The sequence below is a fragment of the Microtus oregoni genome, unplaced genomic scaffold (assembly GCF_018167655.1).
Source record: "Microtus oregoni isolate MIOR12 unplaced genomic scaffold, Mior012 000011F_ref0000422, whole genome shotgun sequence".
Taxonomy (NCBI): domain Eukaryota; kingdom Metazoa; phylum Chordata; class Mammalia; order Rodentia; family Cricetidae; genus Microtus; species Microtus oregoni.
The window spans coordinates 35,962,234-36,250,591 of record NW_024543070.1 but is presented as its reverse complement, the minus strand read 5'-3'; the positions used below and the strand labels follow the sequence as shown (position 1 = coordinate 36,250,591).

Sequence of the window (288,358 nt, the reverse complement as noted above, 5' to 3'; positions counted from 1 at the left end):
AAGATTTCCCCAAAAATATTTCATGTCAAAAATTTAAATTATAAAGTCTTCATGGAACACCAGCTCTGAGCAAAATATTATAATCAAAATATATTGATTTTATTAAAATTAAAAATATAGCAAAAACTGAGTATGTCTTATGATAGCAATATAAATGTGTGCATATATAGCTATATATGTGTATATGCATTTATACACACATACATACACATATGACTATAGCTATATATATATGAATCATTTCAATATTCCAAGATGATCTATAATAAAGAACAAAGGTTTTTTTGGGGGGGAATACCTTTGAATGCCAAGAGGGCCCATTTCATCTTGGTCTGAACATAATTACAATCACTTTATTCTAGGAGCCTAACCTACCTATATTTATAATGATGGGACAGTTTTCTTTGCTTCCCTTTACGACCATTAATTTACTTAACCACATATTTCCTAATTAGACAATTGAGAGCCCTGTGGGAGATTTTGTTGACTACATGGGCACATGTCCTGACACCACCCCAGCATCTATAAATATTTGTGAAGTAGACTGACCTAATGATCTGTTTTCCATAAGACCTTGCAGCAGAACCTATTGCTCCTCTCCAATGCTCTCACAGCATTTTACTTCCACTAAATCATTATCAGATCATTATCACTCTTTCTTCTTTAAATCATAGAACTGTGACAAACAAGGTCAAGATTCCCTTTGTATTTTTCTCCTTTCACTATCTCCTTGCATAGTGTGCAACAGATCCTGGTGTCATATATTATCTTAATTAATTGACTATATGTATTAGCTTAATTAGCAATAAGTAATATTGTGGGAAGCATTTTATTTACTTTTCTTAATTCACATTTTAGTGCTTCCAAGATTTCAGACACTAAATTTGATGTAGTGGTAATGTCAAGGACTAAGGATAATTTTAGAGATAATCTAGTGATGTGGGAGTGTCGTATATCAATCTGTTGATTTCATTGGTTAAGCAATAAAGAAACTGCTTGGCCCTCATAGGTTAAAACATAGATGGGAGGAGTAAGCAGAACAGAATGCTGGGAGAAAGAAGCTGAGTCAGTGAGTCGCCATGATCCCCTGGTAAGCCAGCTCATAGGCTACACAGATTATAAGAAATGGTCTAGTCCAGGTGCGAGAGTTAGCCGAGAAAAGGCTAGATATAATGGGCCAAGCGGTGTTTAAAAAATTACAGTTTCCGTGTAATTATTTCGGGGCATAAGGTAAAGCTAGCCGTGCGGGCGGCCGGGTGCCGGGGACGCAGCCCCGCCACTCCTATTTCAACAATCTAGGTTAAAAAAATACATCAATAGTAATAATAAAATATTTAAAATCAAATAACAAAATAAAAATATTTAATTGATGGTCAAAGATATCATATAGCCAAATGATTTTTGCCCCCTCTGATGGGATCCATTGAGACTCTTGTTTTCTAGAATTTTTTCCCATGAACATGATTCCAGGTGGTCTTCTCTTGAGCCCAGCACCCTATCACCTGCACACTAGTCCTTCCTGCTATAGGCTAGACCACAGCATTGACTTCGCAAATGTCTGGCCACTAGCAATGATGGCAGGCTCAGAGTCATCCTGTTGTGGAGATCTGTCCTCTAAGCATGAAGAGGCTGCGACCATCTTGAAGTCAGTGAAACCCTCACAAGATGAGGCTCACTGGCATTCCTTGTGGAAGGAGGCATGGCTCAGGAAGTAAGGCCACTCATGAGAGACTCACTGTGCTGTTCCCAGTGAGAACCCAAAGAGCACAGGACCCTGTCCTTCCAGAAGATATATACATTAGTAATAGCTGAGGTAGGGATACTTTTCTTGGGTGGTATAGCTGCCTATAAGTCTGTCATGCTCTTGCAAGTAGCCTTCAACTACACTTCTGCAAATAACCCTAATTAAATACATTTCTTCACCAAGTTAGACTTGAGTGGAATAATTTCTTTAGTCTGTTGCTACTATGCTAACTGGGGTAAAACACATCTACTTTGTGTTCTGTTGGTGGGAATGAATTTGTTGAACCATATGGAAATAAGCAGACATATTCCATAAAAATATTACAAGAAACATACCATTTGGTCCATCAGGCCCTCTGTGGGATGTATGCAAGGAGCAGAAGCTAGCACAGCACATACAGAATCCTATAAAGACATCTGCACTGTCAGATTAACAGCCAAAACAAATAACCTGCTGTTTGTTAGCAAAAGAAATTCTATTAATGTTTGAAACACAAGCAGGCACACATCAAAAAAAAAAAAGGAGCGCTTTAATTTTGGCATTTTGTGACACTCTGGAAGAACTTGGAGGAAATTCTCAGTGAAATAAACCAGGTTCATAAAGAAAAGTTTTATGTGATTTCATTTACATGTGGAAAGTCAGCAAAGAAAGATCTGTCCTGAACGCACATACGGGAACAATACTAAATGGACCCAGTAGGTTATACATATATCATGAATCTCAGATGTAGTCGTGGGGAATGGGGGCATGGTAGAAGTGATTTAAATAGAGTGCCTAAAATTATTTTAAACGTTAAACACATAGAAACTAAAAATAGACAGCAGTTACCAGTGCTGGAGTGTAGGGAGGAAATAGAGACTAGTAAATGAAAGGGCACAATTGCAGATTACAGGGTAAATAAGTATGGAGAGTCAATGTGCAAGACAAGGGCTATAGTTAGATTTTACTGTGTACCAGAGATTATGATAGAAGATTTTAAGCGATACACTACACACATACACGGCTTGCAATGCATTTCTACAGACATAACTAATAATTTCACAAATATTTCAAGACATATATTTTTTTGATAAAAGTTATGATATGTTAAGTGTAAAAGTCAGCAATGTAGTGGCTTTACTTTGAGACGTTTAAAGTGTGTGTGTGTGTGTGTGTGTGTGTGTGTAGTGTGTCACATTGTGTATAGGTGTTTCATGTGTATGTGCACATGTGACGCTAAAACTCCACATTAGGCATTCCTTTATTTATTTCTTTTATTTTCTGAGGCGAGGTCTCTCAGACCTGGATCTCATCATTTCAGCTAGACTGGCTGACCGGCAAATCACGTCTTCTGCCTGCTCACAGTGCTGGGCTTACACATGTGCACCACCATACCAGTCTTTCTGTGCACGCTGGGGATACAAACTCAGGTCTCTGCGTAGTAAGCACTGTAGCACTGAGCCAAGTAAGCATTTCCCTCCTGAAACCACTTCCCAGGCCTTCACAGTTTCACTTTTGTCCATTTATGTTCTAAACAACATTTAAAACAGCAATTCTAAACTAACAGTTGTATATCATAGCTCGTTGTTTTCCATCTACCACCCAAAGAATTGTTGCATGCTCATAGAGAGATACCTGTGTCTAAAGTCTAGACTCTTTTATAAAAAATAAAACACTTAAATTATAATTATGTATGTATTTATTTAGTGTGTTTCTACATGCATGTGTGCCACAACTCAAGTGTGATTGTCAAGCGGCAGTGTGTGAGGATTGATTATTTCCTTCTTTGCTGTGCGTCTTGGAGATGGAAGTTGGGTCATCAGGCTTGGCAGCAAGCAGCCTTATTCACCCAGCCACCTCGGCGGTCCCCAGCCTTGGCTCTCTAAGCCAGTGATTTTCAATTATTTTCAATGATCAAACAGTTGCAAAGAATCTCCAGAATTTTCTTTTGGAATCAGAATTGATAATGAATGTGTTAAGACGGATCTGTTGCTGTTTATTTTAGTGTGTGGTTTATCCCTTTATCCAGTAGTGGAGCAGAGACTTGGGCACACGACCTACAGCTTGTTTTTCCTAGCTCACAAGTTACGCAATACCGAAGCCCAAATTATGATTCTGCGACAAACAGTGATTTTTGAAGTCTGCCTTCTTCCTGTTTGGGAACATTCAGGCTCAACTAGTGGCAAGGCATGGCTACACTGTGCTCTTCGGTATTATAGTTGGAGCTTCTGTGCTGTGATTAAGTGAGAGGAAACATCCACTATTCACCTAGTTCTTGATGTGGAGAGTAAATACCATTAAGCCATTTCCGTATCCTGCTTGAGCAGCAATGCAGTAGGCCAGAAAGGTTGTTACAATTTGTTAGTCATTCATCATCGTCCACATCAGAAGTGCCACATAAAGCGGATATCCTAAATACAGCTTGAAGTCCACACCCTGCTGGCAGTGCTCATCAAGTCAAATGCATTTGCTCTGTGTTCTGAGCAAGCCTTGCTGCTAGAATCTTTAACAAAGGACATTAAACTGACCACAGGCATGGAACTTCAAACACCCCGAAATTTACTGCGGTATTTCTCTCTCCAATTCACTTTTGTGCCCCAACTACACAAGATAAATTATACAGCTAGGGATATTTGTCTGAGAAGATTATGAGGGGTTGAAAAATGGAGGTTAACTTTTCCCCCTGGCCTCAGTTACTGGCGCGGCTCTGTTGCCCTTCCTTAAATTAGATTTTAACATATGTTGCATGTTACGGAACTGTGGAAAGCCTAGGCAGCAATCAGCTCGGCCCTGGCTTGTGCATGGTTCTGTTCTGAATCTGTCAAGTAAGGGTTTGGGCCACAAATGTAAGTAAACAACAGGTTGTGGGTGAATTCTAAGCTTAATTTCTACAACATATTCTATTTTAATTGGAAGTCAACAACGTATTTCAGATAGTTACCAGGGCATTAGGAATCAGAGCAAAGAAAACCCACTTAGAAAGTTGTTACAACACAGAACCACACAAACTTTATAGTCCACCATATATCAATTCTCCATACCCTTATGTGTGTGATATGAAATCAAAAAGGAAAGAAAAAAGAAAAGAAGGGAAGGGAAGGGAGGAAGGGAGGGAGGGAGGGAAGAAGGGAGGGAGGTAGGGAGGGAGGGAGTGAAGGAAGGAGGGAGGGAGGGAGGGAGGGAGGGAGGGAGGGAGGGAGAGGTTTGGCTCGTGCTATGAGATCACTCTCTATCATCGTGAGTTACCTGGACAGTACAACTGTGTTTAATGCTGCAAACCTTGAGCTGAAATACTGTAAAGTTTATTTCTCTACCAAAAAATAATAAAGTTGTCAAATAAGAAAGGAATTCTTCAGGCTATAAAAAAGAAAATCAGAAGGATGTGGGATACCACAAGTCCAGGAGTGTTTATGTCCTAGAAATGGTGTTTGATGCCCATGGCCAAACCTACACCCTAAGTCTGATCTTGAGACAGACACAACCTTGGACAGAAGAGGGAGCTTCTCTTCCCCACATCCTCCAATCAGGCCTGTTATTAGAAACTCCATCAAAGAAAACTGGCACAGGAAATATTGATAACTGTAAAGCTTCCATTACTTGCTGCTTAATGATGGAAGATGTTTTAAGCTGTGTTGTTGGTCAGTTTCTTCATTATGTAAACATCACAGAATGCAGTTACACAAACCTGCATAGAATAGGTCAAGTGACTGGCATGGTGCTTTGAAGTCAGGAGACCTGATGAATGTGAGATGCTGAGGCTTCTGGGAGTGTACTAATGGAATGTCGCAAGTAAGTAAGAGAAATACACTTGAAAGAAATGATTAAAAGTATAGTAGAGTACTGATATAAACCTAAAACTATTTGTACTATCTTTCATAGTCATAGAGGTTGACCAACAGGCTATTGAATGGTGAATGGTCATTCAATAAGAGATAAGAGGGATGTTTAAAAATTCCTAGAATTGTATAAAAGTGAAAACACAACATATATGTATCAAAGTCACAAAGCTATATTCAGTAAAATCTTGGAAAATTTCGAAATCTAGGGAAAGAGATGCCTATTCAGGTATAAAAGGCCTAGGTAACCCCACATCAATAGGTCAGAGAATACATTCCCCACATGATTTAATGGTCTGAAGGAGTTGATAAAAATACATGCACACACACACGCACATACACACAGAGAGGGAAAGAGAGAGGAGAGGAGAGGAGAGGAGAGGAGAGGAGAGGAGAGGAGAGGAGAGGGGAGGAGAGAGGGAGAGAGAAAATATGTCTGGCCCAGTTTGAACTTCAAGTAAGTCTAGCACACTATATTTAGGATATGTGTGCCCTCAATACTTAATGAACCAGAACCTCGTGTTTTACCCAGAAAATCTACTCTAAAGGCTGGCTATAGCTTTGAATTTTACAAAATGAAATGAATTTATTTTTTGTATAGTCTTGGTTATGAGGAAAACAAGATCACTTGTCTATTTCCTGGTGTCTGAACCTTCTAGCATACTGATTTCTTCAGCTGAAACATTTAACCCAGAAAGCAGAGGTATTTTTTTCTTTAACTAGAGCAGCTCCTACATTTAGAGTTTTGGACACATCTATCTTATTGTTGAAGATGACTATGCACATTAGAAGAAAACCCAGCATTGCATTCTTTTAAAGTTAATATATGAATCTCTCATTTCATAAAGTCTCTATGTTTCAGGCACTGAATATTGCACAGTTTAATAAAAGTTAAATAAACAAAGAGAAAAATTAATCTAGTGAACATTTCCCATCCTCGTATCTTTATTTAATTTATAGATCCTTTAATATAACATTTTCGCTGTTTTTGTGAAATAAATTTGCTTTCTGGTTTTGTTTAGAAGAACGTGTAATTGATTCTCTCTTTGGCCTCTGCTGAACTCACTAGCTGCCTGGGTTACTGATGACAGCCCATTGTGGGACTCATTTAGCAAGCAAGCTTGTCCTAATTGTTACTACCTTCCACACAAGACATAGGGAAGTTTACAGGAATCGTGATTCTCTCTAATGCCAGAGATCACCGACTACAGCAAATAATTTTTGAAGATTTGGTCATTATAGTGTAGATGGATGACTTTAGCAGTTATAGAGCAGGTAATGAGGCAACCAGAGAGAGAATGGGCATGCTTGTCAGGGACAGGCTCATCAGCAACTTCATGATAAAAACAAAACCTAGACTCCATGGTTACAAGAGAGAAACATAACTCTACAGATAACCCAGCAATTATTTCCCAGGAAGTATAAACTCGAGGTAGCAGTGTCTGTAACAAAGATTTATTTTCCTAGTTTATGATATGTGTATTATATCAGCATCATTCAGTGAATCCTAAATACTATTTGGTTGCCTGGAACATCTTTAATTTATGAAAGTACAAAAATGCCTGACAATTCCTTTTCTTGGAGGTCAAGGAATATGTGCATGATTACCCAAAAGCAGAGGTTCTCAACCTTCCTAATGCAGCTACCCCAAACCATAAAATTTTTTTCTCGATACTTCATAACTGTAATTTTCCCACTGATGTGAATCATAATGTAAATACCTGATATTTTCACTGAAATGAGACCCTCAAAGGGATCATGACCCACAGGTTGAGAACCACTTTCTAGAGGAACAAATTCACACAAATTCTTCATCTAAGTTATTCGGGGAAGGGGACAAAAGTTGAGGATGAGAAATTCAGGTGGAATTAGCTAACCCATGCCTGAGTTATGGGGAAAGAACAGTGAGTACTGAGTGGACAATATGATCAGATCAGGAAAAACAACACTGTTACCAGGGATACAGCACCATGAAAAGGGTTTGGCTACATAGGGGACAAATCTGTTCGTGGCATCTTAGAATATTTGGGGAATGCAGTAATCCACCCACACCCACATCAACTTCCTAAAGAAAAGGAGCAGCAGTCAAGTCCATAGAACTATTCTCTATTGTTGCCCTCAGGACTCCATGGGCAGTATGAACCTTCATTTTCAACATTGCTTACTTGTCTCATTATCCCAAAAATGCTGGAAGGGATATCCCTGTGAGGTTTACAAATACAACACCTCCCCGCTCCCAGCTTGTTGTTGTTGTTGTTGTTGTTATTGTTGTTGTTGTTGTTGTTGTTGTTCTTCTTCTTCTTCTTCTTCTTCTTCTTCTTCTTCTTCTTCTTCTTCTTCTTCTTCTTCTTCCTCTTCCTCTTCCTCCTCCTCCTCCTCCTCCTCCTTCTCCTCTTCTTCCTCCTCCTTCTTTCTCCTCTTCCTCTTCTTCTTTTTGAAAAGTTACAGCAAAATGTGTATCTTCACATAGGGGAAAAAGAGAACAAACTCCCATAAGTTGTCCTCTGATCACATCACGGATTCTGAGGATCGTGCGAGAGAGTGTGCTCAATGGTGCACGCGCCCGCGCACGCGCACACACACACACATTAAACAGAGATTAACAGTAATGAAAACTCACATATTCTCTAATATACCTATGTCTTTGACTTTGGACCATCTGTTGAACAAATTAAACCAGGACTACAAAATATAATCACCCTGAAAAGTAAGAGCTGTCGCTACAGTGGAATCAAACAGGGGAACTAAAAACATGAGTGTTATCATTTGTTGTGCCTTTTTGACCTACAGTTCAGGGAAATACACTGGCCTGAGTTTTCCTGGTCTAATTCTCCATATTCGTGGGAAGGAATATTGGGCTTTCTCCAGGCTCCGGTACCACTAACCTTGCTGACAATGTGCTGATAGACACTCTGTTCTGAAATGGTTCCCTTGGCGCTGTCCCGATATTCACCATGCCTCTATCGCTCGATAATTCTAAAGCAGCTAGTGAAAGTAGTTCTAGTTTCTCAGTAAATTGAAATACAAAACACAGGTGCAGGCTGTAATTTATATGCCAGGCACCGTTCTTTATGTCTAATATTCCTATCAACAAAACAAGCTAGAAATTATTAAGGGCACAGGAAAGATGGTGAAGCTTAGTCTCCAAGGAAGCTGGGTAATTTGCGCAGAAGTAGCACAGTTAGAAATTACACTCAGAAACTTCTAACATTGTGATTCAAATGAGAATGGTCCATGTAATCATCTTTGCACTGTAACCAGGGCTATGTTTTGTGTCCTCATTGATAACGGTGATAATTTTGGGTTGCTTCAATTTCATGCTAGGATATTTATGTACACAATATGTTCTAGCAATGCTCTCCCTGAACTCTTTGACTGCAAACCCCGATGGGAGCGATCTAAAGGTTGTTCTTTGAAAAAGCAAGAGTTAGACTCTCTAATCAAAGTCCTGTATTTCGGCCTCACAACTGCAGACTCATGGGTGTTTCTAGAATATTTAACCTTACGTCCTCATTGGAAAGGGACATGGAGCAGTTCTGATTAGGGACACAAAAGAGGAATGAAGCTGCTTCCAGCCTGGGACCAGTTTCCCACCTTGTTGAGGCTTCTGAGTCCTTGAGAATGTTTCCAGCTTTTTTTTCTCTGAGTAGGAACTTTTGAGTTGAAAAGTGTAATCCACAGACTGCCTATTCCCTTCCTCTTTCTTTCTCTGTTAGAAGAAGAAGGCCTTCACTTCCGCATTCATAGTGAACTGCGATTACTCTGTGGGAGCCTCAGATGCAGGCTGGGAGACGTTTGAATGAGCCAGATTAATAATAGCCTCCAAGGAGTTCGCTGACGCTGACCGACTTGCTAGGAATCTCTTTGCCCTTTGCTCTTATCTGATTTGGGTAAGTCAGTCTGTGAAACCATTCCTGCTCACCCTCCCTGCATAGCTTGTGTTCAGGGGGTTTTAGTGCTTTATAGCAAACTGCCGGTGGTGTTTCTCCATATCAGAGTCACGCAGTCAGCGCTTTAACCTGGAGTGAATTGTTTTCACTCCTGAAGCAATATTCTATTCTTTCACGCTGCTGCTTTTCTTTCATTAATAAATTGTAGCTAATTATTGGCCGTGAGAACACGAGACTGCATGAAGCCTCCCTAATGGCAGCAGAGGTTAAAGCCTTGAGAGGGAGGATGCATTCTGTGTCAGATCACTAGCGGGGCACAAAAGTCTGTTGGAAAATCACGTCCTTTCCAAGCAATATGCCCTTATAATAGATCCCCATCCTTGGAGATTAAAAAGCTCCAGGGCTGTACAAATAACAATAATCAGATCAAAAACTGTTAAAAGTGTAAGGCAGATAAACCCAACGAGAATTCTTTGGAGGGAGGCAGATAAGCAACGTGCCTAAGTTAAAATGTCAGGGAAGCTATTTCACTCTGTGGGCGATGGGCTTTTTATTTTTATTTTTTTCCTTTGGAAGGAAGTGAAAGCAATGACTAGAAAGAGAAAAGCTGTGTGTACATTTTAAACAGAATGATCATCCTCATCCCAGGGCTATCTGATTGGGGTGTTCAGGCTTCCTTGGTGTGCAATCCTGCACCATCACAAAACAGTTTGTCTTCCTTAAAGTTAGACCCCCAAAATCTATCTGTTAGGTATAAAAGTAAATGTTAAACACACAAGTAAATGTGTGTTAAAATGAGGGTGATATGAAGGTATAATGCACTCTATTTCAAAGTTGGACAGTCAGACAGCAACAGGTAAAACATTGATTTATTTCTTGCACGTTGCTTCCTCCAGGTCAAAGAGGGTAGGGCGCCTCCCATGAGAAGGAAAGCAGTGGCAGCATTCTCCTCAGGAAGCTGCCTGTTGTAGCCCCATCGGGGCTCATGCTTTGTTTTCAGTTCACCTCCTCAGAGTCTTGGCTGCTTAGGAAAAATATGAAATGATGGCCTGATGTAGATAAATGTTGTTTTTCTACCTTGACACCAGCACTTGCTTTTAATAATTCTTAGAGTAACTAAGTCGTTTTTTAAACATCTTTACGGAGGTATAATTTACATATGCGATTCACCCAATTCAACTGGACAATTCAAAGGTAATAGTCACACAATCATCACCATATTTCCTTTCATCCTCGGCTCTCAGCAGCTTAAATACACACGTGTCTTCATGTGTCTTATTTGCTATTAATCCTACTTGGTGTTCTCTAGCTGCCTGTAATTGCTGTTGCCTGTCTGCCATTAATTTGGGAAATTGTTCTTCATGACGGTTCTATGTATTTCCTCCTCTGACACTCCAGTTGCTTCCGTATTAACAGCGCTGCTTTTGCAATTGCTCCATAGTTTTGAGCTTCCTGCTCTGGCACTTTTCTTCTTCTATTTTTTCTTCTTCAAGTGTTAAGTTTAGAGAGTTTCCACTGGTGTGTCTTCTCTTTATTATAAAAGATACACATTCACTCTTTATGCAGAATGAAGATGTGTAACTCAAATGTCACATTTCTTCACTCTCTTCCCTTTGTGTTGTAAATGTCACACCTACATGTATCATATGTACATGGATTAATTTGTATGTATATTGAGATTTTTGAGGCAAAGGGTTATTTTCAATGTTAATTTGAAGTTTATGAACATCATTTGTTTTCAGAAAGGTTCTACTTTAAATTAAATTTGGCTTAGCTGATACTAGAAAGCATAAAATTTTGCATATTAATGACATATCATGTGGAATTTTGATGTATGCATACATTGTGTTTTGCTTAGGTTGAATAAACTGTCTATCTCCTTAGCGTTTAGCATTTTTTGAGTGGTAAAAGCATTCACAGTCCTTTCTTCTAACTGTTTAAAGTCTACACTACATAATTGAGGTCCATGGACATCCTGCTGTACACTAGCACTCCAGAATCTTCCAGCCCTCGCTATCATTTGGTAGTCTTAAGCATCAATTAGTGACACGTTCCCCTAGACTCTGGTTATCTACTCTTGACTTCAATGATATCATCTACATACTTTTAAAAAAGCCTACCTCTCACTACATATTTTGATTTCAACACTGAATACAATTGGAAGAGCCCGGGGGGCTAGCCTGTTGAATTTACCCAGCTACTTATTATATTTAAAGTTCTTTGTTCCTGATGTTCCACTTTCTGCATGAAAAAATTCTTTCAGACAGGCAAAATAATAATTATCTTAATTTTTCTTTGTCTAAAATGTCTTTATTTAGCACTAATTTCTAAGAGATATTTGAACTGGAAAAATTCTAAGATGAACATTCTATTTTCTTCAGAATTTACAAACTGCTTTGCTATCTTCTCTGGGAACTGCTGCAAAATGATTAGGGATCCCAGTTGTTCCCTAAATCATGGATATATTTCTCTGTTTGTAGCCTCTTGAGGTTTGATTGATTTATTGTGCTGGGGTGTGGCATTTTCAATTAGTGGTTATGCCTTTGCCATGTTTCAGAAAAGGATGACTACCGCTTCAAAGAGCTTCTTCTGACTCCACAATTCTTCTTTGGTTCTGTACTTCTCATTATTTCCTAAAACACCATATTATTTCCTCTCCTTTGCCAATTAGATAATTTCTATTGCTCTGTCTCAAGATGGCTGAGTCTTTCCCTTATCAGTTCTATTTTTAGAAAACTGGTAATTCTTTATTTTCCACTTAAGAAATTGAATGTTTTTTGTTTTGAAATTATCTGTTGGTTATTTTTCACATTTTTAATTTTGTTAAAGTTTTCTATGACCTTTGTTTTAGGGATGGTCAACATTACTCCTTGCAGTGGCTTTAAGTAGCTACTTTTAAATTTTGCCACATGATGGCGATATTTGTATTAACGCATAATTTGTAGTCATGTGATGGCCTTTTCTGATGAAAGTCACAATTTTATAATTCTTTGTATTTTAGACTGCATCTTGGACAATATCAGTAGTTTAAGCCACACATAAAGTGTTGAAATTTTTTTTTAGTTGGTGTTTGACCCCATTGGGTTCAGTCTACAGGTTATAACCACTCTTATGCACTGTTTTTGGTTTTCCAAACATTGGCAATGGTATTTAGAGCCATCCCACCGGAGTGTCATATTAGGCCATGGTTGGCGAGTTTCTTTGGCCTTCTCTAAGATTTTTTTCTGAAATTCATGAAATTCCATTAGCATGAAATAGAAAGCATTTGGATGTTGAAATAAATCCAGCTTTTCATAAATAGACTTCCTGTAACTGACTTTTCAATCTCAAACATCATGTTGATACTTAGTGACCCTTTGTAGCTTATGGCCCTTTTGCCATAAACCTGAAATTCCATCCCTTCCCTGTTGCAGTGGGAAGCCAGAGAGAGAAGAAAACCATAGTGTTCGGACCCTTTGAGCCGGCAGCTCCAGTGGGAGGAAGCTGCTGCTCACTAGGTGTGGGTCCTTCTGATCTCCACTCACTGGCGCTTTTCACTGCTGCCTTTGGAGGACTATTGGGGTCTGAGGACTGGAGCAAAAGGGGAACAAAAATGACAGGACTGCAGCCACTTTTTGTTCCTTAGATCAGAACTAGAAAGGCTTTTGGCCCAGTGTCTCTGCAGCAGTGCTAACTTCCTAGTTCGGCTTCTGAAAGCAGAAAGAGTAAAGGCAAAGGAGAAAATTACCACTAGGATTCAATTCTAAGTAAGTAGAAATTTATAAATGCCAAGACATAAGGCATGTATGCATGTACATATACTAACAGAGTTCTACACACAGAGATTCAAAAACAAAACTTTCAGAAAGAATTTAAAATTTTAAACAAAACTGAAGCATAGTGGACAGCAAACTCTAAGACCTTGCTCTAGTGATCGGCATCGAAAGTTGCAATAGTGATGGACGTCAGTGTTAAAATTAATAGAATCAAGAGTCCCTGTGATGGCAGGCACATGAACTGGCGTCTTACCAAATGGCCATGATCTCCTTTCCCTTGGCCTTCATGTCTAATTCTTTCTGCTCCTTTTTTCCTTTCTACTTGGAAGCTTCCTCTTCCATCTCCTTGGTCACTTTGGTCACCTTCTTCTTCTTCTTCTTCTTCTTCTTCTTCTTCTTCTTCTTCTTCTTCCTTCTCCTCCTCCTCCTTCTTCTTCTTCCTCTTCCTTCCTCTTCTTTCTCCCCTTGTCAAAAAGAGTTATCTATATACTTCATTGCATTGGTGTTTTACCTGTATGTATGCCTATGTGAATAGAACTGGGGTTCCACTGAACCCAGGTCCTCTGGAAAAACAGCCAGTGCTCTTAACTGCTGAGCAATCTCTCAAGTCTCCCCTCATTGTTCTTGCTGCCTTCATAGCCTCTTCTCCAGTTTCTTGTTATAGTTTTTTTTTTTAATTCCTAGAAGGTGCCGGGCAGTGGTGGTGCATGCCTTTAATCCCAGCACTAAATTTCCAGAAGCAGTAAATAGGCCAAATGTTAGCAAGGGTATAGAAGTTTTGGGAAGTATAGCTTACAACTGATCATATGTTTTTATAGACAGCAATGAACCAAGCAACAGAAAAGCATGTGCCTCCTTAAGAATCGTGTAAAATATTTAGAAAATTAAACATATGATAGATAATAAATCAATTATTAGTTACTTCCAAGAATGAACAAGCTGATAACTCAATAATTGATAAGAGAGGATCTATTACTTGCTTAGAGCTCTGTCCTCAATGAACAAAGTAAATACTTTTCAAACTATAGTAAATATAGTGGTCAGAAAATTCTGTCTCACTAAACATTTAGAAGCACTTAAAATAGAGCTATTAGCTACAATGGTTCCTTTGGAAAGGAATTTGGCAAAGTCTAACGAAATTTAACTTGTTTATATCAATGGTCCTACAGGTCCACTTGAACATAAATACTCTACAGTATTTGTGCAATAAAAGATGCAATCAATGGGAGAAATTATTTTAAATACAAAAACAAAAAATAACAAAAACAGGAGTTGAAATATCCATCAACAGTAGAAAATGTGATAAAAAATATATATGATAATACATAAGTCAGCTTTGTTCATGCAAAATAAAACAAATAATCAAAGGCAGCACCATCCTAAGGTCACATAGACAATTAAATCAGCAGGGAGAGCCACAAGCCAGTAAGAAAAAGACTAGTGACTCATCATCTCTACTAGACACTGAAAACACATTTCCAGGGCTCTATCAATAAAGTAGTACAGTCTTCTTGCATGCCAAGGTAGACAGACCAGTCAAACAAAACACAAAAACATAGAAAGACTCAAGTATATTCAAGGTATATTGAATATTTGATTAGAACAACATTTCAAATCACTAAGATGAAGATTGGCTTCATAATAAAGAGCACGGAAATAAGCCCTTAGTCACAGAAAAATACAAAGCTAGGGCTTGGTGAGCAGAGTGCTTGCTGAACACGCATGAAAGGCCAAATTCAAATCCCAGAACCCACATAAAAGCTGCAAGTTATAGCACACATCTGTCACCCAGTGCTCCTATGGTAAGGTGGGAGGCAGAGTCAGGAACCGTGGGAAGCTCTCGATCCAGCTAGCCTAGAATACGCAACAAACAAGAAGAGTACTTATCTCAGACAAGGTGTAAGGTATGCACTGATACCTCAGGCTGCTCTCGGACCTCCACATATGTGCCATGGCAAGAACGTGTTCATGTTTTCATTCTTACATATATACATACAACGATATGCTTCGAAACACAAAAACCGATCTACATTTCACACTGTGTCACCAAATAAATTGCACTGATTCAGGAAACTCCACATAAAATAAATCATGTAAATCATGGGTTAATTCATTTATAATTGATTGTAGCTATGTAATTATTCAAAATCCAGATGCAGTAAAAGAAAAAGCTACTAAGTGTATACACATACATTTTATAGCACAAAGTAGGAGTTAAAGCAGGGAAACCCAGTTGACAATCAGAGGTAGACAACACTCTGTGTTGTCCCCAGGTTAGTGCTGGTGACAAAATGCAGAGCCCCACACTCACTCAGCAGGACAAAAATTTCCTCAGCCAGGGCAGATAGAGTGAAGTAGTCTCAATGCATCCTATAAACAAAAGACTAAATGCTAGTAATGGAAGAAATCCTAAAGTTGAGGGACAAGGAAGCAAAGTTCTAATATAACCCTGAAAAAGACCAAAATGATTCACACCTGGAACAATATTAAAAGCTCCTGAAGCTAAAGGAAAAAAAATTAAATACAATTATAATAAGATTCATGAATTAAAGAGTTCTCATGTCGTGCTGTCATTAGTATTTAAGGGAGGGCAATATGAGAAAGCATATGTGTTTTCTCGTTCTTGTAAAAAAAAAACTGCCTGCAGGAAATGAATAATAAAGTTGTTTTTTAAAAGAAGTAGTAGCCTGGACTCTGAAATAAACATAGAAGGAAAAGAACATTGTTTTCTTATGAAAATCACAATTAATTTTATTTGTGTGAATGCGTGTGTGTGCTCCCATGTGTGGTGATGCACATGTGTGAGGTTATGGGACAACTGTTGACAGTTTTCTCTTCCATGAAAGTACTGGGGATTGAACTCAGGTCCTTGAGTTTGGCGGATAGTACCATTCACCATAGAGCCATCCTGCAAGCTCAAGAATGTGGTTCAGCAATCCTGCTTTGTGTAGCTTTGTATTTAAAAATCATAAATGTTTCTTGTGCTGCTATAACAAACAATGGAAATCATACAAGATGTAGGGTACTTGAATGGCATGTGAAAAACTTCAAACACACATGCACACACACACACACACACAGACACACACACATGCTTATCCTCACACTGAAGTGGGAAAGGAAGAAGAAAACCTACTACAAGAAAATTACAGACTATATATACTGTTTGGTTTAGTTTAACACCGAACAGGATTGTACACAAATATTTCTCCTGTGTTAATATTTTCTCATGGAGATGGAGATTAGTAATCTGGAAATTATATTCAGATAATAACTGAACAAATAACAAACATACTTTAAATATACAAGAGCCAGGGTATTCATTTATTAGAGCACTGAACTATGAATACAGATGGGGACCAACCAAAATAAATCCTGTGATGTTAAGTTGAATCAGATGTATTGATATGATGTATGTGTGTGTGCACGTACACACACATATTGGCATATGTTTTTCCTAGCTTTTCTGTGGAATAGCCAGAAAGAACATCGGTCAAAGCATTCAAAAAAAAAACCAATATATGAATTTAAGCTTCTAAATGTCATTCTTAAATAACATGGGACCATAGCTTCTTGAAAAAAAAAATCTAGTTCTTTCCAGGAATTGATAGAAACAAGTAATAAAGAATCGGTAGTAGCTTTTGATGCCAGAGTGTAAATAAATCTCTAGAATGCCCTAGGAACACATTGAAGAACACAAAAGCCATCCCCATTAAAGTTGTGAAGGCAACAGGGAGGAATAGGATGAATATTGCATTGTAATACTTACAGTGCAATAAACACACAATGCTCAGAGGTGGAAAGAACTCCTGAGTATTGTCCAAAAAGTTAAACAAAGAATCCCAAGGAACCATCACAGAGTGTAGGATGGATGGGGATACAAAAATGAATGTTTATAATACATTCATATCTCTTCATTGGAACTTAGAATAGGAAAAAAAACCACAAAGTATTAGCAGCAAATAAACGGTAAAATCTGAAACGTGTTATACCTCAGCTACTGGAACGTTTCCAGTGTTAGCCTCCTGGCTTTGATAATTGAATTACGAACACTGCTGACTTTTGCAGAAGTTGGGTTAAGAACATTCTGTATAGATGCATTCTGAAGTCATTCTATAGCATTTTAGTAAGTCTAAAACCATTTATTAATAAAAATGTTTGACAAAAAGATATATTTCAAGTCACAGCATTTTCAGTTACACTATTAAAAAAATCCTAAAAGAATCATAAGTAGAAGGGTCTTCTAGAAGAGACATTTGATGGCGACAGCATGAGAAATGGGCCAGGGGGGACACTTGGGCTGTGTAAAGGTAACTGTAATGCTTTTGAAATGAGAGCGAAAACATGAGCATTTATTGTAAAGTGATTGCTTTGCACCTCACTATAAGAAGATGCTTGAATCCTGCAGTATATTAGTCAATCTAAATGAGTGAGATTCTAGTCAAAATGGAAACAGTCTCCATGAGCAGCACATATCTTTGTAACAGTTTGGGCACCTACCAATGAATGAAATCATGCAAAGGCTTTGGAACCATGCCAAGTGCTGGCTGGCGGGCTCAGTGTGGAAGTCCCCCCTACGAACAGGCTTTTCTTTGAGACAAAACATTCTGGGCAATAGTATAGCCTGGCTCTGATTGAGGAATCTGTGGAGAGGGGGGTAGAGGAGCATTTGCCTGTGGATACAACGTGAAGAAGAGCAAACAGAAGAGAGTTCTTATTGGCACATACCAGGAGGAGAAGCAAGGATGGAAAATCCTGCATTACTCTCGTCATACAATCAAGAGAAAATTAAATCATGTAAATATTGATTGAGTTAAATTTGTCAGAGGTAGGTTTTATTACCTGTCAAAGTATTTTGGTGTCAAATAAAAAAGAATTGCAGAAAAGTCAAAAAGAAGATTTTTCAATCAGATGAATAGTAATAAATCAGAAAGCATACTTTGCTATTGTTTACATTAGTTATTAAATTGCAATTATTATTATTATTATTGATGCTAAAATATAAGTCTGAAACTATCATGGACAATGTTTCACCCTTAAGAAGTCAATTTTTTTTTAAAATGTGATGCACATGGTTTCAGTTTGCTCAGAACTCTGTGTGGAAATCAGACCACAGACTGCCCATGTGGGTTCTGAGATTCCCAAGAGAGGGACAATTTGTGATTTCCTGGATCTGATGATAGTTAGCACTATTATCGCTGTAGAAAGTTCAGAGGGCAGTTATATCCTAACTGATGTGGAAAAATAAATTTAATCCTACAGGAGCATGCATCTGAATCTTTTTAGTAAGATTTTTTTTCCTTTAAGGGACATAATTTTAAGAAACAAACTTCTTTTTGGAAAAAGTTACATCAAAACAGTGATAAAAATTTCATTCACAGGAAAGAGACAACTAGTCACCAGCTTCCTTGATTCTGTCTTTATTGCTCAGGTCACAGTTTCACGGAGTTTGTTATAAACAGCGTCCCTGTAAATCAGCTGACCTCTGTCAAATTTCCCAACTCCTGCCTGTGGGCGGGTGCGGACCACATCAAAGCAGCCACCAGTGGAACGTGCATTCCCACCAAAACTGACCCTTGATGGAAAAAACATCCAAGTTTCTCTTCTGGAATTGTTCTTGCAGCTAGCCACACATTCAGAAAAATAATTCCGAGAGAGAAATCTCACTGCAGTCATAACGAATTTGATTTCTGAAGACAGTTATACCAGCGCAGTCCAGGGAACGAAGTGGATGAGGAATCTGGTTAACACAGTTCGGGGCCACAGCACTTTTGCCCCTTGTGCCTTTGCTGTCCCGCAGGCCTTAGGGAAAGTCTGACACACTCTGTCGCTGACTACTTACTGAGTAGTCAGCTCTGCCACAGGGGGACGCTGTGCAGAGTCACCTTCCTTGCCTGACAGCCGTCACCCTTCCCCCAAGGCATGCTCCACCCTCATCCTTCCCTCTGCAGTTTAGCTTGACCTGGCTGAGATGTCCAGTCTCCTGAGCTGACTCTCCCCCCACCCTCCACTCCAAGAACACACACATGGTCAGTTTATCTCCTCTAGCTGCACAAATTCCTTCTCCGTGTCCACTTAGATATTACAGCAAAGTTAGGGCACAAAATTGGAATGCCAGCCTCACTCCAGAACAGGCCAATGATCAGTTTCACAGAAGTGTGAGGAGTGTGGTAAGGACAGAATGAACGTGTGCACATAAAGCATCCAGCTGGATGCTTTTCTCAAAACAGGCCCTGGGGGAACTCGACTGCCATTGTGAATGCTGCCATTTTCCTATGCTCAGAAAACACAGTCTCTCTGTGATGCCCTTGCATAACTGTTCACTGTCCATCCTTCAAGGCTTCCTACTTCCTGCCTGCTCTTAGTCTAGGGGAGGAGGAGTGAGAGTGAATGCTGCCACCTTCCACAACTTCGATTTCAATCTGGAACAGGCTTATCTCTTTCATGGTGGGGATTTTCCCCAGGCTCTTTTGTTCCCCATTGCCTAGCCTATTTTGCCTCCCTTTTGTGTTGCATTCACTTCTATAGGGGGGTAGAGTTGCCCTATTTACAAGAGTAGCTGTCACCATGGCAACTTGGTATTTTGATACAGGCACGAAACAATTCTCAGAGAAAAATAGGTCCTTTATTTTTCAACTTTGGCATGTAGATGTATGGGAATCCAAATACATGTCTGACATTATATAACTGGTTCAAATGTCAAAGCAAAGAAGCAAGTTTTGTTGATATTTTAAATAAGTATTGAGCAGCCACAGCACGCTATCAATTGAGCAGAACATTCTCACAATTAATTTCTGCTTCCAAGACGCTCATGCCTGAAGGCTGTGTGGCATACACTTCAGTGAACTTGTTCTGTGAATGAAAAAGTGCGTGCTCTTGGGTGGACAAAGATGGGTTGTAACACTCACAGTGCTGCGAGCACTGAACAATGCCATTTAGAGTTTCCACAAATTCTTGAGGGTTTCTTGAGAGGGAACAAGTCGGCAAATTGGGAAATGGTGATCAGAGGGATGTGGTTAGTGTATGCAACGCTTACACACTTTATATGTAACAAAAATCCACTGGTTTTGAATACTGAATGCCTACTGTGTGCCACATCCCTTACTTGAGGTGCTAAAACAGATGAATGGGCCTGCACTCCCATCTTTGGTGCTTTCTTTTGGTAATAAAGAAAATAACCAGTAAAATATGATATAGCTCCTTAGATTCTAAGGTGGTTCTCAACCTTCCTAATGCTGCGACCCTTTAATACAGTTCCTCATTTTGTGGTGATCTCCAACCATAAAATCATTTTTAATTCTACCTTATGTCTGTAATTTTGCTTCTGTTATGAATCCTGTAGAAATCTGATATTCAGGATGTCTGATATTAGACCCCTTTGAGAGGGCTTTGTTACTGGTCCAAAGGGGTCAGCCCCATAGATTGAGAACTGCCTTAGCGATTAGCTACAGAAAAAACACAGGAGAGTAGTGTGCTATGGTGAGAGGGTTGCCTCTTTGGACACTGTGCAGAATTTCCCAGAACAAGAACTCTATGGCTTTGCTAATCAAGGGCAAACCTTGTGTCGGCTTTGGACAGCCCAACAATCCACCAGGTTCTGGGACTGGAGTTCCTATGTGAGACAGCGGTTCTTCTGTTAGAGATTTTTGCTTCCTAATGTTCTCTGGTCTGGTTCCTTCCTATTACTCAAAACTTCAGTTCCTATTGACCTGCATGCATGCTTCCATTCAATAACTTTAGGTCCTATAGGTCTTGTTCTTGATGCTTCAGTGGGTTGACCTTTGATGACTCCCAGAAAGTAATCTAGTGCACCCATTTGCTCTGTAGTACCTTCCTCATTGCCAGTCTTCCGTCCTGACTCATTCTGTCGCAGCTTTCACTAGGAAGCAATGGGTGTTATTTGATTTTGTATCCTCAAGGCTTCCCTTGATGTGAATTAGATATCTCAGTGACCAAAGGGAACATGGTGTATTATACCTGTCCAGTAACGAAGAGACTCTATAGTGTAGAGTGTTTTCTTACATGTTAGAGATGAATGAACTGGAGAGGAGGTAAAAATTTCATTTTACTCAATTTGTGGGATGTCTTTGAATTTTACATATTTTTGGGCTTGCAGAAAAGTTGTATGATTTTAGAAGACAACATAAAGGACTGAACCAGACTTTTAATTTATCTTTTATCACAATTGCTTATAATCCTCTCTGTTTTTTTTCTTAATGAACATTGAGGATTTTCCTGCATGTATGTCTGGAACTGGAGTTAAAGACAGTTGTGAACTGCCATGTGGGTCTTGGGAATTGAACCTAGGTCCTTTGGAAGAGTGGTCAAAGTAACCAGTGCTCTTAACTGCAGAGCCTTCTCTCATCCCTGCTTATGGGTCTCTTACCATACCTCTCTGCACACACACACACACACACACACACACACACACACACACACATTTGGCACCATTATGGATACTATGATGGTTAGCACTAATTCCAATGTTGGCAGGCCTAGGAGGTAGGCACTAGATGTTTCTGACTTGCCTTTGCCTTTAAAGTATGTCAACAACATGACAAAAGTTAGGTCTTTCTGTGTTAGCAAAGATTCACTACCCACCATTGTGACATCTGTCTATTCTTCATGTATTTTAATTTTAACTCATCTTTCTCTTGTATCCCTTTCAAGTTAATCAAATAATTTTCAGTGTGTGGGTATCTTAGGGTTTTCATTGCTGTGAAGAGACACCAACTCATTTTTTCTCTTCTTTTGGATTTATTTTATTTTTTATTTTAATTATCATACAAAGAAATGGATTTAATTGCAATATATTTTTTATTTATTCTGTATATTTTACATCATGTTTCTTGATCCCATTCATTTCCCATCCCTTCACATCCGTCCACTGCCCCTGCAGATACCCACAAATTAAACAAAATTTAAGAGATAAAAGGAAAAGAATTTTAAAAAGGAAGCTTCAGTGTGACACACAGAGTTGTGTCGTAAATCCCTTTGTCCATATATTTTTACTTGTAAGTGTTCATTGCAAAGAATCACTGGTCTGGTTCAAAGACACTGAGTTATACTATACTATCAATGCTGGACACTCATCAGAACTCTGCCTACTGCTACCCTGTGTTGTGGAGATCCTGTAGTTTTGAATTTACAAGTCAGGTCCCTTCACCTGCTCCAAAAGATGATAGATGGACTGGATGTTGGGCGTGGGCCAAGTCATAACCCTAGATCTGGTCCTGCGCAGCTGTAGGATTGGTCCAGCCAGGCAGGTCTCCCCTGTCCTTACCACCAGTGAGCACTCTTCAGGACTGAACTAGCTCTTTTACCTCTTGCGCCAATGAGCAAGGAGCAGGACAACTCTCCTGCTTTCAAACCCTCAGGGTGGACTCTAGCATCAAATGTGGTGGGCTGCTAAACCCCGCAGAAGCAAATGATCCACACATACATTAGGAGAGTCAGACCAGCAGCTTGAGTCAGTCAGAAATGTTGAGACGTCAGCATGGCTAAAAGGCGAGTGTAGCATCCTCTGCCAATGCCACCCGAAGAGAGAGATCTCTGGAAGGGGTAGAGTTTGGAGACCTTTGTGTGTTAGAAGATGGGATAGGCGCTGAAAAGAAAAGAGAAAGCAACAATGTGTGTCCCGAAGGTTAACCTTTTCTATTCATGTATAAGAAGTTCAGCTGCAGCCAGAGCAAACAGGCAAGGTGCCCATCTTTGGACAGTATGCTCTAATTTTTTTTTTATAATTATCTGATGAGCACAAAGAAAAGTTCCAATTGGTGACCTAAAACCCCCAGGGCATATTCCACTTTTGCTATAGCCTGGAAAGAGAAGGGTCAAGTTAAGTCCAGAAGATAAAGGACTGGGGCCTGAAGGAGGGCCTGTTGAAGCTGACAAAATGGCTTGGTAATGGGTGCAAGACAGGATTCATGTGAAGGGCAAAGAGCTACCTCATATAGAGGCGAGTGAGAAGAGGGAATAAAGAAATCCAAGAGCATAAGAAGCTGGCCATCCCCTTGAAGGATAGAATTTCTTCCCTGGTGGTGGGGACTATGGGTGACTGAAAGGTTTTCTGTTTAGGGAGATGGTCTTGTGAGTTGGAGTGCTAGCGAATTCCAGATAAGTAACCTGAGAGGTAGACAGATGGACTTTAGTGAGTGAGACCATATGTCCCTGGCTGTACAGAAAGTTTAATAAGATAGAGGGGTCAGCCTGGCTAATTGCAGTGGACTAAAAAGAAGAAGAGGAACTATGCATTTTGTAAGCTTGAATTTAGGAATAGACACAAAGAACAAGTCAGAAGTCTGAGCCTATCCTAATAGATGTAGGATATGACAGAATCCCTGGGGTAAGACAGTCCAGGAGTGTTGGCTGGACAGATGAGTATCCATGGCAGTCCAAGGCAAATGTATTTTATGACTGGGTATAGAAAGGTATGGAACAGAAGGCATCCTTCAGAGAAATGGGAGGTATCTGATGGGATAGTGGAAAGGGGGTAGAGGAGTTGGGTACTATGGAGAGGAGAAGTTACTAGGAGGGGAAAAGCCATGAGGGTGACAGCCTCTGCTCGGATGAGAATCAGCAGGGAACTGAGCAGAAGACAAGGTTTCTGTAGAGGTTCTTTCGGGAGGAGACTTTTCAGGGTGCAGCTTTTCGGGATGGGAATTGGTGGAATTTCAAGTCCAAAGCGTAGGCTGTTTACTGTGTCCGGCAGGGGTTGGGTTCAGCTGTTAGGACAGGTAGAGTGCTCTGTGGGTGGAACCTGGCAGTTGGAGGTCCTCAGGGGAGGGGTCTCATGTGCCTTGAAGGGCTTATATTCTGTAGTTGAAGTCTGGTGATTAAGGATATTTCCATTTTTATTAATCTTGTACTCAAGCTTCCAATTTTAATGACATTTTAGCTAGACATTGAATTCTGAGCAGATACCAGAGAGTTGAGGTAGGGGGCATTCCTGAGTATTATAGTCAATATGAACCAGCAAGTCATCTTCAGCCCACACTCAGAACAATGCTGAAAATCTCTGTGTTCATTAATATTGGTTTCTAGCCATAAATAAAGGACATTGAGCCTATAATTCATGTTCCTAGAGAAGCTAAATAAGGTGAATCCAAAGACAAACACATAGGCATCCTCAGGAATATTAACCTTCATCAGGCGATGAAAGGAGACAGAGACAGAGACCCACACGGGAGCACCGGACAGAAATCTCAAGGTCCAAATCAGGAGCAGAAGGAGACGGAGCACGAGCAAGGAACTCAGGACCACGAGGGGTGCACCCACACACTAAGACAATGGGGATGTTCTATTGGGATCTCACCAAGGCCAGCTGGCCGAGGTCTGAAAAAGCATGGGATAAATCCGGACTAGCTGAACATAGCGGACAATGAGGAATACTGAGAATTCAAGAACAATTGCAGTGGGTTTTTGATCCTACTGCACGTACTGGCTTTGTGGGAGCCTAGGCAGTTTGAATGCTCACCTTACGAGACCTGGATAGAGGTGGGCAGTCCTTGGGCTTCCCACAGGTCAGGGAACCCTGATTGCTCTTCGAGCAGATGAGGGGGGGGGACTTGATCGGGGGAGGGGGAGGGAAATGGGAAGCGGTTGTGGGGACGAGGCAGAAATCCTTAATAAATAAATAAATTAAAAAAAAAAATATTGCCGGGCGGTGGTGGCGCACGCCTTTAATCCCAGCACTCGGGAGGCAGAGGCAGGCAAATCTCTGTGAGTTCGAGGCCAGCCTGGTCTACAAGAGTGCCAGGACAGGCTCCAAAGCTACAGAGAAACCCTGTCTCGAAAAACTAAAAAAAAAAAAAAAAAAAAAAAAATATTGTTTTCGGTTCTTCAGTTGGGGAAATCAAGATTAGGCCGAAAGTATTTTACGATCTGTGCTTACATACACATACAGGGTTCAAGTGTAACTTCTCCCCTGGTATTTAGTTTGGGTCATTTTCTTTCACTGACTCCTTGCTTAGTCAATACCCCGTGCTTTCATTTCACAGAACACTAGCTGAAGTGCTACCCAAATTCTTTATAGTTCTTTTTGCATAAAGAAATCACTTACATACAAACAGAAAAACAGACTCAACAGACCTTATGTTTATTTATTTTTTTTTGCTCTTCTTTCTTTTTATTTTTTTTTTATTTTTTTAATTTATTTATTTATTAAAGATTTCTGTCTCTTCCCAGCCACCGCCTCCCATTTCCCTCCCCCTCCCCTAATTAAGTCCCCCCCCCCCTCAGCCCGAAAAGCAATCAGGGTTCCCTGTCCTGTGGGAAGTCCAAGGAACCCCCCACCTCCATCCAGGTCTAGTAAGTTGAGCATCCAAACTGCCTAGGCTCCCACAAAGCCAGTAGGTGCAGTAGGATCAGAAACCCAGTGCCATTGTTCTTGAGTTCTCAGTAGTCCTCATTGTCCATTATGTTCAGAGAGTCCGGTTTTATCCCAGGCTTTTCCAGACCCAGGCCAGCTGGTCTTGGTGAGTTCCCAGTAGAACATCCCCATTGTCTCAGTGTGTGGGTGCACCCCTCATGGTCCTGAGTTCCTTGCTCGTGCTCTCTCTCCTTCTGCTCCTGATTTGGACCTTGAGAATTCAGTCCTGTGCTCCAATGTGGGTCTCTGTCTCTGTCTCCTTTCATCGCTTGCTGAAGGTTAATATTCAGGAGGATGCCTATATGTGTCGCTAAGACACAAAGGCAACCCACTAACTGGGAGAAGATCTTCACCAACCCCACAACTGACAAAGGTCTGATCTCCAAAATATATAAAGAACTCAAGAAACTAGACTGTAAAAGGCTAACCAACCCAATTATAAAATGGGGCATTGAGCTGAACAGAGAATTCTCAACAGAAGAACTTCAAATGGCCAAAAGACACTTAAGGTCATGCTCAACTTCCTTAGCCATCAGGGAAATGCAAATCAAGACAACTTTAAGATACCATCTTACACCTGTCAGAATGGCGAAAATCAAAAACACCAATGATAGCCTTTGTTGGAGAGGTTGTGGAGAAAGGGGTACACTCATCCATTGCTGGTGGGAATGCAAACTTGTGCAACCACTTTGGAAAGCAGTGTGGCGGTTTCTCAGGAAATTTGGGATCAACTTACCCCTGGACCCCGCAATACCACTCTTGGGAATATACCCAAGAGAGGCCTTATCATACAACAAAAGTATATGCTCTACTATGTTCATAGCAGCATTGTTTGTCATAGCCAGAACCTGGAAACAACCTAGATGCCCTTCAATGGAAGAATGGATGAAGAAAGTATGGAATATATACATATTAGAGTATTATTCCGCAGTTAGAAACAAGGACTTCTTGAATTTTGCATACAAATGGATGGAAATAGAAAACACTATCCTGAGTGAGGTAAGCCAGACACAAAAAGAGGAACATGGGATGTACTCACTCATATTTGGTTTCTAGCCATAAACCAAGGACATTGAGCCTATAATTAGTGATCCTAGAGAAGCTAAATAAGGAGAACCCACAGACCTTATGTTTATACACTTGTGCATCACATGTGTTTGTACATGTGCAACAATAATAATTAAAGTAAAACAGCTATCAGTTTGAAAGTGCGAGGACAAGGCAAGGTTTGGGCGGAAATCCCTGGGAGTAAGCTGGGATGAAGGGAAAGAAAGGGGGAACGTTTTATAATTCTATTTTTATTTAAAATGTTTAAAAATATATTTAAAATATAAAAGCCAAGGGAATGTTTTTCGACCTTGGCCAATATCATGTTATCTGTACAACTGTAGTAACCTTCCATTTAGTTCTTTGATCTGTTATGTCTACCTGTGGCTAATCCAAATTTTGATTCAAAGACATAATCTCCTGTCACTTGAAGCTCCTAAATCTTTTATGTCCACAACTCACAGTGAAATCCCTGGGGACTTTAGCAGGCCTCCCCCATGTTGGGATTTTTGGTGACAGTGCACTGATACAACTTGGTATCTAGGAGTACTGATTAAACACCACCCATCTCAGGTCTTCTAGGCCTGGAGATCTCAAGACCTTTCAGAGGAGGGTGACAGACCCTTCTTTTCTGGTTTCAGGTAACAAAATTTGGAGTTAACATTTTATGAAAGATAGTATAACACCTTCATAGCCTTCTAGGATATTCTTTACCATTGCCAAGGTCATGCAGAAGAAATAATTCCCAGTAAGTTTACCAACATTTCACCCCTGGCATCCTCCTGTTCTAGTGTAATTAGTAACAGTTAATCGTAAGTGGATCACTGTATGGCCTGCATATATACATTTAGATTAATAGCAATTCAGTTATATTGAATCCAATACTTGAATTTCCATTTGTAAGAGCTTCTTCTCACTCAGAGCTTGCCTTCTATGAGATACCTATACGAGGACACGCTGAACCCTAAAGGGAGTCACTTGTTCCCATTGAGAGGGCAGCATGCCCACAGACGCTCTTGAAGGAACACATCCAACTTGCCTGTTTCTGAAGTTCTCATTGACGTGTGTGTGCCTCATTCACCTTGTAATGGTATTAGTCCCTTGCTCCTTCCACGATTAGCACAGCAGTAACCATCACAGGGTGTTTACCAAAAAAGAAAAAAAAATCAATGAATTAGGCACAAAAGTGTAGTTCTGTGAAGCAAAGATACTGAGATGTAAGATTAATATGTTGTCTCCATCTATCATGGTTAAAACCAAGCACAGAGGGTCAAGATTTAACAATGTTACTCTTCACCTCTGTCCTGCATCCAGCCCACCTTCTGCACCTCGTCCACCCAACCCTCTCAAGTTCCCATCCCTTCATCTCCACTCCTCTGGCCCCAGTTTACCCAGGAGATCTCTTCTATTTCCCCTTCGCAGGGAAATCCATGCCATTTGGGGTTTAAGGGGAAACTTGGTACCAAGAATATCCCTAGGAATCCACAAGGGTTACCACAGCTATGACTCATAGCAATAGTGGAGAGGGTGCCTTAACGGGCCTTCTCCTATATTCACGTAGATGATTACCCTAATTGTCATCAGAAATACTCTATCCGGTAACTGATGGAAGAAGATGCAGAGATCCATAGCTAGCACTAGACTGAGCCCTGGGAGTCTTGCTGAAGAAAGGGAGTAGGTGTTGTATGAGGCAGGGGATTCGTGACAGGGAACCCACTACAGCTGACCTGAGCTTGTGGTAGTTCATGGAATCAGGGTGAACAGTTACGGAGTCTCCATGGTACTAACCTAGACTCTATGCATCGGTGTGACAGCTGAGTAGCTTGGTCTCTTTATAAGGCCCTAGTAGTGAGATAAGGAGCTGTGCCTGGTGCTTGGCTGGCTTTTGGGAACCTGTATTACCTTGCCTAGCCTTGTCATAACAAGAGGAGTTCAGTCCTGTCTCAACTTGATGTGCCATGCTTTACTGAAGCTGATGGGAGGCCTGTCCCTTTCTAAATGGAGACAGAGGAGAAGTGGGCAGAGTAAATGAAAAGCTTTTGGAGGGGGCACCAGGAGAAGAGGAGGGAGGGGCAAACTTTGATTGGTATGTACAATAAATTTTAAAATGTTATTTAAATAAAATAAAAAATAGAAAAAATAAAATAATATTCTGCAGCATAACAAAAGATTAAGTCACATCTTGCTTTTTCTGCAGCTGGGTCACAACTGAAGACTAAAACTTCCCTCTTCCCAGAATTCTCGTTGCTCCACCTCTACTTCCTGCCTGGTCATCCACCTATATTTCCTGCATGGCTACTGGCCAATCAGTGTTTTATTAAAAGCAATACAAGTGACAGGATAAAAGACCATTGTCCCACAGCACTTCCCCCCTTTTGAAAAAAAATACAAGAACTCTGAATCTAATATTCTTTGTTTAGCTTTTCTTTTGACCATTATCCATAACAACTGGTAACCAACACTCTCAACAGAAGAAAAGATCCATAGTCCATTTTTTGGGAATGTTGGCATAGTTTTCCAGGCGATTTCTTTCTGACTGAAGCATTGATAATCATATTGGGACCTAAAGAAAATTTATAATTATGATCAAGCCCTGACTGGAATATTCTGTGAGGCTTGATCTCTCAGCCAGCAGTCTTGCGGCTGTTCTGAATGTAACAAGCCACATGGCTAACACAGACAAGTATTATGGGCTAATATAAGTAATAAGAGTTAATAAGAAGCCTGAGATAAGTTGAGCATCCAAAGAGGGAAATGGGAGGCGGTGGCGGGGAAGAGACAGAAATCTTTAATAAATAAATTAATTAATAAAAAAAAGAAGCCTGAGATAATAGGCCAATCAGTTTATGATTAAGAAAAACAGGTTAAGTTTGGACTAGGACATTGTATTTCTTTGCAACTTTTAGCTAGGTAGCATTTGACTCAATTGTGTTCACTCACTGTATCTCATGGAGTTACTTTAATACAGACATTAATAATCAGTCTCTGGTCTTCATATCAAAAACCAAAATACTCCTTGCATGGTCATTACTCTTTCTTATAATTTCTTATATATATAATACTCTTTCAAATTTCTTATAGAAAGAAAAATGAAAAAAGAACTACCAAATCCTGTAGGTGCCATAAAGTAATATCTCATGAAAATAGTTGGTTTTTGGGATTTTGAATATATTTTTTGCTTCAAAATTCTATGCAGAAAAGTTTTGGAAAACAAGTAGATAAGTAAGAATTTATGTAATCTTATTTAAGGAGGTAATGATAAAAATGCAAATATGAAATTGCCTCTAGCCTCTCTTAGCTAACAGAATAAATCTTAGCTAAATCATTTATCCTCACTCATACATATTCATATTCTTACTGTAGCCTGCAAACTCAGAGGTAAAGAAAAGACCTTTAGAGCTAGCAACTGGTAAGCAGATTAAAATCATATATTTGGCGACATGCCTGGTCCGAATCCCCTCTTCCTGCCTGTGTTTGTCTCCATATGGTGCCTTTGTCTCAGGCTAGACACTATTTTGTCTTCTTCAAATGAACCAGAATCAAATTTATATTTCATTTTAATCTCTTTATGCTAAGAAATTAATGCCACCTGCCCTATAAAGAGCAGGATGTGCCTTTGTTTGGGCAAATTTGTTAACATGATGTCTGGCTTTTTCTCATCAAGGGACATAGATACTACTTGGCCTTACTGTCTAAGAGAAAGCAAATTGTGTAAAAATTTACTGCGACCTTTTTATGATAATTAAATATTATGAACATAACTAAGGTATTTTGATGAAATTTATTTTCCTTTGGTAAGAAACTTTTTGTTTTGTTTCTGTTTTTAAAAGCTTTTAGGTATTTGAGATGGTTTAGGAGGTGAGGACATTTGCCACCAAACCTAATGAGGTGAGTTTAATTCTGGGGCCCACATGATAGCTGGTGAAGCCAGCATCCTCCCTTTGATCACAGACACACGTACCTAAATTAGAGGTACTGTAACACACACACACACACACACACACACACACACACACACAGTTTTTATTGAAATAGAATTACACTACTCTCCCTCCATTTCATTCCTCCAGGCGTTCCAGCTACCCTTCCTTGAAACACTCCCATGTCTCCCACTCTCAAGTTGATAGCCTCCTTCATTTTTTTGATTATATTTGCTGCAAACATATGCATGTGTACACACACACGCTTGCTGAATCAATTTTTTTGCTGTTTGTGTATGAGTTCCAAGACTGGCCGATCTGTATTGGGCAGCTAAGAAGGGTTTCCGCCTCTCCTTCTAACAGTCTGTAATTGCTGTAGTTCTTTGCCTAGGAGTGAGAACCCCAGTTTTCCCCTTCCATGTTAACAGGTGCATTGATATTGCCATTCTTCCAGTCTTGATGATGCAGCCATTTCTAGGAGAGACTTTCACAGCAGACTCTCTGGTGTTCTCCCTCTTATAGTCTTTCCACCCCTCTTCTGCCAATGTTTCCTGAGCCATAGCTGCAGGAGTTGTCATGTTGATGTGGCTGGTGAGGTCATACATCTTGGAATAAAGAACATACTAAAGACATTCTGCCAAGCCAGCACAACATCGTACTGCATTTGAAAGCTTATCCTTATACCCACAGACAAGATAGTTAACTGCCCTAATCAAAGAAGATCACAACTGGACGTAATGTAGCGATCTGTGGATCCTGGAGAGCCCAACTTCATCACAGCTTCTGTAAGAAATCTGTAAGCTGGGATCTAGGATGATGAAGAAATTAACCTTTCTCTTTGAGACTACCTGATTCTCAACCCTAGTTTTTAGAACTGCCTTTGTATTGAGTTAAATTAAATCTTATCAGAATTACTTCATGTGTCAAATTTAGTACACCAGCATGAAGTAACAGAGTTGGCACTAGACAATTCCGAGGAAGGGGCCTCTGCACAGCTTGCTTTTACTATCTTGCTATCTGCTCTTATTTCTTGTGTCTCTGGGTTACAAATGAGCTGGCCTAGTATCAGAGCAGTCTCTGTGTTCAACCACACATGGCTGTTTAATAATTCTATATTTACATCTGTCTTACTGAGAACAGAGAAGGGGGAATCGCAGGTCTGTTTCTACAATAACTGCTTTTCAGAGACAAACTAGAATTCTCCCTGCCTCTTCCTGCTTTATGGGTGAATCTGAGCAAATAACATACCGCTGCTCTTATTATAGAAGATGTAATATGAGTCACCCCAGTAGAAAGCATGGGGACTGGGGTCTTCCACGTGCTTGGCAAGAGCTCTGCCATTAAAATGTGCACATGGTGAAAGAACACCCTGAAGGAGAGATCCCAGGTGGCTAAGTTTACTCTCAAACTACTCAGGTGAAGCTTCAGCTTGTCAAGAGATTCACAAGTGGAAGTCCGACAACATTGATTCTTTCCAGGAACCTATTGGCAGAATCGGTCAGCGACCAATCAAGAATCATTAGAAACCTCTAGGGGAAATTAGAATGGGCTCTGGTACGAAAGCAGGCCGGCGAAACCCTTCTTTTTATTCTAGCAAGTTTTGCCCATTTGGAATCATACCTGGCAATGAACCTCTCAAAACATTTGCTTCTTTTCATATTTTAGAAATAAATAACACTCTCCTGCAATCTTACTGAAAATGTAAGTGCATAGATTCATATGTCATTATAATCTAGAATATTAATTGCTGACCCTGGCACTTTTCTCTGATGTACTATGGTTCACACCCATTAAGTCAAAAGGCAGGAATGACAGATACATTGCTGAACTCAGGATACTAATGCATGGAAGGTCATGGGGAAGCTCTGTGTCGTCCAGAAGTCTGAGATAAACAGGAAGCCAGAGTTCTAAACTCCATCTGTACTTACTAGTGCATACCAGCAAACATGGACAAAGTTTTCTGATAATCATGTTATGTTATATAAACTAAATCTTTACCTGAGAAATATATTTAAATTTATAAAATACATATTTATAAACATTTTCTAAGATATTTTATATAAAAATTATAAGTATGTCTGGTAGTGGTACCTTTAATCCTTGCACTTGGAAGACAGAGGCGGGTGGATCTCGGTGAATTTAAAATCAGCTTGGTGTACAGAGTGAGTTCCAGAACTGCTAGGACTATACAGAGATACCCTGTCTAGAAAAATCATAAGTGTATAAGGATAAATAGTATTTTCTACATCAAAAGAATGTCTTGATTTACAAGAAAATTCAGATGGTATGTTGGAATATTCCTATAATTTCAGTGCTGAAGAAACCGAGACAGGAGGGTTATGAGTTTGTACGTAGGATGAATTTCATAAAGAGCTCCCTAACAACTGGCTACATAGTAAGAGTCTGTCTTGAAAATAAATACATGAGTCAAATAAAATAAGGAGGAGAGATAACTTAGGAAGCCCACTTACTCTGACTTTAATACAGGTAGATTCTTGCTACACTCACCCTTCCCGTTATAAAATGAATAGCTATGTGCCAAATTGTTTCTGAAATAAATCACAATGTATGTCATTTCTGAGCCCTGGCAGCTTGTCCGCATCATGATTTTTGTTGCAATAAGGTAGATGTTATGGGAAGTTGTGGGACCTTTTGCAGGTGGGATTTTTCAAGAGGAACTTTGAGAGGTGGGTCCAGTTTCCAGTCTGCCTTCAGACGCATCCGCTCCTCCAATCCCCCAGCACTTGTTTATCCAGTCATAGAGATGTAAGACATCCCAGTCCTATGCTCCTGCCACCGTGAACTCCGTCATACCTTCTCCACCACGGCAGACTGTACCGTGATGCCATGAGCCGAAGTTAAACCTCGCCTTCAGTTGTCTGTGTCTCACTGGCACTACAATGAGAAGAAGTTAAGTGACACAAGGCTTAACACAGTGTTGTTTAAGCAACATCCTGTATCTCGATGACCACAGTGTTCCATGCTTGTGAAGGTAGCGACTCATAAGCTGGGCTGAGAGAGTCGCTGGAGCCCAGGAAACGTGGTGAGAGCTCCAAAACAACACAATAAACAAATGAGCAGCTAATAGCAGACAGCTCCATCCATTCCCACTGGAGGTCACAAAGTCTTTACAGTAACGGATGAGTCAATGAATACTTCGGGGAAAAACAAGCTAGACGTGCTTCAGGTTGGATGGCAGGCAGGACAGTTCAAGGCAAATTTTCTGGAAGATTGGAAACTATTGGCCATCCAACAAACTATTCTCTACTAAGGTCGGTCTGCTTCCTAATGTTGTAACAAATATCCAAGACAACTTGCAAAGAGAAAAGGTTTCTGCTGGCTCCCTGTTTTCGCGTCTTCAGTTCACCATCCATCTGCCCCTTTGATTTGGGCCTGTGATAGCATATTGTCACATGGTGTATGCAGAAGAAAACCACACACCTCATAGTCAGAAACTGAAGAAGCCTCTTTAAAAGGCACTTGGGCACCATTATCCCCTGCAAAAACACAACTCCAGTGACCTGAAGACTTCTCACTAGGCCCCAAATCTTTTTATAATTTTTTTTAAAGATTTATTTATTTATTATGTATAGTGTTCTGTCTGTCTGTATGCTTGCTGGACAGAAGAGGGCACCATATTTCATTACAGATGGCTGTGAGCCACCATGTGGTTGCTGGGAATCGAACCCAAATCTTAAAGTTGCTACTACAAACTAGGGTCAAGGTTTCAGTCACACCTACCTGGTAGCATGAGGCTTTCCAAACCCAGCGAGAAGTGACTATAATTTCTGAGTTTGATATAATGGTATAATAGCAAGTAGACATAATTTGCTTGATATCCTTAACATTTTGGAGATCCACAGAACAGTCTCCCTGAGATAATGTAAACCGCTTTGGGTGGGTTACTTAGTCTAGGGGTTGTAACTCACCCTGCAGTCAGTTATTCCAGGGTCCCGGAGAGGCACTATCTGGAAGATAATGGGCTAAGAGAGAAGAAGAAGGCCATGTTAGGTTTGTCAGAGTCTCCGTTTATTAGAGACAGGTTACAGCTTATATAGGATAAGGAGTTGGGGGTGGGCACAGGGGCCTAGGCTCTTGCCGCATGGTTCATGTTGGTCACGTGGTTCACGTTGGTCATGTAGGCCAGGAGGTTACCTTAGGTCAGGTCAGGTAGGCCAGGAAGTCACAACTAGGAGTTGACACACCTAGTTCTCTAGATAGTTTGGAATGTGAGGCGAGTTCCGCTAACAGATAGCTCTCCATTAACAGCCAATTTGGGTGTGGGGTAGGCTCTGTCAATAGAATGGTTTCTTAACACAATTTGGGGTGTGGGGTTCTCTGCAGACTCCCCAGGGTGATGGTTCCTGTAATGATTTTAGGAGGAACCGGCTCCTGACAAGATAATGTGAAAGAGAAGATACAAGTGAATTAACACTATAATTAGCATACAACTGTGAAAAGCTGACCTGCCATTGAGTAAATGGATTAAACAGTGTACAACAGAGAAGAGTGGATCAACAGTGCTGGGTACGCACATGCACACATAGACACACACACACACACACACACACACAGAGAGAGAGAGAGAGAGAGAGAGAGAGAGAGAGAGAGAGAGAGAGAGAGATTGATTCTCTTGTCACATGCATTTTCCATCCCTTCTATCTACTTCCATTTCGGTCTGGTTTGTGCTGCTGTCTGCACAGATGTCTATCAGCCAAGCCAGTAGGTTTTCAGTTAACTCCACATTGCCTCCTGACATGATTCTGAGAGCAGGCTGAGTGCCATTTGTGCTTTGATGTGCGGGTTTCCTTTCAAGCCAGTGAAGGTCTGTTCCATTACTGCAACTAGAAAGAAGAGATTTCTTTTTCCACAGGAATCAGAGTGGCCTATTGTCCCTTTGATACTGCTGGAGGTTTCTTTCAGGGACCTTTCTGATTTTAGCACCATGCTCCTTTCCTGCCCCAAAGATCAGATATTTTTTAAGCTGGTATCTTCCTTAAAAAATATGCTACAAATCTAACACATTAAATGAAACGCAATCACATTAAGTGCTGAACCACACTATTAAATGAGGATACAATGGTCAGTCATGTAGCCACGGTCTCCATGGAGAGTCACACCCTGCAGCTTATTTAAACCATGAGCGTTATCTGATGCAAGACTCTGTAATGGAACTGGAAGCAGGCTGTTATTTGTGGACCTCATTCTAGTCCTGGGACCTCCTCACTGTCAACTTGATTGCTGTCCTCCAATATCCACACATAGGCTGATTACAATATTGATACAGTGTGCAGGATTTTATTGTTCTCTAACTAGCCATAATGATTCTAACATTCTTCTAGTTTGTGTGCTCTGTCTGTTTCTGCATCCTTCTCTCTCATCAGAAAGAGACTGTTGTGTGACAAATATTTTCCTGGGGAGGTATACCACAAATATTCACTTACCCTGATAAGAAGCCCACTAAGACCAAAATAGGGATACCACCAAAGTCCAACTTGGTGAAGCAATGAGTTTTATGGCAGTTACTCACAGGAGTGCAGGTGAGGGGTTACTTATAGGAGCAGAAGTGACTCAGAGACAGCCTCATCCGCAAAATCTACCCCAGCATGGATAATAGCTCACAAAAGCTGGGAACCTAAAGCACTTTGCCTAGCTTATCTGCTCAATAGCTTGAAGAGTGTCCCTTTTCAGTGACAGGTTTGTGGAAATCTCTTCCAAGCAACTTGGCTGGTTTCTCCTTCTTGCAGGCAGCTGGTCTGATCTCAGAATCCTCTCTGTAGCTTGACTCCTCCACATCTTGGCTTGTTTCTTTTGGGGAAGAAGAGGACTAGAGAATATGGTCAGTTTCAGGGACTTCCTGAAGCTGTTTTGAGTTGTTTACTTTCCTGCCTAAGGAGGGGCTCTGAAGAATGGAAAGTTTCAGTTACCTACGAAATTGTTCCACAACAGCCACCCATTCAGTACGACTGTGCTGGGTTTTCAATCTAGTCCCTTGACCTTATGTTACCTTGAAATACATGTACATATGTTGGCTCTATTACTTAACTTCATAGCAACTGTTCCTTGAATTACCAATCTGAAAACCCAGCAATTGTGATAAATCTAGGGCTATGTGATCTCTTCAACCACAACTAGCTCTCATTTTGGAATGATTTTCTATTTATCCTAATGATAGTTCTATTAATTTTACTTTATTCATGTATTCATTTATTCAAAATATATCTGAGAAGCTCCCGAATCTCTCTTTTCACCTAAGGAATAACCCCCACAATCCAGGAGTCCTTGATAATGTCATCTCGCCTTCCTCCTTCAGTGGACTCCCTCTATCAGCCAGCATCTCAACTCATTGCCACTCATCCTTTCTAGGCTACTCAGGCGTTGGCACAGTTGAAGGTAGGGCATACCTGATTGATTTGTAGGCAGCATTTCACTACAGCACAGAAATGATCAGTATGAAAAACATTGGAACATGGCTTCAGCAGCATAATCTTCTCAGTGCCTTCAGCCTCTGAAGATTTTAGGTGAGCATTAGAGAAGCCTAAGTGTTAAGTGTGAATAGTGAAGAAAATTAATCTTCTATCTTTACCTCATTCTATATTCTTTCTCAGCTCTCTGCAACAAAGGACATGATATGAACCTTTCATGAGCGGCAGAGGCCCTCATTCCTTGCTTCTCTGCCATAGGTTCCTGGCTAACAGCTTGACCGTTTCTAAAATGTGTCTGAGTCAGTGAGAAAAGGCAGATACTGCTCTTATAGAGGACTGGGATTCAGATCCCAGTACCCACATGGCAACTCATACTTATCTATGACTCTAGCTCCAGGGGATCCAATGTCCTTTTCTGAACTTTTCAGGAACCTGCATTCATATGCACAGACCCACATAGAGACGTGCACATAGGCAGATAAATAAGAAGAATAAAAATAAATCTTAAATAAAATGAACTTGGAAATCACAACTTGGTTGTGTTTGTTTTAAATCAACCTTGGAACAGCCTTTTTCTGCTCATGGTTGGGAAAATGCACCCTTTCTCATTCATGTAGTCAGACGATGCAGTACATGAAGTATTGCTATGAGAAGGACAAAATCCAGAGAAATCCCATATTCATGTTGTAAAAGTGTCAGCAGAACTAGGACCACTTCTGCCAGGGCACTTACTACTCTTTAGCTGGTCACGTGACTCATCTCCATATTGGGCCAGAAAGTCCTTGAAGACAGATGACAAATCTTATTTATCTTCGAGGCGTCAAGGCTGGCATGGTGCTTGGCAGGAAAGAAAGGTTCAATCAGTGTCTATTGTCAGTGACTACCTGTCTTTCTAGGCTGACATAAAAAATGAGAAGCATTTCTTCTATTCACAAAAAAAAAAAAGTCTCTTAAACAGTCAAAGATTCTTTTCCCCATTCACATTTAAAATACTAAAAAATCAAAATCCTTTTAAGAAGGCTTGCTAGAACCTGAACTGAATTCATGTGAATGACTCCATTATTCTGAAGTACTATAAACATACCAATAGTATTTGGCAGACAATTAATCATTGAGAGAAACCTAGATATTTTCAATTTTATACTTTTAGTGTTACTTCTTCTTGACTATGAAAAACTAAATGGAAGTTATAAATTTACTTTGCCAGCTTGTCCATAATGATCAACTGTTGTGATAATCACCAGTTAAGGTTAGAAAATCAAAATTAATATTTCTGTATATTTTGCAAAAGTATTTCCCATGTATTTAAGGTATCTTAGAATATTTTTAAGGTGGTTTATGCAGAGGTCTTTACCCGACTGTGGTGAAGACGGGAGTGAATATTGATAGTGTTTTCCTACTCACATGTGCTCTGTTCATTACCAATCAGTATTACTGGGCTACGAACTAAGGGCTCCTGGCTCCCTATGCTTTGCATTCCAACCCAGTGTACTCATTCTAGCTCACTCCAGTCCTGCTTAAATATGCAGAACAATACATTTCTCGTTCATCTGCTCTAGTTTCCTTCTGTTGCTGTGATACAACACTCTAATCAAGACCAAACTGGGGGAGAGAGTTTATTTTATTTAATACTCCAGATTGAAGAAAGATGTGTTAGTTACTATTACTAGCATGTAATATCATGACCAAAATGAACATATGGGAGAAAGTTCATTTTGGTTTTTGGTTCCAGAGAAAGGGCCCTTAATTGTGGAGAAGCATGGCGGCAGGAGCAGAAAGCTGATAGATGACATCTCAACAGCGCAAGGGAAGCAGATGGAGGGAACCAGATGTGACACGAGGTTAGAAACTTTCAACATCCACCTCCAGCCCAGTGATGTATTTCCTCCAGCAAGGCTCCACCTCCCAAATATTCCATAATCTTCCCAACAAAGCTACCAAGTAGGAACCACACGCTCAAACATGTGAACCTATAGTGACATTTCTCCTTCAAAGCACGGCATAAAGCAAGGTATTAACTCAAGGCAGAAAGCTGATGGCAGGAACCTTGAGGGAACACTGATTTCAGTCTTACAATCAGGCTGATGCTAATGTATCTTTTTATATAACCCAAGGTCACTCACCTGATGTAGAACGTCCCACAGTAGTCTGGCCTGTCCTTCCTCAGGTAGCAATCATTACATTCTAAAAATAATATATGCAAAATAAGAGTTCCTCATCACTATTATGATATTCGGCTGATTTATCTGGTTTCTCGGTGTCTTTTCTTTCTGCATCTCTCTCTCTCTCTTTTTAATAGGATCTCCCTATGAAGTCCAGACTGGCTTCAAACTTGCGGTCTTCCTGCCTCAGCCTCACAAATGCTAAGATTATAGGCATAAACTACCACACCTAATGTTATTTTTAATTTATTTTTTAACCATCTTAGTCGTCACTGATATGTATTGCCAGAAAAACGATGGCTCAGTGGTTAAGAGCCTGCTCTTCCAAAGGTCCTGAGTTCAATTCCCAGCAACCACATGGTGGCTCAAAACCATTTGTAATGAGATCTGGTGCCCCCTTCTGGAAGAAACCTCATAATGAGTCAGTCATCCTCATTAACTTAGACCATGAGACCCAATATGGACAAGGTCAGCAAAACCACCATATACAGGCTGCCCATGCCTGCTTCAGCATTGCCAGGGCATAAATTTCATTTTTCTTTAAAAAGTATATGCTAAGCCTTCTCAACTAACATGCTCTCAGAATTCTATTCTCTGCTTATGGGACACAACACAGTGGTGGGCTAGATAAAGAGGCAGGAGTCAAATTTTTAAGTTTTTTTTTACATTAATTGAACTAGAGACCATTATTTTAGCAAATGAAGGAAATTCTTTTTATTTGTTCTAGGAAGGTTTTATGTATATCCAAACAGTCAGGAATTCAAAGGCCATAAATGGTGGGTTTGCATTTAATTTTGAGGACATCAATAAATATTTAATTTTCTTTAGACACAGAGATGTTCATTTAGTATAAATAAACATTTATACTAAGGTTTCCCTTCTTAAATCTTGTATTTCTCACCTCTTTCACGTCTTGGAGGTCTTCACTTCCCAATGCTTTTCCTAGTGAATCTCCATGTTTGCCTTCTTCAGCCAGCAGAGCACACACAGCTCCCCCATGTATGAACTGATTGCTGCCAGAGCTAAGAGTCCTAACAATAACTTCCACTGCGGACACCTCCTGATATTCTTCAGAGATGTATTACTCCTGTGTCAGTCTGGACCCCTCACCAGAATGTTTACAACGATTCCAACAACAACATAAGAAATGGCAAAAAAAAGAAAAGAAAGAAAATCTGCTTCTTCCCTAGCCTTCTCCATTTTGCGTCTCTGATGGAAATGTACAGGAAATTCATTTGTAACCCTACAAAATGTTAGAGTGTTTCATGCCTACCCATGTGGTGTTTTCTAAGCTATTTAAGTGTTTATCTGTTTTTATTTGCACCTGACTCTCTTCTTCAAAATCTTAAAAGTTGCCCTGTGATGCCATGTATTTCTGTGAAGAGTTATTCCCGAGGAATGTCCTTCTGAAAGAAACATTTCTTCTATAAAAGAGAAATTCTTATCAATGGCTTAAATTTGTGTTACTACTCCTCATGATAAAACGGCTAAGATACTAATGCTAAAAACAAACGAATAGGTATTCATTGTGTAGTGACACTCAGAACCTTCTGGAGAACTGAAAAAACTTATACTTGTCTATTTTTGAAACTGTTGCTGGCAGACAGCCCTCGGTGGTCAGCTTTCTTCCAGGCTTGCCTCCAAAGGTCAAAAACAATCCTAGAAACTGTATGTGTCCAGAGGTTGGTGAACATGAAGCTATCAGGCAGTGCCTTCTTGGCCTCCATTTGACATAAAGCTAACGGGCTACCATAGCTTTGTGTAGCTTTATAGCTACCTGATGTGTCAACTGGAGAGCACTTTGTACAGTCAATGGCAAGACTTCATCTACTGAGGGCCAATCCAGCTCCTTTCTTCGATAAACGTCCTGCATGCTTGCCTACATCTCTACGTGTTTCCTTTGGAACACACCCTCAGCAGTCTCTTAATTAATGTCCTTCCAGACAGCGACCAGAAGACTCAGACAAGAACCTCTCAACACTTTTAGGCAAATTCCAATCACTTCTTTATAGTGGTTTTTGTTGTTGTTGTTGTTGTTAACTCTTTTACTCTTTGGGGGTCCACCACCCAGTTCCCAATCAAACAAATATAGATACTTATTCTCGTTTATGAAAGCCCAGCCTTAGATTGGCTTATTTCTAGCCAGCTTTTCTTAAGTTATCCCATCTACCTTTTGAATCTGTGCTTTTACCTTTTTCTCTTTCTGTATATCTTCTCCTTTCTTCTTATTCTGTGTCTTGCTGTTTGACTGGATGGCTGGCCCCGAGCATCCTCCTCCTTTTCTCAGTCCCCTCTCTTTATCTTTTTTCTCCATCTATTTATTCTTTCTGCCGGGAAATCCTGCCTATCCTTCTCCGGCCTAGCTATTGGAGCTTCAGCTCTTTATTAGACCAATCAGGTAATTTAGATGGGCAAAGTAACACAGCTCAGAGAGTTAAACAAATGAAACACAAAAGAATGCAACACATCTTTAATATTCCCAAACATTTCTTCTTGTTAGGATCTGAGAATGAAGACCCCAGAATGTAATAGTATGTAAACACAAGGAATGTTTATTCTTCAGAAATAACAAACATTCAAGGGTTGATTATCAACAGAAAATGGCAGTGATGACCTGGGACAAAGAAGCTCTGTGCATTTTAAAAGGGAACTTGGGGAGTTCTAGTGAGATGAGCTAATCTGTGTTCTAACTGGGCAGACAAGGAGAAGTTATATGGGATGCATGTTGATTGGACAGGGCCAGCAACAGTTCCATTGTGGGCCTTTGTCTTACATTGCCAACAGCAGCCATATCCAATAACTTTTGGTCTCCCAGCCTTGTAAAGCCAGGTTTTTTAAATGGCTTGACAGATTGGTAAAACTTGGCTGGGGAATTCCTGGACACAGGCTCAGGCCATTATCCACAAGGGAATTGTTCCTTCTCTAAAATGGGGTCATATTCTGGCCCCTTCATTTTCTTGAGAAATTTTGCTTTGCAGGATTAGTTGCTCAGACAGTGGTCTTAGCATGGAAGCCAGGTGTCAGTATTTTCAAAATATCTGCAGAAGTTCTAATTCACGTACGTTTGAGGAACTAGTGATCAACTAACTTGACCTTCTTCATTGTGTCCTTCTACCCTCCTTGGTGCCTTTGTCTATGAAGGACCTTTGCTACCTCCCTGGAGTTCATTCTTATCCTCTACTGCTCATCACAGGAGCCATGCTTTCCCACTTTCAGTCGTTAACTGACTTCAGATCTCTTGAGTGTGGTTACTATTTGTCATCATTGAGGCTGCTGTGCTTTGAATTTCTCACAAATGGCATGTTTCCTGAAGGTCTAGTTAAATTAGCATGTGGATCAGTGATAGAAGAATCAACCTAGCAAACAGAAAGAGCAAAACATGGCATCCTGCAAAGGGCACAAAGATCAGCTGACCACACTGTTCAATAATTCTATCCCTTGACTAAAAAGTTACAATTACTACAAATTATTCATTTATTTTATCTTATTTATTATTATTATTTGTATGGAGCATTGATGTGTGACAATTCTGTATTCTGTCAATTACGTTTTAAATAAATACTGATTGGCCAGTAGCCAGGCAGGAAGTATAGGTGGGACAACCAGACAGGAAGTAGAGGCGGGGCAATGAGAACAGGAGATTCTGAGAAGAGGGACGCTCTTCCTGTCCAGACACCAAAGAAGGAATGTGTGACCTGCCCCACTGAAAAAGGTACTGATCCATGTGGCTAACACAGATAAGAATAATGGGCTAATATAAATTATAAGAGCTAATATGAAGCCTGAGCTAATTGGCCAATCAGTTCATAACTTATGTAGACCTTTGTGATTTTCTTTGGGAATTACAGGCTGTGGGAACCAGGCAGGACAGAAACCCCAACAAGCAGGCCCACCATGTTAAAGAGCATGTGGGTAGCATGCACATGCCATGGCACACATGTGAAGGTCAGAAAACAACCTTGGTAGTGGGCTCTCTCTTTCCATCATGGGTCCTAGGTATCAGAGTTGTGCAGTGGATACTTTCATCCCCTGAGTCAGCTTAACAGACTTAAAATATATTATTTGAGGAATAAAGTGAACAAGCAAAGACAAATAGAAAAACAGCTCCATCCCTGTCCTCTCTTGAGGATGTGGCAATTTTGTTCTCTGATATAGCTAAATAGGAGCATCCAGGACACGAGACACACATGGCTGAGGCTTCAATTTGTAAGGCACCATTTTAAGGAAACACATACTGAATTTTTCTGAGTCAGTAATACTTAAACCCTAACATTTACTTAGTACTTCGGGGTTTATAAAGTATCTTCATATCAATTTTTTTAATTGTGTTACTTGTGCTGAATGACTCACTAAAGTGGAAGGTACTGTTATTATAATACAACTAACAAAGATTTTTGATGTATTTGCTCTATGGTCAGTATATCAAATCATTAAACTTTAATGCTACATGATGACCCGTTTTTTTTTTTAAAGGATTCCTACACACACAGTCAAAGGGCTTAAAAAGAATGGTCATATTAAAAATGGAAATATTAGAAAGCGGATATAGAATCAGGTGAGCCAGGCTAAAATGGATGATTTTAGCAGAGTTATTAAATCTGCATTTTGAACGTGCAAGCCCATATAGAAAATCTTCAAAGTAATGAAGTTCGATTTCTTTAGGATCTCTCATTTCCTGGCAATTTAATCAATCTTTAGCATTTTATGCTTCCAGGTTTCCTGTATATTCTTGGACTTTCTTCCAAAGCTGGCAATTAAGGGAGTGAAGATGATAAGCGTGGAAGCTTTCTGGCCACTGGGGCCTGGAATCATGCATAGAATTTCTCTAATTAACCTCACTCTGAAGGCCAAATTCTTTAGAATACATTAATGCTGTTTTTAATAATGGCATATGTTTGAAAATCTTTTTCCTTGAAATTTTTATTTTAAAGACTTATTTCTCTTTGTGTGTCTGTGTGTGAATATATATCTGTGCTAGTGTGCACATCTCTCTGTGTGTGAATAAATATGCATGTTAGTGTGTGCTTCTGTGTATGTGTCTCTGTGTGAATGTATATGTACATTAGTGTGCAAATCTGTCTGTGTGAATGTATATGCATGCTAGTGTGTACATGTGTCTGTGTGAATGTACATACATGTTAGTGCGTACATCTTTGTGCGTGTGAATTATATCCATGTTAGCGTGCACATCTGGGTGTGCATGTGCCCAGAGTCCTGCTCTACCCCTCTCTGCCTGTTCCTTTGAGTCATGGTCTCATTCTGAACTTGGGGTATACATTTTCTCAGCTAAGCTGCTAGCCAGAAATCTACCTATTTCTCCCTAGAGAGTTTATAACAAGTCTGGAACCCCTGGCTTTGATGCAGTTTCTAGGATTTAAACCTATAATTCTAAGGATTGTGTAGCAAGCACTTTTACCAACTGGGCCATCCTTCAGAGGGTCTTCATGTTGAGGAGTGTTTCATATAGCATAAGCTGGCCTCAAACTTGCCTCTACAGTTAAGGCTGCTTTTTTTCCATATTCTGTTTTCTCTATTTCCCAGTGTTGGAAGCACAAGAGTGTGCCACCACACCCAGATTCAGAAATTTGTGTTACAGTATTAATGGCTGTGTATTTGAATAATGAAGCCACCGCTTTGCTAACTTAAAAAAAAATGATTTGAAGAAAACGGATAAGGAGTAGTCAGTGGTAACCATACCTCTAATTTCAAAATTTGGGAGGCTGAGAATTCCTTCAGTGGCTAAGACAAGGTCTTATGAGTCTAGGGAACTTGAGCTACATAATGAGACATTGTGTGAGCAGAGGTCATGGTGGCACATGCCTTTAACCCCAGCACTCAGGAGTCAGGGGCAGGTGGACCTCTGCGTTTGAGTCCAATCTGGTCTACAGAGGAAGTTCCAGGACAGTCAGGGATACTCAGAGAAACCATGTTTCAGAAACCTAAATAAATAAATAAATAAATATTAAAGTAACTTATGAAACAAGAAAATACTATGAGTTTCAACAAGCACTAAATATAGAAAGCATTTAACATGAAAATAAGTTAGACTTGGGGATATTGCTTCCTTCTTGACCCTGAATATCAGTTAACACTATAAATACCTTGAGCACACAGAATCAAAAACCTCACAAGAAACTCTATAAACTTCAACTTTGCTCTATATGAACTGTTTCCACAAAGTCTGAAAGAATAAAGTCTCACTGATGACTTCATCAACATACAAGACAAAAGCTAGAACTCTTAGATGAGAAAATTTGTATGCAAAATCAGTTACTTGTGGAGAAGATCAAAAGCAAGGCAACTGATTGTTAAAGCTGGTATCATTTAGTACTTCAATTTCACATGCATTTCCCAACCCAGAAATACTCTAAAGTCTTAATCCAGAGATCAACATGCTCAGATTTTCCAAAGAGGAATAAATGAATCGATTGCACTAAATATATGTTGATATAGAACACAGAGTGTCTTAGACTGCATCCATCACACTTCTGATTTAATACCAGCATCTCCAGTCCAGAGAATGTGACTCATCACTGGCATAAGTTGTAACAGCAGTTAAGGGAATTATAATTATTTTTAATCTGTGCATAGTTTGTCAAAAACCTTTTCTGTATATTCCTTCATGTTGTTCTCCACTCAGTTGATTTTTCTAAAAGATTTATTTACTTTGAATTTTCTTTTTAAGAGGGAGGATTTGTTGAATTCCGTGTTTGTTGTAGACATTATAACAAAAATCTAGATTTGCATTTTGTCAAAGCCGTCTCCTATTAGTCAAAAAGTGGCAGCTCAGGGCACCATATGACTCTCTTAGGACTGCCAATGTTCCTTCTAATATTTCCTTTAAATATGAAAATGACACTTTGGCCCCAAGTGTGCAGAGCAACAACAACAAATTCCACACGAAGCCGTGAGAGGTAAGGCTCCGGAGAGGCGGAGAGGATGGGGCCTGGTACTGTCAATGCCTCTGAGTTTTGCAGTATTGAGGTCAGTTCACTTGCTGATGCCCTGGAGACATCATGGGCAAAATGAGCACACATTCTAAGCACAAGATTGGAGGTGCCTGACTTCCGGATTGCCAAGCCTGGTGCTGTTGCCAATTTGCTATGGCACTGCCTGTTGGGAAATGACATTTGAGTAGCTTTGCCTTGTTTACAAAGACGTGTTGTTGACACAGGGTCTTGCCATGTAGCCCTGGGACTCACGTAGACCACCAGTGACTTTACACTTTCAGCATTCCCTCTCCTTTGCTATACCACAATGCACCAGCCGCTCTGCCCACTGAAGAGCCATACTAAAATCAATTATGCCTTCAGTAAAAACAAAATAACAACAAATGGAACAATCAGAGAAAGAAAACAGATGTGCATATGCTGATATCAAATAAAATGAAATTCAAAGTTAAAAGCCCTAAATGTCATCCAGAAATGCACTTTCCATAGGTAAAATGATAGTGCAATGGTTTTAAGCATATTTTTTCCCTGCCTGGAAATATACAGATCTAAAGCAGTGTGGAGGTCACAAAAAACAAAACAAAACAAAACAAAAAAAAACCCTAAGAACTAATAAAACAAAATTAAGTAAAATACTAGTTATTGTAAAACAAATTACTGGGCTGACACAGGTCATACAAAATATTCAAATGAGCGTATCTTCACACTGCATTTGTTGATGGTGGTGGTTGTTTTAGAGACAGGGTCTCACTCTGTAATCCATGCTAGCTGGGATCACACTCTGTAACCAGGCTAACAACAAACTCCTGGTAGCCCTGTTGTTATGGTACCCAAATGCTGGGACCATGATCAGCCTAGTAAGAATACATCTGGACTACTAACTGAAACAAAAGCAAAGGGCTTCTGGAGAGAGGGATGAGAAAAAATCCTCAAGGAATGAAGCAGACTATTAAAGATACAGGATGCACCTACCTGGCCATAAGTTTTTCTAAAGTTAGGTAAAACAGCTAAGTTCAAAAAATATATAAGCTATTAAAAGTGATCAGAAAAAAAATATAGCAACTGAATTCCTGAGAAATAATTCAGGTACTTACTTACCCAACAGGGGAAAAAGTATAGATTAGCAAAAATTTTAATGAACAGATAAATATGATTTATATAAAATATTGTGGGGCATGGGGGAAAAGCCAATCTTCTGAATAGTTTATTTTAGGTTAGCATAAATCTGGGACTAAAACGTAGCAAGAACCAGAGTAGCATAGAAAAGTGTATGTTTTAAGGTTCTCAAGAAAAATAACAGCAAACACATTAGCCCATTTAGGGAAAGAGATTATGACCCACTGAGTTCATGCCAGGACACACTAGATTTAATACTAGACCATCTAAGAGAAATAACATAATCTACCAAATTAATGTATTAATGATCATCTACGTAACAAAGATTGTTTAAAAATTCAACATGTACATTTATGTTACTGTTTATAGTAAATGTTATGTATAATGTGAAAGATAGTTTCCAACTACAGACAAGAAAAATAAAAATAATTCTTATTACCATACCAGTGCAGGAGAAATTCCATTTATTAGACTTAAGAGACAGGAAAAAAAACTGTCATTATTACTTTTTAGGAATATTGAAGAGAAATCACCAGAAAAGGATTGGAAACTAGTGGAAGGGTAAACTAAGGCAGAAATAGGAGAGATCAGTCAACTTGCAAGCAACCAGTAAGAGAATTGGTAGAGAAACAGCAGTGTGAAAAATTCTTTTTCCAAGAATAATGAAAAGGACTAAATAGAACACAAAAATGAGATGCTTAGTAAAGCTCCATGGTATGAAAGGGTATAGAATTTGATGGGAATAAGTGACATTGTTATTTTTCTACAACTTAGTAAAATCTGAGATATAATTTGTTGTAGTCCTTGACAAAATATTTCTGAAATTCATGTATAAGAAAAATTCAGAAAAAATACAGAACAGTTTTATTAACAAGAACAGCAAGGGAATGATTTATCAAAATAACACCTTAGAATCATCCAGCACTGTGCAGACAATCTGTGAACCAATGGAACAGACTCAAAGACCAAGAAGGAGATGTATAGGATAAAGGTTCTATGTCACATGACTGGGACAAGGTTCAAATTTTTAACAAATGATGTCTGAATATCAGCCTTTACATTTAGACATGTTGTTCAGAAGCTGACTCCTATAATCATGATGCTGGGTGAATGAAAGTGCTAAATGTCACTGGGGAAAAATAATCTCAGAAATCTCACTTTGAAATATAACAAACTCTTTAAAAAATCATGAAAAATTTGTGCTATAAAAACACTGTAGTGACCTCAAAAGATTAGCAAAATACTAGGAAAGCAAGCATGTCAAGAGCTCTTGCCTGTTGCGGGGTGGGGAAGCAACAAAGTCCATGGGGGAATGGGACAGACTTGAAGGAACACAGATGACTTGCCCATGCAGAGAAAGAACAGAGAGCCCCCCGCCAGGCTTCAGGGGGATCTCCTGATGACCCTGGGAATGGTCATTGTGTGTGTGTGTACACTATACATGTAGAGGTCACAGGATGACATGTGTGTACGTGCGTGCATGCGGTACATGTAGAGGTCACAGGATGACTCTATGGAGCTAGTTCTCTCCTTCCATGAAAGAGTTCTGGAGATTTGACTCTGGGTGCTCTGTCAGCAAAGGCTGCTTGCTGCTGAGCCATCTCACTGGTCCCCTCATGCCAACCTTTAAGGGGCATAACATCCAGATGGCTGTGTGAGAGGAGAAGTCATTCACGTAATCCATTGTGATTCTATGAATTACTGTTGTCTTTAACTAGACAATCTGTTGCTCTTGGTGGTATTTAGAGCACACATAATTTTATCTCAGAAAATGACCATTACCAGGAGGATCCCTCTACATAAGGGGGCTCACTGCTCACATTTCAGCCAGACCCAAGTTCCCAAGGATGGCCAAGATAAGTTTGCTTCTGGATCAGGTCTGAACATCACACTCATAAACAGAATTTTTAAGGCTTTATTATATTACATTTTAAAGCCATTTTACAGATCAGTGGAAGCTATGACCAGGACTTGACTCCATGACTAATTTCCACAGAAACGAGAATAAGGCCTTAGTTAGATCATCTTGAATTCTGCTGCTGGCTTTTAAAAAGCTGCTTCTTTTAGCTAAAAGGCTCATTGAAGTAACACTAAACATTTATAATTTTAGCCATGTTTAATTAACTTCCCTCTGGTTTCTTGAATCATGTAATTCCATCCCCAAGCTTCTAATTTGGAAAAATACTCCCACATGCAGAGGCTTGCACAGGCGTGTTTACTGTGGAATCATTTTTAATCATGAAAAAGGGAAACAAATTAAGAAACGATTCAATAAAACTATTAAGGCCATATTATGGAATTCTATGTAGCAGTTAAAAAGGATGAAGTGGAAATACATATATAGTAATACGAAAAAAGTCCAAGATAAAGTGTTAGCAAAATAAGAAAATAACAGAAAAATATGTATGTAACCTCATTTTCATGAATATAAATTAAAATGAAATATATATGCAAATGTGTATAGAGTCGTTTGGATAACAAGAACCATGCATCACTACTAATTGAATAGAAAAATCCATTTGTAGCAAAATGAGCCCAACTACTACTCTTCACGAGTTGTCGGGAGCTTGGCTTAGAAATGTTTGTATAAAGGGCCATGTCTGTGGAGGGCATCTGGGAAAAGAGGAGTTTTGAGAACTATTAATCACACACACAATGTGTGTGTGTGTGTTGTTTGATTTATCTATCTATTTATGCTTTGAGTCATGGTCTTGCTACTCAGGTCTGGCTGGCTTGGGCCTCTAATTTGTGACCGTCTTCTTGTCTTTGCTGGAACTGCAAGTGTGTGCCTCTACAGCCAGGTCGTGAGGAAATTACCTACCTGACAGAAACTGTACACATCTGAATTTGAAAGTCAGTTCAGTTTTCATTTGGATGTACAAAATGAGGGCACTGTCTATGAATTCATTTTAGACAAAGACTATCCAATTTAGTATGTTCTCATTATGGAAATTCTCAGAGCCTAGCATCTAAGGATCTGAGAAGGAACCGAGAGCCCATTTTACTGTGTGCATACAATAACTTTCAGGTTAAGAAAAGCAGAGCAGTTATGTAGAGGAGGTGTGTTGTATGTGTTTTCTGAAGTCTACAGTGTAAGAATTACGTGGTGCTATGACCATGAAGGTAGACAGGAAAATAGTGAGAATTCTTTCAATTCTCACACAACCCACTTATGAACCATAGTTAAGAGATATGAACAGTTTTATAAAACTTAGCATGGCTGTTTCCTTCTCTGTCCCTCACTGTAGAACACACAACATACACAACTAAAGAAGAGACTGAATTAAAGTCAGGAGCCAATCCTGAGCATCCTTCCCTAAGAACAAAGAACAATGGCTCCAGGGAGGGGTGAGAGACTCAGCAGGTGTCCACTGCTTTCCCCAAGGCCACGCCCTCCACCCACTTCAGTGTAACCAACAGCTTGGGTGGCAACAAAAGGTGAGCTAGCAATTTCACGTGTTCAATGAAATTCATGTAGTTGTGTTTATGCCATGGCCACTAGGTTCCTTTTCAAGTCAATCAGTGTCTTTCTTCTACGCAGACATTCCAGGCATTTCCGGAGAAAAGAACTGAGAAGGAACACATCATTTTGCACTGCTGCTCCCACTCCCAGGGACCCCCTGACTCTTGGGGTTTCTGCCACACTCAAAGCAGCTCTGGGAGAAAGAAAAGGTTCAAACCAGTCACCAGATCCAAAGTCAGCATTTTATTCAGAACGCTGGGGTCAGAGGTGTATTGTTTATAATCTGGTACACAACACAGACGCAAAGCCGTCGTCAGGGTCTTTCCAGTTTAAAAGCTTTTTTTTTCTTTTTTCTCTTTTTATTCATTTTTTGTTTGTTTTGTTTTGTTTTTTAAAAACACACACTTGCTAGTGCTGCCAGTACCAGGCCACCCCTTTTAACTTTTCCTTCCATTTTTGTGTGTAATTTTTTTGGTACAAATTATGTAAAACATTTGTGCTAAGAACTTTTATCCCTCCCCTGAACAAAACAAAACAAAAAAAAAAGAAAATAATAAAAATTAAAAAAAATTAAAAATTAAAAATTGAGTATTCTAACTACAGCTCAACAGTTGAATCAAATGTCACTTTGTTTTGTAAATACTTTATCCATAACGAAAGATATTAACATGCAAAAAACCTGAATCCAAAGTCAAATAATACATACACATGTTCTGAGTTCTCTGCACTCCTCCATAGTCTATGCTGATAAAACATTATGTACACACACCATTTTTACAGCGAGGTGGAAAAAATACAGGAAATAAAAAGGTGTACATGGATTAAGACCAAAATGTGTCTAACATTCTAGTTTATGAAAAAATTCAATTTTGCTACAAATCGGTGATATGAAAACTCCCTTTATCTGCAACCAGCTGCGTAAGTTTTAAGATTTTAGTGAAAAAAAAAATCTAAAGTCTAAAACTAGAAGTAATGTACATTTTTCCTATCTCATGGTCTTCCCCCCCACCCCAGGTAACAAAATCACTCCATGAGTTAATTTTTTTAATCTGTTTGTTTCATTCTGCATCTTAACAAAAGCAAACGCATTGTAACAAAAGTGTGTTGAAGCATGTCACATTTACCTTTCTGCTCCCGCCTCAAAATATTTTGTCTTTTCCTTATTGTTTCAGAAATCAGTACCATTAAAGCCTTAAACAGAAAACTAATTCCAATCTGAAAAAGGTACAAAAAGGCACATAAAATCCCAGTGCTTCTGTACTGTAAAATTCAAGTGTAGCTGAGCTCGGTGTTTTCCAGACAGTATCGGATCACTGATATTCCCTGGGAGCCCAAACTGGTTCGCAGCCTACGCCAAAGCCTCCAGCAAGCACGGTGCTAGTGGACTAGAGTTAAAGCCTAGCTTCTTTATGCTTTTTGGGAATATCAGGTGAAACTGTTTATACTTGTCCAAAAGCCAAGTCCGTCCTGCCGTTCAGTCATCGCCGCCACCGTACATGTCGGCCAGCTTCTTGAAGCGGGGTCCCCAGTCATTCAGGTAGTCATAGTCCTGGTCCCCACCGCTACTGGAGGAGTTGAGGGAGCTCAAGGAGCCGGCTGTGGAGCCGCTGCCCTCATAGTCGAAGACCAAGAGGGAGTCATATGGCGGAGCTGTGGGGTCGTTGTCAGCGGCTTTAAGGCCCTAGGTTAGGGGAGAGAGAGGAAGGAATTACAAGAGGATACCGGCTGACAGAGCACAAGGTCACCCAAGAGACCATTGGGGATCACAGCTTGCTCAAAGGTTTCCATTGGCAAGATCACAGCAATTTGAGCACACAGAAGAAAAAAAATGGTCCTCTAAGTCAGACAATTCTCTTTTTCAAGGAAACAATCCTAAGGGTAGCCATGATAAAGAAGGAGATGGCAACTGGTTGGGGAATATATTTGACAAATGGAGAAAAGGGGTCATTCGTTTGCAGCTCTTAAGAGAGGATGATATATGGAGACCAATGGCTAGGCCAAAAGAAAGTATTTACCAAACTGCAACCTAAATTTTAACAGGGTAATTACTATGAAAACAACAAAATCATCGAATCACTGAACATGAACAATACTTTCCTTGGGATAAGATGTAATAAATGTGACTGAAAATCCATGGGATAAGAGCTTTTTTGGAAAGAATAATTTAACTTACTAGTAGATCAGGGACTATGAAACAAACACAAAAGTCCTTGTGATACAAGTACTCGGAGAGGGATTTTTGCCAGTTAACTTGAATACAGCTGGGCAACAGTGGCACACACCTTTAATCTCAGCAATCAGGAAGCAGAGGCCAGAAGATCTCAGTGAATTTAAGATCAGCTTGGTCTACACAGCTAGTTTGAGGACAGACAGTGCTACACAGGGAAACACTGTCTCCAAAAACAGAGAGAGAAAGAGACAGAGAGAGAGGCAGAGAGACAGAGAAAGGATATTGAATACAAACTATACATGCATCAAAGAAGACATATATAGGAGAAACAAATGGTCCTTGGCCCACTATCTTCTTACAATGTATTTTATAAGGCATGAATATACCAGAAAGCTCATGACAAATATCAGAATTATGGTAATATATGGAATCTAGGCAAATGTCAGGAAATTGGAAAAAAGAAATGAAAACTGAGATTACCACAAAGACTGAATTCACCAAGGAAGTGACATTGACCTAATTTTGGAAGGCTATTGACAGATAAGTGAAGGAAGCCCAGATGCGTTACTATACTACACAGAGAGTCATATTACAGCACTTTTTTAATAGGAACAAAAAAATGTGGAGTTAATTGATATAGTGTGAAAAGTTAGGGCAGATTCTAAGTATGCTGTTTCTAGCACAGTAGATCCGCCTGGCAATAATCACAGAAAATAAGGCAGTCTCAGAAAGACAAATGAGTATTTTCTGTAATTTGTGGTTTTTAGACTTTGTGCATGTATACAAAACTGTGCGGTGTGTGTGTGTGTGTGTGTTTACACACAAACACATTCAAGGTATAAAGGTAGAAGTGAGTCAGTGTAGAAGGACAAAGACCAATGGGCAAGGAGAGAGTGAAAAAGGTGTGGGTGAGGGGTATGGAAGCAGTATGCCCAATGCATAACATGTATGACTTGTCTTATGTAAGGCACTCCCACATACAATGATTACATATAAAGAAAATTAGGATATTTTTTTCAATAAAAAGTAGGGTGACTTCTAGATTTCATAGGCCATAGAAAGGCCATGAGCTGATACTTCTACATAATATAAATATTAGGGAGGGGAAGAAATTTTGTCAATCTAAAACTATATATATATGTGTGTGTGTGTGTGTGTGTGTGTGTGTGTGTGTTAAAAATAAAGAATAAAAAAATAAAGAACAAAAAAAAATAAGGAAGTAATTAGTATCCACATTCTTAACTCTCGGAATCAGGTGCTTTTAAGTATGCAGTTAAAGTATCTACAGCTAATTGTTAATTATGCACCACAAAACATTAAAAAGAGAAACCAGCCTTAGGCGGTCAGGATTTTCTCAGTTCTGTTCTGATGCTCACAACATGGCAAGAACGGTTGTTTTCAAGCAATTACTGTTTGCCTACAGCTTTGGCTCAGCAGAAGCTGGTAGGCACCTAAGATGCGGAGACTTGTCATAGACTTTCTTCCTCGAGAGATAAATCTTTAAATAGTTCCATGTTTTCTGAGTACATATTAACTTATGAATGTGTGATCGGGAGTTAGCAGTCAACTCACAGACCAGAAGATGATGATCCTCTGGGCATGTGGGGAAATGACTGGTTACAGTAACTGAGGTGGAGGACATGTCTGCTGTGGCTGGCACCATTCCCTCACAGGAATCCTGGACTGTATAAATAGTGAGGGAGGGACCTGAGGAGCATGCACTTGGTCCTTTCTCTGCTGACTGAATGACTGTGGTTGAACACACTGTGTTCCCTTTCTTTCCACTGTGAAGGCCTTCAACTGTGAGCCAGAAGAGGCCCTTTCTTCCTTGAAATGCTTCTGTCAGGCTATTTTGCCACAACAACCAGAAATGAAACTTTGAAAAAAAAAAAAAACAACTTTTTTTTTTTTTTTTTTGTAAATAAGCATGTTTAGTTGTTACAAGTTTACCAATAAGGAACAAAGAAGAATCAGGAAAAGAGTCAGTATGCTGTAGTGTTTCTGAGATCAGACCAGAGCCAACACCTCAGCTTTCACCAGCATTCTCCTTGAGCCCCCACTACCGACTCATGTGAGACTGTAAGAAGGTGAAGAGCAAAAGAGACATTGGGTTCAAGTGTTCACCAATGTTGGTCACAGAAAACTCAATGAGTACCAGTCAATATTTTAATGGTTAGTTTTAAGGAAAAGAGAAAACCCTGCATTGACATTTGAAGCAAAAGTTAAGAGAAGTTATTTTAAGAAATAAAACAGCAGCTGCTAGACTCCCATCAAAAAAACCCAGAGCCAGAGCCTCCCAACTCTCCCACAGCCAAGAATTTCTTACCAACAACCCTAACCATTTATAATTAGGCCCAACTTTTCCCCATATCATGTTATACTACTTCTACCCCAGAAAGGGCTGTTAAAGAAAATTTTAAAAGTCTTCAGCAAACCACTTCAATATGTAAAACAAAACTAATTCTGGAAGAGACTTTACCTCTCTTATTTTTAGAAAAAGCTACAGTGCAGTTCTAAGACTGAGAACAACAACCTACACTTTCTCAGGATCCCTGTCTCCTTTCTGTAGCAGAGAGGGTTGCTGTCCTCAGTGATCCCCAGGGGAGCACACACCCAAGATGCCACAGGGGCCTCTTTAGAGGTCATCCAGCTGTCGGGCTTGGTTGTGGCCAGTGCTGTGAGGAGCAGGAAGAAGAGAGGCCACTTGAAGGGTTCTGAGGTGCTGCTGACAGTACTTTCTCTGGTCAGTCAGGAAGGCAGTCTGTTCCATGTGCAGGCTTACTTTCCCCAGAGCTTGCAATGAAAACTATGCGTGACTAAGGAAAGAAAGCCACCATTGGGCTTGGAACTTGCACAAGAATTGCAGCTATCACTGCCACAAGCTAGCAATAGCTATTAGTTACTGCAGCCCCAGCTCTTGAAAAGCCAAAGAATTCACCTTCATTCACTTTGTGTCGTCAATGCAAGACACACGGTTTGGGTTTCTGTGACTCTAATGCTTTGGGGACCTGGATGTGAACAAGCTAGATTCAGTGACTGCCCTCTTGGGACTCACAGTCATTTACTATCGCCTCCTATCTCCCCTTTTCCTACAAAATCTACCAACCACAATCACAGTTACTAAATGAATCTTTTAGTTCAGCACCATCTAGTTTTGGTCTACACATGAAATAGGCCCTGGAAGTAAAAATCAACAAGCTTCATGGAAATTCCTAGTACAAAGGACTTCCTAAAAACAAGTACTAAGATTCTTTTCTGAAGAGATGAGTTGGGGATGCCGCACAGTTGGTAGCGTGTTGCCCGGCATGGAAGAAGTACTGTGTTTGTTCCCCAAGGCTGCCTTAACTAGGCATTGGGATGCCCACTTGTAATCACAGCACCCCAGAGAAAGAAGTAGTACGATGGGATGTTTAAGGTTATTTTTGGAATGGCTGCAAAACTAGTTCAAAGAGTTCAAGGCCACTCTGTGATATATAATACCCTATCTTAAAAGAGTCAATGGCAGGGTGGCAGAGCTTCAAGGACATCTGGATTGTGGGGTTGAAAAATGATGACACAGACCTCTGTGTCCAAGTGACTCATGCTGCAACTCTCTGGTCCGCACTGGTATGTCAGAGGACTCTGAGAATCTTCAGCAAATGCCTTAACACATTTTATTCAGTACTCCTTAAGATCAGTGTAATGCTTGAAGTAATCTATCCCTTACCTGGTACTAAGAATCTTAAAAATATCCTTTTCATCTTGAGAAATATACATTTCAGCTCCTGTGTTGGTTTTCTGACCACTGAGATAGTTTGAATTTGCTTTGCTTGCTTTTACAGAGGAGTTAAGGCCATGGCATGCTTAGTGAGTCTGCTGTGCATAGTAGGGCATAGTGTCACGAAGGGTGACATCACTGACCTGGAGGAATTCTTGGGGAAGCTCTTTCCAGGTAGGGATCAGGAACATTGAGCCCCTGTTACATGCATAGGATTGGTTTGCACTTCAGAACAGAGTGGACCATTTCAGAATGAGGTACTTCCTCAAAGGATCATAAGCAAGCTGAGAAACTGGCAATTATAGCCCTGCGGTCAAAGACTGCAGAATAAATCTGGGGGAGCAGTCTCCTGGATTCCTTACGGATTCCTTTATTCTTGGATATGGACCCTTGTCACTTGACATATGAAGGATCGTTACTAAATTTACAAACCAACCACGTTTTTCTCCAGAACTGATGCGATGCAGAAAAGTACGCTTGGCTCCTTGGTTCTCCTCTCATGGATCAGATCTGGAACTCTAGATAAATTAATCTGGGTGCTGTATCAGTTTTCTTCAGTCGCAGGTCCTTTGCAGAGTATAAGCTGTGGCTACTTCTTGCTGAGCTTGTATTTATAGACTGTGGACCCTAAGCTTTTGGGGTGGAGACTGACTTTGATGGGAACTATAAAGGCACTCTGCAGAGAGGAACACAAGAGCGATGGAAGGAGAAAGAGCCACTGATCTCCTGACATCGGCTTCTGTAGTCTTTGTGTCATAGCTTTGCCTCGGCTCCCCATGTCCTGCCTGCAGCAGAGCGACAGGGACATCTCGCTGTTCTTCTCATCTCAGAACTCCAGCTCCTTTCCTGGGATGACTGTGGGTTTCTCACAAATGTGGTATCACTCCCTGTAGGCAAAGCCTTCAACATGCTTTTTAAGGCCTGCATACCCAAGGGACAGGTTCACCCGGGGTGTGAAAGACAGTCTTCAACAGAGGTGCAGAGGCACCTACTGGAAATAAAAGCAATTGCCTTTATTTAAGAAAATTAAACTTAAAATTGATTATCAGTTTAAGTAAATAATAGAAGAGAGAAGCTGAGATAGAAGAATAAGATGGTGCTTTGCCAAGCCTGACTGACGGCTGGGTACAAAGCTCTATAGAGAAACCCTGTATGACCCCTGTTTGCCCTAGCCTCAACCTGAGCACCCACAACTGAATTAAGCACCAGTTCTCCAAACCCTTGCGCACAGCTTCTATTTGCATATTCATTTCTTTCTAGCTGCAATGTGATTGTAATGTTTCTCAACATATTTTTATGATTAATATACCAATCATCTATCCACTCATCCATCCAACCATCTACCGCTCCATCCACCTACTCACTGAGGCATTAGCCCACTGCAAATGCTGCTTTTGCTGTTGAGCTTCCCCGCCCCCCTCCAGCTATGGGAGTCACACCTGTGGTTGCTCCAGTCACTTCTTGTCTCACCTTGTTTGAATCACCTCAGAGTGTGAGGCCCCTTCCTGCCAAGGCTATTTTGCAATCACATCCTGCTGGTCAGGACAATGTCTGAGTTCCGGATTCCCTTCTACAAGAGATTGTTTCCCTAATGCTCCAGACTTATATAGGTTGACATACTAGTATACCATTTTATATTATATATCAAAGCTAACATTAGTATCCTATTTGGTTATAAGGAGTTTAAGATGCTATTATTTTTATAAAAAGAGAATTTAATTTTTCATTTCAATTAAAAGACCATTGAGAATCTTTTATTGATAACAATTGTCTGAAATAATCGTTACTGCATTTCCAACAATACAGAGACACATACTATGCCAAGCATTTTACACATGCTGTCTATTTATTGTTGCTGTTGTTTCGTTTTTTGAGACAGGGTTTCTCTGTGTAGCTCTGGTTGTCTGGAACTTGTTCTGTAGACCAGGCTGGCCTCAAACTCAGAGATCTGCCTGTGTCTGCCTCCTGAGTGCTGAGATTAAAGGTGTGCGCCATCACATCTGCTTGTGTCTGCCTCCTGGGTGCTGAGATTAAAGATGTGCGCCATCACATCTGCCTGTGTCTGCCTCCTGAGTGCTGAGATTAAAGGTGTGTGCCATCACACAGCATCCACACACGCCACCTTATTAAGATTCCACTACAACCTCAAAAGAAGGTTCAATTTTATTTCCGGCTTACAAAAATGACACTTGGAAACCCAGAGATGAACGTCAAGGGCCTCAAACTTGCACAAAGTCCCAGTTCTGAGAGGTGAGCTGGATTTGAACTCAGACAAGCCCCGCAGTCCTCTTGGAGAGAAAGGATGAAGCGCTTTAAAGCAGACAAAGTAAATGCAATTAACAAGAGAAAGAAGCAGTCCAGGCTTTAGTAGTTCCAACCAATTCTCCTACAAAGCCCTTCCGGATGTTGTAAGCAATGTTAAGGCAGAAGTCAGTCCTCTCACAGAAGGGCACACATGATTTTAATTCCTCTCAGATAAGGGCATGTGAGATTAATGCAGTTATTGGAGATATGCTAATATCTACTAAGGAGCTGAGATTAAACGAATTTATTTCACTATTCTCACCTTCTGAAGGTCATGCTTAAAAACGCAAACAGAATGAAATTCTAACTAAAATCCAAAAACAGGTGTCTTCCTCTACTCTACCTGCTTGACTAGAAATGAGTTCACTTGTGAGATTCATGGCGACGCTCATTCATTATTTAAATAAACAAGCTGGAGGATGTTCTCGGGAGCATCCCTATTCCTTATATCTATAAAAGCGCTCCAATTATAATCACTGCTATATTATTCTTCCCTTGGAACATTTGGTCCTCTGCTAAATCAAATAAGACCTGGAGATAAATAAATTTGTATGTATTTGCAATGTTTTCACAAAGTGTACTGGAGTTCTTTCCAGGTGCCTTCAAATGTTTCAAAATACATGTATTTATTTTTGTTTGCCAAGTTAATGAAAGATATTGAGCAAGTCTTAATGGTTCCCTGGGATGGAAGAATCTGCCTGGTGCTTCTGAGGATTGTGTAACTTCTAGAGAGTATTAATCCCTTTTCTTTTGCCCACAGAATCAACTATCATATCCTGCTACTCTCTTTTGTTGTTTTTGAGATGCCTTAATCTGCTTGGACTTCCTCCTGCCTCTAATTGTAGGACTGTTTTGTTGTCATTGTTTTGTTTTTTTAAAGACAAGGTGTCCTTTAACTAACTAAGGCTGACGTGGAAACCATTATGTACCCAAGAATGACCTTGAACTGATGCTCCAGCCTCTGCTGAGCGCTGGGACTGTAGGTGTATGCCTCCACAGATAGTTCACGAGACGCTGGGGATTGAAACCAGGGCTTTGCGCAAGCTACAGCTACACTCACTTCCCTGGCCCTCGGACACGGCAAGGCTTGTTTGTGGTCTCCTTTCTAATTCCTGTATTTTGAGATAATGCTCAGCTTCATGGATTTGCTGCTATTTTGAAGATGACTAGAAGTTTCATTGATCTTTTTATTCATTCACTAAGCAAAGTATCTGCTCGACCCCATCCAGCCACACCCAGGAATAAGGACCCATTTCCTTGGCCACAGAAGACCTCAGAGGGAGGATGAATGGAACCACACATGGTTTTAGGTTGGGTTGGGGGACACTGGACAGCACCTGTCTCTGCTCTGTGTCCTGATCCTCTCTGGCATGGCAAGCAAAAGCGAGTTTGAGTCTGGAAGAACAGAATCCAATTACAAGCCAGGAGTACAAGGCACAGATAAAGCCACCGTTCAATGCTCTGCAATATGCAGGCTGGCGAGGGACCGGGGATGAGACTGGAACAAGTATAACCCTGGCATGAGGGGCTATCTGTGCATCGTGCGCATAAATTCACTATTGAACATAGGTTCCTCGACTAAGGATGGATGGAGTCATGTCCCCACCAACACATTGACAAGACTGTAAATGAAAACACACCTAATACATCTAAAGTACTGGATGCCGCAGAGCAGCCACACAGAACAAGAAATAGCCCTTGCTCTAGAGAACCCATATACTCAGGTGAGAGACGAAAATATTGACAGTTGCATCCTCAAATGGAAGAGAGGATATCGACATTCACACTCTCCAACGGCAGAAAGAATATTTAAAGTCACAGTCCAGGCGGCTGGGGAGGATTGTGTCAGGAGAAACATCACTTAATGTCCAGACATCTCAAGGACAGTTTCAGAGATGAGATGTTTGCACTGGATCCTTATGGCTACAGAAAACTTGCAGATCGAGAAAGCGTGAGTTTTTCCTGTTCAAAAGGGCCTTTGGGGACTGCAAGTACCTTAGGATTGCAGTTTAAGAAGAACTCGGGGAATGAAGGAAATTGCAGGAATCAGGCCATGATTAGCCTTATAACTGCACTTAGGGCTTGATTTTCATTTCTAAGAGAAGAATATTAGGGCTGGAACTGAGTCCCACAGTGAACTGCACCACAGGGCCCTGCAGCAGCTCCTAAGGTTTGAATTCCACTCATCAAAACTCTTAATTGCAAGAAAATATAGTTCTCAGACCTGTAATTCTAAAATTCATTATATCTTAAAACTCAATAACCATAAGGATAATTCAATGTTTTTTCAGAACAATATACAACAAATACAGACACAAGTCCATTGGGCACTCTTACATAAATAAAAATCTCTAATGTTATCCATAAGCTGCTGCAACTGTCTCTAAGCAAATCTGCGTAAGAACAGGGCAAGTCGGAACACAGATTACAGAAAAAAAGGAGATAGTAGCTTTCCTCTCTTCCCTTCTATATGGTCTTAATGGACATCTGCCACAAATTAACCTGTTACTTTCTCAACAGAAGCCACATGTTTGGAAAGCAGCCTCTTTTCATTAGGAACAGACAGCAATGGAAAGTCACAGATGCTGAGAAATACTCCAACTCTGTTTTAAAACTTTGTTAAATAAATAATTACTCTTACACGTTATTTAGTTTGTGTGTGTGTGCGCGCGCGTGCGCATGCACATGGGTGCTCACGTGCATGCCACTGTGTCTATGTGGACGCGAGAGCACACTTGTGAATCACGTGGATCCCCGGGATCAAATGCAGATCATCAGATGTTGGGATGTGCCTTTACCCACTCATCAAAATTGCCAGCCCCTATTTCTAACTTACTATATATGAAACTTACAGTAGACTGCTAACATTTATATATTGTACAACGATGTCGATAAAGCCCATGAAACAAGAGGCTCATGTTGTGGAATATTACCATAACTAGGTGAAGATGTGCTACATCTGTTTAGTCTACATTTGTTTAATTATGTAAAAATGTGTTGTTTGCCTGCCTAAGATACCAAACTGGGTGAAATAAAAAGCTGGATGGTCAGGGGCTAGGCAGAGGAGGGATAGGTAGGGCTGATGGGCAGAGAGAATAAGGAGGAGAAGGAATCTAGGCCCAAAAGAGAGAAAAAGAGAAAGAACTAGGGAGACATGGGGGGCCAGCAAGTCAGTCAGGCAACCAGCCAGACAAGAAATAGGACATATAGAATGAACGAAAGGTAAAAATGCTCAAGGCAAAATATAGATGAAAAGAAACAGGTTAGTTTAAGTTATAAGAGCTAGTTGAACAAGCACATGATAAGGCCGAACATTCTTAACTAATATTGTCTCCATTTCATGATTTGGGAGCTGGTTCGCAGCCAACAGAAAGCTTGCTAGTGACTCGTCAAGTCAGCTTCATGATCAAAGACACATGCAATGGCCACCTTGCATGCTGTGATGTATAGAGACCAATGTTGACTTTGGAGTGGCCAGCATCTGAGCAGAGACCACAGCTTCTGCTATATATTCAGCCAGTATCATTAACTATCACCATCTTATATGAAAAATAAAAATCCTGGGAGAAAATTTGAGTAGAAGCATGGCTAGTATCTAAACAGAAGAAGCACAAGTCATTCTCTGTCAAAACTTTAGTATCAGCCATAGCAGGACTCTTGGGAGCAATGAATAAAAGAATGAAGGAGAATTCTCACAGTGAAATTGTATCCGCTGCATCCAGCAAAGAATTAGCTCCCTCACACAGAAGCTTTTTAAGTCTCCTCTACAAGGCCAGTGTTCAAGTCACATGGTATTTAATTTAGCCACTCTTCCAACTGTCATTTGATGAGTTGATGAGGAGGTAGTGAATTCTCATGAGTATAGAAAAAGGCAAAGAGAACTCCTGTTTGTTTATTAAGGCTAATACAGGAAGTTAGAACACAGGGCAGTACTGGTTTGTTTGTTGTCTGTAGGCTGCGCCTAACGTGTGACGTCATTTTACAGTACAGGATGTTGGCCGATGCCTCCCTTTTGGGCTGACTGAAACCATTGAGGGTGCTGGGAAGACAGCTCAGTCTATAATGCGCCTCCTCTGCAAGCTTTAGGACCTGTTTGATCCTCAGCATCAACATGAAAAAAAGTCCATCTGTGTGCCTAGTGTTTATTAGCCCAGCACTGGGGAGGTGGAAACAGGTGAATGTCCTTGAAGCTTGACGGTCAGCCAGTCTAGTCTACATGGTGAGTTCCAGGCTCATGAGAGAGTCTGTCTCAGAAAATCAAGTTTGATGGTGCTTACGGAATGTTCCCCAGGCTGTCCTCTAGTCTCCAAAAACATGAATGTAGGTTCCCATGTACACCTGCACATACATGTACATCTGCACGTACATTTAAAAAGCTTGTTCTCTGTCACCGAAGTGGTATTTCTTTTCATATAAACATAAAATCAAAATGATATTTTAATGAATTAATATTCAATAGCTGTGTCCCAAATGTAAATCCCACAGAGACCTATACAATAATAAAATGTCCTATAAGAAAGTGAGTAATTTTCTTCAATAGTATAGTTACTGGGCAGTTGCTAATGCTCCTACATATAACCCCTAATTCACATTCATGCACCTAACCCTAATTAAACACTTGGGGTCAAAAGAAAGACACGAAAGTAGAAGGAGGACTAGTTGGGAAGAGGAGAGGAATCAGTGGGAGTGTGAGGGGGTCGAGAGATGTAATGGGATAAACAAGGAATACACATTATACATGTGCATAAATTACCATAAAGAACCTGATTCTGTATAGCTAATATATGTTAATGTGTTAATGAAATAAAATTTTACAAAGAAAGTGAGTCTCTGCACCTCATTAATGAAGTCCCCAATGTCCCCAGGGTGTGGGGCTGCAGAGCGAACTGGATACTGTGGCTCGGCATGAATGGGCCTCTCGTCTAGCCGTCTGATCCCCACGGGCTTGATGGCGTCAGGCTCTACAGTGTCTGGCTGCTGGAGCTGGCTCAGGTCGTAGTCCTGCAAGGGAAGGAACCAGAAAGCATGGGAGATGAACACCAAGAAGGAAGATTACAACCTTGTTTTTAAACACATCCTCGGAACGCATGGAAATGAGTGCAATTTAACATAATGGAAAAGTTGCCACTAGGAGTTTTTCATGTTATGATTAAATATTTCTTTCACACAGCTCTTTCTTCTGTGTTTTCCATTTCTGCAGTCTGTGCTCCATCTGTTTTCGAGCGCTCCTCATCAGCTCCCAATGGGAAACAGCAGTGACGAGGTCTCACTACAACATGACTAAGAATCCAACTGCAGCCTGCCCTGTGGCAGCGAAGCGTCCATGTCTCCAACATCACATGCAAGTACTGGGCTGCATGTCTCTGCTCTCTGAGGAAGGCACTAGTGCATCAAGGTTGAAACCCAACCCTCCATTCCTCCCTTCCTTCTAGAGTCTTGAATTTCTTAGCCATAAATTATGGTCTGTGGACCAGTCTGAATTGCGCTCTAGTTTTAGTTAAAAATGGCCTTCAAATTTTCAAAGAGTTACTTAAAATATCAAACAAGAAAAATAAGCCCTGGTGACTCTCTGTAGCCCACAGAACCAAAGTATTTTCCTATCTTCCCTTTAGATAAACAGTTTGATCTAGGCCCGCTGGGTAAGGATGAGCCTGGATTTCTCCCCATGTAGTCCTGTGGAATGTTCTGGAAAAACAGCCTGTGCTTTTGCAGAGAGGCAGAATGATGGTGTGAAAAGGGTCCTTTGGGCATAGCCTGGGCTCTCGCAACTACTTACAGTTAGCGCACCAGCCACATGGACAGGAGTGCACAAGGAGAACAACTATATATTGAAACCAAATCCAATTCCAGTTTGGCAAACGCTGTATTTTTCAAACCTCTACTTCAGAGGTTCATGACCCTTTGGGAGTCATATACCAGGTATCCTGCATATCAGATATTTACATTGCAAGTCATAACAGTGGCAAAATTACAGTTACGGAGTAGTAACAAAGTAGTACTTTTATGGTTGGGGGTCACCACAACAGGAGGAGCTGTGTTAATGGGTCACAGCATTAGGAAGGGTGAGAGCCACTGGTCTACATTCTGGTGTTACAAAACGGCAAGTCCTGAGCGTCCCCAAAGTGTGTAACCATTCAACTTTGACATTCTCAGAAAGTACCAACTCCTAGCATTCCTCTCGGTTCAGCCTGCATTGCTCTGTCTAAACTCAGCTTAAATGCTTTCGAGGTTTCTCCACCGTGGGTCTGATTTATTCAGAACTCAAACAGTGACTATGTCTGGCAGTGTGCCAGGTGCTGTACATATGTCTGCTCATTTAATCTTTTTAACACATTTTATCATCTCCCTTTAAGATAGGAAGATGTGGAGTGGCAATGAACCCAAGTCACCCACCCATGGTCCTGTAGATACTAGCACACAAAACAGGCTTGGACTGTGGATGTGTTAGACGCCACAGCCTGGCTCCTTTCACAGCAGTGAGTCAAGCCCAAGCTACAAGAATGGTTTTAAAGAGAGATGAGCCGCATAAATGGTCTGGACAAAGAAAGGAAAGCAGGGGGACAACTCAAGTATTCAGGGACACTAAAGGAAGTCGAGAAAACCTCATATCCACAGTGTGCCTGCCACTCTGCCAGTTTAGTTTTTCGAGACAGGGTTTCTCTGTAGCTTTGGAGTCTGTCCTGGAACTAGCTCTTGTAGACTAGGCTGGTCTCGAACTCACAGATATCTGCTTGCCTCTGCGTCCCGAGTACTGGGATTAAAGATGTGCGCCACCATCGTCCAGCTCGCCTCTCTAATTCTTAACCAGCCTGTGAAGAATGCTTCATTGCTTCTTTTCTAGATCATGGTTGACTGAGAGGCTCTAAGCGGGCTGAGTAGCTTGCTCAAAGCCGCGTGGTTAGTAGGTCAGCATGGGAATTAAAACCATGGCGCCTGTCTTTAATGTGTCAGGTTTTATTATAACACTAGGCTGGTGGAGAAGCACTTGTTACAACTTTACTCCCTCTGAGTAATTATTTACCTAGTTTGATGCAGCCTGGTGTGTAATGGCCCTAGGGTAGGTGGATGGAAAAGCCACCGGGACCAGGATGTGCCATGTGGTCTACAGAGAAGGGCAAGCCAGGAAGGGCACAAACTCTGAACATCACTAGTGCTGAAAAGCCCCCACTGGACAACTGGCTTTAGGTTTGAACCTGGATCTACATGTGGGCCAGAGAGACATCGCTGAGGAAGGAGAACCAGCAGCTTGGACAGGGGCACGGGAAGAAGAGTTAGGTCATTTGTAAACAACTGAGGAGAGTAGCGTGAACAGTCATGTGCTCCAGTTTCAACCTTAGAGGCTTTAGAAGCTATAGAGTGTCTTAGAGGCCTGAAGTGACAAAACTTGAGAAAAATCTTTAAAGCGGTATAAAGAGGGATTTATTTCAAAAAATTTTAAATACTTTCACAGGAAGTGATCACAGGAGAGACCGGTGAGGAGAGGGACTCCTCTAATGAAACTTGTCCTGGAAAGGGAAGCCAAGTGGGAAGGGGACTGCTAGCTAACAAATGCTTCTATCCTCAGCGTGAAATCACTCTATTAGGAAGTCTTAATTACAGAAAACAGGGCAATCTTATGTTTAAAGGCTGTCTTTATCAGATGAAACACTCCTTGATACTCTTGGATGTACCTTGTGAAACTTCAATGTCACAGCAGTGAGAATGCAGAGGGTGTGACAGTTTGAGTAAGAATGGCCCCCATAGGCTCACAGATTTGGGGAGTTAGCCAGTAGGGAGTGGCATTGAAAGGCGTGACCTCATTGGAGGGTGCATGTCACTCACTGGAGGTGGGCTTTGGGGTTTCAATGCTCAAGCCAGGCCCAGTGTCTCACTCTTTCTGGTGCCTGCAGGTCTGAATTTAGAAGTCTGGGCTCCTCCTACACCATGTCTGCCTGCATAGCCACCATGAACCATGCCATGCTCCTCACCATGGACTAAACCTCTAAAACTGTAAGCAAGCTCCCAATGAAATGTTTTCTTTTCTAAAGTTGCCGTGCTCGTGATGTCTCTTCACGGGCAAGGGAACACTGATGAAGCCTGAAGGGTTTCTTTTCTATACTAAACTAAGTAAGCCTGACGGTTTAATAAGCCTGATATTCTCCCACTGGACAGAGCCCACTATCCTGACATCCCGACAATGTCCACTGTATCTTCAGGTCACGAATACAAGCACATTTCAACTGGCTAGCACTATTTAAAAAACATTCGATGTCCTGCCAACATTTAGACACACTTCTGACAAGAACACTGAAAGCTCTATACAGGAGGGGAAAGTTCCCATCCTTACAGGGTGACACATTGCAGGTGACAGCAGCTACTCCCTTAGCAGCACTGTATCCTGGCCATCATCACCCACCAAAGCACAGCTACATACACATACAGCACGTTATTAGTCTGCAGAGTTTTTTGAAGCTCTGGCCTGCTTCTGCAAAAATCAGAGAGTCGAGTTGAGGAGATGGCTCAGTGGGTGAGAACATTTACTGTGCAAGCATGAGGACCCGAGTTCAGATAACCAGCAGCCAAACAAATGACTGTACGAAGCTGTCACCTAAGGGCTGTTACAGGTGCAGGCAGAGACAGGAGGATTGCTGGGACTGGCTGATTTCCTGTTGAGCTTCACGTTCAGTGAAAAACAAAACTGTCTCAAAGGGATAAGAGGACTTGCAAGGTCGTCCGCTTATCTCAGCATGTGCACATGCACACACATATGCTCCCATAACACCACACACACACACACACACACACACACACACACACACACACACCCCGTTTTGTCCAGGTCCAAACCAAGTATTGGCTGGAAGCGAGTGTTGAATATAATTGCAGCGATGATGTTCATGCCAGCTATCAAAAGAACAGCTGATTCAAGAGATGCGCTTTGGATCACATTACCATCCTTGGCAGTAATTCACATCAGTGAAGGAGAGACAGGACCCTAGGCCCATCCCTGAGAACAGTGCCAGGGTGATTTATCTCCCCATGATGATAGAAACCTGGTAAGTTGCTCAGTTATAATGGGATCAAAGAGAATCAGAAAGCCATTGATTTACAGCAAGCTAGAGACTGGGCTAAAGGGAGACTTAAGAGTGTCTTTGTGTTGGCTTCCTCTGCTCTACGGAGAAAGCAAACTATCAGCATCTGGTGGCAGGAAGCACGTGGCAGGGTATGTGGGGGGAGGTCAAGGGACAGGCTTTGCTCTTGATGTTGTTCTGTGTCATATGGCAAAAGTCCTGCCCTGAGGGTTCAATTTTAGACATTTCGATAAAAGCTCACTCTATATGAATTCCCTAAATTATATATCTTTACAATCCCATCATGCTTTCTTTAAACACAAAAATTACAACATGTAGGATAAGAATTAAAGTGAGAATTAGAGAGACCCTGAATTCTCTGCAGGTCTTTGGGTCCATGGTTTAAGCCATGCGGACTGTAAAGAGCAAGCGATTTTATCTAGATCCCAGAACTCTGGAGGCTGAATGGCTCTGACACTTGCCTTATGACTGTCAAGTCTTACAATGTGAACTTCTCAAAGAAATTTGATTTTCAAATGGAAGTCAAACAAAACTGTATTTCAACTCATCTTTCGGATGCATGTTAATTGACAAGAATCATTAAAAGTAGGCGTGGAGTTGGGGCTTTTGTACTATTTGTGAAATATTAATACTTGCATTAAAGAACTAAACCTTCTTTCTTTCTTAAGATTTAGAACGCTTTAAGGGGGATTTAATTTTGGGAGAGCCAGTGGGAGGTTAACAGCTGAGGCTATGGTTCTGGCTTTTGTTGTTAAAATTCCACTGACTTGTAACGATTTACAGTTGATTCAAATGATACCAGCACAAATATACCTTGAGGCATTTGGTTGTGCTAATAAAATAAAACAAAACGCAACAACAGAATATATTAAATTTCAGGCTTTCAGACAAATATTTTAGGGAAGGAAATTCCAAAAGAATGTATAGAATTTAGCCTCCTTGAGGAGGTGATGGAAACATTCATCTGGCATATTCCACAGAGACGCAGGAGCACCTACTGACTGCCAACTGCTGTTTTTAGCTCTAAGAAGATGAAAGAAGGAAGTCACCCTTCATCCCATGATCTGTGAGAAATCATACTAGGTTGTTCCCATATGGCATCTCATATAAGCGAACAGAAACTTTTGAGTGGTGCTTTTGCTCAGATCCCATTGATTACTGAAGCTCAGCAGGCTCATGTTGGACGAAGGTCACAGTCCTCTCTGACAGACGGCAAGAATAAAGCTCCGAGGCAGGGGAACACTCGGTAAGTACAGTGTTGCCAGGCAAGCAGACAGACAGAGTTTCCCTCCCAGAACTGCATAAAATGTTGGACAGAGCAATGCTGCCTGGAATCCCAGTGCTGAGAGGTGGAGACAGGAGGATGCCTGAGACTTAGTGGCCAATGAGTCTAGTGGAATTAGTGAATTCTTGATTTACTGAGCATCCTCATCTCAAAACTCATGAAAAGAGATCTAGGAAGACACGGGATGCTAATATCTGACGTCCACACACACTTAACAATATACTTACATAAAAACATGTTCATGCACATATCCCATCCCTAACACACAGATAAAACTCTTAGTTCCCACAAGTGTATGCATATAGAGAAGTTGGAAATTTTCCAAGACCAGGCCACTTGCTCAGTGAAGAATTTTGCCCTATCCTACGCCAGGCCTCTTACCAAAGAAAATATGTTTTTGCTTGCTTGTTTGTTTTGTTTTGTTTTTAATTAGAGCAAAGTAGTTTCAAGATGGTAGGACAGACAAAGTAGGTTCAGGATGGCCAGACAAACCGGCTTTAGGAGGGTAGGACAGACAGACAAGGTACCTTCAAATGACAGACAAAGTAAACAGTTTGTTTCAGCATCAAGAGACTATGAAAAATAAAGCAAACGTCAAGGTAAAAAACTGAAATTCCCAAACTGAAGAGAAGTTGACCATAGCATGGTTGAAGAAATCTTCAGACCAATGTGGAAAGGAAAGGGAGAGTAAATAAACCTTGATCCTTCTACTCCTCGCAGTACCCAGTATTAAAAGAATTAAATCAGTCCGAAGGTGTTAATGGATCACCATGCAATATCTGACTCCTGTGCAGTCCTTATGTAGAGGATATAAGAGCTGATCTTTCCTAGCAAAGCAGTTAGGATGGATACCATGTACTGAGGAGAGCCCATTGCTTCTTAGGTCTCCCCACACCAAAGCTTTGCGAAAGCCTTTTGCTGAGTTGAGCTGCAAACCTACTAGAGAGAGATAAATAACTCAGCAAACTGCAAAGGCAGTCTCTCCTGCTCACTCCCATCTCACAGGAGCCAGCCCGGCATTTCTCACGGGGAGCAACCAAGGCCCCACTTTAAGGGAATCCATTCACTACTCCCTCTTCCTTTGCTTGTTGCACACACTATCCTGGCAGCTTGTGAGGTATTGTGTGTCTCCAGAATTTTTAATGAGATGATGCTTCTTTCTTTAAAGCACCAATCATGGTTTTGTGGCAGAAATGGCTTTGGTGAAATTTTGTCACAAACTGTCTCTAATAGTGAAATCGGGCATATTTTGGGGGAGTGAGGAGTGAAGCTAATGTACAACTTATGTCAACTGAACTCAGAACACACTTTCTCTTGAATCACAAGTGTGGACATTGACTTCATAGATCATGTGTGTGGACGCATGCATGTGTATATGCGTGAGACTGGGTTTCAGGTAGACCCTCACTGGTCTAAAACTAATTTAATTTGTATTTGACACTGGCTTTGAACTCATAACCCTTACCCTCCACCTCTCAAGTGTTAGCATGATAGGCCTGCTACTTGGCTCTCATCTATCATCTAGTTTAATGCTCTTTATAAAGATATTTCTTAAATTTGAAAAATGAATTTTCTACAAATGCATGTAATTTCCCATTCTTCTTTGAAATTTGGTCACAGACTTACAGAAATAAATCACTTCTTACCCTCTAAGTCTTATCTCTCTTGAGGAGTAAGTGTTGTCATTAAAACTGTCTTCTCCTCTATCTCTTCACCCCAACCTACAACTTCTTACAAAAAAATAAAAAAATGTCATCACTAAGATAAAGGTCAAAGTAACCTATTCTCAGCCTCGGAGAAACATAAAAACAGTTAAAGAAAGAGCAGTATTGGATGGCCATGTGGGGAGACAGATTTGAAATCCTTCCCTCCTTTCCATGTACGATCTTGGAATATCTTAAGAAAGACTATGTTTCAAGATGAATTTACACATAAAGTCATTCCAACATATCAACCCTAGTATCAGTGCTTTTGTGTAGATGCTGGCTCTGTTACAGCTTAAATATGTTACTAGAGTAGATGACAAGCATTTAGTTCCTGGAAGGAACTTAATACTAAGAATTCAAACTTTGTAGGGGGAGAGAGGGAGGGAGGAAGGGAGGGAAGAAAGGAGGAAGGGAGGGAGAGAGGGAGAGGGAAAGAAGGGAGAAAGAGAGATTGAGAGGTTAACCACAAGTCTACAGTAAGTTTTATAGTCATTGAAATATCCATAAAAGGCCAGACAGTAAGCATTTCAGGATGGCTGGGCACACACTCTCCTCTAACACCTCTGCTCTGCTATTGTTGTAGTGGGTATATGATAGAAACAGAGGGACTTAGCTTTTGGCTGGGCTCCAAAAAGTCTTTATGAATCAGAACCAGCAGTGGGTGGAGCTGCATGCTGGCCACACTCTAATCTAGAAATTTTAGCAACATATGGTATTAGTCCTTTGTCCTCCTGTTCTGCTCTCCCCTTCCTCTCCTCCTTTCTTTTCAGACAAATACTGACATTTATCTGACATTCAAATTATTATTTTCTATTACTAAAATACTGATACATTTCTTTTCCCCAAGTCTAAAATAGTATACTTATGATTAGCCAGAAAAGATATATTAAACTGATTACACAAAACCCTGTGTTCATTCACATGAAATGACAGGAACAAAAAGGAAAGAAGCACGCGAAGTGTGTGTGTATATATATATATATATATATGATATTAAATGAACAGAAGTATATGGATGCACACTGTCCAGTCCTGTCCCTAGCCCAGGAATGTATAACTGGCCATGGGCATGTTGTGAACAGCAGGGCAAAAGGGACTAACAATGTTCTGATGAAACTCTCCTCCTGTGAATTCAGTTCTGCTTTTAAAATAACTAACATGTGCTAGCACTTGCAGGTGGGTATCCATGGATGGATGACTTGGAGCCTTGTTAGGAGGGAGCTTAGCCAACCATAAAGATGCAGAAAGTGGTCCTCACAGTCATGTCCAGATCCTGCCATCTGGTAGTTAGTTTAGGATACAGAAAGATTTTGTAAGATAATGACTTCAAGGGACCAAATACACCATGGCTAAATAACACACTAGTTCAGCTAGATGGTCAGGCCTGGTTGCCCACAGAGAACCCTGGCACAGCAGATAGAGGGCCTAGATGGGTTCCAAGGGTTTTTTTTTTTTGTATCTGTGCCCCATTCCTCTGTCTAGGCAACATGCCTGGATTCCAGATTTTAGTTCTTATCCAAATTATTTATTCAGACCTCATGTTTTTAATAATTTGGTTGATGAGATTGAGTTGCTGGTTTTTAACTTTGTGTATGTACTCAAATTTGCAAGTCATACTTAAACATTTGATTGGATCTTTCCTTGGCTTTCTCTAAAAACTAACAGTGGCTACCAAGTATGTCACAGCTAAGTCAAGAGTCTTGCCGATCATACACAGGCACGCTCACACGAACATTAGTGGACTGGATCTCCAGAACAGTGATTAAGAGCAAGTGTCACAGGCCTGGGTCTAAAACTGGACGCAGCTGCACTGCCTACTTCATAGGCAGGCAAGCAATGCACAGGGACAGACACGGAACAGGCAAGTAGCAACAGCAATTTATACAAGCAGGTATTGGGATCTCATGTGATGAAAGAGAAATTACTAGGGTGTTCAACATGTCTTCCTGGTACAATTTCACACTAGGCTGGCCACTGAGTAAGGAGGAAAACTACATTCTGTGAGTGCCGTCAGGGGCCAAATGTCAAGATGATGGGAATAAACAATAACTATGAGAAGTCTCTGCTCTTACAGAGCCAGGTTCACTGTTAGGACTGGGTGCAGAAGCTCTGCGTAGAGGAAGACCTGAAGGCTGGCAGGGCACAGCGCACAGACACACAAATCAGCCTGGATTTCCAAAACAAGGGGCCTTGAGATGCTTCCTGAGGGGTAAAGTTAGACAGGTTGGTCACATGGCACACCAAGAAGCAGAAGGCCAGCTGCAAAAGCTCTGCTGTCAGTTATCCTGTGGTTCAAAGTGCAACATGGTGGGGTGAGGAGAGGAGAAATGAAGCTCTTGGAGTCATCGGTTCTCTTGTTATTGGGACAAAACAGCTAACAAAAGCAACATAAAGAAAAGTTTATTTCAGCTCAAAGCTAAATGTGCCCTCATGGGCAGGTGAATGCAACAGTTGGCCACACTGCGTCCACAGTCAGGGAGCAGAGAGCAAAGAAAGCTGGCCCTCAGGTGAACCATCATGGGCAGGTGCACGCAACAGTTAGCCACACTGCATCCACAGTCAGGGAGCAGATAGCAGAGAAAGTTGGCACTCAGTGCACTTTCTTCTTTTCATTCAGTTTGAGACCCCTATCCCATGAGATGGCGGACCTTCCCTCCTCAACGCAATCTAGAAACAACTTAATGGATATGGCAGAAATCTTTAAATATGTTTCCATAGTAATTCTAGATGTCATCTAGTTAAGAATCATAACAGGATTAACAATTAACATGCTCCTTCCTAAAAGTCATATCCAAGATCATGGCCATGAAGTCTGCTGAATGAATTTTTGCTGTTGTGGACAGTGGGAATCTACTCAGTACTAACTCAGCGGATTGAATAATTACTTCTGGATCTTGAGACATGAGTTACTAAAGGAAGTTTGTCACGACTCCCTGCATGTATCCTGAAATTACATGCAGTTCTTAACAAGACTGGGTCTGACGGAGAGGACCAATGCTTTCTCTCAAAAGAAAAGCTGGCCTGGCCTCCAGCTTCATGGTGCACTTCGTGTATGATGCTCATCTCATTTGCATGAGCAGCAGTATCTGCTTCGTCTCCTCTATGTCCAGGGATGCCTATCCCCACACCATGTCTGATAGGCCAGATCGTGCAAACTGTCATGGGTGGTGTCAAAAATGAACCACAGATGATACGTCAAAGGTTTTCCACATGTAAGTACCTAACCTGTTTTGGTGAAAGCCCACAGCTTTCTCTAAACTCATTTACTACTCTTCCCAGGTATGTGGAGAGAGAATCCTCCCATGGATTTGTGAAAATAAGTGAAGAGTCACCACTTGTAAGCCTAAACTTTAATTCATATAAATCATCCTTCAATATGGATGCCATCATTGACGGCAAATGCTGGCTGGCTCATGAAAAAATGACAGTCCTATGAGCATACGGGGTCCATAAGGAGTGAGACACTCTTCCCTAATCCTTACATGCTCACAGCCATGCTCCGTTACTGTTAAGGAAACAAGAACACATGTTATCAAGGCTTCACTAGTCAGTAAAGTCATCGTGTCTATTACAGAAGCAAACATTTTCAGTAATAAAGCTGTGGGAATATATTGGTGGGCTTTCTTTCTTCTAATATCGGTAGTAGAGAAAGCTATCCTATGCCTTTGGAACATAATACAGCCTTCTCATAGAAATCTGTTTTTTTTTATCCAAAGCCCAGTAATTAATATATAATGTAATGTAATCAGGGTCTGCAGAAATAACCATCCACATAGTACAGGCTAATGATAGACACCAATAAAGCTACTACAGTACAAATGAGAAAACAGAAAACTTACTAGAGCATGCTCATCTTGCTTAGAGAAAAACATCTGGCTTTCAGGGGTTGGTCCTGTTAGCGTGTGGGCATTTCTTGATTGTCTAATTTTCACAAAAGATCAAGAAACAAGAATTTCATGTGATTTCCTCCTCCATGGTTTTGAATCTTCAAGCTCAGTAAAACATAGCCATGAGTGCATGGCATAAATTGATGCCTTACTTGGTAGAGAAACCACCTTTCAGCGGTGTTCCTCAAGCCATCAGAGTTGGTTGGAATTAGATGCTTTCTGAGAAAAAACTCACTGTGCTTAGCCACAAACAGGATGTCTATATCACAACACACATCACACACACACACACAGACACACACACACACACACACACACACACACACACACACACACACCTAGCAACCATTGTAGAGGAGGTAGAAAGACTGTTACAAGCCAAAGGTAGGGAAGAACAGGAGCAAACAGTATCTTCTGGACATGTCTTACAGCATGGACTCATAGCAGCTTTGGTCAAGATCAACCCAGTCAACGTGAGTATGGAACTAGAGGGAATTGGAAGGGATTAACTGAGGAGCTATGGACACTCAAAGGGTTCTTGGGGAGGGATGAATTTTTTTCTCAAGATATGGTCTCTGATAGACTGACCAATTCATTAGGTTATTTAAGAAAAAACAAACAAAACTCTGTAGGGCATAGAATTAGGAGGGGACAGTGTGAAAGCCAAAGTTATATTTTAAATCTTAATTACTGCCAGGCAGTGGTGGCGCATTTAATCCCAGCACTCAGGAGGTAGAGGCAGGTGGATCTCTGTGAGTTCGAGGACTGCCTGGGCTACAAGAGCTAGTTCCAAAACAGACTCCAAAGCTACAGAGAAACCTTGTCTCAAAAACCAAATAAATAAATAAATAAATATAAATTAAATCTTAATTACTGTGCCTAAGAGATTCATGAAACAAAATGCCTCTAACCTGTAATTCCTTACCCTAAAACAGATATTTTCTAAAATACTGAGGCTATTTGGGTTATGGGAGATAACAAGTTACATGTTTTCATTCCCCTAGACAAGTAGGTTTGGTCCAACTATATAGGATGCACTTGATCACATGTGGGCAGGAGGTATACAAGCAGGAAATTCACCAGGATGTATATATGCTTGCCTCTGATTGGACAAGACGGCAAATATGGTGAAATGTGAGTTTGCCTTTCTAAGCCATTTCAAAACGTGACTCTTGGCCATTTTCTAAAAAAACCAGAGGTATTCCTTGTCAGAGTCCATCTTCCTGGCCACTACTTAAACAAAGCTTGCTTCAAATTTGGCTTTAAATTGTGGTAGTGGTGTCATTCTCGAGCAATGAGATTAGGAGCAATGAGATAGGGAGGAAGGGGGTACATCTGGTACTTCCTACCAGAGCCACATCCTGCTGTGACCTGAGCTAGCTAACTCTGCCATGCTCATTGGGGCGACCCCTTGGGGTCTGGTGGGTTCTGGTGACCAGCGGTCATTCGTGTTCTTCATCATCAACAGCATCGCCTTTTTTCACAGACTGAGAACGCCTGCAGCAATTGTGGTCCTGAGTGAGATGACAACCCTTCCCGATGAAAACTGAGAGAAGAGGACTCCGAAGGCTTCTGAAGCCCAAAGCAAAGAGAGGGCAGCCCTCAGAAAAATTCTGCCACAGGATGTAGGGCAATGCGTCAGTAGCCTGGATGAACAGAAGCTGTGTAGAGGATGGTACAAGGGATGAAACCTTTCCTCTCCCTGTACTCAAATGGACATTTAATCCCACTTTGCTACTTTCCAAGACTGAATGTCTACTCTGCCTTATGTTCTGAGAAACTAATGAGAACATAGTCACAAACCACCCAGGTTCATTTCTAACACCCATCATAACAGCAGCTTAAACACTATATTGATACCCATGTGGCAGCTTTTCCTTAGGTAAAGAATAAAGCTGCTACCTGATAACAGTGACTTGGGTGAGGGAGCTTTGAAGAGAACATCAAAGATGCTGCCAACATAAACCACACTCAGTAAACATTGGTTTTAATGGAAGAATTACCATAAAAAGAGTTTAAGCCTTAAAGAGTAGTGTGTTACTACCCCAGGGTTCAAAGGGGAAGGACCCAGGGGGCGTGAGAAATGCCCTGTATTGTATATTCTTCCCGATTTTATTAGAGATGCTGACACAGAAGAACTACACACAGAGATCACAGAAAGTGATACCAGGATCTGCAAGCAGCTTTGCTGACCAAAAGGGCAGCGAAGGACATTTACTAATGAGGGTAATTAAATAAGCCTTGATAACCAGCAAAGCCCGGCTGGTGAAAGCAGTGAGCCAGATAAAGGGGTCTCACCCTAGGAAAAGAGACCAGACACTGTACTAAAAGGGTCTGTCCACCAGTCAATAATCCCAGGCAGAAAGAGATAACAGGCCTGCCAAACACACAGGGAAGGCCTCTTGCAAATGCAGTTTCAAATGTGTCCCACTCTGGCCTTGACCATGACATGACCATCCACAGTGGGACAGAGTACCTACAACCCCCTTCCTATTTCTCAGATAAGGAAAAAGGCACAGAGTTTCCTGTCCCCCATTTCTTCTTTTAGGCCTCTCTTTTTTGTTAAAGAAATCAGCAGCCCTGGCAGAGAACCTCAACAGATAGAGATGGTAATCTCAGTAGATAAGACATGCCCTTGGGAAAGGCTACTTTGCTTTGATTTCTTCCTAATCAGCCAGCTGCCAGGAGGAAGGCTGCATTGTTTTGGAAAGCAGAGCTAAATTCTGGGCAATTCAGCCACAGGCTGAATTTCAAACAAACCTTCCCTCTAGAAGTTAGCCTGTGTCTCTTGGCTGCCACCCTTACCTGAAAGGACCTCTCAAGACCTCTAGAAGTGGACAGGTAAAAAAAATATTGTCATGTTGCTAAGATAACACAGTTAAAGCTGTTATTTTGTTGACCTTCCCTGTCACCTGGGTACCTTGTACCCTGTACAAGCTCCACCCACTCCCAAACCCCCCTTACTTCAAGACAAGCAACTCTCACCACCCCCTCCTCTCCAGTCTCTATCTCTTCTGGTCCCTCTTCTGAAGAGGTAACTACTGCCCCTCTCCCCCTCCTTCTTCCCTTTTCCCTCCCCCCCATAACCCACTAAATAAACTCTATATCCAAACTCTGTCTGTCTCTCACTGGCCATGATCTCCCACCCACCAAGGGGACTCGCTTCTGCCCCTCATGGGACTGGTCCCCCACCACCGTGTGTTTATAAACAATAACAAAAGTAGCCTTTGTGACAAGTTGTATTCACTTTTGGAGGCACAGATCCCATTTACACTTCTAGCAGTAAACATGCTCCCTAAAATGACAATTACCGAGTTATAAAAAAATTAACAAACAAAAGCAACTAACTCTTGTCTCAGATGTATAAAGGCCCCCGGCTCTATTTCCAAGGCATGTCTTGGTCAAGATCTATCTTCCAGTAACTAAAAGTCCTGATCCCCACTCCATGGCCCATTCTACACTCTAAGGAACTGAATTCCCAACAAGGACCGTGGGAGAGTTATAGACCAGAGAAAATGCTTTATTTCAACAAAGCCTGAATTCTTATGAACTGAACACAGCTTTCATATTTGAAATATGAGCATCTGGTTGGAAAAGGATTTGCATTAAACACACTGTGATAGGAAGGTCATTAAGTATTTCTGGTTTCCTTAGAGACAGAGTCAAAGAGTAAAAGAATCCATCAAAAATATTTTGAATGAGGTTTAGCAGGATGGCTCAGTGGGTAAACCTCATGACCTGAATTTGATCCTAGAGCCCTAAATGGTGGGGAGAAGTGGCTCCTGCATGTTGTCTGAACACCTCCACATAACATGTAGGCTATGGCATGTGCAAGACTCCCTTACCTCTGATGAATACATGTGAAAAAATGTTTTGGAAGACAATAGTTGTGGGATTTATTTTACCAGATAGCAAGACATTAGAAAGCAACAGTAATTTAAGCAACATGGTAAAGGAACAAAGACAAACAGAATAAATAGTGCAAAATAGTGGGGCACCAAACCGCGGAACTACACATACGTAAGCATCTGCTATGATTCATGATTTTCATTCATGCTAATAGAGGATGGAAACGGAAGAAGGCCCTTCTCCACATCTTATACCCAATAGACAATCTAGCACAGATAGATTGTAAGCGTGACTGACAAAATCATAAGTACCCTTCACAATTATGACAGGTAAAATGAGAGCCCATCTATAAAGCCATACGACGTTGTGTTTGTGGGTGTAGGGTTCGTTATAGTGACAGATATAAAGATCCTAAATAGAACGCCATACTTTAGCACAACAGGAGCAATGACAGATTGGCTTCCATTAAAACTAAAATTCTGCCCATCATAAGACATCAGTAGGAGAATCTAACGAGCAGATTACAGAATGAGATGAGATCTGCAAGGAACTTATCTGAAAAAAAGCTATGTCTGTCACGTATGGTTCCATCAGATCAATAAGGAAAAGGCAATGCTATAGAAAGAAAAAAAGGCAAGTTGAATTAACGTTCATGAAAGAAGATACAACTGGTCAGTAAGCCAGCAAGGATATCCCAGCTAAACCGTAGTGAGACCCACTGAACCAGGAGGACTAAAGTTTAAGATCAGAGAAGTCAGAGTGCTAAGGAGATTGAGTATGCTGGGCAACCAGCATCCGTACTGTGGAGTTGGGAGCTATAAACTGTAAAGTCACTTCCAGAAGAGGAATGGGCGATGCTCACAGCCAGCAAACACCTAGCACACGCATAGGAAGAGTTACTGGAGGTTTACTCATAATACTCACCTGAGGACGCCTTTGAAAGGGTATACCTTTAATCACGGCACTCAGAACCAGTGACACCAGCCTGACCTACATAGAGAATTCCAGGCCAGCCAGTGCTACTTAGTGAGACCCTGTGTCTAAGTAAATAAATAAAACTGGAAACATTTAAATTTTCAAGTACAGCAGAAGGATAAGTACACGCAGATGTTTCTTACAACTAAACAGAATTCGTCAATGGCAAAATGAACCCCTTCTACACTACATGGGTGAAGCTTACAGGTCTACCAATGAGCAGCAGATAACACACACAGAAAGTATCTAATGTATGTTATTTGTTTACAATGAAGTAAAAATAAATATTGCTAATCTATCATGACTGAAATTTAAAGAAAATCTGCTTTTTTGTGACCTTCATCTGCCTTGGTAGAGTCTGAAAGGGGGTTTCTAAAATGCTGGAAGCATCAATATGGGGGTAGGGGCACTCTTAAATCTGTAGGGAGCCTCCTTTTTTGACAGGTTACTCACACTTTCGAGGCTAGTATTCACCTTCTCATGTCAAGAATAAGTCAGAGAAGGGAACAGGTCACAGCTTCAGAAAAGCCTTTGCTGAGAACAAAGGGAAGCCTAGCTCCCCATCGGCAGGAACAGGCACACCTGTCTTATGAAAGACCACCCATAGCTGCTTTTTATCTTCCCACTTCCCAAGCAAGAGGATGCTAAAAAGAAACAGCCTTTGAAAGGACAAATCACCTGACCTTTGAAGACCAGAGTAGTGGCAAGTAGAGGATCTGTAAGCGGAGGGACTTTGCTCCACCTCCTTCCATGGGCCCGTACTTTAGGATACACGGGTGTTCATTAAACAAGGTGCGCTGTACTTTTGAACTGCGAGTAAGGGAGCAGTTTGGATTTAAAACTTGCCAAAGTGCATAGATGTATTCAAGGACAAGATGCCTGTTAGGAAGCTCCTGCAAGACAAAGGTACCAACGCGGGCCCCGATGCGAGAATACCGCCTTGAAACCTCCGATTTGATGAAACTACTTTAAGTTACGGCTACTGTTTTTCTATTGAAGCTTTGCTAAGGTGGTTTTAGCTTTACACTTCCAAAGTGATAAATGGGCTGGAGTGATGGCTCAGTTGATAACAGCACTTGCCATGTATGTATAAGAAGCTGTGTTCAAATCTCCAGCACCCATCATAAAAAAGCTAGCATATACCTTCAGCATCAGGGGTCAGAGACAAGTTAGTCCTGGAAGCTCACCGACTTGGCAGCCTATCTGAAACTGGGCTTCTGCCTTAATGTGAGACCCTGTCTCAGAGCAGAATGGAAGAGAACTGTAGAGTTAGACACTCACTTCCACATCCTCCTCTGGTCTCTTTCCTGCATGCATAAGGGTATGCACTTTTGCACACTTGCATGCATCACACACATACACACACACACACACACACAAACACGGGGTGGGGGGAGAAGAATGATAAGCCTTGACATGAGAAATCTAATAATGAAAGTGGATTTATGAGAGGATGTCATCAGTAAGTGCAAAGATAGGTTAATTAAGAACTAAGTCACATGTGAAGTTTTAAAAGCTAAATAGATTTATATAAGTGAGAAACCCTGGGGTCTATTTACAGAGCCTCTTTAATTAGTCAGTATTCAAAACAGCATTGCACACTTGGGTCAAGTTTTCCAGACATTTTAAACATACCTCTCTCTGAAAGGAGGGTTCAGACTTGGCAAATCGCAAAGAGAACCTGCAGTTACTGGCGCAGCGGAACGGACACGGCTTTGCAAATGTGGAAGAGGAAAGTCAAAGATGGAGACCAGGTATGAATGTGGTGTGAACGCCAAAGAAAAGGCACGCACCGACTCTTAAAAGGAGCTAGGAAGTGACAGATCCAACTCTGGTCCTGAGAGCAAAGCTGCCCTTACACAGATGAACACACACCCCAAACACGCTCAAGGCAGAAAATAATTTATCGATGATATGAATCCCAAGAGTGCCAGGTTCTTTTCAGACAACTATTTCTGACATTTGTTTCAGAAAGTAGAAACGGCGCAACTATACTATCAAATGTATTGATGAAATACCTGCTGTCGTTCTTGGGAAGTACTTTGTAGTATTCCTGATCATGACCATTTCAAGATGAAATATATGTATGGTGTAGGCTGTGTCACAAGAGAGACCTAAATTCAAATCCTGCTCCTGTGACCCACCTCTTACACTACTACCTAGAATCCAACTGGAGTTAATTTTTCAGTCATTCAAAGTAGAGATGTTCTCAGGAGAATTGCAGGTTACAGATTTGAGAGAGAGATTTAATGTATGTGGCCTAATGCCTAGCATGTAGTATGGATCTCCTAAATTGCTCTTACAGTGTGCAGAGGGTTGGTTCTAAGAAAAGCAGGGCCCATATTTTTCATGTCCTACTTGCTCATTTGCACTGTTGGTGTGGTAGCTCTGTGTGCAGCTGTGTAGAGCTCTGTGTGCAGCTCTGTGTGCATCTGTGTACAGCTCCGTGTGCAGCTCTGTGTACAGCTGTGTGCAGCTGTGTAGAGCTCTGTGTGCAGCTCTGTGTGCATCTGTGTACAGCTCCGTGTGCAGCTCTGTGTACAGCTGTGTGCAGCTGTGTACAGCCCTGTGTGCGGCTCTGTGTGCAGCCCTGTATGTGCATGGCATACAGAAGTGAACACTGTTTAATAACCAGAAAAACATTTTCTCATCTATGAAGCAACTAGTATAAGCCAGGCACCAAGACAGACACTGTAGATACATAAATGTGGCTCAGAGGCGAACATTTGCTGGTTCTGCCCCCTTTTATGTCACCAGGAATTAAGGAATGCCTGGAATACTGAATTTGCCTGGTAAGTGTTTACAAAATAAGCAAACAATGCTTTTTATACCAACCCTGTACATCTACAGTCCAACATAAAAATTACTTTTGCTTATGTTTTAAATATCCAGTAAGACAAAAGATCAATACAAATTTAAGTGAAATTGGTTTCAAGCTGCATGCTTCCTAAATCAATGATATTCGTATAATATACTGGTATTCTGGAAACAGCTGAGAAATGTGTGACTTTAGGGTTAGAATACATAAAATGATTGAAAATGATTTTCTTAATACAAACATCCTGAGGACTTAAAACACTGCTCACCTGGTCTTCTTCTCCTCCACCTTCTTCATCATACTTCAAAATATTATCTCTTACATCATCTTCTGGGTCAATCAGAAGCTGCTTGGCCTGGCGCTCTTTATCCCGGCGTTTCATCCATACCACAAACATGAGAACAAGGACTGGACAGGAGGAAAGTAAAATGCACACTCTGTCATTCTGAAAGCCAGACGTACAGAACCTCAGCCTTCCACATGAACGACGTAAGGACCATGGTCCATAGTTCACTCTGAGACTGCTCGTGGTCCTTCCCCGGGCCACTCAGAGCAATCCTCTGCCAGAGCAGAGTGAAGACCTGGGCTCGAGTCTGCAATGTGTCACGAGCCTGTCGTGTGAGGCATGATCTCCAGAAGGACTGGTTTCTGTCTTTATCTTGGCTTCTTAGCAGATCAATATCCTAATAAGAATGCTTCGTAAACCCCAAAGACACAAGACAGCAGCGAGGTAATTGAGACACTGGTCAGTCATCACTATACTCCCAAACTCTCAGGGAAAGGCGTTTGCCTGGATGACTAGGGTAGGAAATGAGAGTTGGATGTGTAATTGGATTCTGGGTTGTTTTCTGACTCGCAGAGGCGGCCGTTTCTCTGTCATGCTATTCTGCATTTTCTTTCCTACCTTGCTGTAGCTACGAAGGCATGGGGATTAGTTTGAGCACTGAAATAATATTAGGCTTTCATTCTTCACACTCAATGCCAGGTCTGAAACCATAAATTCTCCCAAGTTGATGTTAAAATCAGTGCCAATTCATTTTCCTTCAAAATGCTAGTGTCACTTTGTCATGGCTGAATCCATCATCCCTAAGTCTGTCTCGATAAGCTTGGCACATTTTGGTTGGAAGCGAAATGCTTCCCTGAACACACATCTAGGAATAAATTCTGTCTAAATCTGAGGATATCAGTTTACATCCGGAAACAAAAAGATTTAATGACTCCTATTTGAGCACGTTTTTATTATTGGCCATAAAAGTAAATATCCTCCTTTTAAAGCCAGATACATGATCTCATTTGCCATTGTTCAGGGCCAGATCTAGCAAGCGGATTATTAGTATTAGCACGCAGGTTTCAAATTATAGCCGAAGCAGTCTCCACACAGGAAGTAAAAAATGCTCAGGCTTCTATGGTAATTGCTTAGAATAAAGGGACAGAATTCTAAATTACCAGAACCCTTGTAAATGGAGAAAACATAAAAGAAATGGCCAGCATTTTCAAGGAAGTGATCGGTGCATAGTGTGATCACACAATAAACCGAGTCCTGCTGCTACTCCACACAAAACACTGGGCCCAGGCAATTTATTCTTTTAACCTGAATGCTTAGAAGTGGCTTCTAAAGTACTTTCCAGTGGTTAATTTCTTGCATTCCACTGAACCAAAGATTGCAAAGTATCTTAAAAAGGAGAAATTCCTTAATCTACCCTTATGCTAAAGACAGACAATTTGAGCCGTGTAATCATTTCTACTACGGAATGCGATGTACGCGAAGGGCAACCTCACCGCTCTGCTCAGCCCTTCAGAAACACACACCTCGATCCTCGCGTGACTGGAGCGGGTTGCTGACTGCACTTTATATGCAGGGAAACGAAGGAAAGCAATACACCTATTTTTCTAAATCATCAGCTATGTGCCATAAATTCATACTCGAGTCAAGAGAAGTGCTCAAACGCACGACTGTTTAACATTTCTCTGTGGAGCGGGCTTCCTGTGGCTTCAAGCAATCAGCACCAGAAAGTGGGGGAGATGGCATGGGAACACAACCCTGAAGCTTGCTGAAAACACGTCAGCACTCTAACTGATGCTCATTGTTGTGTGTATGCTAAGCCGACCCTGACTGCCCGCATATGATAGACAGCATGGTGCTCAGGGGCCCAACAGACTTGCGCAGCTAATCTGAGGCGGTCCTAGAAGTAGAAGGGATCACTGTTTCCAGGACACAGTACTCACTCAGCAGGATGATGATACAAAGCAGAATCGCGATGATGGCGCCAGTGCCCAGCCCTGCACCCACGATCCTGTCCACATCTGTGCAGTCTCCGTTGGAGTCACACTGGCAAACTTTGACGCGCAGGATGGAAATATTGGACTTGGGAGGATTCCCCGAATCTGTGATGATGATGGGAACTTCATAGATACCAGCTTCCAAAAATTTTATCTTTAAATTGAGTTGAGCAAAATCACCTACATAGAAGAGAGAAAAAGAAAACAAGTTTGACAGTCAATACCTAAAAAGATTTAAGGAAAAAAAAAAAAACCCACTGCTTTCTAGACTGTATTTCCCATCTAACTGTAACCCATTGAGGAAATACAAACTATGCTGTATGGTGAAAAGTTGGTTGGGGGTTTCAACGGCTTTTAATATCTCTTTTAAACCCTTAAATAGCATTTAAAATATATTTAATGAGAAGATTATGAAGTATGTAAAATTAATTTCCCATACCCAGGGTTCCAAAATATTCAACTACACATTCGTTCAAATAATTAACCTGTTCTTACCATTAAGCCGGGTGATGGTCCAGTTTCTTTTAATAGTCACTGGAGATAAAGGAAGATCAAAAGCAAATGGCCCCGCATTTGGATCGATGTCATAATCAAGTGCTGTGATGTTAATTGAATTGGGCTCTGGAGTTTCACAGGTCTCGGCCTCTTGAGGCAACACCTGAGGGGCGTTGTCATTGATATCAAGTAAATAGATTTGTAGTGTTCCCGTGCCACTCATAGGGGGAATTCCTAAAAAGAGAGAAAAGTCAGTTGAGCAACAGTTTCTCAGCTGAGCCTCAACTGTGGTATTTTCAACTCTCTTGTCCCTACCATTGTATCATATGGGAAAATGTTCACTGTCACAGTAGCTGAATGGACAGGTTGTAGAACAAATTCATTTCTTACATCCCTCCTAGGATTGCTCTGAGCTGCTGGTGCGATCCTATAGGAGCTGGGCATAGATCTAATGCCTTTCCTGCTCTAGCCGTCCAGCACTCAGTGCTGATGAGATTATGGACCCCAGCCTCTGATGGAGAACCAGGACATGTGCATGTTTGGAGGGGAGTTCTGAAAGTTCAAATCCAGGTGTAATCATTGCTAATAATTTCAGGCAACTGATACAAGACCATAGGCTTTGTCTTGGGAACATGTACTCTGGAGGAGAAAAATGGGTTTTATTTATCAGCCAACCATACACACGAGAAAGGATTGGGGCTGCTCTTTGTATACTAGTTCACAGTATTACTGTGCAGGAGGTTTAAATGGATGAGGACCTCAGTCTCTAAGAACTGCTCATGGCCATGGGCCTTTCTGCATACAGTAGAGTAGACAAAACTGTATACACTGTTCTGCCTAAACTCAAACCTCTTCTCATTGATCCTGAAATGTTATCTCTCCCAGCTCATAGGATCCTGTAGTCTGGCTTCTGCTGTATTATAATATCCACATATATCTAAGAAGTTTTATGTGCGTGAATTTATATTTATACATATCATTTATATTTTTATGTGTTTTATAAGCAGTTTCACATAGTGAATCCTAGAAAGTTAAGTGACATGGCTGAAGGGTCATGAAACTAGAAAGGTGTACAAGGAAGTGAGCAAGAATACAAGGAACACCTGGGTCAGAGGGCAGGAGCATTGGCGGGAATTGTGTTTTACTCTTATGATATCATTAACACCACTTGTTTGATATCTTGAGCAATGTTTATGTGTACTATTGCTTAAATATTATGCCTAATGCATAACAACTTTACAAAACAGGCAACAGAGAAGTCTTTTATAACAAGGAAACAAAGGACAGAGACTAAGAGCTTGCCCATCCAAGTTCTCTCTTCAGCCTTGTGTAGGAAAGTCCACCTGTGAGGCTTCACAGCTCCAAACGGCTCACTTCTCTCATTGCAAATATTCCTCCAATTAGAAGCAGTGCACCTTGGTAAGCGAGAAGCCTGGCTGTGCCTCAAAACCAATATGTATCCACGTCACTTATGACTCTTTAAGTCTCTCCTTGAGAGAGCTTTCAGCTCCAGTGCAGAGAAAGGGCTGTTTGCAACAGGCACGGCCTGATGCATCACTACCCCTATGGCAGAGGCTGGTCCTGCAGAAGTCCAATACTAAGTGACTAAACAGAGTTCCTATATTAGAACGGATACAAAACGCTGCCTTGGTCTATTGCTAAGCACATTTTTTGAAAGTCATTCATTCAGATGAGTCTCATGACCACAATGTTGTAAAACCGCACATCTTGACCACCAATTTGAAGCCTGTATTTTTTTTTATTAAACAAACACATCCACAGTCTAGCACTAAAGTATTTTTAAAAATATGGTTGTGATTTCATTTTGAAACTATTCACAATGACAGAAATATTTTTGTGAATATTAGTTTGTGCCAAGTACTGCTTTAAAAGCTTCATTTGAAGAATTATATCTAACTCAAAACAGTACAAACTAGCTATTAATACCACTATAGCTTTATTTCACAGAAATAATAAAGAAATACGGTTGAAACTGTATTACTAAGTACACAGAAAGAAGAGGCTGGGGACATGTGACAGATAACAAAGCTACCACTAACGAACTCTGACCCAGTAGAGACCCATATGGGGAAAAATGTCAAAGTCTAATTTAAAACCAACACCTTCATAAGTCTCCTATAATCACTGTTTGTATAGGCACAAAATTATGTTTCCTAGCACATTACAGGAAAAAGAACAATCTCAGAAAAGGGATGACTAAAAGAAGCACAACAAGAATAAATAAACCGCAGATTCTGGGAACAATGATGACAGACTTCACCTATAGCTCATAGGGCATCTGTGCATGTCAGGGCAGGAGAACAGACCTGGAGAGCCACGATCACAATGCCAGCCACTGTGTGTACACAGACAGCAGAAAAGTACTTTATAGCAAACTGGGGAAAGGGGAAGGAAAAGTCAGGACTTCAAAATAAAACAAAACTTTGGAGCCTTAAAAGAATAAAGATCTGCGAGGCACTGGTGGTGCACTCCTTTAACCCCAGCACGCAGCAGAGGCAGGCAGATCTCTGGGAGTTTGAGACCAGCCTGGTGTACAGAACTCAGAGAAACCCTGTATGAAAATCGAAAGAGAGAAAGAGAGAGAGAGAGAGAGAGAGAGAGAGAAAGAGAGAAAGAAATCTGTTATCTGCTTTCTATATAATTTAGCGCTGGAGAAAACCTCAACTCCTACATAAGCACGAGAGGTTTAACACACAAGAACGATGCAGAAAACATACTCAATTACATACCATTGTCAGAAGCAAGGAAGGTAGCATTATATATGTTGTTTTTTACATTTGGTGACTCTCTATCCAAAACAGCAATAGTGGTGATCTGCCCATTCACGGGGTCTATTTTCAGCCAATTGGCAGGATCAGATAATTTTGTGTATCTATGAAATGAAAGTACAGTGGCTTAAATATTTTAGATAAGAAATTAGCAAAATGTTAGTTTTTACAGGTTTAATTACAAAAAGGCAAAACATTATTAATTTGCATGACTGTAGATGATGGTCAGAAATAGAATTCTAACGTGCAGAAGTACTTCGCGGCAGAGATTTTGGGAGGTATGTAAAGGCCATGTTCCATCTTACTCCTGGAAATTCTGCAAAGGTTTAGAGGAAAGACAAAATGCACAGTCTCCCTGGGGTCGATTTAACGGATCTCAGTGTAGGCTCTTGCCTACTTCAATACATAAAATAGGTGCTGAAAATAGGGTTCAAATATACTTTCTAAATCGGAGCCCTATCATACAGAACCTGGGGGAATCAGAAGGTATATTTTACATCACAAACCACTCCTAAAGGCCTCACTACCTTATGACGGTGGAGACAAAGCCTCACCAGAGATCCCATAAAAACCCATTCCTACCAGGAGCCTCCAGATGGGGCCGAGCCCCCCACAGGCTTTCATCTGTATTAGCAGATTCATCTGTTCCAAGTCCTTTTTAAATGTGAGGTGGGCTGAAGTTTTTAAACTCAGATAACGAACACACAGTTTGAAGACACTATGGTATATTGTGAGAAGTAAAGTCTACAGGATTTTAATGCACCTATTAATTAACCATTTACCTATCCTGGAATCCATGTATGGAGAATCGGGGAATCAAAGCAGTTATGTCTTATTAGCAATTTTGAAAGCACTTAAATAAATTATTAATTTTAAAATTATCTTCATCTGCTCCAGAGAATGGTTGCATGGGGTATGCCCTGCCAGCCACTCACTCCTGCCTCAGGGTGAATTAGGTTTTGCTGAAGGTTTTTACAAATACATCTTCTGGGTGCATTGCACAGGTGCTGGGTGCATCCTTAGCTGTCCATTTTGGTCTGGCGTTAGTGCTTTCTTCTCTGGACATTTGGAGAAACAAGAGTTTATAATTTCCTGTCCACTCACTTTGTTGCTTTTCAATGTGTTTGTTAATAAAAGCACAGGCTAAATAATTAATACTTTCAATTAAAAAGACCGAGTTGGAGAAAGTTTTATCTTCTACTAACACATGAATAAGCTAATAAAGTCATAGATGTCCTGAGGAGAAAATACACCGAAGAATTTAAAATTATATTGGAAAACATACATGACACCATGTGATCTTTATCTGGGTGCTGAGGAACTAAAGAAGCCCATTTTTGTAGAACAATAATGTTTTAATCTCAGGAAATATGGAGTATTTTCTGTAACACATGGCAATATTAGAATTGAATCATCAGTTTTCTTTAGGAATGCAGCCCCAGAGAAGTTTTTCCCGTTCCACGGATGAGCCTACACCCATGCATATACAGGTAGAGCAGCTGGACTCGGTGGCCATAAAACAAGAGCACATTCAGTTGGGAGGTGAATGTGGTGGAGGAATCGGGAAGGAGGTGGACGGGAGAGGCTATGGGTGAATTTGAATACATGCATGAAATTACTAACGAGTAAATAAACATTGTATTCAAAATTAAGAAACAAGAAAGTCATCTTATCTTCTAATCATCACTTTTGGTTGGAATGTGCATTTCTTACAGGGTGAAGTTAATAACTTTCACACAGGGCACAAAAGAGAATCTAATTTCAACATCACTGTGGCATTTCCTACCTGATACTCTGTTGCATATATCGATCGGGGTCCTGAGCTGTGAGCGTGGTAAGCATGGTACCTGCATGGAGGCCTTCTTCTTGGCGAATGATTTTTGGATTTGGGGCAAAATAAGGGTTTTCATTGACATCGATAACTGTCACAGACACAGTTGCTGTCGACTGGGGTGGGTGCTGAATTCCCTTGGCTAATGGCACTTGGTTTTCTGCAGCAACAGTAAGGACAAACATCCTATTCGTTTCAAAGTCAATTGGCTGGAAAAGAAAAAAACAGAAACCATATTTTTGCAGAAGTAAGAACATTTGTACGCTGCCATTCATCTGTCTTTGAGTCCTGTTTCCAAAACATTAGCTTTACCCCTCAGTTTGGCATGACGTTCTTCCCTAGTTTCTAAAAACACATGCAGGAATGTCTCATTGACGTATATCCCAACAGAGAGATTTATGTTTCTCCAAAATTGTACGTGATTGTTGCATGGATCCATTTATTTAGATGCTGCAGATTTGATTATTTTCAATAAATCAGCACACAAAACAAAAACTACTAGACAATTCGAGGTTAGGTGTGAGCACAGGATTTAGTCTCTCAAACATTAGGGAAAAGATAGCTCTCATGCAGGAAAACCTTTACCAGTTAATGGAGAATTGAAAACAAAATCTAAAATCAATACTACATAATTGATTAGATGCAACATCATTTTTAAAAATCATGCTAAAAACTTATTCAATTTAAAAGTGTCTTCCAGGGCTGGGAAGATGGTTCAGTAGGTAAGGATGCTTGCCACCCAGCCTGACTGACCTACATTTGATACCAAGAAACCATGATGGAAACAGAGCTGATTCTCACAAGTTTTCCTCTGATGTGCCCACACATGTGCACTCAAAGCCCCCGCCCCCACGCTTCCTGATGCAATCAGTCAATCATTCCATGGAAATGAAAAGTATCTTTCATAAATTAGAATGCAGACTGAGGAGTGAAGTGCATATACACACTCCTCTTAAAGTAAGTGTTCTATAGGAAGATTTATGCTTTTTCTCCTTACTGAGCAAACTGGAAATCTGGCTGTCTTCCAGAATTATTCTGAATATTTTGCAGGTTTTAAAACTCCCACATGAGAACACTCTAGATGATTAATGCAATGCACAAATAACCCGTCATGTACACATTAACTGCGAGAGTCTCCCTGAATCCTGCTGCCACTAGAATGCTGTAGGGACCTCAGTCTGCATTTCCCTCAGTGACTTTGTCATGGAAAGAGTGCTTGGCAGTAACAGGGAAGGTCAGAGGGCACCTCGTGTTGAGAATGACCAAGAGCTGAGGCTCCCAAGACATCTGTGATCAGTACAAACACAGCAGCATCCTACCCTAGGCATCTTCAGATCAAGTTCAATGCAATATTCAATTCAGCAAAACAGGAAGGAGGGCAGTAAGGCAGTAATAAGCTGAACGAATGAAATGCTCCCTATGCAGATGTACATATGCTAGCGATCTATGCGCAGCCTGAGTCCTTTCGTGTGTCTCAATGTCATTCATTCCTCACAAATGTGCAAGTACTAGGAGCTGTACTCAAGCCCCACCTTCGGCAAGAGGAACCCGAGGTTCACCAAGGTGGTGATGGCCACACAGCTTTGCCCAGGCAGAGCTGAGATGCAAACACAGAAAGCTCAGATCTGGGGCTGGGTCCTCTCCTGACTATTCCCCATGTATGTGGGAGATTTCCGGGCCCATCTCTTTTCCCTCATGTGGACACAGATCATAATTCCCAGCAAGAAGCGCTGAGATTGATCATTTTGTCAGGCAGACACGTGAGTTCACTTAATCAAGTGTCTCGGTGGTTAAAGGGATGGGCTTTTATGTTTGTTTGTAGCTGTGTTTGTTACCCTCTTAAGAGCTTTTCCTTTGTGACTGCACCCATATTGCTCTGTTGCTCTTTTGGCCATTAAATATCATAAAACTAGTTTTGCTTTTTGTTTGTTTGTTTGTTTTTGATTTTTGAGAAAACGTTTCTCTGTGTAGCCCTGGCTGTCCTGGAACTTGCTCTGTAGACCAGGCTGGCATCGAACTCACAGAATGGTCTGCCTCTGCCTCCTGAGTGCTGGAATTAAATATGTATCACCATGCCTGGCTAGGCTAGAAAACTAGTTTCTTAAAGTCATGAAAATAGAATTTTAAAATAGCCATGAGAACGCAATTTATTTATAAGGTGCAGGCTCTCCTGCCTACATATTCCATTTTACTTTGGTTATTTTTCTTTTGTCTTTTTGATTCATTTACTAGCTGATCAAACTCCATGAGGTTAGTAGGCTTTCTTCCCTCCCTTCTTCTCCCACCCTCTCACTATCTGTTCAAACCCCATGAAAATAATAAGCATAGACTCCTCCTCCCCTCTTACTCTTCCCACCTTCCTGATGGGGATTGAACTAAGAACCTTGTGTAGGCTAAGCAAGCATTCCAGCTACGTCAACCAAAGGTCTAACCTCGGGATGGGAAGGGCCATTAATAGAGCAGTAATATTCATTTCACTTTGCTGAGAACTCCCATGTCTTCGGACTGGTAAATCTATCCAAAATGATTTTAATTGTAGTGATAATGGGAGAGAATTTATGTTATCCTTAATTTCAACATAGAGTGTATAGTCTACTAAGTAGTAAAGAATTCCAGATGTGAAGGTATTTAAAATAAAACAGTCCCAAGATTCTACAGGAAGGTAGTGGGAGAGGACACAGGCCGGTGCCTGCTGAGTAGCTGTCTGGGTATGTGGTTCAAGGGACACTTACTTTTACCACAGTGACTAGCCCATCATTGCTGTTGGGGTCTGTCTGGATGGCAAACCTCCCCGTAGGGTCTCCACCACTGATTCTGTACACCGCATTCCAAGCTGGCGTGTGGGGTTGATCTTTGTCAGTGACAGTTAAGTTGGCTACGATGACATCCACCCTGTTCTCAGGGACTTCGCCGTAGAACTGCAAGAAAGACAAATTTCAGTCTGAGGTGAAATGTGGTCCACTGAATGACAAGCCGTCTGATGACCATACCACCCTAATTTTACTGTTCCATTAATTTTCTATGGTCCACAATAAACAAGGAGATAGGTATATGCTGGTAATTACTTCTACGTCTCACTGAAAAGCAAAACAAAACAAAAGAACCATGAAACATTTTTCAGCAATCCACTGGCTTTCTTTTTCCTTTTTTTTTTTTTACCATTTATGCATCAGCTTCATTAGTATTAAAATTAACACCCATTTGTGAGTATCAGTGTGATTAATGTGGGGTCCATAGAGAGGGCTTAAACATAGGAAATAAGTTCACTTGGGATCTAGGCAACTACACGCTGGAAAAATAGCACCAATCAAGCATGTATTCGGGTGTCTGAAACACTGGAAAAACTGTTACCTTTGCACCAAGCTATTTGCTGCAGCCAGGGCATTTAAACTTTTTTAACAATACCTGGAGGGTGATGAGAAAGTAAGTTCTCCAATGCCTGTTTTAGAGCCCACGTGATGTAAACATCAGAGTCAATGGCCACTTCATTCTCAGAGCAAGCTCCATTTCCATCTAACAGATTTATTATTCATAACAAAACTTCTTCCAAATGGCCCTCGGTGCTGAAGTACTTTGAGTGACAAGTTGTACTTACCGTCATGGCAGTAAACTCCGGGGGATTGTCATTGACATCTGTCACCGTGATGACCGCCGTGGCTGTGTTTGAAAGGCCATAAGTGGGATTGCCTTCCATGTCTGTGGCCTGAATTATTAACGTATACTGTTGCACTTTCTAAAAAAGACATCAAGATTACAAGTTAAATGATGCTAATTCCTCAAGAAGACATAACAGTTGTCCTGCAAAGGGCTCTTTATTACCCATGGAGAGCACAGCATCCTTCATTCTGATTAACATGACTTGCAATTTCCCACGTGGAGTTTACTTTAACTCAGGAAACACAGGTCTGGTTCTTGTCTGGGGAGATTTAACTGTGTATATTCACTTTGACTCCCAAGAAGGAATGCGTTAAACACACTGCAGATGTGTGAAATTCATGGCTGAACTGAAGCCTCCATCTGGTATCAACCTTTCTCTTTTGCTACAAGGTTGCTAGTAAGTATTCGAGCCTTTTGGTGTATCTTATATATTAATTTCCATGTTTAGGACAGTACAGAAAACGAGGAAGTCAAGAAAAGCATATGTAATTCACAAAGCATGTCGGTCTTCCCTTCATATTATATACATATTTTTCTATTATATTATTATATAGTATATTATATATTGTGTTATAACTAGTTGATAACATTTCCCCCACTCCTCATTAGTACTAACTGTTCAAAATTATGTAAGAGTTATACAGTCTTCAAAAAAGATCAAAATTCGGAGCTGAAGACATGGTTTAGTGGTTAAGAACACTTGCCGCATCTGCAGAGGATTGGGGTTTGGTTCCCAATGCTCACAGGTTGGTCCACAAACATCTCTAACTCCAGTTCAAGGGAACTGGGTGAGCTCTTCTGGCTTTTGTGGGCACCATTGATGCACGCAGTACACACAGTATACATAGCATCACACAGACAAAACATTTATACACATGAAATAAAATAAATCAATCTAAAAGTATTTTAAACAAAATTAATTAAGGGGTATAAGCTGTAGGAATTCCTACCTCCAGTAGTCTTTAAGTTACCCCCTCCACTTGGGCGTGGCCTCTTATACTATATATGCTGATGTAAAGTGCGCACCTGGCCTCTTTTCTGGCTGCGGGATACAGTTTCTGTTCCCCATTCCAGCAAAGGATTGTAATCTGTGAGTCCACCCCCAAATAAATAACCCTCTATTATACTCAATTCTGAGCTACTGTGGGATTTCTTTTAAGAATCCTTCTTACTGTAGGTATACATTTAAACCATTAGTCCTGGAACAGAATAGGTGCTTAATTGAATAGGTAAATAATGAATGGACCAGCACTAAGATACCATGCACAGTGTCTATTGTTTTGAGCACCACCTATCAGGGATACAGATACGGACACAACTACATTCAGGTGACTTTTATCAGGCTAGCACCCATTACTTGAAAAGTACAGATTAGCTCTTGTAACAAGGAGCCAAATGAAGCTGTAATGCATGTTCAGTGGAAATCCTGAGATTATCCTAGAAATCTATACTGCCAGCCGATAGCATTTTATTTGCAGAAACACCTAACCAAGAGCACTATCTAAAGTCATTTGGAATCTCCGTGAAATTTGGCACAGAATAAAAAGGATCATATTCCTAAATGCTAAACCATTCTGAGCAACAAAATTCTCTCTTCTTCAAACTAAACAAAACAAGTGTCATTGCAAAGTGCAGTTGCCTCTGGTTCTAAATATAGCTGACATTATAAACGGCCATTCTTAAGGGATTCCTGCAGCTTGGAGGAAAGAGGCACAAATTGTGGCTTTTGATGCAGTCATTAGAGGGAAGGGCAAGGAACAGAAAGACATGGGCTGGTAAGCCAGCCTCACCCGTGAGCTTTAAACACTGTTCGGCTGATTGAGTGTCACTCTCTAGCAGATATTTTAGTTCCCTTATTTCTTCCTAAAAAAGAATATACCATACTTTTAATTAGAAAACCTTCAAATATGTAGTGCAGGAGGAACCATTTTAAGATTTTGTGACCCACAGCACTTTATTATAACCCAGAATGGCTTTTCTTCTCAAGACTATTCCTTTGGGGAAAATCTCATGGGTTCCGATCCCTGACAATGAACTGCAGACAACTAATATCTGCTAGTGAGAGAGAACCAGGCTCTCCAAGGGATGAGTTCCCTAACTGGTTACAAAATCAACCCCGAATCATACACACAGGTAACACAAATGGACTCAGCAGGTCAGCAGGTTGTGTGTGTGTGTGTGTGTGTGTGTGTGTGTGTGTGTGAATTAAGGAAAGATGCCATCAATTTGAGAAGTGAGGTGGGAAAAAGTGAGGAACTGGAGAGAGGAAAGGGAAAGGAGAAATGATACAACTATGTTTTAATTAAAAGATAAATCTTTATAGATGTTCATTGAGTTTCATCCTTTCGTGGTTACTGAGAAAACCCAGTGCGGGGACATTCAGTCAGCTTCCCAACTGAAAACTATGAAAATAAAAATGTCCTATGACTGAGGCTGAGAGAGAGTTAAGCAGCCAAGGTGACTGGCTGACAACTCTTCTGGAGGAGCTGGGTTCAAATCTCCACACCCACATGGCAGCGCACAACTGTCTGTAACGCTAATCCCCAGGGACCTGCCACCCTCTTCTGCTCTCTGAAGGTACCAGGCGTGCATGTGGTGCACAGATATGCATGCAGGCAAAACACTCATGCACAGAAAATTAAGTAACATTATGCATGATGACTTATGAAATGCCATTTGTATAGCTATTATAGTTCTATTAACAATGAAACATTCAGGCTTTCTTTTTAATAACGTTATAAAACATATTAGGGACATAGAGTGTTTCCTAATGTCTATTCTATAAAAAATTACTTAAAATTATACAAGTACAGTACATACAATTTTGGATGGAGCTGAGATGTTTGGATCAATTGCTAATCTTTGAAATTTTCTACTGTTTCAAGCTAGTACTGAAATCTTTGCGCTTTAAAGAACATTGTGTGGGTGTAGTGGTGTGCACCTGTCATCTCTGAACTTGGAAGCTTGAGTTTGTGTTAGTTCCAGACTAAGCTGGGCTCCGAGATGAATTCAAGGCCAGCCTGGGCTATAGAGTGAGACCCTGTTTCAATAACTACAAAAAGTCAAAACTCTAAACCATGAAATGGTTATTTCACAAACACAATGCCTGTTAAAATCAAAATTGCCCACTTGATAAATAACCTAGTCTCTGTGTATGTTCAAATGCCATGGTGGTAAACTGATCTTGCATTTGGTAAGGAAGTTGTGCTAACTGATGATTTTAGCAACTGAACTGTCCAGAGCGCCTTGCGTGATCTAGTCAGGCTTGACTGACATGATTGGTGACATTTCCAATCTCTGAGAGGAGTATGGTTGCCCACCCTCGCAGTGCTACACGGGAGGCAGGAATCCTGACTTACTTCCCGTTGTAGATGATATAATGGCTTTCCCCCTTTGCTTATTTCCGCCCCACCATACGCCTGCTTGGTGATGTGTCCATCACGGCCATATGTCAGTTCCTCTGCCTCTATCAGCAAATCTCCACCAAGGTGACTATGCCCAATGAAAAGATCTTCGTCAGTGTTACAACTTGGGATGTATCATTGACCTATAATGGACACTGGCTAAGGATTCCATGGAACGTGTATGACAGTCCCTACATCAAGAACTAGTTCAGGGTGTTGGTAGTGCACAGTCGAGAAACCTTCTCCTTGAATAGTAATCTTTCTTTGTTCCGGATCTCTTAAGTGAATGGTTTGAGGCGCAACTGTTTTGGGTCTTCAGCCAAGTGCCCACAACACATTTCTATCACTGTTTCTAACTTTTTTATCTATTCATACTTCAATCTGTGTATTGCCCCCCAACACACATGCACACATAGGGAAAACATCTAAAATTATTTCTACAAAGAACTGCGTGTGATTGGATAAGTAATAGGCATCACTATTCCAGCGTGAGAAGCAAGGAATTCTGATAGCTTTAGGCCAAGGAGGTAATGCAGCCAAAGTCTTAAGGGTCTGAGATGCCAAAGTAAAGAGCTTTGCCTTCACTCACCATTGAGGAGACTCAGCAGTTTGTATAGATTATGAGGAGGCTGCAAAGATGTGAGAACCGAAGTCGGTAACAACTGGAGACCACTCATGACCAAAAAGGAGTCCAGTGCACAAGTGTAAGAAGTGTTTGGCCTAAGAAATAGCAAACATTGTTCTTTCTTTGCCAGGAAGATAAAATGCTGTAGGAAAACGTAATGGATGCTGCTCAGTCAGTAAAAGGGGCCTCCAGTCATGCCAATGTCGGGGGGGGGGGGGGGGTAGCTGCAAGGACTTATTGGGCACCAGGTTCCTGAAAGCTTTATGAGTGCTACATTATCTTTCCAACCCTTTTGTGGCATCTCTGTTACAGATGTGGGGACTGGAGGCCTAGCAGCACACATCAAGAACCTCAGATTTAAACCTGGTAGAGAATCTGCGAGACGTGTTGTAGTTTTAATGTTAAGTGCTTCCTATAGGCTCATGTGTTCAAATAATTGGTCCCCAGCTGGTGGCACTGTTTGGGGAGATTGTGGGACATTTAGGATGTACACCATTGTTGGAGACAGTAGCTCACTTGAGGTGAGACCTAAGGCTTTAGAAGCTGGACTAACTTCCTGTTTCTTCTTTGCTTCCTGACTGTGGATGTTAAGTGACCAGCTGCCTCCTGCCACCATGCTTTCTTCGCCATGATAGGCTGGAGCACCACATTGAACTATGAGCCAAAACAAACCCTTCCTGCCTTAGGTTGCTTCCTGTGGGGTAGTTTGGCATAGAAGTAAGAGAAGTGACTGCTACAGGTAATCCAAAGAGGGGAGTGGTTAGGCATGGGAAAAAAGGCTGGAAAAGGTAAAAAGTCAGGAATAGCCACCAGCAGCTATTGCAGTAAGGAGACAGAAGTCAGAGGTACATAAAAAAAAAAAAATGACACTGGGGGAGGGGCGAAGGCTTGAGATTTTGAGACCTTAAAGAATAGACGTTTTTAAAACCGCAGATTAAGGAAAAATTAAAAAGTGACTCTGATAAGCGTGTCAACGGTTAGAGGCTCTGTCTCTGAAAGGTGTCATACATCCTGAGAGAATGATAGTGAAAATTACTTTCTACAAAAAGGAAACTGTGAATTTTAATAGAAATAAAGGAATTCAAGCCTGCATAAAAAGTCAGAGTAATTTATGCCCGGCCTCAGGCAGAATTACCATAAACCATCCAAGATAGATGTATTTTTTTTTCTGAGAGAAATGACTTTCAGAAAAAGGAAGGCTTTCCATAATTTCCTCTGGTAAGTCATTGTTGATTTTTAATAATTCCACTGTCAAGAAGCGATTCCTCATATCGTATCCAACCCATGATCCCACAGCGTCCATCCAGTTCTGCATTAGTGTTATCAAGAGTGCTGGATGGCTTCCCGTGTGAACTGTGGATGTGCTTAGCTACAATTACACCCCACTTCAAGCTTTAGCCTGGAAGCTAAATACAGTCTCTCTGAATTTTTTAAACATGGTTGGTCTGCATAAGGAAAACTGCCTTTAATTCCTTATGGCTTTTTCTTGTCATGCAATGGCCAGGGTAAATACAAGAGAACTCTCAGGGAGAAGCTGACTGAAGTCCAGACTTCTGTAGCTCATGAGGATGTGTGAGTGGAAGGAGAAATATTACAGCTGCAACCTGCACTAGGTCTTCTTGATATGATGGACCTTACCCTGGAGAGGAAAAATTGAAACATATTTCGTAATCTCATACAAAGTATGGCATTCATATTGAGTTCATGGGTGTGTAGGAATACCATTTCATACTCCACTGGGAGAGTGGAAATACTCAGATTGTGACGGAGCCATCTTTTCCTATTTTTCTCTTTGGAGTATGTAAGGTGTAAACATGTGTGTCTGCACATAGCCCTGTAGAGACCAGAGGAGGACACCAAGTGTCCATGCCATTACACTCCACCTAGACCAGAGGAGGACGCCAAGTGTCCCCTCCACTCCACCTAGACCAGAGGAGGACACCAAGTGTCCCCTCCACTCCACCTAGACCAGAGGAGGACGCCAAGTGTCCCCTCCACTCCACCTAGACCAGAGGAGGACGCCAAGTGTCCCCTCCACTCCACCTAGACCAGAGGAGGACGCCAAGTGTCCCCTCCACTCCACCTAGATCAGAGGAGGACGCCAAGTGTCCCCTCCACTCCACCTAGACCAGAGGAGGACACCAAGTGTCCCCTCCACTCCACCTAGACCAGAGGAGGACGCCAAGTGTCCCCTCCACTCCACCTAGACCAGAGGAGGACGCCATGTGTCCACTCCACTGCACTCCACCTCATTCTTTGGAACAGAATCTGTACAGAACCTGGAGCTAGGCTGGCAGTCAGCAAGTCCCATGATTCCGCAGTTGCTGTGCCCACATTGTGCTGAGTTTACAGGAACCGTGCAATGACTGGCCTTTTATGTAGATCTGGGGATCCGAACTCGAGTCCTCATGCCAGCACAGTAAGCACATATACCCACTGGGCCATTTCTCCAGTGCCCTGAACTTTGAAAGCACCACAAGAACTAAATTCACCTTTGGATTACTGAACATTTTCAGAGGCCAAGCATCTTTAGAGAAAGAAGTACCAACAGTGGAAGTCAATGGATAAAATGTCACAGGTCATACTTTAAGTAGAATTCACAGACATAAATGAATTCATCTTGATTGGTTCTGTTAATTGATTATAGTGTTTATGTAACTAGCAGGCACGTTGCCTTCTCTTCAATTCATGTGAACACTACTGGAGCAGAGAAAGTACCAAACCCAACTTCCCCATTCTTTCTCAATGATGTACATCATGATGGACATGATGCTACTCTTTGACATAATCTGAGATACAATTGCAGCAAAAGCTGACTCAGCATGGAAATTGAAACCCACAGTTCTCCATGTGTTGGTACTTGGAGAATTCACTTGAACAACGATTCTGCATGGTCAATGACCTTGCCAAGATGTAAGACAACTGCCAGGACACAGACTAGAGAAAGGGTGTGAAGGTTTCCTGAGGAGAGAGCTTTAGGAGAAGGCACAAGGAGGCTGGAAGATGAAAGTGTTCAATGTCTAGAAAAACAGGCTCAAAACGCCCTTTCAGATGGGACATCATGAGCAAAACGCAGTGCTCAGGACTACGCATCCACCTGACACTTTACGAAAATATGCATATTCTCTCACATTGAGTCACAGTGGTGTTCAATGTGGTCAATGTTGGTGTTTCAGGAACATACATTCCACAAGTGTGATTCTCGATATCACCAGCTTTAAATGCTCGACAGTAGAATTAACACAGTTACCAGTGTTCAAACTTGGAAAGTAAATTCTCTTAGAGGTCAGAAGCAAGTGCCAGAAAGATGATAACTGCCTTGCAACATGGCCACCAGGCAATTCCCAGAACCCCAGACACACAACCACAGGTACATTATTCGTAGTCTCTGAAAATGAATTCAGAGACATATTCCTTGACTATGATGTCTAGCTTGGTTCTCCACGAAAACCTTTGACTATGAACAAAAATAGGAGGAATCTTTAAAAAAAAAAACCTCCAAAATTGGAAAAAAGAGAGTGTTGGCCTAACTTAGTGAAATATCACTGAAGCTGACATTAACTTATAACGTATACACAACATTTACGACATGAAGTTCTGTGAGAACTCCCACTGCTGACCAAGAGTGGAACTGAGCATGGAAGTGGGAGTTTGCATCCACCCCGGCTGCCTCTAAGACATGCACACATTCAGGACAGTTTGGGGTCAACTTACCTCTCGATCCAGACCAGCTGCCACAGTGATGATATCCCCAGTCTCATTGTTGATTGTAAACATATTGGGTGATGGGGTGCTGGGAGCCTGCGACAGGATCCTATACCTCAGCATTCCATTCAGGGCATTGGGGTCGTCTGCATCAATAGCAGTGACTGTCATCACGTAAGTCCCTAGAGGTGAACAGAACAGGTCATCCTTCACTCCAGGGAGCCTAAAATCAGGCATCCTTACTATGTTGCCTGTCTTGTTCCCACTTTTCCACATGCAACAAAAATGTTTAAATCCTTCAAAGAAAAATATTTTTTAAAATAATCAAACATGGCAGTGCAGAAGTCAGTTGGTAGAATATCTGTCATGGAAGCATAAGGGCAAGGGTTCTAGGAGGTATATGCTTGTAATTCTAGTGCTATGGGGATGGACACGGGCAATTCCTGGGACTCACTACACATCCAAGCCAGCCTAGTCTAACTGGTGCCAATGAGAGACCCTGACCGAAAAAAAGGTAAAATGGGCTTTTCTTGAAGAGTGACACCCATTGGCCTGGCATGCATGTGCATCCCCAAACCCATACATGTCATCATAACAACCACAAACTAGATGCAAAAAGGAATTAAGAAATACACATGTTTATAGACTCAATTCTTCCCATACCTAGAAAACAAATCTAGTCTATGATTCCCAAAGGGCTCATGGTCAACTTTAATTTACATAGATGCAACGAACAAGAAATAGAGATACTATTTGCAAAACTATTTTATGGCCACCCATTCCTCTCTCTGGTTCCACAGAGCTTGCTGGGGGTAGTTCTCCCCAGTGGCCAGGTCATTTTCTGAGGGGAAGCTATGTGACAGGAAGAGCCCATTCCACTGCCCCAGGCCAGAAGGAAGCACGCTAGGCCTTACTGCTCTGCTACGCTGAGTAGACACTCAGCATTGCGCACCGTTATTTTTCTTAAGATTCGAGGAAGACTGTAACTGGCCTGGGGACTTTAACCCACTGAATATTTTAAAAACTAAATATGGAAATCAGATTATCCAAGCAGGCACTAAGAGAACCCAGTCACTTTTAGACTAGTTTGTTTTGTGAGAACTATTTAGAACAGAATGAAAAAATGTTCTGTCTCTGTCTTCTAGGAAACAGAGAGTCAGGGCTTACTTTAGGAATGTAGGGAATTCACCCCAGAATTGGTCATGGCTTAGCTGTATTATTCAAATATCTTTTCAAAACTCATTCTTTCCAACAAGATATTCTGTCTGATTAAGCAGCATGTCCACACCTTCCTTAGTTTAGAAACTTTATTTCATAGATTTCAATTGACTGGCTTTCCCTTTCTTTCCCCTGCTAGACTGAAGCTCCTGCAGGGCAAGGGAGCTTCCAACCACAGGAAGTATACCCCGGAAATTCAAAACTGCCTGCAAGGGAGCTTCCAACCACAGGAAGTACACCCCGGAAATTCAAGACTGCCTGCAAGGGAGCTTCTAACCACAGGAAGTGCACCCTGAGTTGTTTTTCCTTACAGTGATCACTCAGAGACTTCCATTCATGGGATGTTTAACCAGAAACTCATGATTGGATGTGAATAGGTATAGCTTGAATGGCTTATTTCATATAACAAGACTTGTAATGGAGTGGATTAGCTAAAGTCTGAAATAACCAAACAGGAAAATGATACTTAAAAATAAAACTTCTGTAGTCAAAATGTCCAAAGCTTATTTATATTGTAGGATATTTCCATGAGATACATTTTATTTACTTACTTATATGTTTATCTGTGTGTGTGCGCGCATATGCGCACGTTGTTGTGTGTGTGTGTGTGTGTGTGTGTGTGCCCATCACAATATGCATGTAGAGCTCAGAAGACAACTTCCAGGAGTCTGTTCTCTCTTCCCACCAAGTGAGTCCTAAGGATTGAACTGAAGCCCTCAGGCTTAGCTCGTGCCTTCAATGACTGAGCCATCTCGCCAGCTGCACAAGATCCATTTTAGTAAGGCTCGGTCTGATTCTTAGGCCTTCGTTATACTGTTGTTTAAAATGTGTGAGTCTGGAGGATACCTTGTCTGAAAATGAGTCTGAAGGAGCCACAGAGGGCAGAGTCCCCTCTATGCCTCTCTCTGCCCTCCAGCTGCTCCCCACACCTACATCTCTTTATCTTGGAGGATATAGATAACACTTGGACCTACAGTCTAAGGCAGAGTTGTTTCTTCCCACAAATTAGCTGATGCCTTAGGAACCTGCAGACATTGATGGGAAGGCCAAGGTACAAGTGCATAGGTATCTTTAAATGGTGGTATTTTAGAAAACAGAATAATTAAATCTCTCAAAACACCAAATCTGCCCACAAAGGCTGGCAAAACATTTATTTTTTTTCATTCCTTTACAGACTGAGTGCTTGGGTCTGCTAGGCTTTCAGACTAAATAGGCCTCTCTGGCCTGGCTAATTTGTGATTGATGTCCTTAGTTTTCAGTACAAGACTCTGAAATGTCAACCATGTCACAATGGCAAGAGGCTTTCGGCAAGGGCTGCCTCAAGGCCAGGCCACTTTCCTTATGATAGCTGAAGGAGGGTTGTGGAGGATATGGGGCAGGGCACTCTAGAAGTAAATACCCAGTGTGTCAAGCTGTCACCACCCCTGCCTTGCTTGTGGTTTCACTGCCTGGTAACAGGCACCAAGTAGCTTTTTCTGATCCTCTGTCCCCTCTGAGGAAATCTGTACTCTGTACATCGAAAGTCTCTCTCAAGTGACTCTCGCTATGCCAACTACAAAGCAAAGAAAGGCTACTATAGATTCTGTAGGTTCTTGTTTTCAAACAAGGTAGAAATCACAAGGGATGAAGAGATGTTTAGCTGTTTTCCCTCTTCAGTTTTCCCCTTAGTTGCTTCCATTTGCTTCAAAAGCACCATGAATGACAGATAATATTAAAAGATAGATACATTCTTTTTCTTACTGTTATCACAGATTCAGTTACAAATATTTTTCTCTCTGAGGAAATATTTGGTAGATCAGTTTAGCCTTGAGCTCAACATATAGCTGAGGATAACCCTGAATTCATGCTCCTACTGCTTCCACCTCTCAACTGCATGAATTGTTGGTGTCATCCACCATGCCAAGACCCAGTTCTTATTCAGTGATAAGAGATCCAACCCAGGTCTTTGTGCTTGCTCAGCAAGTATTTTACCAGCTGGGCTATCATACTACACTTCTTTAACTCATGATCTATTACTGTCCTAACTTACCTGGCTTTGATCCTTCTGGAACAGACCCATTCCAAACTTGGTGTAGGAATTCAGGTCTGTTATCATTCATGTCAATGACATTGATGACAATGTCAATGGGGTTCTCCACTTGGTTGCCATTGATGTCCACTGCATGTGCCCTCAACTGCAAAAGCAACCAGAGGACAGAGCCACTTAAAGATCTGTCTGGGAGATGACCCAACATGTGGTCACCATGCTTCCGCAGCAGCAAGAACATCCTGAGGACAGACATGCATGGTTCCCCTCCCAAGAGCTGTCCCAACTCTGATATGAGCAGAGTCCAGTAGCAGAAAGCCACCCATCCTTTAGGTGAGGACTCATGCTGAGTATGCAGCTTTTAGTTGATTCCCAGAGAGAGAGCTAGAAGACCGAAAACCAGAGCATGGTGATTGCCCCATGGCTCTCAGTGGACAGAGCCCAGGTTCAAAGCCAGCTGTGTCCAGATCGAAAATATCTATTTGTTAAGTACAGTACTGTTGTTAAATGACACCTTTTTTAAAAAAATAAATTGTAAGGTTATTGAGAGTAATGAAGAAGGTACGTGTGTATAAGACATTCCTCACCACAGTCCTAGAGGATAGTATCAATGTTTCTCTGAGAAATCTTGTTGTTCTTCACCATAAACAAATACAATCACTCCGCTACTCTGGCCTGAATATCTTCTTAATCTTCTAGAAAACAATGGTTGCATCTTTTTCAAAGGCTATCCACTGTACTATTTCTTTCCAAGTGGGATGTTTTCACTCTTTCCTTATGACCTCCAATGCTGCAGGCTACTTTAGGGTATGTCCTTATCCAGTTAAAGCAGCATCAAGACATCCTTTTGATTTCTAGATTACTAAAGACATAACACAATGTAAATTTTATTACTGTTTTTCAATCCTTTTGAAGATATTTTCTTCTTGATTTATTTAACACAATATATTCCATTAACAGATTCTTAATACTGAAATTTAATTATAGTTATGTAAAATAATGAATCCCAATTACTCTAAATACTTGCAATTCTGTAATTAATTCTATTTTGCTGGTGTTGCTTTGAATGCATACATAGCAAGCATTTGAGAAACAATTTGCTTGGGTCTCGGCTGAATATATTTATTTGCTGAATTTTCACCACAGGATCTTAGATGATGAGAAGTCAAGCAGGAAAACACTGGAGTGTTTGCTCCTATGTTGATCATCACCAATAAAGACTACCCTAACTAGAGTATTAAATCCTACCTCAATCCAGCTATGCAGTCTTTGTCAAAGACTTCCAAGTATTATTTCCATTTTTGTATGTCAGAACAAAATAAAAAATTATTATCTGTTGTTCTCTCATGAATTTTAAAACAATGGGATTGTAAATAATCAAGGTAATGATTGAGTTCTGAGTCACAGAACTCAAAACGTATTCAACTTTCCCTAGGCTTGTCTCTTTAGTTCAAGGGGAATCTAGTGTAACTGTAAGACACCAGCAATTTTAAAGTTTTCTTCCGGTGCATGAATTTAAAAGTTATTGATGAGAAAATTCAGAATCAAGTAGCATCATGCATGGGGGAAGGCTTAATGACCACTGGAGACGGCAATGCAAAAATGGTGTTGGTTAACAGGCTGGGCAAAGCCAAACCGTGTCAAGATCCTAACTCTCTCTGTTAAAATCATTCCGTGGAGGCTAAACATTTGAAATACAAGAAGCAAAGGTGATAGACAAAACCTGAGATGATGAGGAGCTCAGGTTCAGGAGGGCCCTGATCAACATTCCTGGAAAGCTACAATTTACGTCATACATGTACTTAAATGAACTTCATGATGCAAACAAATATGAAGTAACTGATGCCTATGGAGAAATAATAAAAGAGAGAAAATATAGGAAGACTAGGCATGGACACCCTATTGAAAAAAAGCTCTTCATAAGAGAAAAAAATAATAAGAGGCAGTCTGAAAGGAGGCACCATGAATTACAAACAGGTTTGCTGTGATTATAGCACTAGACACCTAAAAATCTGTGGTCTGAATGTTTACATACTGCTGCTCTGATCCTGTCCATCCAAACCTGTTCGAGTGGGTTCTCTCAGCCATTTATTTATAGGAAGGCAAGTACTGGCATGTCAAAAGTGATGGTGTCTCAGGCCATTTCCCTGTGTTTGATGTTATTTTGGTATGACTTGTTTCATAGCATACATCGATTTCATAAACATGCTTATTAAAGGAAGCAGAAAGCCTGCAGATCCATTTCTGGTGTTAAACCTCAGTGTTGAAACCATGGGAGTGTCCCGAGGTAATGGAAAACCACACATACACACATTTTGAAGAGCAGCCACAGACTCAGTAGCTGGCTGAAAGCTTACGTGAAACCGGGCTATCAGCTCGCGATCCAGAGGCTTGGTGACTGACAGCTGCCCTGAGATGGGGTTGATAATGAAGATGCCCGTAGGAGGCTGGTCGGCTCCTGGCCCAGTGACACTGTACCTCAGGGACAGGTTTTTATCTCTATCAGACCTGATCTGGGGATCAAGAAAACGATCACGTAAGCAGAAAACAATAGCACGTTTGTTACGGGACACACCACTCTTCAGATCCTTGCTTCACCCCCACCCCCACCCACACCCATGTATCAGTGACCTTTCCCTTCCTCTGCTTTCTTTTCTTTTTCCCTTCCTCTCACCCCCCCTCCACTTCTCTCTGTGTGTTGTACGTGTCATGCATACATACATGTGGGCCTTTTCTGGATTTGACCTCCACCTTGTTCTTTGAGGCAGGGTCTCTCTGTGAATCTGGAGTTCACTGATTTGTGTGGACAGCCTCGCCAGCAAGCCTTAAGGGTTCTTGCTTCTGATTCCCCAGCCCTGAAGTTACAGGTCGGATCTGAACTCATGTCCTTGTGCCGTCTTCCAATTCTATTCTTTGCTTCTTGGTGGTGGGCTTAAGAAGTGATATTACCTATCCCCAGAAAGACTTGGGGTAACCCTTTCATCTAAATAAGCACTAGCTGGGAGTTGTAAAAAATGCCAAAACTTAGCAGTGTCGACTTTTAGACAAAATTGCCATGATAAAATATTTACAATATAGTAATAATTGTCTAATTTAATAAAAATCATATTGTTTTCACATATTAGAGATGGTAAGAAATAATAATTGTTTAGTCACAGCTTGAAAGAACCTTATGTGGGACTCTGTTACTGGGGACATCAGATTTCTTTGCTTCCATTGCACTAACTCAGTGCAAGAAAAGCTTCTTATGTTGTTTTCAGGTGGTACTGAAGGCTGCAATTCTCTTTTCTAAGAAAGCATCTTGGGGAGGTTCTTTGGGTATATTTGATACTCCTAATAAAAGGACATCCTGTCAGAGCAGAGCAGGTTAGAGAAATGGAAAATGAAAGAGAGGTAGAGACAGAGAAAGGGCAGGGTGAGCAATAATAAATGTGGATCTTTATGTATTAGGGAAGGAAAATTAATCCAGCCATTTGATCTAGAGATATTTCTTAACTTAGGGCATAATTCTGTTCTTCAGTCATATTTTATGAGTGTTGATAAAAAGCACTTCTATTTGGGGTTATGCTCATTGCTAAATTGAACTATATAATAGACATTAGGATAGGACATACAACACAAATAAGTGACTTATTTAAAAAGCTCACAGCTTCTTATGTATGTGTTGGAGTACTAAAATAATCATAGAAACATTTGCATCTTAATAAATGGGAATATGATGATTCAATATTATTGTACTTTCAAGTAAATAATACCCTGTTGACTTTACTTATTTTTCTCATGTCTGACAGTATGCCGTGGAAGTAACTGCAGAACTCTCACAGAACTCTCCTTCTCAGATTTGAAAGGCTCGAGTTTTGCACCACCCCGGGGATTCTGTTAATGGTACCAGAGATCATTTTTTCCCTTAAAAAAACCCTGCAAGTGCACTTGGTGCTGACAGTTTTAGCAATGATTGCCCTTTATTTCTTTTCTCCTCTGTCCTAAACTATCTTCAGAGGGCAGAGATCAACATGAAATGTCCTGGATAAGACTATGTTTTCAATAGTGAGAGCTGGAAGGGGAGGGATGGGGTGGTGTTGGGGTTCACGGGTTCACAAAAGCCCTATCATTCAGTGCCCAGGACCTAGGAGAGTTGTGTGTATAAATAATCCAAGAGATAACAAAGGAAAGCGAAGGAGGCTTCTTACGAATTCCACTTCCACTCAGATACAACTGTATTTCTACATGCCATAAACCATCTCTAATGTCTCCTAGCCACAAAATAATTAAAATGACAGCTCCTCACTCCTTACCCTGACAAGCTCTTGAGGAAACGGTCCTCTGGAGTTTTCTGGTAAATTGATTGGCGGGATGACCCAGTCTCTCTTCTGCCTTTGTAGGGAACCACTGTGCTTGGCGAGTTGTCTAGGGAATACTATTTCTTCAATTTCATGTGGGTCCTTTGCATTAAACGGCAAGAAAACATTCCTGAGGACTAGGAAGATCATTCATTCTCTACGATCAAATCAACATTACTGGATACCTATGTGCGGAGGAACCACAGTGATTTATGCAAAAAAGTAATCTCAGGAGGCTCTTTCCTCGCTCCTGTTCAGTAACTGCAAATGCTGTGGTGCATATGGGCTGCACCAGTCACTGTGAACTGAATTAGAAACAAATTATTAGATAGTCCAGTTGAGTAAACTACTTGCCGTTTCCATAAACCATCTTTGAGAGTAGTTAATATTAAACAAAGTTTAATAGCGCCCTTTTATATATTTCTCATTAGTTTAGACCACAGTTCAGGTAACGCTCCCACTGTACATTAAACTCACATCTCGAGGTGCCGAGATATAATTTGAATTCCAAGAGAAGTTTAATATATACTGCTAAAGAATGTCTCAAATATTTATGACCCTATTAAATCCCACAGAATTAATGCTGTAATTATTCTAAACCTATGTCAGCTGTGATGGATGCAGTAAATGACCCACTTTGCACACTAGGCATTAATCTCTGCTATGTGTCAACATTTTCTTCTGTTTCTCGCGACGTCTGTGGACATTTTAGCCATTAGCCCTTCCTGTCTCTGTGCAAACATCCAAGACAGGTTGCTAGAGCACAGAGCGCCAACAACAGACGCATCTTTTCACCCCATTAGGTACCAGCCTCCTACTTTATATATCACTCAAGTGGCCTGAGTCCTAGCAACAGTCAATGACTTCATACATTGTATTCTGCATGATCTGCAGCCTTAACTCTAGTATAAGAGAAAAGCAAAATATTTTTCTAGTATATTCATTCTTGTCTGAATGAATGCATTCACAAATAATATCAGGATGGCCTGTGTTCTTATCTGTGACTGTAGTATACAAAACATAATGCCTAGAGTTCAAAGTCATGGCCTTCAACATATATGGGTGTGCCCCTGAATCTTTGTTTGAATAAACTCAAAGAACCTGGTATTTATAAACGGCATAGGATTTCTGAAATCATTACTCTGTCTCACGTAACATTCTTATGTGGGTATTTGTACAGAGTAAGTGCCCAATAAACATTTACTGAGCCCAGCAGTTCTCTGTGGAAACCCACTTCCTTTATTCCACCCCGGCTCACAACTGCTTCGGCAAGAGGGAGTATAACGCCCCTCTAAAGCTTTCTAAAGCAGCAGGGTGAATATTTCATGCTCCTCCAATTTGTTCATGAGCTAGGACAATACTCAACCCTGTCTCCAGAAACACTTTCCTGTCCATACTGTACATCCGCACCCGCTACCTCATAAGCTGGACAGATGACATCTCCCAGAGATGTCGTTATTTTGTGGTCATACTTAACAGCTTGTAAAGCATCTCAGAAATGTAACAGAACGTACTTCTGATCTGAATTCAATTATAAATCTCAAAATATAAACAAACCTCTCCAAGGCAATTTCTGGTTGCTTGAAAAATACTTAGGTTATCACGTTAGAAACACAACCAAGTACTGATAAAGAGACCGAGGTTGATAAAAATGGAAATACTGGCCATCCATTTATTTGGTAAGAATTAAAGCGATAGTCTGTCAGAATGATGAATCTTGTTGCTAAGCATCAGCCGCAAAGCTGTGTCTGTGACCATACCTTCGCAGGCTCTTCAGTTAGGGTTGGCTCCAGGCTGAGGTTTACGGCTACCTGCCACTTCTCCTGGGTCTCTTGGTCTTGGGCGTATATCAGGAACTTCGCCTGCTCTGCAGTGAGAGGAAAGCTTCTCACAGCATACACCGTGCCATCCTCATCGACCTTGAAATCCGCTGGCTCGCTGCTTTCATACTGAACTTTCCTTTTCCGATTGCAGTTGCTGAATTTCACTGGAAAAGGTACACATGTCGGGTTACTCCACCAAGGCGAGCACAGCTAAGGCCGTAACATGTATTGGGTTTGGTTAAATGACAATGCGGCCCTTTGAAAACACAGAGGCCGTCTGCATATGGTGTGTGTGCACGAGTTCCCATGCATCTGCGTGTCACTTGCCCAATACGCATAGATACAAAGACCTGAGCTCAAGTTCCAATGCCATTCTCCAGGAGACAGCTTGGAATTTGAGGTATCATCTCTTATCTGCCAATTTGGCTAGGCTGGAAGGCCAGTGAGCCCCAGGCATCTCCTGCCACTGCCTCCTAGGGCCTAGAATGATGAACATAATCATCACTCCCAGCATTTGTACATGCCTTCTGGAGATTGTGCTTGGGTGATTATGGTTTCACAGAATGCACATCATTAGCTGAGCCATCTCCAAAACATTAGGAAGTTTATCTTCGTACCACAGACCAAGGTTAGTTCTCTCTAACTCCAGGTTATGCATATGAGAATTATGCCAAGTTCAACCAACAGGAGGGAGAATAGAGTCCCAAAAGAAAACAGCTACATTCACACTGAGGTCCTCAATGTGTACAGACTTTCTTTCTATGTCTTTTGCAAGCATGAGAGTGCAACTGCGGACAGAGCAAGCATGTTTGGGCAAGAATTTACAATCTAGAGATAATGTAAAATAAGCAGGAGGGTATGCTGAGGCTTCATGAAAAGAAGGTAATAGGCCACTTACATGTCAGAGACTTGAGCATCCTTGGAGTTTGGTACCCTGAACCAAACCTCCCCTCAGAGAAGGAGGCATAGTTGAACCACATATGGTGAGCTGGTGCCCTGCATCTCCTTGTTTAAGCTTCCCTTCCACCTCACCATTCTTAGACCATCAGGTACATCTGCTTTCAACCTTGACCCCCTTGTGCTTACGTTGCTTCCTGCCTTCTAATGAGCTCCCATCATCCCTCATTGCCAGCTGTGAATGGTTTTTATCTTCATATACCAACCAGAATTCTATCACCAGCTGCCCAGATGAACTGTACACTCAACTAGAAATGCATCTCACACCTGGGAGCCTCAGCTGCCAGTTACACTGCTCACTTCCGGGTCTGGGACCTTAGTGTGGTATTACTCTTGGACAAATACTCGAAGGAAGGAAATTCTGGGCATCTTCATCGATACCCATAATGTGTTGTAGAATCCCAGGAACTCATACTAGTGAAAGGTGAAAACTGATAATTCCTATTCCTCAGGGAGATTATGTACTTTTGTTTTCTAACTATAAATTTTTACCAAATGGGAACAAACATGCATCTTGAAAATGTTTAAATAAGAAAAATCAATGTCTTAGAATGGGCACGATCAAAACAATTTCAGGATGCCATCCATGCCAGACATAATTGGGTTGTATCCATGTCAGTCACAACTGGGCTGGCTCAAGCATTAGGCAAAGTCAGCACTTCGTACATTCAGTGCCAACAAGCCTGCATCTCAACAGATAAGGAAAGTTAGAGTCTACATTTCCAAAGAGAACTGGGCGTGTTCAAGCCACACTGGAACAATCTCTGAGGAAGCCCACTTCCTTTGCAGCCCACCTTCCTTCGTTCTGAAGAAACATTCCATAGGGATGACAAGTGAAGTCATGGCATAAAAAACAGCTTCCATTTCCCATATAATTGATGCTGCTGTCTGGTTGTGATGATATACGATGCCATGTTGGCAAGTGATAAATATGTCCAAAGTACAGGGTGCACGTACAGTCAACTTTCATGTTTCTCAAGGATACAACTGAAAGCTTTTTTATTTGTTATCCATATTATGTTCTTAGAGACAGGGTCTCCCACAGCTCAGGCTATCCTCTACTGAATTACGTAGGCTACAGCGACCCTAAATTCTTGATTTTCTGGCCTCTGCCTCCTGAGTGCTGGGATTCCAGTTTACTAAGCCCTTTGTCTCACACACAAACGGATACCTGTTCTTTCAGTTCCGTTCACATCGATTCACTGAGACAAGCAAAGACTACAGCCAAGTTCCATACCTGTTCATTTTCCCTACTAACCATTAAATACGCGATAGAAGCAATCAAATATTTTACCTACAGGAGATAAAACTTTTCATATAATGCCGTATAAACCGCCCTTCAAATTTCAGTCACTGAAAGTGAAAATAAAAGTTGTAGCTGCAACTAAACTACGTCAAAGTACAAGTAAATATATCTCTAAAGATGCCTAGCTACCTCAATCTTTCATTTAACTTAAAATATTTTCTGGAGAATAACGACATTTACCTTCTTTGTAAATTAAAAACAACCACAGAAACACTAAAATTTTTTTGGAACTTTGCTGAGAAGTCAAAATGATAGACTTACTCTATCTTTTATTAACAGAAGTTACTTTTTGATGCATAAAAAGGAATCCATGATACTCAGCTGTCCCAGAGATGTTATCTAGTCTTCTCTGCATTTTGTCGTATGTCAGCATTGCCGCATGCACCCTCCCAGGCCACATCTGGATGCTTGCACCTGTGCCCTGTATGGTCTTCTCCCAGCGACAGCTCACCCAACACTAAGAAAGGGCTAACTTTACTATGTCTTCACAAGTGACCTGTGACACTAGTCATACAGTGTTTACCATTTCTTTATAGGTAATTTGGGGCACTAGTCAAACACACATCATGCCTTCACCGGTAGCCTGGGACACTAGTCATGCATGTGTTTATCATGCCTTCACATGTAACCTGTGACACTAGTAATTCATGCATCTATCACACTGATTTTAACTCTCCTAACTTCTTTTTTAATATTTGTTCTTAGTTTTTAAGAGGTATGTGTCTGTGAGTGTCCACACTGAATTCTTAAAGCAAATTTTAGACAAAAGTTGTATTAACCCTGTGCCCATTATAGCAATCATTTTAATAAGTACTCTTTATTTCTTATGTGACTATGCATTTTCCTCTTAAGAAGACACTATCTTTTTAGTTCCTTGGTTTTTGATTTTCTGTGACACCTATCAGTAATGATGAAAGTACAAATAAGTGTCCATAAATATCTATGTATATTGATATATATATATGTGTATATATATATATATATATATATATATATATATACCATAATATATCTATCAATACCCTACCACTTAAGAAAAGTAGAAGAAGAAAAGAAAGAAAGAGTACTGGAAATGTAGAGAATTTCTAAAGTATACACAGCTGGCTATATCACAAACCCACAACACAATCAATGATGTATGCCAAACCCAAGTCCTTCAAAGGAGCTGCAGTAAGTGTTCATATTTAAGTTTCTGGCAGGGATAATTTGAACTAATTATTTGTTGATGGTGAAGAACTGTGAGGAAGAGTTAAAGGGGGAGCTGGCTCAAGGGTTTATTATGTCAGCATAAGGACGTGGGCTTGGGTTTGGGGCACCAACATAACGTACTGAGCACAGAGCTACATACCTGTAATCCTTGTGCCATGGAGTAGAGGGAGGAGAATCCCTGGAGCTCACTGGCTAGCAGCCAATCCAGCTGCAAGTCTGAGCTCCAGCCTCAGTGGCAGATATGCCTTAAAATAAAGGGTGGAAAGTGACCAAGGAAGAAATCTGACCCTTGGCCTTCACTTGCCTGTGTACAAACCCCAAACCACATGAAGATGGACACTCATACACGACATATACATGAACAGTGAACTTCTATGCGAGACTCATTATTTCTGCTCTGCAGATGAAGAAGGGAGTCCCAGCCTTGCCATGCACCTAGGACTCCAGCCATTTCCCGGCAAAGTGTAAGAGAACCAGACTAGTTAACTCACTGAAACCTAAAGAGTCAGTCAACAACACAATAAATACCGAAGGAAAAAATAATGCCAAATTTACAGCTCCAAGAGTGCCATGGCAAACAGTGTTTTAAAAAGTAATTCTTAACTCAGAGTATTGCCCCCAGGGTCCTAGAGAGACAAGATTTGGAGGGGAAAGAGCGTTGGCAGATGGGGAAGAATGTGGGCAGTCAAGGAAGAAAACAGTGGTGCTTTTTTTTTTTCCCTTCAAAGTGTCAATGAATATTCTTAGAGTAAGAAGAGGTTGTTCTCCGAGAATCTGATACTGGAAAGAATGATTTAGAGGGTTTAAAGGACAATAATTTAAGGAAAGCCAGTTAGTTTTTCCAGTCCCTGCCTCTAATTTATAATTCTTGTGAATTGACTTAATAGACATTATTAGCTTTTTTTTCTTTTTGAGTTTTAAAACAAATGCTGATTTTTATTCAATCAAATATTAAATAAGGTCAACTTCTGGTTATCATTTAGGTTTGTTGATCTACTTCTTTGTACTGGGAACTGAACCCAGGGCATCAGTCACTGTTAAGCACATACTGTATCATGGAGCTGTATTTCCACCCCCATTCAGATATAAAGGGATTGTATCCCTGTGGGGCTGGGTAGATGATTTAGTGCATGTCACACAAGCATGAGACTCTGACTGTGATACCCAGCTAGTGCTTGTAACCCAGTGCTTAGGGGATGGAGACAGCAGGATCCCTGACTCACTCACTGACTGGTCAGCCAGTCTAACCCCATTGTCAAGATTCAGATCAATGAAGAAGCCCTTTCCCAAAAAAGTAAAGGTGGGGGAGGGAGGGGAAGAGAAGGGGGAGGAGAGAGAGAGAGAGAGAGAGAGAGAGAGAGAGAGAGAGAGAGATCTGATGTTGAATTGTTGAATTTGAATTCTGGTATATTTATACACATGAGTTTGTCAAATACGCACACATAAAAACACATGAATAAACCAATACGAACAGATCTATATACCACATATAAAATGTTCCATACAATTTGTTTAAAACATGCATTATGTCACATAATTTTGTGAATTAAATCAGTACAAAAAATTATCACTTTAATAAAAAATAACGAGCAAGTGTTTCAATGGAAAAAATTCCTTTCCAGTAAATGTCAGTTCAGCCTCTGGCTCACTATGTTTAGCAGTGTTAGCTACCTTGTATTATCTTAAATCTTACAAATTAAAATATCTCCTCATTTCTGGGGAAATGTGTGATTTTCATTTGTTGCCACCTAGTCAATGTTCCCTGCCTGCTGTCATCTTTGCCATGGGCCTGGATGCAGCCAGGGAGATTTCCTCCAGCTTGACAATGTGCTAGGACCACAAAGTAAAATTTAAACAAGATGACTGTATTTATACAGAAACTTTATCATTAAAATTAGAAAAGTTCCAGGCTTGATGGCATATGTCTTTAATCTCAGCACTCAGACGGCAGAGGCAGGCAGATCTTTACTTTCTGTGAGGCAGAGCCCAGCCTGGTTTACATAGTAAGCTCTCAGAAAGTTAGAGCTACATAGAGACAGCTTGTCAAAGAACAAAACAAAACAAAGTAGAAACGTAGGAACTATGGTACTTATGTGTATAATTATAGATAATACACTCTTTGGGGGGCTAAAACAAAGATAAGAACCAGAGAAAAATCATTTCAAAGGAGATAATAGCCTAGAGATATGGTTTAATTATTAAAGTTAGTATTAAAATTTAGCTTTGAGGAGGAAGGGAATAAGGCAAATGTTATACACCTTGACTCTTGCAAAACATAGATGTATATATATATACGTACACACACACACACACACACACACACACACACACACACACACACTTAGTCCTCTGGAGCTACCTTGCTCTTTTCGTAAAACATTATTCTTATGAATAGTAGATAGAAAAAATAATGAACAAAAATTTTAACTTACGTTTTCAAAACATGAAGCAGTTTTACCATATTTCATTATGCCAACTTTCAGAAAATGTGATGCAAAATTTATCTTACTCTTTAGGAATGAAAGATTCTTACATATTTGGGACATATATCAAAACCTACTGAACTTACAGTGAACCCTACTGTAAGCTAACGTGGCACTGTTCGCTTGCCAGTGATAAAGAAGGTGTGACCCTGACATGGGTGTTACTAGTGGGGGACACTGTGAGTAACCCTGACGCGGGTGTTACTAGTGGGGGACACTGTGAGTAACCCTGACACGGGTGTTACTAGTGGGGGGCACTGTGGGTGACCCTGACATGGGTGTTAATAGTGGGAACACTGTGGGCGACCCTGACACGGGTGTTACTAGTGGGGGACACTGTGGGCAACCCTGACATGAATGTTACTAGTGGGGGACACTTGGGGAAACCCAGATATGTATGTACGTCTATAAATCCTGCTGTATGTCAGCATGAAACTGGTAGGAAAGTTTTATTTTTATTATTTTTAATTACATGCATGCATTTCTATGGGGGAGGGGGAATTATGCACTGGTGGGGGGTAACTATGGAGGTTAGAGGCATCAATATCCCCAGTACTGTAGTTACAGGTGGTTGTAAGCAAAGCAGTGTGGGTTCTGTGATCTGAATGAGGTCTGCCAGAACAGGAAGCTCTTGTCACTGCCGAGCTATCTTGCTAGCCTCCCAGTTTACTTATTTTTAGCAAAACCTTTCTTATAGACGATGGCCTAACCTTCCACATTGTAAGATACATGCCAGGCAAGGACAGTTGTGAAAGTCCCCAGAACCTTCTCAGCACTGCAGTGAAGTTTGTCGGTCTGGCGTCACTAAGAGCTAGACAATATAACTGATCAGTAAATTTTATAATACCAAGTTACTGTTCGATGAAAGCCACAGCAATTCATCATACAAATGGAATAAAATTAATTCTATTCTTTTAGTACTAATCAGGGGATTTGACTTGAAAACTTTTTTCTGATCACTCTGCCACCCATATATTAAAATATTAATCTTACTTAATTGCTCAGACAAAACTCGAAACTGTGGGGTTGAAGCATGAGGAAAGTAAGTGTGTCAGTGCATTTATTTAGGGAAATGAACGTGTGAGTTCGGGACCAAGGATTAGGCAAACTTAAAAGCCTGCACACTGTTGGCTGCGTGTGGCTGTACACATTCTAACACTATGCAGGAATACGTACTTAGAGCGCTGTGCAGTTTTCATACATAACAGGGAGTTACTGCGTTCTAGCCTACATAAAACTTTGTAAACATGATTAATAGAAAATTAAACACTGGGGAAATAATTATTTTAAAGTATGTTTTTTTTTTCTCCTCAAGCCATACCTCTTGTTAATGGTAACCATAAAGCCATAATATCCATATAAAGCATGAACAGGAAACCACAGATTGTACGTATTAAATGTATTAGCAGTTAATCGTCTCACATAAACGCAAATAGAAATGCCTGAATACTCACATGCGGTTTACAGTTTCTGGACCAGAAAAACATCACATCAAATTTAGAAGCAATTATAAGAAAATATTCTAACATATTTTCATGCTTAAATATGCTTGTTGCATTTTTACTAGTTTTTTATTTTTTAATTTAATTGCCACTTTTGAAGGCCTGTTAGGAAAGCAAGGCATTGACTCCAGGTGAAGGCTATAACAGTTCCTCAAACAAGGGCAATAACATTCAAATTCCATTATTTTATGAATAGTTAAGGATTTGACTTGAAAGCTTTTCCTGACATCTCCACCACCTCGATCTCAAAGTGTTAGTTAATTTCACTGAGGTGCTCAGACAAAGCCAGCTGTGCTGCGCGTGCCCTGCATGGGTGGAGAACACCATCCATTAATGGACTATGTGGCTGTGACTGGAGACCTGAGACTGAGGAAGAGTGGGGGCAGGCCTCACAGCTCTGCTTGCAGTGTTTGAACATACAGCTGGCAAGGCAGACGGCTTCCCAAAGCACAGGTCTCCTCGTAAATCCCAAACGCTTGTCACAAACTCTTCTTACCGCCCTGGGGCTTTCCAAAAGGTTAATTTGAGATTTTTTTTTTCTTTACAGTACAGGAGCACTCCTAGAATCTATCAGTCCTCGGCACAGATGCATCCAGGATGAGGTAAGTGGGAGATGCTTTAGGAATGACCATGAATAGTCTGCTGGAAAGGCTCGTCACATTTTCCTTAAACATAAAACTATGTAAAGAAAAATAAGACATGGAATTTAGACAATACATTAATTAATACACATGAATCTTCCAATGAAATCCCCCCCTCAAGATAGGGTTTCTCCATGTACAAAATATTGGATGTCCTGGCCTTAAACTCACAGACCTCTACCTGTCTCTGACTCTTGAGTGCTGTGACTAAAGGCATGTGCCACCACTGCCTGGACAGGAAATAGTTTATATAAAGAAAATCCTTAAACGATACTGGGAACTTGGACCCATGGAAATACCCTATTAATAATAACAAGCCTCATGACTGAAATATCAAGTCATTCTTTGCCAGCAAGGAAATCAGCGAAAGAAGCTGGTGCTGACAGAAGATAGTACAGTAGTTGATTTTTTTCTCCCACTGTCCAGAAGCCCTGTCCTGTCACAGGCCACAAAATACGAGTTTATTCAACTCCACATTTCCTCTTTTCTCACTCTGGCAAAGGCAACACCAGTGTTCCTTACGGTTTTTGAAGAATTTTCCCAGAGGATTGCAGAACACCGAGAGAAGCATTACCTCAGACGCTCACGGCTATCGTTCCTTCTCTTGGGTTTAATAATTTCTCCCTGGGATTTAAAGTATAACGCCACCTAAGAACCACAAGTCAACTTGATCTTCTTCTGAAAGCTGGATTTCGGCTTCAGAACTATGTGCTCTCCGTATGTAATGTGTTTTACAGGCCTTAGCAGTTTTCAATTAAGTTCATTCAGGTGCTCCGAATGCTGGGCAACTTAGCTACATTTTCAAGTGAATGACTCTCCTTCCTCAAATCTCCAAAGAATAGCATTTAAACACACCGTTAGCGGCGGTGGTGGTAATAATCTTCTAGGGAAACTTGTTCATTTTGCTGTATATCAGTTTTAGGGTACACCCAAGTCTCTATCTCTGCATAAAGTGCAACCACATAGTTTCCCATTTTCTTATAAATTGATATGGAAATAAAATTAATGTGCAAACTTTTATGCCCAAGAGATTTTAATGAGACTAATTGCCAGTCTTAAAATACAGTAAGCAGGAAGGCAGGAAACCGAATTGACTGAGGGAGAAATGGGAGGGATAAGGAATTGAAATGAAACAAACAAAAGATTCTGAAAGCTGAAACAATCATGAGACGATGAAACTCATGGGTCTTGTTTTAGAACTGAGGGGACTATATGAACACATTTAAAGTAATTTAAGTTGAAATAGTAACAGAAGCACATTGATCCTAAAGAAATAATCAGGATAACTTGAAGGATTTGTGGGGAAAGTAAGAACGCTTGTTTCCCCCTCCACCAGCTACTTTTGTAGTTGGAGGGTAGGAGATGTTAGAGGCATGCACTGCAATTGACCCATACAGGCCCCTCCTTAAAACACAGCTGAGTGCCTGGATAGAGAGCCCCACCAGGAAAGGCTGCCACTGCAAGCAAGACAGTCTGAATTTGAATCCCTAAAAACCACCTAAAGGTCAGCTGTGGCAGTGGGAGCCTAGTGCTAGGCTCTCCAAATCCCAGAGCTCAGTGGCCAGTGCATCTGATCAATAGAGAACTTCAGCATTTAAGAGAACCTGATATTAAAAATAGGGTAGGAAGAAATACAGGAAGACACCTGACATGGACCTCTGACCCCCAAGCACATCTACATCAATGTACATATGAACCCACATAATAAAAATGTAAGTTTTCGGCGGTCCCCGCAAGCCAGCAAGCCTCCAGGCTGCACCTCCGCCCACCACCCACTTGGTTCTGCCCCACCAAGATTCACTCTGCTGCCCAATACCACACACCTGAATATCCTCCCTTTGGCCAGTCCTTCCCTACAACCAGAGAAGACCAAAGGACACCAGTTGGAAAAACAGGTGAGTGACTTGCATTCCACTTGGACCACCCTAAAGTCCAGACTCTAACTATACCCAGGTCTCATCCTGTGTTCCTTTCCATTCCATCTGAGCACCAGAAAGGCAGTCTGGCATTGCCCCCACCTCTGGTGGCACTCCACTGCTTTGGTGCAGTCCCCACCAGACAGTAAACAGACTCCCGAACACCCTCTATAAGGCCAGACATCCCTGCAACTCCAGTAGACTACACAGACACAGGTGCAAACCACACTTCTTGGAAGAACAGGCCACACAAGTTGGAAAGAACAATTGAGTAAATGATAGTGTAAGGATACATTCAACAACCAAAAAAACAATATGGCACAACCAGAACCCAGTGGTCCAATAACAGCAAGACATGAACATTCAAATGTAGCTGAAACACAAGAAAATAAACAACAAAAGTTATACAGATGATAGAAGCTCTTAAAGATGAAATGAAAAATTCCCTTAAAGGAATGAAGGAAAACACAAACAAAAAATTGGAAGAAATCAATAAATTCCTTAGAGAAAGCCAAGAAAAAAAAATCAAACAGGAGACGGAAACGATTCAAGGCTTAAAAATTGAAATAAAACAATAAAAAAAACAAGGAAATTCGAGAAATGGAAAATCTGGGGAAGTGAACAGGAACGAGTGATGTAAGCATCACCAGTAGAATGCAAGAGATGGAAGAGAGAATCCCAAGCATTGAAGATACGATATAGGATATAGATCATCAGTCAAAGAAAATGTTAAGTCCTATAAATTCCTAATATGAAACAATCAGGAAATCTGGGACACCATGAAAAGACCAAACCTAAAAATAATAAAAATATGAAAAAATAGAATTCTAGCTCAAAGACACAGAAAACATATTCAACACAATCATAGAAGAAAACTTTCCCAACCTAAAGAAGGACATACCTATAAAGGAACAAAAAGTTTAAAGAACACCAAATAGGCTGGACCCCCCCCCCCCACAAAAAGAAGTCCCCTTGCCATGTAATAATCAAAACACTAACCATACAGACTAAAGAAAGAATTTTAAGAGCTGCAAAGGAAGAAGGCCAAGTAACATGGGGGCAGACCTATTAGAATTACATCTGATGTCTCAATAAAGACTTTGAAAGCAAGAAAGTCCTGGACAGACATTTTACAGACACTAAAGGACCAGAGATGCAAGCACAGATACCCAGCAAAATGTTCAATTACCATTGAAGGAGAAAAGAAGATATTCTATGAGAAAATCAGATTTAAACAATACCTATCCACAAATTCAGAGCTACACAAAGTACTAGAAGGAAAACTCCAACTCAAGGAATTCAGCTACACTCATGAAAACACAGCCAATAGATAATCTCACAAAAGCAAAATGCAAAGAAGGGAAACACATCACCATTACCAAACTCAAAATAAAAATTAATGGGAAATAGCAGTCATTGGTTATAAATATCTCTTAATATCAAAGAACTCCATTTACCAATAAAAGACACAAGCTAACAGAATGGATAAGAAAACAGGATCCTTCTGTTGCATATAAGAAACACACCTCAACTTCAAAGACAGACACTGCCTCAGAGTAAAGAATTGGGAAAAGATTTTCCAATCCAACAGATCTAAGAAACAAGCTGGTGTAGCTAATTTAATATCTAACAAAATATACTTCAAAATAAAATTAATCAAAAGAGATGTAGGACATTTCATATTCAAAGGAAAAATCCAGCAAGATGAAGTCTCAGTTCTGAACATCTATGCCCCTAATACAAGGACGGCCATTCTGTAAAAGAAATATTACTAAAGCTTAAATAAATCACACATTAATAGTGGGAACCTTAAACCCCCCACTGTCACCACTAGATAGGTTGGCCAGACAGAAACTTCACAGAGAAACAAAGGAACTAACAGATGGACTTAATAGGCACCTACAAAACATTTAACCCAAACACACACACAAAAATATACCTTCTTCTCAGAACCTCAGGTAACCTTCTCTAAAATTGACCATGTATTCAGTCATAAAGCAAATTTTAACAGATACAAAAAAATTGTATCTTGTATCTTATCGGGACCACCATGGGTTAAAGTTAGAGTCCATCAACAATACAAACTACAGACAGCCTACAAAATCAAGGAAACTTGAACAACTCTCAGCTGAGTAAAGAAAGACTGCTAGCATACAGGTAGATGCGAACGTGACTAAAAGCCCATTTACCTGGTTGCCTAGAAGACAGCCTACTGTGTTTTCCCACTCAATTGATGTGATGATAAACAAGGTGTTTGGAGAATAAACGAGGGATCTTTGGAGAGAGATCTTGCCCTTCCATGAAAAAAAAAAAAAGAAGAAATTAAAGAATTCCTAGAATTCAATGAAAATGAATCCACAACATATCCAAATTCATGGGACACAAAGAAAGCAGTGCTAAACGGAAAGTTCATAACAATAAGTACCTACGTAGAGAATTTGGAGAAATCTCACACTAACGACTTAACAACTCACCTGAAATCTCTAAAACAGAAAGACACAACTTCACCCAGGAGGATCAGACACCAGGAAATAAACTTAGGGCTGAAATTAATAAAATTGAAACAAAGATAACAATACAAAGAATCAACAAAACATAGAGTTGGTTGTTTGAGAAAATCAACAAAATAGAGGAACCAAAAGGTAGAGAGAGAATATTCAAATTAACAAAATCAAAGAAGGGGGCATAAAAACAGACTCTGAGTAAATCTAGAGAGTCATTAGGTCATAATTCTAAAACCTGCATTCCACAAAAATAGAAAATCTAAAAGAAATGATCAACTTTCTTGATAGGTACACCACATACTAAAATTAAATCAATGCCAGGTAAACAATTTAAATAGATCCCCAAGGAAATGGAAACAGGCATTAAAAGTCTCTCAACAACAACAACAACAACAAAAACCTAAACCAAACCAAAACAAACACCAAAAACAAAAAATGCACAGTCAGATGGTTTCAGTACAGAATTCTACCAGAATTTTAAAGAAGAGCCAATACCAAAAACTTCTCAAATTGTTTCACACAACAGAGAAAGAATGAATATTGCCAAATTCCTTTTTTATGAGGCCACATTTACCCTGATACTCAAATCAAACAAAGATCAACAAAGAAAGAGAATTACAGAACAATCTCCCTCATGAATATTAATGCAAAAATACTCAATAAAAAACTGGCATACCAAATCCAAGAACACATTAAAAAAAATCATCCACCATATCCAAGAAGGCTTCATCTCAGAGATTCAGGGATGGTTCAACATATGAAAATTTGTCAATGTAATCTACCATATAAGAAACTCAAAGAAAAAAATATTACATGATCATCTCATTAAATGCTGAAAAAGTCATTGACAAAATCCAACACCCCTTCAGGATAAGGGTTCTGGAGAGATCAGGGATACAAGGAACCTACCTAACCTTAAAACAATCCTGTAAAATAAAGAAACTTCTGGAGCTATCACCAATCACCATCCCTGACTTCAAGCTCTACTATAGAGCTATGATAATAAAAACAGTTTGGTATTGGAAAAGACACATGGAATAGTGGAATCTAACTGAAGATGACCCTAACATAAATGCATACACCTATGAACACCTGATTGTTGACAAAGAAGGCAAAAATATACAATGGAAAAAAGAAAACATCTTCAACAAATGGAGCTGGCATAACTGGATGTCAGCATGTAGAAGAATGCAAATAGATCCATACCTACAATCCTGCACAAAACTCAAGTCCAAGTGGATCAAAGACCTCAATATAAACTCAGCTACACGAAAGCTGATAGAAGAGAAAGTGGGAAGTAGCTCTGAATACATTGACACAGGAGACAACTTCCAGAATAGAACACCAGTAGCACAGACACTGAGATCGACAATTATAAATGGGACCTCCTTAAACTGAAAAGATTCTGTAAAACAAAGAACATTATCAATAAGACAAAACAGCAGCCTACAAAATGGGAAAAGATCTTCAGCAACCCCACATCTGACAGAGAACTGATATCCAAAAATACATGAAGAGCTTAAGAAACTAGACGTCAAAATACCACCTCATCTAATTAAAAAATGGGGTACAGATTTAAACAAATAATTCTCCATAAAAGAATCTCAAATGGTCAAGATACACTTAAAAAAATGTTCAACACTCTTACCTATTAGGGAAAAGCAAATCAAAACGACTCTGAGATACCATCTCATACGTGTCAGAATGGCTAAGATCAAAAACGCTAATGAAAACTTATGTTGGAGAGGATGTACATTAAGGAGAATACTTCTCCAATGCTGGTAGGAATGCAAACTTGTACAGCCACTTTAGAAATCTGTATGGCAGTTTCTCGGAAAATTGGGAATCAATCTACATCAAAACCCAGAGATACCACTCTGGGTCATATACCCAAAGGATGTTCAGTCATACCACAAGTACACTTTCTCAGCTATGTTCATAGTAGCATTATTTGTAATAGCTAGATCCTGGAAATAACCTAGATGCCCCTCAGCCAAAGAATGGATAAAGAAAATGTGGTAAATCTACACAGTAGAGTATTAATAAGAGTTAAAAATAAATAAAACCCCAATAATATCATGAAACTTGCAGGCAAATGGATGGAACTAGAAAAAAAAATCATCCTGAGTGAGGTAACCCAAACCCAGAAAGACAAACATGGTATGTACTCATTCATAATTGGATATTAGATGTAGAGAAAAGGATAACCAGGCTACAATCCACAGTCCCAGAGCTAGGTAACAAGGAGGACCTGAAGAGACACACATAGAGCTCCCTGGGAAGAGGAAACAGATGAGATCTCCTGGTTAAACTGGTGCAGGGTAGTAGAAGGGAGGGAGAATCGCAGCACACACAATCAACTGTGCAGGGATGAGGGAGCTGACCGGATGACAGAGCTCAGAAACCTGTAAGAATATTGTTGTAGACCATGCTAGCCCAACATACGACTAGAGTGAAACAAACCAGATCAACCCTATGGCAGGCAGAACTCAAAGAATTAAAATATTTAAAAGTTTCTAAGCATCTTGCCATTTCTCCACCAAAAGAAAATGTTATATCGTGTCCTAAAATGTTACAAAATCTGTTAGGAAAAGCTTTATTTTTCTTTTCTCAGCTAAGGTGAGCTGTGTAAAATTAAATGATGTCTGTATATAAGTCAACAAGTGTTAAAAAAAAAAAAGAGAAACCCCCCATGTTATTCTGGGGAAGGAAACTAAAAAGAAACCTAAACTCCAGCATGGATGGTACAGAAATACTTATGAGATCAAACTATGAAATTTAGGCTTCTGGTGCTTTAATGGAGCTATGTATGCACTGTTACATGGCAAACAATTATAAAGGCAGTAGGACTCCTGCGTTCTCCCTCCTATGCGTCTTAGTGACTCAAGACACGCTAAACATCTTGGCTTTACTGGTGCGCTTTCCTCGTGCCGCCAAATTGTGTGAAAACCTTTTGTGACAAATCGAGCTACAAGTATAGACCCTTTTCATTGCTCAGCTCGCTTTTTCTAGTCTCTCCCCTACCCTCCTCAATATGCCCTAGGTTCCTCCAGTCTCTCCCCACCCTCCTCCACATGCTCTAGGTTCCCCCAGTCTCTTCTCTGTCCCCGCCCTTCCTCCTCACCCCTCCCTCAACATGCCCACTAAGAAAGTGCATTAAAATATTGCTTCCTCTAATTAAGTCACATGGAAAGAGCATGCATCTTCACCTCAGAAACTTGATGCACTTCAGCTACTTCCATCTCTCAGAATTCTGAGGTTGACAAACAATTTAATTTTTAAGAATTGATCTTTATCAAAAGTGAAAGAAAAAGAGTGCCCAGTTCAGCACAAGAAGATAACACACAGACTAAACCTAAATCTCAATCAGTTTCAACAATGTGGTCTCAACACGTGGAATAGAAACAGTTAAGAGTAAATGTGTCCCCAGAGTGTAGGACTCACAGGTACAGCAAGGAACAGACATTGTTATGTTTTTCATGAAACTTGGATAAAATGAAAAGACACAAAGAACAAACTGCTCAGTAGGAAACTTTAAAAAGAACATCATATCAACCGACAGCAAAAAAAACCACTAAAAAATATCATTAAATCTCAGACAGTGAAGTTAGGAAACAAATGTTTATTCCTTTACTTGGCTGTAGGAGAAAGAAAGTATGAGCATGTATGAAGAACAGTCAATTCTTTAGGAGAAAATTTGTCAGTATATAAAACTCGTTTTAAAAGCCAAATTCCCAATATCTACTGCTAATCTACCAAAAAGTCATAGGGACTCAATAGGCGCTAGAAGGACCTTGATAAGTTGGATTATTCATAGAAAAGCAATTGTAAAGACTTAACAAAGTAATACCAGAGTCATTGCACTGAAAGTTAGTTACCTCTGCTTTCTGAACATTATCAAAATTATATATATATATATATATATCTCACTTAAAAAAATTCCACAACAAATTCAGAAATACTACTCTTTACTTCTTCAAGGCAATGAGGTTACTGAAGGCAATTACATAAATCTAAACCACTAACACAACAAGTAGTGAAAGAAATGTACAAGCTTAAATGAAACATCATAACCTGAATATAAATTTTTAATGCATTAATAATAATTGTTAGCAAAGAAATATCAAATAACCGAAACATACAGCCTTGCAGTACATTTTTATGACTGTTTGTATTTGCCTCATTCTATCTTTCTATAGAATTATTGCCTAGGTTCTAGGAAGTCTCTGTGATACCAGAATGAATTGTTCCAGCACCTAACGGGACAATATTGCTCATAGCTAGCTTAAGTCATTCCAGTTTAACATAGACACAAGGAAAACAAGGGCTTCTCATCTATAGTACATAATAAAAACTGGCATAAAATGTTTAAATATTACTGTCATCATCATAAAAGCTTATTTAAAACTGAGTTATTATTATATACAAGTACAAATGCTTAAGTTGAGCCGTGTTCTTTTTAATGTCAATCAACTATATTTAGAAATTATAAGATGTTTATTAAATTTATAATATGGTATCCTATAACAGCATTTGTGTCATTGCTAGGAGAGAGAGAGAGAGAGACAGAGACAGAGAGAGAGAGAGACAGAGACAGAGAGAGAGAACGCGCACACGAAAGAATGTCTCCTACTTTTTTGCTACGCAAAATAGACACATACATCTTCAAAGACACCAACTCAGCAATTTCAAAAGCTGTTACTTCAAAAGTCTGGTGCTTCTATTGGTGCTGACATGTCCTCTCTTCATTGCTGGGGTGCCAAATTCCTCTTGGAGTCATGACCGCACCATTCTCATTAATGTGAGCGGGATTATGTGTCCCACCCTTTAGCATTGTGGCCATCTCCAGGCCTCCCCCTCTGCACGCTGCACTGAATCACGCTCTTAGGGTAGTCTGCTCCTAGAGTAGTCCCTCTCTACCCCACACACTGCTGTGCCACTGAGCCTGGCTTTTAGGTGTATGAGTCAAGTAGTACTACAGTGATAAGGATTTTCCACATTAATAACCCCACATTAATAACCCCACATTAATAACCCCACTTAAACACGCAAGCATACATTGCTTTACCCAAGATGATGTCAAGGCAAGCAACCCACACACAGGTAATCAGTTTCTAATGTAGCATCTCCCACACTGCATGGATCAGCTGCTTTTACCTGCTAAGCCACCTTTATTACTCCAATTCTTTGTTTTCAAGCCAGCACTGGATTATTAATTTCTAGAAGCATGTAATAAAGGGAGGCATATATGTGAAAAAGTGAGTCCAAAAACCCAATGAAAAACAATAGAGCAAAAGGTATTTTTTAAAAAATGAAAAAATGAGAAGAGGTGTGAGCAGAGGAGGCGGCTGCAGTGGTTACTCAGACTGAATATATGAGTGTGTGTGTGTGTGTGTGTTTGTGTGTGTTTGTGTGTGTGTGTGTGTGTATGCATCAGAAATAGTGAACCAGTATGAATTGTCACTTGGATAGAAAGTGAACAAGGCTAATGAAAATTCATTCTTAACGGGCATCATAAAGGGAAATTGCGAGGCTTGGGGGTTGAGGTAGAGACAGGGTAGAGAAGTTAGCATGAAATCTGAATACAAATGGGACTTGGACTAAGCTTGGCTTAATGAAATGACAGAATGAGTGATAAGATCAAAATTCTCAGCACCATGAGCCCCAAATCACCCATCACGAGACATCCCAAAACCAGACGGCAGCCCACAAATCAGCACAGCTTCTAAAGCTCTTCAGGTAAGCCTGACTCCAGGGAGCATTTTGGCATTTGTCCATATCCTTCTGAGACCTTGCTTCCTCACATCCTCGGCCTAGGCGATTTTAATCAGCTCTCAGAGTTGAAAAGCCACTGTTTCAAAAGCCACTGTTTGAAGTAACAAGATGAATCTTGAACATTTATGACCAGACTTTGGCCCCTCCACTGAGATCTGAACTACTACACATCTGACTCCTTGGCATCTCCTCAAAGGTGTGTAACAGGCAACTGAAATTGAACAAATGCACACAACAACTGTAGGCTGAACCCCACCCACCCTTTCACCCAAATGTGTGGGCCGTATTCTGACTGAAGTTAACTCCTGTCTTACATTGAATGTGTTGGTTCTCTTTCCAAGTCATGTCAGTTTCACTTTCAAAATATATTTCCTTTATGGCTACTTCTCTTTTTGTTCTTTGTTTGTTTTTTGTTCTCTGTGTAGCTTTGGAGCCTGTCCCGGCACTCCCTCTGTAGACCAGGCTGGCCTTGAACTCACAGAGATGTGCCCCTGTGGCCACTTCCTATCACCTCCCAGCTACCATCCTACTATCTCTTGTTATCTGGGATAAGCCACAGTCCAAGCCCATTTCACTCATCCAAACACCTTTAGCTGCCTTTTAAACCTGTAAGGTAGCTTACGTTCACATGGTTTCCACTTTATCTAGAGCAAACGCCTTAGCAAAGCCTATGGTCCTGTCACCTCATCCTGCCTTCTTCTCGGTCTCTAGTTCTTCTAGTCACTAGGTCTCTCGTCGGTCAGAAAAAGTTCAAGAATTTATTTTTAAGTCAAGCTGGTACCCACCTTGGGTATTTTGTGCATGTTTGAAATATGCATAATAATAAGCTTGCAGAGTAAAGAGCAGAAGGTTAAGAAACTGGGGAAGCCAGGGAGCGGGTCTAAGCAGCTGTGTAAAGCTGGAAGAAGGGTCCTTGGTTCATTCTCATCTTCCATAGCAAAATGGTTAAAATTATCTTTCCTCTGCCTCCACCTAATTCACTTTTTTCTTTAGTGACAGGTTATTTACTAGAAGATTAAAGTTGAGATTTTAGAACAAGCCGAGGACAAACACAGACTTATGAGCTGGCTTGAGCAGAGAGGAATGGGTACTGCAGCGTTAGCCATGATGCTGCGGGTGACTCAGGCTCTGACTGTGTCTTATGCCCCCTCAGGCTACACTGGTTAGCAGAACACTGAAGTAGCCCCTCTAGGAGCCCTAACAGAGCCAGCATCAATGGTCTGGTGCTTGGTTGGTGTTCGGTGACGCAAGTGACAAGCTATTTTAGATAAGCACAGGTGAGCCCTTTGTTTCATCTGTCATTTGTCACCCTGCCTCCTTGGAACATGTATGAGACACAATATGAGACAGAGGGCGAAAGCAGATAATGCCCTTCCTGTCCCAGATTAAACAGTGGTTATGAATGCGGTACACTGACTCATTTTTGTATGTGCAACTTCACTTATCCATCTTTGTGCAAAAGTGAAGCATTTAACAAATAAAATCATCGAATATCAGTCCCGTTAGTCCCATTAGTCCCATAAGGCAGGAATTGGACATGAGAATGTCTGTAATGCAGTGCTCCCTGTGGACATGACCTACGGCCTTCCCATTCTTTCAGGTATGCGTGTACTTGGTTATTCACACGGTGATCCTACCATTTCACACAGGCAAGCATGAGACACAAACGATACTGAAAGCAGCATGTGTTCAAGGTTTCAGGGGCACCCTGGGAAACACCTACTGCATCTAGGTACCAAGGTAAACAAGGTAAAAAACAACCAAATAAATATTTATCTGCCAATGTTCCCAGTCATCAGGACTTTCAATTTAGGGCTGGAAGATATTTAATAACAAAGTAAAGTTTAACAAAAGTGTGTGCAAAATATTTAAAGAGAGGCATCACTGAAGATGGAACGATCGATCAGGTGGCTTTGGATGTGATACAAGGGGACAAGCTAGGGGACCACTTCAGCAAGAAAGGCACGTTAAGGAGGCAGAGCCAGTCCACCCATAATGGCCTGATAGAAAGAACAGTGCTGGACCCTCACCCCTGTTATTCATTTGGTGCTTTTGTGAAGGATGGGAACTGGGAAACTATTTTTCTCCCTTGGGGAAATTTGTTTAGAATGGTATTTTAAAGATACATTAGCTTTATGGGGAAAGGGGTTTTTATGGACTAAAGTGTCTTACTGAGAAAAGCAACCTCCAGATAGACAGAAATCCATTAGACAGAAAAATGTCAACAAAGTTGGAAACTATGGCACTGGTTATGGATGTGTGTGTGTGTGTACATGTGCATGTAAGTGTGCAACACACTCACCTGACGGGAGGATGAGAGATAATGCTCAAATGCTACTGTACCTTGTTCACACGGCTTAGCATTGTGCCTCCCCCATGTCCTAAGGGTCTGAACTGTTAATACGTGGAACATCATTGGAGGTACCTTTTAAGCCCAGGAATTATTCAAAAATACATAATATAATATGCAAGATGTGATTATGAAGACACGAGATTGATTTCATGAGTCACAGAGAAAAAATAAGATTCATTATATAACAATCACGCCTTGTATAAATTATAGTCCAGCCAACAGGGACACTAAATATGCACTTTAATTTGGATTACAGTACAAAAGTAACTTCACCGTCTAATGAGATGAATTATTAATCAATGCTAAAAGATACTTTTAAAAAGCACTGCTTGAATAAAGGCCAACTCTAATCTCATGTATTTTATAAGTAATCTTCAATAAGTCATTATCATTTTATTCTCAATTAAACCACACCCTTATGTAGGACACTTTTTATAAGTTAGAAGTTGTATCTAAGTTGATGGTGCAGGCCTGTAGTCTCAGCTACTTGAGAGACTGAGGCACAAGGATTGCAAGCTCAAGGTCTCCCTGGGATACAGACTGAGTTCAAGGCCAGTCTTGGCAACTTAGTGAGACAATGTCTCAAAAGATACAAAGAAACCTGGGGTCATAACTTAGCAGTGCTTATGTATCTCCAGGAGGGCCTGGATTCAAGGGAGAAACAAAAGGAACAATTTGCATCAGCAATGAAATTTTTGTTATTTTATTCCTGTTGGGTGGGAAAAAAATTAAAAAGTAATATGCTTTAAGAAACTGAGTTCAGCCTGGCATTGGTGGCGCACGCCTTTAATCCAAGCACTCGGGAGGCAGAGGCAGGTGGATCTCTGTGAGTTCGAGACCAGCCTGGTCTACAGAGCTAGTTCCAGGACAGGCTCCAAAGCCGCAGAGAAACCCTGTCTCGAAAAACGAAAAACAAACAAACAAACAAACAAAACAAAAAAACAAAAAAAAAAAAGAAACTGAGTTCAGCCTGCAAGATCTTCAGCAGGTAAGGGTGTTCACGCCCAAGCCTGGGGACCTGAGCTTGATTCCTAGGGCCCACACAGTAGGAGAGAACTAACTCCTAAACGTTGTCCTCTAACCTCCACACAGAAATACACACAGAAACAGAAACACACACAAACACAAACACACGAGAACAATGATAACAAGGATGACAATAATAAAGAGAAAGTAAGTCTTCCCTTTGGATATCCATGCTTGGCATGTACATCTACTGAGGGAGTTCACGGGATGATGATTCTGCTACTACCATGCAAGTGCTAAACATCTATATACCCACGGTCTGGAAGCCTAAAAATTTATATACCCACGGTCTGGAAGCCTAAACATCTATATACCCACGGTCTGGAAGCCTATGGTTTAACAAGTTTCAAAGCCAACAGCTCCACTGAAATTTGAGTTTAACTTCTGCTTGCTTTATTGCAGTTGATCAGACCTTATGAAATATACAATGACTTCTCTGGGACACAAAGCAATATGGCTGAGGAGAGAGCTGATTCAGTAGTATGCTCGCTATGCAAGCATGAGGACATGGCTTTGATCATGGCACCCACGTAAAAAGCTAGACACAGTATCTAATACCCATAATGTCACTGCTTGGGGAAGGGGAATGCAGAAGGATTTCCAGGAACTCCTTGGCTAGCCAGCACAGTCTTTTTGGTGAGCCCCAGGTACCAATGAGAGAAGCTGTATCAAAAGGCAGGGCAATCGATACTTGAGGTGACCTCTTGCCTTCACATAAATGCCCAAACTAGAGCATGTACAAGCCCCAGGAACACACCACCTCACACAGACACACTCACACACAAGCATTTAAAAAAACACGGAGTAAAGTTATTTTAATTCTATGTTTTTTGATTTAAAGAGACAATAAATCCCTAAAGTTAAATCCAAATATAACATTTCAGGAAATTATAGAAAAAAGGGGGTTACAATAGCTATAGAGATAAAAATGGCAGTCATTCAATTGTCAGTCTTGCTTGCAATTATGCACATGTTAATGAATTGTAATCTATAATGTAGGTGATTTTCTTTTCTTAAAATTCATATGTCATCACAGAAGCAAAAGAAATTCATGTTCTGCTTGAAACTGAAATGCTCCTGGAATAGAACAGATCAGTCCCCTTCTGTGAGTGAAACACATTTTGGTCATCTCGGCACCGGAGTGTCGTGAGTGTCACAGAGATGAGTTTGCATCTTTAACGATCAAATAGCCACACCTACTTCATGGACCAAATTCTGTGTCTCATGTCTTTTAAAAGCAGGGGTGTTAAATGGAAAAGAAGAAATTCAAACATTTTAGAATATACTTCTTGAGAAAGGTATCTCAGATCTGCTTGGTAAGAAATAGAAAGAAGTGGGGACACAACTATGCTTGGAGACACTCAGGGACACAGCTTAGTGTCTGGGAAGTTCTCATGATAGATATGTGCTGTTCGGACATGATAAAGTAAAGAGCATGGAAGGTTTTGAAGGCACTAGGGAAGCACCATTTAGACGGTATGCTAGGTCTGAGCCACGGCTGAGTAGTTGCAATGTCATTGGTACACAGTATTTTCTCCCATGAGATTCTAATTAGCTCCATGACCTGGCATATGCTCAGAGGGCAAAGCAAAGAAGCACTGGGTTACGTAGTGGGAAGCTTGTCTCAGAAAGTCTAAGGAAGGGAGGGAGAGAAGAAGGAAGGGAGGGAGAAAAAATGAGATTCTAATAGTATATGAACTCACTATTTGCTATATTGGAAATGTTCTTTCTATGTTAAATTTTCTTATAATGAATCTATCTATCATCGACCTATCTATATCTCTATCTATCTATCTATCTATCTATCTATCTGAATATTATCTACCTACCCACTTACCTACCAACCAATCATATATCCATCTAACTACATTTTTTACTACGAGTTATGGTTTTTAATAAGTAGCATTTTTTTCCTTCAGGTTCACAGTCATTTGCTTCAATTGTCTCTTTTATATATACACATTACCGGTTAATAATTCTTTCCTGATTTATGTTTCGACTCTACAGCAAGCATCTTTGCTGAGCATCTTACTGTTTTTCTAGGCAGTTTCAAGCCCCTTGATTTTTGGCAAACTGTTACAAAAGTAATGAGGTTGACCTTCATTTCTGGACTTTCAAAGTTCCTTTATGCTGCCACAGGCCTCTCGCATTTAAAGATCACTCATTTATACACAAGGGATTTTATGTCTGACTTAGAAAGTGTGGCCAAACTCCGAGAAGACATTTTAAAAGGCATGGAAGGATGTGGCACTTCCTTACCCTAAGCACATTTCCAGGGCAGGTAAATACAGTTTCATCCATTCAGAATAAATCAGATTCAGAAAAGTGAAGGCCTCTGAATTAGAATTTGGAGAGACAGGAGGCTGCCTCTCCTTTTGATAAATTTTCTTTCCCCATATACATGGCAGCAGGCATCTTTCTTGTTTTCATAACTGACACAGTAACACAAATGTGACATCCATTTAACCATCTTGGTCTTCCATGTGAATTTCTCCAGTAAATTACACAAATCAGAGACAAGATCTACTTCACGGCAATTAGAGGATATTAGTCCAAGAAATTAAAAAAGCCAAAGCTGACATTTGCAACATAAAAGTATCACCCCCAATGTTTGAAATTTTCCACAATATTCAGTTTCTGAAGTGTTAGTAGGACTGCAGTTTTCAGGGAAATGTCTCTCTCAGAGAAATCAGCAAGTGTAATTAGCTTGCCACAACGTTTTTACCTGTTGGATTTGGATAAAATGGGTGACATAGTCGGAAGCTACAGCTTTGGAGAATTCTGAAGAGAAAAGCCCTTCTCTAGGCTTCCTTTTCTAAGACAACCCACACACCCAGCCACTGCCTTCAGAGAAGAAATTCCAGGCTGTTCTTTACTGTTTGTGTGGTTATCCTTCAGTTTGATTTTGGAGCAGCAGGATCTGCTTGGCCCGATGGATTTCATGTTTAAAATATAAACCGAACTTTGTGCAGAAGCCTTCGCATTTTATGCTACTTTGTTTTCCAAGTTCCCCAAATCATCCCATTAAAGGGAATGAGCAAGGTATTTAAAAAAATTACTTAAAAGGAAAGCACAACTCTGCCTGGGTCTTTAATGTCCCTATGAGAATCTACTCTGCTCCTTAATGAAAACATGCCATGGAATTCCCATTTCTCATACCTCCTCCTGGCCGGAAAGCTAAGTCACAATAGGTATGTCACAATGAAAACAGGGATAACGTTCCTCGCAGTGGACGGAAATGCCTACACAGCTCTTTCTAATTGGAATACTGATCATCAGCAAATCAGAGATTTGGTGGCTCAAACAGCCCTTATTACATCTGACTCACTGATCCCTTTCAAAGTCTTGCCCCAACCTTGGGCACAATACACAAAACCTTAGTGAGCCCAGCAGGTTCTTTTGTCTATTTGCAAAACAAAGCACAACCCAAAAAGAATAAGCTTTTGGGGGAAGAAATAACATTTACATCAGGGCAAATCTCTGCCTTCTGTTTGTCCTAGGTGCATATTCTTTCTTCTTTTCTTCACAAGGTTCAGTCACTTGTCATTTAGCAATCTTTTTTCTTCTTTATTTCTTTATTTTTATTTTTTATTAAAAATTTCTGCCTCCTCCCCGCCTCAGCCTCCCATTTCCCTCCCCCTCCCTCTCCAGCCCTAAGAGCAGTCCGGGTTCCCTGCCCTGTGGGAAGTCCAAGGTCCTCCCCGCTCCATCCAGGTCTAGGAAGGTGAGCATCCAAACAGCCTAGGCTCCCACAAAGCCAGTACATGCAATAAGATCAAAACCCAGTGCCCTTGTTCTTGGCTTTTCAGCAGCCCTCATTGTCTGCCATGTTGCAGCACAGACATTAAGGGCAACATTGAATAAATGGGACCTCCTGAAACTGAGAAGTTTCTGTAAAGCAAAGGACACTGTCACTAAGATAAAAAGGCAACCCACTGACTGGGAGAAGATCTTCACCTACCCCACAACAGACAAAGGTTTGATCTCCAAAATATATAAAGAACTCAAGAAACTAGACTTTAAAATGCCAATCAACCAAATTAAAAAATGGGGCACTGAATTGAACAGAGAATTCTCAACAGAAGTTCGAATGCCCAAAAGATACTTAAGGATATGTTCAACTTCTTTAGCTATCAGGGAAATGCAAATCAAAACAGCTTTGAGATACCATCTTACACCTGTCAGAATGGCTAAAATCAAAAACACCAATGATACCTTATGCTGGAGAGGATGTGGAGTAAGGGGTCATTTAGCAATCTTAGCAAAAGTTTTCTGTAGCTATGCAAAATTCAATAAAAATACAGAAAATGTGCCTTGGGTATTCAGTACTGGAAGTACTTAGGAAATAACTGTGGTGGTTAGAGCCCATTGTTTTATTCCGGTATGAACTCATTCAGGTATGAGTTCAAGGGTGACATCAGAAGCGTGGATCTGAGTTCCTGTACTAAAGCACAGAAGTTCATACCTAACGACTTACACCAAACATTAAAGGAGAGATGCAAACCATGCCAGAAATATGACTGCACTAATTAACAGGTGCACGGTCCTGAGGGGGGGGAGGAGAGGGAGAAGGAGAGGGAGAGCGCTAGAGCTCTGGCACATTGGCACATGCAGGAGCCAATGGTGGGCAATGGATCCCTGAAAACTGAAGTTAACAGACAGTTGTGGGGTGCCTTAGTCGGTGCTGAGAACCAAACTCCAGTCCTCTGGAAGAGCAGCAAGTACTCTTAGCCATGAAGTTTGTAAAGAGTGCTTTTTTTCCCCCCTAAGAAATTACAGATGTTAAACAAAGTGAAAGTGTGAGGTTTTATTTAGCTGCCAGCCCTAAAGGTAAAACATTTTATTGGATTTCTTGTTTTTCATCACTTCATCCTCTCCAACAGTCTGATTTCTAGTTCATACCATAACTGAATTGTTTTGTATAATGTGATAATACTGCGGGAAGGCGTGTGAGAGCGCTGAGAAATATGTGGGGGAATGCTGAAACTTACGGTGTGATCTGAAGAAAGGCAGTTCCTTTAAATGTCAGAAACAGAGCATAAGAAAGGCAGCAATGGTGTGTCCAAGAAAACGCAAAGCCAGCATGCTTGTGGTACAGAATTCACACAGCCAAATAGGGTAAGATACATCCCCAAATTGGGAAGTTTACAAAATATGGGAGGTGGCGACTCAGTGCAAATGGAAGCAGTGTTTTTGGACAATTGACAGCTTAAAACATGCAGGCTGGACTTATGAATGAAAACCCAAGACTCGCCAAGCACTAAAAAGGTTACTGTTTGAAGATGAATGAAGGATCGGAGCCAGAATGATGGGAACAAGAATCCCTAAAGAAGAAATCTATACAAAGGGCTGGTCCAGGAAGAATCTGTGGGAATTAATAAGTAATTGGATAACTGACGAGCTGGGCAGATGGAAGGGAAGTGAAGAATCAAAAAGGATTCTGGATTATTGGTGGAAGGAGACAGCAATTAGGTAGAATTTGAAGCATGGGGCTGTTTCTTAAGGAAATGCTTTTCAGAGGAGTTGATTTAATTAAAATACACATGAAATATATATTCTCTGAGCTTGATGTTAGGTTAGGTACAGAGGACTCATAATTTATTAACTAGACCTCACAAGGCAGGAGCTTATAGCAACCCAAATAGAGAGACCGACAGATATTATTTGTGCAGTTGAAGTCCAAGAAATGAGGTCAATTTCTCAGGGAGAAAGTCTTGTGTAGTCTAACATTTTCCTGCAGAGATTACCTGGTTACTTGTCTTATTACCAGAAAACAACCGATTACCACCTCATATGCAGCTTTCTCTTCAAAATATATTAAAAAATATCTCGATGCCAGCCTTCATATTGACTTCCACCTTTACTGAATCTATTTTTCCTCTTGAATACTTAGTTTCTCTTTATTATATTCTAACATTATACCACCTTTTTCTTTGTGAGTATTGCTGTTGGTATAACTTAATGCAATCAACACCAGCACTGAATGTAAAATACATTTCAACCTTCATAACTCCCGTGAGCGCTTAAGCACCTCCGAAGTAGTTACTAGTAACTGTGCAATCCACACTGTCTCTGGAGCTGAACCCGGGATGGAAGCCTCTACATGAGTGACTTAGATTCTAGTTCCATGTTCTTTATTCTACCAGACAGGGTCTCACACACAGACTGGCATGGGCCCTTCATTTCTTTGTTTTCCACAACCACCCAGAGTCATTTTTATATCATCTCAGAACTGCATTCTGAGCTATGTCACACGGCCCTTTCTGGTTCCTGCGATTCCAGCCAGAACAGGCAGCAACTCTTAGTTCCATTTTACCAAGGAATTCATTAATTCGAAGATTCTTTTGAATCTTGTCCCAGTCCACATGAGGTAGAGCTGGACTGTGTGATGCACGGGATGTGGGATGTCTGGGGTCAGAGTGCTGTGGAACATGCCTTTTTTTGCTCAGCTGCATTCTTGGTGGCGGTCTGCAGGGGCCTGGATGATAGAGCAGCTATTTCACACGGCCCTTTCTGATTCCTGCGATTCCAGGCAGAACAGGCAACAACTCTTAGTTCCACTTGTCCAAGGAATTCATTAGTTAATGGGGAGAGGGAGGAATTTCTCCAGGTCCTACAACTACCAAATATTAAACCACCACCATGAGGCACCAAATGAATTTATGATCATTTCTGTTTTCTCGCAGTTCCCTACTGGCTTGTTATATTCACGCACTCTCTGCCCTCCCCCGAATCAGGACCTCATGATATGCATCATGTGCTTTGTTGTCTGCTTGTTCTCATCACTAACCTGTAAGAAGAATGATTTTCCAGTTTTATGTATGTCAGGTATGATGGATGATTTGAGCAAGAAGTGTGCCCCATCCCCTGTTTATCTCAAAGACATGTCTTAAAAGGTTGGTTGCCAGCTAGTGACACTAGTTACCAGATTCTGTACCTCGGGGGATCTATCTGGAGAGAGTATGACACTGGAGGAAAGGCCCTGCTGCGGAGCTCCCTGCAGTCCACTCGTTGTGCCATGCAGACAGTATCTGTAACATGTTCCCACAGCACTCATACTCCGTGTCATGCCAGATGCAAAAACTCTGAGTCAAGTGACCACAGCTGAACTCTCTAAAGCTGCCAATCGAGATAAATCCTTCCTCCTTCAAGTAGATTCTATCAGAACTTTTGTCCCAGTGAAGCAAAGAGGTACAGTAGGTAATTCCACAAGAGAACTCCGCCTGGCTGTGCGACACGCCCTGCCTGTCAGCAGGGGCTATAAATACAAATGACAAAGGAGGCCCATTCGGCAGTCACGGCTCACAATAAGGAGGACACCAAATGGTCAATGGCCAAGGTATTCTAAACCACATACTGTCAAAAGAACGAAAACTGATAAACTAGCAACACCCACACCAGAGGCCAAAGTCTTCCTGGCTAACTGAATACAAATATGATTCCAAGCAGTTGTTATTATGATATTATCTTATCATGGTGTTGGTGAAAAACAAATGATTTTTTTAAAATCTAGAACCCAATATCTAAGTGAATGGTCAGAGTAACTGACCAAAGGACCTGAGGTGAAGGGTTCAGCGACTGATCCTCAGCAGTTTCGGTGCTTTAGAGTCTACTCTGTAGTAAAGAAAGCTGCCCTGGTTTTCCTCTAGTCAAGAGAGGGAGGAAACAGTACCCATATCTGAAGCTACATAGCATTTTAACAGTTAAAAATTGTCTGCACTTAAGCAGAGGGAGAATTAGGAACCTTGCCATGGCAATATGCCAAAACTGAAACTCTCTGGAGCCAGGTCCACAGCACCAGAAAAATAATTAACTCACTTCCAAACAGAGCACACTCCACTATGAAGAGACGGCATTACTTTTCTCAGGTCAGTGTGCTGAGAAAAGTCATGTTCTTATGATATGCATTCAACACAAAACCCCCTAGCAACTTCTGTTAACGGAAATATTGAGAAAGCCACCTTCAGTAGTAAAAGTGGAAACAGCATGTTAAGTATCAAATACAAAGAGCAGAGAAAATAACATGAAGCAGAAATAAACCAACCAAACTTTGATGTAGAATTCTACAAAGCACCATCCCCTAGTAAGTATTTGTTTAGTGCTTGTGATGCATAATAAATAAAGAATATAAGATGCGGAGCGCCAGGATTAGCCCTCTAGAGAGTCTCCATGTACCTTCAAGGATTTGAGTTCATTATTCTCATAAGAAAGATCACTGGTCCCAGGCTCAGTGACTATGTCAGACACAATCAGTACTCTTCAATACGAGACTAGAACTACAACTATGGTGGACGATGATGGAGATGAAACATACGTAAGGCGTGGGGAGATGACTGTCTGGCCCACGGCGACACAGCAGTAGGACTGGTGTTTGCAGAATGCTGGGTGACTTTCAAAATCTATGCTGCATTTTAGTTACTGGGAGGGAAATAAAGAAATGAGACATGAGCCATTACCTAGTAATCAAAGTACATTTTCTGGGACCGGAGAGATGGCTGAGGGGGTGAGGGGTAAATGCTTGCCATTCAAGCATTAGGACCTGGATTCAGATCCCTGGCATCCTGTAAAAGTAAGGTGTGGCCATGAATATCTGGAAACCTATATACTGTGGGGATGGTAGGTAGAGACAGGTCGATCCCGGTAGCTTTCTAGCCAGCCAGTCTAGCCAACTGGTGAACTAAGTTCAGTAAGAGACCTTGTCTCAAAAGATAAGGTGGAAAACAATTAAGAAAGGCTTTTAATTAAAGCCATGGCCTCCAAATGCATGGGCACACATAAAGGAGGGCACACATAAACACCTGCACATGCATACACGTTCACTATACACAACCAATATTTTCCTTAGAATTGCACTGGATTACAAGTTCAGAAAATAATGAGATTTAGTTGATATAATTTTTAAACAATCTCTCCTAATTAACAAGTGTATAAAAGTGATTTTCCAAAGTAAAAAGCTGGCTGATTTAAAATAAAGCATCCGTAGGCACTCGGGCTACAGAAACATATTAGTCATTTAGTTCCTTACTGGAACCAGACAGCAAGCTTTATATGAGTCAAGGAGAATGGGTTTCTCCTGAATACTCTGTACTTTAATCAAAGAGTGAGCTCAGACTCAAGTCCCAGCAGGCAGCATGCAAGGATGGATTCTGGGCAAGCATCTGTGTGCTTTCAATGGGTGAGTGTCCATGACAACAGTAGAGAGCGCCACAACAGTGTGAGTAACACTGTTAGCAGACGTGGAGATTAGGGATAGAATTAGCCGGGCCATCAATCTCCACGTTGTCTGTTTTTCTTACAGGCGAATCCTCACGAACGGAAGGGAGAACCATCACAGGATGCATGAATCTGCCCTACGTGGTATTTCAGTCCTGCTCCTGCGCTGAGGGAGGACTTGTCTCTAAATGCTACCAGATGGAACAATACGACCCTTAATCTGCCCTCCTAAACTTGAGAAACACCTTCTCAAGTTCCCAATAATTGCTATAGGTACATGAATATATAAATAAAGAAACACATTCATTTTCTAAAAATAAACATGTAGAAGGGTGCCATTCCGGGGCAAGTTTCCAATTACCTGAAGAACTTTCCTTTGATATCACTTAAATGTAATTTCCTTATACAAGAAATAAGTTAACACCAGGGAACAATTTTCTCTCCAAATAGCTGCCCTAATTGCTATTATGTCATCTGTACTTACAAGTGAGTAACTGATGAAATCTAGAAGGGCAGTTGCCACTGTAAAAACAACAAATAATGTAGCTGTAATTGAAATATTTAAAATACCAAACTGCTAATAAGCACTTTTCATTAAGTGTACGAATTTTGCATTTTATTACATTTCACTTTTAAAGTTCTTATGACAATATGAATAGAGAAAACAAAGCTGAAGTCTGCTCTGAACAATTTATTGTTTTCTGTTTATTCATAGGTAAGCTTTTCTGCTGTTATGGTACCCCAATAACACAGCATAAGAATTATCGGAATAATCCTTCATTGTTTTACTTTAAAAGCACTCTAGGTTACAGGGTCCCTGGTAATTCCATGATTAACCTGCAGCAGATGACACGTAAGATGCTGTTTGATGCTCATATCCACTCTTGATGGATGCTTTCGCAACTGGTCCATCTATATTTGTGGTCTGGCATTCTGCTCTGAGAATACTTAGAGATCTTAAATGTTGATAAATATTGTTCATTTTCATGTTGAAAATAAGGACATTACATGTCACATTAACACATCTTACAATAATCATTGATTCATTCTACAACTACACGCTAGAGACTCACTATTTACCTGGCATTATGAACTGCACGGATACAGGAGTGTACAACAACAACAATAACATCAACAACAAAATACAAACACAAACAGATGATAAAGAAAATTTAGGGCAGTATTAGGCAGTTACAGAGTACGTTTTCAAGAATCAAAGAGTTAAATCTCAGGTATAGAAAGGCTGAAACAGTCAGCTTGAGAAAAGAAACATGCTATTTATAAACTGACAATAAGGCCCCACCGCTGAAGACAACACTTACATACCTCACCAAACACAGAGAAGCTGAACTGGTGCCTATCTAGAGTTCATGGTACTGGCGGGAACTCTGCGTGCTATCACAGGAGAAAGGTAATCATCAAAATAGCTAAAAAACATAAACCTTACAACGGTGACCTGTCTGCATGAAACACTGTTCTAATAGTGGCACAAGTGTAGGAGTGACCAACCACTCTGACTGGACGTAAGGACCACTCCACAATATGGAACTCATGCCTCACACCGCTAGGGTGGCCAACAGACTGCATAGGTCACAGGCCTTGGGGGAAAACCAGATACTATTGCTCTGCTAATAGGCCACTAATCTCAGCCTTCTTTCTCTGCCTCTTGGGTTCTGAAGAGAGACAGATAGATGGGAACCAGCAGTCAGCTCTCTTCTAGGGGTGAAATTCGACACACTACTCCAAATCTTCACTGGTGGTCCCAAGAGTTTCAAATAGGGACACACATGTGTTTGTGTGTAAATCTGTGAGTCTGTGAGTGTTTACAGACATATAAACATAATCTCATAACACATAATAGATAAATGCATAACATATAACAGTAAGGTTTAGCATAAGGGAAAGTTTTTAGTAAAGGAGAGTCATGATAATTTAATTATGACATAAACCATAACTATATTCCAGAACTCCAATGAACTGAGTTGCTTTCTCTAAGTGTCTCCATTTAGAGATGAGTTCTTCATGTAGACAGGCCTCAGATTTCAAGCTAAAACAGGGCAATCAACATCCAGGTTTTCTCTCCTTTACTGTGAATAGTAATACCACCCTAGGCGCCAGGCACTCACTCCAATTATGTTCATTTTAGAGTCCTTCTGTGTCCATCACTTCTCCAGGTCTGTGGCCTTATTGCCATCTCTTGGCTACATTCACCACCTCCACGCACACTTCTTCCTCGTCTATGGATCCTCTCGACTCTCACCAGGCTTCTAACTGACACGGTTTCGCTGTTGTATAGTTCCCAATTTCACCCTCTCAACAACCTCTGCATAAGCCTGTGCTATAGCTCCAAAGCTGATCAAGTCTGATTCTAAGAGTAGCTCTCTATCGACCAGAGAGTAAATCTGTTCTGCTGACTGTTCCACATGCCCTTCAGCGCCATGGCCGTGGCCTAGGTGAGTTTTCTCATCATGCCTTGTTAGTAAGCCCCATCCTGATCATACACTATTGCTATCACATCTGGCTGTCTCAGGTTTCTGTGGTCCTATTCGTGCTGATCCATATCTGAGTCACTGAAGACCCAAATTGAAAACACCTCGGCAAGTGGCTACTAATCATTCGAAGGTTACTTCTTTAATGAAGCCAGGACAGACACAAGTCTCCCTAATTGTGTTCCCAGCGGATGCCTTCGATACGTCTACCACATCAAAACCTGGGCTTTATGTACGTGATCTCCTCAAACGGAAAGATAATATTGTGCTGTATTTCCTTACAGGCTCTGGGAGTTAGCACAGGGATGACACAAAATGACCCTGAATATCTGCTGAGTCTGCGGTCAGACAGGAACACAGGAGTAACGTATGCATGTGGGAAGGAGCAGGAGCACCTCACAGCAGAGTCTGGTGGAAGCCTCTTCCCAGCTGAGAAGTCAGAATCCAGCACAATTAACTATTCAAGGCCCTCTCCCTCCTAGCTGAAAACCTACAGTTCTTTAGTGAGCTCACCCTGAACCACTCTGGTATTCCCGGTGTATTACTTCATCAGATTGTGATTCCATCCCAGGCAATGCAGCAGCCGCCCTACAGTCTCACTTATGAAGAGAGAAAAACAGAAGACACTTTTCCTCTGCGACTTTTTGAGGGGTAACTTGAGAGTCACCAAAAATGCCACATCGTGAAGCTAAGAAGCTTCATTCTGACTGTCCCGTGAAGAGAGCCCCATATCCACACCCGGGGATGCCTTACCGCTTCCTATGCTTAGACTCTGTGTTAAAATGGCCTTCAACGAACGGTGACACTTCTTTGAGAAGCACGCACACTCTTGTGTGTGTTTCTGTTTCCTTGAGTACTCTTCTTCATCCAGGTAGGTAAAGGTCCATAGAAACAGAAAGGCGACTTCTCAGGCTGCTGAGTGTGACAGTGCAGAGCCTCTGGCCCCTCACCAGTAAGAAATACACTAGGTAGGTCAACGAGAATCAATCCCATAATTGAAGCAAAGATGAAAGTGTGTTATAGAGTCTATCAGAGAGACTACAATAATAACAGATGCAATCCTTCATCATTATCATGCCCACCTATCACCAAACACCAGAATTCTATGGGGATGTCTTATTTCGGGTAAGCAAAAAATTTGATGAAGCCTACACAGCGCTCCTCCCAAGGGAGCCGAGATAAGCTTTTCTTTTTATAAAGCGGCTGTCGCCTTTTAAATGACAACCGCCGAGATGGCGTCAATAGGAGACAATGCTAATAAAGTGTTCTGCGCATGTAGGGGACATATGCTAGGTAATAAATATGATATTCTGCAACGGGCCTGAGGAACCTACACAGCTTTACCAAAACTCAGGCCAACGAGTAAAATACCTAAGGGAAGGAGAGGGCACTCTGATTCTCACAGATGTGTTCTTTAAACTATGTTCTTTTGCTCTCTATCTTCAAAAACGGGCAGACGTTCCAACCAACTTCACTCAGTAAAACTGTAACTGTGCATTTGAAATTACACCACTGTTGAACCAGAGGACTGGGTAGAAGTGACAGGAGACATGAGTTACTACACACGCACATCTTAGCTTTGTGGAGTCTAGTGGAGAACAGACTATGAATTTCAAGAATCACGCATTTCCGGAAGGTGTTGGAAGCCAAATGATTGCATTTTCCATGATTCCCAGGGGCTCCTTTTCTACCTCACATCATCTGTGGCCTTCTGCTCTGTCGGGCTCCAGGCAGTTCCTAAACAAATTACTATCACTTCCACAGGAACTGAGTTCTTAGCTGTGGAGAATCTATGGTAACCAAGGAGGGCAAAGAGATTTAAATACCTTCAAGCTTGCTAGAAGCCAAGAAGAATTGAGATGATGATAAAAGTCTGATATCTGTCATAGGAAATTCTGGCCATCAAAACTCATATCTGAGCAAGACAACTTATCAAAAACTTCATTTTCTATCCTAAGATGTTTCAAGACCAGAGGGTAATATTGATCTTCTTAGCTAAAATATTGCTATGTTTAAAATTCTACCTTCTTAAAATAAAGGAAATGTCTTCTAAAGATGACCTAGAGTTTATTTGGTTCCCTTCCTATCCGAAAATGTTATTTTTAGCTGATTATTAAGGTTTCGGTTTCTTTTTAAATCACTGAATGTATGGTTTTGCGTTTATGTGTGTGTGTGTACACAGGTTTGCATGCCAGAGAACACACATGGAGGCCAGGGAGGGCAACCTCAAGTGTGTGACTGTGTCTTCCATCTTGTTGAGAAGGGTATCCTGTGTTCCTGCTTGCTGTGTCCCATATGCCAGGCTAGGTGGCCCACAGGCTTCCAGACATTCTTCAGCACCTTACCCATGAAGACAGCTTACTAGCCCTCAAGTTTAGATCTTACAAAAAAATAAGACTCAGGCACACACAACACTTCCATGTGGAGAATGTGGGCTATTAAAGTTTGATTTTGACACATTAAAAACAAAAACCTCTATTTACTGTTTGCAGTAAAAATAACTAAATTAATAATAAGTAAATGGGAGAGAGACCAAGGTAAACTTTTCTAGGACACTTTTGTTTGTCACCTTCTTGCTTTACACTGAAAATTATGGCATAGATTTTATTACATTAGGAGTTTTTCTAATACCTGGGGACTGGGCTCAGTTAACAAAGTGCTTGCTGCTCCACCATAAGGACCTCGGTATGGATCACAAAGAACCCACATGAAGAACTAGGCATGGTGGTGGTGCGCTAATGATCCTGGTGCTAGGGAAACAGAGAAGGTGGCTGTGTGGGGCTCATGGGCCAGTCAGCCCAGCCTTCTTGCTAAGACCCTGGCCAAGAGATGCTGTCTCACAAAACATTGTTCATGTCTCCTAAAGAGGGATATGGGAGGACTTCATCTGACCTAGTGCAAGGACACACATACACACACACACACACACACACGGACACACACACACACACGGACACGGACACATACACTCACGCACAGGCACACACGTATGCGCACCTAAAAAGAACACTCCAGAAATATACTTCCAAGGAGTGGTAAAAAATTAGATGGCTTCATACAGAATCACTGCATTTGATATGTAATGTGGGTCGATGTTGCCAAAGCACAGAACGCAGGTATGAGGAAAGCAGCGTTCAAGTTTGTTGCCTTTTTTTAGGGTCTCAATGATAACATGGTCTTGCTTCCCAGCCTATGTGAAGGTGTTTCCATTTAAAAAACTGGAAGCATCCTAGCCGTGAGATGAACGTGAATGGGAGGAGAGACTGCTGAGCCCATAACTCCGTGCAGCCGCCTCTCTACTGTGCAACAGGCAAACTCTGCCAGCAAAAACAAGCAACTAAATTTTTGTTGAAACAAAAACGGCCGAGTGTAAAATAGCAGCCTGCCATCAGACATTGGGAGTTTGATTCTCGTCAATGGCAGCTGAAACAGCCCTCGCCTCCCACTTCACTGTGGGAAAAATGTAGCATGAAGCAGACAATGCCATCTGCAAGCAAGTCGGAGGACGATGCTTATTGGTCCGCTCCGCTACCCTCCAGCCCCAAATCCACAGCTCCCGGATGCCTGTGTGGGATCTTCGTCATTCTGGGAACATACCTGCTGCTCCTAGCAACTGCACATTCAGGGAAATACACAGAGAGTTTTTAGGAGAAGACTCTACAGGGTGGTGTCATGTTGGAAAACTTCAACCTAAAGGTTTCTGACTGGTCTGTTTGGGTTCACAAGGAAGGAAAAGGGACATTTTGGGACAATGAAGATATGAAGCCAACGAAGTGTCTCGGCACAAAAGGCACTGTGGACGTGGAGCCTGCCCACACAAAGAGCCATCACAGGGGGCTACACAACTACTTCTAGTTCACCTACGGCAGATGCTAAGCACAAGCCTGAAAGTCTCTACCTCAAAAAAGAGGTCATGGTCTCACACAGAGATGGAATCAACAGCACCAATATACACTGTGATAGCACCGAGGAGAAACAGAGACCTGATGAAGCACCTTGATTAAACAGATTGAAAACACCATGAGCTGACTGGATTATTAACAACTCCAAAACCACCCATGTGTTTGAAAGCTGCTGGGGGAGCTGCATGGAGTCAGGGCAGTAAATCTGCGATGTCAGCACCACAGAGACTGTCTTCTAGGAAGGCACTGTCACCAGGAAAGGCACATGTTTTTCTGACCCACTGAATGAAGAAAGGGGAAGTCCTGAGAAGTGGGTCTAGGCAGCCTGCAGACTGCACAGCTGGAGTCTGTGGAGCGCTACCCCACCCACATGATCAGGAGCAAGGGCAGTGACTGCTGCTTACAGTTTGGGGGTGGTACAGTAGTATCACCATGGCAACACCTGAGATAACAACAGTCACAAACTTTATCTTCATGACTTATGCCTAGGTGTCAAATCTAGTAACACTGAAATAGACATTTGAGTATTCACAGCATGTGTGGTTTATCATCTTTTAAATACCCCTTGCTACCACTAAACTATGTCAATTTTATCCTGCTGGACCTTTCTACCACCATTTAATCCATTGCTTCTATTTATGTACTGTTGTCTCAGGCTTAAAGCAATCTCTAGTCACCTGACTCTTAAACCAGTTCTCATACGATAGCTGCCAGAGCCCTGTCCACAGCCATTCCTCTGGGAACCCAGAGCTCGGAGAGCAGCCTCAGGTTTCAGAAGGAGTTTCCTTAATACTTTCCATATTTCAGGACATTTTTTTTCTATTTAAAAATGTTTGAAGAGGGAACGAGCAGGCTCCACAGAAACGCTATCATGTCTGTTTCACTTTTGTTGTTCTGCAGGGACTCATCCAACACTGAAATGGCCCTCCATTGCCAGCCCCAGATGGTCCACTTGATAAGGAGAGGCCTCTGGGGAGCCTGAACGCAGAGGAGAAGTATCATCTAAAATTCCTAGGACAGCCGTAAGTCTTGGCTCGGGAGATCCTTTTCTTGATGTTGCTTTAAGATTGTCACTTTTCATGCATCATCCCCACACTGATTCAGTCCCAAAAAGGACGACACAGGAGAAAAGTCCCCCTAATTCCCACTGCATCCAAAACTGACAGACTTAATTGTCTAAAATAACTTCCTATCCCAATTCTGATCTATATGTACATTATTAAAATAGGTAACTCTGAACTCTGAGCACTTGAGGTCATGTAGCTTATGAAAGACACAGATGGAGGCATTATCTCCAAATACTCCATTAAATGATCATCAGTATTTCTGTAGCTCACATTAGCTATTATCAGAGGCAGTTCCCAATATTTTAGGGTAGCTAAGATAGTAGACTTATCTTAGTTTTGTTTGTCTTTTTTGTTTTTGTTATTTTTTCATGGGAATATAAAAGAGCTTAAATTACACTAGGCAAAAATCAAGACATTGAGATGTGGCAAGATCACAAACTAGACACAATGATTAGAAATAACAATGATCTTGGGAAAATAACAAAGGCACTCACGAAGAACGTCTGCATAATTAATAAGATGAAATTATCATTGCAGTGAGTACTGTGAAACATGCAACCAAAACAACAGGTTATTCAGCCCGAGAAATGCAGTGTACAGTGCATGAAGGAAGCACGATGGGCCCCATGTCCCTCGCATTCCTTATCCCTTGTCAAGAGCATGTGCAGCTTGAAACTAAGGTACTGAGAGCTGATCAATTTAATTAAAGATAAAATAACTGAATCATTTACCCTATGTACTACAGTAAAATAAATAAATAAATAACCCCTTGCCAAGTCTAGCGCGGCCCTGCCCTGGATAGCAAGACTTGCTGATGAATGACTTTCCCAGCATCTCTGCTATGGAGGATGGTTAGAGATATCTCAATTGGAAAATTAAACTACATGGGAATCAACCTCCCAAAGTCTTTAAACATTTCATATTATATTGCATCCCATAAATAACCGAAAATATACAGGAAAAGGTACCTAATAGCAGTCATTCACTGGACAATCACCAGAAGGTTGCCATTAATTTTTTTTTACTTATCTCTTTGTTTTACTTGCTTAAGTATTTTTACATAATACATGGCATTCATTTATTAAGTCTACATACATGTACGTACATGCATTCATATGCCACCACATGTGTAGAGGCCAGACATCAACTTTCAGGAATCCTTTCTCTCTTACTTTGACCATGTCAGTTCTGGGAGCTTAATTCAGGTATTTAGGCTTAGCAGCAAGTGCCTTTACCTGCTGAGCCATGGCCCTACTCCATGCTTAAGATTTTTAAGGCCAATCCGATCTCCCATTGGTATATGTCTCCAACTGTACAAACACTTTCTGAGAAGCATCGCCATCAGAGGACAAACTCAGCTACTGAGGACGACGTGGTGTGTTGTGTGTGGTGCCTTGGGATAAGCACAGTAAGTTTCTCTCATCATAATATATTGAACAAAGAAAATTATTTGTATTTCCCAGCTCTGCAATACTCTTCCAAAAGGAAAAAATAAAGAAATAAAAAATAATTAGAAGAGTTATGATTTTCATTTTCATTTCATTGCACATGGGAGGTAATTTGTGTAAGGGAGGTGGAGATGAATGAAGGCTGGGGAGTAGCACTATATCAAATTTATAATTAAGCAGATGAAGAGAGAAATAATTACTTGAATTTTAGCTTACAAACCCCAGTAAAAGCAAATGAAAACTAACTTGGAAGTTTTCCATCTGCTTGGTGATTTAGAAAGTCTGCAGACTTGTGCAGAAGAAAAACCTCTTACCCTATTAAACCAGAAGCCACAGGTGTGGCTGCCTGTCTCCAGGGTCTTGCTCCTGTTTGAGAACATAGAGAGGCGTCAAAGACTGCAGAAGTGCTTCAAGGTCACTGAAAGATTCTAGCTTAGTGCGGCAACTTCATCAAAAGTATCACTGTTTGGGGAAAGAGAGGAAAAGCATCCTATTGGGGTGGGGGTAGAGAGCCAGAAACTGCTTCAGGGTAGAAGATGAAAATGTACATCCTGACAAAGTGGCCAGGAGGACACTGGGTGCAAACTGATCTCCCAGCATCAGCAAGAAGACCTTTAAGGACACTCGTTGACTTCATTTTTTTTTTTTTTTTTTTTTTTTGGTTTTTCGAGACAGGGTTTCTCTGTGGTTTTTGGAGCCTGTCCTGGAACTAGCTCATGTAGACCAGGCTGGTCTCGAACTCACAGAGATCTGCCTGCCTCTGCCTCCGAGTGCTGGGATTAAAGGCGTGCACCACCACCGCCGGGCTGACTTCATTTCAGTGATAAAACAAAAAAATGTAAAAAAATTTGCCTCTTCAACTTAAATTATATTCCATGTATTACGGGGTGAACAGTGATCCACTGAAATTTACACACTGAAGCCCTAACACACAGCACTTCAGAATGCAATGTTATGTGGACCTGATGGCTTTAAAGAGATAATTAAGGTACCAGGATGAAATGAACCAGTGTGCACTAACTACCTTAATGTGGGAAGAAAATAGGCATACATGGTCACAGAGGGGAAACCATGCGATGTCACAGCTGGAAGGAGGCCACAGAACACAACCTCACAAGAAACTAACCTAGGTGAGCCTGGAACTGGCTTCCAACCTCTAGAACTATGATCCATTTCTGTCATCCAAGCATACAGCCTGAGATACAATCAAGGCAAGCTAAGCCCACTCAGGTGAATGCAATGCTGAAACTTTCCCAAATCTTACAAATTAACTACCAATTTGACTTACAGCCATGCCAGTTATTATAACCGCAATAACTCTACGTATCAAATGTTGTATGAGACTGTTTCTTTATTCCCGGTTGCTCATTCCTGAAATAATAACTCAGAAACCACATTATTTGCAATACTGTTTGTCCAATAGCTTAAGCATATTCCTGGCTAACTCCTATATCCTAAACTAACCCATCTCCATTAATCTGTGTATCACCATGTGACTGTGGCTTACTGGCAATGTTCCGGCATGTCTGTCTCTGGCAGGGACTTCATGGCTTCCCCTACTCTGTCTTCTTTCTCCCAGCATTCAGTTTAGTTTTCCCCACCTAGCTCTGTTCTGCCCTGTTATAGGTCCAAAGCATTATTCATTAATGGTAATCACAATATACAGAGGGGAATCCTACATCACCCAAATATTTTTAAAATGATGACTAAAAAAAGTCACTATAATTCATTAAAACAAATATTCAGCTGGTAATCCCTCTCTCTCTCTCAAACACACACACACACACACACACACACACACACACACATACACACACATGTATATGCATGTTTAAATGTTCATACAAAGATTATATGTGTGTATATATGTTCTAAATACTAAACTATATTCTAATACTTGATCGGGGAGATTGGTTGACAAGTCTCTGTCACTATTTTTATTTTGATCCTAAAATTGTCCCCCAAAGACATATGTATTAAGTGTTTGTCTCCATAGGGAACTTTTGGGAGACAGTGTAAAAGTTTTTTTTTTTTTTAAATTGAATTTATTAGCGATGGGGGCCTCACTCTGTAGCCCTGGCTGGCCTGGAACTCACTCTGTGACCAAGCTGACCTTGGACTCAGAGATCCTCCTGCCTCTGCCATTCAACTTCAGGCACTCATGCTAAATGATACAAGGCCCAGACACAGGCATGGATTTTTAGTGGTGAGGCCTCGTGAGAAAAATCTTAGCTTGTAAGGATAACCCTGTTGAAGGGATTCTAGAATCCACTCTGTCTTTCTCTAGTTTGCCTTCTGACCCCAAACTGAGCAGTTCTTTTCTGCAGGCTGCCCCCACTGTGACAGACTGGGAACAGAGGCCCCAAACATGGCCAATGATCATGAAAGAGTGTCAACCACCCAAACTGTGAGCTAAGACGTTGTTTCTCTTTATATCATCATCATCTGGGCCTCTGTTAACCTGGTGGGTAATCACCGAGTCCTTTCTCTAAGTCATGAGTTTCCCTTCACTGTCTTCTCATTGTTTCTGTTGTTGAAGAAACCAGAACAGTTGTTCTACAGCATTTGCTCACACCCGGGCTTTGCTTTCTGTGATTCTATAATGCCATATAGCATAGTTTTTCTATTTCTTTTGCATGAGGAAACCTAAAACCGTGTTCATATTCTTTTCATTTCTGAAAGGTGTATCGTGTGTGTGTGTGTGTGTGTGTGTGTGTGTGTGTGTGTGTAGTTTACGTATGTGTGAGTGCAGGTACCCACAGAGGCCAGGGAGGGTAATGGATGCCCTGGAGCTAAACTTCCAGTGCATGAGCTACCTGACATAGGTCCTTGGACCTCAACTGGGGACATCAGAGAGTAAGTATGTGTTCTAAACTATCATCCATCTCTCCAAATTCTTTTCCACCTAGGAAACAGACAAGTTTACATTGCTGCTGTTCAGTTTTATCACAAGGGCTTAGCAGAATTATTCTCTTTATTCATTCATTCATTCATCTCACACCCTAGATCCACTACTGCAACAAGAGACACGATGCGGTGATGATTTCTGTAACTCCTCCATGCATTATTTAAACTTTTTATAAAGAAAAGCCTGCTTGTTTTTATCTAGGTATTATCCAGAAATATTGTGACTATTAAATATAAAACAAGCACTAAACTCTTTTTCTTTTTAAATAATTCTCAAACTAGTGACCTTTTATCCTTCACTGCAGTTACTGACCATGTGAAATTGCTGGCCTTGGATACTGTGCCCAGGCTTTCCAACGCCTGACTAGGCTGGCAATCGCTGACTGTCCCTTTTTCTGTCCGGACAAGATGACCTCATATAAGTCTGATCCTATGCACAACGTCAGCCATTTCTTAGAGTCCCATCACCTTCTGGGAAGCTCAGAACACACTGTGAAGGTACTCCTACCTGGACATTGCTATCAGCAATGTTTTAGAAAGATGAATGAATTTACATGGTCAGTATTTTTAAAATAAGTTCATCTTGATGTTTTGCATTCAAATGAAGAATTCCGAAAAGTTTATTTCATCTCACTGATCTGATACTTCTTTCCAATCAAAAATTTCATTTGACTTTTATAAGAGAATGCACACGTGCATATGTGTGTGCACACACACATCAACACACACACACACACACACACACACACACACACACACACACAGACATACACAGACATACACGGACACATTTTCAAAGCTAGTGCCAGCAGTAGCCATGCCCGTGAGAAGCACTAACATATTACCCTTTATTTAAAACACCATAGAGTATATTTCACTAAAGATAGAGTCAAATTTCTGAATATTAGTAGCATTAAAATATTTTCTATGGAACTGGGAGTAACAGCAGCCTGATGTTCAGTAAGATTTCATTTTTTGTATGGACTGATTTTTAACTGGTATAAACATATGAACAATTCCAAAGCTAAATCTTCTAAAGACCCATTGTATGGATTTGAGGAGAAATGTCCGGATAAGCTCAGGATTTTAATACTTCGCTTCCAGTTTGTGGTTCTGGATCAAGGTTGAGAGTTTACAGCCTCACCGCACTTCCGGTTAACTCTCTCCATTTCCTGTTTGCAGCTTAAGATGTGATCATTTATCCTCCTGGCTGCCATACTATCATCACCATTATGGATTCAAACCTCAGGGATATGAAGTCAAAATAAAGCCTTTCTATTGCTGCCTTGGACACAGTGTTTGATAGCAGCAACAGACGAGTAACTAACACCCCACCCCTCCACAAAGTAGTAGGAGCTTATTAAACACATTCCTCTGCTGGGCCATTTTTAGTTGAGTGCTTTACCTTAGCCCAGCCACAGAGAGCTGTCGCTCATCCTTGTGATGGCGGCATTGTGTCTCCTCAGAAGAAAGCAACACGGTTCACTCAACCAGCCAGGTACAGCCACTGGGTTTGCCTCAGTCATCACATTTTACTGAGAGCCACGATGAAAAGCCTTGTATTTTTGCAGTAATTTTGTAACACATTTAACACTTTCCCATCCATTCATATCTTCTCATGAAAAATGAAAAAGCGGCTAGAGTTATTTCACAAGAAAAGGACATAATCCAATAATATTCAGCTATTTGTTCACTAAATGAGAAGCTCTTTCAACTTTTAAAACTGAAAATATGACTTATTTAACTAATTAGACACTATGTGTAATCTAATACATTCAACTTGAATTAATCAATAAAAGATCAGTTTGCCTATCTCCATTATTTTCATAGCACACTATAAAAACACTTATTCCCAGGCCTTTTTTTTGCAGTCCATAATATTATAATTCACGTAATTCACATTGTGCAAAGATACTTATGATAGGAGTATTAACCACATTCATGTAAAGTAGGAGCTACTTTCTAAGTGAAAACTCAACCAATTCCTACAAACACAACATTAAGAGGAATAGAACAAAAAACAACATGAGTTGAGAAAATCACATGTCACAAAAGTTTAACAGTTTCTTGGATTTGTTTTTAAAGTATATTATTATTGTTATTCTTTTGGCCCCGCCCCTTTCCACGCTCACTCCCAGAGACCTCTGACCACTCGCCCCATCTGAAAACTCTCTCTCTTCCTGTTCTCTCATTTGGGTGTGCACACATATCTTTGCCCCCCCCCCCTTTCTCTTCTCCTTCTCTCTCTCTCTCTCTCTCTCTCTCTCTCCCTCCCTCCCTCCCTCCCTCCCTCCCTCTCTCTCCTTTAATAAATGTTTATGGCTATTTTCTGTGTCTATGTGTCTGTTTACTTGTGCTTGCCTATTATTGGGAACTACCCGCAGCTTGGCTGCCTGCTGTTGGGAACTCTCAACTATGGCCGCACAGCCCACCATCGCCATCACCGCTTGGGCCACCGCTCTGGGACCGGCAGCTGCCAGCGCCTTGGGACTGGCTGTTCGGGACCAGTGAGTCTCTGCAGGGCTCCAGCCCGCCCGGGACCCAGCAGCCCACTGTGCACAACCGGTTTCATTCTGCCAGTGAGACGGGCTCCGGCACAGGAAAAGGGAATATAACATTTATTACTTGCTTGAAAGGAGATAACAACCAAAACATGTTAAAACATATGCTGTCTCTCATTTATTTCTCCAGTCACATCTGATGAGAAACATCTGGAAATCTCTAAGAACTATGAATTCGTCAAAGGAGACTGAGTTGGGCACGAGAGGTTTCATTTCCCCTATTTCAAGAAGAAAGCCCATCTCCTAATACAACTTTTAGGCAGAAACAATCTCTGCCAATTAGACCAGTGCTTTTATGCCCTTTCTGTCTCCAGGATCAGAAAGTTATATTTTCTCCCTAAAATTTAGCAAACAGAGCATGTGGAGATAAACGTAGTGATGACAAAGGACCTGGGATGAAAACATAAGGAGGAAGGAAGGAAGGAAGAAGAAATTTGCTGCTAAGGCAGAAGATAAGACTGATTCATAGGCCTGTGATCGCAGCTACTCAAGAAGCTGAGGCAGGAGCATTGCCTACCTGGGCTACAGAGTAAATTCAACAGTGTACAGTAAGAACTTGCCACAAATGAAAAAATACAAAGAGGGAGATATTGGGCTTAGTGGTGGGGTACTGACCTAGCCTAGGATGTGCAAAGCTGTGGGCCTTGTGCTCAAACCTCAGACACAGACACACACACAGAAGGGGGGGGGGGGGGGGCAGAGAGGGAATAAGGAGAAGGAGAAGAAAAGAGGGAAAAAGAAAGACTAAAACTAGCTATGCTCACCTCCACCAGGAAATGGTTTAAGAAAAGGCTTGGAGAAAACAAAAAACAAATTATTCAGAAATCTAAAATACATTTCAAAATAGTCCAGAATATAAAATCAGCTAAGTATTCTCATAAAATGAGGAGACATCATAGCTACTAGGGACTTGAGATATTTAAGTTCCATTGTTTTAGGTATCAGGTGATTTTAGGTGTCCTAGGCCTCTAAGAACTCACTAAAACAACTCCAGCAAACTCATTATTCTGGCCTGAAAGTGAGGGTCCCTCCACCTGAACTCCCAGCTCTGTGATAAACCTGCCTGTCTGCTATCCCACCTTGGCCAATTCTCTGAAGAACTAAGAGTTCCCCACCACCTTCCAGTGTCCATGTGCCATGATAAGATCTCTCACACCTCAAATTCAGGTGTCATGCTTGTTGGTTACTAAACACTATAAATTCCCAGTGCTACAACTCAGCTGACTACTCCTTTGAACACTCTTGTGTCCCAGTTACTAAAGGCAACCCTTAGGAGCTTTGCCAGAGTTCAGTCACCAAGGGTTTTTGGCTCCTGCTGACACTTCATTGTTCAGCAGACTGACAGGATCTAAGGCAGGGTCCCAACTCCATAGGGCTCCACAGCTGGTAGTGCCCAGTTATCAAGGCTTAGGGGTAGATGGAGTAACAAGAATGTGAATTCAAAACAGAATTCAATTACAATTTAAAAAAAAAAAAAAGAAAGACCTGAACTATCTTATCTCACTGTAAGAACACTGTAGGGCAATGGAATAAAACAACTTTTCAGTCAGGCAGTGGTAGCTCACACCCTTAATCCCAGCACTCGGGAGGCAGAGGCAGGTGGATCTTTCTGAGTTTGAGGTCATTCTGGTCTACAGAGCTAGTTCTAGGACAGGCTCCAAAGCTATACAGAGAAACTCTGCCTCGAAAAACCAAAAAACAAAAAAGAAAAAAAAAACAAACAAAAAACAAAAAAACCTCTTTCTTGAACTCTGAAATATATATGTGTGTGTGTGGTGTGTGTGTGTGTCCCAACATATCTCCTAATATGGAACAGGAAATTGCCTTTCTTACATTTTCCAGATGCTATCTCAAAGACCAAGAATTTGGGGCCCACAGATGTGCTAGTCATTGTCAACCTCTAAGGATGCCCAGGGTCACCAGCTATAGAATGGGCTTCTTGTTTGCCCCGAGTGCTGACAATATCAGACACCGTACATTGTCTACTCCTGACTGTCCTACTCCCAGCACAAGATTCTGCGGAAGATCATGACTGAGGATGTCTTGGAGGTCTAGAGAGCCCAGTCATTTCCATTTCTCAAGTGAGCAGTGACTCAAAGGTCCAAGACAATCACCAGCTTTCATTATTAATGAGCAAAATCAGCCTTAAGTACTGGGGGTTCAGAGGAGCCCCTTAGATGAGATACCACTCATTATTATCCCTAGCGATAAGCATCAGCTTTGGAGAAGAAAGCACCCTGGGGCTTTCTGATTATGACAGCCTTCTTTCTGTTCCCAGGACAGCTAGAGCTTGCTTTGTTTTAAGATCTGCATGTCAATTTACATATAGTGCTCTTCCACTGACACCATTTGAAAAACACTAGGTTTAAAAAAGTTGTCCATCTTTTAAAACTTATGTAGGCTTACATAAGGTCATTTGAACATAAGGAATTCATGTAATTAGCACATATTTCCCCCATTTTCCCCTGCACTGCCCTTTTCTCCTCCACTCCCAACAGCCCCTTCTTCCCCAGGCAGTTTTTTACTTTTATCTTATGCAGTCCTACACTATTAAAGGCATGTGTGTAGTATATGGATATATATGAATGCATGAATGCATATCTTCCAAATATCACCTAGTCCTAACGATTATATGCATGTGTTTAGAAAACATAGGTATATATGGGAATGTTCCACATATCAAGTCCTACACCAGTAAATGTAAGTTTAGTATATATGCATATATGTTCCTCATATCATCTTGTCCTACATGATTGTATATTCATGTATTTAGTAAATCTGGATCGATATGCAAATGCTACACGATTATACAAGTGTGTTTAGTAACTGTAGATATAGGTCTATGTTCCACATATCATCTAGTATTGCATAATTTATATGCGTGTTTAGTGTATGTATGCATGTGTATAAATATATAATATATATTATGTAAATACTCCAGAGTCACATTTCTAATTATAAGATTGGCTTAATTAGCATAATATAATTGAATATAGTTCCACATGCAAAAATTTGTTCTTAAAATTTTTAACTGTGTTTCTGAAAAACTACAACTCAACTGGTCTGAGCAGGAGTGTGTACTCCTTGTACCCAAGGGACAGAGAAAAGCCAAGCATAACAGTATACTCAATATAAAATTTAATTACAGGTAAGAGTCAACATACGGGCATTTCATGAAGGGAAAACAACCGACTTAATCTCATTAAAATACTAGGAACCAGTTTCTAAGAGGAGTATTTTAAGATTTTTTTGTAAGTTGACAACCTTCAATGCAATAGTTGTATCTAACAAAGGCTTTCCTGTCTCATGCATCAAGAATTTGCAAATAATTCTCGATAGGAATGCAGGGAATTGTAGTGACAGCCCCTCCTCCAAATAGACCCTTTTACACTTTTCAAAGGCAAAACTCTCCTTTTCTCACTGCCTGTCAGACAGACAAGCATGTAATTAAATCCATTTTCCTAATTCTCTTCTGAGTTTAGATGCCACCGAGCACTTCACTGCTTGAATAATGATTTCTATTCTAGTCAAGCTGAATCCAAATTACAGTAGAAGGGTTCTACCAGAGAATTGGACAAAAGTTATGAAAAATATTTTATTTTCAGAATTTCAAATCCACAATCTGAGCACATTTAATACGGCCTTATGTCACTGAAGTCGTTATCTCCTTCTCCAACGTGGACTGAGAAAGAACACAGAACTCACACAATTCCCAAACCCAGCACAATTTTAAGTAAAACTCAGAATAAAAACCTTAAAATAAGTACATGATAATTTTTTTCTTTGTGGATTGTTCCTCTCATAAACAGTGAGTCTGTGAAAACAAAAGTCACAGAATGGAGAGAAACAAACTGTAGAAAAGTATAACACACAGATTGCAGGGGCTCACGTCCCCCAGAGAACACTGATAGCCATAAAAACCCCTACAGACCGAAAACAGAAGTCTGCATACACTTGATCAGGATAGCATATGTACTTTTGAGATTCTAGGTTTTTGTTAGCTCTCTATAACCACTGTAAAATTTTAATAGTTTTGTGCAGACATAATTCACATGATAAAATTCATTCATTTCTATGGTACAGTTCAGTCAGTGACAGCACTCCCATCTACCACCGAATATAACCTCAGAGTCTCTCCTTTACCCAAGCTCTGCACTGTTTGCTCTCCCCCTGCTCCCTATGCCCCTCCACCACCCACATCTCTCTGCCCCGCATGCCAACTAGTCCTAGGCAACCACTGAACAATTTCTAGAGGTTTTCACAGAAATGAGCAAAGTCTGAAAAGTCTAAAGTCCTAACAGGTTTTAAAAAAAAAAACCGAAAGTACAAAATGAGAAAAAATAATTTTAGATTATTTAAAAGATATTTATGAGAGTCTTAAAGTGGCCTTATTTGAGAAGCATAAGAGCCCAATATGATGCCTCTTAGTTCACTTTACAACATAAATGGGCACAAATGAATGACTGGCAGGCACTGCTACAAGCATAAACCCGGGAGTGCTAATGGCAGACGTGCAGAGACATTGTCCAGAAAAGGAAACGGGTGACAGAGTTAAATGTATGAATGTGTATCACTGGGTTTGGGAATATTCCCATTCAGATTTGCAACTGCAGTCACATCAAATGTCTCTTTGGACGAGCTCAGAAACCAAAGCTCAAGACGGTACCACTACACACGATGAGGCCACAGGGCTTGCTATCTGACACAAATTCAGCAGTCTCAAAGGGCCACTGCTTTATTAATCGTGATATTTTACATATATGCATGATGTTTACACACTGTTGTGACAGTACACATTTGAAATCAAAGTTGTATCTGCAAAAAAATACACTAATAAACTGGACTCTAAGAGTTTTTAGATGATTTACATTCCCAGTACTGCACAAGATACCAAATGAAATAAATGATGAAGTAAATTATAAAAAGGTTGATATTTAAATAGTTAAAAATAAAAAGAAATTAAAAGGAAAGTTTGACTTATGATGAGTGTGTTATAGTGATTTTGAAGAGGGGCCAACTTTGAGAATGATGAACTATATTTTGAAAGTCTAATACTGAGATGAATAGTTGGTTTTCATTTATATTTTTCTTTATTCAGACTATCTTTGAAATCCTTCTGTTTTGATGCATAGCCCCATGAAAGCCCATCAGATTCCCAGTCTTCTGATCTAAGCTTCTATGTCACCTTGGGTATGGGGCACCTGCTCTGCACACACCTGCATCTGGACCACAAACGTGGACAGAACAGCGCTGACTGCAGCACCGTGCACCCCTCTCCTCGAAACACAAGCCACTGACTGCGGAACTACTGTACACCCCTCTCCTCGGGACACAGGCCACGGACTGCAGCAGTTCCGTGCACCCTTTCTCCTCCGGACACAGGCCACTGACTGCGGAACTACTGTACACCCCTCTCCTCGGGACACAGGCCACGGACTGCGGAACTACTGTACACCCCTCTCCTCGGGACACAGGCCACGGACTGCGGAACTACCGTACACCCCTCTCCTCGGGATACAAGCCACTGACTGCGGAACTACTGTACACCCCTCTCCTCGGGACACAGGCCACTGACTGCAGCAGTTCCGTGCACCCTTTCTCCTCCGGACACAGGCCACTGACTGCGGAACTACTGTACACCCCTCTCCTTGGGATACAAGCCACTGACTGTGGAACTACTGTACACCCCTCTCCTCGAGACACAAGCCACTGACTGCATCACCGTGCACCCCCTCCTCGGGACAGAGGCCACTGACTTCCTCAAGCAAGTAAAACCGATTCCTTCAACTCCTGAAGTTCCATCAGGAATGGAAAGAATGACAAAGCAGACAAATGTCACAAATTTAAATTCAGGTTTTGTTTGTTCTAGAATTTGTCTATCCTTTTTATGTGGCTTTTCCCATCCTACCTCAACCCCTTAGGAATTTTGATGTTCAGCACTGAAGTTTCAACATCTATGAATTCAGCATTTGGGGATCACAAGTTTTTAGATTTAGATGGTAGAAATTTCAGTCTGAATATGGGGGATTTGAGCCTTAGAGAGTTTTTATTTATTTTTATTATGTCATTGATGATTGTGATCTCCAGTGATGAATTTCACAGTATGGATAAATAATATTCTGCTAGACGGACACACCACACGTTAATACCCATTCATTATTTGATGGCCACTTGCATTATTTCCAACTAACCCATTTAAATAAATGTGATTTCTTACCTATTTTTGACATTCTTTGATATCTAATGTCATTTAAAACTACATTAAGCAACATAAAACACTGTCTCCACGGTAAAATAATTCATTTTCTGCTTCATGATTATGGTCAAAAGTTTCAAATACTCCTGAAAGTCCAATCTCAACATTCACGACTAACATCTGTCATCCTACGTGGCACTTAGTTTGCTCCTTTACAAAATTACTGTTGCCTATTTATGCTGAGATAGGATTATTTGAGTTTATGGTTTTAAACATGTAGAAACTGATGCTCAAAATTAAGAGAAAAAAAATTACCTAAATAAAGCTGAGTAGAGCCACAGATGTAGCATAGTAACATTTAAGTCGCCACACTCCCACCCCCACAAAGGAAACATGGAGAAAGCACAGCATTCCTCTGCCCCGACTTGGACCTCTGCCAAAATTCCAACCAGACCTCTATGACAGAGGATTCAAGAGAGAGTCTATACAGACCTTCCCTCTGGGAAGCATCTGTGACCCTCAACTCGACCAAACAGCACTTCAAACGTGGAATGCTGAGAGTTAAAGAGAAGACAAAAACTATCAGAGCTGCATATCTCTATTCTATTAGCATAAGGTTAATTACAAATAAGAAGAATGTTTGAGACTGCATGAACAGTCAGGCAGTAGGCATTTCTGAAGCTCAACGCAGACTAAATCAGCAAACACTGACACATAGAGAGATGTGGATGAGTACACCTGTTTGTACACACACAAACACACATACACATGCATTTTATTCACAATATGCTGTCCAAACAACTTCGCACATTGAGATGAAATGCAGAACTAGTACACAAGTTAATAACAGGTTAAACTCAATCGAGTCGAGTCTCCTCACACAGGAGGTATGCCTCTGCTCCAGTATAAGAAGTGGACCTGTAAGCAGAGGACCAAAACAGCTTCACTGAGTCTCATGTCATCCCAAGACCAAGGTTCATACACAAAGACAAAAACATTAGCTCACATCATCAGTACCAGTAGATTCAAGAGCAAGCTTGTTCCTTCAGAAGGCTGATGAGGAATGCCCTCTAGCTATAGAGCTAGAGATTCTGCTACTAACACATCTTGGTGAACTCGATTCTGTGCTATTTCATTAACTAGTAACTCACTTGATACAACTTGATAGGTACCTGGCCAGGAAAACTATGGTATTTCATCTCCGATCTACTTAGTGACTAGGAAACCCTCATATTAAATACATAGAGGACAAGCAATTTCCTACCATATAGTATACCATTTAATATTTTTTCATTATTAATAGAGAACAGGAAAACATATCCTGGAATTCTACCCTAATTCAAGTTCAGGGTCCTGATACTGGCTTAACACATTTCTATTTAGCACATAAAGTGGACTAACCCATTTCAACTACTTTTAAGTGTAATAATCTTGATACAGTTTTTATTTTCAAACTTCTGTACAGAGTTTTTGTACACTCCTTCATATTTCAGCATTTTTGATTCTGGAAATCGGACTGCACTGCAGCACTAGCCTTTCCCTGACTTGTTCTGAAGACTCTAGCATGAATCTCCAAAACATCTCTGAGACAGCCCTCGGAAAATCCTAGCATGATTCTTTGAGTAGAAAGATTGTATGGTCTTTTAATTGAGCTCCATTCTCATCACTACATAAAAATAACAGATTTCCTTCTTTAAGAGAAACTACACTCCTCATTTTGATTCTTTAAAAATAGAAACTCTATGTTTTAAACTTCACGTTTCAAGTATCCCAAAGCAACAGACTTAGTTAAAACCAACTCATCTCCACATTGCCTCCTGGGGTGTCTCAACATTGACTCCTCCATTCTGGAATTCTGAGGAACTGAAGAGACCATTTCATACATCATCCACAGGCTTCCTGGAGGTGGCCTGTGGTTCCTTCAGGCTTATATACTTGTATGATCAGCACACACAATTAGCTGACCCATTTGGCTGTCAGGAAGACATCAGATGTATTGCATGTGCAGACCTAGCCACAGTGGATGACTGTGAGCTGCAGTTATAGCAGGGACTCCAAACTGTCTGGTTTTATCTTAGAAACTTATTGTTTAACTCCTCAGTTACCTTGAATGGTCAAGGGCACCATCTTTCTGAGGACTCTAGACACAATATGACACAAGAAGTTCTCTCAAAGTGTCGAAGTCCACTTTTAGGTCCTAACATGTCAGTGTCCATATGACTCTCGCCCACCAGGAGGACAGAAATGCATCAAGCCAGATAGTTCATTCATCTTCATAGAATCAGGGTTAGGTCAGCAACTGAGATACGGTGTGAGAATCTACCTTTAGAGACTGATGAAACTGCAGGCCAAGCTGACTTGCACTAACTGACACCCACCCCTCTCTACACAAGACCCCTTGCTAAGAACAGAAGCTACAGAGAATGTGTCTTTTCTGTCATTGTTCTGCCTATTTATTAGCCTGGTGAACTGTTGCGATTTATAAAATGCTTCTTTGCAGTTAACCCATCTGAGCCATATTAAGCCTTATAAAGTTGATTGAGTAATCCTTATTTTAACTGTTGGGGCTCAGAAAAGCCAATGGAATTTGCTAAGGAGTCAGGCAGGATTTGTACACTAATTGCTCATGGAAGCCTCTGGAAAAGTTGGGCACTATGAAGCTAAGGGGCCTAGACCAAGCCCTCACAGAGCTCCTGGCCTCACAAGAAGGGGCTTGGGTTGTAGCTCAGTTAGAGGAATGCTCGCCTGGCATTTGTGAGGCCATGGGTTTCATTCTTAGCTCTGAGTATTAAAATCTCATGACACACACTTGTAATTCTAACACTTGGGAGACAGGAGGATCAGAAGTTCAAGATCCCTCAACTGCATAGTAAGTCTGCCCTGGGCTACATGAGACTTTATCTCAGATCACAAGGAGAGACAAGCATGGTTGTGTGAAGATGTAAGATAGGAGAATGTACCAGGGAACAGGAGAAAGCACACTGGCAGCCTCACCTGGCAGTTAGCGAATTTGGGTCAAATTATAATGTTCTTTTCTTGATTTATTATTGGGGAGACATTCTGTTTTTCAAGTGTGTGTGTGTGTATGTGTGTGTGTGTGTGTGTGTGTGTGTGTACTGCCTTCACATCAGCCCACTCATTTTTTAAGCCCCGAGCATTAATTTGATTTCCCGCCAATAATTTGGAGAAAATGATTTGTGTTTCGGTTGGGCCTGCATGGATCTTCCTCTGATAATTGCAGAGAAAATGATGTGTCTCTCCTGTTTTCCCAAAGTGGCCCTGGTGATTCTATGCACCATGGGGGCAGGGCCTGAGCTCTTCTGACAGATTTAGGAACCGGGAGGCCAGGAATCTGGAACTGAAGAAGTCTGTGGAACTCATTCTCAGGGTTTCTGCCAAATTGCATTTTTACTCCACTTGCTCCCCCATCCCTGCCTTTTCTGTAAAAAAGGAGAAGGAATGAAAATATGTGTGTTCTTGTTCCCAAAGAGACGGGGGGTGGGAGGGGAGGAGGAAAAGCGCCACTAAGCAAAACTTCAGGTGCACATTCATCTGAAGGTCACTCTGTTCCTTGGAGATGAAGCAGGAAGTCAAGAAGGAAGGAAGTGCGTGAGGGAGTGAAAGGAGGAAGAACAGAGAAGGAAGGTGGGAGGGACAATCTGTCTATCACTGTCACCATCCTTAGAGTGAGGACAGGCATCAGACACCCTCCTTCCTGGGGCTGACTGACTCTGGCCGCCCCTCACCATGTCTTGTTTTCCCATTAGCCAGAAAGCAGGGAAAGAATAAAACATTTCTTGTGAATGGTTAACAAATCACTGGCATTCTGACATGTTGTTATGCATTTTTAATCAGCAGCCTGGGTGATTTTATCTTTCAAGCCACTAAAGACAAACCTTGTCACTTAAATACTGTAGACTACTACCCCATTTCTTTCAAATTGCCTCAGCAACAATTTCTGCTCCTTTGCTCTTCCACTTAACTTAGTGCAGCTTCTTTTACACTGGGGGAATTACACTATCAGCACTGAAGGTGGAAAGAACATGCTCCCTCTCTTCTTTCTTTGATACAGGTGTGTTCTAAGCTATCTGGTTGAATCTTGTTCATTTAACACAAAGAGCTGTTTTCCATCTATGGCAACCATACACCTTCCAGGGACAAGGGTGGTGTGACTTCTGCTTTACATGGGCTTTGTCCTCTTCAAAACCCATCTCCATTTGAACAGGGTTTTTTACTCTTGAAATGCAACTGGTTCCTTTCCATCCTCTCCTTGATGTTTTCTTCCCTGGTTCAGTCTCAGAGCTCCATTAGGTCAGAAACTTTATTCTCATTTACTATTGTTTTACACTAGAATCTATCAAGCAAACAGCGATGAGTCCAAACAAGAAAACTGTCTGGAACATCACACCTAAATGAGAGAAACCAAAAACAAAATAAAGCAAGTAACAATATGCCATGAAATGTTCATAAAGGAGAAATAGGAAGATTGACAAGTTCCATAATCTATTTACAAGTATAATCTATACTTCCAAAGGTGACAATTAATAAAAACTATCTTAAATAGCTGCTTATACGCAAGAAAATAATTTCTACTTCATTTCATGCAGTATCTAAAGATGAGTGGTATCATGTATCCAAAATAATATCAATGACTATCCAAAAGCATATGAACCCTAGTTAGGATTGTAGAAACCACTTGAATGCATATGGAAGCTGACCTTGTATGTATGTGGAAGTTGACCTTGTATGTGATCCAAAATCCAGACCTTTTTAAACACTGATGTAATAGATCCTTAATGAATTTTGCTTATTTATTTGTTTTACTGTTTTCTTTTTCGAGACAGGGTTTTCTGGTGCAGCGCTAGCTGTCCCAGAACTCATTCTGTAGACCAGGCTGGCCTCAAAATCAGCGATCTACTTTCCTCTGCCTCCTGAGTGCTGGGATTAGATGTGTGCTACCATCATCTGGCTGTGAATCATTATTATTATTTTGAAACATTTTTGATTAGATTCTTCAGATTAGTGCTGCTTAAACAGCCAAGCACATGTAAACACTGAAAAAAAACTCTAAACTTTGAAACACTTTTGTTCCCATGGACTTTGGATAGAGGGTGCCCAACTGTAAACCTATAGGTCACAGAAATATACACTGACAAACGCTTGCTGGTTGGTCTGTGCCAGCAAGTAGACCTCACTGGTGTTCTGGCTGTCTGAATAAATGGTTAATAAAGTCATATCAATTATTTAGATGGTGACATAGAGTAATCCAAAGCAAACAAACAAACAAAACCCCTCATGATTTTAGAGATGTGTATGAACCAAAGATACTGTAAGAATATCAACAGGCTTCATCATGCTTCTAATTTGGATTATATTTCTTTCAGATCTCTAGTGTAAACAAGTCTTCCCCCAAATAGCCCTATTAGTAAATGAAATATTTACTACATCAATAAAATTGCACAGAATTTGCTGACCAAAACTGTTTTTAATGTAGAAATGCTCATTTCGTAGGCATTGACTTCATAGCCGTTGTCAGGGTTCACGGAGCATGGAGGCCTTTAAGAGGCCCCGTTTTCTAATGACATGTTTTAGTTTCTATTTATAAAAGGTAAAATGTAAATACAAGATCTCTTAGTGAAGTGTTTTTCTTTGAAAACTGGAAATCAAGCTGTGGGAAAGATACTATTTTACATCTCACTTCCCCATTTTTTCACAGGGGGAGCAAGGGTCACTTTGATTGTTCTTTCTGGAGGTGACAGCATCTCCTTCGCTGAGATTGTTGAAAAATCGTTATACATAAGAAGTATTCTGTCTGTTATACACATGGGCGGCACATTATACTGAAAATAAAAGCTACTTGGGGAATTTGGGGCCTATCACAGACCCTGGTGTGTGAGGACCTAGGATCAAAACAAGCCTGGTTTTCTACCAGCCAGGTGTCCTAGAGAGCCATTTATTTAATATGCCCTAGGCTCAGTGCCCTTATCTTCACAAGAGGCCTAACACACAGGAAGGCTCACTCTTTGGAATTGATGCTTAGACTCAATGAGATAACGCTTAGTGAGCTTTATCACTAAGCTGTCATTCACTTTCTGTTTGTTTCCATTGGGTCAACTTCATTAGGATGTGGGGCTGTGCACAGGATGCAGGGAGGAATGTGCAAGGAATTCTGGGAGACTTTACATTCTCTACTGGAATCTGTAAAATTGTCTTTCTGAATTTACCCATATGCTGATTTTAACACAATAATAATATTTAATGGACACAAGTTCACAGGTACAAAATATATGCATATATGAGAATGTTATAATATTAGCTTAGCTTACAGTGCAAATCATTCATGGCATTATACTAATTCTCTAATTCCAGATATACTGTCTCTTTTCTGAAATGTGTGATTAATACTACTCTGCTTTTACAATTATATAAGGCAAACATTGTAAGAGGTTTTACTAGCTTTATAACTTGCAAGCTAATATCTATAATTTAAATCCTAACTGAAAAAAGGCCCTTTCATGGCTCAACTTTAAGAAACATTTCCTTTAGGAAATGTGTTGATGAACTAACTGATCACAGCCCTTTCATTAAACTGTACCCTAATAACGCTCCCATTCTCTGACTTAGAAAAAGTAAAAATCTAGAAACATAAAGAACACACTATGAAGCAAGTTCTTTATGGACTGTCTGTCATATCCCATCATCATCATCTCATATTCAGTTATCCCCATTGATACAAGAAAAGGTGCACAAGTGCCATAATTTGCAGTAAATGAAAAACTGGAAATAAATGTTAGCTTTATCTTTGTGGTTTGTTTTGTATATTGGTTGCTCTTTTTAAACGGAAGAAGCTGCTGAGAACCAAACATGAGTAAGAGCATAAAATATTTATAACCTTCGGAGTAATGAATGAGTATATTACATCAGAAAATTATAGACTCTCCAAAATGGAAATGCTGAAAATTCACACAGGAAGATTATCGTATCAGAAACTAAAACAATACTTAAAGAAACCTTTAACGGTAGAAATCACCACTAGCAGAATAACCTAACATTCTTGCTTACATCAGACCAGTAACAGAAGAAAAATACGGAAATATCATCATTTTAAAACTCTAGAGGCCTTCCAAAACTACACAGAGAAGTTTATAGTCATCCAAATGAAAGGAAACAGTGTGTACCCATAACATTTATTTTCCTTCTATACAGTGAAAACTTTGCAAAATTCTAGACACCAAAACAAATCTGTGGCTACTTCAAGCAAAGCAATGTTTGGTCAAATTCAAGACTTCTGCTGGAGTTCACAGAGTAGAGCACAGGCTGTAAAAGGAGACCAAGTATAAATTCTGATATCATGCAAAATTCTCTCATCTCAACATTCTGTTTGCTTTTGCAGAAGACAAAAGAGTTCAAAATTAAAATCATAAAGTGAGTTTGTTTAAGACGAGTCTGTGCTTCAGAACTTTCTAGACTGAGAAGATTCCCTAGAGCCCAGAGAACTAACATTCCAGATCAGTTAGTTTAGCAGCCAGTCTGACTTAAGCACTGTACAAACACTAACTTCATGTACAGAGAGTTATAACAAAGAGAATGGGGACCTTTCCATCTCCTTGTTGCGAGCTTAAGAGGAGACTTTAGCATGGAAGAGGCGGGGTAGAAGCTCCTGAGACAGGGGTGGAAGCAGAGATCTTGAAGACTTACTGGGATTATTCTTTTTTTTTTTTTTTTTTTTTTTTTTTTTTTTGGTTTTTCGAGACAGGGTTTCTCTGTGGTTTTGGAGCCTGTCCTGGAACTAGCTCTTGTAGACCAGGCTGGTCTCGAACTCACAGAGATCCGCCTGCCTCTGCCTCCCAAGTGCTGGGATTAAAGGCGTGCGCCACCACCGCCCGGCCTTACTGGGATTATTCTGAGTGGAGGAAATGAAAAGAAGCCATCTGGCTTCAGGACAAGGGTCAGCTGGGTCACACAGCAGGGAGTCCCTTCCTCCTGCTACCTGCCTGCCTGCCTTTGACTCCTCCCTGTCTCACTGTGTAGTCTGTCCACCCTAAATTTTCTCATCTCATTCATTGTTTTGTCAAGCACCTGAGCACTAACACTTTCAATTGTCTACATGAAAGCCTCTTTCAAGCTGCAGGAGACAGACTTCATCTGTCAAGACCCTAGGAAAATGCGTGCACAGTTGGAAAGCTTGCTCCACCCCTCAGCCAAAGCAGTTTAATCCCAGGCTTGTCTGCATCCAAGGCACGCCCCTCACTCTCAACTGTGAGCCTCTCATTTCACAATGAGTTTAACCACTGTATTCCTGGTATTAGAGTAAGGGGTTTTTCTCTGATTGTTAATGACACCATTCCTAAACAAGACATCCTATCTTGAACTATGATTGCATGTTTACCTTGTTGCTTAGAAATACATTCAGTTTGGCAAGCCTGCAGAAATTTTTGTAATTTATCTCTGCATCTAGCAAATCTGTAAATGCTCAACAACTACTTCCCAAACATAATAGTAAAGCAGTCTATCTAGTATTTATTCTCTGAAATGTCTGTAATTTCTTCTATGTTTATCTTAGCTTTTCAAAATGAAACTACCTATTTGCATCAATAGGTGGGGATGGGTGGTCAGGACTTCTCGCCCTGCTTCCTGTTACACAAACCCTTTCTGTCTGGCCATTTCTCCCTCCTCCTCACTTTAATTTCTTCACTAATCCTTAAAGGAATGGCACTACTGGAAAAAGGTAGTAATTCACAAAATGGGTTTCAATAAGCTTTTTACGATTTCATCTTAGGTCTATTCTGTCTTTGATGTGGGATTCCCCTCTATATTCTATGAATATCATTGGTTAATAAAGAAACTGTCTTGGACCTGCACAGGGAATAGAGGCAGGTGTAGAAAACTAAACTGAATGCTGGGAGAAAGGAGGCAATGTTGAAGGGAGGCCGTGTGTCCCCGGCTGCTCAGCCTCTAAATAATCACACAGACACTGTATTATTTAAATCACTGCTTGGCCCATTAAGTCCAGCTTCTTATTGGCTAACTCTTACATCTTAATTTAACACATTTCTAGTATTCTGTGTATTGCCACATGGTTGTGGCTTACTGGGTAAAGTTGTGGTATCTGTCTCTGGAGGGGTTACATGGCTTCACTAAAGCCCACCTTCCTTCTCCCAGCATTCAGTTTAGTTTTACCTGCCTACCTCTAGTCCCTGCAGCACAGGCCCAAGACAGTTTCTTTATTAACCAATGGCATTCACAGCATAGAGAGTGGAATCCCACATAAAGGCAGAGTCAGGGAGAAGACATGGAGCCACAGCCGGAGACAGACATGTTGAAACTTTGCTGGTAGGACACAACCTCATGGTGATGCACTGTTTGATGGAGAGGGGTTAAACTAAGATGTAAGAGTTAGCAAATAAGAAGCTAGAGCTAATGGGCCAAGCAGTGATTTAAATAATGTGGTTTCGGTGTGACTATTTCGGGGCTGAGCGGTCAGGAACCAACAAGGGGCCTCCTTACAACATGTCTTCCATTAGAATACATATATGAATGTATGTGAGTGTCTCCAATTGTTTTTTTCTGTAGTTGTCTGTTTTTCCTTGATGTAATTAGTTATTTAAGAGATTATGGTCAAATTTCATAATCTCGTGAAGTACTTTTCTTTCCTATGTGAGATAATTGTTTAAAATAAAACAAAGGAAAAGGAAAGGATGGGCATTGTGTGGTCAAGAGTCAAACATGGTGAAGATTCCCCAACCCCAATCCCACTTTCAAAGCTGCTATCACAATGAAAGCAAGAAGAGGCATCCTCCAGGAGCAGCAAGCAGGTCAGTGAGACGGTTCTGGCAGCTCAGAACTGCCCTGTCCCAGGGTGGTCCATGAGAAAAGCTCTTTAGCATAGCACTCTGTGCTGGTCAGCCTTCTGTTGCCTCAGCAGACACTGGCGAGGACAACCTAAGGGAAGAAAGCTGTAGGGCAGCTCCTGGATCAAGGGGCTGCCTCGCTGCTGCATGCCTGAGATGAGGGGGTATCATGGTGGGTGAGCTCAGGGCAGCACTGTTGTGCACCTCAGCAGCACTGTGAGGCAGAGAGAGGAGAAAGGAGAGCAGCAGGGGCAAAGCACACCGAGGCATGTCTCTAGTGACCCATCTCCAGTCGGTGCCCAGGGCCTAAAGATTCCACCAACTCCTGAAAGACAACTACCATCCAGAGACTAAGCAAGAAAAATGGGGCTGTGTGGAATACTTTCAATCTTCAGGCCACAGGAACTTAATTGATTCTTTAAAAATGGTCCTTGCTTGGATAAGCAATAACAATAATAAACAAGAAGCATTAAAATCAAATTTTAGGAAGGGAAACAAGAGGCCAGAAAAACATCATCTTGTATCTAATGCATACATTATAATTCCCTAAAATGACTTTAGCAGAATATGATTTGGGGACCTGAGAGCTTTCAGTGGCTTCTCAAGAAGACAGAGGCTGCCAGGCAGAGTAAAGCTCATGCCAGCAATCTATGCACCTGAAGGTGCAGGAGAGACAAGACCTTGAGGAGACAGAACGCCCCCCAACACTGACACCTAGACAAAAGGAAAACTATCAATGCCTGGTGTCGGTTACTACCTAAAACCCTCGCATAAGCTGTGAGGCTCCACAGGGACAGCCCTAAAAACAGAGAAAGAGAGACACTAGCACATGGAAATCTGTGTTTTAATTTCTTATTTAGTAAAGTACTCAAAATATTTCTTATCCTTCTTTAAAATATTAAAATTCCACGGGAATTAGACTAAAGCACACTTTCAGTTCTGTTGTTTGCTGTGAGCATGCCTCACCATCTAAATTCTGAAGATGCTATATGGTAACTCCTATTTAATAGCTGGGCTTTTCCAATTTTCTCCTTTGGTGTAGTCAGTGATAAAGTGTTCACACTCTAATAAATAACCCTTTACTTACACTCAATGGGGCAAAGAGTATCAAAATATATTAAAGATATATATGAAAATATCACAATAAAACCCATTATTATAATAAAACTAATATAGGCTGAAAATGTAAACATATAATGAAGCACAAGGCAAAAAAAATGAAAACTGCCAACACTTAAAAAGAATGTAACATTTTTGATTATTAAAAGAATGCTGGAAAAGTATATGTAGTTGTCTCAAAGTGAACGCCACTTTGTTTCATGCTTACAGCTTATTCACAAAATCGTGCTCATGTTAAAATCTAACTAATGGAGCTGAGCATGGTGGCACACACTTTTAATTCCAGTACTTGGGACACAGAGGCAGGCAGACCTCTGTGAGTTCAAGGCCAGCCTGGTCTACAGAGTGAGTTCTAGGACAGCCAAAAGATACACAGGGAAACCCTATCTTAAAAAACAAAACAAATAAACAAACAAAAAATGTAACTAAGGCGCCAATCTAATCTAAGTATCATCACATAAGAACCTGGCAAAGTGCAGTCGGTTTCACTCACTCAGCCAACATTTTCAAGCATCCATGATATTGCAAACCTGGCAGAACATGGTCCAAGGATGCAGTCCCGTGAGGAAAATTCTGAGTGCTTATGAGAGAACCCTAAGAAACCAAGGCAAGGGTCTTGTGACCTCTATTTATTTAAGAATATGGATTCTTACTGGACTATACACATACACAGAGGAAATGGTGTTGTAAATTCTAGCCCAGAGGGCCTAGCATTATCCTGGTGCACCATGGAGATCAGTTACACAGGATGAATTCATTATTTAAAATCCAGCCCAAGATGATAGGTAAGCCAGGCATTGTGGCTCACATCTTTAATTCTGGCCCAGGCCTATCTCTGTGAATTCCAGGCCAGCCTGATATACACAGTGAGTTCTAGGCCAGTCAGGGCTACACAATGAGATCCAGCCTCAATGAGCAACAGAAGCAACCACAAAGAATACGAGGCAAGCATCAAGGACGGGGTAAGTGCTCCTTTCCTGACTTCCTACACTGCTTCGTAATTAATTTTCAGTTTTTGGCTCATGATATTCTCTTTAGCACGATTTCATATCTGTGGGATGTATAACAGGTTCCATTTTATTTATTCAAAATACTTGTCAAAGTAATTATCCATTGTCTCATTGATTGTTGAAGGTCTACAAAATGGCCTGTTATTTTTGTAACTTTTAAAATGCCTTTGTGTGTATGTGTGTGTATGTGTGTGCACACACGCATGTGTTTTTGTGTTCATGTGTGTGCGTGTATAAAAGGAGATAAAAAGATTACGATTTTCATCCTTGATGAGTCTCCACTTTACTTACCAAGGCAGAGTCTTATGATGAACCAGGGCTCTATAATTTGGTTGGCCCTGCTAGCCTGTTTACTTCAGTGATCCCATTGCTGTATTTTTTGTTCTGAGATTACCAGGGCTGCCACACTTGCCTGGATTTCACATGCTTGTAGGCCAAGCACTTAATCCACTGACCCCTCTCGCCCACCCCAACAGCTTTGAAAGAATCTTCGTCTCAATAACAACCTTTACAGATGTTTTGTAATGACAAGGAATCCTCTACAAATGGGTTATTTTGACTTTTTCCACAGACCAGCTAATGTTTAGCTATTTGGCTAAGTCTGTGAGTTTGTGGATCTGCTGCAGAAGTATATTCCATCCATTACATGCACAAAGCACCATAGTAACTGCATTATATATCTTATGATGTACAGGGATGCTTCCTGGAGAAAGCCCTCCTGGCCTCACAGAGCTCTTAAGACTGCTGAGCAAGGATTACTCCACATTCATAAGATTTATCATTTGCTATGCTACAAAGATTACCATTGGTTGACAATGGCCGTGTGGCTGCTGAACCTCATCTATAACTTAGCATGAAGGTAATGAAATAAGACTAAATAATGCTTGCCAAAGGTGAAATATTTTTCAGCACCATATTTGGTTAAAATACATATCACAGGGGCTTGGGAGATGACTCAGTAGGTAAAACAAAACAAAACAAAACAAACCATTTGCATGAGAAGTATAAGTACCTGAATTCAAATCCCCAAGATTCATGTAAAAGTTACATAAAAACAACAGTTGGGCATGGCTGTTAGTACCTAGAATCTCTGTATGGAGAAAGGGGAGGAGACCCTGAAGAGCCTGCTGGATAGTGAGTCTCTCTGACAAGGCAAGTTGTCAGTTCAGAAGTGACCCTTCTCAAGGTAATAAAATGGAACAGTAGAGGAAGACACCTAAGGTCCTGCTCTGGACTCCACATTCATGCATGGTATACACACTCACACGCATGCACATACCACAGAACACATACACGTGTGTGCGATTGTGCATTCATACACACACACACACACACACCCCACACAGCACAAGCAGATGAGGAAACTAGAGTCTGTTATTTCCCTCCTTTTCTCTCCTCTTCAACACTGCTATTTTTCAAAATCAGCTCATATAGTCTGATGATGTTCACAGCTGTGTTCTGTTGTTAATACTTGGCCTATCCAAACATCTTCTACTTACTGTGAGGACCAAAACCAAGGAGGAGATCCAGGTCCTAAGAGGGCAACAACAATTAGAGACACTGTGCTGTCTTCAATTGAGACATCTTTAAAAAGCATGACGTGGGCTGAAAGACTTGTCAACTTAAGTATCTTTGTCACACCAGAGATTTTAATAAGCACCGCCCCTGAAAATTTACTTAGAATTTTTTTCTTTTGCAAAAATTGATCAAAGATTCACATAACAATTCTCATCATCTCATTAAGCCTCTGTTATATTAGCTGGTAAAACGGAGCATTGTGCGCATTGCTCTCAGACCACACAGCTGTGCTTTAAGTGGTTGTTGTTTTCATTGTACTCCGAAAGCCTTGTTTTCTTGCATGTACTCAAAAACACCTTTCTATCTTTTGGGGGGTTGAGGGATCGAAATGTTTGTAGCTCAATGGTAGAGTGTGGGCCAAGCTTAGGCAAAACCCTGGGCCCAGTACCCAGCACCAAACAAAGGATTAGTTAAGCTACAAAGAAGAAAAGCAGTAAATGATTATTAATATCCAGAGCTAAGAGTTCATCCCACTTCTTATGGGGAATACTTCAGAAACCATGTCAGTCTGGACTGGACCAACTAAAAGTCTTCCCCCATCTCTAGTTTATGACCACAGGGCTAGGATTAGTTGATTCTCACAGTAAACTAATCTAATGGCAACTAAAAATAGCTGTGTGCAGTCTAGAAGCAAAAAGGAATTCATGCCGATTGAGCAGAAAAGAACGCTGATATTAAATTTTCTGCCCGTGGACTTCCTAGGGGAGACCTGGTGAACACGTGTGTCGCTGTTGACCTGTTTGCAGAGCTAGTCGTCAATTAGCTGCTGGAGTCTTGGATAGCATAATTAAGTAACTAAAGATAACACCTCCCAAGAAAGTCATTTCCGACATCAGGGCCAAGGTGGCTGCAGTATAGTGTCTGAACTTCACACTTTATTGTCCCAGCCTACCCCATGCTAGAGGTACTAATGAAAAGACAAATAAAGTCACCAGGTAAATAAAAGACCAGGCAAACAAGAAGCCCTTTGATGCAGTGGGCTGTGATGATCTACAGCTGGATCACAGCACTGTGATGGGGGAAAAGAGATGGAGGCCACACAGCTGAATAGATACAGCAAGAATGACTAGGGTAGGGTGACTCAAGGCACCATGTGAAAAGACAGGGCTCAGTAAAGGCTGGGAAGGGCCTTCCTGGTCATTTTACAGCTCAGGAAACTCAGACCTTGAAAGACACTTCCCAAGGTCACAATGCTGAACATAGAATGACAAGCACTCAGATATTTCTCATTGAAAGGTGATGCCAAGTTCCCATCCTTTGCTGGTTTCATTTGAATATGGCGTGTTGCTACAGAAGGAATGGTAAACACTAAAGGTGTCTGCAAACAGCAATGTACACTGTAGTCAAATGAGCTAAAGCAGGTTTGAGGAGGAATATGGAAACAGGCAGTGTGCCTGAAGTCGGGATTGGTGGCAGCCCTGCATTCCGTCCTGGAAAAGGACTGTCCTGTGGTGCTGAACAGGCTCTTACCTGCACATGCTTCCATGGGACTGATGGTGTAGGATGCATGTTGGCTCCATGAGTTCTGCCTCTGCCTCGCTGAGTTCAGCACAGAGCAGTTTGGCCGAGGACTGAAAGCCTTGCTCAGCTTCCCTCACACTCTGAAGCCTGTCTGGGTCACTAGTGAGCCAATCGGCCATGATGACTTTTGTTTAACAAATTTGAATAATCAAATACCAACAAAATAGGACCTAACTAGCAGCTAGCACCCATGAATTCTATGTATTTAACTCTCTGTGTATCTTTTAGTTTCTGAAGTTGTGCAAACATCACTCAAAGGCAGTACCCACCATTCTTAAGTCGTCTAAGAACTAGCGTGCCATACTGGAGACAAGATTAAGAAGGAGTGAGTCTAGAAATCATCAAGGTCTAGCACAGTGAGGGGATAATGCAGGGGGGCAGGATGTAATGCTCTTCTATTATCCTTTTGATATTCTGTTTTGATGAGAAGACCCAGAATGATAAGATAATAGAACTATAACTGTCAACACTGGGAGACCTGCTCTGTTTGTCGGCATCTCTGGCCAACAACCATCTGAGAGGCGGACATGGAACCCGTTTCTTTGCACATTTTCTCCAGGCTCTAAGGCATGGGAGGGAATCCAGTGCTGACACTGTTTCATAAAGTGGTAGAGAAGGAAGCAGCTTGGCCCTAAAACATAGGAAGACATGGGCGCGCGTGGGCATGCACATGCACATGCACACGCACACACACACACACACACACACACACACACACCTCTGGAAGTTGAACAACTTAAAGTATTATTCACCGACCCACTCTTACTAGTGCACTGGCCAGCTAAAGCACTGTTTTCATTCAGGCTATTCCTTTACCCTGTCCGTGCAGATGGACTCCCAAGCTAAGGTCAGCACAGCAAAGGACCATCTCTCAGTGAGATGCAGGAAGTTGTAGCTTCTGGGAACAAAAGCTAGACTCTCAGCACTTCTCTAGCTGTGTCCCCAGAACTCAGGAAATTGTCCTTGTTCTTTTCACCCGTCTCCCCAATGGGGCTGCTCCAATTCTAGCCTGATTCACAAGAGAATTCATTTCTTATTCTCCAGGGAAGACAAAGACTACCCATCAAGGTCAAGATTCAGTCCCTGGGGTTTCTAATAAGGGCATCCACAAGCAGTAACTGCCAACACCAGCACTATGATGGGAAAGACCTTCTTACTTTTGCAGACCAACAGTCTTCCTACAAGTGTCCTCCTACCAGCTGCATCGAGAGACCTGTGCCCCTGTTTCTTCTTCCTAAATTCCCCATTATAGTACTCAGCTCCTCTGTTCCACCTGACAGTCCGCCCTCTTATCTTGGTCTCTGCCTCTACTTTTTGTCTTTATCTGAACTGACATCCTGCTGTCCCCATCTCCTCTACACCTTGGACTTCTGATCTCCCACGTGCCCCTCCAATACTTTTTAATGACTTCTTTTCTTTATTTTTTTCCAGATTTTAAGTACACTAGTTCTCCTTCCCCCCTCCAAGCCTTCCCATGTACTCATCTTTTCTCTGTTATCAATTCATGGCCTCTATTTTTAATTAGTTATTGTTACATAGACACGTGTATATACACATATATTCCTAAGTATGTGCATACACCCCGCTTAGTCTGTATAATGTTACTTGTATGAATATTTTTAGAGCTCAACATTGGCCTTGGATAACCGATTGGTGTAATGTTCTTTGGGGAGCCTCTTTCTCTGAGTTTTAGCATTCCTTAGCTACCTATAGTTCTTTGTGCAAGGCTGAGATCTCATGGGCTCTTTTCTGTCCCGTTAGCATGTCTATTGTTGCTATCCTTGCTCAGCTCATGTGTAGGCAGTCAGGTTGATGAGCTTTTGTGACATCACTAAGACACAATGGTACAGCCTGATCCTCTGGCTCTTGCAATTTTTCTGCCATCTCTTCAGTAATGTTCCCTGAGTCTTAGGAGTGGGGAGGAGTGGCATTTTGTAGATGCATTCATTATGATCCAAAGCTTTGTGAAATGCATTTGGTTGTGTTTTCCTGTAATGGTCTCTGTTGTAAATGAAAGCTTCCTCCATGAGGGGTAAGGACTTCACTTACCTGCTGTTCCTCAAATCTTAGTACTTGGATATTATTCCTGTGTCAGGGATCTTGTTACTTATCTGCATGATTTCACTCAGAACTACACAGTATGCTCAAACAGTTCCTGTTTGACTCCTACACCCGTGCCTTCCTGCCTAGAAGATTATGTTCGAGTTATCTGCTCGTTGCTGATGATATTCTTAGATTTGTGGACATCTCAAAGTTGAGCTTAGATGGAAATCTTCAACTTTCTTCCAAATCCTGTGCTGTACTATCAAATCTACTCATCTCATAGTATTTAACCTACACAGTTGGTAGAGAACGCACACACCTAAGATGCATGAGGCGGGTCCTGGATTTGATCACTAACTGGACACAGTGGTACTCGTTGGAATCTTAGTCCTAGTGGGAGATGGATGCAGGAGGATCAGAACTTCAAGTCATTCTCAGGTCTGTAATGAGTTTTAGGCTAGCCTGGGATGTATAAGACCTTGTCTCAAAAACAGTGTCAATGCCTTTTTCTACCATCGAAGTCACAGGAATCGTTGAATTCTGAAAGCAAAGCAATATCTAAGGGTTCTAAGAACCTCACATGATAAATGTGTTAACTGGTTAACTGTAATACCATAACTGTAACATCTTATAAAATGAACTCTTGGAGCCTACAGAGTCATAGTATGATGTTTAATGGGTTAGGGAGCAAGTAATATACTCCGAGGATATTCAGCACCTTGAAAAAATGATTCAAATATCACCTCTTAGAACTCATACTCACCACTGAATTAGAAGTGTTTTAAAAACCAGTGACATTTTATAGGAGACTTTTGAGACCACAGTAATGTCTGCCTTATACAAAGGGAAACTTCAGTTTTAGCTAATAAAAAGGGTGTGCAACATTTACTCTAGAAAATCTTAGTTTGTGACTGAGAAGTTGGCACCATTAAGAAAATGTGTGCGTGCAATTTCAGAGGAGATGTTAACTATTTTCTTGTGCTTGTGAGACAGTTTTTCATTTCCAGAGACACCACACATCACCCCAGGCCAGTGTTAAGATTCTATAAGAGCCTCACATTGAGGAGGTTCCACTATATCTCACTATATCTGATCATTGTCAAACTTTTCTGATTTCCTTTAATTATAAAAGCTTCACTGACTTTACAAAGAAAGCCCACTCATTCATCCTTCACTTGTGTCCGAGGGCCTTGCAGGTCTCACGAAGGAAGAATACACATGTAACAAAATTCTTCAGTGTGATCGGGGTGAAAAAATGAGATATTTCCCAGGATATCTTCACATTCTGTCAAAATGAGGTCCCTCTGATATCTGGAGACATTGATTGTGGCTCGAAATAGCATAGGAAGCTAGACAGCTAATGTATGGTTTTGCCTTTTGCTCACGGCCAGGCCAGGCCAGCGAGGCTTCCCGCCTTGAATGGCTTCTTGTATTTGCTCCCTTTCCCAGCCTATGTTCTCATCTCATTAGAATTTCTGGATCCTCTGGTCTTGCAGAGTTCCCTTCACCTTCTTTTGTATCAGACAAAAGACAGTAATTTACTTCTAATTAACGGAACTGAGTCATAATGAGTTCTTTTCTCTTAGACAGCATTTGAATGTCCAAAATAACCAGAGAGATTGGGCTTTTCAGCCTTGTTCCAGCCTAAGGTTTTAGAACACAATGCTTTCATTCAGGCCCCCTGCTTTGCATACAGTCAGAGGGCTGGAGGTTATCCACATTGTGAAATTCTTTGGCCAGTTATGCGGATTTAACGGCAAGCGGGCAGTTTGATATTTTCTGCTAAGAACAAGTCCTAGAATAGTCAGGTCTGCCTTCTATGTCTCCAACTTGAAGTGTTGATGAATATGATCTCATTTTTTTCTGAGACCAATTTTCTTGTAAATGATGGAAGAGACAGAAAGAGGAGTTTGGTGCAAACACATGCAGAAGGCTGTATATTCTGCACAAAGAAAATGGTAAAGATGAGAGCAGAGATGCCCGCTAGTGTCGGGGCATGGAGATAAAAGAGTGCCAAATCACCAGGCCAGCAGAAAAAAAGGTCAAGGCACAAGTTCACACCGTTACTGGGTGACTAAAGGCATCTTCTGGCTCTCTCACATGCCACAGTGTTCTAAAATGACTTCTAGACCCGTCAAAGCCAACACAAACAGACCACCATGTCTGGGCTCCCTGGCATTGTGCCCTGCTGCAAACACTCGGGAGCCACATGGGTTTCCTCTTGGGATAGTTTTTATCCAAGCTCTTCATTACACTGGGTTAGAAGGAAAAACAAATCTTCCTCTTTATATGTCAAAAGCCTCTGAAAACCAAATGTGCTTCTTTGACGGAAAACTGCTATAAAAAAAATAGTAATAATAAAATGTGGTAAGCCCTAGCAATGGATATCACATTTTACTATAGGTTACAGTCACCCAAGTCTAATCTCCATAGATTCACCCCACTCAAAACAAAAGCGAACAAAATACAATACCAAAAAACCAAGGCTGTCCAAACTTCTACCATGGGAGCCTGGGCAGAAAAATTATAGCCATGCTTTGCACAAGGATGAGCAGATATAACGAGGCACTCAGAATTTTTGTTTGTCTTGTGGTTTGTATTTTGAACCTCCTCCTCTGAGAGCATAGAATGCAAAACTGAAAAACACAAGCACTCGGCAGATACACTTGATTTATCAAATGGAAAGATGACCCTTCACCAGCTAGGCTGCTTGATGGACGTATTAAATCAGACAGTAAGTCAGAGAAAATTAAATATTACCTTGATTAATTAGACTTAATGGATGAAAAGCAACTCATTTATTATATTAAATTGACAAAAATAGGTTAAAGTAACAGGTGATTACCTGATGTTTCACATCAGAATGAAGCGTAACTTCTGTTATGGTGGGGGATAGAAAAGAAGAATATATTAATATGTATAATCAGCCAACTGCATTATGAGTACATTAATTAAAGTTATTATGAGCACTTTGAAGCAACTGTTTTTGCTTTTACAGATGATAATCTAATGTAAGAAAGAAAATTCGCATAAAAATTCAAGCATGCAAATGCATTTAATTCAAAAACAATTCTTTACACTCAAGCTGAACTGGAAGTCATGTGGACTTGTCCATGATACTTCCGATAGATTTTCCAAACTGGAACACAGAGAATGCTTAGCTCTTTGTCCTTACAATCCTGCCTCCCAGCCTCATGTCCCTGAAGCCGGGCAGACTCTCAGCATGATGGGGGAACAAGACCTGGGCTGTAAATCTGTTCCCAGGCAGGCCTAGAGAACTGTGTATCTTCCAAAGAGGTGGATGGGAAGTAAGGCTGTTTAGCTTCTGCCGCTCCTCCAGGGTGTGAAAAGGCTCCTCCAGGGGTGGGACGCTTTTTGTGGCTGCCACATTCAGAGCAAGTCAAGTGTTTCTAACTGGAGCCCATCTGTGCACAGCAAAAGATAGCCATGAGCGGAAACAGTGCAAGTGCAGAGTAAGTGGAAGCAGATCCTGCCGTGTATTACTACAGTGCAATTCAGACAGAAGTCAGAAGACTGACAAGGTCAACATCAAGGCTAATACTCAGGTGTAATCACTAAATAACCCCTGTAAAAGAGCTATGAAAATAAATCTATACTTGAGAGAGCTACTTTTGTTCAATTGTTCTTATTAATAATATAAAAGAGTCTGGCATAGTAATATAGATGGATGATCCCATCCATCAAAGGGCTAAGGCACGAGGATCATTGCAAGTTCTAGACTACATATTGAATACCTGGACTACATTTTGAATACCAGGTCAATCAAAGCTAGAGAAGACAACCTTATCTTAATTCCACCCAACCCTCAAAAGTAAAGAGAAAAGAAAAGGAAAGAAATGAAAAAAGAGAAGAAAAGAGAAAGGCAAAGATGACAAGACAAGTGAAGCAACTCCCTTTCCCTGCATCTCCAAACTCCACGCTACAGAAGGAACATTAACACAAAGCACACCCCGGCTGCCTTGACTAGAAGGTAGATTAGGAAACCATCCATTGACATCTTTAGGGGAAAAGACTTTAGGATACCTAAATAAAAGGGAGACACAAAGAAGTTCCTTCCAGATAATAACTGTGGTCACCACTTAAAAAGGATAATCAGATACACACATTTCTTCATATATAAATGTGTAATTTTACATCCTTCAAGGTTCAGGGAGCCTAGCAGAAGAGAGGACCGAAGGCATGCTGAGAGCTGGAGGATGGGGACGAGTACTGAGAGATACCCTGTCAGCGCAGAGAGCCTCTGCATCTCTTCTGAATTCTGGGTAGTGCTGCTCAGACACCTCAGCCATGGCATCAATCCAAGTGCAGCCTGATCTACTCACAAGCACGATCTGGCAGTTCCTGGCAATATACACACAGTGCTGATTCTACAGAGATGCAGAATTCAAGGGCTGTGTAGACATGGTTGCTTCCACCTAGATTTCATAGGATATTTTAGGCATCGTGGCCCTTGCAAGGGTGGGTCACAGAAGTAGGATCACTCCAGAGAATGCCCACTAGGATGGTGTCTACTAGAGTTGTCAGGCTAGGTGACCCCTGAGAACCCAGAAACATATTGCCAACACATACAACTTGGAAGTGGTCTAGACACATGACTTAACACAAGAGAATTTAAACTCACGGTTTCAGTCCGTCGTGGCAGGAAAGGTTTGACCAATCAGAGAAGTGAGCTAGTTCTGTAGGAAAAAGGAACTAAGGCAAGAACACAGTCCCCAAGGACTCTGTGTTCTTGCTGACCCTCTCCCCACAACAAGCCTAACAGTGTTCTACCACATACCGATAGTGTATTCAAACTTTTAATCCATCAAAGATCTGGGACTGTCCTTTTACTGTTTTGAGAAGAACCCCCAAAAACATGCCCAGGAATGTCCCTTACTAATCTAAGTATCACTCAACCCAAACAAGTAAACAATCAAGATTAAGTATCATAATTTGTATTTTTCTTCAAGTCTAAGTATCTTTTTGCAAACATGGGTTATTATCCAATTGTTGATCACCTAAGGGGCCATCTCTAACTTGTTTTCTTGAAACTTCTCAACTAAAAATAAAATTAGTTAAATTAATTTCTTCTTCCAAGGTACACAATCAGCATTTATGGTAGCACTCAATACCTTTAACAGTTGCATGAGGAGATCGGGAAGATAGTTGGGGTGAGACAGGACCAGATTCCTGGTGAAGTGATGTGGGATGCCGCTCTGTATGCCGTGAATATGTTTTATAACCATTGGTTAATAAACATGTTGCTTTGGCCTGTGGAATGGCAGGATAGAGCAAGGTAGGAAAGCTAAAGAGAATGTGGGAGAAAGAAGGCAGAGTCAGGCAGATATCATGTAGTTGCCAGAGGAGAAAGACACTGGGACTTTACCTGTAGGCCACAGCCTCATGGTGATACACAGATTAATAGAAATGGGTTAATTTTAGATATAAGAGCTAGCTAGTAGGGTCAGTGGTGTCTTTGATGCTGCTTTGCGATGGTCTCTCTCTGCTTGTTTGTTCGTATGGCTGTAGCTCAGACGACCCTGCTTCCTCCAGTCACCCCAGAGGGACTCCCTGTCTTCACATACAGTTCACTTCCGTGCTTCCGTGGGTATTTCCGCAACCAAACCCCTCAATGCTGAATGGCTGTGGGTGCAATTTCACAGACTAACATTGACCTGCAGCCTTTTTGTTCTGTTTTATTTTGTTTTAATCTTTGAGTCCAAGGAAGACAGTAGGTCAGAGAAAAAGCTGACCTGGACACTAAACTAACAAGCCTCTGACAGCACTAGTCTAACCTGAGCTAATTTCCCTGAAAGAGAGATTGCCTTCAATAACTCTGAGGTTCTTTCTTACAAAATGAAACAAATCAGAGAAACAGTACATCCCATAAACTTTTGTCATCACCCCAGAGAAGATCAACGTATTAAATGGCACTCAGTCTAGTGGGTAAAATTCCCTCAGCAAACTTTTCTCTGAAAATCAGAAAATAAAAATATAATTTACAAAAACCACAGAAAAACAAAATAAATGCATGAAAAGTATCCAAAATTAAAAGACTCACAAAAGCTTAGAAGTTGAAAAAATGTAAATACATAGTTATTATTCTGTGAAACACAAAATCTCAAAAGAAATCATGGCAAGAAACGAACTCTAATTGAAGCATGGTTATCAACTGTGTCTTTAGGGTCCGCCTATATTTTACTTACTTTTCACAGAATAACAAAAATCTCTACCTTTGTCCTTTACTTCCAATACAGAGAGGCAAGGTTCGGCAAAGAGAAACGGTTTTCTTACCACCCAGACGGAATAAGCCAACATTCAAGCCTAAGACTTGAATTCAGTAAAGTAATTCCCAAGACAACTAATGAGTGGGGAAATTTTTGATACTCTGAGGATTCCCAGGTGAGGGTACCACTGAACTGTCACTCTGAAGTCCCCACTAAAAGGAATCATGACTCAAAGAGCTGTCATTCCGTAAGTTACCACCACCTACAAACTGGCTTTTCACAAAGTGTAAGCTGTGCTGCTTCTTGAGTTTTGTTCAACTATATGTTTTAAAATACAAGTAGTGATGCCGTATACCACCTCTGTGTGAGTATGTGTGTGAGTGTGTGTTTAGATGCACACGCACCCAGAACATTGGCATTTCAGGATGCTGGGAAGTGGCCCTATACGGTACTATAAAATTAAACCTCCTGACTCACTTTCTCCCTTTTAAGTAAAAGTCAGAAGAAACTAAGTGTTCTCTGACGCCTTGGCCCTACTTAAAGAAAAGTTTTCTCATATAATAAAAAGTTTGAGTGGTAGTCCTTATCCAAGACTTTCAAATTTGGTGAGCTTGGGATTTAGAGCGTCAACATTTCCTTTCTGTCCTTTCTACCATCCGAATTCCGTGCAGTAGCTACACTGTCGGTTTTGTTTGCAGCGATTAAGATAGATATGTCTTCATCTTCTCATATCTGAGCAAAGTAAAGAGAAATCTAAACACTTTTAAGTATTTCCAAAAACAATAGTAAAAATAACTTGGATACCAGGTTCAGGTGCAACTAGTGAAAACTCCTGCTACTGCCGGCAGGGCTCATGACATGGCTTCCTCCGCCTCCTGCATCTCCCTTGTTTCCGTACAGTATCCACAGGGACAGGCTAAAAGGCAAAGCCTGCTCCAAATGTGAGCATGCTGTCTTCACAAAACGAAGGACAACTCAATCCCAAAAGTAGACTTTAATTTCTCGTTTTGAAAAGCGGAGTCTATAAATCTAAGAAATCTCACATTACCCCATTCCTTGAAGCATTTTTGGAGTTTGGCAGAAGGAAACACAAGTGAGCCGCCGTTAGTGAGCAGCAGAGTGAACTGGAGCTGGCCCACATATGCAGGAGTCCAAATGGATCCTGGATATGATGAAAACCTCTTATATGTAAGGGTGCCACAACACATAGTATATCCTCTGCTTCTGTGATTCTGAAACACTAAACAGTCCTGTATCAGGTTGAGGAATGGCTATATTCCCTTAACTGTAAAAGGGAAAAAACTGTCATTGTCTGGAGAAATGGCTGCGTCACTGAAAGCCCCGACTTTGCTTCTTCAGGACCCATGTTCAGTCCCCAGCACCCTCTTTAGACAGCTCAAAACTAACGGTAACTCCTGCTGCAGGTGACATGATGACCTCTTTTGACATCTCTGGGAACCAGCACGATGTTCTCATAAATACTGACACACACACACACACACACACACACACACACACACACACACACCTCTTTTGACATCTCTGGGAACCAGCCCAATGTTCTCATAAATACTGATACACACACCACACACACACACACACACACACACACACACACACACACACACGCACACTGACCTCTTTTGACATCTCTGGGAACCAGCACAATGTTCTCATAAATACTGATAGACACGCACACACATACATACATATAAATTACATAAATAAAAATTTTGAAAGGCAAGTTGAAGCTAGTGGCCTGCTACAGTTTGTGCCCACTCTAAATAGCACATTACCATGACTTAACATTTGAAGTGAGCGAGAGCTGGCCAGGTTGGTTTAGCTGCGAATCTATAAGGTTTTGGGAAGCAGATTTTAGAGAATTTTATAGCACATGGCATGACATACGGCACATTTTCCAGTACCTTCTGATCATTTCTGCCTTACAGAGAGTCTCAGTTCATATTTCGTGGTGCTTACAGTCCACTCTAAACTCTGAAATCAGATTTCACACTCAGTCAATTATCTAGGGACTCAAGGTTTTCCTGCGAGGTCCCACCTTAGAAACCAGAGCCTTTTCATCTTTATATACTCCAGGCCAGTGAGGCTACGGGGAACTCAGACATCTGTTAAACGCTGTGCTCAACGAGTGGACAACGAAGGTCACAAGATACCTCTGTGCATTAAGCATGAGGAATTAAAAAACAAAGGCTCCAACTCTCAGGGTCTGCTTGTCAGGAAGAGTTCAGAAGGAGGACTTGTGCAGTCACAAAGAGAGTGAATGACAAGGCACTGTGACGGAGCTCCCAAGGGAGAGTATGTGTGGGGAGTGTGTACTATCAACTCCAAGACAGATGAAGGCGTCAGCATGGGAACGACGCTGTTACTGAAAGACATGGCTGCCTTCCAGAATCACAAAATAAACTATGTGAGAACTGTATTTCTTATACTAGCCCCACTTCTTTTATAGGTCATTGTGGGGGTGGTTCATGCATGTTTTCCTTCCAGAAAATGTCTGCTGCCAAGTGAGAGCCCAGTAACATGAACTGATATTCCCTCCACACCACTAGACATATAAAAGCACATATCACAGACTTTAAATTTTACTTGCATGCAAGTATTTAAACTGGATCAACTCTGTAAAAGAGTGGAATGACCTAAAGTCAGGGAAAAGATGCTTAAGCACAAGTAGTTTCTTGGTAAAAATGCACAGAACAGTTTTGTAACAAAAAATTTTTATAATCCTAATAATAAATACTAGGAAAAAACTCATCTTAGTTAGTAAAACTTCAAAAATGTTAAGGAGCAATTTTATAAGAAAGTAGGACTTTAATAAACATAATATTTATAACATACAATGATGTCAGAACACTGTTCATTGTCAAAATATTCTTTTCCATACAATTTTCTATATGGAAAGAAAGATTAAAATATGCAACAAAAGCTATAAGGTAGTCACTTTGCTCTAGAGGGATAGTCTTTAAAATATTAAAAAGACCCATTCAACAACAGATAAAAATGATATAAGTACTAAATTATTCACTTGGTATTGTAATTAAAAAGCAGAGAGGTTGGGGAGATGGCCCTGAGTTCAAATCCCTGCTGTGAATGTGAAAGCTGGGTGTGAGGGTGCATTCTGAAACCCAGGGAGAGTGTGGGGCAGCTGACGCAGAGGGGTCCCCAGAACTCTCTTGAATGCCAGCTTAGATGATTAGTGAGCTCCAAGTTCAGTGGGAGCTCCTGTCTCAATGAGGAAGATGGAGAGCAATAGAGAAAGACAACCAACATTCATGTCTGGCTTCCACACACACGCTCACACATGAACTCTCTAACACACGAACATACCCCACACCCAGCCAACAAATGTAGAACAAATGAAAATGATCAAATTAGGGAAGACTAACGAGAATGTATCAGCACGATCAAACATCATATACTCCATGTTTGATGACTACAATGTCGCGCAAAGCAAACGGAAACGCTGCTATGAGAATATGTAAAAGCTATGAACTAACACGCATGCTTCATGAGTAAGAATTAAATAGGAAAGATCAACATTTACTTTTAGCAGCACGCACAAAATAATGACATGCTAGGCATGCTCCCTCCTTGAGAAAACACTCATGATAAATTGCAAATCTGCCAATGGAGTAGCAGTATGCAAACTGCAAGCATCAGATAACCTTCCCAGTGATAATTTTCAAGCCATCTTTCAATGTCTGATGCAGACAGACCACACTGCTCAGGCACCTCATTCCCAGCCGAGAGGACTATCTTCTCCAGCCTCTGCACTTCCTGTGTCTGTGGCATTAGTCAGGGGGCCTGCATCAGTAGGTGGGGCGTGCCTGGTCTGATCTGTGGGCTGGGGAGACAGGTATTAATCCTTCACTTCTGCTGCTGTGCCTATAAAGATTTACATTTATTTTTATTTCTTGAGTTTAATTATCCCAAACAGAACTTTTACAAAGACCAAGGAGAACTTTTAAAAACATCACGGAGCAACCACAAGCAGTCCTGAGTTCCTTTCTTACAAAGGGAAAAAGGCTACATAGGTTTGTTTCCTTTTTGAGGGGTGGAGCCAGGTCTGTGAAGCCAAGACTGGACTTAAACTTTCTATGCAGGCAAGACAACACTGATGACCTCATCATGCAACTGGTCAAACCAGGCCGAACCCTTATTTTCCAAAAAGAGGGAACTGGACAAACATCCCAAAAAATGTCTGCAGGAGCACATGTATCTAACCTACAATTCTCTCCACATTTAAAAGACTTAAATACATTAGGACAAATTCACTGCAGAGGCCACTGAAATATGAGAGAAAAATAACTTTTATAGTATTTCAGATTCCTCTTAAGTTTTTAAAAGTTGATAAAATAGTTATTTAATGATTTCCTTGTTCTTAATAGAAAACTCACAAAAATTTACAAACAGTTGACGATAGGACTTGCAAACTCAATGCCCCCTCCCATTTCATTGGCAAGAAGTGTGTCCCAGAGAAATAAAAAAAAATCATGAGTGTGATGAAGATTAAGCCACAGCATGTTTTTTTCCATAACTTCTCATGATTGTAAAGAGCTGGGGAAAAGGATTAACAAATGATCTATAGAAAGACTTACTAGATATACTAATAGCACAACTGTACGCTGTACTGCTTGCTATATTAGAAATGTAAAATAAAATGAAAAATTTAGTGACATAGGAAAATATTCCAAATATACCATTAAGAAGAGAATGTAAAAAAGCATGGTGAAATTCAGCTTTAGAAGGAGATCAAAATCAATGGTGTTTTTTGATATTCTGATTTGCCATGATCTAAAAGACAAGGAAACTCACTTGACAAATGGTACAGAGTAAAGCTCCTGGGAGCCTCGGCTGGCTGTATTTGCTCTCTATTTTTAACAAGTGTTTCACATGTATTTCTATTTAAAACACATGGTTTCAATGTGTTGTTGGCCTGTAACATTGAACACACACTAACAGCTCCACAGGCCCTGAAGACACAAAATTTACCTACCACACATCTTTTATAAGTGTGTTTTGAAGTACATTAATGTCCTCCTGCACTTAGGAACACTATTTAGTAGTACATTTGAGGGCCATTTTAAACAGAAACAACAACAACACAACCACAATTCCAACAAAAGGACTAAAATGTAGCTCTATACAAACAAAGAAATGAAGCAACAGGAAGGATTTCACCTTATCTAGGACAGTTGGGAAAGTGTGTCAAGCAAATCAACTGTGTTCTGAACCAGCACCGACCAGCTAAGGGCCATGAGTGTTATTCCTGTGTTACATATCCTACAGAGGAAGTGAATTCACGAATTTAGCATTCACAGATATAAAAGCTTCACAGTGGATAGTCCTAAGCCAAGGAATGAACGGCATGGACATGATTCATCCAGGAACTCTAGAGATTATAAGAGCCATATGAAATAAAGAGTATGGAAGTTTGAGAAAATGCACCATGTGATTCCAACTGAAGGAAATAGCATGGAAAAATGTATAATTTTAGAAAAAAAAGGCTTACATCTCTCTTGACTATCTTTGAGTACATTCAAAATTTGATAGAACCTTTAACCTGCTTCACATGTATAAAAGCATCAAATAACATCATATGTTAAACAAACATCTGTGAAATTTTTTAAATAACTAAGTCAAGGGTATTCATAGATATATAACATGGAAATTCCTGTTTCTTTAACTTCTGTGCAAACATAAATGAATTTGTTCATCTTTATCTGTCCATCCATACGTCCAAGCCTACCACTCTCCTGTCTTCCATGCCTCCCTGTCCATCCATCCATCCACCCTTCCATTGATCCCCTTAGTGCCAATTTTAATATTTACTCCACAGTGATGTCTGTAAATCACTGTTCTGGGAGCCAGACAGACACCACATGTATTACAAAATGTGTCATGTTAGCGAGGCCATGCCGTGACCATATATTAGTAAAAGGTGAAAAATCTATATGGTCTCCAGAGAGACCAGAATTGCCAGGTATTAAGACAAACTTTATTTTGAGTATGACTTTGAGCATACATTTATTAAAATAGCGAGACTGAGGAGAGCAGACTGTCTTCCCTAACGTGGGTGACTGCCCTGTATTCGGCTAAAGCACTCTTTAACAAGAGAGAATTCTTTCTACCTTTGAACTGAACCATATGTTTTTTCTTGTCTTCAGACTTGAACTTATTTTCTTGGAGTTAATGTACAGACTAGGGTTATACACATCAATTCTGTCATGTCCAGTTTGCTTACTCATCCTGCAGGTCTTGAAATCTGCCAGATTCCATGAGCCACTTTCTCTCCAAATATCTCTTCGTTTGAGACAGACCGATATAGAAACACATTAATAAATCAATAATTTGTTCTTCTGGGACACTGAATGGATTACCATGCTAATTATTAGCACATACATGAAGAAGTCAGAGGGTCCCGGACATCTCACCTGATAGGTGCAATCGCATCAGCAATCTTCAGTCTAGCCTGCTGATTTTTTTCAAACAAGAGGGGATGCATGAGTTCATCACTCCCAAAGTTTTGTGAAACTTCAAACTTTGGCCTAGTGACCTAGCTCAGTGGGCAAAGGCACTCAAACCTGATGACCTGAGTTCAATCCCAGATACCGTGCAGAAGGACAGAGTGGCTTCCACAAGTTGTCCTCTCACATTCTCACTCACGCACACGCGTCAGACAGTGATGACTGCAATCTAATAGCTATAGGAATCCTCACGGTTCCTGCTGTAGGGCCGAAGAGCTAGATGACAGCACCGTGGAACCCCATATGTACAGTACGCAGTCCATTTTCTGTTCCACAGATGATGCTTTACTATATAAAGGAGGGTTATTTATCTCATAGCTTTAGAAGCTGGGAGCTCAAGGTTAGGCAGTTGCATCTTATCAGCCTCTAGGAAGAGTTGCTTTTGCAGGGTCATGTGATGGAAAAGCAGCAAAAGAGCCATCTGCATGCAGAAGGGGTCCAGCACACAGGGTGGCATCACTGCACGGAGATCTGCTCTGGGAAGAGCCACGCCATTCTGTGAGAACAGCATTAATCCCTTCCAGGGGCAGGGGCATTGCCAGCAATTACCTTACTTCCCTTACCAAGCTCCCCCTCTTAAAAGGCCTGTCACCTTTCAGATTGTCACACCAAAGAACACTGCTCTGGCATGTATCCTTGGGGATGCACTCACGCCATATCCAAACAGTTCCAACCTGGTGACTGAACCCTTAAATCTTTGTATCCCACTGAGTAAGAAGGCCTGGATGTAAGAGAGTCTAACCCTACACACCAGGATTGACAGGAATCTGCACAAACATCCTTTCACTAACGAAGTTTTTCAAAACAGACATCAGTATCATCTCATTGGGACAATTCATAGTTGCTCTGATACTTTCTCAGACCTTCTAGTAGAGAATGGACCATCAAGTGTAGGGTCATGAAATTTGGGTATGAAATTCAACTTCTAACACAGCTACTATTAATCACCAAAATTAATGTCAGTGGTTTAAACTATTGAATAGATGTTCCACACTTAAAATGCTTTAAACTGTTTGCTTCTGAATTAATGTCTTACATATGCAATCTATTATTCAAGGATATTTCAATGTTCCCATGTGACACCTCTTCGTCGGGTGTGCAAGGTCTTAGCTCCTTATGTTGTAAAAGCTGGCCTTGGACTTTCAATCCTCGAGGCATCTGCCTCCTAAATTCTCAGATTACAGGGAGGAACACTCACACCAGGCCCCCAGTTTGAAACTACACCTAGAGGTCTATCTTCCATTTATCGCCAGATGACCCCAGCAGCTATTTCTGTGACTCTCCTGGCTGAACACAGCTCAATTTGCAAGTACCGTAATGAAGTTAGTGGCAAATTTCCCTGTCTTTCAAAGCCATCTGCACCTGGATGCATTTCTTCATCAGCACCCTATTTTCTCTAAAAGCCACCTGGAGACTTGACTCTACCTACACCTGGGATTTATAAACAAACACACCCTAACACATTTGGGGATTTAATCTTACCAAGCTTATTTAATATCCATTTGCAATTTATTCTGAGCAAAATGCTATTTGCCTGAAATAACAGTTCTTAGGGATTCTGGGTTGGTTTTTTTTTTTTTGTTGTTGTTGTTTTTTTAAAAAGGATGACCTGATTGAAGTACAAAAATAAACTTTGCCACACAGTCCAGTAAACTGAAGTGCATAGCTTGTAGCACACAAGTGTTTTCTGGCCGGGCAGTGGTGGCGCATGCCTGTAATTCCAGCACTCGGGAGGCAGATGCAGGTGGATCTCTGTGAGTTTGAGGCCAGCCTAGTCTTTGGGGCAAGTTCCAGAACAGGCTCCAAAGCTATAGAGAAACCCTACCTCGGGTGGGGAGGGGGGAATCAAAAGTGTATCCTGGCTGAGAAATGGTTCCTAATTTAGATGATCACTTGCAGACTTACACTCCATCTTCCTGGAGGTCCTGCTTCAGTCAGGACTCCCGTCAAAGCCAGAACTAGCTCCTGTGCACCTGGCCCACTTTCTTTGCAACTCCATCTCTTGCTTTGTCTTCCATGTCTCACAGCTCATGAAGGAACTAAGCAGCTGTCTCTAAGGAAATGCCACATTCTTCTTTGCCACTATTATTCCCAGAGAGTGGGAAATGGAGTTGACTGTGAAGCAGGCCTGTGTCCTGACAGTGTCTTCCAACCAGTAAAGCAGAAGCCCATGGCTGCTCCACCTCTCTCTTCTGGTGATTCTCATGAACCACAGAATCCTAAGTTAATTTTAGTAGGAAAAAGAAACCTTCATAATTGTTCTTAAATGAAGAAATGAAATGCTCAGTGTTTAGAACTCATGCTTTGACAAATGCCTAAAGTCTTACATGAAAATTTAAAACACAGTTGGGATATCTTGATCAACCCTGGAAGAATTATTTCTTAGTATGTTTTCTTTTTAACTGAAAAATACAGTCCTGCAGGAAGGTTGTGGGAGGGGAATGCAAGACCTAAGACCTGAGACCAGGACTCCACAGAGAGTTCCCAACATAAAGACAGCATTCAGCACCTTAAGACTACAATGCAGGCTATTATTTTGTGATAAATATACAAAGAGGAGCAGAAGGAGGGAGAACATGAGCAAGGAAGTCAGGACTGAGAGGGGTGCGCCCACCCACTGAGACGGTGGGACTGATCTAATGGGAGCTCACCAAGGCCAGCTTGATTGGGATTGATGGAGCATGTGCTCAAACTGGACTCTCTGAATGTGGCTGACAAGGAGGGCTGATTGAGAAGCCAAGGACAATGGCACTTGGTTTTGATTCTACTCTATGGACTGGCCTTGGGGGAGCCTAGTCTGTTTGAATGCACACCTTCCTAGACCTGGATGGAGTGGGAGGACCTTGGACTTCCCACAGGGCAGGAAACCCTGACTGCTATTAGGACTGGAGAGGGAGGGGGAGGAGGAGCAGGGGGAGTGAGAGGGAAATAGGAGGAGGGGAGGATGTGGAAATTTTTAATAAATAAATTTAAAAAAGAAAGAAAATAAATAACAAATAAATAAATATACAAACTATCCCCTTGCCTTTTGAAATCAAGTTTAGTGATTGAAAATGAACTATTGAAACTCCTCTTAGAGTTTGGAGAGTTACTGTTACCCATACACCTATTTATCTGGTTTAGCTATGAGCTAAGTATCAAAGGTGAGGAGGTAGAGTAAGCTTACACATCACACAAAATTAAGTGAAGACAAAAAACATATGAAATGTTAAAATCAGGCTACAGGCCCGAGACAGGGCCCCAGAAGTAAAAGTATTTGCTGCACAAATCTAATGTCTTGAGTTTGCTCCTCAAAACCTACATGAAGGAATGATGAGGAGAACAGCACAGGATGAGCAGTGGTGGTGCACACCTTTAATCTCAGTACTCCAGAGGCGGAGGCGAGGCAGAAGGAGCTCTGTGAGTTCAAGGCCAGTCTAGTCTACAGAGTGAGTGCCAGGACTTGTTTCAAAGCTACACAGAAAATCCCTGTCTTTAAAAACCAACCAACCAACCAACCAAACAACCAACCAAACAAACAAACAAAGAACAAAGAACAACACAAAGTTGTCCTCTGACCACTACGCACGCCAGCAGCCTACCCACACTCACCGTTTTCACATATAACAATGCAGTTTCTAAAACTAAAAATAGTTTAAGAGTGTAGAGTGAGCAATGCTTCATCCTTAGGAATGCTTCACACTACAACTGAAACTAGTTTTCATAATTTAATAAATGTAGAGCATACACTCGAAAATAATGTAAAATACTTTTGCCATGCCCACGCACATCACAGCTGATTAGACTCATTGAAGCACACGGTCCCCGATGAAGGCTCTGCGTTTGCATGAGTTACTAACTAGAAGTCCCTCAAAGTAGGCAGGTGTCCAAATGAAAGCCAAGGGAGAAATAAATTGAATTGAGAATCGTTATCCTAAACAATCGACTCTTATCATACATTTCTATGTGCAAAGCAAAGCCAACAGGGTTTTAAAACGCTCCTTAGAAAACTAGGGTTCATGAGTGAGATTGGTCTGTAATTCTCTTTCTTGGTAATATCTTTGTGTGGTTTGGGTATCAGGGTACTTGTAGCCTCATGAAAAGAGTTTTGCAATATTCCTTCTGTTTCTATTGTGTGGAACAATTTGAGGAGTATTGGTATTAGTTCTTCTTTGAAAATCTTGTAAAATTCTGCCCTGAAACCATCTGGTTCTGGGCTTTTTTGGTTAGGAGACTTTTGATGACTGTTTCTATTTCCTTAGCAGTTATAGGTCTATATAAATTGCTTATCTCACCCTGATTTAATTTTGGTAAGTGATATTTATCCAGAAAATTGTTCATTTCTTTCAGTTTTTACATTTTGTAGAGTACAGGTGTTTGAAGCATGACCTGATAATTCTCCGGATTTCCTCCATGTCCCTTTTCATTTCTGATTTTTGTTAATTTGAATATTCTCTCTCTACCTTTTAGTAAGTTTGGGTAAACGTTTGTCTATTTTGATGCAAAAATACTCAATCAAATACTGGTGAACTGAAACCAAGAACACATCAGAAAAATCACCCACCATGACCAAGTAGGCTTTATTCCAGAGATGCAGAAATGATTGAACATACAAAAATCTGTCAATGTAATCCACTATATAAACAAACTGAAAGGGGGCTGGAGAAATGGCTCAGCGGTTAAGAGCACTGACTGCTCTTCCAGAAGTCCTGAGTACAATTCCCAGCAACCACATGGTGGCTCACAACCATCTATAATGAGATCTGGTGCCCTCTTTTGGCCTACAAGCAGGATACTGTATAAATAAATAAATCTTTAAAAAAATAAAAATAAACAAACGGAAAAAAAAGTCACATGATCATCTCGTTAGATACTGAAAAAGCCTTCAACAAAATACAACATTCCTTCATGATAAGGGTCTTGGAGAGAGCAGGGATACAAGGAACATACCTAAGTATAATAAAGGTAATATACAGGAAGCCAACAGCCAACATCAAATTAAATGGAGAGAAACTCAAAGAGATCCCACTGAAATCAGGAACAAGACAAGGTTGCCCACTGTCTACATTTTTATTCAATATAGGACTTGAGGTTCTAGCTAGAGCAATAAGACAACAAAAGGAGGTCAAGGGAATACAAACCAGAAAAGAAGTAAGACTCAACTATTTGTGGATGATATGATAGTTTACATAAGTAAACCCCAAAAATTCTATCAAGGAACTTCTAAAACTCATAAACATCTTCAGTAATGTAGCAGGATACAAGAATAACTTAAAAAAAAATCAGTATACACATGATAAATAGGCTGAGAAAAAAATCAGAGAAACATCAACCTTCACAATAGGCACAAATAACATAAAATATCTTGGAGTAACTCTAACCAAACAAGCGGAAGACTTGTATGACAAGAAATTTAAATCTTTGAAACAAATTGAAGAAGACACCAAAAAATGGAGAGATCCCCCATGCTCTTGGGTAGGTAGAATAAACAGAGTAAAAATGGCATTCTTACCCAAAGCAATGCAATTCCCATTAAAATCCCAGCAAAATTCTTCAAGACCTTGAAAGAACAATACTCAACTTTATATGAAAAAACAAAAAACCCAGGATAGTCAAAACAATCTTGTACAATAAAGGAACTTCTGGAAGCATCACAATCCCTGACTTCAAACTCTACTACAGAGCTACAGTACTGAAAACAGCCTAGTATTGGCATAAAAACAGAAAGGAGGACCAACGGAACCGAATCAAAGACCCAGGTATTAATCCACACACCGTTGAAAACCTGATTTTTGACAAAGAAGCAAAAAATATCAAAAGGAAAAAAGAAAGCATGTGATGCTGGCATAACTGGATATCAGCATGTAGAAGAAGGAAAATAGACGCATATCTATCACCATGCACAAAACTCAAGTCCAAATGGATCAAAGACCTCAACATAAAGCCAGCCACACTGAACCTCATAGAAGAGAAAGTGGGAAGTACACTTGAACGCACTGACACAGGAGACCACTTCCTAAATATAACCCCAGCAGCACAGACACTGAGAGAATCAATTAATAAATGGGACCTCCTGAAACTTAGAAGTTTCTGTAAAGCAAAGGACATGCTCAACAAGACAAAATGGCAGCCTACTGCATGGGAAAAGATCTTCACCAACCCCACATTGTACATAGGACTGATCTCCAAAATATCAGAGAACTCAAGAAATTGGTCATCAAAAGAACAAATATCAAATTTAAAAAAATGTGGTACAGACCTAAACAGGAACTCTAAATAGATGAATCTAAAATAGCTGAAGACACTTTTAAAAAATGCCATCAGAGAAATACAAATCAAAACAACTCTAAGATTGCATCTTACAGCTGTAAAAATGGCCAAGATCAAAAACACTGAGGACAACTTATGCTGGAGAGGTTGTGGGATAAAGGGAACACTCCTGCATTGCTGGTGGGAGTGCAAACTGGTACAACTGCTCTGGAAATCTGTATGGAGATTTCTCAGAAAACTAGGAAACAACCTACCTCAAGACCTAGCAATACCATTTTTGGGTATAGATCCAAAGAATGCTCAATAACACCACAAGGATATGTGATGGAGGAAGGTCATTGGTTAAAAAAAGAAACTGCTTGGCTGGCCCTCATAGGTTAAAACATAGGTGGGTGGAGTAAACAGAACAGAATGCTGGGAAGAAGGGGAAGTGAGCTCAGACTCGACAGCTGCTCTCTGGAGCAGAGACATCATGCTCCCTGCTCCTGGATATGCAATAGCTCTGCTCTCTGAGACACACGCCGCTCCTGGATATGCGATAGCTCTGCTCTCTGAGACACAAGCGAGGAAGCTCCGACCCAGGATGGACGTAGGCTAGAATCTTCCCGTTAAGACCGGTGCTCACAGATTATTAGAGATGGGTTGATCGGGATATCAGAATTAGCCAGTAAGGGCTAGAGCTAAAGGGCCAAGCAGTGTTTAAATGAATACAATTTGTGTGTTGTTATTTCGGGGCATAAGCTAGCCAGGCAGCCGGGGTGCTGGGGACGCAGCCCCACGCTCCTATTACTACAGATATGTGCTCAACTATGTTAACAGCAGCAAGATTTGCCATAACCAGAACCTGGAAAAAAACCTAAATGCCAATCGACAGAAGTCTGGATAAAGAAGATGTGGTACATTTACACAATGGAGTACTATACAGCAAAAAATAAAATAAAATAATGACATCCTGAAATTTGTCCGCAAATGGATGAATGTTGAAAACATCATATTGAGTGAGGTAACGCAGATCCAGAAATACAAATATAATATGAACTGACTCATAAGTGGCTTTTAGACATAAAGCAAAGAAAAACCAGCCTAAACATTCCAGAGAACCTAAACAACAAATAGGACCCTAAGATAGACATACATGGGTCTAATGTACATGGGAAGTATAAAAAGATAAGACCTCCTGAATAAATTGGGAGTGTGGGAATCATGGGAGAGGGTAGAAGGGAAGGGGAGGGGAGCGGAGAAAAATATGTAGCTCATTAGAAACAATTTTAAAAAATCTGGGGTTTAATGGTCACACTGATGACCCAGGAAAAGTTAGATGCACCCCTGGCAAACTCTGTTTCTGTGGCCAGTGGCAAGGGTTCTTGCATCCCTTCCTCATAGTGACTGGCCGTGTCTGTCTTCTGTTTGCCTCTCTAAGACAATAATCACTATTAATTCCAGTTGGTATCATTTGGTTTTTAAATACTACAAACAACATATGTCCAAAGATACTGTTGGTTTTCTTTGAAGTATGGTGACTTTGAAAATAGTGACCTTCTCTTCTCAAGAAAAGGTCACTGAAGCCTTTGCTGAAAAAAATGAAACCAGTTTAGTTGGTTAGAGTTAAGATTAAAATGCACAGATGCTTATCCTCTATTAGAAAAATGTATTATATGAAAATAAAAATATGTTCTATATTCTTGAAATGAAGGATCATAAATACAATATTTCATTTTTACCTTTCTTAAAAATCTTTCTATTTTTAAAGATGAAATAGGGGCTAGTGAGATGGCTCACTGATGAAAAGCACTTGGCCCTGAGTCTAATGACTTATTCAGTCTCCAAAACCTACATGATAGAACAGAACCAACTTCTGAATGCTGTGCTCTGACTTCTACATGTATACTGTGGTTTATGACCATATTTTCATACACACACACACACATACACACACACACCACAAGCATACCAAATAAGTAAATTAATGGAGCGATAACAATTCTTCATTAAAACATGAGACAAAAAATGCAGACTTACAATTAAGTCTACATTACACTAATTTTACATTAATTTCCGGTTCCTGTTCTTATGTAACAGGTGTTACTACAGAGCAGCAGTCCTGAGCATAAGGAAAATTATTCCTAGGCATACACAGTATTTTCAGCCCCATCATTAATTCACAAACAAAATCATCACATTGCAGCGGGCATGAAGATGAAAGCTTCTGATTCTGGAGACGCGGGCATGAGAAGATGTGTACGTGATGTGCGTGTGTAGTCACCATTGATAAGTACATGGAAAGCAGCCCTGTAGCCTTCACAGTATGATTTCCTAGAAATGCCGTACCCATTGAAGTGCACTCCCCAGGGTAAAGCGTGGCCTGGTGGGGCCTGGTGACAGCTCCTCCTGCACTAGCTTGTATCTTGGGATGTGTCATTTGATCTTTCAGGAGCTCACTTCCTTTATCTGCAAGTTGAGAAGCCTGTGGTTGCAAAGCTCTGAAGTTCCATCCTGTTCTAATAACCTATGAGTCTGAGAGAGTTCATAAATATTCCATAATCCCCCTTTTACCAAAATGTTACTTCCAAATATAGATAACCTCTCATGACACAGAGCAAATGTTATGACAAGGTACCTTTCAATTAATGCAAATTTTAAAGTTACTATTTAAAACAATTCAAAAAATAGAGCAGACTCTATCAAGATGTTGTGATTTCAGGGATTTCAGAACACAACATAGGGATCGCATGCCAATCAAAATAAGTCTGAATGAAGCAAATTACTAAAAAAACGAATGTTAGCAAGTTCTGGAACATCGCCAAGTTCCCGCTCTCATTTCAAAACAATCTTACAGTGGGAATCAAAATCTCAACTAAACAGAACCCACTCCTATATGAAAATTTAAAAATCAATTTTTGCTAAGGTCTTCAAAGACAAGTTCACTGTGATTACAGAACGAACATTTCACTCGCTCGGCAAACTCTTTTTCCTCTCTCTTCTCACTTCTAGGTGATGTCCTGCATCATAAAACTCCAAAATAAAAATTGAAACTCAGAAAAATATTCACCAGTATCCATGAATGGTCCTGAATCAAAAACCAATTCCATTCATCATCACAATAGCTGCCCTGTTCCAACATGTGGCATAAAGATACTTAAAACTAAGGCCTGGAGCTAAAATGCATTTCGGGTTAACCCCTAACATGACTCAACCAGGCGCTCCGAAGCCACGCTACAGTGAGGCCGGGTTAACTGAGGATCCAGTGTAAAGTCATGCAGAGAAGGAATTGACAGGAAAGGAGCAGAGCCTTCTTCCCTCAGCAATATCCTCACCCAGATGATTCACGGGTCCTCCGCTCTGCCATGGGGAATGTGAGATTCTTGGAAAATGTTAATTTCCTGCCAGCAGTCAGCCTCCATTAGCAAATGTGGGACCGGAAAGTGTTAGATCTATGGGCATCAACTTACCAGGTGCTTCTCTTTTCCTCCCAGATGAACGGTTTGAGCTTACATTTTCATCAGGGAAGAAAACAATTACCAGGCTACCAAGGGCAGTTAGGAAATCCTAGAAGTGATTTAAGTATCTCACACAGCATGTAACTGCGTAGCACGAGGAAACCCAAGAGATAAGTTACATTTTTGTTTCTGAGTTTAAGATCATCTGTTCCATTTAATATACCTTTGTTCCCTTGTTAAAAACTATGCTAGAATCTCTTACAATGGCAAATACATAGAAACATTCGAAAAGCTTAAAAATCAAGTCATCAAGTCTTTAAAATGATTTATAAGCTTGGATTAATAATTTTAATTTTCTTATGTATATCACAAATAACATGAAATATTTGCAGTTGATTTGGTTATTCAAATGTTTAGTTAATATTACCTGGGCTGGGGAGATGTCCCAGTGGTTAAGAGCACTGGCTGCTTTTCTAAAGAACATGGATTCAAATCCTGCACCAGTATGTCAGCTCATCCCTACCTTTTTACTCCAGTTCTAGGAGATCCAACACCCTCTTCTGGCATCCTCAACCCAGGTACTTACGTGGCGTACAGAAAAATATGAAGGCCAAGAACCCATATGTGTAAATTAAAATAAAATTTTAATTACTTGGGATGCCAACAAAAAATGAAATTATATATAGACTCTCATCTCACTTTGGCATTGGTTCAACACAAGAAGCATATACAATGAGGCACTTACCACCAACTCCATAGCAGACTCTGTGTGAGAAGATGACAAACTTGCAAAGAATAAACCTACAAACCCCTACAAAACAGACATTTCGATTCACAATAGGCTGATTGATGTGTGGGACTACAGTACATTTGTGGAGTAACATAAGAAAGATCTAGCACCCATGTAAGACTACAAATCGAAGTCTATTATTTCCTGGACCAAATGTGTTACCTTACTTACACAAGAATATTCATACAGTATCTGAAGTTGTGAATTAAAAAGAGGTTTGGATCAGCAACATCACTGCCCAATACCTGCTGGCAGTGTCTGGACCAGCAGAGTAAAGAGTAAATGGATTCTCGTCACAAAACTACAATATAGGGCAAGAGAAGGCCTGGATACACATACACAGATCCAGGACTCAAGAGGCACCCTTACCTAAAGGATGCAACTTCACAATGGCACAAGTCTAAAATCACCTGACCAGTGGTGACAGCCCTTGCTGGGTGGTAAACATTCCTGGGAGTCCTGCATCTGCAACTCAAACTTGTCTGATGCTTGAGGAGTCACAAGTAAGTTTATTAGAGTTCCTCTTCATTGATAAAGTTAAAAAATAACAAAGGTATCTGGGAAGGATTTAAGGTTCTGATAAGTCGGATGTCCAAAGAAGTCCACTTCCTTCCAAGGAAAAAAAAACAAAAGGTTTTTTTGCATCTTAATTAGCCAACAAGAGGGGAAAGAATCATGAAGCCAGCAAAGAGGACTCATTATCACCTTCGAGCCCCCACTAATAACCTGTATTAGAGCAAAAAAAGGCTAAATAAGTTAAATGGTAAGAAAGATAAGCACCCTCCATTCCAGGCTTCCTCTACCATCTTTCCAACACCTATTGACAAGATCTATCTTCAAAGGACTTTCTTGTTTACAATGTAAACCTTTCCCTCTGTTACAAATTAAACCCAATTATCAGACCAAACAGCTTCCATAATAAAACCTGGAAGACAGAGGAAGCAGTTACCTTTAGGTCCTCCCACCTTCTTTTTGAGAGCCTGCAGGTTTCAAGAAGTAAAAAACACTCTTATTTATCCCATTAACACTGAGATGTTGAGAGGGTAAGAAGACCCCTGGAAAGATAAATGGCCTCATTTTGTTTGGATAGGGCTTTGGAGACAACTTCCAAAGAGCTGAAAAAGTGCTGAAAACTCTGGGTTGCTTATTTGATCCATAAATTTAAAACCTTGGACAAGAGACATAAAATTCTACTGAAAAGCATCATTAACTCTTTCAGGTTGGTGGATTTTTCAGTCATTGGTAGATTTGATCATGCTTGTAGGACAGACTATAGTCCCTTAGAGAAATAGATCTGTTGAGATGCCAAGGAGGTCAAATACAACCTAGAAGACTAGGAATCAGCATTGTCCCTGTGACAACCAAACACAGCACCCATCAAATGAGGGTCAAACATAGCACCCAGTTTGTGAGGAATTAAATATGGCACCCGTCCAATGAACTGTCAGAGCACCCACTCAACGAGGAACTTCAGAGAGCAAAGACTATCCCAAGTCTCCAACACATATGGGTGCATGCCCCAAATACACATTTCACATTTCAATGACGATGTACAACTTCTTGCTCATTCTATGAGACTGTTGCAATTCGACACACACACACACACAGGGAGAGAGAGAGAGAGAGAGAGAGAGAGAGAGAGAGAGAGAGAGAGAGAACACCTTTTAAGAGAGGTTCTTGCATTAGAACACGATTGCATTTCCCGATCTTCTTAACCTGACCTAGAAGAAGCAGAAGTGTTGTCTAAAAAAATAAAAATGCTTTCTTCTCTACCCATCGATGTTTTAGACTTCAACTTACTTATCTGGCCAGTCAACAATGGCAGAAGAATGAAACTGTCTCTAGTTGTCCCCCCATGGGCTTGGCTTGTATTGAACATTAAATACCACTTTGACAACAGCACTTTCTTCAATATTAAAATAAATATGATTGATATCATTAAGACAGCATGGGATTCATGGCCACCATGTCATGGAAAATACTCAGACTGCTCATAACATACGACTGTGCCGACTGAGTCCTCTGCTAGTGCTGATATAGAATAAAATAGAAAACTCTTTCAATGTCCTGTGCACATTAAGAACACAACAATTATTATTGTCTTTTCAAAGAAGTATATTTTTGGTAAGACAGCCTGTGCTAATAAATAATATGTTCTTCTGTTTAAAAAAATGTAGCACTGTGATGGCAGAAATTGTGTGTGTCTGTCTGTCTGTGTGTGTGTGTGTGTGTGTGTGTGTAAAAAGAAATGACAAAAATGAATGTCATCCAATTTTAGGTTGTTGAATCCCTGTACCTTGGCATATTTAGAATTAATGAATAATGGTTTCCTCCTGCACCAGGGGTTTAAAGGTGAAGACTCAGAGCACACAGTGAAAACTGAAAATTTAAAGCTGCATTCTTTGGTCACGCTGTCTTTCTGTATTTCACCCTTCCCTTACTTCCCACATAAGTGTTGACACAGTCATGTGTGCATAGACTCATGTGCATATATGTACAGTTATGGCAAGCGAAAAATAATTTGTTTGAGTCAGTTCTCTCGACCACACGGATCCCAAAGATGGAGCTCGGGTCCCCAGGCATGATGCCTTTATCTGCTAAGCTACCTTTGCTCACAAATTTCCTTTTACTTATGCTAAAAATAAGTATAAACAGACAATATGCGGAACCTGATGTGGAAAAGTAATACACACAAGATTACTGGGACTGTTAGTATCTAGAAATGGAAAATTATTATTATTAAGTGTTGATATCATCCAAGACTGCTTCAAGGTGATTTTACAAATAACTGGTGTCAAAAATCCCTTTGATGCTTTTCCCTTGTACTTAAGGATATGACATGTTAAAGATACACAGCTTTCCTGTCCAGATAATCTGAAGATCAAGAAGAAAGCTTTCATGCTGCTTATAAAAGTATGTATCCTTGTTAAAATGAAAGGCACGCCAACACACACAGGGGGTTGCTACTCCTGTCCCCTACGCCCAAACTGCAGTTTTAAAACGCATACTTGTCAATAAATGCTAGCCCCTCATTTTTTGGAATGAATAGTCAAGCATTTACATAGCCTACTCCTGGAAAAATCACTCATGACAGGAAGAATTGTCATGGCAAGAGCACACAAACACAGTGCCATATGGTGCCCTTTTATGAGATAGCAGGCAATAGCTTGACACGCTCAGGAGTGTATTCTGTTCTGAATTAAGAACTTGGTGTTATCCGTGTTAACACAGGAAATGGAAACATGTTTTCTGTGTTCTAATTACACAGGAGGGGCTCTGCTGTTATCTCTGCTGCGAGGCATTGTCCTACCTTAATTCTGCTGTTTTATTTACAGCCAGAGTCTGACACACAAAGCAGTGTTTCCCTACATGGGATCCTCTGTCAGCCACATTCTTCACTGCATAAATTAGTTCTTGAGAATGAACCTGGACCCAGTGTGAGATTCAGAGTGAGGTCCTGAAAAGTGAGAGTCCTGTGTAGCTACTTCAGGGGCGAAGCCAAACAGAAGCCAATGCAGGAAAAGGAGGAATGAGAAGAGAAGCAGGAGAAGGCTACTGACCACAGCCAAAGGCTCAGAGCCAAGAAGATCACAGGGTGCTTTTACATTCCAAAACCTTGGCCTTTGTCCCTGGAGCCTGAAATGTCCAATTTATACTGGAAGTTAGTGTGGCCATTCACCTTCACAAGAGTTAGGATGTGGATCATGAATGTGGACACTCTACTGAATACAATAAGGCAGGTGTCGCTGGCAAGCAGGAAACGGAGGGGTCACATAAGCGCTGAAGTGGCTTTATTATCCACTACAACAAAAACTGCAAGGACAGCAGAGCTCATGATCACATGCTACAACTGAGGCCAGGCAAGGAGGCAGGTCATGTCCAACAGTATCCACCCGGCAGCAGTGAAGCCGGTGCCAGATCACAGAGTAGCTTAGATTGCCATTCTCTACATGGCAGGGTGTTCTTTCTCAAATCGCAGTCTCTCTGCGGTACACTTCACAGACCCAGCATGAGTTGGGGTAAATCAAGCTGAACGAGGTTAATAAACAAGAGAAATGAAAGCCGATGAAAAGAAAGCACAGGCCCATCCAGAAACTGGAGCATGCAGAGTCCCAGAATGTGGGCCCGCCCTGCTTAGTGCCACAGGGAGAAGGGCTCTTATCAACTCCCAAGGCTGACCTGCAGAGGCTCCCTGGCCTACTTACAGGCAGGCCAAGGACAGAGCAGGACTTTTATTATTGAACTCAAAGCCTTGACAACTGGGAACCAGTCTCACCTCTCTCTCGGGGCCCTTCTGCTGGCTTCCATGGAGACAGCACAGAGATTATGGGAGTGGCACACAGGGTTGAGTCTACTCACTCAAGGCCCCAACTCAAGCTGTAGAATTTTATCTGGATTTTAAACAACCCTTAGCATAATGTGGAAATAGAAGTAACTTTTCAAAATGGTTGAAAACATATGTATTTGAAGTAATAATACTGTCCATGTTTTAAAATGAAAAGGAATGAGCTCTATTCTATATGCTGTTTGGTGTCAGCAGAAAATAGGAGACATCGAGGAAAACTTGTCTCATAAAGGAAGTAACAGGGTCAGGGAGGCAGGTGATGTCTCCCTTCCTGAAATTAAAAGCAGAATGTTCAGAAACCTTGAAGTGTTTTTTAATGGATAGTTAAACACTGACAGAAATAGCATTAAATCAAGAGTTAGAGAGTCAAGTACTAGGTTAACCCGTGCGATCAGCTTGCTAGCTCGGTGTCTTTAAATGAACATGACCTGCGTTGACATGGCACTGGAAATGGATCGTTTCTCAGTGATTCTGTCTCTTTTCTTGGAATTAAAATTCAATGACTTCAATGACTCTGCTCCAAACTGAAGCAAACAGGAACAGAGCACAAACGTGCATGAGCCGCTAAAATGTTTACCTGCTTGCCCAAGTGCGAACTTCATGTTTTCATAGACTTCCGCTCACTTTCTCCAAACTCTTCATAGTTTCAAAACCAGAAGGGCAGTTTGACCTTAGCCTTAAAGGGGCAGCAGACAATGAAGCTAACAGACAATTAGCTGCGAACGCTAGATATGTTTAGCTATCAGTCCACTGAAGTATTTGGAAAGTTTAGCCATCAGGAGATAGGGAATGAATCATGCCCCTGTCACCAGCAAGCCCCTTATCTAATCACTCGTGGTAGCAATGTGAGCACCGTGACTGCAGCTCTGGTTTGTTTCACATTTCAGCTCCATGGTCACAGACAACTTCACTGAACCAAAATAAAACCTTCTGACTCTCCCATTCACTACCCCAAAATGGTCTGGTGATGTCTCAGCCTGAGGAATTCCGCACAGTAATCTTAATAAGCAGAAAGGGATCCCAGGCAGTCCCAGCAGAGAGCAGACCAAATGGCTGGTCAAGAGGCCAGGCGCAAATTCCTTTGAAGGAGGCAAGGAGGTGATGAATTCAGCAGAAGGCTGTGAAGCCTAAGAGAAATTTCACTTAAGAGTGCAAACTATAAAAATAAAGAAAAAAAATAAAAAATAAAAGCAATTTCTTAAAATTACTTAAGTGTCTATTGATAATCTCATAACAAGTCTTTACTTTCATAGAATACAGGATGTGGACTTTTATAGAGAGCTCAGAATTGGTAAAGCTTATTTTAGAAGAAAATAAAGCAAGATTTATTGAGCATACCTCCTGACCAAGATTTACAAAGCCAAGCCCATAGATCCAAACACAAACTCAAATGTCCCTCACTCCACAGACTGATGAACATACAAGGTCCTGGGCCTTTGGAAGAACATGTGCTAATTCTCTCAAACAGAAAAACTCATCCAGAGACAAGCAGGGACTCAAAGAAATCAAATTTGTGAACTGAAAATAATAATAATAATAATAGTTTTAAAAACTTTTTTTTTTTTGCTAAACCTTAAGAATTCAAGGAAGTAAGATACATGTATATTACTCAAAGACTCGATGCTCTCTTGCTTGAAAAGTTTGGGTGAAATCCACTAGGCATGAAGGAAGTAAGTGTGAGTTAAACTTAAGCTTTGCGTAGAATTTCAAAACTTATAAGACCAAGACATTTTTACTATAGGCGAGGGTACAGAATCCTCTGGAATACTTTATACACACAGTCTTAACAATCTTGCGAATTTACAGGGAATCACCCTTCAAAAAAAAGACAGAAAATGAAAAATGATTGCTAGATACTCTCATAAATTTTAATGACAATCCCCAACATATATGATGCTAGCCTACAAAGATTGAGGGATTTTTACATAAACACAATGAAGATATACACTCTACACCTCAAGTTCAGTAGAGAATCATGAGAGAGAGGAAAACAACAGAAACAATACTACAGAAGGAAATCAACACCAGAGTCCAGCACTAGTATCGTCTAAGTGAGGGGTTCAGGAAACTGTACCCTGCTCTGCTCCCTTTTCTTTCACGCTCATGTGCACAGTACAAGTCATGTGATATCAGTTTTTATACCACTGAGAAAGAAACAAATATTAAGTCTGAAAAAATGTTGTAGTTAAAACATATTTTACATATAGGGTACTTAGTTGACTTGATGAAAATAAAATGAGTTTCAGCATTTATTCAAACTATGTGCTTATCCTTCAAAGTATATGTCATGAGGCTGTGAAATATAGTTTTTAAAATACCAGCTGACCTACCGAGAGATAGCTCTAGCTCCATGCTGGTATCATGCAGCCCTGGTGTCAGTAAAATACCAAGGCTACCATGTCATGAGAGATTTCAGTTGTCATGCCTACAGATTTTGAAGATGTTGCTATGTTATTAACATACATATTGAAACCTTTGGTTCAATCTGCTCATCCTTCAAGAAGAAAACAACAAAAATAGAGGCTATATAAATGGCTCAGCAATTAAGAGCATACTGGATGCTCTTAAAGAGGACTCAGGTTCAATTCCTAGCAAATGTCTGCATCTCCAGTCCTTAGGGATCTGATGCTCTAATCTGGCCTCTGTAGGCACTGGACATTCAATGTCATAATGCATACACATGCATGCAGGTAAAACACCATACACAACGAATTTTTAAAAAATGAACAATGTGTTACTGTATCTCATAACAATGAAAACGAAACAAAGAGCATTGCTCTTCATCTACGTGGTAGATTTCCCACAGGATGGAAAGCCTGCATGTGGAAACTACCATGAATGGTGGGATGGTGTATCTCTCATCTTTCAAAAATGTGTGGCCACTGAGCAATGGTGGTCAATCTTTTCCCTGGCCAATATACCAAGGGAGTAAAACAAATCCCTTAAACTAACAAAGACTTGGGGGTGAGTTTCAGTGACCTCCTTGGAGGATAAGAACATATCTTGGAGTACTGAAATTCCTACAGCATGGAACTTTGTAGACAATCTGGAACATTACAGTCACAGCTCAGTAGCAGAATGCACGCTGTGCACGTATAAGGCTCTCAGTTCCATTTCTTTGTTTTAGATTAATTTATTTTTTAATTTCATTTTACACTGCAACAGAAATTCTCCCTCTGACTCCACCTCCTGGCCCCTCTGTCTCTCCCTCTCTCAACCCATGCCCAATCCACTTCTCCCAACAGGTAGGGGCTCCCAAGGGGAGTTGACACAGTCTGGGACATTAAGTTGGGACAAGACCAATCCCCTCCCCTCTGTGTTATATCTGAGCATGGCATCCCCTCAAAGAGAATGAGTTCTAATAAGCAGTGCCATTTCTAATGAGAGAGAGAGAGAGAAAGAGAGAGAGAGAGAGAGAGAGAGAGAACTATTATTTTAGGGTGTTTCATTTGATTCCAGGGACCCAAAGTGTCATTCTGTGAAGACCAAGGTTTAGTCAGAACCTATCTCCTGGAATGGACACCCAATGGCTGAGGAATGTTCTGAAACAGACTGCTGATAAAAACTCCCTTTCCCACAGGGTACCACAGAAATGCCATGTGGGTGGAGACATGAGTCATATCCTTTTAATCCCTGCCATGCTCTTGAGACCCACCAAACAGAGGCGCAGGAAAGTCCCCAGCAGAAGCAACAAGTTCTTCTGGGGCTTTACTGCTTCAGCGCCCACCAGAGATGCAGAAAGGCTCTCAGACACAGGCTCGGCAGCTGCTTACTCCTGGTTGGTGACGAAGCTTTCACTGATCCCTGGCATCTTTCTCAGAGAAATCCCGATAGCAGCCCTGCAGCAGCCCAGAACTGAGGCTAACCAGAAATGCCTGCAGCCTGCGTGGGACACACACTAGAGCCACCACAGAAAACTAGTCATAGGCCTGTTCGGAGAAGCGACCAGATCATTCTCAAGCCCATGAACTGGTGTTAAAATGACTACCCCCACTATACAAGCATGCTTAACGTAAAGGGGAATCTTTTTAAGTTTTTACATTGCCAGAACAAGTGAGACAACTGGACTGGCCTTCACTTTGCATTATCTGCCCTAGATCTATCAGCGTGTACCAAGAAAAGTAGAGTCAATAATTCACATGAAACTTTGAAATTGCATTTTCTTAGGTCAGTCTAAGTCACATTGGTTTTAAACAGTGATCCGAAGTGTTTCTTCCTGTGTTTAGTGCGTTACTCTCCACCAGGCACGACTCTGCCCTCCAGGTGACACAGGACACGCTCTGGAGTTATCTGTGGCTGTCACAAATAGACCATCTGAAGGACGTGGGTCTGGAATGTTTTTAAATATCCTAGCATGCAAGGGAGAGCGCATGAGGCAAACAATTATCTGGTTCAAAATGTCAGTAGTGCCAGAATTAAGAAAGTTTGAGTAAATGATGCCTTCAATGGGAACATTTTGTGTACGTATGAAATTTCACTTCTTTTTTTAATTGGTGGTTGACACTTATTGTGAGGCTAAAAAGGATAGTTTATGAGGGAAGGCAACCACAGACGATAAACTGTTTAATTATCAAGAAGTTTTTGGAAGAACTAACTGAAGTATCTATAATAATAAACAAAATTTGAATCATGTTTTGAACTTTGCTAAAATTCTTACTTTCATCTTCTTGGTATTAATTTGAAGGACTTTTGATGAGCCACACTGTGTTCAGCTATGTGGAATTTAGCTTAACACAAAGTTTTTCAATGAAACAAGTCAATAGAGAGACCACAGTTTATCACTGTGATATTTTTAAGTGCAGAAAGAATAGCTGGCTACGTGTTTATTTTTAAAACAAATTCCAAAAGGTGAGAGTAAGCCAGAGGACGACAAAGGTCATTGACATTCAAGTTTTTTTTTACATGAACCCAATCAATACCTGCCATTCTCTGCCTTGTCTTTGATTCTGAGCACGGAGTCAGTGTGAGACAATGTTTGAACGCACAGTGTCCAAGTAAAAACTCCTGACCAAGTGAACTGAACCAAGTCTTCTATGAGTAATTGAGTCATCCGAACAAATTAACAGCTATCTATTCTACATTCTACGCCAAAGCTGTTTGTTCCAGTAATAAGAGCTTGTCTAGGGATGAAGAGCGAAGAATTGTTAGTTCATCTTTCCAAACCTACATTACCCAAGCTTCATCGTAGGCGGGCGAGGATTCATTAAGGAGACTCATCTCCCACAAATGTCCCCGCAATCTGGCTTTGTCCTCTATCTCCCTCACAAATCACAATGTATCTGAAATAAATCTGTGAACTTTTGAAAGCCGAAAAGTGGCTTGCTCATCACAGTCAGCTTTTAGACTGGTATTTAATATGTCTTTCAAGAGAAAATTGACTGCAACTACCAAGAAAGCAGGCAATGGCCTATGGGGCAAGATCCTTTTGCCTACTTCCAAATACCACGACCATCTAAGTAGTACTAATTGAGACTGAAATCACCAAGCTCAAATTAAATAAACTAACCCATATGGACAGAAGTCAATCATGGGGCTGGGACAAAAGTCCACAGGCAATAGGACATTGCTGTCCTTCTGAGGTCCTGCACCCCTCAAAGACACTTGTCACTCAGGAGGGTTGCTCGCCCACAGCTCTGCTTATCAACAGCTTCAGAGGTCTTTTTTAGGTGTCCCTAGTATCAAAAAGAAAAAGCCTCCGGGCTGTAATTTAGGGCTCCAAGACATACACAACTAGGTTAAAAAATGTAGTCAGAGTTTTAAGTACCTGGGAGAGCATGGACCCTCAGGTAACATGAATTACCCAGATGTACATACAAATCCTCCCATGGAAAACACGGGTTTAAGAACTGCTGATCTTTTTTGTTTGATCTTATGTTGCTTTTAAGATGAAAGTGGCCAGAAAATGACCACGGCAGACATGAAAGGAATCTTGGCAGCCACACAGTGCAAACTGTGCACTTTCCAGTGGGGGAAAGGACATCTTGAGAAGCTCCACACCATGCTAAAGTTACCCTGACGTCAGAAGCTGAACCCAGCCTAAAGTCCAAGTGCGAGGCTGGGTCCCTAGCTCAGGCTGCTGTCTTGCTTAGCATACTTTACTTGGTAGTAGACTCAAAGCCAGCTCTATATAAGCCAGGAGTGGTGGTTCACACCTGGGATCCCAGCAGTCTGTGGTGGAGGCAGGAGGCTCACAAGATCAAAGCCATGCTAGATGTCAGAGTTTAAGGCCAGCCTGTGCTGCAGGAAACTGTTTCGAAAGCAAACACCAAAACAACAACCAAATGAAAAATAAGCTTCCTAAATCTAGACTGTTAATTTTATTTGTATATTAAAGATTTAGAGTAAGAAATGAAGAGACAGATAAGCAATAGGAAAAATTAAATTAAGAACAAGTGCTGATTTTGCCACAAATACACACAAATATACCCTATTTAGAGCCAGGCAAAGTGCTCAATCTATTATTTATGAAGCTTAGTGGCATCACTATTGATCTTCATTGTTCTATAGCAATAGGATGATCAAAGAAAATAATCAACTCTTTTGCAAAAAAAAAAAATACTTTTTAAGTGCCAATTCCAAAGTTTTTAAGAGGACCATACACTTTAAAGGCAAGCTGAATTGAGTAGAGAGCTCCTGGTTACCATTCTTGTATAATAAATCCATTTACATAAATGGTTTAATTGGTTTGTATTTTTTTGTTTTTAGCAGAGAGAGCGGGAGCACAAATGGGAACTGAGTGACCCCACAAGCATGCACTTATTTCAGGAACACTCTGGTGCTCTGAAGTTTTGTTGTGCTGGAGGTTTAAGAAGACCCAACAATGCACCTAAGGAAGGCTAAGCCAGCATACTTTAATATTTATAGATGTACTCCATAAGTTTTCTATAAAAAACAGTCTTTTACTCAGTAAAGAGTGCTCATTCTATGAAAACCAGATGTCATAGTCTGATCCAATGGGAAAGTCAACTTTGAACTTCTTAAAGAAAGAGAAAATATGTATATAATCACCATCTATTTTATTTGTTATGCTAAAAATTCTTGTAAATCTTGAAAAGCACCTAAATGAAGTTAGTTTCTACTCTATTAGAAAATTAAAAAACCAGAAAGGAATGCAGAGAACACAAAAAACTTGAATTTTTCAAAAAATATTCTGCAAAATAATGATCAGGACCAAGCTCAATGTGTTCACGTGATGTGAACCAAATCTGATTTCGCCTGAGGGAGGAAGAATGGGCTGGGCAGAGGTGTCTGTGATTTTGAGTAGGTTTGCTACTGTCATCAGGTCTGCCTATCAGCCTTGATGCGAACTAAGGCCTGTGTCTCCTTTATGCTTTGTCCTATTGTGAGCCTGGGAGGGCTGAAATCAGTGAGTGGAGACAAGATCTGAGAACTCAGCTGAGACTAACCCCAACCTGGTAGAACACAAATGAATCCCCAACAGTAACTAAATTCCACTTACTGCACAGATTCCATGGATCTGTAAGTTCTAGAACATGTAGTGGCAGGATTAAGAACTAAAAAAACTGCTGATCTTTTCAAAATAAAATTATATTTTCAAAATAAAGTTATCTTGGGAATACTGGGTAAAGCATAGTGTCTTAACACTGGATCATATTAAATGGGCATTGAACAGGTGAACAATAATAATGTGGATAATGAGATGTCTGCTCTTCATCTGCACCAGCTCTACTGCAACCAGGCTGACAACTGCAATCCAATTTCCACTCTCATCTTCTTCCATAGGCAAAGATGGAAAGTGCATTCCCTTGCCTCTATCAGGTTATTTATTCTTGTATGAAACCTCCAGCCAATGGGATACAAGTGTAAGCGATCAACTCTCAGATACTGATTTTGAAAAGGGAAGTTTCTGCCTCAAGCAATGACCTTGACCGTTGGCTAGCTCAGCTGTGCAACTGACACTGGATGCTAGATGAAGGCAAACCTACGAGGAAGTGTGGGCGGTTGGCTAACATCATGGAGTAAATAAATCCATCCATCTCCTTTGTGACGATGGCCTCCTCATTGTTGCCTTCTTTACTGCTTATTCGACTACTCATTCCTAATGCCTGTTTTATACACTTTAATCTATACCTTACTTAATCTACAAACTGAACAATACTTACTGTTTTTAAATTATTTCTAAATACTTTGGCAAAAATACATCACAAACACATTAAAGTGCCTGATTGGAAGTATACATTTTTAAGTTATGTGTGTTATATGTGTCTGTCATATATGTGATAGATATGTATATAGGGTCTTGGTCATTTAAATGATGGGCTACATAGACATACCAAAGATTTCTTAATTTCCCATTCCCTTCTATGTCATCCTAGAATGGATGCTGGAAAATATGGTTATTTGAAATTCTGCACAAAAATACTGCATAGAATCATCAACAACAGGAAATAGTATATGTGTCAAACAAAAGAATATAATATATAGATAGGTAAATTATATATATATATAATAGAAATAGCTTTGTATAAAAGTGTTACTCTTGTTCATAGAAATAAAAATTAATGCCTATCTATGGTACAGATTGATTATTTTAAACAATAGTACCTGTATAGAAAAATCTGTTTTTATTTAGAAGAAGCAACATGACCATAATAATGAAAACATATGAGCCACAATACAGAAGAGACTGGTATAAATGGAAGCTGTATTTATGCCAAAGTCAGGCAGACACTCCACTGATTCCCTTATCCAGTAATAAATTGTGAACCTGAGTGAATATATAGTGTTAAAGAAATAGAAATCCCCCCCCCACACACACACACAATGCATAGCTGTTATCCATACTATCAAGAACATGCTGGCTTGATCTCTCAATTTGTAAACTAAACTTGGTGCGGATTTCCCCACTTCTGTTGACAGAGTTCCTGGGGCTCAGGTGTCACAATTTTCTTATGGAATCTGACTTTACTCACAGGAACTGTTGATAGCTTATAGTTCATAGGCTTATTCTAGGACAAACACAGCCAAAAAAAGTCCATGGGAACCACTTGGAAATGCTAAGGTTTATCTGTGTAGTTTAATATAATTATCCAACACTAAATATTAAAATATGTTTTACTATATGTTGCTTTCAATCAACTAACACAACCACAAGAAACTCCCAGCCTTCCCGTTACCCAGGGGTGAAGGGTCAATGGAGACCACCTAAATAAACCAAAATGTCAAACATATCATTACAAATGACATGTGAAAACATGTGGGTGTTTTCATAAAGAAGCCCAGATCTTCATCTTAACCACTCTCTCTAAACTGTCCTCGAGGGACCCCAAAGCCCTCCCACTCAGCACTGGGGAGCTTGTCATTATGCCTCATTTTTCTTGGCTTTCTCCCAGTTTCCCAAGTCCTTGGCAATTGCTTAATGCTTGAAATTTTCTTTGTACCAATTCATAATTACTGATTTCTCCACTGCTTCCTTCAACCCCCCTCTGGGTCCCACAAGTCAGTCCTTAGGAGTTTTCTCTGTTCCCTATAATCTGCCTTAACATAACCAATTGCAAGTATTCAATTCCCAAACTCCTTCCCCAATTCTACACCCAAATTCCAGCTCTTGGATGGTTCTGTCCTATTTAGCTATCCAACAGATGCTAATCTTTACCCTCATCCACTCAACAAAAAAAAAAAAAGGAAAAAAAAAGAATATTGATAAATAGCAGGGAGATGGTTACCAAGAAGACCAAATCACCCTAGTTACATAATAAAACCATCTTCAGACTAAATGTGATTTTAAACAAAAGAAGTGTCTGAGGAACAAGGCTGAGTGTGTGAGTAGCTACGGTGTGTAAACTCTGAGGCATGAATAGCAATAGAAAGATTTTCTTTCTTAAGAGTTCCATCAAGTACTGGAGTTATCTGATACAGTGCAGACTGTATCCTAAGCGGTCTCTGAATGACTATGGTTTGTGTGGAAGAGAGGGGGAAGATAATCAGAAAAAGCAGGTTTTGAGCAAAGTCTTCCGGAGAAGAAAGGAAGAGAAAGGAGCCTAGGAATGTCACGGTGTCAAGTACAAATGAAGAGAAGAGGGTTGCAGCACCAGGTGTGCCGCAGAAGTGTCCAGACAAGGCATGGATGGTCAAGAACAGGACTGCGCTTCCTAGCACTTCCAGTCCTAGCTGCAAAAAAGGCAGAATCTGAAGTTCCTAATTGCTCAGCCCTCTCACCCCGACCTCGAGTCACTGGCTTTCATGGGATGTCTCAACAACCCCATTTTAATTAAATGAGACTTGCATAGATTGAATTTTGGACCTATTCATCCAACTCCTCCCCAAACATCTCCCATATCCACTATACCTCATTACCCACCGCCCTCTTACCCTATTTTTTTTTTTCTAAGATCCCATCCATTCCAATTGAGCTCCACTGGAGCATCGTCCATCTAACAGGAGCCACAGCTGTAAAGAAAACAGGCTCTCTCCCCAGATGTTATCAATAGTCCATAGCTCCTGAGTTTGGGGTGGCTGTTATGAGTCCTCTCCCTACTCATTTCTAGAACATAGACTGGATTGATCTTGTACAGGTCTTATGTACACAGCCACAGCTCCTATGCATTCCTGAGTGCAGGGGTTCTGCTATATAAGGTTTATTTTTTATTAATTTTATTTTTTAACTACTGGATTCCATGGTACAAGGGCTATGTGATACCAACAATTCCTTTTAAATATAGAATTACACTAGCTTTCAATGCCATAAAACACATTAACTAAAGAAACAGTTAGTACTAATATTTCTAATTATAAAACTGAAATAAACTCTTAGACTAAAACTTAGAAGGCAATTCGTCCAAACTTTTTAAACACAACATTTTTTAGAAGGCTAGATATGCTTTATTCTTAATGCCCAAGAGTATAAACATTTAATTCATATAAACATAAGCATCTTCTACTTAGTGAAACTGAGTGGAGAACATAAAATTTGTCAAGGGGACTTGCTATGAATTATTCAGTAGTTTCATATGTAAGCCAAATAATTTTTAATAACTAGAACTGTTATGAAGATAGATTTTTTTCCCAAGAAAAAATGTGAGACTTTTTCAGAAGAAAATAGAAATATGTATGTAGGGTTAAGCCCAGCCTCAGGGGGCGTGTTCGCCTCGGGCTAATGTTTACCTATAAATCTGCAGGGCATGAGCCCAGCCGCCCCTTCTGCTTTCCTGGTTTCCACGGGAACGGTGGTTCTGTAAGTCTATTTCCCCATTAAAGCTGTACATATTTTTACAATCTGTCTGGATTCATTTACGCCGTTACATATGTAAAAATGTATTACACGTTACAGGGATTAGCAAGGTGGCCTCTTATTCTAATATTTTTCATATAAGGGGGGAATCAATCTCTAGGCCTCTATTCTGTCCAGATGCAAGAGTTTAGAGAGAGAAAGAAAGAGAAAAATATCCCTTATTCCTTTCTGGTCTGGAGTATACCTTAGTGGTGGGGTGATTACAAAGCATTTATGGGGCTCTGGGTTTGATTATCAACACCAGGTGAACAACAACAAAAATTTTGTGTATGTATGCACCCACACACATGTGCATGTGAGGGGAAAATTTATATCCCAAATACTCTCTTAAATACATAAATATTTTAAAGGTTAGAGTGAAAACCGCTGAAAAGCCACTTGAGAGAAAATCCTGATCAGAACAGTGGAACCAGAAGCGAAGTATAATACACTGCAGACTGTTTTATCCTTGCTGTATACACCTGTATCTATATCAAAACTCCACTGGACAGATCACCATGCGGAGGTCCCACCATCAAGGACGCTGTTAGCCTGTGGGAGTTTCTAGAATCCACAGAGTAGCAGTTATCTCATAGCGTGAGTTAGCATGTGGATATCATCCACCACAGCTTTTGCTAACCTTCCAATTTTCTTGTTTGAGTTATACTTCTCTTTGTTATTCTTCATTATAGATTGCTAAGCTTGTTTGGAGGGGGCTCGAAAGTGTTTCTCTGTCTTAAGAAATCAAGTGTGGAGCTTGGTCTTTTTGTGAGGCCCCTGGCATTGAGATCAGGATTTGTCCCTGGCACATGAACTGGCTTTTTGGAGTCTATTCCCTATGGAGGGATACCATGCTCAGCCTTGATACTAGGGGGAGGGGCCGGCTTTGTTGACTCCCTAAGGAACTCATTACCCTCTCTGAGGAGTAACTGGGAAGGGGGAAGGGGAAGCAGGAGGAGAGGAGAAAGGGGAAACTGGTTGGTATGAAAAAATGAACTAAATTTTTTTTAAAAAAATTAAAAAAAAATGCCACAATTTTGATTTTTGTTTTTGAACAGAAAAACAGACACCTTCCTACCTTCACAGTGATCCCTGAAGGGGGACTGGAACACAGACTTCATTAGACTTTATTGATCTCACTAAATAAAGGGTTTTGCATGGATTGATCAGCTCAGAGTAAACCCAGAACTGTTTGCAAACCCATGCTTGGTGTGCAGCTCAGATCACGGACAGAGGAAGAACAGAAGGCGCTTGTTCTCTGGCAGCCACAGATACAGCAAGCAGTACATTAACACGATTAAGATAATAGACAGCATTCAGTCAGCGTGCAGGGAGGGGAACAAAACCCTAGTTAGACGCAAAGCTCTCCCACTTTTAAAAATGATACAGTAATAAGTTCAAGGGAAAATGACTTTCAAAAGAAGAATATTTTCTCTGCACATTTCAAAACAAAATGACAATTTTATCTCCTCCAAGTTGCTCCTTTGAACCCCAAAATATATCTGTATAGACATTTAAAAACCTTCCCTGCGGCAGATCCTTCCCACTCTCCTGTCAGCTGATGCTGCCAGGAAGGGGTAAACAGGAGATTAATTTGAAGGTTCCTTTTCTACATCTGCTCACTTTCATTTCCATTGGAAATGACATGGTTTTCTTCAGTCAAACTCAATGTTCTTTCAAAAGAAACCTCTGGATGCTGTGAATCGACTGATTATCACACACATGCACATAGATGCACACATATAGAAAAACGAAAAAGCAAAAAAAAAAAAAGAAAGAAAGAAAAAAATTATGTCAAAGCTGACAGGTACTTAACATCTACCGCAAATTGAGAGTCACACCCATTGTATGAGTTTTCAGAATGCAGACCAACCATGTTTTCCAAATTTTGTGAGTGTTCATCTTACACTATCAAAGAATTTTAAATCTAAAACAAACTAGAAAGATTACATGTCTTTCTAAATATTAGTCAAGGGAACATTTCCCAAAGCCTTCCATCTCAGCTTCCACACTCAGGGGTTTAGTCCTCTGGTCTACTGTACTCTGCCTTTATAGTATTGGGATTTTTAAAAGAGAAGGCAATCATTTCACATTAAATCACCACATTAATCTCTCTAATATTTCTTAATTCTCTACAATCCGAAAAATAAATAAATAAATAAAGGATTTGTTTCCAATTCAGAAGCGAAAATCTGGAGTGCAGGGAATATCTTCCAACTTGAGTAGGATCCACAAACTAGCTGGGCCACTAACCAACTGAAAAATACAGCATCCTCAGTAAGCATGGTATGTTTCAGCTTCCCAATCACAAGGACATGATTCTCTAGACTTCGCCTGGTCAGTTCATTTGAATAATGAAATGTGATTCAAAATCTACACTGAGCAAAAAATCTGGGGGTTGGGGAGAGGGTTTACTGAGTAAGGAGTTGAGATCCTCAGTACCAACAGAGAAGCCAAGGGTGGGGGAGGGTTAGAGGCTCTCTTTTAATCCTAGCACTCAGGTGGCAGAGACAGGGGGATTCTTAAGGGCAAGTGCTAGACTGGTTGAATGGAGAATAATAGACCAAGAGACCCTTTAAGAAGGGGAAACAACCTCTGGCTACCACACACATTTGCACAAACACAAACACAAGAGTATGTGTACACATGTGAACATATACACAAATATAAAATACACATATACCTCACAAATGAATCATTTATGAAATTTTCTAGGATTTCAACTCTAATGTTTTTACACCCACTTTATTAGAGCAAAGTATCATTCATATGCTAAGGATTTGTCTTCTAAGGTGGGAAAGGGAAAATCTCACTCACCAATTTATCTGGCAACCTACAATGTCTGGATGTCTGACAGAACTCTGAGTGTCTTCTCTGAAGTTCACAGAGCCAGAAACCTAGTATGTTACTGCACAATCGCTGATGACTTAGCCAAAATTTCCAAAGTGAGCAGGATAAACAGGGCAGACAGAGCTGACCAATAGGACACTGAGTGTAGGAACTAATGTGAGCCTACTGTGACTGCAGAGAAGATGGAGGAAGGAAAGAAGGGAACATCCAAAAGATACCTTTGAAGGTCCACTTCTGAAACAGGGGCCAGAATTCAAAGGACATAAATATATAAGTAAAAACAAACTAAATCTGAAATTTCATTGTACAGAAATGGGTTCATCTACCTTGTCTTCCAAATAGTCATATAAACACGCAAATATGCAAGAAGTCTAAGTAAACTTTGGGAAATGTCTTATGTTTAACAATTATGGAAGGAAAACATGGAGGTCATTATAACGAGATTTTTTTTAATCATTTACTATGGACTAAGTTTGTTCGAAGTGCTTCATACAGGTTCACTGATGTGATCACCTGAACAAGCATGTAAGATCTATCTCAAGTGTTAAGACCAGTGGAAAAGATTAGCTCTCAATTACTATGCATGACCCACTGACTGTAGCTCATGCCTTATTAAAAAAATGTATATTATGCTGTTTACCTTCAAAGGAGTAGTTTGGGGTCTAGAAAACATGCCAAGTTTATCTTTCATTTTCCATAATTTTTGTATTGAAAATACTACAAAAGTTAAAAAAATTTTCATAAGAATTTTTCCCAATGATAGTATTTATAGAAAAAAAAAGGAGGGTATTATCTAGTGTTTTGACCTGCTCTGTCTGACTGGACAGTGGTTCACATTTAAAGAAAAACAGGCAAGAATTTAGTAAAATAAGACTGTTAGACGGTCATAAATGCTTAGTCTATACCATATATTAACACATATGTGCTTTAAAACTTTTCAAATATATTTTAAAAATTGATATCATCCTGAGAAAAGCACATACATGAAATGACATTTAAGTATACTAATGGGCAATGTTAATACATCTAAAAAATGATTGTTTTAAGCATATCATATATAACCTGCACTAAGGAAAATGATTCACAATCTTGGAAAACAAGGAAACTCCCATTGACTAGCTGGGTGTTTGTATAAGCCCTGGCTTTTCTTGTTTTGCTTAGTGAATCCTTTAAAACACACATCACACCAATACAATGATACCGACTGGCTGTGTTCATGTATGTTGGGGTTCTGTGGCTGTACTAGGTGACAGTGTGGCATGTGTCTAGGTATTTGCCTGACTTATATAGTTAATAGATCTCTAAACTCTTATCGACCATCTTTGCAAGCTTCATAATTTGGGGCAAATTGCTCTCGTTTTCTAATGTCTTAAGCATGGTTGAGTAGTGCATACTATTTGTTAAAAACACTTGTTGAGAGAGCTGTACAAGGCTCAGAAGACAGAAACACAAGCAAGATTTCTAGAATGATAGGGGAAGGCAACTTCCTAGAAATGATAGACAGAAGAGATAGCAACTGAGCTCAAGACAGAGAGCAGTGGAGGGACCCTAATATATGTATGAGTCCTTCTAGCCAACCTGGTAACATGCACCCCATCAGTGAGGATCCCATGTGATGAGCCTACACTATCCTTGGATGTCTGTATCCAAATATGTGTATGTCTGGTTAGGGTGGCTAGGCTTTCATTGAGGCCACATAAGTGGGGTCCTTAAGTATGAGAAAGACATCAAATCTGCTTCGTGAGAAGAATTTAAACAGTAGGATGGAGGGTAGCTTGAAGAATTTACACACACAGACATACTTTTTAAGATAAGCATTGTAGCAATAATAAAAATCTTCTTTTGTAACAGACAGGGAAAATAAGTCATGTCATACTCACTAATGTGATGTAGAAAAACCAACACTAAGATCTACAGAGCTTTCCTCCTAAGCTCCCAAAGGAACAGCTGGGCTTTTCATCAGTGGAGCCGACCTACAAGTGCCTCAGAAATTTAAACTCCTATAATAAGAGCCTACTCCAAACTTACAAGATTCCCGCTAACTAATAACAGCCAACTCCAGTCTGGGAGCCAAACTGACAGGATGTTCTTCTCTCATCTGAGGTAGCATCTTGATGCCCTGAGGCGAAGGGAAAAGACTTTATAGTGAGAGAGGGTCAAACCCAATTACCCACTTAAAGTCATCTTGAAGAATTTGTTTAACAATATTAAAATAACAAAGATGAACCTCTAGTTCCTAAACACCAAAGCTGATGGTGACTTGAGCCATGTTTAAAAAAAAAAAAAGCAAACATATGACTAGCAGCTAGATCTAGAAATGGTAGATGCATTGTGTTGGAAGGCAGAGATGCCTTGACATATACACAAGTCCTCTGAGACTCCTTCAGTACAATAAAATTCGAAAACTCCTTTATCGAGGAACATAAATGTGTGCCATTTCTCTTTCCACTGGCTATAAACAACCAAGATCCTACAAATTTACAAAGTGCGTGATTAGCCCATTGTGAAGCCATTTACACACAGGCATCAGGGGATTAGCTAATGCCAGAGCCAAGGCCAATGTTCCGCAAATACTTTGCCAAACTAAGCTATCAAATATTAACTTGCCATCATCAAAGAATGCTGAGAGACAAAGATTTGAGGTAACAGATAAAAGGATAAAGGAATAATCAATGGCAGACTGGCTGCCATCCTAGGATACCACCAACTTGCTCAGGCCGGAGGCCCAGAAAAATCAGCAAAGTGAATACTATTCAAGGTCAGCACACCACACCACTTTAAGTGTCATCGATGGCAGTTCAACTGATATATATATATATATATATATTGCAATTTTTTAATATATTTATATATTTTATGCTACTCTGTAAAAGACTTATCATGACAGTTTTACATATTTTTAAATTGTGATATTCTGATAATCTTTAAACTTTTAACCATTAATTTGAAGTTATATGATTCCAATCATACATTTGATTTTCCTACAATTAAATGCGGAAGAAAAGCAAATACAGATCACACCAGGATATGTCATTAGGATGTGAAAAACTTATAACCAAATTTTGTGGGTTTTTTGTCCCCTGTGGCAGAGTTTCTCTGTGTAACAGCCCTAGCTGTTCTGGAACTATCTCTTGTAGACCAGGCTGGCCTTGAACTCACAGAGATCTGCCTGCCTCTGCCTCTGCCTCCCAAGTGCCGGGATTAAAGGCATGCACCACCACTGTCTATCCCCAAGTCTTGTATTTTTATCACTTATATAAATTGTTAGTGTGCATCAACAACTATGTGGGAAATATAATGTACCTGGAGTGCCCAGTGTTTATTTCCCACAGTGTGAAATGCATGCCTACCCCCAAAAGAAGCTTAGCTGTTTGGCTATAATGTGGAAAGTTTTACTCAACTTCAAAGAATTAGAAAGCTCAGTGAAGTCCACATTTGGAATTAGCCGTAGAATCAGTCTGGCAGAAGAACAGGAAACACATCATGGTGAACTCGGCTGTGCTTTCAACAAGCACATGGTTTATTCCACTCTGACTGTGGTGCAGTACAGAAGCCAATTTGAATATGAGTTTTGTTTAGATTCAAAAATCAACTTGGAAAATTATTTTAAATGCAAACAATGGCAAGCTACACCCCTAATATCCAATGACATTAGACCTTCATCTACAGTTTTATATCCATATAAATCTGGACTACTCAAAAAGAGTCAAGCACCTTTGCTTAGGTAACCCTTGTCCTGTACTCTGCAAACAGACTCAAGAATGACCTCTACAACGCTGCTGGTTAGTAGCAGCCCGGGTGAAAAATCATTATTTGCATTCCACAACAGCATTGAGATAAAAATAAAACCCCACGTTCTGCCAAAGCTGAGTTACTTTTCTCTACAACATTTAAATACCATCAGCTTAACATTCGTAAGTCATAGATGTAATATTTTCAAGCTTGTAAATAAAACACAAAACTTGTATATAAAAGTCTTCCTACTGCAAACAATTATATTTTAATTGTCATAACTCTCCAAAAATATTTAAAGGAAGTCTGGCTTGGTGTACAGTTAGTACATGGAATAAAACTAATATTAAAATTATGTTTTACTTAAGGAAACTCCAGCTTAAGTTACTTTTGAGTTTGTGAGTTGGAAAATAGAAATTAATATTATAAGACCTGAGCTGTATGTACCTTAGTCATCATAAGTGAGTCATTTTAGGGGATCCAGAGCAACCCCAAAGTTCTGCTAAACAACAAATCAGATTTGCTAAATTAATGGGCCGTTAAGTTCAGCTATCTCACAGGTCTTTTGGCTTTAGTTTTCTTTAATAAAACAGTCGGTTGCAGTGTGCCTACCTCTCAGATGATGTAAGGCAGTAGGGTACCAGTTCGCGGTGTGTCTACCTCTCAGGTGATGTAAGGCACCCGGGTGCCAGTCTACACAAAACATCCCGGTGTCCAGTCAACAACCGCGCTACTTCATAAGGGGTAGAGAAATCTATATCCTGCCAAGACTTCAAAAGCAGAGCGGACACTGAAAGGGTCGCTGCCCCTCCTGTCTACAAGAGAAAAACACCCCATGCCATAAGCATTAACGTGTGTGTGTAGGATCTTCAGCCATTCACATTAAACACACAAAGACCCCAAGCCACAAACAATCCCACATTCTGATGAGTTAGCTGCTTTTAAAAGATTGAGTTAATTAAAAAATTTATAATCAGACACGTAGAAATTTGTGTTCACACACTCCTCTGCTCACCCGAGTCCTGACTTTTAGAGACAGTTATTCATATCATTTTCCCAGCTGGCCAGATGTGCAAAGGATACTGAGAAAGCAGACACTATTCAAGGCCGAAAAATGCCTTATAACTTGGTGACCAAATAAACTCTTCTCAAAGCCCAAATGAGTATTCTATGCTAAAACCGTTAAGAGAGGCAAGTTTTTCTGGCGATTTTTTTTTTTAACTTAAGGAGAAATAATATCTTCTCCTAGGAAAAAGGATATTTTTCCTGGGCAGTGAGTTTGCTGTCAGGCATCAGGAGTGATGCCCCCCATCTGCACACTGTTGTTGTTTAAGGACAGTTGCCTCTGGACCACCTGAGCCAGCACCAGAGACCCTTGATAGCATCCTCCACATGGCACTTCCCTCACTTCCATATAGATCTTACATTGAGATGTGACCTAGAAAAAGACCTGGAATTTTATTCTTTATACTCAATCTTATAATACATTTTACAGCAAAACCAACATATTTTGGAAGATACATGGGGTAAAAAAAACTATTTGTAAAGGGTAAAAAAACAAAGGTCCTGGGAGGCAAGAAACCATTCCTAAGGCATCTTTATGATCTAAAAAGAGAGTCTCTACAGCTCCATTCAAATCCCCTTTTCTTATAGCCCTTCTTCCCACTTATAAACTAGCACCCTGCTTCTCTCTTCTGTCTTTCTAAATTTCTAAGTTCTTCATATTAAAAAATACTTAACACTAGTGTCTAGGCCACTTTATGACCTAAAAAAGAGTCTCTACAGCTCCATTCAAATCCCCTTTACCCATAGCCCTTCTTCCCACTTACAAACTAGCACCCTGCTTCTCTCTTCTGTCTTTCTAAATTGCTAAGTTCTTCATATTAAAAAATACTTAACACTAGTGTCTAGAATAACTAACTGTTCGATGTAATTGTCAGCTTCTCAGTAAATCCCCCACATATATTTATACTTGCTTATTCAATAACACCAAGAAGCCAAGGTTGTCTGGTCATTGTGATAGACGTGGAAGTACTGACCAAGAGAGTGGCACAGTCTTTACCTTAGACAGCTGGCCCTGAGCAGTAGAGAACAGAAATTTAGTCTCCTGACCACAGCAACTTTATATATTCCTACCATAAGACTTTCCTTTTCCAGCTGCATCTCATGCAAGCCTCCAATTCCCCTGAAGGCTCAACGCCTGTGCTCACAACCTCCTTGAGACCTTCTGGGGGACCTGCATCAGTTAGAATGCAACTCGCTACATGCGACAGAAAGCTCATCTCATGCTGCCTTACACAATCAATGGAGCTTATCAGCTAACAGGACTCGAGGCCCGGGGGTAGAAAGAGCTCCTGGATCATATTAATGCAGCAGTTCAGTAATTTCGCTTAGGGACAGATTTCTTTCCACTCTGCTAGGAATTGTATGGCTGATGAGGACTCCTGAGATCAGAGACTCTGATGCCCAAGCAGAGATGGACTTAGCTCCTCCTTAAGGACCAGAACATAGCTTCTCAAACACTTGCTCAAGGAAAAACTCTCTAAGGTGCACTGTCCTCTCCAAAAACCCACAGAGGACTCCAACCTCCGCCCAAGGCAACTCCTTCCTTACTCAGTTACTCAAGTATTTTCAGGACTTGGTCTATGTTTTGGGAAAGTCTTTCACAACAATGACAACCAAACGCAACTTGTGGGGAGGAGCTGTAGCGATGGTTGTCTTGTGCTCTAGAGAGGACCTGAGCTCTGCTCCCAGCACCCACACAGGACAGTTCATCACCACCTGTAATTCCAGCTCTCTTCTGGCCTCTGGGAACACCTTTACACACATGGCACATACGTGCACAGACATGTGTCAAAAGTAAACAAGGAAAACAGTCTGAACTCACAGATACACTATTAATCTTCTGAAACTGCTCTCCTTCAGAGGTCACCTCCACAGTCTTCTCTGAAACATTTATTTTATCCTACGGGACCCTTCACTTGTTTAAGGAGTCTTCATAGGCACAGTACATCAGTAGGAGTATAGGCACTAGAGATCTGGGTTCAAATCCTGACACCTTGATTCCTGAACACTCACTCTGTCTGAATGTCCTTAATACATTAGCACTTTTTACAGAGGCACATTAAAAGTTAAAGAGCAATAAATCATGAGAATTTGGACCTTGTAAATTACTGATGAATAAGATATGATTATATTATATTATATTATATTATATTATATGAAGTCTCTTGCTTGATAGCCTTGCATACTTTGTTGCTTTCTACTGCTCTCCTAGGCTATAACTTAAATATGTTGTGGCAAACAAGTGATTTTTGTCTGTATCTATGACGAGTTGTCTGTTGTCCTCTATGCACTGAACAGTGAGGGCCACATGTGTCTTTCTTTACCCTCCATAGAAATGAACTTAAGCTCCTTAAGTAAAGATGGGGAGATGGCCGGTGATGTGAGTTACTTGGCCTTTTCCATGACCTTAACCCTAAGAAGAAACAGGACTAAATAAAATAAAATAAAACCCGCCAGTGAGTTGCAGCCATCAGTGACAACCCCACAGAACCATGACAGCCCTCAGCACCGTCTCTAGGAAACCACAGAAATCTCTCTGATCACCGGGCAATGGCATAGGTAAGGGACTTTGCCCCTTACTTACCAAAAATGGATTTGAAACACTAAGGGAGTGTGTACTGGGTGAGAAACAAGCAAGGACAAGGTTTCCAAAATGCCCTCTCAGAAGCACTCTGGAGACTCAGCATTGTATGGAAGCACAAGCAGCCTGGTCTGCCAGACTTGCGGAGCTCAGGAACTAAAGCATTAAACATCACATCGTTCCTGAAATGTGAGGTGCTGTGAAGCTGGAACACATGTACATGAAGTGTTCTGAATGTCAAAGGCAAGGTGGTCCCTACAAACTTTTACACAGAATTGCAGACATGTCCACATGTGACCACAGAAGCCAATCTACCAACAAGGACCCCCTTTGAAGCTGTTTCCTTATGTGATTGCTTGGAAAATACTGCTATAATATTATTAAGATTAGGCAGTATTTAGGATGTTTAAATAGAAAACTACTATAATCGAGAGACTGGGGTACTACAGTTAGTTGAGAAATCATGGTATCTATCAAGTAGTAAATGATTATGAAGACCAAGTTGGGACTTTTTCAGTTGAGTAGCAATTATCTCACGAAGGACCATTTCCCTACAACGTAAATGCAGCCAGATTGCTTCAGTGAATTTATTATCTCTTACACTGAATGAATGGAAAGTCAACAAAAGATGCCAGGGCAGATGTAAGTGACTGAACTGATGGAATAATTATGTACATAAATAATTTGAGGCCAGGCGATGGTGGCGCACTCCTTTAATCCCAGCACTCAGGAGGCAGAGACAGGCGGATCTCTGTGTGTTCGAGACCAGCCTGGTCTACAGAGCTAGTTCCAGGACAGGCTCCAAAGCCATAGAGAAACCCTGTCTCGAAAAAACCAAAAGAAAAAAAAAATTTAGAAATCGGGAGGATTTAATTTTACAAAGGAATTAAGATGACAAATACTAGGCTCTGTGGAGACCTAGATATTTCATTAAGGCACCCCATTATTTTGACCTTTAATATCATATAGAAAAGCATTTAATGTAAATGGTCATCAAAATTATTAGTGCTTTCCTTGCTAACATAATGCATCAGTCTTGTCTGGGCAACTGTCATTTTCCAAGCAATTTCTTCATACAAAAAAAAAATTGTTGAACGAATCTACTTAGCAGAAATCTTTCCTAGGCCCTGAGAAAGCCACTTCATCTGCATCCCTTTCTTAAATACATAATTCATGCTAAATTTGAAACTGATTCATTTTGAGGTTGGTTTTGAAATTAGAGACGAAACGATAAGCAATAGATCCTGGTGTGTAGGCTCTGAGAATATAATGTGGCAGGGTGATAAAGCCAAATGCTGAGGAGAGAGAACCTCAGGAAGACCAGCTGGTGGCCAGCTAGGGGTTAAAGGCAGAGTGGTCAGCTAGGTGCTGCCTCCCTGCCAGGAGTGCCCTTGCTCAGACTACATCTGCAGGTAAGCAAAGCAGCCGGCATGGAAGGAGGTTCAGAGTGGCTCTGGGGTTAAGAGTACTCGCCCTTTCACAGGACCTGAATTGGTACCCAGAACCTCCATCAGGAGACTCACAGTTACCCAACTCCATCTCCAGGGAATCCCACACACTCAAGAGAGGGCAGGGGAGGGGCCACGCAGGGACTATAAACATACATTTCAAAAGTGGCTGCACACTTAACTTCACTCTCAATTCAACACAGAGCGTGGATGCTGAATTAATGGTAATCTAATTTTGGAAGCTACCTAAAATTCACCCCCTCCATACATACACACAATAACACAGTCCAGCATTCATAAAGTGAATCTTGTGACCTAAAGAAGGAACCACAACACAGAACGCCATGAATGACTTTTTCCTTCCAAGTGAGAACTGTTACCAGTGTTACCTGTAAAGACTTTTCTTTCTCTCTATTTTTTTTTTTGAAAAGAAAGCTTCAGGACCAGAGAGAAGACTTTGTCATTAAAAGACTAGGGTCCCAGAATAAAAGACAGAGAGTGCAAGAAGGCCTAGCATGAACACACATATCAAATTGGCTTGGTGGGGCGAATCTGGGAGTAGTTGGAGAAGAAAAAAATTGTCAAAATATATTATATATGAAAAAGTTCAGAGGCTGGAGAGGTAGCTGAGAGTAAAATCGCTGGCTGAACATCAAAAGGCCCAGGGTTCAATTCCCAGAACCCACAAAGAGCTTATAACTGCCTGTAATTTCAGATGGAGGGGATCTGATGCCCTCTTCTGCTACACATGATCCTGCATGCATGAGGGCATGGAAGCTCGTACAACCAAACACAAATGCACAAATTATTAAAAATAAATAATTCATTAAAAGCTGGGAAACCTTCAAAAAGCTTAGTAATAAAAAGTTAATAAAAAACTTAGTAAAAAAAGTAAATAAATGAGCATTTCCACTGATGGTACAGAGAAGACAAATTCCAAAAGGCCATGGGGTGATGGAGGAAGTTCATTGGTTAAATAAAGAAACTGCCTTGGCCCTGATATGTTAAAATTTAGATTGGCGGAGTAAACAGAACAGAATGCTGCCAGGAAGAGGAAGTGAGCTCAGACGCCATGCAGCTCTCTCCAGGGCAGACACGATGCAGCCAGTCACCAGGTCAGACATGCTGAATCTTCCCGGTAAGTGCACCGTGGGGTGCTACATACATTAATAGAAATGGGTTAATCAAGATGTGAACTAATGGGCCAGGCAGTGTTTAAGAGAATACAGTTTACGTGTAATTATTTCGGGTAAAGTTAGCCGTGCAGGCGTCCAGGAAGAGGCCCACAGCTCCCACAACAATGGGGGAAAAGAAGTAAAAAATAAAGGTCAGATTCCTGTAAGCATCAGGTACTGATGATTTTAAAGAAAAGAAATGTGTAGATATCAGCAAGCCCAATCAGGAATCCATCTTTGTTTCATATTCTGTCATTTCTGGGGACAAACATCTATTATAATACCAATGCATGTGCTTTTTAAAAAGTTGCATTACGAATATTCATTGGTATTGTGTTTTTATCCAAGTACACATTGTGTGTTGAACATATTCCCCACTTGCCCCTGCTCCTGTCGGTCCCCTTTGCTCCTTCAGACAGTTTGGTTTTTGATTAGAATTCCTTATCATATATGCATATAAGACTTTATGTATCTACGAAAAATCCTAAAGCCACAATTATTTTGATAACATGTGTGACTCTTGAAAATGGTTCATTTTCTGTGTGTCAAAAAAAGTAAGAACGAAAAGAAAAACAAAAAAGAATTTGACATGGACACCTGAAACAGTATGAACTGAGACGCCTTGACTGTGCTGCTTCTGCCTGCATACTTTACTGTAGGTACACACTTTCTCTATTGCCTGACATTAAGAAATTCTATTTCAGGGAAGTCATGGGCCAACAATTGAAATATAGTCTTAGCAAGTGGCTTGCAGTTGCTGTAGGCTGAAATCCATCACCCTCTTCATGATCATTTCCTGATTTAGAGAGGAAGAGAGAACAGGAAAGCGTCATTTCTTCAAGTTGATGAATGTCACCTAAAACATCTTTATTTTATTGTTTGCTCCTTTATTCAAATGGTCTTTTAGAAAATAATTGCAGGCATCTTTTCCTATGGCCACTGAGCATCTGGCATGTCATGTGAATCTCCAGATATTGGTGAAGCTAGGATCTTTATTGAAAACAGTCCAACTTACAAGCATAACACTTGTATAAAATATAAATTTTACCAGTCAAGATGGAAAGCATCATGTTTGACAGTCACTGAGGGACTTAACTTAACTGCACCTCTGGCCAGATCTGAAACAATAATGCCAACATAAATAATTCCATTCCCATCTGGGGTTGCCCAGAAGAGGCGAACATGCACCAAGGACAGGAGGAATGCCTTTGTCATATGTATAACGGCACATGTTACTGCTTCAGTTAAGGGAAAAGACATCAGTTTCCCCTTCTAAAGAAGTGAGTGATCTAAACAACTGAAACAGCAGTGAGGAAACTGTTTGATATTCAGCCAGGACCTGGGAGACTGAAAAAGTCCAGGTAACCATGCACTGGATGCTGAGAAGCTGGAATCCAAGTTGCTCTAACAAGGATTTGGCGCCTTTTTTCAAGAACATCTGGGTTCTTGAAAAGGAACTATTGTGTGTCAAATGTTCAAGAACACTCTTCTGAATGAAAAAAAAAATGATAAAAAGCAATGACCTCAGAGCATAAGGGACCACACTAGCTCAATGGTGGGGGGGGGGGTGTAAAAATTTCAGAATATGATTCTATTAAACTTATGAGAAATCATTTTTTGAAAGCAGGTTCCAAAGATGGAGCAGACATCATTGGAATGATCTCCTCCCCACCTCAGAAGAGAGAGAAGTGGCAGTACTCTGGTACCATCCGTTAAGGATACTGGAATCCTGTAAATACTGCTCGCATCATGGAACACCACCAAGGTTATTTTTTATCCTCTCTGCCATTTCTGTAGAGGAAACCTTCCAGATAAATCAGATGGCTGGAATGAGGACTTGCAACTGTCTGAGGCTCGGTAGGAAAAGGCCTTGCAGTGGGTTTAAAACACCTCCAGGGGTGGTGGCTATACAGACTTAAGCGTTCCACCTCATCTCATTTCCCAAGCCAGGTCTATGCCGTCTGCGCGGCTGACTACGACTGTCTATTGTACTGTGATGTTTTCCTTCCCACTGGACTAGTTTTCTCATTTTAAAAACATGTAAGAACCTATTTAATAATTATCCCCCATACATAGCTCCTTCCCCCTCTGTCTTCAACTCAAATTCTCCTTTCTTCTCATGGGAGTTTACTCTTTATGCCACTTCCCTCCTCTACCTGACTGTAGAACATAGAAGCAAGTAAAGCTTTTGATAGCTGTCTCTGAGAGTGTTCTTAAAAGATATGAGCAGAGACGCACAGAGGCGCAGCGGCGGCGGCGCCAGACGCACAGAGGCGCAGCGGCGGCGGCGCCAGACGCACAGAGGCGCAGCGGCGGCGGCGCCAGACGCACAGAGGCGCAGCGGCGGCGGCGCCAGACGCACAGAGGCGCAGCGGCGGCGGCGCCAGACGCACAGAGGCGCAGCGGCGGCGGCGCCAGACGCACAGAGGCGCAGCGGCGGCGGCGCCAGACGCACAGAGGCGCAGCGGCGGCGGCGCCAGACGCACAGAGGCGCAGCGGCGGCGGCGCCAGACGCACAGAGGCGCAGCGGCGGCGGCGCCAGACGCACAGAGGCGCAGCGGCGGCGGCGCCAGACGCACAGAGGCGCAGCGGCGGCGGCGCCAGACGCACAGAGGCGCAGCGGCGGCGGCGCCAGACGCACAGAGGCGCAGCGGCGGCGGCGCCAGACGCGGCGCAGCGGCGGCAGCAGCACGGCGGCGGCGCCAGACGCGGCTGAGCGGTGGCCAGACCCAAGCAGCTGGGACAGGCTGCAATAAGGAGAGCAGATCGCCCTACTACAATTGAATCAAAGAGGTAGGCCTTTGGTTGGCCAGGTCACTGGCACAAGGGGAGCCTGGTCCTGTCCTGAAGATCCTTCGGAGGGGTGAGAGGGTTCTTGGCCTGCAGCAGGAACCACAAAAGAGAGTGAGGGCATTTTGTAAGCGGAGCCCTTGGCCAGCAGGGAAACCTGATCCGGTTTCTAAAGGATCCATTGGATAGGATCAATAGGAGGAGATGGGCAGGCGCCAAGGCAAGAACTCACCCAATAATCCGAAAAACAACATGAAAACATCAGAACCCAATGATCTTACAACAGAAGTATTTGAACAACCTAACACAGAAGAAGTGGAAAAAATCGACTTTATGAAGATAATAGAGTCCCTTAAACAACATGTAAAAAATGCCCTTATAGAAATGGATGAGAAGTACAACAAAAAGTTTGAAGAAATGAGTAAATACGTACATGATACCCTGGGAAACCAAGAAAAAACCATCAAACAGGTAATGGAAACAGTTCAAGAATTGAAAACTGAAATGAAGGCAAAGAAGAAAATACAAACTGAGGACCAGCTGGATATGGAAAATCTAGGCCAACGAGCTGAGTCTACAGAAACAAGCATAATCAATAGAATCCAAGAGCTAGAAGAAAGACTCTCAGATGCTGAGGACACCATAGAGAAAATAAACGAACAGATCAAAGAAAACAGCAAAGCCAACAAATTCTCAACACAAAACATTCAGGAACTATGGGACACAATAAAAAAACCAAACCTAAGAATAATAGGAATAGAAGAAGGAGAAGAGTCACAGCTCAAAGGCTCAGAAAATATTTTCAACAAAATTATGGAAGAAAACTTTCCCAACTTAAAGAAAGATATTCATTTAAATATTCAAGAAGCATACAGAACACCAAACAGACTGGATCAAAGAAAAACATCTCCTCGCCATATAATAATCAAAACACAAAATATACAGGTTAAAGAAAGAATATTAAGAGCTGCAAAAGAAAAAGGGCAAGTAACTTATAAAGGTAAACCGATCAGACTTACACCTGACTTCTCGATGGAAACTATGAAAGCCAGAAGGTCCTGGATAGAGGTTCTGCAGAAGCTAAGAGACCATGGATGCAAACCCAAACTACTATACCCAGCCAAGCTATCGTTCACTATCAACGGAGAAAACAAGACATTCCAGGATAAGAACAAATTTAAACAATACGTAGCCACAAATCCAGCCCTACAGAAAGTAATAGAAGGAAAATCGCAACCCAAGGAATCCACCACTGCCAACACTGCCTACAATAACCCAGGCATCTAATGGCCCTTCACGAGCACATCTCAAAGAAAGGAGACACACAATCTCTACTACCAAAAGCAATAAGAATAACCGGAGTAAACAACCACTGGTCATTAATATCACTTAATATTAATGGGCTCAATTCACCTATAAAAAGGCACAGGCTAAAAGATTGGATACGAAAACAGGATCCAACATTCTGCTGTTTGCAAGAAACACATCTCAACCACAAAGACAGGCACCTACTCAGAGTAAAGGGTTGGGAAAAGGTGTTTCAAGCAAATGGTCCTAAGAAAAAAGCAGGTGTGGCCATACTAATTTCTAACAAAACTGACTTCAAACTAAAATCAATCAGAAGAGACCGAGATGGTCACTTTATACTCATAACAGGAACAATTCATCAGGAGGACGTCTCAATCCTGAATATATACGCCCCCAATATAAAAGCACCTACTTATGTAAAAGAAATATTACTAGAACTCAAGGCAGACATCAAACCACACACACTAGTAGTAGGAGACTTCAACACACCTCTCTCTCCAAGGGACAGGTCAATCAGACAGAAACCTAATAGAGAATTAAGAGAATTATTGGAGGTAATGAAGCAAATGGACTTAACAGACATCTATAGAACATTCCACCCAAATAGGAAAGAATATACCTTCTTCTCTGCAGCTCATGGAACCTTCTCAAAAATTGACCACATACTCGGAAACAAAGGAAACCTCCACAGATACAAAAAAATCTCAGTGTCCACCTGTGTCTTATCAGATCATCACGGATTAAAGTTAGAAGGCAACAACCACGCTGCCCCCAAAAAACCGACAAACTCATGGAAACTGAACAGTCAACTACTGAACCACGCCTGGGTCAAGGAAGAAATCAAGAAAGAAATTAAAGTCTTCCTTGAATTTAATGAAAATAAAGGGACAACATACTCAAACCTATGGGACACAATGAAAGCAGTGCTAAGAGGAAAGTTCATAGCACTAAGTGCCCACTTAAAGAAAACGGAGAATGCATACATTGGGGACTTAAAAACACACCTGAAAGCTCTAGAAAAAAAAGAAGCAGACGCGCCCAGGAGAAGTAGAAGACTGGAAATAATAAAACTGAGGGCTGAAATCAACAAAATAGAAACACAGAAAACAGTCCAAAGAATCAATGAAACAAAAAGCTGGTTCTTGGAGAAAATCAACAAGATCGACAAACCCCTATCCAAACTAATTAAACGACAGAGAGAGAACACGCAAATAAATAAGATCAGAAATGAAAAGGGGGACATAACCACAGACACAGAGGAAATTCAGAGAATCATTAGATCTTACTACAAAAGCCTGTATGCCACAAAACTGGAAAATACAAAAGAAATGGACATTTTTTTAAATAAGTATCATATACCAAAGCTAAACCAAGACCAGGTGAATGATCTAAATAGACCGGTTTCTCGCGAAGAAATAGAAATGGTTATCAAAAATCTCCCTTCGAAAAAAAGCCCAGGACCAGATGGTTTCAATGCAGAATTCTACCAGAACTTCCAAGAAGAATTAATACCTATACTCCTTAAGGTATTTCACAATATAGAATCAGAAGAGTCATTGCCAAATTCCTTTTATGAAGCTACAGTTACCCTGATACCAAAACCACAAAAAGACCCAACCAAGAAAGAGAATTACAGACCGATCTCACTCATGAACATCGACGCAAAAATCTTCAATAAAATAATGGCAAACCGAATCCAAGAACACATAAGAAAAATTATCCATTATGATCAAGTAGGCTTCATCCCAGAGATGCAGGGCTGGTTCAACATACGCAAATCTATCAATGTAATCCACCATATAAATAAACTGAAAGAAAAAAACCATATGATCATTTCACTAGATGCGGAAAAAGCATTCGACAAAATTCAACACCCCTTTATGATAAAGGTCTTGGAGAGAATAGGGATACAAGGGTCCTACCTAAATATAATAAAAGCTATTTACAGCAAGCCAACAGCTAACATTAAATTGAACGGAGAAAAACTCAAAGCCATCCCACTAAAATCAGGAACACGACAAGGATGTCCACTCTCGCCATACCTCTTCAATATAGTGCTTGAAATTCTAGCAATAGCAATAAGACAACATAAGGAGATCAAGGGGATTCGTATTGGAAAGGAAGAAGTTAAGCTTTCGTTATTTGCAGATGATATGATAGTGTACATAAGCGACCCCAAAAATTCTACCAAAGAACTCCTACAGCTGATAAACAGCTTTAGTAACGTGGCAGGATACAAGATCAACTCCAAAAAATCAGTTGCCTTCCTATACACCAAGGATAAGGAAGCAGAGAGGGAAATCAGAGAAGCATCACCTTTCACGATAGCCACAAATAGCATAAAATACCTTGGGGTAACCCTGACCAAGGAAGTGAAAGATCTACTTGACAAGAACTATAAGTCTTTGAAGAAAGAAATTGAAGAAGACACCAGAAAATGGAAAGACCTCCCTTGCTCTTGGATTGGGAGGACCAACATAGTAAAAATGGCAATTCTACCAAAAGCAATCTATAGATTCAATGCAATCCCCATCAAAATCCCATCAAAATTCTTCACAGATCTGGAGAAGACAATAATCAACTTTATATGGAAAAACAAAAAACCCAGGATAGCCAAAACAATCTTATACAATAAAGGATTGTCTGGAGGCATTACCATCCCTGACTTCAAACTCTATTACAGAGCTACAGTATTGAAAACAGCTTGGTATTGGCATAAAAACAGAGAAGTCGACCAATGGAATCGAATAGAAGACCCTGACATTAACCCACAAACCTATGAACACCTGATCTTCGATAAAGGAGCTAAAAGTATACAATGGAAAAAAGAGAGCATCTTCAACAAATGGTGCTGGCAAAACTGGATGTCAATCTGTAGAAGAATGAAAATAGATCCATATCTATCACCATGCACAAAACTCAAATCCAAATGGATTAAAGACCTCAATATCAGTCCGAACACACTGAACCTGATAGAAGAGAAAGTGGGAAGTACTCTACAGCACATGGGCACAGGAGACCACTTCCTATGTATAACCCCAGCAGCACAGACACTAAGGGCATCATTGAATAAATGGGACTTCCTGAGGCTGAGAAGCTTCTGTAAAGCAAAGGACACTGTCACTAAGACAAAAAGACAACCCACTGACTGGGAGAAGATCTTCACCAACCCTGCAACTGACAAAGGTTTGATCTCCAAAATATATAAAGAACTCAAGAAACTAGACCGTAAAAGGCTAATCAACCCAATTATAAAATGGGGCACTGATCTGAACAGAGAATTCTCAACAGAAGAACTTCAAATGGCCAAAAGACACTTAAGGTCATGCTCAACTTCCTTAGCGATCAGGGAAATGCAAATCAAGACAACTTTAAGATACCACCTTACACCTGTCAGAATGGCTAAAATCAAAAACACCAATGATAGCCTTTGCTGGAGAGGTTGTGGAGAAAGGGGTACACTCACCCATTGCTGGTGGGAATGCAAACTTGTGCAACCACTCTGGAAAGCAGTGTTTCGGTTTCTCAGGAAATTCGGCACCAACCTACCCCTGGATCCAGCAATACCACTCTTGGGAATATACCCAAGAGAGGCCCTATCATACAACAAAAGTATATGCTCAACTATGTTCATGGCAGCATTGTTTGTAATAGCCAGAACCTGGAAACAACCTAGATGCCCTTCAACGGAAGAATGGATGAAGAAAGTATGGAATATATACATATTAGAGTATTACTCAGCAGTAAAAAACAAGGACTTCTTGAATTTTGCATACAAATGGATGGAAATAGAAAACACTATCCTGAGTGAGGTAAGCCAGACCCAAAAAGAGGAACATGGGATGTACTCACTCATATTTGGTTTCTAGCCATAAATAAAGGACATTGAGCCTATAATTCATGTTCCTAGAGAAGCTAAATAAGGTGAATCCAAAGACAAACACATAGGCATCCTCAGGAATATTAACCTTCATCAGGCGATGAAAGGAGACAGAGACAGAGTCCCACACGGGAGCACCGGACAGAAATCTCAAGGTCCAAATCAGGAGCAGAAGGAGACGGAGCACGAGCAAGGAACTCAGGACCACGAGGGGTGCACCCACACACTAAGACAAGGGGGATGTTCTATTGGGATCTCACCAAGGCCAGCTGGCCTAGGTCTGAAAAAGCATGGGATAAATCCAGACTAGCTGAACATAGCGGACAATGAGGAATACTGAGAACTCAAGAACAATTGCAGTGGGTTTTTGATCCTACTGCACGTACTGGCTTTGTGGGAGCCTAGGCAGTTTGAATGCTCACCTTAGGAGACCTGGATAGAGGTGGGCAGTCCTTGGGCTTCCCACAGGTCAGGGAACCCTGATTGCTCTTCGAGCAGATGAGGGGTGGGGGACTTGATCGGGGGAGGGGGAGGGAAATGGGAAGCGGTTGTGGGGACGAGGCAGAAATTCTTAATAAATAAATAAATTAAAATAAAAAAAAAAAAAATAGAAGAATATTCAACAAAATGGCAGACCAGAGTGAATACGGCCAAAATATAGTACATATATGTATTAAAATGTCAATATAAAAAAAAAAAAAAAAAAAAAAAAAAAAAAAAAAAGATATGAGCACCTCTACATCATGTATCGTAACGGAGGCGCCTCAGCCCTCCTTTCAGCAGACAAGCAGACATATACTGTACATGAACACTCTGTCACTTTGAAACACTCTCTCATTCGCCCTGGGAGTCATCGCTCCCTCCCAGTGCTTTTCCTTCCTCATTGGCCTCCTTACTATTGGACTCTTCAACTGTTTCTTTTCTTTGGTCTTCCCTTCCTCCATCAACTCCTTAATGGCTTGATCTGTGCCATGGCTTTCTGTGTGGCTTTCCCTGTGACAAGAGTATGGAACAGTTTTCATTCTGCAGCCTTGGTTTCTCCACTGAGCCTCAGAATTCCATGTGAATGTCTCCCTGGCTTCTCAGATCAAGCCAACGTCTTGATCCTCCAACACAGTGAGTACTGACCTACCCAGAGCTCAGACCTTAAAGCCTCCCTCGATTTTTTTATCTATGACGGTAATGTGCTCAATCCATCACATCCCACTAGTCCTATAAGAAAATACACTCAGAAAAATGGCACAATAAAAAAATAATAAAACAGAGGTTTGGTTGCATATTAAAGGTCTTTATACCACAAAACTATTAGATACACGGTGGCAAATCTTCCTTGTCTTTGATTCTGCATGGAATTCTTAGATACAGCACCAAAAAGTATAAAGAACAAAAAGAAAGAGTAGGTATGCTGATTTACATGAAATCTGAAAATAAAATCAGGTGAGTAGATATACCTATAGTCAAGAGCACAAGCATTGTCACTTCCAGGCTGGGCTAGCTTTTATGTAAGAAACAAGTATACTTATCCCTATATAACAAGATCCCGTGTCTAGAACCCAAGGAAGGGCTAGAGATGTAAGTCAGCGGCAAAACACTTAACATCTATGCACTAAAGGACATGTTCCAGAAAGTGAGAAGACCACTACTATGGTCTCAATGTTTGTGTCCCTCCACCCACCTCAAAATCCACATGCTGAAATCCTCACAGCCAATATGATGGCATCAGAAGCAGGCTCTGGAAATGTGATGAGGTCACAAGGACTCTGCATTATGATGTTGGACAGTGCTTTTATAAAAAGTCCCTGTGATAATTATTCTTGGTTATCAATTTTACCACATCTGGAATTAAAGACTAGGCATACCAGTGAAGGATTTTTTCTTTAATTAAATCACTTAAAATGGGAAGACCCACTTTTATCTAGATCTCTGCAGTGGGAAGATCCACCGTTAGCCAGGCCACACTTTCTGCTGGCAGCCTATTATCAAGGACGTGGAGGAAGGAAGCTTGCTTTCTTGGCCTGCTTGCTCTCATTCTCGATAGCCACTCCATTCCTTCACTGGCATTAGAGCCTACTTCTTCAGGATACTGGGGTGTATACTGAAGACCAACTGAGACATCCAGCCTCTTGGACTAAACAACTACTGAATTCTTGAACTTTCTGTTGATAGACAGCCATTGTTCCCCTGGCTGAACCATAGCCTTCAAGCAAGCCATTTTAATAAATTCTCTCTCTCTCTCTCTCTCTCTCTCTCTCTCTCTCTCTCTCTCTGTGTGTGTGTGTGTGTGTGTGTGTGTGTGTGTGAAAATAAAATCAGGTGAGTAGATATACCTATAGTCAAGAGCACAAGCATTGTCACTTCCAGGCTGTGTGTGCGTGTGCATGCGCTTCATCCTATGAGTTCTACTTCTCTAGAGAGCCCTGACATACACTGCCATAGAGAGCTCCCTGGCTGCTTCTGCCCCAGGGGGCCACAGCAGTACACATAAGGTCTCACATAAGAATGCAAACCATCTCCTGAAAACACATCTGCACAAACTCTGAACATGGATGTTTCAGCCTTCAGAGAAACGAGAAAGAAATTTCTGTTCTTAACAACAACTATCCAGTCTATAAGATTGTATTATAGTATCATGACATCAAAAAGACTAAGGCAGCATGATACAAGAGATGTCTACAGACCACATATCTAACAAAGGCTTGCCTCTCTCTCTCTCTCTCTCTCTCTCTCTCTCTCTCTCTCTCTCTCCCTCTTCTCCTCCCCCCTCTCTGTATATTCCCATAACTCAAAAACAAAGACAAAGAGCTAAATTTCTAAAAGTGAACCAAGGAGTTGAATAGGTATTTATTCAAAATTAAATAAAAATGAAACATTCAAAAGTATTTCCAACAGCATTAATCATCATAAAAACGCAAATCAAAACTCTAATGAGGTGCATCTTCATACCAACCAGGATAGTTACAATAAAAAAAATAAATGTAAAATACCAAGTGTTGGTCTGGGAGAACACAGCTTCTGTAGAAAGCATTTCATAGGTCTGCAAGTGGTGTGGGAAGTCCTTCTGTATATGTGCCGCTTGTATTGGTTAATAAATAAAGATGCTTTGGCCTATGACAGGGCAGAATAGGGTAAGGTGGGAATTCCAAGCAGACAGAGAAAAAAAGGCAGAATCAAAGAGATGCCATGTAGCTGCCGAAGGGGTAACATGCTGGCACCGGTAAGCTACAGTCTAGTGGTGATACATAGATTAACAAAAAATGGATTAATTCAAGATATAAGAGCTAGCTAGAAATACATTAGAATCATTGTAATTACAGTATTGTAATTAATATAGTTTCTGTGTGATTATTCAGATCTGGGCGGTCGGGAAATGAACAAGCAGCCTCCACCACCAAGAAAGGATGTAAACATAGAAAGAGCATACAGCCTCTTCATTTCACTCTCAGGCACACATATGAAAAAACAAACAAACAAAAAATCAGGTTCTCAAAAAGAATGTATGCATTGCCTATGCATGTTCATACCAGCAGTATTCTCAGTGGCCCATGAGTGAAAATCTCTATTTTGTCTCTCAATGGGTGAGTCATTAACGGAATGGAAGAATGGATTTTGGTGTATGTGTGTATATAACTTGTGTGCCTCTGGATGGGTGAATGGGCCCTTACAGTGCATCCCATTCACCTACCCCAAGGAATGCGGTTCTGATGGCACAAACTGGAGCCTCGAAGGATTTCCAGATTTTATGCTGTGTGCAAGAAGTGACACAGAAGTTTGTGTGCGAGATGGTAGCTGAAAGGAGGGAGCATGTTTCTTGTGTAGAAGCCCTTGCTCTGACATGGTAGAAATGTTTGGAATGGAAAGAGCTGGTGTGCGCCACACTGAAGAGACCAAGAGCTATCACAGCAATCCCTTTAAAAGGGCTAATTTCACGTCATACCACTTTTACTTGCATATGCTTCCTGTAAAAGTCTAAGCACTGGTCTTGCCCTCCTTCGCATCACCACGGTCCCTTCCCCCCTCACTTAGCCTTCCATCTGGCCTCTCCTCCTGCCTTTTCTCAGTGTGACAGCCAGTGTGATCCTGTTTTGAAGTCAGATCATGTCCTCCCTGTGCTGAAAGCCCTCCAAACCTCTTTACCTCTTCTTAGTCAAAGCCAGGGTCCTTATACTGGTCTACAAAGCCTCACACAAAGTGGCCAGCTACTACACTGACCTCATTTCACCTCCGCTCAGTCAGGCACTCTCCTTCGGCCCTAACACCTACTCTTCACTATTTTTAACATTATTTTCCCCCAAGTACCTATGGCTGTTGAACCAATACAATACCATTTTTAAAATTAACTTTTCTCTTGGACTCTGAGCACCCTACCAAAACTACCATAGCACACATCCTCCATTTCCCTTATCGGCTGAATCTGTTTCATGATGCTTATTTCTCCAATACACATAGTCCCTGACAGATGCTGGCCATGAGGACGGACAGAAAAGTTTTCTTTGATCTTATGAGGGAAGATCTGTAAAATACTTGGGATGCTGGCCGTTAGGGTTTGCACATGACAGGCAAACCATGCCTGGCTGTCTTTAACATGTGTCTCCTCTTATACATTGGTGAAGGAGCCAACTTCAACTCCTTCAAATTTCTCAAGACCAGAAATACCTACAAAAGAAGCTAAACAGGAAGTATATACCTAGACAGATGTGTCTTCCTCTGTGGCACTGTAATAAGAAAGCAGGGACAAAAATGCATCCACGGGGTTTGAAAAACTTCGAAATGAGAAATAATGTCTAAATGAATATAAACAAGACAAAAGTTACCAGTGTTTTACTTATTACATGGGCCTGTAAACTGGCTCTGCAGGTCAAAATAACAACAAGGTAAGCCTGAGGACCTGGGAGCAGGAGAATCAGCCAAAGGTTCAGGAAACAGCTAGTCAGGAATACCCAGTGTGACAGGTAAGACAGACACTGCCTCTACAGGTTGGAAAGGGAGACCCAACTCCAGCAAGATGTCCTCTGACCTCCAAGCATGATCCCAGGATGTGACACCTTCCCCAAAGTAAAAATGAGTAACTTTAAACAAAGCCAGTGGTTTTAAAACTATCTTTCAAAAAATACTCTGACTTAAAAAAAAAAAACCCTACTGCTCATGAGAACATGTTGAAAAATAATCACCCAAGGATAGACCCAGCTGCTTATCAACAGCACAGAGAACAATTCCTCTAATTTGTGCCATTTCCCATAATCCAGTGAACTGTAAAGGCCTACTTGGCTTTATCAACAAGAAGTTTATAAACCTACAGTTCAAATATTAAAAAACATTTTACATATTAAATATGAACAAAATTTACCAAAATAATCATAACAGATTTTCATGAACAAGTCTCTGTTAAAATTCAGTAAGATGCAACATACAAAGGCACTTCTATTATTGAAAAAATACTCTAGGAAGTGCTGGGGGTGATGGCTCAGTCAGCAAGAGTGCTTGCTACATAAGCATAGGGCCCAACTTTCAATTCCCAGAACTCTTATTAAAAGTTGGGCATAGTTCAGGGGGGTAGTGGTGCGCAACTTTAATTTAAGCACTCAGAGACAAAGGCAGGTGGATCTCTGTGAGCTAGAGGCCAGCCTTGTCTATAGAATGATTTCCAGGACAGTCAGGGCTGAACAGAGAAGCCTTGTCTCCAAAACAAACAAACAAAAACAAAACAACATCAACTGCAAAAAGAAAGTCGGGCCCTGGAACAAGCAATTGTAATAAGAGCAGGTAGAAACACGTAGGTTTCTAGGATGCAGTGGCCAGCCAGTCTAGCTCCAATCACCAGCCCCAGTTCACTGTGCTGCAAAGACCAACGTGGAAAACAACTGAGGCAAATACCCAGGGATGGTCCCTATACACACGTATACATGCACTCCTCCATACGAACCGCCCCCACAAGAACATGCGAACACACACAAACACACAAACAACACAGCATTTTAACCCTACTGTCCCTCTAAACTAATAAAAACGACTTCAGCCATCTTGTCTCCAGTTACCATCCCTCAGCCCCCCACGGTAATGCAGAACAGCCTCAATCAGCAAGCACACTAATCTAAATTAAATCCCAGGGAGTTGAACATAATCATCATGGGCTGCCCAGAGGTTGTGCATCAGAATGGATTACTGAAAATATTCATGGTAATTGCCAGTTGCTATTTATGTTAACCAGATCTGAGGAGTTGACTTGGCAAAACAGCATGAGGACAACCAATTCAAAACACACAAGGACATCCCTCTTGCCAACCACGCTGGAAACCCAGGATCCTCTGCAACATCAGGGGAGTTGCTGAGGCTGTGTCACATACTGAGAGCACAGGACAGAAATGCAGATGGCAATTATTTTATTTTCAAGAAATGCACTGCATAGAATCGTTTCTCCTTCTCCTAGATTAGTGACGGATAAGATAAACATTAGCTTCCAAAGCCCTGCATTTTTCTGCTTGTAAGTAGGCATGTACAAATGATGAAGAGTAAAAATAAATAAAAGGTGCATATACGTGTGTGTGTGTGTGTGTGTGTGTGTGTGTGTGTGTGTAAGATATGCTGTTTATGTAATGGCTCCCAAATCTTCCTAGTAGCATGTCAATCACTGTGCCAAGAGACAAAGTGGACCTTCTATAAGCTTTGCATAAGACATCTGGATATGTGGATTAAGACCTCCTCCATCTCTGTGGAGGACTTTCCTTATTTTTTTGTTTAATTATCAGCATCATCAGAACTGGGTTATGGAAAAAATATAGCACTGAGTTCTAATTCCAGGTCTGTAGCCGGCAAACTAAGGAGCTATGTAATCACGGGCAAGCCTGTAATCTCCCGGAGCTCTAATTTGCTTGTCTGGAAAATGAGAGAGTTGGTAATAAGTGCTTTGAAACTGGAATAGGAAAATGTAAGGTAAAAATGACTGCCTAAACATGACAGATCTGATGCTAATTCATGAAGGCAAACATATATCTCATAGGATGAAAAACTGCTTTTCACCAGAAAGAACAAATCTAAAAAAAAAAAATTACAAAATTACACGGTGATGAAGATCTGAAAATGAAGTAACATATGTATAAGCTTAGAGAGAGAGAGAGAGAAAGAGAGAGAGAGAGAGAGAGAGAGAGAGAGAGAACTTTTTATCTTACAAAGAACATTTTTTACAGGGCTGAAGACATAGTTCAGTGGGCAAACTGCTTGTCACACAAGGGTGAGGCCCTGAGTTAGGATTTCAGCAAAGAGCCACAGCAGCAGAAGGTTTTCTATCCCCAGTGTTTCTGCAGAGAAACAGAAGTAGGAGGAAGAGGAGGAAGGTGAGCAGAGTCCCTGGACACCCTAGCAGGACAGCTAGGCTGACTCACGAGTAGTAACAACAGAAACACAAACTCAAGTGGGGTAGAAGCAAGGACCAACACATGAAGTTATCCTCTGGCCTATACACACATAATGGGCAGGCACATACCACACACACACACACACACACACACTGAAAAAAAGAAAATTTCTACCAAACGCAAATCAGCAACAAACATCCACCTGTCAAACTCTATTTTTCCTTTGACCTAGAAATTCTGCTTTTGAACAAATTCCAGAAGACGTCCCTAAAGAAACAGCAACTTTCTCACGAATTTCCATAGCAGCACTATACACTAGAGAAGAAAATTGGAAACAACCTGTATGTTCAAAAATAGACGCACGACTACGAAAAATCTGGTTTTGCTAACAGAACAGAGGCCCATATAACCATTTTAGAAATAATGGACTCTCTTCAGTGAGTCAGAGTATTCACATAATATAACGTGAGAGGTTATATGTCCAAGCCCTGCACATAAGTACCTCACTCTTAATGATTTTACAAAAATAAGACCACGAAATCTGCAAGAGATACTAGAGGGCCTAACTAGTTCTTAGGGTGTGTCATCTCATGAAATTCGTGATAAATGGAGAAAAGTGAAAGGGAAGTTGGGGATAGGCTGTTCTCTAAGGACTGTCCAGACCACATGCAATGCTCCTCTATGACTTTCTAATGTCATCTTACATCTTTAATAAGAGCTTAATATTTTCTAAGTATCTTCATGAAGATTCCTACTCAACTGTCAAAAAGTGATTAGCAACCATGGTCATAAACACCAAAAATTTCAACTCTTTCACAAGGCTTGGTATGCCATGCATCAGGCAAGTCACTGTCCTAGTTAAAAATGTTATCAATAGGAAATTAAAGGAAATAGCAAGATTTATATTTTACCTTTAAAATAGAGTGAAATACCGAATTAAAATGATTGGCTTAGATATGAAAACAGATTATAACTGTTGCAGGATTGAGAAAGGAATGTTTTGCAACAGAGGGGAAAACAGCAAAAATGAGAAAACATGATGAACTTCAGTGGTGGTAAATCGAACATTAACCTTCATATGGTAGGACACTCCAAGCAGTCAATGGCTTGGGAAAGAGCCAAAGACTGATATGTACAATTATTTCCTTAAACCCTACAGGCCACTAGCATACACCAGAAGAAACCCCCTCAATGGCTTAGCAATGCAGTTTGTATAAGGTGAAATGAACGACCGACCGCATATCCAAACTCATCCATAATTATGGCATGGCATTTTGCTTCCATGAATGGCATGGCTTCGAATTATTATTTTACTAGAGACTCCAAAGATATATACAATATATATAAAAGAGAAAAGCTTGCGATCATTAAAAGTCGGGCTTCTGACAGGAACATTATCTGGCGACACTGAGACCAATGCTCCTCAGAAGTTTGAGTGAATTTTCTTCTTTTCCAAAGTTACTTATTCCTCTAGGAGGCGTTTTAAACAGCGTGTCTTGAGCTTTCGTGTGCTGGTTTGTCCTTTCGCACAGTCTCAGAAGGATAAAGAAAACCGGTAATAGTATGTCATGTGCAAAACTGCATGCTATCATTTATTCTTCTCCCAAGATGGATGGCTGGAGAGCAAAGCCAAAAATATTTTAAATCTTTCACAATTACAACTTCAAGAGAAATCACAAGTATAGGCTATATTAAAAAGATACGAGCAAAAAGCTAAGCCCTATTTCTTTTGTTACCAGCATTAATGAAAACTAGAAAATAAGCTATCATTTTTAAAACTATTCAAAATGTCCAAGTAACTCATCTTAAGTCAACGGTTTCTGGTGACAGACTATGTGCTTATTTGTAATCAACAAATTAAATCAGAAAAAGGTATTAGTTATTTTAAAAAGTGAATTACAAAAATACAATAAAGATGCAAGCAATTACCGTAAGTTTTTTCCGCCTGGCTGAACTATTTCTTAGAATTATGTCAGTGTGTTTTCACACACTTACCGAATACTTCCGCACTCTGCAGGCTCTAGGTTACTATACAGTAATTTACAGATACAAAGACTACGGAAAGTTTGCAGGTCTTCCAGATCCTCTCTGAGATAGAGTTGATGCACTGTGATTTGAACTAAGCCATCATCAAGCCAGCCATTACCCACCAGAGAAGATAATGATTCCATGTTGAGATAGACTAACTCTGACAAACACTCATTAAAAGAGCGCGCGCATAATGAGGCAGGGGCAGGAGGATGCTTGGAACTGGAAATCAGCTTCAGAAAGACCACATAGGTGGAAGCACATCATAATTTCAATAGAAATGAAAATAAAATGCAAGTTGTACCAAAGAGCTTCCCTAGCTAAGAGGTCATTTACATTTCAAAGTCCTCTGCCTCCAGTATTCTTAGGTGCCGGAGCACTAGGGTTTGTCGGTGCTATGGAGACACTTCAATTAAGGCTATGTGGTAGAGCGTGGTGCAAACTAATTAGTGGAGGTGAACAGATTTTCTAAATGCAGCTCTCTCACACAGCCTCAGAGATGTGCAAGATTTGCAGGGAACTGAAATTTAAATATGACTGACTGATCAATTCTTGCTTTCATATTCCAATAACATACTGCATAATGATAAATGTGTTCATGACGATACTACAAGGCTACCAATCAAAATTTTGTTTCCCACTGGAATTAAAGGAAGGGGTTTTAAATTTTGCTTTAGATAGGTTATATTCTGATTTTGATCTAGCCTTGTTGGCATATGGAAAATGAGTCTATACTTCATATTCACATATGCTCCACATAGACAAGCTTCAAATAATTTCTATAAGCAGTATCATAGCAAAAACACAGATTCCATGACCCCACCCGAGAGTCTACGTGTTAAATTTGTTTACTATAATTTTACCGGATATTAAAATTGAGCATGTTTTAGTCTGAGTTAATATTAATGAGTCCTTTTCTGAAATTCAAGAAAATAATTTTTGACCCTTAGAATCAGATGTCTGATGAGTTTCATTCTTCAGACTAAGTAAAATATATGCAGGAAAAACAGTTGTGTGAAGTTCCTTAGTACAAATTGAACAAGGAAGAAACTTGAGCATTTCACAAGGCCAAGAGCCTTCCAACAATGCACATAGGAAATCCATGCAGTAAAGTCTCTATGTAAAGTCACTATAGAGACTGAAACAGCCGCACTTGTTAAGCCCGGATGTGAGTCTGAGGGCTTCTGAAGAGCACACTGGACACTGGACAGACAAGAACTTTAAATACACTACCATTGAGAAGAGGCTGTCCTTCATGCACATCCTTCGGTAAGACTGCACTGTACACATCTTCAGGAAATCCAGTCTTGCATAATGCGATTTCACCAGAAGCCTCCACAGACGCCTGGAACACAAGAGAAAAATGCAGGCCATGATTGCTGCCTCCTTCAGCGGAGAAACAGTCCACTTGGCATCCAGCCCCGTTTTTCCCAACTCTCTTGTACAAACAACCTCTGTTTCTGAAGGGTTACGATCAGAATGTAGAGGGCAAAGGGTTAATCCTTTTGATAATTGGAGTTGAAGAAACAAATCCCACTTGTCTAGTCCTGAAAAAATCTGCATAATACACATTCCAGGTTTTTCTAAGGACTGGCCATTTCCATTAAAATGGTCATTGTGAATGAAAAGCACCGAGCAGGCATGGGAGTAGGAGTCAGCCAAATAGTCCCTGGGGCCACACATCACCCATAGTAACGAGGAGACTCATGGAAAAAGTATACATTCAAGTGTATACATAGTTTTATATTATATTCTCATCTAGTTCTTCATGAAGTTTATTTCAACATGCTTTGTTGATGGAAAAGTTATAATAAACTTACTGCAGAATAAACAGTACATGCTAAGTCAAACCAATCATATATATGTATATATACATATGTATCTTTTAATTCAAAGGATATGGTTTTATTAAAAAAACTATTTTAAAAAGATAGATTCAATTAAGTAGCTAGGAGTCTTTCTGTATCTTCCTCTCTATCAATATATTCAGTTACTCACAGGATGCTTAAAACTCAGTCACACCAAGGGCTGCTGAATTAACCATCAGCATTTGCACGGCACTTCTGGCTTCACTGGTCCAATCTCGGGATGTTTATGCCTTAAAGTATTCTCTATTAACTACAGGAAGCTCTGACCTACACTAAGGAAAGTTCAAGCACAAAGGGAGAAAGGATACATAAAGTACATGAAAGGGAGGATTTTCAGTAGCCAGAATGTTAGGAACAGGCTTCCATGACAGAACAAATCAGAAAGAAATGGTCATTGCCCCCGCTCATCCCTACACCCAAAGTGACAGAACCCAGAACAGGTGAGGTATGGATGAAGCAACAAAATGCTGCTTCTTAATGAAAGGAATCCATGAATTACACATGTAAAGTTTAGAAATAATGACATTACAAACAGCCACTCATCTAATAGCTAATCTGCTCTTTTCATGTCTAAGGAAATAAAAAAAAAAACTTAAAGAGTATCAAATATTGTGCAGTATTTAATCTCAAAATATTATCAGGAAGCACAAGAGAGATTGTAGTTTAGTCTTAGGGGGGTAGATTATGAGTGTCATCCTGACAGAAATGTAGCGTAAGCTAAGGGACGGCTGCAGCACACTTTGGGGTGAATCTGTGAGGACATTTAAAGAGGATCAGCTGAGTGGGCAGAACCATGCTGAGCGTAGGCCGTACCATGGAAATGAGCTAGGCTCCCTCCAAAAGTAAAGGGGAGGAGCAGATAGGCCTTCCCCTCTCTCTGCTTCCTTTCAGCTGTGAAGTCCAGCTTCAGCCACAGATGACTCTCACATTACACCATGCCCCAGGCTTTGGAAAGCAGGAACCTACATACTACTGCTTCCACCTAGCTGTTTCTGTTATGTATTTTAGTGATACAGACCAAAGTGAACCAATTCATGACAGGTTTCAAGTCGATTATACGTGAGAAAAGAATGTATGCAACCAGGGACACAAAGGAACCAAAATCTTTACCCGAGATGAGTATACAAATGGGCCTACAATTTGGCAAAGTCTGCTGAGGATAAGTATGGCTACCTCCTACACTGTAATCCGTTCTCAGAGACGCTTGCTCCTGGGTGCCCTAGTAAATGTACGGAGAGATGCTCATGGAAGCATGGCTCATGTCTCGGGATCTATGTAGCCCTTTCATGTCCACCAACAGGGAAATGGAACAATGCGTTTTCCAAGATCGAAAAAGAGAAATATCCAGCAACATTAAAACTGAGGAACTGGTCTACACGTAGTCCCATAGGCATCTTGTCAAGCACATGCAAAATAGTTAGGACCTTAAAGTAATATACAATGTGGCAAGAGAATTTTAATTACAATTCAAGTTCAGGATGAGCATTAATTTGAGTAAGTAAAAAAACACATTTATGTGGTATTCCAGATAAAAAATGAAGACTAAGCACCTGAGAGTATGAGTGACTCTTTAAATAAACAAACAAAGAAACAAACAAAAGATGTGCTTACTGTTCCATTTTTACAAAAGTTAATCACAATGTCAATGCTACAAAAGTCAATGCGATGGACATATACAAGTAAATAGAAGAAGGATTTTGAAAGGGACAAGGCTGTGATAGCAGCCACCCCAAGGGAGGGCATGCACCAGGGATTTTTTTTTCAGGTGGCTTCATATATTCATATGTGTGTGTGTGTGTGTGTGTAATACATATGGATATATATGTATAGATCCATAGTAACTCATTTCTTTTGTAAAGCAGGTGAATCAGCAAAGTAAGATGTGAAGACAGGTAGAGACATGTGGGTATACACTGAATTATTTCCAATATGTCCACCTGCTACCAATTTCATAATAAAAGATACATAATTCTGAACCAATTAAGGAGCAAGAAGAGAGATCGCCCATAGATGTGGAGTATGAGACACAGGAAGGTATTACAATGCTAGCTTCCTGGAGATCCAAGTTACAAGCACCCTGATACGGGAAGGCACTTGGTGAAAACGAGGCTTTAACCTTTAGCTTATCAAAAGGAATAAAGGGAACTCCCCAGTCTGACAGATGTGCTAGTAACCTGTGTCCCACTGCCAGGTTAGGGACTGACTTCTTCACCCCCAGCACAAGCTTTCAAACATGGAGGAGCTGTCAGGACCAAGCTGGGAGGATGCAGACAGAAACAAACTGTGGAAGGCATAGAGGAAAGAGCAGTCTTCTTCAGTCTGGACACTGGGAGGGTCAGTGTACAGCTGCACCGAGAGGCTCTCCACGATCGGTGATATTTACAGACTACGAACAAATGGGTAACTTGCTTCAGCTCCAAGATTAATGTGTTTAACTAAGCAGAAGAACAGGCACCAATAATGCCTTGATCGAAACTTATAGGGAGGAGATCACAAAGATACTTCAAGACCATCATGAATAAGTGGATGTTGCCTTTGGATGCTTAGTCTCCTTTCCATCAAAACAAGAATTTCACTGTGATACACTTTACCTAGTCTCTCTCTGTACACCTTCCTCGGCTATGAAGGGTGCCTGACTGTCTAGAATAAAGGGCATCTTGCAAAAACCCTGGCTGCTCATAATAAACACCTGTGGGAGCCCTGCATTACTGAGTTTTTTATGTCCGCTTCAAGCAACTAATTAATTATTCTTCCCTAAGATAAAACTGGATCCAAGAAAAGCATGATGCTACTAATACAAGTTAATATTCCTATTAATATATTTATGTCAAATTGGACATGGTGGTACATGACAATAATTTCAGAACTTGGGAAGCAGAGGCAGGAAGATGAAGAGTTAAAGATCTTCTCAACTTCATAGCAAGTTCAAGGTCAGCGTGGGCTATATAAATTCCTGTTTCAAAAATTATATACAATATATGTATATATATATGTATATATATATAAGTGTTCGTGTTCTATAATTCTTTACCTATTCAAACTATCAAAATTAACATGTTAAACAAGCAGGCAAAATTCAAATAAATATAATTTCCTAGAGAAATTTTGCCTTTTTTTATTTCAAGTTCTGAGTTAGTAAATCCCATTTAACTACATTCTCTTAGGCTCAGGCTGGGTCAAGTTCTAGGTTAGTAAATTTCCTGTTTAACTATATACTCTCAGACTCGGGCTGGCTGTTATCAGCTTTGAGACTTGTGGGGACTAACTTGATGGCACGCAGGAACTGCCCTGGCAAGGCGAATCTACTTCTGAAGTCTCTTGCATTCCCAATGGGAGCACGTGGGAGGTTCTCTGATATAACCCATGACCCACATTTAAAGATGGAATGTCTGACATTCGTGTTTTTATCTCATTGAACATTCAATAACATCTCATCACATATTTTTGGTTGTCACAGTTTGGAGGGGATGCTGGTTTCTAGAGGGGGAAAGACTAAGGACGCTGCCAAACACAGTATCACAACCAAGACAGGATTCATAATGGAGTATTTAACCAAATACCAAACAAACGAAAATATACAACCCACCAGAGTTTTATGTTACATGGTAAGCCACGAGAACGGAGTGTCTCCCTACCCTTCACATCGCCATGCGTGAAGCCCATGATCTCATCAACATCCCTAAGTGACCACTCTACCAGGTCCCAGATGAAATGCTGGAAATTAGATGCAGGGAAAGGAATTCTCGCTCCAGCTTTTTGTGCATGCCTGACAGGGGCTGTGAACTGCACATATTCTTGTGAACTGCACATGTGTGAACGGTGTCTGCGTGAGCAGGCTTTTCTCTATACAGGTCGAACAGCAGGCATTTAGGCTCTGCAGGATCTGCTGCAAGTCCTCCACTTTGCTGCTCAGACTCAAAAGCAGCTAGACATTTGGCAAATGAATAAACGACATGACATTAATTCCAATGAAACCTATCTGTGGACACAAGACGTCGATTTTCGGCATAAGCACATGGAGAAGCATTCTTGACCATAAAAAAACACAGAACTATCAGCTACAGATCCTTGGGGTACTGTTAAGTTTTAGAAGGCCTTGGTATCTCACTTGACTCTCCATAAGCCTTTCTGGGGCGGGAAGAATATCAACATTTTACAGCTGAGCAAATGAGTTCTCACAGGAAGTGGAATACCCAAGCCCACACTTCCACACACCGGAAGAGGCAGAATTCTAACTCTGCTGCTCTTCCAATTACAAAAAAATCAATTAGACCCTTTGGAAAGCTTGTTCTGAGTGTTCAATTGATACTGGAAACAGAATGAGACGCAGGCTTGGGAGCACAAAACTTCAAGGAGGAAGTGAAGAATGCTGGGCCCCTGGGAATAGGAGGCTCCTGGGGCCCTGCGGTCTCCCCAAAAGAGACCTGTAGTAGTAAAGTAGCGGGGCCTGGCAGGGAGGCTACAGCAGGAGCTCACTGTCTGAGCTGAAATGAGACAGCAAGGAACTGCACATGCCTAGGGAATGCCAATGAGCTCCCTGTCCTGCGGCCCATGCAGCGGGGCAGGAAGTCAAGAGTTGAAGCTGCAGAGTTACACAGGCTCAAAACATAGACGGCTGGGAGCCTGGGGTTATCCTACCAGCTGGGCTAAGGAAGGGGGTGTGGGGACCAGGAGTCCACCAGCAAACTATTTGACAGAGAATTTTCCAAATTGCTTCCTGGGAAATGGGGGTATGTAGGGAAACACCTTAGCAAACAGACTTAAATTAGGCCTGGGCATCGAGAATGGGCAAATTTTATTAACATGCAGTGAATTAAAATCAACAGGGCTTAGTGAGTGCAGGGCCTTCAGGGGAAGGAGAGATGACTTTACTCCTGTTTCCAACTGATTGCCTTTGAACATGGCACCACAAACTGGAAAGACAATCACAAAATTATAATGTCAGGCAGAAAGGGCTAAAGACTCAGACAAAATGGGATGATAAATCTACCCATGGAAGCCGAAAAGGACTCCATAGCTCAAGTGACATTTAGGCCTTGACTTGAAAAATGATTAAAAATTTGCCAGGAGGAAGTGGAAAAGAACAGCCCCAGGAAAAGATACAGGAGAACAAAACCCCCAGTGATTTGTGCTGAGCTTGCAGCCCACCACACCAACATAAGCCCTGCTTCTCTTCCTAGTATCTCTGAGGCTGATTCTGGACCACAAGGAGCAGTTTGTTTTTCCATTTAACACTCCAGATTTAGATCTCAAGGAATTAATCATTCCAGCTGGTTTCTACACACCCCCAGGTTTATACATCAAGAAATGATCAGGAGAATCTCCAACATCTCGATGAAGATGCTACTTAGGTGCTGGAGACAGACCATGCCAGATGTCCAGGTACCATTCTGCCTTGCTGACTCATGTATGCATGAACACTGAATGTCTGAAGCATGGAATTTCAGTACACCAGACTCCCTGACTTCGTGACCCCACCAATTGCTAGAGCATGCAAACCCCTAAAACATCCTAGTTCTCCACATGAAGAATGAGAGTCCTAAAGACAGTACCCACTCACAGGGCAGGGGTGAGGATTAGCTGTTAGTCAGAGCAGAGACTCTGACTCATGCTTTATCCCTTACACGGCCCAGCAGTTCCCAAGCTGGTTCAGCTTGGCACACCATCTGGCACCTTTGTCTAAGTAAGTACAAATTCTTGTAACCCAAGACTCCGTACCACAGAACCTCAAAGAATGTGAGTGGGCATTGAACAAGTGGCTGGTTCCAGAATCATCTGGCAACTCACTATCTTTTGGTTCTGGTCTTCAGGATTAATAACTTAGCAACAAGAAAAGGGAATAAAGAAACAATTATTTTATGTTCTTATTTATATTTCTTTTAAAATTGTGTGTGTGTGTGTGCACTTGTATATGCATGTACCATGCCAATGCTTCTGAAAGACACAGAAAGACACTGAGTGTCTTGTACTATATCACTCTCCTTACTTGTTTGAAACATGGTCTCTCAATGAACCTGGAACGGGGCTGGCGGCCAAGAAGTCCCATTCTTCCTCCTGTTTCTGGACCCAGCGGTTTTAGGGTTATACACACGAGGGCAGCCATACCAGATTTTTCACATGGGCACTGGGAATTTGAACTCAGGTCCTCATCTTTTTAAAGCAAAATTTTTTATTCATTTAACTCTTCCTCCAGTCCTCTGCTCACAGTAATTTATTCCCAGCACCGTTCTGTTGCTGTGCAGAGACACCATGACAACGAGAACTCTTACAAACAAAAGCATTTAACTGGGACTGGCTTACAGTTTCAGAGGTTTAGTCCATTATCATCATGGTGGGGAGCATGGCAGCAGACTTGATGTTGGAGAAGTAGCTGAGAGCTACATCCTGATCCACAGGCAGAGAGAGAGAGAGAGAGAGAGAGAGAGAGAGAGAGAGAGAGAGAACGCCTGGGCCTGGCATGGCCTTTGGAAACTTCAAAGCTAACCCCGGTGACACACTTTCACCACACCTCCTAATCCTTATAATCCTTGCACAGTTCCATTCTCTGGTGGCCAAATATTCAAATATATGAGCTTATTAGGGACATATTTTATTCAAATCACCAGAAGCCTCATTTCTCTTCCTTAAAACATAATTATAAAAAGCAATCTTTGTTTTGTTTTGAGACAGGTTCTCACTATATAACCACAACTGGCCTTGAACTTACTATTAGACCAGGTTGGCCTAGCACTCACTGACAGACACTGCCTCCCAAATTCTGGGACTAAAGACGTATATCACAATGCCTGGCCTGAAAAACCTTCCGCAAGAACAGCCTATAATTACGAATTCCCCCTTAAGGTACAAACAGCCTTGATTGACTGCAACACCAAATTAAGAGTCAATTATTCCAGGGACAGTGTCCATAGATACTATTGATGCCCTTCCAAGAACAGACTAAGTTTTATAGAACACTATTGCTTCCCCTGATTCTCCTCAGGTGTCCTCTGAGGGGAGCAAAATACCAGCATCTCTATTGTTTGGTTTGAAAATGGCACCTACTTGATTCTGCTGTTTTTCTGTTAATGGAGACATCATTTCGTCCCCGCCCTGTAATGACTCTCTTCTGCACCAGTCCGCTCACGCCACCAGGGCAAAATCCACGCTGGTCAGAGGATCTGAACTCACTGAGTGCCGCTCTGCGCTCTTGCACAATCAGCTCACCCATCTAGAGTTTCAATTTCCTCTTTACAAGTCTTAGCTTTGCTCTTCTTGGGCTGAAGAGCGACCTCCTCGTCTGCAATGGCAGGAGTGTAAGAGGACTGGAGGACGTCGGCTGGCCTGCGACCATCAGTCTCTCTCGTCTGATTTGGAACTCACAGCACAGCGGCTTTTCGACCTTGTTAAATTTCTCCACTGTCTCCATACCATGAGCTTTAAAGCGCGAATCTGCTTCCAGTTTCTGTTCTGATCAGTTTTTACTCTCCGCTGGGTCACTGGACCTGCATTCTAATTTTGCTCACGTCACTCTTGAGTCTAAGCTTTTAACTATTCTGTGCAGACACGGTGAACTGACTCTCCAGTCACCTCATCTCTGTCTTATTCTCAATCATTTATCACGACTGCCTAAAAGTTTCACACCTGAACGCAAGCCAATACCTTGAAGAATCTCTGCATTTTCTCTCCAACTAAGAAGACAGCTAGTGTGTGTTCTCATAAGTCCTTATCAACTGGATACTTGGCTACGATTTTCCTTTTCAGCCCACCAGGTTGCTGTGATTCTAATCCATTCGGAAGACCGTGCAGGTCACCACATGAGGGTGCGCTGACACTTCCTGAAAACACACGTGTTGCCCTGCTCTGTACAGAATGAAGAGCAGTCATGTGCATAGCGTTGACTGAAGGGCTGTAGCAAACCTGCAAAGGCTGAAATTCAGCCCTACCCTCTAATTTCCCAGTGTTGTTCAGCTATATAGGCTCATCTATGATTCTGCTTCCTCCTCTGCAATAGAAATAATAATAGTTAAACTTTTGTCCTTTATAAGAATGTAGTAGAAAACAACAAACAGATTAAAGATAATTGCATATTACAAAGCCAAGGTTAACTAATGTTATGTTGTTACTATTTTTTGTGTTGTGAAGACTTGGTCTCTTTGTTCTATGAAATATGCTCTATAAAATGTCTATAAATTGAGAAATATTTTACTTTTTCCTTTGCTTGAAAATAGATTGTTTACACAAACAATATATCCTGATTATAGCTTACCCTCCCTCTACACATCCCAGTTCCTCCCTACCTCCCCTCGGGATCTACCTCCTTTCTGTCTCATTACAAAAGAAAGGGATTCTTCGAGGTAACAACCAAACGTGATACAATAAAATATAATATGTAGAGCAAAAACTATCATATCAAAGTCAGGCACAGCAACTCAAGAGGATGAAAGGACTCCCAGGAGTAGCTACGAGTCTGGGACCCACTTGTTCTCACGGTCAGGAGCCACATATCAATATTAAGCTAACAGCTGTCGTACACACACGGAGAACCTGGCGTAGACTCACAGAGACCCTCACTTGCTGCTTTCATCTCCAGTGACCTCATATGCTACTCGCTTAGTTGATTCTACTCGTGTACTCTATTCCTTCCGGCTTTTACAATAGTTCTGCCTCCTCTTCCTCAGGATTTCCCCAGCTCTGAGGGGAAAGATTTGATGGAGGCCTCCCATTTTAACTTTCTCTCTCTCTTCATATCTGGCTGTGGGTCTCTGTATCTGTTCCCATCTGCTACCAAGGAAGCCTCTCTGCTGATGACTGGTGTCTTAGGGTTCCTATTGCTGTGAAGAGATACCATGACCATAGCAACTCATATAAAAGAAACTATTTAATGGGGTGGCTTACAGTTGCAGAGGTTTGGTCCATTATCTTCACTGTGTTGGAGAAGGACTGGGAGTTGTACATCTTGAATTACAGGCAGCAGAAACAACTGTATTACACACTGGGTATAGCTTTAGAATATGAATGACACCTCAAAGGCCACCCTAACAGGGACACTCTTCCTCCAACACCTCCTAATAGTGCCATTCCCAATGGGCCAAGTCATAGACATGAGTCTATGGGGCCATTCCTATTTAAACCACTACAACTGCATTAGGCACTATCTACGAGTGTGGCAAAATATCATTAGGGATAAAGTTATTGATTTATTTTTTTAGACCAGTAGTGTTTGGTTTTACCCTAGGTCTCTGGGCTATCTAGTTTCTTGTTCAGTTACTTAAGCAGTGTTGGGTATGGGTTCCCTCTTGTGGAGTGGGCCTTAAATCAACTTGGACATTGGTCAGCTACTCCCACAAGCTCTGTGCCATCGTTGTCCCAGAACATCGTGCAGGCAGGACAGATTACAGGTCAAAGGTTTTGTGGCTGGGTTAGTGCTCGTGTTTCTCTTTTAGTAACCTGCAGAGTGACTTCCTGCACTGAAAAGACTAGAATGTAGGGGTGAAGGATACATGTAGGCAGCAGCTTGACCTCTCCATTTTCAGTGAATCGTGTGGATACAGTCATCATAAATGGTGACCCGTGGTTGCTTTTAGGAGAGCAACCCTTGTCTTAGTAACAGCCTTAGAGATTTGTTTAGGGATTTCCCTGAGACCCCATTAGACAACAATTCAACTGAAAGCAACCCAGTCCCTCCATTAGAAGCCTTGTGGGCAAACAGAGGTGGTCAATCGAGACTTTGAGACAGTTTAAAAGTAAACTACAGGGTCTGGGGTAGGTTCTGTAGGTACAGCATTGGCTTGATATGCACAATGCTGAGGGTTCCACCCTAGAGACAAAACAAAATAAAAAAGTAGACAGAAAGACTGTAGAGAAATCAAAGGGACTAAACCAAGATTTAATTCACAAAAAGGACAAAGGAAACATATTTTGCAGTGTGTTGTTTGTGGGTTAAAAGGTGGGGAGAGGTACTGGAGAGTGGGGACAGGACTATGATAATACTTGCATTATGCAGCTTCCAAATTATGCAAGCAAATATAAGCAATTAATGACGACTGCGTTAAGGTGATTCCATAGATGCATAATAGAATAATGGAACTGTTAAAAGACAAATTCTGCATGACTGAGTTTTTGTTATTTGTTAATCCAATTTATGTGAATACAAATGCATTTGCCAAATTCCTTATATTTCATGGATTTCATCCATGGTGTTAGGAGCTTTGTAAAGACGATTATTCAAAAGCAAGGGTAATTGATGCTCTTTATACTCCCATGTCAGCAATGCCACTGATGCCACTTCGGATTTCCTATCTCTAGAACCATGTTTAAAATGTACGGCTGAGAGCCGGGCGGTGGTGGCGCACGCCTTTAATCCCAGCACTCGGGAGGCAGAGGCAGGCAGATCTCTGTGAGTTCGAGACCAGCCTGGTCTACAAGAGCTAGTTCCAGGAGAGGCTCCAAAACCAGAGAGAAACCCTGTCTCGAAAAAACCAAAAAAAAAAAAAATGTACGGCTGAACAACGTCAGTGCTTTTGCTTTGTCCTGTTCTATTTTTGAGGAAGCATCTAGCATTTTGCATAGGTTCCCATTGTGTGTGTTACACAAGTTCTGTGTGTGCTGATGCATTTGTGTGTAAGGTCAGAGGTCAACCAACCTCAAGTGCTGTTCTTAGCACATTGTCTGTAGTTGAATTTTTCTTTGGGCCACTAGCTCACAAATAATGACATGGAGACTTCTTGTTAATTATGAAAGCTCGGCCTATAGTTTAGGCTTGTACCTAACAAGCTCTTATAACTAAAATTAACTAATTTATGTTAATTTATGTTCTATCATGTGGCCCTACCTCTCTTCAGTCTTGCACCTCCTGTTTCTTCTCCATGATTCCTGGCATCTCTTGCAAACCTCAGTTTTCTCTCTCTGTCTCTCTCTGTCTCTCTCTCTCTCTCTCTCTCTCTCTCTCTCTCTCTCTCTCTCTCTCTCTCTCTCTCTGCCTGGAAGTCCCGCCTATACCTCCTGCCTAGATATTGGTCATTCAGTTCTTTATTAAACCAATCAGAAGGCACACTGTCAAAGACACATCGTTTCTATGTAAACAAACATTCCATAACAATTGTCCAACTTGCCTTTTGAGATAGTCTCTTCTATGGGACCAGGGCTTGCATAGTAGGTTATGCTGGCTGGCTGGCAAGCTCAGAGATCCTCCTGTCTCTACCTCCCAGCACCGGGAAGACAAGTGTGTAACAAGTGTGTACTACCATGCTGAAGCTTTCATGTAGGTTCCAGAGATCAGACTCATGTCCTCGTGTTTGTATACCAAAACCTTAGGAACTGAGTTATCTCCCTAGGAATCTTGTGATTATTTATTCTTTCTTTTCCTTCATGGTGCTCTCCAGCAGCTCAGGTGCGGGGAACATCTGTCCATGGCCTCCTGTGCCCATCTCCTCACTTCTTCCTACATTGCTGCAGTTTATTATTAAGACACATCTTTGAAAACCTCTACTACTGCTGCCTGTCTTCTCCTGATGTCTTTCTTTTAATCACAAAAGGACAATGTAGAATCAAACAGCAACTTTGGCATTGGCACGGGAAGCGGCAAGCCCTACAGAAAATGAGCTATCAACCAGTAGTCAGCATTACCCTCTAATAGCTTAATCCAGGAAAGTCTGGGTTCACTGGACCAAAATGTGCTTTTACAATGTCACCATGCCAAGAGCTGAGCTTTTCATGGCTTGGGACAAGATGCAGATATGATACCTCAGATATTACTCTAGTGGATCTGTGCAGTCCCAGAAAAAGGCTCCACAGGCCTCCAGGCTGGAGCTTAGCATTAAGCATACGGCACAGCTAATAGAATGGGTAACAACAATGCACCTATAGATTTAGCCGGCTTCTGTAAAAGTTCAACGTATCATCAGATGATGGCACAGGCTGCTGTTGAATTAAGCTGCCATTAAGAGTTTCAGAAGTGCCTAAGGCAATTCCAGAAAAGATGGTCAATCCCAGCTTAGATTGATTCTGCCCTATCAACTCATTACACTCACCAGAGACAGCAACACGCTTATATATAATGTTTAAAATGTCAAACAGCATAGTACTTGGCATTGGATTGAATTTATAATCAACTTGGGAATTCATTCAACTAAATACACTGAATATCAATGAAGGTCAATATCCACTCAGTACTTACCATGGGGTAGGAAGTGGGCTATTATGTCTTACAAGTCTGAGACCTTAACTACGGCCACAAAACAATGCAGTGGGCTAGGTACTGGTAGTAGTATTTTTCAGCAAAGAAACTGAGAGGAAGCTTCCTCTGCAGTTTAATCAGTTAGCATAGGGATGCTAATCACAGCAACACCAAAGAGTTTGGGGATCGCTTTTCACCATTTCCCAATCCCCAAAGCAGCCACTAAGTAATGGTGACACATGCTGAAACACGAAGTTAACTGGCTGGGGCAGAAAACAGCTCAGCAGTTAAGAGCATTTAGTGCTCTTCCCGAAGACCTGGGTTTGACTCCCAGAACACACATGCACTTCCACAACTATCTGTAACTCTAGTTTCAAGGGAGCCTATGCCATCTTCTGACATGCAGGGGTACCAGGCAGGCATATGGTGTACATATGTACACATGTAGGCCAAACATTCATACACCTAAAATAAAATAAATAAATCCTTAAATAAAACCATTTAAAACCCTTATCAACTTAGACCGAGAACTACGCCAACTCCCATAACTAAAGGTTCCTAAAATATGGCCCTCACTTATGATACGTGATTCATTATGGGGCATTGATAATAAGGTATGTTTGTTCATGTAGGATATGTGAAATAACAGGACATGCAATAAAAGATGCAATGCTCACATAGTATGTATAAGATACACAACAAGCTTCCATGCTTCGATGCTTCTATTCACCATGAAACAAAAGGGGAAAAAGATTACCCCAAACCTTTAAAAAAATCGTCTTTCAAAACCAAAGCTCTACTTACTTCCAAACATTTGTGGGGAATAAAAGGCACACACAGAAAATTATTAGCGCAGTCCTGCCATGGCTTCTGTGATCTCCAGTGGTGATGTCCATGAGAAGGAAATGGCAGTCTCTACTAATCCCTGCTCTTTCTGCCCTCCAGGGTCCCTTCTCCTCCTGCACAATCCACAAAACCTGCACCACAGCGGCACTTTTTAGGATGGTCACACATATTTACAATCCCCCTGGCTCTGATATAATTTCAATAGCTGACAATAGTGCTGATTTACCTAATTCTATATTCTTGATAAGATAAACACTTTACTATAACATTACTCTTATATGAAAATAACTTTCAATGCACGGCTTCCAGGGAAATGTAGCAGCTGAAAAGGGGGACCATCAGTGTGCAAAGCCCTTTCTTATCTGCTCTGGAAGCAGCTTCCTGCCTAGAGTTCTACGCTATCACACTGGAAATGGGAGAATGCCAGGGTCTGCAGGTGGAAATGTCGTCCAGCTAAGATGCCCAGCTCCACTTTCAACTCAAGAATCCAGTGTGAGATTCCACCCACGGGTGTCAGAAAGGATGTGAGCCTGGCATTTGGTGGTTTCAGTGCAAAGAGTCTAGAGATGGAATGCTGTTTTTCTAGAAACTCTTGGAACTCAGCCATCAGCTCTGCCCACTCCACAGGTCAGTTTGACCTGCTTGACAATATTAAAGTGTGGTCCTGGACTAGTGATTGGAGACACTGAGGACCCTCTGAGATCCTTTCTGGGATCACAGGAGCCTAAGGGTTTTGTGACGTCACAACTTCACTGGTCATTATCACTCCCAGTTTCTCCTAAGAGTCGGATGGCTTTCCTCAGAGGCTGCATGACAGCACAAATGCAGGTGTACACAAACAGACGAGGCACAGCCATCTCATCACTAAGCCAGGTGTTAAAGTGATAGGGGAAAAAAAAACCCTTAGAGGTATGACATTATTTTTTTTTCTTTTTTCTAATTTGGAAAATGGAGGTACCTTTTCATATTATTATTACTTATGTTACATAGACAAATAGTTGAACATTTTTAATGGACTAATAAATAGCATCCAATTTTCTGGGGTTAATTTCTCAAAAGCAAACACTGGTATGCACTACCCGCATGATAAAAGCTCACCGGAGTACACAGTGATCCCGAAGTGTCTCAGAATCCTGAAAAGAAACACTGTGTATACTGATGCTGCAGGGGAGAGAGGGACAAACTGAGGTCGCCTGAAGGCTGCATATGCACGAACAATCTGAGCAGCTGGTGCCCAACCTGTCCTGCTACCCCTCCCGCCTGGGAGTCACCAGCTCTCAGAAAACAAGCAGAGTGATCTCATTTTCCATGCTGGGAGCTCAGAGATCCCCTGCAGGACCTAGGGGAGGAGTGTGTCTGCAGTTGTGGGATTGTGGGAGTCAGTTCTAGCAGGAAGATATGCCCAGGGGTCAGGGTCACGCCCTCTGACTCTACACTTATGGGCCCCCGCTGCTTTTCCTCAGGCTTCCATTTAACACGGTTCATGATCCAGCAGCGAGAAGAGATCCTATTTATTGGGCAACTTCAAAGACTTCAAGCATTTGGTAAACTACACTGGGACACTGACCCCTCCAAAAAAGTCAGTTAGGGAATAAAACACCCACGAGGAGCCTGGCCTTCTGTAAAAGGTCTGTTTTTCCAGCCCTGCACACATTTAAATGTGGTGTTCTTCAGGTTGTATTATGTCGTGCCTGGTTGTGTACTTGGGCAGGTGGCTTTCAACACAGGAAGCTTTAATTCATAAACCACACGATGTTTTGATCTTGATATGTGACCACAATATGGTCCATCAAAGTGGCTGTGAGAGACGGAGGGCTTACAGAAGAAATAACAGCTGACCTCAGGAGATGGCACCAGGCCAAGGGACTCAGAAAGGAACCAGAATGCGCGGTGACCTTAACCAGCACTTCACACTTAGGGGAAAGACTGTTACCATTTGGCTTTGGCAATGATAGGAGACAGTATGGGGTTTCCAGAGGTTCCCATGAGCCTCAGCCTGAGCAAGGAGGAGCCACAGAGGGACCAAAGATTGGATCATTTCAATATCTTCTGCCTGAAGACTAACAAGCAGTACAATATTCGCTATTTTTAAACGACAGTGACCTCAAGAGTCCTAGCAAGGATCTCACTTTAAATGCTTCATGACAGCCCAAGGAACGCTACAAAGAATTGGCCGCCTTTGCCTCAAATTCTTCTCCACATTCAGGGGAACAGAGGGCACACCCTGGATTCTAAAGGTTTGACCAAAGGCTCAAGGGTCCGCGCCAACCACATGATCTGAATGACCTTTTCAAATGAAAAGGAAATCTACCCTTGCAGGTGGCCTGTTGTGGCCAAAGCAATACCATGAGTGGCATAGTGTGGCGGGTGACTTTGTGGCAGAAAGCTGTGAGCCCCTGATCCCTGGGTAACTTGTTCATCACCAGACTGAGCCCGGACTGGTGCCAGCACTAGCTGTCACAATCCAGGAATTCAAAGGGAAAGGACCTTTGGTTATACTAGTTATAAAGTGAAACTCCCCTGGGAGCCATTCCCTCTGGGAGGTTAAAATTAGCAGCTGGGCCATGGAGGGGGGAGGGGACTTATCCATGCATACTGGGTTTTCCTTCAGAACACCGGCATTTGATATCTGGCCGCCTTCACCGAAGGTTCTGAATTGTCCAGCAGCCCCACTTTACACTAGTTTTTCCTTCTCATCTAGTATGTTCGATACCATGGAGTCTGCATCTCCACCTATGCACTGTTTGGTTCAAGGGTTGTGGAGTACAGATCAGAGGCTCAGCTCAGAGAGACTCACATCCATAAAGAAAACTCAAACCTGAACCTTCTCCTCAGCCCACTTCCATGCATCCCAAATTCACTGCTGTGGCCTTTGAAATACAGAGCCCGGCTCTGGGGAACAGTTCTGCCTGGCATAACTCTTCCAAGATCGGGGCCTCCTTTGCTTTCTACCACTGTAGGGTGCTAAGATGATTGTATTAATCATCTTACATGCCCCACTTGGGACTCTAAAAAGTGAAACTATAGACCTGCTGAGACATAATAGAGCTGGGAGCAAGAGCCTACTGACTGATGTCCACTTGCCCCAGGGGCTCACCATGCTTCTGCACGAACACACACTGGATAGCTACGGACACGGGCTCAATGATCAATACATACTCAGAAACCATTTTCATAGAACCTGTATTCTCTTGGATGGAGTGAAGTTTTGCCTGCAATAACATTTATGGGTTCTCGCTACTTCTCTGGCAAGTTTGGATTAATCAACTGGACACACGAATCCCAGCTTCCAGTCCCTTCGTCAGCACTTCTCTGTGAGAAACAGACTGTAATTGGTCAGAGCCAGTACCATTATCCTGCTGACTTACAGGGCGGATCACCCAGTGTGCAGGTCAACTTCATTCTATGTTGTCAAAGGTGGGAGGAGATGGATGACAGTTAATTTGAAAAGTTTAACTCACCTTCCCCAAACTAGTGTTTATCAGTAACAAAAGTTGTATCTTTTTTCTTCAGCTACTGATTCCTTTGTCTTACTTGGTTTTTAGATAGATGAGAAGTATTTTTTATGTCTAAGGACAACAGAATTGCCTATAATCTTGACAAATGCTCAAAGATCAAGGGTAGCCATCTAAAGGTTATTTTTGGTTGAGGATGTAACTCAGTGTACAGGGAGCATGGTTCAAGCCCAGCACTGTAAAGTGGCAGTGGGCTTGCATAAAATCACTGTATCATCATCAAGATCACATCCACACTCTCAGGAGGTGGTTTGAAGCTGAAGACTTGAGAGAAGGCAGTCAGGACTGAGCAATTCATTGGGGCAATCAAGTACTAGGAGCAGAAAGCTACAATGCCCCCAGGTCACTGTGTGAGTTCAGTTTGAGGCTAAGCCAGGAGAATGTCAGAAGAAAAGAAAACCCAACAATTTACAGAAAGGACAGCCAGCCCCTCATCCAATACTAACATCTATTTAAGATATGACCAAGAGCAGCTTGGCTAGTGACAAATATCTCTTTCAAAAGTCACCTAACCTGTGTCTGTCTCAGTCTTTTAGATCTTCCCATATAGAAGGCCAAAATTTGCTCCTTGAAAACAAAATCCCTTAAATCCTCATTCTAAACTTCAAATCCCCCTCTAGGTGGTAAGCCTCCAAAGTCCACAAGAGACTTACCTTGATCCCACTATGTCTACTGCATTTGCCTAAGTCCTTGGTGCTCCTGAAGTGGCTACCAAGCAGTCACAGCTCCATTCAAGGCCCACCCACCACCTCACAGCAGTAAGGTCTTCGGGTCCACAGGTTAAACCAAGGATCTGTTTGAAGTTTGTAAGACAGATGATAACAATGCGTACTGGTTGTGGGAGAATTGATACAAGGATAACAGGAATCAGCACAGGTGAAGTATTTCACCTGACACACAGTAAGTACTCTGCAAACATTAGATTTAATCACATGACTTCACTTTCAATAAAGTCTCAAGTACATTTTCTTACAAGCCCTAGGTGACAAGTAACAAGGCCAAACAAATGAGAGGGACATTTTGAACTTCCTCCATTGTTGAACAGTCTGAAACTCAACCATAACCAGAAACACTCAAATTTAAACCAAAAGGAGTTACCAATACCCAAGTAATCAGATCTTAAAATGTTAACGTTGACCTAAAACAAAGGATGGGGAAAATGTGTGTAGATGGCTTGTTGGAGCCGTCGGGAAAACACTCCCGAGGCAGCTGGTAGAATGAGAGAGAATGCATGCCACTTGCATCCCAGCAACCCTACTCCAAGATGCAAATTCCAGAGCAGAACATCAACCTAGCACCCAAGAGCTTCCGAGGCATACAAATCCTCAGGGTCTGCTAAGGACTTGCAGAATCAGAAGGGTGGGGTTCGTTGTAGCAAACTTTCCAATGATTCTTACGTAAGTTGAAGTTGGGGAAACACAGTCCTAGGGAATCTCTGGTATTCATGCCCAGGTGGTGGCATAAATAAGAGTGCTGACAGCGGTTAAAAAAAAAATCAGAAACTATACTCTGGCCCATCAGCCACAAACCAAATAAGTAAATTGTACCGTATTCATAGCATGTAATGTAATGATCTACATTAGTGAAAATGAACAAATTATAGCTACAAAACTCAACTGAATGAATCTTGCTGACATAATAAGCAGAAAACCAAATCACAGAAAACTACATCATATATAGTGCATAACGCATCTATATATCTGCTGAATGATGTATATAAAGACGCTACATAGCATAATCAACAAATGAATATATAGAGGATAAACTTATAAAAAAGCAATAAATAAATATTAGAAAAATCAGGATGGGTTTTAAATTTTGGAAAAAAGAAGGGAATGGGACCATAATTCTAAGAAATAATGAAGCTATTCTCCCTTAGCCTGGCTAGTAGTTATACTGAAATATTTATAAACTTTATTTCTAAATGTAAGACTGGCAAAATGGCTCCGCAGAAAAAGGCACTTGCTATCCATCAAGTCTAAGGACTTCAATTTAATCACATGAACCCACATCGTGGAAGGAGAGAAAATACTCTCCCAAGTTGTCCTCTGGCTTCTCATACGCATGTCGTAAAAGCTGGTACCCCTACACCCCCACAACCCCACAAAAATAAAATATAAAGTACATATGTAGTAGTTATATATTCCTATTTGCCATAACATACTTGCTAGCAAAACAATCTTTAAAAAGAGATGATCATCAAATACTTTTTTTTAAAAAAGGGATAGGTGTCAATGTCATTTAATTTTCCATGTATTAGTGTTCTAATATAGAATTTGTGACTTTTCTGACAATTCAATGAATTAATATAGTTAATATATTTCCTCTGATTAGTGTCTAGGTAGGACATAACAATTATTGAAAAATATCAAGCTACAATTATGACATGATTCCCTCTGATTAGTGCCTAGGTAGGACATGGTAATTATTGAAAAATAACAAGATACACTTATGACATGATAGCACTAAGGTTTAAAGCAAACTGCCTTGCATCTAACTGTCAATAAACCATGGGCAGATAATGAAAACAACCCACCTTACTCTTCGCAGGAACGGTGGTGACATCAAACAGCATTATAATGTGGTGTTCAAGCATCTCTATTGGGTTCTCACATTAAAAGTACTCAAAAGATGAGTATGTCCTGTGCCACGCTAGCTAAATAGAAACATGCACGTGCATATACGTGCATGTTTTATTGCATGGGCCCATTCAAAGAAAGCAAAGAAAGAAAACATGGTCTGAGACCCCAGAGTGACTCCTGCCTGATCGCCTTCGGGTCCAATCACAAAATCATCCTCTCTCTATTCGCGTGCCTTCTAATTATAATGGTGGTGGAAGTCTGTCAGCCTAGTCAACATCTGCTAAAATTTAAAGATGATTAAGAGAAAGGCCTTGATTCTGATTTCCAAGTGCAGTCTTAGGCGTGCTGGTGGGAGGCTGTCCACGTACAGCCATAAATTAACTAGCTATCATACTATAGATCATAGACATGCACAAATTAAATGTTCAGACTTACTCAAATAATTACATTTCTCTTGACTAATTTTGCTTATGTAACATAATAATAACTAAGATGCAAAATCTTCAGTCAAGAATCTAAAATCTCCATGAAGGCACTTAACTTCATTCCCACATATGCTCTTCATAGTAAGCTTATAATGAATAGCATTTATTACCCTCCTCCCCCTCCGCTTTAGATATGGACATATTGACAAATAGAAATCTCCTGTAAGCTACCCACATCCACTCTCTCGACCAAGGGTCAGAGCCAGGGCGCAGATATGGACTGACCAGCTGCAGTGTTATACACGTTTATGATCCATTTTATTCACTTCCACCTCCCAGTACTTAATGTTACCCCTTCTTTCCTATTGTAATTTTTCTTCTTTTCAAAGGTCTCCCTCTTACTTTCATGTTCTCTCTTACTCTCCCCCTCTCTGTCTTTCTCTCTCTCTCTCTCTCTCTCTTTTTTTTTTTTTTTTTGGTTTTTCGAGACAGCGTTTCTCTGTAGCTTTGGTGCTTGTCCTGGAACTAGCTCTTGTAGACCAGGCTGGCCTCGAACTCCCAGAGATTCGCCTGCCTTTGCCTCCCGAGTGCTGGGATTAAAGGCGTTCGCCACCACCGCCCGGCTTGTCTTTCTCTTTCTCTGTGTGTGAGAAAAAGAGTGCATGTGTGTGTGTGCGTGCATGTGTGCGTGTATGTGTGTGTGCATGTGTGTGTGCATGTGTGTGTGCATGTGTGTGCATGTGTGTGTGCATGTGTGTGCGTGTGTGTGTGTGTGACTGAGTTTAATAATGGTTCTCTGTTTTCTCTCATGTAGATTACCGCCTCAAGTCTTTAGACTTTGGTGTTTAACTTGTTATACCTGTAGAAGGCAGGAAACTAGAGAAGAGCTGTGGAGAGGGGAGATGGATTTTAGGAGGGAGAGTGGGGTAGAACACAAATAGGAGGGTAGAAAAGAGTGGGAGGAAAGGGTGGCTGGGGAAGGCAGTAGAAAGGAAAGGCAGTGAAGGGAGTGGAGGTGGTAACGTCAAGCACATGGAGGAGGAGCCATAGGAAAACCTAGACTCTTATTTGAAAATACAAACAACAACAATAGTAAAGAGCTTGAACATAAGTACTCAACATGGAAGAGACAATGCACTTCTCTTCCTGGAAGCCACAGATTGCTAAAGAACAATCCCAGTAGCAGGCAAGAGATATGGCTGTGCAAGCTGCTGGTCAGAGATGCCCTGGAATTTTACACAGTGTGGTCCACTGTAACTGCTCTCTATTCTCTGGCTAAATTGAATGGTAAGTTTCACCCTACTGCTGAAGACACAGCTTACTGTGATTCCAGAACATGGAGGAATCAAGCTAGAAATGACTAGAGGATTTCTCTTTGCTGGCTGGCTTTCACAGGACTGCAAGGCACCATGCAGGCTGCTGGAGGAAGAAAAGCACAAGTCACAGTGTTGGGAGTCATGCAGTCTAGTTTCTGAGCAGTATATGAGTGCCTCCTCTAATGGGTCTCCAAATGAGTTAAAGCCCACAGGGACAGTCTCAGCAAGAACCAGAGGACTTCAGGACAGCGCAGAACACTGCTGGACCCATGTGGCTGGCATGCTCTCTTCGCTCTCATAATATTAATGATTCTACGATGGTTTTATGTCATTTTGTCAATCATGCATGGGACAGATGTGATCATTCCTGGAAACCCCATTTTTTTTTCTCGAATATTTACCCCTAAAATTCTTTGGGAGTGATGTTTCTCAGGTTTCTTGCCTGAGGATGCCAAGTATCACTTCAGACCCCGGGAGCTGTTCTAAGTCAGTGCTGACAGGATCAGAGGCAGTTCATTCCTAGCTCTGTAAGTATGCTTTGAATAGCATTGTTGTTCTTGAAAATGTGTGCCCATGTTTATCACCGTTAGTTTTGTAAAGACAGGCTGTACCTGGCTTGGTATTTGGCCAAGCTGGCAAAATGAAAAGTGTTGGTTTGGGATTAAAGATGTTTTGATATAAAAGTTGGGAAAAACATATTTGACATATTTTGGGGTTTCCAGAGGTTAACGTTGGAGGATGGGAAAAACTTGTTTGTTATTATGGAAAAACATGCTTGGTTTTGATGTATAAATAATATGGCTGAAGCGATTTGGGGCTGGCCTCTTGTGTGAAATTCTTCTGGCGGTAGGAAAATTCATTTCTTCGTGTCGACGCCCCTTTCCTGTCTCAGGACCTGAACCTAGGCTGTGGCTGAACTGAGGTACACCAGCAGTCTTATCCAAGTGCAGACCATTTCAGCTAAAATGGCAATCAGCTTGGCACGGTGTGACAACTGCTCACACAACAGTAGTTGGGGGAGGGAATCTCCAGCTTTCTTGACGGACTTAAGGCTTGATTTGTAGAAGGGAACTCACACCTAATACTGTGAACCTATCCATAAACCCTCAGCCAGGAAGATCTCCCTGGGCAGATGCTTCTACTAGAGTTTTGCTAAATGGGCATGATAGGAAACTTCCTTCCAAGATAAGTATACTTATCTTTACCCTCAGAGTAGTTCAGTCCTCAGCCCCCATCAGAGAAGCTTCTTTTTGTCATGGATGATACTTAATTAAGACTCAAAACTGGCCAAAATTCAGAAAACAAGTGGCTGGCATACTAGACCTTACATATGACTTCTCACTTCGGGGACTTAGAGAAGGGGCAGGGCAAAGAGCCAGAGGTTGATGGAGAACGCTGACCAAGTGTCTTCTGAAGGGCACACTGTCTACACACTCACATGCTCTCTCTCACCGCAGTTCACGGGAGGACTAGTGTTTCCAACATCCCTTCATGAAAGGGGGAAGGGCTCATGAGGCCTCGCCCCACCTTGATGACATAAAGACAGAGTCCCTGGAGTTGGAGCCATGACTCCCTTCAGAGGGGAAGCCATAGGAAACAGCCCCTGTTTCCGTTGCATATGGAGAGCATGCTTAACCACTACTCCACGATGCCACTCAAGGCTACTAGCTCAGTGTACCTTAGCAAAAGATGAAAGCAGGCCAAAAATCTGTAGAAAGGCTATATTATCAAACAAAGCATCTCAACCTAGAGGGTTCGACAAATGAAAAAAAAATGTATTAGCATGTGCATGCATGTTTCAGACAGACACAGAGAGACAGATAATCTAGGGGAAATAACACACACTACTTCACACTGCAATTGAATATAAACTTTAGAGTGGTATGAATGATATTGAGAAAGTTGTCAGTCTATATCTTGGCTCAGCAAACAAAGAGATACACATCATTTATACGTGTATATGTGTTAATTACAAATCACCAAGACATGGGGAGATAAGAAATTGAAATCTTGCAACTATTCATTATGAATGCAAATTATTCACTAAAGATAAACTCACAATTTTCCAGAACGCTGTTAGTTACAACCCTAAAATGTTACAAGCAATCTCTCTTTTCAAGACAGGGATTCTCTGTGAAACCCTGGCTGTCCTGGAACTCACTTTGTAGACCATGCTGGCCTTGAACTCACTGAGATCCGCCTGCCTTTGCATCCTGAGTGTGTGCCACCACCACTCAGCAACAAGCAATCTCTCGAGTGATCCACTGTACTTACATTTAAGTATGGCACTGTCTTCCTTTAAAATACAGATCCACCAAGAAGGCTTCTAAACAATAAAATCCATAAACTCAATCATAGCTTCATATACAGGAGATTAATTTTAAATTGATATATAAATTAAATCAATTGTTATGGCACCCTTTCCCTAAAGTTCCTATTTACCTGTCAAAGAAGACAGAACTATAAATAAAATTTAAGATTAAAAACACAAACACTGCATGAATAATTATTTTTATGGCTAAAAATGTGTAGAAGCAACGAAAAGCTGAGGAAAAATTAAATCAATGAGCTAAGGTGACACAAAGAGCACAATCCTTTCAATACACGGAAACGAATTCCAGAGCTGCTTAGATTTCTCAATCAGTCAAGGCTTTGCTGAGTAAGCACGGGGCTGCGTTTGAACCCAGAACTTATGTACAATAGCTGGACATTAGAAACGCCTTCGTGTCCACTGCGGAGATGAGACAGACTGATCCCGGGAGTGCACTGGTCAGCCTCTGAGCACTTCAGGAGTTGAAGGCCGAAGAGAGAACCTGCCTAAAATAACGAGGTAGACTGCCTGAGTAGTGACATCTGATGTTGTCCTCTGGATTGCACACCTAGGCATATCTGCACAAACACATTCAACATTCATGTATCCGCCTCTAAGAGCAAAAATAGAGTTTTCCTAACCAAAATAGAATTAAAACAAAAACCTGATTGTGCAGTCACCTATAGAACTTGGTCTCAGGGAGTGGGGACTTGAAACTGAAAGACTGTACAGACATCATGAACTGAGAGAGAAAGGGAGAGAGAGACAGAGAGACAGAGACAGAGAGAGACAGACAGAGAGAGAGAAGAGAGAGAGAGAGACAGAGACAGAGAGAGACAGACAGAGAGAGAGAAGAGAGAGAGAGAGAGAGAGAGAGAGAGAGAGAGAACTACAGTTCTCATGCTCAAGTCAACTGGTAAAACAGTTCCATAAACACAGGAGTGCAAATCTACCTGAACACACACTGGACCATTGGACAGCTGAAAACGAAGGTGTAGAGAACGACAAAGCACTCTATGTCAGCCTCTTTCCAAATGAAAAATGAACATGAGAACTGGGCAGAGGACCTTGTTGAAAAGTAGGTCACCGGTGAGCTCAGAGAACGTGTGAAGAACCATTGCTACAAGGATTAGAATCTATTTCTGCAGAAAATTCATGCTCAGAAAGAGTATCCTTTGGTTCTATGTTCATTTTTAAAGGGGACTAGGAGAGAGACAAGAAGCACAGTACACAAGCGTTTCTCCTGCCCCGCTGCAGCAACAGCGCCTACGCCAGGACCTCACAGGTGTTCCAAGGGGGAAGAAGAAGCACAAAAGGTGTTCAGTGACAGACACCACAACGGTTCACACAGCCTTTGGCTGCAATGGAACAATCTGGTTCCCATTCTCCATTCTCATCATCCTCAAGCTATGTCCACAGCCATTTCTGTGAGTCTGCCATATTTCTGTGATTATAAATGCAGATAACACAAATACATGGATGGCTTCTACAGACTGAGTCCAGGACAACAGACCCGAAAAGGAACACATCTGCTTATCTAAAAAGATACAAGAAAAGTAAAAGGCATCTATGTTCTTACCCATCGAGCAAACGGTTACCCCTGGGGACAGTTAGATTTGGAGGGGCTGCTACTAGGGTGCTGAGACTGTGTCTTCACCCAGTACTCTCTAACCAGTACCACCAGCTAGGAAGACTTAACAGCAATTACGCAGACACACACTTACTGCTTCCCTACACTAAATGTTCGTGAATGTAGGTGTGTGTAAGAAAGCAAACTGAATTTCAAACTCCCTACCACAAAAGGAAGCAAGCCATCAAAAGGTAATCTTGGAAGTGCTGGTATCAGGTACCCTCTCCCAGAGTACAGCCACAGGGACAGCCATAGGCCAGGAGCAGTGTTACGGGGACTACCACAGACCACCATTCTGCTGCACAAAACACACTTTTCTTTATTCCCTGGGCCAGAAAACAACCAAGAATGAGCGTAAGACTTTTGTATTATCCACTTAAGCCAACACAAAACAAAAGTAATCAACTAAGAAACTACCTAAGTAAATAAATAAATAAAGTGGCCATACTCTAATATGAGTGGGTAGTTTCTCTCTAGTACTTAATAAAATCAATGGCCTGGTAGTCATTTATCTCAGGTCTCCATTAGTAGATTTCCCACTAAGAAATCCAATTTTTTTATTTGTTTTTTTTTTTCAAAATTACAAACAAGTCAGCTGTATCTGCTCATCCACAAAGAGTCACGTTACAGGTAAAATATTTATAGGCCCTCTCAATAGCCAGTAACATATTCCACACAAAATGTTCCCACGAACTTGTTTGAGTCGCACTGTCGAGATTCCTGCACATATACTTTACAAGTTTCCAATTAACTTCATCTGTGAGAGGAAAACGTATTTAAAATATTCAAATATGGAAAGAAAGCCATTAGAAATGAAAACACTCTCAATTTTAGGTGATGGGACCTTTGGCATTTACGGTCACAATGAGGAAATGTGGAGGAAAAGCAGTTTCTAAGAAATGTATATTTATAGGCTTTTCGAAACTATGTTGAGTTCCAAGGTTGGCTCGAAACCACGTTTTGTGTATTTGTTGACATCTTATTTGTTGAAGAGCAACAGTCTGAAAAACTTTTTATAACTGATGAGACACTTGGCTAGGATTTCTTCTTACTACAAGAAACAGTATATAAAAAGAATGAAAATCTTAATTAAGCATCACATTTTGGCTTCAAATGCCAAAGAAGAGCAAAATATTTAAGGCTAAGATTAAATAGAGGGTGTAATACGGGAGTTAACTAGAGATGGGGGATGACTCAGTCAATAAGTGCTTGCCATTCAAACACGGAGAGCTGGGCTGGATTCCCCAGAACCCACAGAAGAAGGCCATGTGTTGTATCCCTGTAATCCTAGAGCTGGAGAGGGAGCCAGGGTGACCTTGGGCCTTACTACACAGGCAGACAAGCCAAATCAGCAAGCTCTAAAATTAATGACAGTCCTTATCTCAAAAAAATAAGGTGGAAATCACTGAAGAAGATAGCTAGTACGGTCCTCCAGGTACCATGCCCGCCTGCAAGCTTTAACACAAATGTGCACAAGTGGTTATAAGTAGGTTCTCTCTCTCTCTCTCTCTCTCTCTCTCTCTCTCTCTCTCTCACACACACACACACACACACACACACACACACACGTTAATTACAGGAAAAATATCAATCCCATATAATAGAATTGAAATACTCTGATGTGATATTCAATCTCTACTACTATGTAAAAAGGGGTCCAGCCTGAGTCAAGTTCAACTTTCTATGATAGACATGATTTGAATTTGGGTTCTGAAAAATACTCAGCTTGTCTGAGTTTACCCCTAAAATGAGAATAATATCACTTATCCTGCACAGTTGCATAAATATTTCACACAATTGTCCCAGACTCTGATATAAAAGTATATCACTTTTAAGATTTTTAAATATACCATTAGATATTATGTTTAAAAAGAAAAATAAAGATCTTTGTAAGTGGCTGCAAACATCTAAGTGACACTGATTTTCTATGGAATATGAGCTCCTATGGCTTTAGAGTGACTTATTGTCCATTCTAAGGCCTAGAACACACTAAAAAAAAAAACCCTAGAAACTCTAAGTGTGGGAGAAAACTAAATAGCAACCAATAATGACTCCCACCACAAATAGAAAAAGCAAAAAATGTACAAAACTCAGCGTAATAGAAGGAAGTTTGGAAAAAAACAAAATTTAGGTTCCATGTTAAAAAAAAAATCATTGGCTGGCCATTCCAATGGAGTTCCAAATTTTCAGGTATCGTAAATATTTCAAACAATAAAATTTTCAATTTACTATCTCTTAGAAACAATTCTTTACTTCACCAAAGCACTAAAAAAATTTTCAGGAGAGGACATGGGAGTAGGAGGAATATCAGAAAGGGGCACACACCTAGGAATGCATGCTTTAAATTTCAATAGACTCGTAATTATTTTAAAAATGTACAGGAAAAGCCTGGTAGTGGTGGCGTATACCTTTAATCCTTGCACTTGGGAGACAGAGTAAGGCCAGTCATTGAGTTCTGAACCAGCCTGGTCTATAAATGGAATTCCAGGATGATATAGACTACAGAAAGAAACCCTCTCTTAAAAACAACAAAAAACAAAAATAAAAATTTCACACAAGACCTTTTTTAAATTATTTTTACAGTATACAGTAGCAGGGAGCTAATACATGGCCTCTTCCTTTCCCACGCCATTCCTCCGACCTCCCTTCGTTTCTTATTTAATAGCACACATAGGCATACTTGATTGAGTGGGGCATAGGAGAGCTGGAGAGATGGCTTGGTAGTTCCTAGCCAGCACTGCTCTCCCAGAGGATCTTGGTTTGACCCCCAGCACAGACAGCATGGTTCACAATGGTCTGTAATTTTAGTTCTAAGATGTGATACCCCCTTCTGGCCTCCTCAAACCCCAGACATACACATTCTACACAGGAATGCACACAGACACACACACACACACACACACACACACACACACACACACATACACACGCAGGAGCACACAATTAAAAACAGACAAAAACCCTTAAGAGGAGAGCATTGGGAATCTGAGTTAGTCTGTCCCAGCATCTGATACTTATGATAGTGCCTTCTTTTAAGTAGGTCAAGATGTTTTACAAACATCACATAACAAACTTTCCCACCTGGACTTGCAAAAACCCAAAGTGAATCACTTCTCTAACTGAAGCATCCAGGTTTCCAGACTTACAACTCATTTTAGACTACACCTCCACCAACAGAACGGACGAATACTTCAACACTCAAGCACTGAGGAGAATGTGAGAAATATCACAGTGGTCACTGCAAGCATAACCTCTCAGGCCCGGACAACTCGACACAATTTGGTCCTATCATGAGGTCAACATGGATGGTTAACTTTGTTTTAAGCTCTGAATCACTTTCTCCCTGCTGCTCCAATAAAACACTGACCAAAGCCAACCTGGGGAGGAATGGGTTGATTTGGCTTACAAATCAGGGTAGGATTTCAGGGCAGGAATGTGGAAGCAGGAACTGAAGCAGAGGCTGTGGAGAAATGCTCTTGGGCCAGCTCCTCCTAGCTTGCTCAGTTTGTTCCCTTCGGACAGGGCACCACCTGGCCAGAGATGGCACTGCGCAGACAGAGGCCATGGGTTCTCCCAAGTCAATCATTAACCGAGAAATGCCCCTACGGACATACTCCAGGCCAGTCTGATGGAGGCAGTTGCATGACTGAGGTGCTGGTTCCAGGATTTGTGACAAACTGGCAAACCTAACCATGACAAGCTCTTCATTGTCCTCATCATATCATTTTATGCTGTTTAATTCTCTAGCATTAGCTTAGGTCAACTTCAATTTACCCACTCTGCTTAGTTCTCTAGCCTTCTATTTCACCTGATTACCTACTTGATCCCCAGAAGACTCTTACAAGACTGATTATTCTGACAATATCGTCTGTAGTTATTCTAGGTCCATGGACTACTTTAACAATTCCAAAGACGTAAAACTAAAATATTTTGTTCCACTATAGCAGGAATTCTCAAAGCTTCCCTATATTATACCACAAATTATTAAAACATTACTTACTGGGGACTATTCTATTGAGAGACTAAACTATAATCCAACAATTTCTAACAAGCAATGTTAAAATAACTATCTTCAAGCATCATACACAGGATGAATAGGTCGTAGATACAGGAATAACCTGCAGAAAAATAACTTGAGGGCTTTCTGGTCAAAGGGCTGCATTTTTAATGGCAGAGTTATCACTCAATTCAATGGTTTTCATGGACACTGTGTTCTCTCAAGCAAATGGGGACATAAAAGTAATCTCCGCAACATTAGTCATATTTTTTCTTTAAATTTAATTTCGTCTCATAAATGGTCCATGTCTACTGGCTGTAGTGCCACAGTCAGTATAAGGTATTCAAGTGCTCAAGGCAGGGGTAGAAACATGAGTGCCTGCTACACTATTGTTGGTCGTTAGTCCTCAAAACTGCATTTGCCTCTCGGAGTCTCTAAAAGGTCTTACATTTTAGGTGTAAATTAAAGCTATTTCAAAAAAAATTAAAAATAAGGCATGGTTGCATTAGTTTTTTAAGTAATCCCAAAAATCACAGAACTGGCAAAGTCCTTAGCAATCAATTAACCCAACATGAACGAGAAGAGCAATGTTGAGGTAAACAGTATCGCCGAGACTACAGAGAACAGACTCCAGCTGGAGCGGATTAGATCCCCAGACTTCCTGACCCCCACAGGAGCTCTTGCCTGTGACACTACACAAGAGTAGCTCATGTGTACACAGGACGATTATTCTCACGATGCTTCAAGTCAGTTCTTACAGGAAGTAAGGAATCAACTACTGATTGTCACTTGAAGTCAAACTGTATTGAATGCAGAAGGGAATACCTTTCTAGATATCAGGTCTCTACATGTGTTATACATGTGTACACATATAGATATATGCTACACGTCTGTATCTCTATGTGTATATGTGCACATGCACAGCAAGGACTTAGAATGCTGCAAGTACATCTTAAAGCTGACACGAGAAAATATTCTTAGTAATAAGGAATGACTAGCAATAAATAAGGAACTGAGAGGGACTTGTGTCTAATCGGAATTCTTCCTTTAAAAACCCCATTACAATATAATTCATAATGTTTTAAACCCATATCTTTCAAAAGATCTCATTTAGCTTTCAAATGTGCTCTTTTCTGCCTGCTTTAAAGTGTCACTTTTATGTTCTAAGATAGAGCTCCCTTCAGAATATAAACCTATGCATACCTCTTCCCCAGTACAGTCAAATGCACGATACTATTTAGTTGAACATTAAGCCCAGCTTTTGTGTAAATTAACTGATATAATTTTCCAAAAACTTAAAACAAATTAAAATTCTAGTAGGAAAAACAGAGAGCTAAAAGGCGCAGATAATAAGTTGGTTAAGATTATACTTCAACTCATAGTTCTTTACCCAACTTGGAAAGTGCTTCGGTTCTAGATGTTCTGATGGCAGAAAGAAAATACTTATTCAAACAAATCCAAATTCCAAATCTATCATATTTTTAAATGGTTGATAAAATTCACTGCCAAGTCTGAGAAGTTCTTAAACTTGATTACTTTTTGTATTTGAGCCAAAAGAACAAATTTGAATAATGTTAACTTGGGCAAAATTGTGAAGTGTATACATAAACACTCCACTTCTTAAATAACAGCCCTGATTTCCCCCTGAAAACCACTTCGCACTTGAGAAGCTCCCCCTTGAAATCGGGGTGGGGTCTGAGCCACTGAGGGTTAGAAAACAGCAGCAGTAGCAGCAGCATTTGAAAACGAGATTAAATGTTTCTTAAGGTCTCAACATTCCCCAGTTACTAACCCCAAACCTTAACGAGGCAATACAGATTTGTGGATTGCAATTTTTTTTAATGAAAAAAAAATTCACGGAACTTTAGTGTAATATGCTGTCACCCATATAATCTGCTCCAGGAAAGCTCTGGTCTCTGCTTGCAAAGAAAGAAAACTAATGAAAGAACATTTCCTCTCAAAGATTCCTAGAGCAGACTTCTATAAAGACATGGGAGTCAAATATCGTACTCTCTAAACACAATTGGAACTTGAAACGGGAGCCTAAATGTGTGAATGTGTCTTCTTAAAATTATAACCATAAACATTTTCAGAGAGAGAAATGGTCATTCTTGGACATTGTTAATGGACCACCTCTCGGCAAGACTCCGATGCGCCCCCACTAGCAAAAAAGACAAAGTCCTGCTCAGTATTGAAGCCTGATGTGGAAGCCAACTAGGCAGAGTGCTACTTTCACAGAACGCAGCCGACAAGGGCACAAAAAACCAAACACTGAGAAGAAATGCTGTTTGCACATAAAACGGTCATAGAATCCTAGTTTCCTGCAAAGCTCAGGTGTTGTGTGTTTTAAGTGTTGAATATTAACCTTGGCAAAATCAATGCCTACCAGGCGGATGAGAAATGTCCACAGTGTGGGCATTTTCTTCAAAATCCTCACTCAGGGCTGAAACCATGTGGGATCAAAGTAAGATTCTACATTTTTCTCCCAACATTAAGGTACTGGCCCTGATTTTACATAATGCAATCAAGTGTATTTAAATTAGAACAACAGGCTGTGCAATTAAATTGTGAGCTAGAAAAACAAAACAGGTTTCTAATCTATTAATTACCAGGTTGGCAATAACAGTAAAATTGATTTTTTTCCCCTAACAATAAGTCTATGTAATGGTTTGAAAGCTACATAAATACTTTACAAAGGATGTTAATCATAACTTTGTGGCTTAATGCTTTACCCCTCAGTCACGCAAGTTGCATGTTCAAATTCGTTTCATGGAAAAGACAATGCTGACATCTTCAACTGTAATGAAGGAGAAAAGAAAACCTTGGAAGGTGACTATCTTGTTATGTAAAATTAATCAGAATTACATAAATCTAGGTAGAAGCATAATTAAGTAAAACCCAAGCAGGCAAAGCAAGGCACATGGACTATTCTGTTAGGAATTAAAGGTATATCGTGCTCTACACAGTCATGGCTATGTAACTGGTCTGAAGAGATAAGGTTGCTCAGATTCCCACTAATAGTCTGTCCACTCTCTTCTCCAAAACCCTTGCTGCTTAGTCTGCACTGGTAGAAAAAAAAAAAACACGCAGCAACTAGAGACTTAATAGCAGATGACTGCAGAGGAGCCACGCTCACCTTGCAGACAGATCTTTGTTGCTCTGGAGTGCAGAGCAGACCTTTAGCTCAAAGTCATTGCTAATCTCAGTTGTGCAATCCACATGGTGCAGTTAACCCTAAAACCCATGAGGTAAAGCTGGAATGTCTGCTCCCAGTGGCCTTGCACAATCCCTCAGTGAGACTGCACTCATGGATGGCTGCTCCATATCTGACGGCAAAGTTATAACATCCCCTTTCATGACGCTTCATCGCAGTCAGCATTAGCACAGACACAAGGAGAAAGCATGCACGGGGCAAAATAAACTTATATCTAATGTCTATAAACAGTATTTTTAATGCTTAAAGAAAAAAGGACTTCCAAACTTCGAATTCACACCAGACTTCAAGAGAGATGGGTAAAAGAGAAAAAGAGATTCTCCATGAGGGAATGACCAACACATGTCCTAACTTCAGTGATCAATATATTTGATTAAAAATTACATTCTATTAAAAAGTTACTAATAAAATAATCAACTATAGCTGGTAATGAAGCAAGAGCGATAAGTGAAATGTAAAAATACTGCTTTGAAAAGTGAGCTCTTTTGATTTATGGTGTCTCCTTTGTTAATAAAGAGAAAGAAAACAAAATGTACCCAGGGTTTCTTAAGTTTGTCTTGTCTTTCCCTTAACTTCAAACACTGCAAGCAGAAAACTCTTTTCTTTCTCCCCCTGCGGTCAACCTCTTTCAAAAAAAAAAAACCGTTTTAAAAAGAAGAAACAATAAATGAAGTGACAGGAGGTGATGGAATGAGGAGAGCGCAGGGAGAATAAAGGGCGGTTTTATAACAGGAGGGATTTTGTTAGCAAGTGACTGGCAGGTCTCCTCCAAGTTAGAAAGAATTCCATCCACTCTCCAAAACTGCAGAGGCCAAAAATGTCTAGTCTAATAGTTCTGAAATCCCAGAGTCAGGAAATCTTTGGGGGAGGGTGGAGAACCAGTGAGTGGGGGAAGGGGGAAAGAAAGACCAGCAGGAGAAGAAAGAACAAAAGGAGAAATCCAAGACAGGGGAAGGGAACCAGAGGACCCCAGAGGCCTAGGAGTGTGCGCTGGGGAGAGCAGGACCCCGGGAGCAAAGGAGCAAACAGGGCAGGGCCACACTCTGCAGCGCGGCGCACCATGGACAGGGCTCGGCGCGGGCGCGGCCCACACCCCTCTAGAGGACGGAGGAAGAAAAGAGCGAGTGGCCTGCGCTGGCTCTGTCCCGCTTCGGTGACCGCAGCACTCTCAAGCCCGGCTGCCCGAGTGAACTAGGCCCTGACACAGGAAGGGAGCGAACAGCAATCTGTGCCCATTTTTCGCCCCCAACACCCGCGGAGTGGCACTTCCGAGACTTGCCCGCACTTGGGGCTACCATCGTGCTACCCACCCTCTCCTCCGGATGGGGGTTGCACGGGGCTCCGGGGTGAGTGTCCGTGCAACGCAGAGAGAGTGGACACACCTCCCTCCCGCTACCTCTATAGGACCCCACCACACATGGGCACAGACTTGGGACCCCCACTTAGACCCCGCCCAGCGCGAGGGCCATATCCATGGTGTGGCCAGTGGGACCTGCTAGAGAACGGGACTGGGGTAGGGGTATTCTTGGGAGGGATGCCCCGTGAAAGTTGGGCTGGGGGCCTGTGTGGCGGAGAACTCGGGAACTGCCTGGAGCAGGTGCTTCCAGCTGCCGCCAAGTCTCAAAGTAGAGTCAATGAAAAGGCTCGCTGGCGCTCTCCCCGAGAGTGGGAAAAGTGAGGGTAGCTTCAGGCAAGGGGGTGCCCAAGACCCCCGCAGGGCAGAGGCAACAGTACGAAGAAAGGAATGCACATTTAAAAAATGGCCAAGTAATGGGGACTTCTCGCCTGGTCTGGTACCAAGGATGCGGGGCCAGAAGCGTGCTGAAGCGCCTGCCGGCAAACACTCAGTGTGGCAGGGGACCAGATTCGCTTTCCAAGTGGGGCCGACAAAGAATATTGCCAGGTCAAGAGAATCCAAAGGCCAGAAGGCAACTCTGAGCTGGGATGAAGACAATAGGACATAGGAGCCCTTGCGCACCAGGAGGCGCGCGGGTGCTGGAGCGGGGTGGGGTGGAGGCAAGTCCTGTAACTAAGACACCAGAGTGAGAATTCCTAGTGCAAACTCGCGACCCCTCCCCGAAGAAATAAACAAAACAAACAAAAAATAAAATTAAAGTACAAAGCAAGGGGACAAAAAGCATAGAAAACTACAAAACCTAGGAGTTATCCTGCCTCACCCTTCTTCTGCCTGGGGACACCCTCGAGCTCGCCTTGGCCCAAAAGCGAAGCCAAGGAGACCCTGTGACCAAGGCTCCAGGAAGAAGGGGCGGTAGACCAGCTGGTCAGGGAGTCTGGCCCCGGAGTCCGGCCGGGGCTTCATGCGTGTTCAGTTTCTTGGCCTCATGGTGTGGCACCTCCCTTCCTGGGTGCTCAGCCCGGCCCCGCAGCAGCGCGGGGAACAAAGGGACCCGGCGCCGCACGCCCCACCCCGCTTGCAGCCCGACCCACCCGGGACCTCTGCGTACCTGAAGCAGGGCCGCCAGCAGCGGCAGCAGGGTCCGCGGCGCTCCCGCTATCCGGCACATGGAGGCGGAGAGGGGCCGAGCGAGGAGCCAGAGGCGGCGGTGGCGGCAGCAGCAGCAGCGGAGCACCAACAGCGGCGCGGAGACGGCTCCGGGCAGTGGCCACCCCTTCCCTTCCCCTCCCCTCCCCACCCCCTTCTCCGTTGCTCTGCGCTCCCCGCCAATGAGAGCGAGCTGGTAACAAATAGCGGGCCTCGGAGTCCGCCGGACTCGCACCAGGAGTAATAAAACAGACGGGAGATCAAGGAGCTGGGGAGGGGGCGGGGAGAAGGGCGGGCGTGCGTGCGCGCCGAGCAGTGTGTGTGCGTGTGTGTGTGTATGTGCACGCGTGTGCGTGTGTGCGGGCCGCTGCGCAGGCAGCTGGGCTACGGCCGGAGTGCGGCGGCAGCCCCAGAGATGCGGCGGCACGGGGACCGCGGCTGATGCAGGATACGGAGGTGGAAGCCGAGCGGGTGGCGCTCTCAGGAGCTCCTCCACGCGAGCTTTCGAACCCCGGCTTTTCCCTTCTCTGGGCGTCCTCTCCGGGGCCGAGCGGTGCGACAAAGCTTCCGGGGGTAGAGCGCCTCGGGGGAAGGGCGCTCTCGGCCGTGCGCGTTGCGCCCACAAAGGGCGACGGTCCCGCTGGCCAGGCCTCCGCGGCGTCGCCTTTCCTGCTCCCTGGCCACTTAGAGACTCTGTTCTCCCGCTGCGGCCGCGTTGGGGGGGGGGGGGGTCACAGAGTGGGGGGGATGCTCGGCCGCTGTCGCGATGGCCGTGCCCCTCGCCGCTCGCGCGCGTCGGCACCAGCCACCTAGTCCTCGCCACTGGCGCGCACCGCGAAGGGTCTCCGTTGGCGCGACCCGGGCGAGCTGCAGCCGCTCTCCCGCCTGGCCGCACGCGCCGCCCGGGCCTCCCGGTCCCCTCCCGCCGCCGCCGCCCTCGCCCCCGCCTCCCTCCTCCCGAGCCTCCCGCCCGCGTCGCGGCCAATGGGAGGCCACCGAGCTGCGGCGGTAGCGGGCCGGATCCACGGCAGCCGCCCGCCCCCGCCCTGCCCAGCGCTCGGTTTTCCTTCTGCTGCAGCCCGCGGGGGTCGCCCGAGGGGTGGCTGGGGTACGCCGAGCGACGCCCAGCAGGTGGAGGGCTGCGGGAAATAAAACTACTTGCGCAGGAACTTGCTAAGCGGCGGCCCAGTGTTAGGTCCGCCTAGGGGAATCGGTGGCGACTGAGAATCGGAGGGAGGAAGGGAAGGCTATCTCCTTGGTAGCCTAAAGCATGCGTTTTGTTTTGTCATTCTTTCGCGATAGATTATTTTTCCTGGCACTGCCAGACACAGCAAAGTAGCAACACAAGCAGAGCCCATCCTAGCCATTGTTGTCTGAGCATCCTGCCGGCAGGGGAGCCCAGGCCAGGCTCCTCTTTGGTGTTCGCACCTCTCCAGCCCCCCATCATTGCGGATGTACTGGAATGACTCAAGTTTCTGTGTTCTTGTTTTATTTTCTCCCCCTCCTTCCCCCGCACTCTGAGAATTTGAGAGTGCGTGCAATTTTATTCGATATACCTGCTCTTATATTTTTACCGGATCCTGACCATAGTCACATGTCTAGGCAAACATTTACAAGGACTTTGATACTCCCTCCTGCAGCACTCCGCAGCAATTAAAAATAAAATAAACAGAGGGAAGCACAGTGAAAATAGGATCGGAAAGATAAGATGACCGCTGCAGAATTCACACCAGATTAAGGATTTTTGTTTCCTTTGAGACAGGAGCTTGAAAGTGTGAAACTTTACAAGTTTGGGTCACATTTTGTGGAATGGTGGGGCAGGGCGTGGAGCGCTTGATTCCTGCAAGGTAATAAAACAGCTTTTTTTTGTCCCCCCCCCCACACACCTTGGTTCTGTGGAGATATGGGAGGGGGTGTTTGCTTTAGATTTGAATAAAGCAATCTGTTTTATATAAGCATTGCAACACCTTTGAGGTCAATTAGCTTATTTGAAGTAAATGAATATATTCTGCCTCCAATGCACTCTCTTCAGCTTTGAGTAACTGAAATATTAACGTTTGAATCTGATTTTCAAGACACTGATCATTTGAGAATTTGACGATGAACCTGGGCAAATCAAATACTAATTTCTTTGACATAACTGATGCAGCGTTTAATAATGTACGGTTGCTAGTTAGACTTTTAAATTTTTAATATTAATTGGAAGACTTATTCAATTTTAATTAAAACATAATATTGCAAGCCATGTTTTATGACACTAGATTTTTTTCATGCCTTTCTTTTTTCTCAAAAAATGAGAAAGGTCATGTCAATTAAATTTCAAAGATGAGATGAATGGCTTGGACTAATATAGTAATCAGACTGGCTTGTCCTTTTCCTCCTTCTTCTAAATGTTATTGCCACATGACTGCTAATAGCAGTAGCGGTATCTTCACAACAGCATGTTTATAAATCCCGTTTTCAGGGAGTCTCTCGTAACAGAAGCCATCAGTCTGGGAGCATAACTCCCATCTCTGCACCTAAGGATCAAGCTGGATAGTGGCCATGGTGGCTTTGCGGCACTGTCACAGGCCCCATAAATTAAGCTTTTTTAAGACTCCCAAACTTACTTTTGAGTAGCTGTCGTGTTGGGCTCTTTCTTTGGGCACAACTGCTTTGTTTTATTTCATTTTTTTAATCATTTGAGTAAGCACTCTGAAATCTAATTTGCGCGCTTGTCACTTCTCAGTAGTTGTGAATTGGATTGGATTCTTGCCTGACTTTAATTTGATCACCTGATCAACTAAACCATTTTAATCCATCTCTTATTGCAAGCAGGACTAGCCTGGTCTAATACTGTGTTTTTGAAGATTGCATTCATCTTTATGATGCTAATAAAGTCATTCTAGTGTTGACTGTTATATCCACACAGCATTTCCTCCCTCACACTGTACTCAGGTTCATCCCAACAGGTGTATTTCTTTCTCCATACCAGTGATGGCCCCACTCCAGACAGTCTTTCCCTGCTCAGAATATTACCTGTCTAAAAGGCTGGCTTTCCTTTCTTTGTTTTATTGAAATTCAGGGGTTCAAGGGGCTTGCCAGTGACCTAGAGAAACAACTGAACAGTATGAATTTTGCTGGGATAGAGGAAGATTAGAAAAAATGTGTAAATGAAGACTAGGGCTTGTAGATCAAATCTGTCTTAGCTTGACCTAAGGGTCTATCGCTTACTTAATACAAGAGGATGTCAAATGTGTATGTATGCTTAGCATTGTTGATGGACCGAACCAGTGACTACTCAGTCTGCAGAGGATGTAGATATATGCATGATTCATTCGCAAACACAATTTCAAAGCACAGTAACGACAAAATTTGCTTTGTGTTTTCTCAGACAGTAGACACTAAATGTACAAATGCCTGCTTTTTTTGTAAAAGGTTTTTGCTTTGAAAACAAATGTCAAATAGTAGTTGTCTAGTCTGTAGCTTCCTGTCCTTCATACATCCTCTGCAGACATGCCTTTAGGGCAATCAGTGCTGCCCAGCTGAGTTCTTCCCGAATGTTGAATAGAATCTTTTCCTGTCCTCCCTGGCCCCAAGGGAAAGTAGGTTAGCCCTTCTCCCTCACAAAGTGGCCTCAGACTGTACTTTTCTCCCCAGTTAATGTCCATCTGCTGTAAAACTGGACTTCCTTGGGCTATATTTCTTTTGTGAAGTCACAGAATGTTATGTGTGGAACT

General features: G+C 41.1%; 1 protein-coding gene across 1 annotated transcript; it reads right to left on the bottom strand.

Moving 5' to 3' along the window:
• Positions 1–50,880: 50,880 nt before the first annotated feature.
• Positions 50,881–285,591, bottom strand: LOC121453363 (cadherin-2). Its single transcript, XM_041660089.1, has 16 exons — positions 284,602–285,591; positions 249,512–249,623; positions 110,610–110,836; positions 108,805–108,951; positions 106,867–107,022; positions 104,513–104,657; positions 101,275–101,447; positions 93,470–93,607; positions 92,607–92,792; positions 89,830–90,083; positions 88,005–88,147; positions 85,255–85,488; positions 84,706–84,939; positions 82,748–82,887; positions 63,725–63,889; positions 50,881–52,338 (listed from the first exon to the last, which is right to left on the bottom strand). The coding sequence occupies exons 1-16, from the start codon at positions 284,659–284,661 to the stop codon at positions 52,132–52,134; spliced, it is 2,721 nt and encodes a 906-aa protein (XP_041516023.1). The 5' UTR covers positions 284,662–285,591; the 3' UTR covers positions 50,881–52,131.
• Positions 285,592–288,358: the final 2,767 nt, after the last annotated feature.

What these genes read in the sequence shown, in the direction of transcription:
- LOC121453363 (XM_041660089.1), bottom strand. Translation starts at nt 284,661, where the DNA reads ATGTGCCGGATAGCGGGAGCGCCGCGGACCCTGCTGCCGCTGCTGGCG. An exon ending in CAGCTGGTCTGGATCGAGAG is followed by an intron (nt 93,608 to 101,274) that starts GTAAGTTGACCC and finishes TGTCTTTTTTAG; the next exon opens with AAAGTGCAACAGTATACGTT. An exon ending in GTGGAGGAGAAGAAGACCAG is followed by an intron (nt 63,890 to 82,747) that starts GTGAGCAGTGTT and finishes CTTCCCTTGCAG; the next exon opens with GACTACGACCTGAGCCAGCT.